At 55.2% G+C, this 280,901-nt stretch overlaps 2 protein-coding genes across 15 annotated transcripts; both read left to right on the forward strand.

Moving 5' to 3' along the window:
* The first annotated feature begins 29,872 nt into the window (after nt 1–29,872).
* Nucleotides 29,873–182,580, forward strand: ARHGEF10L (Rho guanine nucleotide exchange factor 10 like). Of its 14 annotated transcripts, XM_053920421.2 has the most exons (29): nt 43,883–44,089; nt 54,674–54,792; nt 79,927–80,006; nt 85,514–85,702; nt 86,414–86,447; nt 100,197–100,288; nt 101,884–101,967; nt 105,644–105,813; nt 110,332–110,448; nt 113,310–113,418; nt 115,827–115,933; nt 118,211–118,288; nt 119,121–119,300; nt 120,311–120,427; nt 121,896–121,988; nt 122,686–122,859; nt 126,624–126,769; nt 128,660–128,841; nt 131,638–131,753; nt 132,311–132,438; nt 133,918–134,018; nt 140,942–141,063; nt 146,917–147,003; nt 148,571–148,803; nt 149,641–149,795; nt 155,976–156,124; nt 173,145–173,319; nt 179,985–180,107; nt 181,247–182,580. In XM_053920421.2, the coding sequence occupies exons 3-29, from the start codon at nt 79,970–79,972 to the stop codon at nt 181,789–181,791; spliced, it is 3,843 nt and encodes a 1,280-aa protein (XP_053776396.1). In that variant the 5' UTR covers nt 43,883–44,089; nt 54,674–54,792; nt 79,927–79,969; the 3' UTR covers nt 181,792–182,580. The 14 variants fall into 14 exon arrangements, with proteins under 14 accessions (XP_045046516.2, XP_053776391.1, XP_071076952.1 ...); XM_045190581.3 differs by lacking the exons at nt 43,883–44,089; nt 110,332–110,448 and adding an exon at nt 29,873–30,089; XM_071220851.1 differs by lacking the exons at nt 43,883–44,089; nt 110,332–110,448 and adding an exon at nt 34,328–34,345.
* An 83,241-nt stretch (nt 182,581–265,821) lies between these two features.
* On the forward strand, nt 265,822–268,734 carry ACTL8 (actin like 8). The gene is made up of 2 exons (XM_024554084.2): nt 265,822–266,169; nt 267,991–268,734. The coding sequence occupies exons 1-2, from the start codon at nt 265,822–265,824 to the stop codon at nt 268,732–268,734; spliced, it is 1,092 nt and encodes a 363-aa protein (XP_024409852.1).
* The last annotated feature ends 12,167 nt before the right edge of the window (nt 268,735–280,901 follow it).

The following is a 280,901-nucleotide window of genomic DNA, read 5'->3' on the forward strand; positions in this document are numbered from 1 at the left end:
TGGTACTTTCATAGGACCATCATGGCAAGGGAACTCTCTCTATTCTGGGGTCAGGGAAGGCGTCCCTGTGGAAAGTTGAGCTGACTTACAGGATGGGTAAAACCCACCAGATGAACTGGGGTAGGAAGACTATTCCAGGGCAGTTGAAAGGAGAGGATACAGAGCCCAGGGGTCTTGAGAGACGTGCCTTCAGGGAGGAAAAGTAGCCTTCGGGGCTGGGTAAGAAGAGGCATATAGCTAGAACCGAAGAAGTAGGCAAGGGCTAACTCACAGAGAGCCTTGTAAGATGTGCTAAGGATTGTTTTTTGCTAGGAGATCCTTGTGTCTCTGCCTCTTGGGAGGGGTTTGAGCTACTGGTCTCCCCTCCTATATTGGGATCTCAATATCACTTGGTCTCCTACCAAAGATTTTTTTAAAAGATTTTATTCATTTATTTTTAGACAGAGGCAAAGGGAGAAGAACATAAATGTGTGGTTGCCTCACATGTATCCCCCTACTGGGGAGCTGGCCTGCAACCCACGCATGTGCCCTGACTGGAAATCGAACCAGTGACCCTTTGGTTCGAAGGCCAGTGCTGAATCCACTGAGCCACACCAGCCAGGGCTCCTGCCAAAGATTTTTATATGCTTCCATTTTTTTTAGCCATTCTGTACAAGGAAGTTCCTTCTTTCGGCAACTTTCTGAGGATGGAGAGAGTTCTAGGATTTTTGCAATTCATTCCTTAATCATTATAGCAAGAAACAAAATTGAGGAGGCAACAAATGTCTAAAGGAAGACAGCGAAACCACAAGGTGCAAATCTAAAGTATTTGAACACAGTCAAAAGTCTCTGCATCAGGGAGCCAAGAGCACTTATGTATCGAATAAAAGAACTTTAGACATGAGATGTTGAGAAAGGCTGAGACATGGAGAAGCACTCTTTGAAAGCCTCTTCTTAATAGGCTTGCATTAAAAGAGGTTTAGGAGCCCTGGCCGGGTAGCTTAGTTGGTTAGAGCATTATCCCAATACATCAAGGTTGTGTGTTTGATCCCTGGTCAGGGCACATACAAGAATCCACCAGTGAATGCTTGAATGGGAACAATGGATCGATGTTTCTCTTTGTCCCTTCCTCTCTTTCAAATCAGTCATTAAAGAAAACCTTTTAATTATTAAAAAAAGAGATTTAGGAGATTAAACCTTGATGCTTTGATATAAAACACAAATGGAACCAACCAGAAAAGAATTTTGCCTAAATATGCCATCCAGGCCCCTTCAGGAGGTGGCATGCTGATACTTGCCAGGCCGCAGTGCTTGGTCGGGTGTTTACCCTCCAAACACCCTGTGTGGCCAATTAGGAACAGTACCTACGGTGCCTTTAGATTTCAGCCAGCAAGTCTTTCTTTTATTTTTTTCTCCTCCCCCATTATAAACCTTTTTGCCAGCGTAAAAACACATGCGTCAGAAACACTGATGCAATGAGACGCTAATATCAGATTGCATCACGTGGTCCTAGGTGTGGTGCTCCTAAAACTGGTTTTTCTTGAGGTGGTGCGGCAGCAGAAAAGCACTTCGGGGATAACGCCCGAGAACTGGCCCTACCCGTCAGATGATAGAAGTGAATTTTGCAACTCCGTGCCTCAGTTCCACACCACTGTTCTCCTAGGGAAAGCCGGAGCGGCTTTCCGAGCTGACACAGGTGTGCTGCAGACATTCATCGGTTAGGTGTGTCCGTGCTGCAGCTTATGTAACAAATGCTACCTGGGGAGGCGCACCTACCAGGCAAACTGGAAGTAACACTTCCTCCCCTGAAATGCGCTCTGCGTTGGACCTTACCTTAATCCATGAGCTTCTCTGGGGACAGACCACTTTGGTGCAAAACCGGAAAAGGAGGAGGGAAAGAAGGTGGAGGGGATTTCTCAGGCACTTTCTAGTGGCTGGCACTGTGTTACATGCACTTCACGTTCAGCACTGCGGAAATGTGGGTTCCAGCTGCCAGCCTGCCATCACCGGGACCTGCAGCAGGCTATTTGGCTTCTTCTGGTATTCAGTAAAAGGCCATGTATTAAGTTAGATTAGGCCACTTTTCAGGTCCCTCCCAGAAATGGAATGCTATTCAACTTGGCCACAGAAAGCTCCACCTCCAGTTGGAAGATTAATTTTCTGGCCCAATGTCTGTAAAAGAAAAAAAGAACAGACCACTGATTGTGGGAATGATGCTGCTGACCAGCGGAAGATGGACCCTAATGGTCTGTGCGTACAGTTGGGTTAGGATAGTATGAGGCAGCTTAGATCCTCACTGTCCATCACGGTCGTCACCAGCCACATGCGGCTCCTGAACACTGGAAATGTGGCCAGTGCCACTTGAGACGTGCTGGGCGTGTGCTTACGCTGAATTTCAAAATCTTAGCACAATAAAAAAGAATATGAAATATCTCATTAACCATTTGTTATCTTGACCACAGGTCAAAATAATATTTTGACTTGTGAATTTACTGTAGTATTAAAATAAATATCACCAGTTTCTTTTTACTCTTTTCAATGTGGCTACCACAAAATTTAAAATTCCATATTTAAAAATTTTGTGGTTCACATTTTATTTCTATCAGACAGCACTACTTTTTTTTATCCTCAGCAAGGACTTTTTTTTTTCCATTGCTCTTAGAGAGAGAGGGAGGGGTAGGGGAGAGAGAGAGAGAGAGAGAGAGAAACATCAATGTGAGAGAGAATCATCAATCAGTTGCCTTTGTAAGTGCCCCAACCGCAGATCGAACCCACAACCTGGGTCTGTGCTCCGACCAGGAATCAAACTCCAGCCCTCAGTCCATAGGATGTACAACGCTCCAACCAATTGAGCCACACTGGCCTGGGCGGACAGCACTACTTTTGAAAGCATAGCTGGAAAAACAATATTTGCTCTGGACCCAACACTTTCTGCCTCTGTTCTCTCGTTTCCCCATCTGTTAAATGGCAAGATAGGGTTTGGGCTAAATTTCTCTTGGGGTTACTTCTGGGTTGAATGTTCCTTTGTTTTGAGAACAGTAGTAGGTGGGGGATCCTTGTCAGCGTTTGGAAAGATGTTTGGGAGAAGATCTTTATAACCGTAGTGAGCCGTGAACTTTTAGACTCGAAGCATCTTTAAATATTATTGCTGAACCTTAGCAGTCCCCGCCCCGAGTCTGCAGCCCCTCCCGGGCTTGTGGTTTTTCCAGCAAGCACTCAGGGCAAACTAACAACGTTGTAAGCTGTCAACATACAAGGGTGGGCAAAAGTAGGTGTACAGTTATGAGTAGGAAAAACAGAGTTTACTCTGTATTAAAATTTGTTAATTATTGCATTATAACTGTAAACCTACTTTTGCCCACCCCTGTATGTTTGTTGATCTATATGTTATCCAGGTGAAGAATGGAAGCCCAGAGAGGCTCTGAGACCACCTGAGGCCACACAGCTGGCTGGTAGGAAATCCAGGAAGGATACAGGTCAGTTCAAGAAACTCGTGGTGTGGTCCAAGGACCAGCAGACAGTACATCATTTGGATGATGGTTAGAAACACAGAATCTCAGGCTGGCCCGGATCTACCAAACCCGAGGCTGCGTTTTTGTCAAGCCCACCCCAGGTGATTTTTATGTCTCTCAAAGTGTGGGAAGTGCTACTCAAAGTCAAACCACTTTTCTCAAGGAAAACCTCGATGTCTGTGTCGTGGGGAAGCTCTTCATAGTCTAGTTGCGGGGTGAGGAGGAATAGGATGCGACACTGAGACTCCCGTGCTGGCTAACAGTAAGTAAGAGTTAAGGAAGTTCAACAAGTGTTTTCTGAGCCTCTACTCTGCCCAGTACCTGCAGCCAATGCACCCCTTCTCTTCTTGAGGGCTTGAGGGGCTTATACTTTCGCAGCCCCAGCCACTTGCGCCTCAAGAAACAAACAACCCGCCCTGGCTGGTTAGCTCAGTGGGTTAGAACATCGTCCCCATACACCAAGGTTGTGGGTTTGATCCCTGGTCAGGGCACATACAAGAGTCAACCAAGGAATACATAATTAAGTGGAACAACAAATCCATGTTGCTCATCTCTCTCTCGGCCCCTTCCTCTCTCTCTCTCAAATCCATAAATAAAAGTTAAAAAAAAATAAGCAGCCCCTTCACAACCTCCCCCTTCCCTGCTGCTGGTCCCTCTATTGCTACTTTAATACTAGAGAGTCCAGGAGAAATTTGAAATGAAAACAGCCACACCTTGGGAGTTAAGTCTAATTCAGTCCTGTTTTTCAGACCCAGAAAAACAGGACTGAAATCGATTTCAGCAACGTCTGCGTGTCAGTTTGTAATCACCGGACCCTCCCAATTCTGTACGGGGGTTGGCATTTGTGTCGTGCTCCTGGTCTACGATAGGACCACAGTTTGTAGAATTGGTCTCTAGTCAACAGCTCTCAGGTCGTTTTTTAAGATTATCCCTCATCCAAGCTTGCACAGAAAAGCCACACGCTGCAGAGATTCCGATTTTCCCTGGCAGCCAGCAGTGCGGCTATGCGGTTGTTGAGACCAGAGAGAGAGATGGGTCCAGCACCGATGATGTGAGGGAGCTGAGGAGCCAGGGGACTGCTCTGGCAAGGGGCAGGCACGGAATTTGAATGCACAAGGGAAAAAGCAAGGCTTCAGGCTCAGCTGCGGAAGTGGGTCATTTGTCTGGAAGGTTCGATGACACCGAGAGGAGGACAGCCTATCTGATGCATCAGGTGGCCCTGGCGGCTGTGAACGAGCCATTGCATTTCGGGCTGCATCATGTCATGTAAAACTATGACAACCCTTTGGAGATTAAACAAACCAAACCAATGTGAGCCCCCACAGTGCCGAATACCTGGACTGTCTGACTCCCACCTTCGCTAAACGGACTGAGTCAGCCAGATGAAGAGAAGTGCTGGCATTTATTGAGCACTTACTGTGTGCCAGGTATTGGGCCATGGGCCCTACCCAGAAAAGCCTATTTAATCTTTATCACACCCATACAACATGGGTACTGCTGTTGGGGCCTGTATTAGCCTGCTTGGGCCGCCAGGCCTAAGAACCACAGACTGGGGGCTTCAACATTTATTTTCTCACAGTTCTAAAGGCCACGTATCCGAGATGAAATGGCCAGCAAGGTTGTTTCTTGTAAGGTCTCTCTCCTTGGCTTGTAGATGGCAGTCTTCTCCCTGTTGGTCACGTGCGTTTATCTCTGTACCCGTCTGTGTCTCAATCTCCTCTTCTCACGTGTAAGGACACCAGTCGCATTGGATTGGGGCCCGCCCTAGGGACCTCATGTTAACTTTATCTCCTTAAAGACCCTGTCTCCAAATACAGTCACATTCTGCGGTAGCTGGGGTTTAAGAATTCAACATGTGAATTCGGGCGTGGGGTGGGGAGCACAAGTCATCCCATAATAGTCCCATTTCACATATAAAACTGAGACACGAAGGAGGTAATGGGGCCAAGGAGGCAACTGGCAGGTGGAAGTGATGAAGACAAGATTTCAACCTACGTGTTCCAATCTGCCTCATTCTCTCTTGTATATCAGACAGACCCAGCTGCGGGACTGGGCAGGGCGACCTCTGTGCACCTCAGGTCCCAGGTACGGAAAGTGGAGAGGGAACGGCCACCTTGCCGAAGGGGAGAGGGTCCCACTCAAGGCTGCAGGCCCAGCAGGCAGCCTGCTTGCCAGCACGCAGAGGCTGTGCGGTGGAGTACATTCCACCTCCTTCCCGCCGACCTCTCTGGGGTGTGGGCTTCTCTGCTCTCTCGTGGGGTCAGCAGTTCCAGTCCCACCTGCTCCCAGGGTGGCATGTTAAAGGGGCTCTAAAAAGCTTCCCAAACTGCAAGGTGCTGTTCCTATGTAACAGGGGACAGTGTGGCTTTAGGTCAATTCAGTGCCCTTCTGTACCTTTTCTCCAGCCCCCTACTTGGCGAGGAAGTTGTCTGCTGAGCCTGGCAGATGCTGCCTTTCACATGTGCAAAGACCACGGGGTGGGAATGCATTCTGCTCCTTTGGGCAGAGTGGAGAAGGAGACAGAGGATGACTGTGGCCAGGTGCCCTCAGGTGCCCGCCAGCCCGTGAGGCGCTGCGCGAGCAGAGCAGTCAATCTTCATAACAAGCGTGAGGAGACTGGGAAGTTCCATGGTGGTGACTGACTGGGACTCTGGGATTCTGCAACCCACACTCCTTGGCTGCACCTCGCTGCCCCCCAGTTCTGAGACCTGAGCCTCTTCTCAGGACATGCACTGGCGCTGCTTGGCTTAGGCTGGGGACAACCCTCCTGGAGCTCGGGTGCCCTCACTGGAAAATGAAGGGACCGGGTATACCCGGTGGGTGTGCTTTGTGAATGTCCACTGTGGATGCGCCCTGGACGTGCTCCACGGACACACTGTGGACGTGCTCTCTGTGTGCCCGCCATGGACACGCACCATGAGCCCGCTTCATGAGCACGCTCCATGACAGGCTCCGGGGACACGCTCTCTCGTGTGTTCGGTAGCCACACCCTAGACGCACACCATGCTACGCTTGGCGGCTGTGCACCTGGAGGGAGCTTTGGCTGGTGCACACGGCCAACGTCCTGAAAATCCAAACTGCCACCTATTTACAGCGGTGCATATTAGAAATACACGTACGTTGGCATAAATAGCAATCAATCCGTGCTTTCTGTAATGAATGATAGTTTCCTTTTTAAAGTGATCCACTTCAGTTAAAAATGGGTGTTTATTTAAAGCAAGATGCTCGATCAGGTGTCACATGGATCTTGGGAAAATGAGGAAGGTGATTCACAAACAAGCTTGGCTGAGGGACCAGCATGCGCTGCATTCGACACCTCTCCCCTCTCTGACGTGCTTTGGTCTGTGGCGGACCACGTACCTGGACAATCCAGAAACCCCCCCTGAGCAGAGAAGTCAGGGAGTGGACAAGAAAGCAAGCCTGTCTGCGTGTTCACAAGGAATCGCACAGGTCTGGACCCGATCCAGGGAACCCTCTTGGCTTCGAATGTGTGACCGAGTTCGCAACCTGTCATCCAACACCAGCTCGAGGATGGGGCCGGGGAGGCCAGAAGCTGGCAGCAGACAAGGAGGAGCCTCGCAGCTGGGAACCTGCTCTCCGCCCTTCGTGTCCAGTGTGTATGTGTGACATATGGTCGTTTCTGTGTCCGTGAGGTTGCTCGGAAAGTACCGTTTGCTGGCTAGAAGCCAGTCACCTCCTTTAAGGAACGAGACAAGGAAGACTCGGAGAAGGTGAGCTGTCTCCGAGGAGGGGGGCAACTGTGCGCTGACTCCCTGCTCCTCTGCCTGGGAGCCGCCCTGACAACGAAGCCCCTCATTACTTTTTATCTGCTGCGCAGTTTCAATCATAATTACTACACACACATTTTTCAAAAGAGCGCGTTTATGACCAAATCTCAGTAAATTGTCCGAGTCTTGGGCTGGTTTCCCTTCCTTGCCCTGGAGGGAAGGAAGGCATCTGGCTGGCTGTGGAAGCACTCTCCCACACCATCATTACCTACAGCTCTGTTTCCAAAACAGGGTGCTAGGGGCCTCTGGGCAACCAGTCTGACTGGGAGAGGGTTTCCAGATGACTCACAGGGCAGCGGTGAGCACAGGTAGCTCTAAGGACTCACTCAGGGCCCTTCGGAGGAGACCGGAATGAGTAGACTGGCGTGAGAGACAGTGTGGGAGGGAGATGGAAAGAGCAAACTTTGGAAGGAGCCTGCCTGGGTGCAAGTCCCAGCTCTGCCCCTTGCTGTGTGATCCTGGACAAGTTAAACAGCTCCTCTGAGCCTCACTTCCCACCTCTGTAAGTGCTAATGGCAATAGAATCTACCAGGGAGCCTCACTCTGTGGCCTAAGTGAGCTAGTCTTCGAATGGTGCGTGAAGTAAGTGCTGTTGGGTGGTGGCTGCTATCCTAGATCTTAGGGGGCAGCCCGTGAACCCACAGACCCAGCCGGAACCACAGCTCCCACTGACTCACACCACGACCTTGGCCCTCCTACTGCACTCCTCTGGACCTCGGTTATCTCCCCTAGAATCAGGGCAGGATGGAGCTCACCTCCAAGGAGTCTTGTGAGGAGTCGTGAGCTTGAACCCAAAGTCTGGCACAGAAAGAGCCCTTGGGAAAGAAGAACTTGCGTTAGCTACAACACTTGTCTTTGTGTTGTTGTTGGAATCTCGTTGGGAGCGCTCAGGACAGACCTTAGCAGGGAATGTCTCTGACACCAGGGATGGGGAGGGAGCAGCAGATGAGTAAGCGGAAAAGACCCAGGGTGAGGAGCCAGGGTCTGAGTCTCTGGATGACCCCGGGCAAGGTCCCTCCCACTTCTGAGGCCTCATCAGCACCAAAGGTACAAAGAGGATCAGGATCTCATCAGGGGTCTTATCAGGAGGTTTCTTTGGAGGTGGCTGGGCCTGGGCTCCCCCATCCCAATTCAGTCAAAGCATATGGTTTAAAAAAAACAATAACAAACATCCGTTGGGTCCTTACCACGGACCAGATAATTGACAACCCTGCGCATGTAGCAGTATTTGGTTCCTTTGTATTGAGTTGTATTCCACGGTATCGATGTCCCTCGGCTTCTTCCACATTCACCCAGTTAAGGGACATGCTGGTGGTTTCCCGTTTGTGGCTGGCACAGATAACGCTGCTGCGAACACTGGTACACAGGTTTCTGCGTGGACATGTTTTTGTTTCTCTTGGCTAAATGCCCAGGAGCGTAATTACACTCCTCATAAGGTAAGTGTACATTTAGTTTTTTAAAAAGAAACAACCAAACTCTGACATCCCCATCGGCCGTGTAGAGAGGTCAGGTTCCCCACACCCTCGCCAGCATTGCTGTTTATCTTTCTGCTGTTCTAACAGGGATAGTGGGATGTCTCCTAAGGGTCTCCATCCGCCTTTCTCCAGGGGTGCCGAACACCTTTTCATCTGCTCATTTGCCACCATATGTAATTCCTCATCAGTGAAGTTTCTTCAAGTCTTTCTTTGGCCTGTTTTCTAATTGGACTTTTTTTTTTTTTTTTTTTTTTGCTGTTGAGTTTTGAGAGTTCTTTGTCTATTTTAGATAGGAGTCCTTTGTAAGCTATGTGGTTCACAAATATTCTCTCCCAATCCGTAGCTTATCTTTTCATCCTCTTAGAGAGCTTCTTCATAGGGTAAAATTTTCCAATATTGATCAAGTCCAATTTATCAACTTTTTTCTTCTATGGATTATGCTTTGGTTCCCTAGGAGCTACCCCTGGGTTCTGAAGACATTCTACTGTTTTCTCCTAAAAGTTTTAGAGTTTTACTTTTAGGTCTGAGATCCATTCCGAGCTCATTTCTATAGGAGGTGTGAGGTTTAGGTCAAGGCCATTGTTTTGGCCTGTGGGTATCCAATTGCTCCAGTGCCACTTGTTGAAGACTGTCCTAACTCTGTCGGTCATGGGCTTAATAACCACGACACTGTGCCCCCTCTATGCTTTATGAATTTGTGATCTCTGCAGGATTTTGTCTGAAGAAAGAATTCCACTGTTAAAAATCCCGCTGGAAGATGCAGACGTTCTCCCAGACTCGAATCTCTTAGTTCTAAGCCCTTGGGCAATGCATGAGGTTCAGCAGCCGCCTTGAAAGTCTCCCAGAGAGGGAACTTTGGAGTACCTGCCTCAGCACCCGCCAGGCCTCCCACCCCTGCCACCCAGTACCCGGGGCCCCTCACCTCCCCATCAGGGGCCTCCTCCCCCGATGGGGCCTCTAACCACAGAAGGAACAGGTCCTCATTAGCGGGACAAATGACATTCCTGGCCAGGAGCAAGGTCCCATAGGGAGGGAGGCAGCCTCCTAGGGAGGAGCAATTATGAGCTAGCAACTAGGAAGAGGGGGTGGGAATCAAGGGGAGAACTGGCCAGGACTTGGAAGGGTGCTTCACAATGCCACAGTTTAAATATTGCCTTCACCTACCAGCTCTTTGATGCTGGGACAGAATGCCAGCCACTTAGTGCCCCTCCTACCCACCCCACCCTTGATGAAGTACATCAAGGCTTCCCTGAGAAGTCCCAGAAGATCAAAGAGGTGTGGGAACACTCCCTGCCCCCCGCCCCCCAAACACTGTAGATGTACCAGGATTAATCTCGGGCCAGAAATGGCGCAGATTCCTCCATTAGGGAAAGTCCCCCTCCCTCCACTTTCTGCTAGCCGTACCAACTACAATGAGACCTGAAGGTCGGTTGCAAAATTTTGTTTTGTTTTAGACAGAAAAGGCAGCTGAAAACTACACCTGTGGATGGTCATGGCTCACATCACTACGATGATAATTGGGCCTCACAGCTCTCTGGTGAGGAAATGGGTCACAGATCACTGTGCCCATTTTATAGGAGGGGAACTGAGGCTCAGAAGGTCAAGCGGCTGCCTTTCCGCTTTTCTGGCTCCCTCCACTAGGTCAGAAGTGCCCGAGATGATAAAGCAGAGTTTCCTTATTTTTCTTTACTCTTTTAATTTATTGATTTTTAGAGATTGAAGAAGGAAGAGAGAGAAACACTGTAAGTCACATATTGAGTAAGGGGCAGAGCAGCTTCACCCCAGTCATGCAGCAGCCCAGAGCCTGCGTCCTTTCTGCACGCACGCAGCCAGCCTCCCCTGCAGACTCTGTGTAAGCCGCCATGGAGAATTCCCTGGGTGTGGTGAGCTCCCTGGAGTCCTCTGCTACCCAATGATAGGGTCCAGGTTGCTACCTCCTCTGCAGTCCATCATCTTCCCTGGAGCCACGGCCTTTCTCTTGCCCCACTCCGCCCAGGATACTCTGGGTCCTGGCACCCTAGAGTTGTGTGGGTGCTGGTGTGAGAGTAAAGGGGAAGGGCCTTTGGAGAGGCACCAAGCCCCAACCTGCTTTGCCTGGCGTGGCCCTCAACCAGGCAGCCTTGGCTCTCTAGCTGCCAGCCTGGCTGTGCCAGAGGTCAAGGAGGTTGCTTCAGGCGACACCCCCGCCGCTCCCTTGTATTCAAGAGCCCAGCTTCCCAGGCTCCTTCAGATGGATTGTGAAAGGCATGCAACAGGGGGTGGGGACATTGGAGCTCTTCTGACCTGCAGCTCTGCCCAGAGAAGGCTGAAAAATCTTTCCATCCTTCGGAACTCCCTGAACCTCAACCTGAAACGCAGGCCTCCCTCAACCTGGCCATGAGGCCTTACTGCACCTTGCATTGGAGAATGGCTCCTTCCCAAACCAGAAATGATGGTGATGTTCAAAACAATTCAGGAACGTGTCCAAAACACTTTCTTTCTTTTTAAGATTTAATTAATTAATTAATTAATTTAGAGAGAGAGAGAAAGGAAGGGAGAAAGAGAGGGAGAGAACTATCAATGCGAGACAGAAACATCAATCGGTTGCCTCTTATATGGGCCCTGGCTGACTGAGGACCAGACCTGCAGCCCAGGCATGTGCCCTGGTTGGGAATCAAACGGGCAACCTGCTGGTTCTGGGACAACACTTCAACCAACTGGGCCATGCTGGCCAGGGCAGACATTTTTGTATTCAGGAATGTTTTGTTCAGGTAGATTCCCGGAAGTAGAATGACTGGGGCAGAGGGCGGGAGTCTTTTCAAGGCCCTCGGCACGCATCGCATCGCGCACCCGGGGACTAGAGGTGCTGTGTGTCCTGCCGTGAGCAGCCCGTGACAGGACCCTGCACGGCTGCCGGTGTCATTGGTGGGTGCACTTTACATTCCTAGCCCCAGATGCCCCACGTATAACCACTGCACTCAATCTTCACTGAGCACATGACGGGAAGGCGATGTGTGGCCCTTAGCATGCGCCACACAAAGGTTCTGACACTTTTGCATACTTCACTTAAGCCTCACAACCATCCTATGAAGGGAGCATGGTTGTTATCCCCATTTTACAGACGAGGAGACTGAGGCACAAAGGGTCAGAGGCTTGGCCAAGGGGAGTGCCTCTCGGGCACCCTGCCCCACCGTGTCCAGCCATCTCGGCTCCCCCCACAGCCGATCTCTGCTCAGCGGGACTCCTGGGCTCCACCTGGATTCCAGCTGCTGTGCAGTGTCTGGGGAACCATCCCCAGGAAGCAGGTGGCGGGTGGGGCCGAGGGCTGGGCTCACTTGTGAGTTTCCTTCCTCTGGGTCTCAGGGACCGCAGGCTTGCACTGCCTGTGGTTTGGTGCCTGAAAACCGTCCCTCCCTCCGGGTACTTTGTCCAGTTTTGTGGCTCAGGGTGGGGCCAGTTACTCCCACCTAAGTGGGAGCTTCACAGCTACCAATGAAGCTTCCATTCCTTGCTAGGGTGGTGTTTCTTTGGTTTCAGCAACAATTTTAAATTGCGGTAAAATACACATAACCTAGAAGTTGCCATCTGAATCCCTTTGAAGTGTCCTGCGTGGGGCAGTAAGTGCACTCCCACGGATGTGCAACCGGCCCCACCACCGTCTCCAGAGCTGCTTCATCTTCCTGAACTGGAGCCGCGCCAGCCCCTCCCCCTCCCCGGCCCCCACTCTCCTTTCTGTCTCTGTGAATTTGAGGGCTGAAAGGACCCTGTCTAAGTGGGAATGATGATGTTTCTTGAGAGCCTGTTTTAGAATATGAAAACGACACAGAGGCCCACTGAAGGAAAAGTAGAAAGATTCAGGAAAGTGGGGAGAAGGCTCGTCCCATGAACGGCCCATCACGTGGGAGAGCCTTTTCCCCTTTGACAGCCCTGACTTTCTGGGAGCCATCAAAGTCAACTCCGGTGTTTCAGACTCCAGCGAGCCGAAACTGATCCAAATCATGAACTTGGGGTGGCCGGGACCCAGCCTCTTACTGGACCTAACCGAAGACCCCTTTGGACGGGAACACAACGACAACCGTGTAGAGAGTAGAGACCTGGGGACCCACGCAGCGCCCTCCAAAGCACTGGTCTCCCAGGCTTCCTGCTCGCCGGCAGCCTCGCCCCGCGATGGAGTAACTCAGCCAAGGTACTGTCTTCCTACATTTTTTGAAACCTAAACACAACCAGTTACCCTTTTGGCTGACTTTGTTTTGGTGGCCACCTTTATGTGCAGATCAAGGACAATTACTAACCCTCCCTTTCCCTTCGCACTGGGCCCGGAAACAATCGAGTGCCCGCCCCCGAGGTATGGGAATGCTAACCACAGCCTTTGGGGGAAAGGAAGCTGGCACGCAAAGCCTGCTGTTTTGAGACATCATAGCCAGAGCTACCGTTTCTTGTGCTTTTTCTAGGGTCAGTTGGGCACTTAAGACCCATTATTTTATTCTTTCCTGCGATTTGACATTATTTCTAGCACAGGGAAGCTCAGAGAGGTGAATTGATTAGTTTTAGCTTACACAGTTGGTATGTGGTGTAGCCTATTTTAATAATAATAATAATAATTATTATTATTATTATTATAGCAGATAGTTTGTATAGAGCACTTACTAGGCGCTGGCAAAGCTTTACTTTTTGAAAGGATCCCCTCTGATCTGGGGTGGGCGGGGCCAGGGCGGGCACATTGGAGTTTGTCATCCATTCTCTGTGGTCTGAAGGGCACAGGCCCCAGCAATTCCAGCGATCAGACCGTGGACTGGTCTCCTCCCCCTCCCATGGCCGAACTGTTACCTTGCGGCAAAATCTGAGGGGTTGTGTGCTCTTGCTCCCTCACAGCTACAGGGGTACCTCGGCACTCATCGTTAATTCGTTCCGGACTCGGGACGAGCGCGGACCCCGAAGCGTGGCTAACGATGAAGCATTTTCTCTTGCTGGGCGGCCTCGTGACTCATACAAGTTCTAGCAAGTGCAACGAGTACCGAGCCCGTGCCAAGTGCCCAAACATTTTTTCTCATCACAGTGCCTTGGGGACAAGGTCTGCCTTGGGGACAAGGTCTGATGAGTTCCGAAGCGGACTAGCACCAAGGTGTGACTGTTTGCAAGTTTCAACAGTCTGAGCTCAGGACTAGGGAAGGAAAACGGGCTCCAAGTGGCAATTTGATGTCTGCTGTCTCATTAAGAGAAGTTCCACTCTTTTTGCAAACAGCTTTCTCCACCTTCCAGATCCTTCAGGCTAGCTGAGAAGTAAACCCTTTGTTCTCAGGTCCCAATCTTAAAGGCATTCTTTCACTTCCCTCCCCGCCTGTGCTTGTTCAGACTCTTTTCATCAGGTGTAATTTACATACTGGGAAACGCACTCTTTTCCACTCTTTTCCACCTGCAGGACCCCCTTCCATTAACCGGCCACACCCCGGTCAGGATGTTGAACTTTCCTGTCGCTCCAGAAAGTGCCCTCAGCCCTTTCCCTCCCTCACGCTCCCTGGCTGCGGGCACCCACCAGATGCCAAGCCAAATCACCGGGCAGCTCAGTGCCCGCCCTGGGCTGGGTGGTAGCTCCCCAGGGTCCGGGGCAGAGGGGCACCCAATCTTAGCCCCCACAGAGCTGACCCACTGGGGCTGAGCAGGAGGGGAGAGGTGATTCCACTGGGTGGGGACCCAGGTAGTGAGAGAGGCCAATGTGAGGTGCAGAAGAGAACCCGGCCGAGGCCTTTCCACCTGTGGCGAGATGAGGCACGAGAGCAGCAGTCTAGGCCCGGCCGCGTAGGTCTGTTGGTTAGAACATCGTCCAGATACACCAAGGTTGTGGGTTCAATCCCTGGTCAGGGCACATACAAGAATCAACCAATGAATGCATAAGTAAGAGGAACAACAAAATCGATGTTTCTCTCTCTCTCTTCCTCTCCCCCTTCCTCTCTCAAAACAATAAATTTTTAAAAGGAGCATCAGTCTCGCTAATGCGGGGTGTGTGCGGTGTGTGTAAAACCCAACGATGACAAAGGGTGCAGTCAGAGAACAAAAAGCTGCACTGGTGGCAACTGCAGGTTTGCTGAAGTAACAGGAGAGACTGTTGTCAGTGGTGGAGAGATTGAACTCCACTCCGCACACATCACAGGCAGCTGGGGATTCATAGCCAAGGAGCAGTGTTAGGGGTAAAGTTTTCTTTACCAGCGCCCTGCCAGGAGGGGGAGGCTCACTTGATTTATTTGGGACATTTATTTTCCCAAGGCCCGGACAACGGAGACACACCTAAGCACGTTTTTCACAAATGGGGGGGGGAGGGGGCGCGGCCCCATTTGTAAATTATTTTTTGGGGAGGAAGCTGGGATGTGGAGAGGAGAAAGGGTAGAGTGGAAGGGCAAAATGGAAAGGTAAGCGCTGAGCAGAGTTAAGGTGACGACCTTGGCCTTGCTTTCCTTCAGATACCCGCCCTAGTGCTGCATTCATTCCATGAGCTTCCTTTTGGGTGGATCCCTCTTACAAGTATTTGCTGACTGAATCCAAAGCTGCTCCTGGCCGCTGGGGATAGAGCAGGGGCCAATCAGGACAAAGATCCTGCTCTCCTGGGGCTTCCATTCATTCCCTGGTGTAAAACCTAGGGTGTGGAGGGGAGACAGACTTTGAGCAAGATAAAGAAATGAATTGTGGGGACTCTGCAAGGGAAGGGGAGAAAGGACGCCAGCCACACTGGCAGGTTTACAGTAGCAAACGGGGTGGGCTTGGAAGATTCCGTTGGAAAGGAGACATTCTGGCTAGGGAGCTAGCTAGGAGACGGAAGGATACCTGGAGAAAACCACTGGGCAGAGGAAGAAGCAGGTACAAAGGCCCTGAGGCAGGCTCATGGGCGGGGCAGGGAGGAACGGGGGAAACTTCCCCTTTTCCCTCTTAGTTCTTCTGGCTGGCTGAATAATTCAAATGACGTACTGCAGATTAACTGGAGAAAATCAAGTTTTAATACCTGCTCATGGGAACTCCAAAGACAGTGAGGTAAAAGGAGGGGCGTGCGCCGTTCAGAACTCTGGAGGGGGCATGCATGCATGCATATTGCGCCATCCCGAAACAATGGAATTCAGAGGGAACTTCAGCCAAATCTTGCTAGGTTCCTCCCTCTCAAGGTGTCATTGATAGGGAGGAACCTAGCAAGTCATCTCTGATGGCAGCTCCCTTCCTGGAGCAAGTTCTTCGTCTAAATTCTTTTTGGCTGTAAGGGCGAAGGTCAAAGGTCCTTCCAGAGCCTTTTGGACTTTGATTGTTTTCAGCTGGAAGTAACCCGCCTTCGAGGCCAGGGTGGTGGGTGTTGGGGTCTTGCCCTGAACCCCTACGCTAGGGTGCTGAGGACCTACAGGCAAGGAGCCTGGTGTGGCTGGGGCAGAGGGGGGAGTGGTCAGGGTGTGGGGCAGTCACAGGGCTTGGCCTGGAACCCGAGGGCACTGAGTAGAGGAGCAATGGGATCCTCTTACCTTTTAAAAATGGGTCACTTCATTTGCGATGCTGAGAAGGCGGCAAGGGAGGCAGCAGGGAGATTACTTAGGGCACCAACGTGCGTATTTGAGGTGTATTTCGAAGAGGGACCACTGGGACTCGTTGATTGTGGGTCTGGGAGGAAAACAAGACGACTCTACCATTTCAGCCGAAGCAACTGGAAGCCCTGAAAAGAGAGGGGAAGACCCACTGAGAAGCAAGCTGGAGTGGGGGTGGGGTGGAGCGGAGACTGAAGAGGGGGACCACTTGGAGTTCAGTGTGGGGACGCTGACATAGGTGCCACTGGACGTGTGCTGCCGAACAGCGTTCAACTGAGGACATTTGGAGATCACACTGGCTTTATTAACGAATTCATGCACCGGGTGGGCAGCACCCCATCTGGCAGCTAGAAGGGTCCCAAGGGGTTGAGCAAAATGGAGGGTTTCTATAGGCAGAGGGCGGGCAGTGTTCGGCCAGGTTACCTCCTTTTAGGGGGTGGGGGTTTTATCATGCAGATGCCTCCTTAGGATTGACTGGGAGTTTATAGACTGATGGTTTAAAATTCCCCCTCCTGGGAGAGGCTGAAACTGCAAATACTGTTGGTTATTCAGTTCTGGTTTGGTTAAGTGGCTTAGCAAAAGTGACTCCATTTTTGGCCTTTCCTCCCTCCCTCCCTTCTTCATTCCTTCCTTCGTTCCTCATATCTGAGTGAGGACGTTGAGCAGGCAGTCGGCCCTGAGTCTGGAGTCAGGGAGAGGTCTGCTGGGGGGACGTACACACGTGAGTCACCTGCGTGAGGGCAGGCATACTGTTCAAAGCCTGGAAACTACACAGGCTCTTCGGAGGAGTAGAACCTTGGGGAGTAGCGCTGGAAGGCCCCTCACAGCTCCCCCAGCCCAATGCTCCCATTTCACACAGAAGGAATGAGGCCCCGAGCGGGGAGATTACTGGTCCACACAGTCAGCTGATGGCAAAGTTAGGACTAAGACCTCGCTATCAGATCGGCCCGGGGATCTGATCGGGTTTCTCACCCCCCACCCTGTGTCTGATCACCCTGGCCGGCCTGCAGCAGGAATCCTGGGAGAGAGGGTTAGCCAGAGTCCTGCCTTATCTCTGGCTTTCCTCTTAGTACTTTCACAGCCACTGATCCTTGGCTGTCAATCCCACTTTCTCCCTGTCATCTCTGGAGTTGAGCCCGATCTCTCCTACTGAAGAACCCCATTGTAGGGGGCCTTAGACCTGTCACAGTCATCCCCTCGATGAAAGTCTGCCTTATTGTTCTTTAATGAGGGCTGTGACTCGTTTTCCTTTTGCAGTAGAAGCCAGGTTGTGGGAGGCCGTGTGTGACCATCTTCTTGTAGGAGTAACCTGGTGCTTTGCCACATCTGTGAACTGTACCAGGGACACACAGGTGACTCAGAGATGAGGTGGAAGGCGGTGGGCCGGTGGTGCCACCCTCCTGCCTTAGAGATGACACACCTGTACCCAGTGGTAGGGAGATGTCCCCTGGCTTCCCCAAGGCTTGGGTGAGAGGGGAGCGATTTCTGCCTTTCGTCGTGGGTGAACTTGCTTCCCCTCACGGCCATTCTCTTTGCTAAAGAGTTTTCTTCCCCACTTGGCTCCTGCAACGTCATCTTTCCTGGGTCTGCCAAAGCCCTGGCTCGTGGGCATGTGCTGAGGCAGGTTTTCAGGCATGGAGGACCCTGGGGGCCAGGTAAGTCAGCTGGGGGGCCGTCCCACACCTGCGGGAGGTTTGGCGGCACCTGGCCTCCACACACTAGATGCCAGGAGCACCCCTCTCCCGGTTAGGACAACCAAAACGCTCTGCAGACATTGCCGGATGTTCCCTGGGAGCACAATTGCCCACCCCCACCGCCAAGTGGAAAAGCACTGAGTTACCGGAAAGATTGTTCTCAGCTGTGGCAGCAGGCGAGCGGGGCTGAGGGGGGCCCCTACGGGGCAAAGTGACCAGAACCAGATGGACGCCTTTGATCACGACACTGAAGCCCACTTTACGGCCACATGTTTCATATCTAGTGGGGGCCTCAGAGTCCGCTTTTTTCACTGTTATAAATCCCTGGGGGTGGGGAGGGTTCAGACAGGATTACCAGGCTCCCTCGGCACAGTGCAAGTGATGACAGGTAAGTGATGTCTTGGTTAATGAAGGAATACCCAAGTCTGGGAAGGGGAGGGGATGGGGGTGGGGGAGTGGGGTTTGGTCCTGGCCCAGCTCTAGATGGCTGTGTGACCTCAGGCTCATCACTTAACCTCTCTGGGTGGGGAGGACCCAATGTGCCCAGGGATGGGAGGCGCCCAGGAGAGTGTGTGGCCTGCCGTGGGCCTGCGCCATAAATGCAAATTCTCCATTTGAACTCTGAAGGATGACGCGGGGCATGGTTGCAGCAAAGGCTTCCTAATAGCCTCCCGATGTTGGCCTCTGGAAAAACAAAGCCAAATGTAACGATCATCCACCCAGGGGTAGATGTGAGGGCAAGTTAATGTTAGTAATTCTGCAGCGTGAGCAGCGTGAGCAGCACCGAGAGCCCAGCCGGGACGTGCCTATTTCTAGAAAGAAGGCTCAAAGGGGTAGGAGGAAGCCTGGGGGGTTGTTTAATGACTTCTTGTTTCACGCTGATCTGGCTCAAATATTCTTGGAAAGTTTGATGTTCTCTTAAAGATGTCTGGGGAGAGAAAACACACACAAGCAGTAGCTTTTATAAGGAGTCTTAAGCCCTGGCTGGTGTAGCTCAGGGGATTGAGTGTGGGCTGTGAACCAGAGGGTCGCTAGTTCGATTCCCGGTCAGGGAACATGCCTGGGTTGCAGGCCAGGCCCCCAGTAGGGGGTGTGTGAGAGGCAACCACACATAGATGTTTCTTTCCCTCTTTCTCCCTCCCTTCCCCTCTCTCTAAAAATAAATAAATAGTGTCTTTAACAAAATAAAAAAAGAAATAAAGGAGTCTTGACTGCTAAATTCCGTGTACTTTTATTCAGTGCCAGTATATACGCCAGCCCAGTCCCCTGCAAACTCCTAATAAATCTACATAATAATGTCAGAACAGGGTGGGGGGAGAATCGCCCAGATTTGCAGCTGGTACAAGGACCACAGAAAGAGTAGACGTTGCTCTGAACAAGTACTAAAGAGAAAAATCACAAATCAGGTCTCTCTTAACTTGACGAATATTGACTGAGAGAAGTGAGCCTGACCCACCAACCAATTAGCTGCCCAGGGCTGATCTATTTGAGTCCTTTTTCTTCTTTGAGTTCTGATTGGCTGGTCCTATGTCTTGTTTGTTCTGGGAAGTCCTGGGTTTGAAGATCTGAATGAGCCCGATCCTTTTCTTCCCCTACTCCTCCCTTCCTCCCTTCCTCCCTTCCTCCTTCCTTCCTCCTTCCCTCCGTTCCATCCATCCAATCCCTGACTCTAGTTGAATTCGGCCCCAGTTGCTCTCACCTGTCAATCTCCATGCGGGTGAACCTTTAGGTCAATTTCATGCCCAGGACACAATTGACGTGTCAATGTGAGAATTATCTGCATCACTCTCAGTTTTCTACAATTTACAGAGTGTAAGTTAATGTAAAGACTGAAAGGTGAAGATGGGCAAGCTGGTCAGGACACCCACCGCATCTCAGAGTCTTCCGCTACTCTCTTGCCCTCTGCCTTTCCCTTGCCCCTGCTCACTCTGTTCCAGCCACCAGGCCTCCTTGCTGTCCCTCAAGCAAGCTAAACTCCTGTCTTCAGAGCTTTTGCCCCTGCTGTCCCGTCTGCCTGGAATGTGCTGTCCCCAGCTAACCCTGCCTCTTCAGCGCCCTTTGCTCAGGTCTCTGCTCAGAGGTCACCTTCTCAGGGAGGCCCAGACAAAACAACCGCCGCCACCTGTCCCCTGCACGGCTGGGTCCCAGGCAAGGGAATTATATTATTTTTAGAACTGGAAGTGGGCTTGAGATCTTTTTGACACACTGTTATTTTAAGGACAAGGAAACCAGGAGCAGGAGAGGGAAGAGCTTGCAAAGATCACGCAGTGGGTCTAGTTTGAGGCCAGGCAGTGGGGTGCAGTGGTGAGGCCTGTGCTCCTGAAACCTGCTGCTGGGCTCAGCTCTCACTACGTGACCCTAGGCCAAGTTCCTTCACCTCGCTGAACCGCAGGGTCCTCACCAGTGGAAAGGAGATGCTGCTAGCACTTGTCGAAAGGATGTAGGCGAACTTCTGAGCACCCTGATGCTGTGCAGCACAGGTCGGCATGTTCCAGGGGCCCCCACAACCGTGAAAGAAGCCATATGGAATCTCAGAACTTGGACCAGCCGGTTCTCTGGAGCCCACATGGTTTATGAAGGGAGTTAGAGGCGCACCCGGGAACTGAAGTCTGAATCAGAGAGCAGGGCCCTCAGGAATTGCTTAGATAGTGGCACTCAGATTTTAGCCTCACCTGGAGGGACTTGTTCGATACTGGGCTCATCTAATGTGTCCCCAGGTGACCAGATCCCACCCGCTGTCCTGGCTCCAGCCCAGCACTACGTCTGTCTCCTTCTCCACCTTCGCTGAGTCTACTGCGAAGCTGCAGCTCCAGTTCCTTTGGCTCAGCCTAGCTCCCTGCCCTTCCTCCACCCTCTCCCACCTGACCTGGGACTTCCTCTTCTCTCCTTATGATGCACCTGTACCCCGGTGGGTCTTCTTGCCTTTCCGGCCCCCACTGATGCCTTCTCGTTCTTTAAGGTGCCGTCTGACAACATTCTCGGCTTTCTCAGGGTGGCCCATGACAATTCCCCCTGCCAATTCAACCTAAATTGTTTTAGCCTCGGGGAATTGAATGTCTGAATCAGAATACCCACTACATTTCACCTCCAGGAAGCCTCCAGGTGAGGGGAGTGTGAGCAATCAATACAGGGAGGATGCCTTACCCTCCTCAGCATCCCTAGTTCTCTTGGTGTTAGTTTTTACTGCAGCCAGCAGAGGGCGCCTCAGCACCACGATTCTGCCTGGCTGGGTTCTTTCAACTTGGGGGTGAGCAGCCCAGAATTGCCTGTTCTCGGGAGGCTTGGGGCAAAGGTGAGGCTTCCCTAGTTCTTTGAGAACCAGGTCACCTGTGGTTAAAAGCCTGGGACTTGGGCCCACCCAGACATTCCTAACTGCATGATTTTTGGGCTTTGGGACTTGATTTTTCTCTTCTACAAATCGGCTATAATAACGTCTCTTAGAGTTTGTATTTTTTAAAAAAATACTTTATTTATTTATTTTAGAGAGACAGGAAGGGAGGCATGTGCCCTGACCGGGAACTGAACACGTGACCTTTCAGTCCACAGGCGCTGCTCAATCCACTGAGCTACACTAACCAGGGCTCAGAGTCTGTACGTATTTAATAGAAGGATCAAATGAAGTGCTTGGCCCAGCCAGGCTCAGGAGGGACATGTCCGTTACTCACTGGCCGGGTGACCATGGACTGGAGACTTCACCTCCCTGGGCCTCAGCTTCCTCTTCTGTAAAGTGGAGATAACTTGAACTCCTCACAGGTGTGGACGCAAAAGGGGCTACATACTGAAGCTGACAAGGTCAGGGGAGGCCCGTGTGGCGGCCTTACAAACTCAGAGACCAAAGTAGCCACCAGGATGGTCTGAAATGAACACTTTCTAACTGAAAGCAGGTCATGGCCAGCAGTCATGTCCCAGGCCAGTATTTTTCCCTGACAGAGGTCGGTATTTACCTTAACTGAGCCTGTCACACTAATTGTTGACTCTCCTGTACCCTCCTCTGTAAAAGAAGTATGTGTCTATTTGTTTAACTTTTTATCCAATCCCAGAGATTTCTCCCTCTTTGCTTTCTCCCGCCTTCCTAATCTATCACCAATGAATTTCATGTAACTCCCTTGTTCTGATGTATAAAATAAGCTGTAAAACTGCCATTTTTCTGGAGCATTTTTTCAGTCCCTTGAGATTTGCTTCCTGGCAATTGTCATCAGTTTGGCTCAAATAAACTCATAAAAATTCTTACAGGTTTGAAGGTTTCTTCCGTTGACACAGCGCTGTTGAGAAAATTAAGTGAGTTAATATGTACGAAACACGGAGAACTGGCAGACACACAGTCTGTGCTACGCTATCATGTCCTTTTACTCTCATTCCTTGATGAGATGACAGTGACCCAGCTCTGAGTGTCACCTGTCACATCCTGACTGATTACAGCCCAGAGTCAAGGCTGCTTCACCCTGCATTCCTGGGCCCCCCTGCTCCCCCAGAACTATTGCTCCTGGTGGGGACAGGGTCTGTGTCCCAGCTTTTCTTGAGAAGAGTTGGTGGAGACTTTTGCCCTGAGCTGGGGTGCCAGGAGGCATTTGGAAGCCTGGCTTCCTTGAACCTGGCTGCAGCTCAGGGCGAGAGAGTCTGGGGTGCCCCCAGGATGCCCCCGTGCCCACCCCACAGAAACCGAGACTGCTTTCTGAGGCGCGGAAGAGGCAGTAGGCAGCATCAGGGCTGGTGGCTGGGTCAACCTATAGTCAAAGCCAGGGTCAGGGGTCAGGGGTCAGAGAATGAAGCTTGGACTGCCAGTTTCTCGGTTTCTCCATCTACATACCGGGGGAAAAAAACCTGTCTCCCCTCTTCCCTCAGGCAGGCTGGTAGAGCCCCTCCGTCCAGTGCAGTCAGATGAGGGGACAGGCCCACATTTTGGAGCCTGATGATCCAGCTTTGAACCCTGAGTCTACTTCCCACCAGCAGTGTGACATTGGGCAAGTGTCTGAACCTCTCTGAACCTCGGTGTCCTCGTAGCGATGCTGGGAGCACTGAGTGCGTTGCATGCATGTCGTGTGTTATTGCTGGTTCACTCTTGCCGTGGTACTAATGTTAGAAGCCGAGTGTGTTTCTGTGTAATTTTCAACGATGTAAGATTCTATTCTCTGGGCCAGTGCCTTGGCACTAGCGGTGGGCTTGACCCTGAGCTTCCTGCCACCTGATGTTCATGCTCCCGGGTCTGAGTGAAGAGGTGGAGCTGCTGGCCTCGCTCCTGGAACACCCACGAGGCACCAGCCCTTTGTGGATGTGACTTCACTGATTCCTCATAGCTATGGTGAGAGGTCATCGCCCCACTTGACAGGTACAAAAATGGGGCTCCAGGAGGTGGAGCAACTTGTTTAAGATCCACATCTGCAAGGCCAGGTGACTCAGAGGCTTCCACTGGGGTGGAGGAGAGGGCCTGAGAACCTGGGTGCAGTACCCTCCTTGAAACCTCTGCTGACAGAAGTGGTCAATGCGCCCACCAGGGGGCGCCATGCACCACACAGACCCTTCCCTGAGATCCACCCCATCCCCCACCCCATCCCCTTGCGGTCCGTCTGAGCTGCCGCTAAGGCTGACTACTGATTTCAGCAAAGACGTTTCTGTGAGGACAGCACTGTAGCTGTTAATGACCGATTATGCCCATCACTGGCCTCTCGGAAACTGGGCCCCCTCCAAGCCATTGGCTTCAGTGCCTCCCCCAACTTGCTTTTTGTTTCTGCAGTGTCTTTTTTTTTTTTTTTAGCTTTTATACATTTATTTATTTATTTATTTATTCGAGAGGGGAAGGGAGGGAAAAAGAGAAACATCAATGTGTGGTTGCCTCTTCTGCGCCCCACACTGGAGACCTGGCCTGCAACCCAGGCATGTGCCCTGACTGGGAACCAAACTGGCGACCCTTTGGTTCGCAGGCCAGCACTCAAGCCACTGAGCCACGCCAGCCAGGGCTGTTTCTGCATTGTCTTGAGTGTGCGCCAGCTGTTTGTGCTGCCGATTAAATTCCCACGATGGCCCTGAGCTGGCAGAATAGACACAATAGGAATCCGATACGTATGTGGGCTGCCAGGCAAATGGATGTAGGTAAGTTGTGCCTCGGACCCTCTCTGTGGGGTAATGTCAGAGTGCTGTTTAAAGGCCTGAGCTGGAGAGGGAAGAGGCCCGAGTTCAATACCAAACAGGAGAGAACGGGCGACTCGAGCTGTAACTGGAGACAGCATGCCATAAGAGCGACAGGCCTGTGCTCAAACCCTGGCCCCAGCACTGTGTAAGTGACAAGTGACGGAAATGGCCTCCCTGATGTGTGTCTCCCATCGTGGAGAGCTCTTCCATTCTTTGACCAATGGAATGTGGTGGAAGCGAGGACTTGTGACCGACTGCCAAGCCAGGGTCTTCGAGGCCTTACCCGCGAATACATTCTGCCCCATGGACCTTCGCAACCATCATGTGACATGAGCTTGCGCAGCAGTGCTGGGGGGTGAGGGACCACGTGGAGGAAAGGGTTCCAAGCAAGGCCATCCTAGACCAGCCGACTGAGGAGCAAGCCAAGCCCAAGTGAGATCAACTTAGTTTGGTCCCAGCCAGAAGAACAGGTGACTATGAACTATATTAGATGCTTATTGTTTTAAGCCACTAAGTTTGGGTTTGTTTATTATGCAGAAACAGTTTATCAATACAGCCACTTAAGTTAAATGATCATGGTCAAATTGCTTACCCTCTCTGAGCCTCAGTTTCTTTGTCTGTGGTAATAGTTTATGCCCCCAGAGGATCGGCTGTGGAGAGACTTCAAGACTCCCTGGGGCGGGGATCTGGCTGGGCGTGGCAAGGCTGAGGTTGTGAGGGGGACGTTTAGATGAGTGTGTCTCTCTGGATGGCTTCCCAGGGTCCTAGGGGCACAAGCGTCCCCTTCAAGGCTTTTCTCCTATGCTAGCTTATCTGCACCCATGGAAATTCCTTCCTCCCATTTGTGTTTGCCTTCCCCTTCTCACAGATCCGCCTGCTTTCACCTGTGGTCAGTACACTCCCTGGTTTCTGCCTGAATCAGCGTTTCCAGGTACAGCTATTATTTTGGATCTCACGTGAACGCTTAGTCGCCGCTTTGGCCTTTTATTTGTAGGTTAACACCCTCTCTCAGAACAGTTGGTGGAGCCAGGGCAGCTGAAATCCTGAACTTGGGGAAAGTTTAATCTCTTGTACACATTTTCCATGCAAGGACTTGGCCTGGTAGAGGTTTTGGTGGGTCTGTTTAAATGACAGATAAGAATCATTTGCCGTTAGCCTAGCCATTATGGATGTAAACGGGGTGTCCACAGAACTCGCTTCTGCTTTCTTACATTTTTCTTTCTTTTTTTTTTACTTTATAGTTTTATTTTTTTTAAGTATATTTTATTGATTAGGCTATTACAGTCATCCCATTTTTTTTCTCTCCTTTATTCCCCTCCGTCCTGCACCTCCCCCTCTCCAGCATCCCTTCCCCTTAGTTCATGTCCATGGGTCGTACATATAAGTTCTTTGGCTTCTCCATTTCCTATACTATTCTTAGCCTCCCCCTGTCTATTTTGTACCTACCAATTATGCTTCTTGTTCCCTGTACCTTTTCCCCTACTCTTCGCTCTCCCCCTCCAGGCTGATAACCCTCCATGTGATCTCCATTTCTGTGATTCTGTTCCTGTTCTAGTTGTTTGCTTAGTTTGTTTTTGTTTTTGTTTTGTTTAGGTTCAGTTGTTGATAGTTGTGAGTTTGTTGTCATTTTACTGTTCATAGTTTTGATCTTTTTCTTAGATAAGACCCTTTAACATTTCATATAATAATGGCTTGGTGATGATGAACTCCTTTAGCCTGACCTTATCTGGGAAGCACTTTATCTGTCCTTCCATTCTAAATGAAAGCTTTGCTGGATAAAGTAATCTTGGATGTAGGTCCTTGCTTTTTATCACTTTGAATACTTTTTTCCAGCCCCTTCATGCCCGAAAGGTTTCTTTTGAGAAATCCGCTGATAGTCTTATGGGAACTCCTTTGTAAGTAACTGTCTCCTTTCCTCTTGCTGCTTTTAAGATTCTCTCGTTATCTTTAATCTTGGGTAATGTAACTATGATATGTCTTGGTGTGTTCCTCCTTGGGTGCAACTTCTTTGGGACTCTCTGAGCTTCCTGGACTTGTCTATTCCTTCCTGCATGACTATTTCCTTCACCAGTTGGGGAAGTTTTCCTTCATTATTTGTTCAAATAAGTTTTCAATTTCTTGGTCTTCCTCTTATCTTTCTGGCACTCCTATGATTCGGATGTTGGAATGTTTAAAGTTGTCCCAGAGGTTTCTAAGCCTCTCCTCATTTTTTTTGAATTCTTGTTTCTTCATTCTGTTCCAGTTGAATGTTTATTTCTTCCTTCTGTTCCAAATCGTTGATTTGAGTCCCAGTTTCCTTCCCTTCACCGTTGGTTCCCTGTACATTTTCCTTTGTTTCACTTGATATAACCTTCACCTCTGCCTTTTTTTTTTTGCGGCTGTACTCAATCCTGATCACCAGTGTTTTGAACTCTGCATCTGATAGGTTGGCTTCCTCCTCGTTGCTTAGTTCTTTTTGTGGAGTTTTGATCTGTTCTTTCATTTGGGCCATATTTCTTTGTCTCAGCACACCTGTTACGTTGAAAGGGGTGGAGGCATAGGTGTTCACCAGGGCAGGGCAACCCACATCACTACATTGTGGTACCGTATGTGGGGGAGGGGTCAGAGAGGGAACAGTGCTGCTTGCCCAGCTCTTGCCCCACTTTCAGTCTCTTCCCCCCACTACCCATGAGCGAATTACGTCCTTTCAGGTGCTGCCCTGATTCCTGGGTCAGTGGGTTTGTGTACATTCTAGGACTCATTCACTCCTTGCAACAGCCCTCAGAGTTGAGTGCCATTATCCCCACTTTACAGATGCCCATACTGAGCTCAAGGGGTCAAGCGACTTGACTGAGGTCACATGCATGCTAAGGAAGCTGGATCCAAACTCCGGTCTGTTGGATCCGTCCCTGCTGTAATCACAGACCCTGCCCGTGCAGAGCTGGCTGGGCTCACGCTGCACTGTGTGTCTTGTCTGTGTTGTTGAGCTCTGGCAGGGAGCTCTTAAAGCCGCCTGGCTGGAGGGCCGGGAGAAAGCAGTAGAAGTGACGAGTGGGGAACGTCGTCGCGCCTGGGGTTGAGGCTTCCCATCGGAGCCGGCAGAGGTGACAGGGGTTCTGTGAGACAGAGGCTGGCAGTTGCTAGTGTCAAGGTCTAGTCCAGAAGCTTGTCTCAGGACAAATGAGAATAAATGGTCTCTGTCTCCAAGAGGCACTGGCAGGCACACCTGGAAAAGGGCCTCTGGCCTCAACCTTGGGTGTAAAAGCTGCATGAGGATGCTGGGTTGCGGGGAGAGCCCCAGCTCTGCATTCATATTGGCCAGTGTGTCCCTCGTGGGGACACACTGTTCGTACTCTCCAGGCTGTAGCCCGTGGCTTAGGAGGTTGGAGCCAGTTTAGAGGCCTCCAAACTCAAGACCCTGGCCTCTTTGCTTCCGGTTCCATTTGCCATTGGCAGTCGTTGTATGGGAAGCACAAGCGCCCCTAACCTCTCGAGTGACCAATAGTTTGGGGAAAAAAAAGTGGAAGTGGGTTTGTTTTTTTATTTTTTCTGGCTCCTTCTCAATGAATATTCAGCCCCTCCACTGCCCTCTGATCTTGAGGGTGGGGGGGGTGGGGGAGAGAAGGGGCAAGAGAAGACCCCCAGAGAGCAGGAGAGGAAGTTCCAGAGGCCTTTATACCCTTCGGGAAGATGGCAGTCTGGCTCAGGTGTCCCAAGGAAAAGACCAAGGCTGACTGGCCCCTCCCATGCTCCTGCCATGACCTTTGCTGCTGCTGCTTCTGGGAGTGGAAGGCTCAGGCCGGTCCCTTCGAGTTGGTGACATGGGTGAAGCAGTGGCCTTTTGGCATGGGACTCTGGGAACAAGGGTGCGACCTCCCAACAGTGGCAGCCTCTCCCCTGGCCAGGGTTAAGGGACAATGCTGGGGTGAAGGTGGGAGGCAGTCGTGGAAACATCTCTCCTTTCAAGGCTCCTGAACCGGAACCAGGAAGCATCCCTCCCAGCTTGGGCCAGGCCCTCTTAAAGGGAGAGCTCACCCCACTCTTACTGCTGCAGGTGGAGGAGCTACTTCTCCACCTCTCTGCTTCTTTGCTCACCCTTCATGCTTTAATAACAATGACAAGGCAGCTTTAGCAATGACAGAGGCCTCCTGCCCTTGACACTGACCTAGGTGCTTTACATGCATGATCTCATTTCATTCTCCTGCACTCTTGGTGTCCCCACCTTACAGCTGGCTTGTGGTGGAGCCGGGACTCTGACTGAGGCAGCCTCTCAGGAGGGAAGGGGGGGCGGGGGGCAGGGACAGGTGCAGGCTGACTCTCTCCCACCGTGCTTAACTGCCATTCCTACTACAGCTGGCTAAACCCTGCCTGCCCCAGGCCTGCGAGCTCACTTGGTAACTCCTGGAACCAGAGGCTTTGGTTTCTTTCCATCAGCCCTTCATTCAAAATATTCATCTGCTACAGAGTCTCCGTGTGACCTCAGGCAAGTGTCTTCTCTCTCAGTAGCCTCCGTTTCCCGCTCAGCAGAAAGGGGACACCTCATTGTGAGGCTTACGTCGTACACAGTTATGCAGGGAGAGGTTTCTGGTGGTGAAAACGTGTGAGATAAAACAAAACCCAAGGTTATCATCCTCCCCGTCATCATCCTCATTATAGTCACGTCGCCAGAGATCAGCATACTTTCTCCGTAAGGCCGGACAGCAAAGAATTTTGTCTTTGCGGACCCTACAGCCTCCGTCCCTACTCTATTCTGCTCTTGTCTCTCCACAGCAGCCACGGGCAACAAGCAAATGGATGTGGCTGCATTTCAATAAAACTTTATTTACAAAAACAGGCGCTGGGCTGGATTTGGCCCGAGGGCTGTGGTATGCCAACCCCTGGACCTTGGCTCGATTGCCAGTTTCCTGCAGCAGAAAGCAGAGCTGGAATGCAGGCCAGGCTTGGTGTGAAGTCCAGGCATCCCGCTGTTTGTGGGGGTTTGGAGGGCAGGGGCCGATCTGCCTTACCACGTGCCCCATCGTGGGTTCTCAGGGGCACGTGGTAAGTGCAGAGTTGGTGGTTAAATGACTGAATCCTAAAGTCCAGATACTTGTGCTCTTAATCAGTGCGGCAGATGTTTGGCTAACATTGGGGGGTCATGAACACTGATAAAAAGTGTGCCACCAGGGCGCTGGCCAGCCGGCTAGAACACTGGCCCGACACACCAAGCTGCGGTTCCATCCCTGGCCAGGGCACAGACAAGAAGCAACCAATGAATGCCAGTAAGTGGAACAACAATTGATGTTTCTCTCTCTTTTTCTCATCAATTAAAAAAAGATTCAAATTGCCCTGTCCCGAGTGCGCCGTTCTGCCTTCCTGAGCAGGTGTCATTGCGACCAGAGTGAGGGCGATTGTCCCCCCGGGGAGCTGGGCCACCAGCACCACCCCCACCCCCCTGCCACACCATGTCCGTGATTCCCCTGAGGACCTCGCCCCAGTGGGACTGCTCCAGTGGACCAAGAGGGCACCAGGCTCGGAGGGCAGGGGTTCAAACCTGAAACTTTCTGAGGCCAGTGTGCTTTCCCACCTTCTCATGGTCCTGTCCACGGGCGGACTTCCAACCCTCCCTTGTGCCCAGACCCTGTGGCCATTCCTGGGCCAGCGGGCAGCTCCAGTGCTAAGCCTTTCTGTGTGTCCCCCCTTATACATCCCCCCCTTTATTTTTCCTTCCTTCCTTCCTTTTCCATCCTATGAACTTCCTGGTCCGAGAGCCCAGCCCCATTCTCGTCAAGCCCTATTCAGTTGACTTATTTCTTAAGGGCTTTTGGAAAAACTCCTGCTGCCTAGCAGGTCTGGCAGGTGTGTGAGTCAGCGGGTAGGTGCAGAACAGTGTCCGACCGACCCCTGGACTCCTTGCTGCCCTGCCAGCTGCTGCGACAGCTGGGACCCTTCCCTGCCAGTGGGGCCCGCCACAGCGCCCGTACTCCTGTCCCCGAGGGCTGGAATTGGATCACACAGAATCCAGGTCAGGCTTTGGTATTTAAACATCTCGCTGAGCTGGAGGAGGATCCTTTGGAGCTCACTGGGGGTGTGGGTGGATCTCTCCTTTGTCGACAACCTTGGGTTTGGGCCCAGGGACAACCTGTCCCCTCCCAGGTGTCGGTGGGGCTTGGCGAGGGGAACTCTGCTGGGTGGGTTACAGCCTCAGTGGGTAGGACGCTGGCCCTCATGGCCACCTTGTGGGGCAGGTCAAGGCAAAGGGGGGCTGGGGAATGCAGAGGGAGCCTCACAGGGGCCAGTGGGGGGGGGGGAAACTTCCCCCCACTCCCTTCTTAGGTCGCAGAGTTTGACAATTGCACTTGATATGATCTCAAAGAACACCTAGTTCCACGGCATCGTGTCACAGCTGGGAAAAGTGAGGCTTGGAGCATGGGGAGTAACTCCAGGTCACCCCGTCGATGGGTGACCGAGCAGGGTCTGCAAGCAGAGCTGGCTGCTGCTTCTACCTTCTCTGTGCCCACGCCTCCGCTCCTGCCCACAGACCACCCAGGTAGCCCTCTCCCATCTCCTCCCATCCCGGCCACGTTAGGAGGGAGGAGTGCAAAGTGCACAATTCCACCGGCGTGATTCCGTGGGCTCATAGTTGGAAGCACTGTGAAGATCACCTGGGCAGCTCCCTTCCCCGGCTCCCCGACAGGCAGCCGTTTAGCCACAGCTTGCCTTTCTCCGGTGAGCGCGAGCACACTGCTCTTCGAGGCCGTCTCTTTCCTTTGGGTGGCTGATGTCTGGCGCATATCACGCTTGCTGGATACTTACGTTGTGCCAGGCACTTTGCTCGCAGAGCACGTTACATGTACTCACTCACTTAACCCTCTCAGCACCCCTAGGAGGTGTCATTATCATTCTCATTTATAGCGGAGGAAACAGGCCCAGAGAGGTTAAGTAACTTACTCAGGAGTTCACAGCTTGAAGAGGGGAGCTGAGGCTTGATGCCAGACAGGTCTGGTTCTGGAGCCCGACGGCACCCTTACTCCTCACTGGACAGCTGTCATTTGCCCACGAGGCTCACCAGGGTGGGGGTCTGCCTGGGCACGGCAAGGCTGGGTTGTAAGGAGGACTTAAGATGAGTGTGTGTCCCTCTGGCTGACCTCCCAAGGTCCTGGGGGCACAAATGTCACCTTTGAAGCTTTTCTCCTTTCTGCCACGCCCACTCCAAGCCAGCAAAGGAGGCAGGAGGTGTGGGTGGGCGTGGCAGAGGGAGCAGGAGGGGCCTGGTCCTGGGGCTCTTTACTTCTTCCCATCACCACCTTCAGGAGCGGCCTCTGCTACGCTGCCCTTGCATTGCTGGGCGAGGCAGGGTCCCTTGGTGATGAATGAGGGCTGTGCCCCAGCAGAGCGTGGCTGCCATCCTGATGAGTCTCCCACCCGCCTGGGGAGCTGGGAGGGGCAGGAGGTGTGACCCCCACAGTGACGATCCTGTCATTAACTGACCGAGGCTCAGAGGGGTGAGGTGACCTACTTGAGGTCACACGGCTAAGAGACAGCAGAGAGTCGGGTCCTCCCTCCTGGTTCCTAACAGAGTGTGCTCCTCGGTGGGCTGGTCCCTCTTTTTTGGTGACTTTTCCTCCACAGATCCTGATACATCTGGGACAGGAGTGTCCGAGGTGATGATTCTTTCCCAGCTTTTGGTCCCTGAATCCGTAGGGTTTCCTGAGGCACAGCTGGGGGCCACCACCTATCTTCTGCCCCCCCCACCCCCACCCCAGGGTGGTGGTCCTCTGGGAGTACGCCAGCAGTCCTCCTGGCTGGGTCTCCTCAGTCACTGAGACTTTGGGGCCTTCCCCGGGGTGACTGGTCTGATCCCATCCCTGTCCCCGCCACCTAGACTGTGAGAAGGGTCCCTGGGTCTCCTTCCGGGGCCTGGTTATACTCTGTCTTCTCCCTCTCACAAGAGCGATTGCTCCACGGCACTGTCTCTCACTATCACTGCCACCCAACGTTCCCACCCATCGGGCCCTCGCTGTGTGCTGAGCTCTGTGCGGGCCTCCTGCTTGGCCATAGCTCCTTTGGTCCTCCTGGCAATCCCCACTCTCAGACGAGGAAGCGGAGGAAGCTGGGGCTCAGAGCGGTGCAGTCACCTGTCCTCTGGGCCGGGCTGGGCCGGGCTGGGTCACCATGGCACTCGCGAACCACGGGTTCTGGTTGTGTTCTGACTTGGGCAAGGCACTCAGACTCTTAGGCACTGAGGTGTGACAAGGGTGATGCATTGTCCCAGGCACAGCCCCTGGCCTGGCGCAGAGTAAGTGCTCAGGAAAAGCAAGGGCGCGTCGGTTTTGGACCCGGCACCATCCTGATGTCTCACGACTGGCAAATAGATGAGGCTGCAGGATGACAGGGCGCCTCGCCCTGCTGTCGGGGACCTCAATGCCACGTCCATGCAGACAAGCGGACGTCCCCGGGTGGAAGGGATGATACTGAGCTTTATAGTTTCCCCTTCCTCTTCCTGAAAACCACAAAACTGGCCCTACGCTGCATTGTGCGCTTCCTGGGACTACTGAGTTTCTTCTCTGCATCTTGCTGGAAGCCCAGGGCTCTGCAGGGATGAGTGGGGAGGAGGAGAGCCTGCTTCACACTGATCTGACCCCAAATCTGGCTGGTTGGCTCAGGCTGATGATCAAAACTCATGAGGTCCAAGAATTTGAAGGGCAGCATGAAAGCTTTTAAATTATCAACTAGAGAACAAGCCCCCTAAAGCTCAAGGCTCCTGGTAGGGGCTCCAGAATTCTGAGATGGTGCCCAGGGGATGGGCTGGGGCTGACTCCCTGGTGTCTGGCCCCGCTCTGTTCCGGACCCAGGTCTGGAGCCACTGGGCAGGGAGATGTGGTTTGGGATGGAGCAGATAAAATTCCCCGTGGAGTTTCTGGGAAAGGGGCAACGTGCTCTATCATGCTACTGCTTACTTTCAGCTCTCTCAAAGCCGGCACCCACACATCACTCTCGTTTTCCCTCCCTGGTAATCAGCACACCCCTCTCTGCTCTCCCTGGAGTCTTGGCCAGGGGATTTTCCAATTAGCAGAGCGACTGCCTCCAGCTTCTCTTGCTTCACTGAGGGGGTGGGTGGCTGGCTGGGAGTGCGAGAGGTATGTATTGTTTTCTAGTTCCTTTTCTCTTGTTTTTTGATTGTATTTATCCACCTGTCCATCTATCCACCTATGTGTCCACCCATCCACCCACCTATCCATCCACCCAACCATCCATCCATCCACCCATCCATCCACCCATCCACCCACCCATCCACCCATCCATCCATCCATCCACTCATCCATCCACCCATCCATCCACCCATCCACCCACCCATCCACCCATCCATCCATCCATCCACCCATCCATCCATCCACCTATCCATCCATCCACCCACCCATCCACCCATCCACCCATCCATCCGTCTATTCATCTGTCTATTCATCCCTTCATCATCATGTATCTATCTATCCATCACTCATCCATCTACGTGTCCATCCATCCATCCATCCATCTGTTTGTCCATCCACTCTTCCATCTGTACGTCCAGTCATCCATCTAAAGACTGTTAATTGAGTGTCTACTCCATGCCTGGCACTGTGGTCAAGAGATACAAGTCTGTGTCATACAGACATGGTCCTGTCCTCGGGGATATGACATGCAGCAGGGATGACAGACAATTCAGCAAGTGGTGCAGTGCTTCGTGCTGTTGTCTCTGCGCATCGGATTCCTTATCTATTGCATGGGGCGATAACAGTGCCTACCTCATGGGGGTGTTGTGAAGAGCTGCTGAGATAAAACAGGGAGAGGGTTGGCCCAGTGACTGGCATGTAGTAAGTGCTCAGTAAACGTTAGCTATGATGGTGATGATCCTGATGAAGACGATGATGATGGTAGGGATCACCTAAATGAGTGTCTGATGCTAACTGAGCAACCATATGTTTCCATGAATTGTCCTGAGCAGGCTGTTTTTCCTCGGTAGCAACCGAGGGTAACAGGGGAACAGTGGAAAAGGGCAGGCCGCAAGCCAGCTTCTCAGGGTGGGGAAGTCCAGAAGGACATTATTTCAACAAAGGGTGCTGGCCATGACCTCTGGTGGGGGAGTATGTGTGTCTGAGGGCTTCCTGGGGAGCCTGAGACAACACAGCCACCTCCTCCGTTTGCCCAGTTCAGAATGGGTGGTGAAGCATCTTAGGGCAAAATGAGCCCAGAAACCAGGAGCAGCAGGTTGCCTTGGCGGGGCCTGGTGCAAGCTATCTGGTAAGCTCCCGGAAGCTGAGGGGAGGCTGGGTGGCCTGGGGAGGCAGAGGTGGGAAAGAGCCCTGTACTGGGGGCTCGGGGGAAGTGGCTGCAGTTGGAGCTCCAGGGGAAGCAGCAGTCCCTGGTGGTCCACCATGGGGTTGGTGGGGGCTGGGGCATGTCAGCCTTGTTTACCCCTTGTGGGAATGGCACCAGGCACACAGTAGGTGCTTCTTTGAGGACTGTGGGGAGGTTTGTTGAATGCACACCAAGACAATCAGCGTCCCAATTTGGTTTCGTTATTGTGTGGACTTACTTGGATAAAGCAGCAGTTCTTCTTACCAGACAGAAGTGGGTTTAAATCCTGATACTCCCACGTACCAGCTCTGTGGAACTCTGTGGACCCTTCCCCTTTCTCAGCCTCAGTTTCCTCACCTGCCAACCGGGAACTGCAACATCGACATTGCAAATTGTGTACGTGGGAGGTGGTGAAAGTGTTTAGAAGCCACCCAGTAGAGGTGACCGCTTTTGTCATTATCCACGCATCTGGGTGACACCCGGGGTGGTGAGCCAGGACAGTGGGATTGGGCCTATGGGAATAGAGTGCCTGCTGAACCCCGCACTGTGAAGTTTGGGAGAGACCTGGGATCTGTTGCTTTCTTGCTGTGTGACCTTAGGTAGGCTACTTACCTCTCTGTGCCTTAGCTCCCCCTGTGAAAAAGGGGATCTTGAAGGCAGCCATTCTATAGGGTTCTTGCCAGAGCACACGGGCTCAAGTACGTAAATGCTCACTAAAAGGGGCCGCCATCCTCCACGCGGCCTCCAGCGGAGGAGTGGGTGACCCTGCCGGGGGGTGTGGATGTGAGATGTGGGGAAGCACTCCGATTTCACCTGAGGGAAGGGGCCTGATGAGCTGTCCCTTCCAAAGTGGCCTGCCCCGCTCTGTCTCTGCTGACATGGGGGTAGGTCAACAGGACCGTGCTGTGTGAAGGCATGGAGGCCTCAGAAGATACTTACTTAGTTCCAGAAATAAACCCGAGAAAATCATTCGGCTTAACCTCTTGGATTCCACCGGGCAGGGCTTGAGTGGTTATAACCAGAAGCCATGTGGTGTGGGGGAGGGAGCCCAGAGTCTGGGTTTCAACCCCGACTCCTCCACTCTCCCGCTGTGGGATCCTGTGCAAGTCACCCAACCTCTCTGGGCCTGCTTCCTTACTCACGCCCTGGGACAAAGGCCCCTTCCTCGCAGGGCTGCCTGTAGGCCGAGCACACTGTAGGCCTCTGTAATCAGGAGCGATTTTGCAGGCTCCATGGCGAGCGAGGGAGTAGATGTTAATGAACACTGGGGCTGGTCCAGAAATCCAGTCTATAAAACTCCTGCCTGCAGCTTCTGGTGCATTGCTAATGGGAGCTTATGTGAAGGACACAGCAGGATAAGGGCCCATTGTTCGGAGCTGGGACGGTTTTATGACTCTTAGAAAGCGTCTTTCATCTGAGAAGCCAGGGAGCTTATGGAACCTTCCAGCCTTGGGCAGTGAAACTGGGGGACGCTGAAGGTTTTTGGGGCTGGTGCCAGGCTGCGGCCTTGGTCAGCCCCCCCATCCCCCCAAACAGCCTGGGTGGGCAAGTCAGGGTGGGGGCAGCTAAGACTCCCCTCTAGTGTCATTGCAGTCCCAGGGATGGCAGCTGTAGACCTCCCTTCTCCAGGCCCAGGTCCTTTCCTCCTGGAGACCTTCTGTTGGACCTCAGGCCCCAGCCTGCTCCCCATCCTCAGCAATCAACACCACATTCTCCTCATCCTAGGGCAGCTTCTAGAACTGGCCTTGGGCCCTGTCCGCTGTCAGCTGACCAGCAGCTCTCACGCCTGGGAGCCTCTCCTGGCACACTGAGCCTGGCTATGGGCAGTAATATGATGCCAGGAAGCGAAGACCTTGCTTTTCTTGTCCTTCCTGGCTCCTTGGCCAGGCCTCAAGCAGAGAAATCCAGCCTCTCTTGGCTCACAGACAGCTGCAAGCCCTCTGCCTGCTTATCCTCAGCGGAGCCTGCAGCCGCCCAGGGATGGGGTTGGCGTCCTCGTGTGGACTGGGCTGGCACATGGGGCCTGTGGGGTCTGTGTCTGCAGCTGCCTTTGATGCTCCAGGCTGTGAGACTTCCCCTTTATCCCCTCAATTTTCCTTTCGGGGAGATACAGGAAGGCTGGAGCAGGATGTCTGGGGATACCTTTACTGGGCCCAGAATCCCCCCTCACCCTGCAGCGACAGTAGCCATGGGCAGGGGGCACTACCTGAATAGTAATTAACTCCTCCTCTCCATCCCAGGAATAAAAATCCATGCAGGTGAGTACAAGTAAAGGGTGGGGGGCTCTCAGTAAGGACACAACAGGACACGCTGCTGGACATTCACAGCTAGGACGGAATGCCTTTGTGCCTCAGTTTTTTCATCTGTGAAACATGATAAAACTGCCTACCGTCTAGGTTTGCTGTGAGGATTAAATGAGTTAATACATGTACAGTGCTTAAACAGAGCCTAGTATAGAGAGTGCTTTGGAAGAGTTTGCTATTGTGTTGCTGTGAATGCCTTCTAGGGCTATATGGTCCCTGCTTCACTGTCTTTTTCCTCCACTTTACTCTGCACTCCTGGTTTTTATTATTTTTTTTTCCTCCTCCGGAGATTCTGATCTCCCAGAACCTCAGCTTGAACTTGGCTGTGGTTTCTTGCAGCATGAATGCTGGCCCCAGCTCTGCACGATCTTTCAGGCTCAGTGTCCATTGTCATTTGACCAACTCAGCCTCTCAGCTCTCCAGTTCCAAGTTCCTGGAAGAAGCGAGCTGATTGGCTCTGTGTCAGTGAGATTTGTCCTGTCAGCCGTGCCGGGGAGGGGTGGGCTGCCACGGCCCCCGGGCTACTTGTGCACACCCTGGCATGGTCACCCCGGCGGCATCAGGAACTCCACTGGAGCAGCGACAGAACCGTGGACTGTGGTTTGGGGCCTTTCCTGACAACCCACAGGGGCGTTCCCGTGTTTCTAAGTGTTCAGGACCCGCTTTCAGAGCTCTTCCCGGTGCTGGCGTTTGGAGCTGGATTGGCTCCCACGTTAATGACTAGCCCACTGAAACTTTGAAATGGTGGCCCTGGCGGGTTAGCGTGTTGTCCCGATATGACAAGGTTGCGCGTTTGATCTCTGGTCAGGGCGCACACAAGAAGCAATCGAAGAATGCACGGATGGATGGGATGACAAGTCGACATGTCCCTTTCTCCCTGTCCCTTCCTCCCTCTCTCTCCACCTAAAAGAATTAAAAAACTTGAAATAGTTGCCAATATTAAACACCAGGGGATCTCATATTGCAATTGGATGTCTGGTGTCTTTGGGAGAAAATAAAGAGAGCCCTGGAGACACTGGGCTGCATCTATTAGCACAGGGTGGTGGCTGCCCCGTTCTCCAGGGGCATGTGTTTTCCAGGCCTCCGGGGGTGTCCCCTCTCCCTGTGGTGTCCCTGCTCTTGAAACCGAGTGTCAGTTGTCACACACACTCATCCTGCTTCTCATCCCCTACCAGGTCCCTTTGGCACAGGCGTGTGCCACCTGATTCTATAGCCTGGTACTCTCCCTGGGAATGGGAACGGCATGAAGAAAAAGAAAAATGACGTAGCTTTTCAAAATTTTGGAATATGTGTATGTATCTAGTTCTGTGCCAAATATTATTTCATTTAATTCTCCAAACAACCCCTGCGAAGCCGGTATTATTACTTCCATCCATACTATACAGGTGATAACACTGAAGATCAGAGAATTCGGCAACTTGTTCTAGATTAGCACAGGCCCCTGGCTTTAGAAATAACTTCAAATTTATGGAAAAGCTGCAAGTACAGCTATTCTCCTCTGAGGCATTTGAGAGGAAGCCGCTGATGACGTTTTTTAACTCTGGACGCTTTGGTGTGTATTTCCTATAAACAAGGACACGCCGCTACACAGCCACGAGATGCCCATCAACACCAGGAAATTACATGAGCCATTTCTGCCCCTGGACTTCAGGCCCTATTTAAGTTGTGCCGTTGTCCCAATAGTGCTTTTTATAGGAAAAGGATGGTGTTCAGAACCACACGCGACATTCGGTTGTTGAGTGTCTTCAGTCTCCTTCACTCTGGAAAAGTTCCTCAGTCTTTGCTTGACTTTTATGACCTTGACATTTCCAAAGACTTTAGAGGAACGTCGCTCAGTTTGATGTTTGCTCGTGACTACGTGAGTTCTGCCTCTCTGGCAGGAGGACCACGGAGTGAAGTCGTGCGTTACTCGGCGCATCCCATCAAGGAGACTCGGGATGCTCGAACATCCATCGCGCCGCTGGTCAAACCCAGTTTGATCGCTTGCGTGAGGATGTGTCTGCTAAGTTTCTCTACTGTAGAGTTGCCCTGCCCCGCTCGTGGTTAGTATTTTGTGGGCAAGTACTTTGAATTTATGTAAACAGCCATTCCTAACTTTCAATTTCTTCATTTATTGATTGACATCAGTGTGGACTCTTGGTTTTCTATTGTATTCAATGGAATATAAATCCTTGCAATTATTATTTATTTTGATGCTCAAGTTGCCGTCAGCTTGGCTATTTGGAACCTCTTTACTCTGGTTTCTATGTCCCTTTGCTATGTCCCCATTGCTTCTTGAGCAATTTATTATTTCTGGCACAATGCGTTTTAGGCTCAACTTGTTTTTTCCCATGGAATCAGCCATTTCTCCAAGGAGATCTGGTTCTTTTTAGTAGAGAATGGTATTTAGAACCCATGGTCTAGCTGCTAAATATGCGCATCGCTATTGGGATGTTCCTGCTCCCAGGTCCTCTTGGTGGGCAGCCCTATGAGCTCACACCGATACGTCCAACACCACAGGTTCATCCTACTCTCCTCCCTCTCCACATTTATAATCCCTTCTCTAACAGTGCGAATCCCAAGAGTTTGAACTCTCGACCACTACTATACTAGTTTGCCTCTCATCGACAATAGTGACAACTGTTTATGATAACGTAGTATTATTTAATTATTTGAGAGAGGGGAAGGGAGGGAGAAAGAGAGGGAGAGAAACATCTGTGTGAGAGAGAAACATTGATTGAATGCCTCTCATACCTGCCCCGACCAGGGGACCCAACCCAGGCACGCGCCCCGACCAGGAATCGAGCCAGTAAACCTTTTGCTTTGCAGGATGAGGCCCAACGAACTAAGCCGCACCAGTCACGGTGATAACATAGTATTAAGTAGCGTATTTATTTAATTTTGTCGGTGAGAAGTTGAAAAGTCTCTGTTAGGCTATACTAGATGGACCCTCCAAGACCTTGTGAGATAGAAGAGGGCAAAAAGGTTGTTGTTCCCACTTCACAGGCAGCGGGACCGAGTGGAAGAGGGTGAGGGCTGGTCTCTAGGTCTATAGAGGTCTCAGGGTGGAATCAGGCCCAGCACCCTGTACTGTGTCCGTGTCCAGCCCACTCAACATGAGCTGTCCACCCAGCCCCTGGTTGTCTTGGGAGAACTTGGGGACACTACACCCTCAAGAGAATAAACTGCTCAGACTGGCCTCTTCCTGATACCAAGGCCCATAAAGTGGTAGCTCGGAGAAGTCAAGTTTCCCACCCCACCTGAGCCCCTGGAAACACCTCCACCTGTGGCTGTGCCTTTGCAAAGGCTTCCCACAAATGCAGGTCCTGGGTTGTGAGGAATCTGAGCGGCTTGGAGGGTTGCTCAATGCATCCCAGCCCCCTTCAGAATGCCCAGCCTGTGGAACAGGGGCAGCAGTGTGTGGGAAGAGGGTTTCATCTCGGTTAGACAGACTCTGTCATCCTCATTTGTAATCAAAATGTGATCCAGCCTCTCTTAGATAAGAGCCCGTCCATGAGTGGTGTGATGGATGATACAGTAAGTGTTGAGGACTGACAGTTTCCTGCACGCTCTTCATTGTTCTGCCGGTGCGAGGGTTGTACCTGGGCTTGGGAAGTCCACTGTCTCATCCACCCACTTCCTTTTTGACCCCCTGTGGGCCTGGGCTGGTGGAAGGGGATCCAGGCTGGGAGGCTGAGGCAAGAGCCCTGGGTTTCCGTCTTGACTTTGCCACCTGTTTGCTAGGCAACCTGGGGCAAGTCACCTAGCCTCTCTGGCCAATAGAAAGCTCCCCCCCTGCACTCCCTCCCTGTTTCCTGGGCCAGTGGTGGAGACAAGGGAGGGCAGAGCCCCAGCCCCATTCGCATGCATGGTTAGTGATTGTGCTCACACAGGAAATCCCGTCCTCGCCAGAGTGCAGTGAGTGGGAAATTCTGGTTAACTGAATGCTCTGGGACATGGAAATGTTCCCAGAAAATCTTTCTGTTCATTTTGTGGCTCAGGAAACCCATTCATTTAACTATTAGCAAACATTTGTCTCCTGCCTATGCCCTGCCAGCCTCTGTCCCAGGTGTTGGGGATTCCAGCATGAATGACACAACTGGGTCCCAGCTCCCAGGGACTCACGGTCTGGGGGGAGACATGGGGCAAATACACCACACAACACGGCGGGATGGGCTCGCTGATGTGTGGAGCTTGGGACCCCGTGTGAGCCCTGGGGTTGAACCCGGGGGCATCCTTGAGAAGACGTTATTTATGTTGAGGGCATCAAGGGGCAGTTAGCTTCTGAGTCTGGGGGATGGAGGCAGAGGGAACAGCAGGGGCAAAGGCCGAGTGAAACACCTTGAACATTCAGGTGTGCTGTGGAGCAAAGGACATGAAGCTGGGGTGGCGAGAGAGAGGGAGGCTGGGGAAGTGTACGTCAGCAGAGGGAAATGGCAGAGAGATCAAGAATGTAGAACAGCTCTGGCTGGCATGGCTCAGTGGATTGAGCGCCGGCCTGCGAACCAAAGGGTCACTGGTTCGATTCCCTGTCAGGGCACGTGCTTGGGTTGTGGGTGGGGTCCCCAGTAGGGGCACGTGAGAGGCAACCACACACTGATGTTTCTGTCCTTCTCCTTCTCCCTCCCTTCCCCTCTCTGAAATGGCTGGCCTGGAAGGTGAGGGCTGCAGGCTCATTTACTCAAATGTATGTTGCTTTCTCATCAAAGTACAATGTAGAGAGGGAAATGAAATGAAAACACTAATTCCCAAGGCAGAGGCCTCCAAGTCAGATGGGCAGAGGCCTCCAAGTCAAGTCAGATGGGTTACACAGGCCTGGGCGGACGGAGGCAAGTGGAGGACACAGCTGTGGTAAGGAGCCATGGCTCTTTGGGGATGGCAGAGTGTGACCCCGGGACGGGGGCCTGGCAATATCAACTCTTCAGATTTGTTACGAGAAGCCAGCAATCTGGCTTTTTACGGGACATCTTCCGATTGTTAGATGTTGGTAACTGATTAACAACAATTTGTTGGCAACAACAAAACCACTATGGGTGGGCGGGTGAAGCAAAATGCTTCCCCGGGCTCCATTTGTTCTATGAGCTGGTGGATCGCAGCCCTGGACCCAGAGAGCTCTGCTGATAAGGGTTTGAGAGTGTCCACGGAAATTTACTATGATCGTCTCATGGTCCCAACCCGTGCTGGGCTCTGGGGCACGGTGGGGGCCTGGGGTATGGCCCCTGCCCTCAAGGCTGGACCATAGCTGCCCTCAAACTGGAGACAGTTCAAATCAGGCCCTACCCCGAGCCAACTTCACAAAACAACAAAAGCAACTAACCGAAGGTTGGAGCTCTGTGGAGCTCAGAGGAGAGGGGTAGTCAGGGAACAAAGGCCAAGTGGGGAGGTTTCCTGGGCATTCTGGGTCTTCTGGGGGTTCTGGGAGGGAGGGTAAGCCCAGTGCAATGAAGAGGGGAAGACATTAAGCCCGGAGGGGTCAGGAGGGCTCAGGCGCAGAAGGAAAACTAGAGCCAGCGTTAGGGGTCGGTACAGATCCAAAAGGCTTCGAGTGCAGGCTCAGAACATCTAAATTCTGGTCCGAGGCTTACTGCTGTGAGCCCTGGGTCACTCGCTGGACATCTGGAGATGTTCCTGCTGCTTTGCTAGCGCTCCAGAAACTTTCCTCTCTGTGGTCATGGCCGCCGTTTATTCACCCTAGAATGGAAGCTCCGGCAGCTCTGGCAGCTCCAGCAGGGTGAGGACCACACCTGTTTTGTTCACTGATGTGTCCTGAGTGCCTAGAAGGATGTCTGGAACACAGTGAGTGCTCAACAAACATCTACTGGCTGATTGGGATGAGCCAGGTGCTGCTGTAGGCCTGAGGCTTCGGGCAACTCTGTGCACAAGTCTCAGGACAGGCTCCATGGCGCCTGTGCTCCCGTGTGGACCTGGGCAGTAAACAAACCAACCCGCCAACGAGTGAGATGAGTTCAGAGAGTGCGGCCCCAGTGCGGCTTGTCTCAGTTCACCGTAGTGCCCTGTGCGTTTGGGTCTCCTCTGGGCCTCTGAGATCCGAGGGGGCAGGGCCGGGGTCTGTCTGGTCCCTCCTTTCATTCCTAGCCCCCGAGGGAGGCGCCTGACGAACAGGGAGTAGTTAAGAAAAAGGTTTCTGCTGAACAAACGGTGTGACAGAGATTCCAGCCTGCATACACCTGTGCCCTTTGGAGTCCACAGAACTCATTATCATCAACCCAGGAGTAATTGCTGATAAGCCTGAGTGTGACTTTCACTGCAAATTGAGGGGTAGCAGGGCAGTGTTTAATAACTACAGGGATAATCTTAATTAATGACCTGATAACTGTAACTAATTGCATCATATCCGGAGGCCCTCTTTGGAATTCTGGGAGGGAGTAACTAGTGCTTGGCAGCTCTGGGGGCTGAAGGAAGGAGGTGCTAGGATCTCCTTTCCACCGCTTTGCTGGGTGAGCCTTGGCAGGTTGCTCACGGCTCCGAACCTCAGTTTCCTCATCAGGAAGATGGGGCTTCGTGGCAGGGCCGTTGCCAGTTCAGTGGGATGTTCTCACTCAGCATAGCAAACGCTTCATGCCTGCAGCTGCTAGGGTCACAGTTACTGAGGTCGTTGACAGAGGCCAAGGTCGGCCACTGCCACCAGGGCCTCGAGGGCTCTCTGCCATCTGAGGCTGGGTGGGAAGTGTCACACTTCTGGGTTTTCCCTTGGAGCCATCCCAGGAATCTGTCACCTTCTGGGAAACACCTGGGCAAACTCCTGAACCTGAGGACAGAGAAGCAAGCAGCCAGCGAGCGTGGGATAGTTGATTAACGGGATGGTGTGTGGGAGCTTCTGGTGGGAGAAACGGGGAAGTGGGAGGGGACACTGGGAGTGGAGGGAGGGTCCCTGTGGGGCCTGGGGCAAGGCCCCACCCCCTGCAAGCCTCAGTTTCCCCAACTGTGTTGTGAGAGGTTGGGTCAGGTTGATCGGAGCAGGGCCAGCGGGAAGGCCGAAGCCCTCCTGCCATCGGTCGTTGGGGCTCCCCTCTTCCCTATCCCGCGTCCTCCGGGGGCGCCCGCGCAGGCAGGGGAGCGGCGGCGGCCGGCCATCAGGGGTTAAGCGGTGACTTCAGCGGCAGCAGGCCGGGCGAGCGGGGGCGGTGCCGCGTCTCCGCGCTCGGCGGCTGGACCAGGCCGCTGCGAGGCGGGCGCACTCCCGGCGGGGCCGCGACCTCGCGGACGGCGCGCTGCGCGGCCATTGGTTCGGTGGCGGCGGCGGCGGGCCGGGCGGCGGGGCGCGGGGTTCGGCCGGCCCGGCCATGGGCGCCCGCGGCGGCCGGGCGGCTGAGGCGCGGAGCCGGCCGCCGGCGCCTTTGTGAGCGGCACGGACAACAAAGGCGCGGCCGGGCGGCCGGAGCGGGTGAGTGCGGCCCGCGGGAGGGGGCCGGGCGGGGGGCCGCGGGCGCCGGCGGCCCGGGGCTCCGCGAGGGGGTGCGTGGCTCCGGGTGACTCCGGGGCGGGGGTAGGGGACCGTCTCCGTGTCAGGGTCGCGGAGAGCCCATCGGCGCCGTTGCCCGGATCGTCCCGGCCCCTCTGCGTCTGTCTGCTTCTGCGGGACCTTTGTGTGTCCCTGCTTCACGCAGTGGGAGCCTGGCGTCTTCTCCGCGTGTCCCTGGGTGTGTCTGAGAGTGTGCATCTCTGTGCCTCCGCGTGTGAGAGCCCAAGCCTGGATCTTCCCTGTGCCCCTGGTGTGCGTGTGTTTCCAGGAGCTGGCGACTTCTCTCTCTGTCCGTGTGTCCCGGGAGCCTGTGTACTGTGGACATGTCTCTGGGTCTGCGGTCTGTGTGGGGGTGTCTCCTTGGGTCATTTGGTTGTGAGTGTGTGTGTGTACCTCTTGCGTGTGAGTATGTGAACCCCCGCCCCCATGGGAGGCCCTGTGTCCCTTAGGTGTCCTGTGTCTCTGCATGACTTCTGTTTTTCCTGCATCAGTGTGTGTGTGTGACTCTGTGCCTCACTTTCCTGTCAATTGATGGGACCTTGGGTTCTGCTGTCACTGTTGCTCACCTTCCCCCACACTGACCTTGGGGGTCTCTGGGATTACATGAAGTCAGGGAATGCTCCTGGCGCCTCGGCGCTGGGCGAGCCTCTCCAGCCTGGGCGCCCGCCCAGAGATGGAACAGGGGCGGCTTCACGGAGGAGGGGCTGGTGGAAGGGAAGGGTGCCCTGCCCAGCGGGAAGGCCGTGGCCGCAGAACTGGGTCAGGCCTGGACACTCCTTGAGGCAGGAAGTGTATCGGGGTGGGCCCCACTGAGAATGAAGACCAGTGCCCGGCCTCCAGGGATGGTCTCTGAGAGGGGAGCCCGGGCCTGAGGGAGTAGAATGTGGGGAGAGTTTCTCCACCCTCTCCCAGGGTGGGGGCCTGGGGCAGGGTCAGGAATCTTCTTTTAGCCTGGAGAGCCCAGGAGCCTGAGGACCCCAGCTCAGGCCACAGGCAGGGGGGTGCTGCTGGATGGGTGGCACTTCTCCCCACTTTGGAGCTGAGACCTTGGTTTGCCTCAAAGTCCTTGGTCTTCCTGAGGGATTCAATCAAGGGAAGCCCCGCCCTGCCTGCCCACGCACCATCTGCTCCTCCTCAGATGCTGGGGAGAGGAGGCAGGTTGTGCACGCTCATTAAGACGCTCAGCCCTTCCCCGCAGCCCTGTCTGCATGGCCATCAGCTGCAGCATCCATCTGTCTATCCGGCCATCCATTCTTCTACCCAGCACTGTACCCCCGTGTCCAGTCCTCCGACACATAGACTAGGAAGGAGGGCCCCGTCTGGAAATCTCCAGCCTCCCCATGACAGTGGGTGGTGGCTGTCCTGCCCCTTCCTCAGGCTCCAGGGTAACGCTCAGAGCCCTCCTCGTGGCCAGTGAGGCCTAAGGTTGTGCCCGGGTCTGACTCTCACCCTGCTCCCTCGTGCTGGCCTTCCTGCGGTCCCTGCCCCTCCTCTCCCACCAAAGACCTGTCACCCTTGCTGTTCCCTCCAAAAGCTGGTCCCTCCCTTCACCTCTTCACTTCTCACCTGGGGCCTCTTCTCTCTGCCAGCCGAGCAGGCTCACGAATCCGTGTTCAGGATGCTGTTCTAGCCTTCACTGTAATGGGGGCAGCTTATTCATACCCCCGGGGGACTGTAAGCCTTCCAGAGTGGGGACCGGTCTGGAACCCTGCTCGATAAATAGTTGCTGATTAAGTGATGTCCAGTTATCAATGGTTCTAAAATCTGCTCTTTCAAGTTTTAACTTGGGAGGAGGCTGGTGGGATGGGTATAGCTGGTAGGTTCCTCGGGGCTCAGGTACCAGTTAGTGTATGAGAAAAGCCTACTGTTTATTAGATAACTAACTAGTAAGTGAATTAACACATATATATAGTGTCCGGTTAAGTGCCAGACGCTGGGCCAGCTGCTTCACGTACGGGGGAAGGAGCAGAGTAGAAAGCGTATCATCTTCTCAGGTAAGTTTAGAAAAAGATCAAGTGGCTGATGTGTGTATATAATAATAGTAACTTAGATTCATATCGCATTATCTCTTTGTTTCTGCAGCAGCCCTGATAATTCAGCAGGAGAGATGGGTTCATACCCATTTAACAGATGAGGAAAATGAACCACAGCCTTAAGTGACCTCCTGAGGTCATGGTTAGTCAGCGAAGGCCTCCGGCCTGGGTCTCCCTGCCCGCCCAGTCCTTGTTTTTGGCGAAGGCTTGTCTTCACTGATTTTGGATTTGTGAGTGGGCCACTGCCCTTGTCCTCAAGGGGTCTGAAGTTCAGGAAGGAGAATCATTCATAAACAGCAGAGTGGCCGAAAGTCCTCTTTCCACTCCACTGTGCCGCCTGGGCCACAGCTCAGCTCCTTCTGGTCACATGTCCCTGGAGAGTGCCTTGGTCTCTCTCTGCCTCGCTGGACAGCCGCAGAGCCACCTTCCTTTGGGGTCCTGGTCTGATAGAGCTCCCAAGGGTGGCCGTCCTTGTGTTGGGGCCAGTGTGTGCCAAAGCATGAGAGCTGATCACTCATTTTTAGGAATTCTGTGAGCTGGCTGGTAAACACAGCCTTTATACAAAAAATTATAAGTATGTGAGTTTACAATTAAATCAATTATATTAGAAGCAAGGGTAATACATACTCAAAATACAGTCCTTCCTAGTTATTTCACTGTATTTCACTATTACCTGTGTGCTTGTGGTTATTTGTATCCTTTATGTGTGTGTATGTGTATACTGTATATGAGGGGAGACCCCCCCAGAAACGGAATTAACTTCTGAAGGGCGGGCCCTTTGTAATATAGGCTTCCCCCGCTAGGTGAGTGTTCTAGGAGCCCATCTGTATCAGTGCCCCAGCTGGTGTTGTTGCGAGAGGTTGCGTTTGGCTTCAGTGAATTGTTTTGACTCTTTCAACACGTTTGCCCATTTCGCGATGGGTGATTTATGGGCACCCCTGCCCACAGTGCACTGAGTGTTCTGCAGATTTTGGTCCAAAACGGCATCACCCCCAAGCCCCACCCTCCTTAGTCACCTCATCTTGCCCCCAAGCGATTTTTTTTGTTTCCTTGGATGAAAAACATCCTCAAAGGGAAACGTTTTGCTGATGTGGAAGAGGTGAAACAAAAAATGGCAGAAGCACTAAAAGGCATCAAAATTGATCACTTCACAAACTGCTTTGAGCAGTGGAAAAAACATTTTTTTTTTGGAAGAAATATCTTTGATAGGCGTATTGCGTCAAATGGCTGCTATTGAGGGTGACTGAAGTTTAAACACGTAAGAATAAGTACACAGTTTTTTATGAATGAATTCCAGGTTTTGGGGTCCTCCTTGTATGTATATACAGGCATGTGCCACGTAACAAGCTTTCCGTCAATGACACACCGCGTGCACGGCGGCGGTCCCATGAGATGAGAACGGACCTGAATGTCCTGTAGGACACAGAAGGATTCGTGGCCCGGGAGGATTCTTTCTCTCTGACGAGGGTGGTGTCTGTGGGGCTGGGCAGGAGACCCCCTCTCGCTCACAGCACCTCCATTCAGAGGGCGCAGTCACAGGGTCCTGCCCAGGCTGCCAGGTGCCGACCTGCTAGGCACAGAGGTGCCCGTCCCCCAGCGCTGCGTGTGCAGAGGGCGCTCCAGGCCCCCAGCCCTGGCCGGTGGTCCTCAGCGACCATGGCTCTAAGTGCTCTACTGAGGACCTGAGACCCTGTACAAGGACACAGGTCCCCGGGCGCCACTGCCGCTTGAGTAAAAGCTTCCTGTGGCCGTGTGGCGCCAGCCTGTCCCTGCACTTAGGAAATATTTTGGTTGTAATGGTGTAACGCATAGATACGTTTTATTTCTTCCATCAGTTCAACACCAGAGAGAGCCTTTTATGCCAGAAAGGGTTGATGGAGCCAAAACCAAATTCCAAGGTCAAAATAGCGAGTCCTCAGTTCCACACTCTCTCCGCGTTAAATCCCCGGTTTTCCTGAATACACACGAAGTTCCTTGATCTGACCGCTGCTCCGACAGGCAGTGGCCAAACCCCAGGGACACGACAGTCCCCTCTGTTCCTCTCCCTCCATCTTAGTTTCCTATTTCCGCTGACCCTCAGGCCACCCCTCGCTCCCTCCCGACAGCCACTGATACGGTCTCTACGTCTTACCAGCCAGTCTCTCCTCGGTGTTCCCAGTCAGACCAGCCCACATCCCTGTTCGAGGCGCAGCTTCGAGGTTCTGTCTCTGACCCTGTCAGAGGGAAGCGGGGGGGCGGGCTTGGGGGGCAGTGGTACAGAGTGCCCAGAGGTGTCCAGTGACGTCGGGGGCTTCACACTCACGCACCACTCACCCCCCGACTCCCCGGAGCAGCTCCCAGGCCTGCAGGCTCCACTCCCGGTCAGTGTCCTGTCCAGGTGCCCCATTTAAAAAATCATCTATGCCACATTTTACTGGACCTCTTCTGTGTTGGGATATGTTCGGATACACAGATAGCATCATATTATGATCACCTACGGTAGCTGGTACAGTACCGTGCTGCATGCAGCGTAGAGCCAGGTGTGCGGTGGGCCGTAGCACCTGGGTCTGTGTGAGCGCCTCTGTGGTGTTCGCTCAGGGACGCAGTAGCCTAACGATGCATTTCCCAGAACCTACCCCCATAGTTAAACAACACATGACTGTATAATCGTGGCTACTACACTTTCTTCCCAACTGTGTGTTTGGTGGTGTCACCTTGGTAGCTTGAAATTGGCCGTAGTGAGAGTATTTACACCACAGAAATTGGCAGACACTGCAAACCAGCTCCCTCCCCCCAACCCCGACCCCAGCCAGTTGTTAAACATTTATCAGCTCATCCTGGGGATCCAGGTGCAGAGCGAGGGGGCCTGCTGTGGGGTGGGGGCTGTAAATCGCCTTCCCATGACCTCTCCCTTTGGAATTTGGGTTATTGGATTGCCATGCACCACGAAGAGGGGAAATGGGATGAGGATGAGACCCAGTTAATTGAGAGCCTGCTTTGCCGTTGATTGAATAACCACACTCAGGGGACTGGGGCATCTGGGCAGCAAAGTGGCGCTGGTGTCCGAGGACTGACTGTGGACAAGCCAGATCACTCAGGGCTGGTGGAGGTGTGATGTCTGGGGCCCGGGTTGGGAGCGCTATCTGTGGGAGGCTTAGGCCACAGAGGGCGTGGCCTGTCCGTAGGGGTTCAGGGACAGCATTGGAGAGTAGAGCTGGACTGTGGAGTGGACATCTGTTTCCAAGAGCCAGTTCTTGTTCTGTGTGTGAGCTCTGTGTGGGAGATGGACGTGTGTGCAGGTACGTACAGGGGAGGTGTGAGAGCAGGAGAATGGGGTGGGGAGAAGGGAAGGGTCTGGATCCAGGGAACAGCATGTGTGAGTGCGAAGGCTCAGAGGCAGAGCTGTGGGGAGTTCAGCCTGGCTTGGGTGTCAGGGCAGGTGCTGAACCTTCCTCAAGTCAGAGGGTACAGCATCATCTGGGTACCAGCAAAGGGTTCTTGCCAGACCTCACCTGCTAGAAGCGTTGTATTGTGTGGGTCACCCCCCCCTGCACATCTTTACGATTTCTTGGTAATTTCATGTATTCCCCCAAGCTTTCTGCTATTTCAGCCCTGCATCTGTGGCTGGTGGACTCTCAAAAAAGATTTCCATTTTAATACCAGACCAAACAAAACAGAATTGGAAAGGTGGGTCTGCTGCCCTCCACACCCCCTGCCCCCCACCCTGCCAGTTATATCAAAAAAGCCAAAGATAAAAGTAACTGGTATTAAGGTTATCTAGTGTTTTCGGTTACTTCTGCTAAGTCTGCCTTTCATTTACTAATTGGGAGCTTCTTTCTTTTTCTTTTTCTTTAAATTTATATTTGGAGAGAGGGGAAGGGAGGGAGAAAGAGAGGGAGAGAAACTTCAATGTGTGGTAGCCTCTCGAGTACCCCCCACTGGGGACCTGGTCCGCAACCCAGACATGTTATGCCCTGACCTGACTGGGAATCGAACCAGGGACGCTTTGGTTTGCAGGCTGGTGCTCAATCCACTGAGCCACCCCAGCCAGGGCTGGGAGCTTTTTTTCTTTAAAGATGACTCATGTTCACTTTATGCCTGGACACGCCAGACAGTTTTCATGCATCAGTCATTTTGTTCCCATACTGTCCCTACAGGTAGGCACTGTTATCCCGTCTTACAGATGAGGAAACTGAGTCTTAGAGAGGTTGGGTGATTTCTTCGAGGTCACCGTGTTTGTACGTGGCAGGATTCAAACTAGGTTTGAATCTTTCTGAATTCCTATTTTCCTTCCTTTATTCCATTTCCCCCTTTTCCCTTTGAGGAGGTGGGGGAGGGAAGATCCACCACTGGTCTGTAATCTCAACACACTTTGCCATTCTTTGTTTGAAATTGACCTGTGTTTTTTTTACCCACTTAGCTGGGTTCATTGCCCTGGGGTTTAGAGTCAAGGCCTAGAATAGAACCCCATGCCCCAATGGGCCCCGGGCGTGCTGTCAGGAAAGCGCTAATAATAATGGTCATATTTACGGAGAGGGCTGTGCATAATGATGGCTCATACTTAGGAAGCACAGGCACGCTGGCGGGCGCCTGTTCAGTCCTCAGCCACCCCGACAGGTGGGTTGTGTCATCACCTCCAGTTTGCTCCCTTGAGGCGGAGGCCCAGGTCAGCCACCTTGCTTGTCCAGGTCACGCACCTGTGAGGGGTGGAGGCAGCACGGGTTAACCTCATTCTGTTTGCCCCAGCCCGCAGCCCTGCCTCCTAGGGCAGTGCCATCCTTTCCAGGACCTGGCCTGGCTGTGCCTTTGATGTCCCCTGGCAGCAGTGGCCGCATGGGGTGGGAAGCAGGGAAGGACAGTTGACCATTTGGCCAGAAGTACAGGATGGGCCCCCTTCTTGGTGAGAGCCGGGCACTGAGCCCCCTGCCTAGGCCCAGAGGTTTGTCTGCCGGCCCGCCTGTTGGTCGAGAGGGTCTTGGCCCAGGCCTCACCACCACGTTCTTTGCAGGGGCACTCTCAGTCCAGGGCAGTGCAGGAGATTTGGGGGGCCCCTGCCCACATCAGTTGGCATACGGGGCCCTAGGCAAGGCAGCATTTGTGGCTCTGGGCCCCTCCTCCCCTTGGAGAGCCTGGCCTCCTGGCCTCTATAGAAATCCCCCGTCCAGTCCAGCGGCTGCCTGATTGGCATGCATCCTGCCTCCCAGCCCTGAGCACTCGGGGAACTGCCCTCCTTACCCGCCCTCTCCATTGTTTGAAGTGGACAGACTTGGAGAGAGCTTTAAAGATGCAGGCTTGTTATTCAATTTTGCTAGAAAAACAATGGTTTAAATTAAGTACAGGAATGACAGTCCCTGAAAATTGAAGAGAAATATCCCTGGACCAAGACATTACCCCAAACCTCTGAATTACTTTTAAAAATAAAGATTTTATTGTTCTTTAAATTATGTATGCGCTACACGGCCTTTGAAGAAAACTTGGAAAATATGGAGAGAAGAAAATGAAGATTGCCCTCTATTCCTCCACACTTTCAATATTGAGGGGCATATCATTCACTGAGTTGGTGATTGATTTGCCCATTTGGCAAGTGCCTATTTAGGGTCCATAAGGGGCCAGGCCTGTGTTGGGCTTGGGGGGTAGATGAGTCCCTGCTCCTTGCTAGGCTTCTTTCTGTGTGGGGCCTTGGGCAACTCACTTGGCCCCTCTGTACCTCAGTTTCCTCATCTGTCAAGTGGGGATAGTACCAGCTCTGTGTCAGGTCTTATGTGGATTTGGCGAGGGAGTGCCAGGGGGCCGCTCCGGACAGTGTGTGGCCCCTGGAAGGGTGCAGCGTCACCAGCCACGTGATGTCGGCAAGCTGGCCGCCTGGCCTGCGGGCCCCATGGGATGGCGGGGGAGACAAAACTGAACAGATCACTCAAGATTGTAAAGTAACTGCATGTTATTGATGACAGAATTGCAACCTATAGGAAAGTTTTTGTAAGAGTTTGAGCCAAGATTTTGAGGACATAGGCTCTCAGCGGACTGAGAAAGTGTCCGGGAGAACGGCTCGGTAGCTCTCTCTGAGCGTTTGGGGTCAAAGGCGAGAAGTAGCGAAGGTCACATGGAATCTGCGGGTGGTCGATTGGGGGGCGGAAGAAGGCAAGGCCGGGCAACCTCTAGGACTGGATTAAGCGGGAAATGGAGAAACCCATTAAAGTGTTACCTTTACACTGGTGGGTGCAGGAGAGTGGGCATTTGACATCTGCAGTGCGCACAGGTGGTGTGCAGGCAACAAGGTAACCAGGAGGAGTCTGGTGGTCTGTGCCCTGGTGCCTTGCGGCTGTGCCCCCCCAGGGTCTGGAAAGGAAAATCGCTCTAACGTTTCACCTGTATGTTATCCTAGATGCGTAAGAACCATGGACAGTGTTCGCTTCAGGTAAAGGTAGACCCCTTGCTGAGGAGGCTGCGGGCCTGAGATTGACCTCCTGCTTTGTACCCGCCCAGTTAGGGATTTACGACCAGACCATCTTGTGTGGTTACTTTCGTTTGCTGAGCGAGCCAGCCCTGCCATGTGGCCCCCAAGCCTGTCGGGTCTACTGTGTCATCCCTTTGCATTCACAATGTCACGCAATAAGTCCTGTGAAGGAAACAGCCTGATGTGATGTGACGGGAATAACTGGGGGCCTCTGGGCCGAGATTCAATCTTGGGCGTGGTTAGCACGGAGATGGGGCAGGCGAACCGCCCAGAGGTCAGGTGGAGAAGGAGGGGCAGTGGGAGGGGAGCAGCCATGGGAGGGGGGGTGAAAAGGGGGCCCTGGGAAGCCCACACGGGATTCTGCTTCAGAAAAGAGCTAGTGGTCAGCAGGGCTGCAGGCCCGTGAGAGGCCAAGTCAGCCGAGATGGAAAAGGTGTAGGCACCACGGAGGCGGTCTGGGCCTTTTGGTAAGGGCGGTTTTGGAGGGGTGACGGGGCTCCAGTCCAAAGTGGGAGAGGGTCACGGGGATGGGAGGCGAGGAAGGAGAAGACAGTGTGTGTGGACCGCTTCTGAGACTCTGGGCAGTGAAGGGGGGTTGAGAAAAGATGTCTCAGCCGGAGGGGAAGTGGGGGGACCCAGGAGAAAGGTTTGTGCTGGTGGCCAAGACTGTTCCGAAGGGGCAGCTACAGGAGCCAGGTGTTTAGGCAGAGGGGAGAGGAGGAAGTGCCCAGCATGGTGGTGCAGGGTGGTAGGTTAGGGGAGCAACAAACAGTGCTTCTTGGGAAGTGGGAGAGATTGGGGTAGATTTGGAGTACATGTGAGGGGAGGTTGGGGACAGTCCCATTGGATAGCCTCGTGGTTCTCAGTGACATCTTGACGGGGGATGGGGGAAGTGTGGGGTACAGTACAACCAAGGCTGCCCACCCCGGGAGAGGTCATGTGCAGCCATTACGAGAATGAGCAGAGATTTCCGGGGCCCCCAAATGACAGAAACAGGTGCTTCATAGCCCTCCATCTAGAGAGGAGGGAACGGGCTGGGTGAGGTCAGCGGCGGGTCTGGGTTGGCGTGGGGCGGTCTCCAGGGCACTGGGCTGCTGGGGTGTGGGGCCGGGGCTGGCGGATGTGATGGGCACTCGATCCAGCTGGGAGCTTGGTGTCGGGAGAACTCAGTTCCCTGCAGCAGAAGCCACTTTAGCAGGGCCAGGTCAGAGACCACTTCTCTTCCTTGACCGTGAAGTGCAAGGCAATGACCTTCATGTGCTAGGCACTGTGCCAAGCACTCGGTGGTGGGGGGGCACTCGCTCACTGCATCCTCACAACAGGTGCAGGTGCTGCTGCTGTCCTCACCTTCCAGAGGGGAGAGGCCACCCAGCCGGCATGCCGGCTACAGAAGGGGGGCGCGGGTCCCCACCCAGCTGTCCAGCTACTTCTCCCACAACATTCCTGGTTGGCAGGGAGGAAACCAAAGCTCGCGGAGTAATTTGTTTTTGTTTGTCTGTCCTTGCATTCCTCTCTTCCCAACACATATTTGTCCAGCACAGATTTCTTTATGGAGCCGGGGCTGGGGGAGGAGCTAGAGACGAGTAAAAGGTGCTTCTCCTCTTTCTGCTGGGGGAGGCAGATGGGTAGCCATGCAAAGCGCCTGACCTGGGCACAGAGGGGGAAAGGGAAGCTCCCTGGGGGAGTGTCTGAGCAAAGCAGCCAAGAGGCAGTCAGTTCAGGGAGAGGGGAGCATTGCACTCGGTGCCAAGGCTGCGGGTGAGTGAGTCCCAGGGCTCTGCTCTGTGTGGAGGATGCTGCTGAAGGGCTCTGAACATCTCATTAGGAGCTCTTACTTTATCTTGAGGACCACAGAAAGCCCATCAAGTGTTTGCAGATAGGGAGAGGCAAGATCAGAACTTTTTGTCCATGGTGGAGATAGGGTTGGATGGGACAGGAAACCTCAGGGAGACCTTTAAAGCTCTGATTCCTAGATCATTCTGCATACTCTGCTGCTTCCTTAGTCTTCCTAAACTCTGCTCATTTCTCTTTTCTAAAAAGGTTCCTGAGACTCAGCGAGGTTAAGCAGCTTGCCTGAGGCCACAGAGCATAACAGGGCATCCGGGCTGGGACTGGTCCCCTGAGTGAAGCAGCCAAAGTCTCGAGGGCAGAAGCAGGTGGTGAGTAACCCCAGGGAGGGGCTCACTGGAGGGAGGCTCCAGGTGACCGTCAGCATCCCACCATCCGAGGTCCAAGGTCCTCTTGTGGTCTTAGCTGCTGCCCTCTGGCAGTCCTGGGGGACGGGCAGCGCCTCTGGGCTGCAGCTGGGAAGTGGGAGTGGGCCCTTCCCGGAGCCAGAGCCGGTGGGTTGTGTGAGCGTTTTCCTGGGCCTCGGCTGCCTCCCCAGGGAGCGATTAGAAAACTTCCTGGGGCCTGGCCGGGATTTGATCCTGGGCCTGTGTCATGTGAGGCCAGTGAGGGAGGCGGTCTTTGCTGGGCACTGTGGCTGTGTTTTGAAGATACCAGGCAGAGGCCTCATTTTCGGGGCCAGAAGAGAGGGACAGCAGTTCCCAGAGACCTGCCCCTGACGAGCCCCTTCACTTCGGGCAGCTCTCTTGCCTCTTTGCAGTGTCGGTTGTCTCCTCTGTGAAGTATGGCTGACATGAAATGTGATCCCAAAGGACTGAAAAAACAATCGTGTTTACTGAGGGCCTAGAATGTACTGCACAGCATGCACTATCTTCTTTGAATTCTTTGTGGAGATCTTGTGAGGTATATATGGTTATTGTCTTCATTGAACAGACATGGCAGCTGAGGAACAGAGAGGGTGAGTAACTTGCCCGAAGTCACACAGCTAGTAAATGACAGAACCAGAAGCCTAATCTATCTGACTCGGGAGACTTTTCTGGAAACCGTTTGTTCCATTGAGCCTTTCCTTGGCAAATTACCTGATAGAATCTTGCGGGGTCCCAGCACTCAGCCCTCCCTACTTGGGAGCATCTGATTTAGTCCCACCCCTTCACTTCTGTTGTGAGCCTTGGAGCTCCAGCGGGCCTGAAGCCCTTTGCTCATCATCTCACGGCCACTTGGGGCAGACTTGGGACAAGATTTCCAGCATCCTGGACCCCTGGCCTCTGTTCTTTCCACTCCCCTAGGACTGCGGGAAGAGCGCTGGATTGTGAACCAGGCACTGGGTTCCAGTGAGGATGGTGAAGGGACAGTGGCTGGAGTGCAGGCCTCAGCTGCTGACAGGGAAGGATACTCAGGACCCGATGTGACTGATGGGGAGATAAATAGAAGCTGAGGATGGGACGATGGAGTCAGAGACTCATTTAGCGCTGGAAGGGCCTTCTGGGAACATCTAATTTTGATCCCAAAGTCCTAATTTTATGTATGGAGACACCTTCTTCTGGAGAGGGGTGGTGACTGGTTCCAGGTCACAAATCTCCTTCTGTTCCTGGTTCTGCTGCCAGTCCAGGCACAGAAGATTTGAGAAACGGGATCCTCAGCCTCACCTCTCGGCCACTCTCCCTGCCACCAGAACAGAAGAGCAACAATGGAAATTAGGGGAAGGAATCGTCTCACTGAGTACTGAGCACATTGGCCTCCAGGACAGACTCCAGGCACGGCGTCTCGCCCAAGTCCCACTGTCCCCACTTCCTGGTCTGTGACTATGACCCCTCTCAGTCTCCACCTTTCTTCCTGAAATCGTACCGTATTTTGCTGTGTGTAATGCGCGCCCACGTGTTTGTGCGCATCACACACGGGATTATTATACCCATGGTGTGCAATCATCATACCTATGCATAATGTGCATCCTTATTTTTCCCTCAAAATTCGGGCAAAATTGCACGTTATACACAGCAAAATACAGGGTAAGCAGGTTCTGAAGTCACAGGCCTTTGCAGGACCTTGGAGCTGCCCACTGCCATTCGTCTCTGGGAAGGAGGTCTCTCCCCTGATCTCCCAGAGTCTTTGAGCTCTGAACACGCTTTCCTCAGTGGGCACCTGTTTCAGCACACAGGTGTCCCCCAAAGAGGTGGGCTAAGAAGCATGCGTGTTGTGGTTCCTCCGGACTGTTTAAACTCTTGTTAAATGTAGACACTGGACTGATTGTGGAGTTCTCTTTTTCTTTAATTTAAGATTTTATTTATTTAGTTTTGGAGAGAGGAGATGGGAGGAAGAGACGGAGAGAAACATCAATGTGTGGTTGTCTCTCACTCACTCCCTACTGGGCACTTGACTTGCAACCCAGCCATGTGCCCCGACTGGGAATCGAACCAGCGACCCTTTGGTTTGCAGGCCAGCACTCAGTCCACGGAACCACACAAGCCAGGGCTGACTATGGAGATTTGGGAAGGCATTCTCTACTGAGTTTTGACTATCAGACCCCCTCCCCGCCCCATCTCTGGGGTCCATAGAACCATAACTGCCCAGACTTTACACACACTCCATTCTTCGATGCCCACGCTTCCCTGGACTCTGAGTTGCGTCTGTGGTGGAGCCAGCCTGGGCCTTCCATGATCAGAGCCACCGTGACTTCCTGGGGCAGCAAGACTGGCTGAGACTCCTGGGCTGACAGCTGCTGCCCTGCTGGAGGCTCTCCCCAGGGACCCTGACTCACCTGGGAGCAGGTTCGGAGAACATGAGGTTGGGGAGAGCCTCCCCTGCTGGCCAGGCAGCCCGGGCCCGTGGGGTGAACCTGGCTGTAGTGTAGGTGATGTAATATCCACCTGGCTTCGAGCTTGGCTCTGGAACTCACTCTTTTATGATTTTGGGCAGGACACAGGCCCCTCTGGGCCTCGGTTTCCTCATCTGTAACATGAGAGGCTGGGCCTCATGACTTGCTGATTCCCTTCAAGGCCCAGGTTCCAAGAAGTGGGCACATTTGCTGCCTTTTGGCCTCTCACCTAGGTTGCTGGGTTTCTTGGAGTCCCATCAGGAACTTTTCTGTGTCAGAAGGTGAGGTGTGCGAGAAGGTGCCAGACCCACCAGGTGGTCTGAGCACCCCAGGGAACCCACAAGCCAGTCATTCTCGTCCACTCATGTGTGCCAGGGTGGCCCAGCCTGCCTGCTAAGGATGCAGATTCTGGTAGCCGCCCCGCAAGAGACTCTAAGTTTGTAGGCTGGGGTGGGACCTTCGAATCTGCTGTTTAAAAAAGGCTTCCTTTCACCCAGGCGGTTCTGAAGTCAATAGGTCAAGGACCACACTGCAAAAACTGCTGTTAGACTCTCCTTTAAGCCAAAAGTTCCTGGCACAGTGGCGACTGGACAGAGTTGGTGATGGTCTGTAAGACCCTGTTCTGAGATGCCCTCATCCGCGGTCACAGCCTTCAGTGGCTGGGGCCTCCTCCCCCCCACAAGCTAGCGTTTCCCACACCAGGCCAATTACCGGAATTGCCAGGAAGCTTTTGAACAAAATACGTATTCTTGAGTTTCACCCTTAGAGACTCGGAACCGGCAGGTCTCGGCCAGGACCTGGAAATGTCTGTTTAAGAAGCTCCCTAGGCCTTTTGTGCATTTGTTTCTCGCTTCCTTGACAAGTGTTCATCGAGCCTCCAATGGCCTAAGCCCAGGGAAAGGCGTCGAGGACGTGATTGTCAGGCCAGACGCGGAGTTGGATACCATGTCACCTACGCTACAGCCTGGCGAAGGACACAGACAGCGATTCCGTAGGGGTTCTCGGCCAAGCTGGGGAAACGTGTCTAGAAGATGGTTGGGTCTGACTAGATACCTGGGGCGAAGCTGGGGTTCCTAGGTGGCTGAGCTCCAGGAAACTCCAGATTGAAGTAGAGCCCTGAGCCCAGTGCCTCTGGTCATTACCCATGGGATCCTATTGTTTGTTCATTTATTTAGTCATTTTTTATCCACCCACCCAGCATTCCATCTTCTCTCGAGTCTGTTCCCCGTGCTGAGGACTGCACTGGGTACCGGAGAGACAGAAATGAGAGGCATTGTCCCTGTCCTCAAGGAACTCACCGTCTAGTGAGGGAGTCAGAGAACAAAGCAAACGATTCCAGTCCAGAGCGTTAGGTGCTCAGAGGGGCGGGTGGCTGGCTCTCCTGGTGGGCAGCACAGTTTCCAAGCCACACTGAGGAGCTTCTGGCTCTGCGGGGCCCTGGACAGGGCACAGGCAGGGAATGACACCGTCACCCAGGCTCCCTCAGCCTGGGGGGAGACTGGGAAGGGCGGACGAAGGGGCCTTCCCAGCCCTCACCTTCCTGGGCCTCCTGGGCCTTTCGCTCTTTGCTTGTGGGGACCCTAGCCATTGCGTTCACAAATCGTGGCCAGCCCGTGGCTCCTCCCCAAGGGTGGGTCTGTCCTGCAATTCCAGGGCTCTGCCTGTGCCTGTGGGGGGGAGGGGACAGCATCATGTGGGGGTGGAGTCTATGCAGTGGTGGCCCCTGGAGTCAGACTGCCTGGTCCTGATTCTCGCTCTGCCTCTTGTCCGCTGTGTGTCCTGGGACAAGCATCTCAGCCACCCTGTGTTTCATTTCGGTTTTTCAGCTCGTCAGGTAATAGCAGCCTCTCCCTCACCTGGATCTTGGGCTGAGGAAGGCAGTTGTCGTGTGTAAAGCTCGCAGAGCCAGGCCTGGTCCTCGGTGAACACCCTATAAACAGTAGCTGAAATGGGGAGCTTTGGAGGCAGGGTGTGTATCAGTGGTGGAGCCGGGAGACCCAGTTTGAATCCCCGCTGTGCCTCCGGCTAATGAGAGAGAGGCCTTGGCCGGTTTCTCCTCTGTGAAAAGGGGATCGATGCCCCAGACAGTTGCTGGGAGGGGTTCTGGTGTTCCTTCTCTGGGCTGGGCTTCTTACTGAAGTCAGAAAACTTGGGTATAAACAGCTAGAGGGAAAGCTCCAGTTGATGAGGGTGGTGTGGCTGCCACCTCCACTGCCCACAGACACGGGGGCTCTGCCTTATGTCTGTGGGACCTCAGCCCTCACCCTCCTGTGTTCTCAGTGGTTTCTGGGATCCTATGGGAATGGGTCATCAGGTGACGCCCAGAATCCAGAGCAAGTGCTGCGGGATGGAGGGTGACACTTCGTCTGCAGGGACATGGGCAAGGGACTGTCCTCTCCTGGCCAGCCTGGGTCTGGGTGCCCTGGAGAGACCAGGGTTTCTACACCTGTTCCAGGGTCAGTACCCCTTCCACCTCATGTCCCTGCTTGGTTTGAGTTCTCAAGGCTGAGTGAGTCAGGCATACCTGATGCCCCAGAAGATGTGGGTCACAAGCAGGTAAATATTAACTCCACAAGTCTAGCTCTGAATGCAAACCTGTTTGGGCTGGCTGTCTGGGGCACTGCCAGGCTCTGAGCCCCTGCCCAGCTGATGGCCAGGATAAGCAGGCTCCCTCTTGCTTGGGGAAAAAAGTGTACCTGCCTTATGCTGGGGGACGGCATTTACTCACTGTCCCTGTCGGGTGGTCCAGGCCAGTGTATCTGTTTTTTTAGGGGAGGAGGAGGCTGAGATGTAGAGAGGGCGGGAGGCCTGTTCAGGTTTACACAGCTAATGGGGCGGACCTGGGGTTGGAGCCGGGAGGGTCATCCTGCAAAGCCCCTGCTCCCTGCCACCTGGACCCCCAGTGGTGTCCTTGCTGCTGTTTGGGCCACACCAGGATGCTCCGCGTGTCACAGGTGCTGGGGTTTGCTTTCTGGCTCCTCTGACCCTTGGTCACCGATTCTTCTTTTGCAAAGTGGATATAGGCTGCTTTGGGGTCCTGGCAGGCAGGACCGGGGACAGGACACTGGAGGGCAGTGAGGCGGGAACATGGGGAGCTGGACCCGCTCGTGATGTGCGAGGCTCTCCTGGGGCCTGAGCCGGGGTTGGGGAGTAACCCCCTGGCCAGCCAAGCAAGCCTCTGCTTAGAGACCACGCACAAGGCACCACGGGGACACCTGGGGCCCAGCCATGGTTTCTGTCCTCTGGGAGCTGACACAGGAGCAGGAATGAGAACACAGGTTTGGGGACTTCAGGATCTGGGTTTGAGTCCGGGTCTTATTAGCTGTGTGAGCTTGGCCAGGCGCCTTTGACTCCGCCCAAGCGGCCTCTTCCATGAGAGGAGTCATCACCCCATGTCATAGGGTCAGTGTGGGGTGACGTGGCACGGCGCTCACAGAGCCCCTGGCATGTAGCAGGCGCTCAGTAAGGTGACTTCCCTTCTCGGGCTCTCAGATGACAGTCTTCTAAGGCCAAACGGGACCAGCAGGTCTGAAAGATGAGCGAAGGCTGCTTCCTGGTGACACCGGCAGCCCAGCAGTAGCCTGGGGTGACTCCACAGGCAGCTGGAGATGGGGCACAAGGGGGTGTCAGCTCCACACCTGGTGGGGGGGCACAAATGGGATGTAGACTCAGTTTGGCTGGGGGGAGAGGGAGATGTTGGCTTTCACTTGATCTTGCCCTGCCCACCCTCATCCCTCACCCCATCCCCAAGTCCCATAGGTAATGGCAACCTCAACAAGGCACGGCCATTTTTGTGGGCAAGGAACATCAGAACCTGAGAGAGGAAGTGATTGCCCACCATTGGTAGGAGTTGGCGGCAGAGCCAGGCTGACCAGCCCGAGGCCAACCAGACCTTGACCCTGCACCTCCAGCTGCCTGGGGTGGGCCCCTGGGGTTGTCAGCCCGTCTGGCCGCTGAGGCCTGCCTGGAGCCAGCTGTGAACAGAATATTCTAAGGCCCATGACTCACAGGCTGGTCTTTCCTCCACCAGAGAGCACTTCTTGTTTTTTTCCTTTTAGTCCCTATGAGGTCTCATGTGGCACTCACCTCTCCTTTCTTGGGCCCTGGGTGGGGCTGGTGCCTTTTGCCCCAGAAGCCTGTCCTGGGAGAGCTGCTGTTAGACAGCTCCCGGAAGCCAGTGCTCACACGTGGAGAAGGTCAGAGAGAGGCCGAGCGGAGGCGCTGGAGTTGTGTAGACCTGGTCCGTAGCTCGGCTGGCCCAGTCTAGCTGTGACCTTGGGCAAGTCACTTTACTGCTCTGAGCCTCCGTTTTCTTACGTCAGTCCAGCCAGCATTTATTGAAGGCCCGTTAGATGCCAGGTAGGGAACTAGGCATTTTGGGAAGACGCAGCCACTTTTCTCTGGGAGCCTTCAGATTGAGCAGGGAGACAGGTGGGAACCTGGATCTCCACCTTGAAGTGCCGAGAGCCTGTGAAACACCATGAGAAACACCTCTGTGCCAGGCCTGGGGCGAGGCTCAGTGAGCCTGTTGGGGCAGGGAGCCTTTCCCCGTTGTTCATGGATGCAGCCCAGACGCCCGGAATGGTGCTTGGCTCAAGGGGCTGCTGATTCCCTACGGGCTGAATAAGTGAGTGAGTGTATTACTTAATTGGGTTTCAGGAGAGTCGTTGCGCCCAGTCTGCAGATGAGTAAACTGAGGCATCTGTTCAGTTGTGGGACTGGGATTTGGAGCCAGGACTGCCTGACTTCAAAGCTCAAGCTCTGACGCACCCATCCTCTAGGATTAAGGAGCTCTCGCTCTGGCGGACAGGCTGGATTTCAGCCTCTCAAGCATCCCTCCCTTCCGAGAGTGACTGCATGCAGGAAAAGATTGCAGGACTCAGAAATAACGGCGGGGTCAGCGCTGAGGAACGCAGGCAATACCCTAGCCATTAGCTCCTGCTCGGATCTGGGGGTGCCCTGTTGAGGGGCCAGGTTAGAGGGCATTGATGCTGCTAGCAGTGAAGGGGGTCCTTCCGGGTGTGGCTGGACACCATGGTCATCCTCAGCCATAGCAGGGGGAGGGTGCTGGCTCAGGCCATGGCTGGCACACAGCCATGCCTGCTCAGGTTGGCACAGTGGGGCTCGAACCTCAGTCTGTGCCTGCCCAGGTGCCTTTTCTGTGGTGGTGGCTGGATGGACCTGGTGGATCCCGGTTCACAGGACCATGCGCCTGTCCCAATCCCCCAGCTGGGTCCAGACCTGAATGCCCTGTGAGACTTAATGTGTTTACCTTTGGCTGCTTCTGGAGCCCAGGGCTGGGACCAGGGCTGGGGGCGCTGTTTGTTGAGGCTCCCTTTGGGGCAGTGCAGCTAGAACTGTCCCCAGGTAGCACAGGGCCCGGGGAGTACTTTGCTAGTCCCCCACACTCTCTTCCTGATGTGCCTCCCCACGGGGGTCCTGATCCGCCAGCTCCCCCTGAGTGGGGTCTGTGTGGTCCCATCTGCTCACCAGAGCGGTTCCCAGACAGCGCAGCTGACTGGTGGCGGGCTGGTGCCTCACTGAAAACCCAGATCCTCGTGGGGTTTAGCCTTGCAGCCAGATGGCCTGGGTTTAAACCCCCGCTCTCCCTCTATTGCCTATGTGACCTTGAGCAATTTTCTTAACCTCTCTGTGCCTCTGTTTCCTAATCTGTAAAGTGGGGATGACAATAATTCTCTCGCAAGGTTGGTGCAATGATTAAGGTAATTGTAGGAGGAAAGGCTTGGAATAGCTCTGGGCACTGAGAGGCAATTAGCCAGTGTTAGCTGTTGTGATGCTGACTTTGGCACTCCGTCCTTGGTGGCGTTAGGCACCCTAAGGAGCTGCTGCCTTTTTATGTGCGCAGCGCCTGGGCTCCGGGCTCCGCCCACTCCATACTGTTTGTCACCAGGGAGGAGTACCTGGGCTGGCTCGCTGGGGAGAGGGGGGCAGTGGCAGCCTATGGGCCCCTGACCCCTACTGCAAGTCCCTTTCTACCTCTCCCCCCTGTGCTGCTCACGTATTCTCACTGCTGCCGTGTCCCAGGCCTGCAGAGATGAACTATTCATGTCGTGTGCATTGTTTCCAGGAGTATTAACTGAGGGACAGACCCCCGCCACCCCATCTCGGTTCAGGGCCCCTCCCAGGAGTGCCTGCGGCCGCCGCTTCTCCCCCACAGAAGCACTGGCTGTCATTTGTTGTCGGCACCTGTTCAGTTCTCCTTTCTCCGCTGGACTGTGAGGTCCGAGGGGTAGGGACCGACGAACGAGTGTGCATGGTTGAGCCCAGCGCTGGGCTAGGATTGGGGACACGAGAGGACCTGGCCTCTGAGAGCTCGCAGTCTGGTTGTTTGTTCAGGAATGCAAAACCAGCCGCTGCTCAGGGACAGAAATGGCGCTGGTGCTGGAACAGGAGGCGTGTGACACGTGACCCCTGCCTCGAAAGGCTGCCATTTGCCGCCCCCCTCCCCCCCCCCACCTTCTGTATTCCAGATGCTGGGCCAGGTGCTGGGGAGCACGGAGGAGTGGGTCGTGGTCTCTGCCCTCAGTCTAGTGCGGTGGTCCGCAGAAACCAGCAACTGTGGTAGAATGACCTGTAGGCTGGTATTTATCTGCTATGGAAACCAGCGGTCGTGACTTTGGTCTTTGTATCCCTGTGACTAATGGCAGTAATGTTACCCCGAGCTAACACGCCAGTATCTGCTGTCGATCTCAAAGGACTTGACCTGATGCCCTTGGAGTAAGGGTCCTCCACCTTGGCACTGTTGGTACGCGATCCAGACCGTTCTCTGGTGTGGGGCTGTCCTGTGTGCTGTGGTGGGTTTAGCAGCATCCTTGGCCTCTACCCCCTGGATGCCACTAGCATTCCCCACCCTTCCAGTTGTGACACCCAAAGATCTCCAGGCATTGCCAAATGTCCCCGGAGGGACAAAATCTCCCTCAGTTGAGATCTGCTGCCTTGGATGGACCAGTAAGACTCTGCCTAAACCAAGGTGGGATGGACATTTTGAAATTCACACTGCCTCCCCCTAAAAAAGGCAAGAGCAGGACAAAGAGCCCAGGCCGTATTCCATGGGTGCACACATGGCCTTGTTTGGCATAAAATGCAGACATCTGTAGGGCAGTGGGAGGGCCCTTGGAGGCTGAGCTGAGTGTGTCTTGGCCCGGGCCACGCGGAGGCAGAGCTCCTGGCAGAATTAACCAGGCCGTCACCAGGTTTTTGTGTCCCCTGGCTTTGTGTAGTTGTGATGCAGGGCAGGCCACCAGATGACCGCATGAGGTACACGGGACCAGTGTCTGTCCTGGGAGAGCTGAGTCAGTGTTCAGTCGTCCGCCTAAATGTCAGTGGAGCTGGGGTTTTCTTCCTCGCCTCACAGTGCCCATCCTGTTTGTGACGACATGTGGATTGGTGTAATCATTTAGCACCTGCCTCCCCTGGGACTGGAATCCAGGAGGGCAGAAACCAAGGTGTCTTGCTTACCAGCAAACCGCAGCCCTTGCCTGGTGCCCGGCATACAGAAGTGCTCATTGTGTACTTGTGGAATGACTGAGGGGTGCCGCTGGATGGCAGAAGGATCTAGAGGGTGAAGACTAGCTCTTCTGCTCTCCGCTCGAATGCTGTTGAGCTTCAGGGTTCCCAGAGTGAGGGATTGGGGTCTGGAGACCTCAGTTCTAACCCAGATGGAATGTGGTGGGAAATGTGACCTCTATCACTCACTTCCTGGTTTGCACCCTAATGGGGAAAGAGATGGTGCCCCGTTTTCTGACCAAGATGCTAGCTACAGGACAGACCTTGCTTGGACCAGGCAAAGGCTCCGTCCTGGTGGGGAGTGCAGGTGTCCGCACCTGTGCTCGCCCTTCCTTCTAGCACTGAGCGCCTGCGAGGTGTGCCGGCTGCAAGCAGGGAAGAGAGCCCTGAATCCCGCCTGCCCGGGCTTGCACTCTCTCCACAGGTCCCCCAGGATGCTCCTGATGTTGTTGAGTGACAGCCCTGGGCATGTGGGTGGTCACTGTAACTTTGCTGCCTGGAGGAGGGTTGTCCCTGAATTTAGCTGAATATATTGGAGCTTGACCAAGGTAATGGAAGCATCCTGGCTGTTGCAGCTCTCCCAGGCCGATTCTCCAGCCAGCGTGCTTTACATAAGGGGGCACATCTGCAGCCAGCTCCAAGGCCCCCCTCTGCCTGACCACACGGGTTCAGGGGATTGGAATGCCTCCCTGGCACCGCACACTGAACTTCGGTCATCGCTGTGTTTCACACCAATTAAAGGAACTCTCTGTCTCTTTTTGGGGCCCTTCCCTTTCCTGCCTGTAATCCTTTTCCCTGGAATCTTGACTTTAAAAGGGATGGGAGGTGGGTGGAGGCTTTGGGGTGGGAAGCTAACAGCTGAGTGTTAGCTTCCAGGCCAGGTGAAGCTGGCGGCTGTCCCAGAGCACATCGGTGGGCTCCCCTTGCCCTCAGAGGGGGTGCTGCATGGTCAGATGCTGCTTGAGAGGCTGCTGCCCTCTAAGCTTGCCCTTACTTGGAGAGCAGTGAGGGGGAGGGCTCGAGGATCCCTCAGCTCTACCTAGGACAGCACCCTTCTTGTGGGCCAGGGCTGCCGTTCAGTTAGAAGGAGGTGGTTGTCCATTTATTCATTCATTCATTCATTCAACAAGCATTTATTGAGCACCTACTGTGTTGCAGGCTCTCAGCGAGGCACTTTTGTGAACTATCTCATCTCATCCTGGTAACAGCCCTAGGTGGTGGGGATTCTGACAGTTCCTGTGCAGGGAGGGAGGGAGCCGGGGTCAGAACGGTGAAGTAACGGCTTCAAGTCACAGTAAGTGGAGAGCCAGGACCTGACCCGGTCTGATCGCAGAGCTTGCCTTCCTAAAAACCATCCCCAGGGCATGGTGGTGACAAAAAGGGGCTCCCCCAGGGCCCCCCATGGGACCAGAGCCTGCTGCAGAGCAGGAGTCACCCAGAGTGCCATGATGGGCCCCTCCATTTTCCACCGAGTGAGTGACCGCATCTCTGTCAGCGGGACGTAGGCAGGGGTTGGCGCACAGCTCATGGCACCCAGCACGGTTTCGGAGCCACGTGCGGAAGGAAGATGAGGGAGTTTGGGAATTCTTTCTAGGACCAGCGTGTGGGCGGCCCCTGAGCTATCCAGTTCCACACGGGTCCCATTTACAGGTTCTTGTTAAGGCTGAGTGTGAAAGAGGGCCAGTGTGTGGGGCTGGCTCCCTGTGGGGGTCGTGGTCCTGGGTTCGACTCCCACGCCAGCCCAGCAGGATTCAGGTGGAAACCACCCCTCCACTCTCTCGCCCCTCTGCCCCCTCGCACCTCCCGCCCAGGCTCCTCATCCTGTCCGCCCCGCCCCCCTGGACGCACCCTCTCAGAGCTGGGAAGTTAAGAGCCAGGGAGGGAGAGGCATGGATTTATTGGGGAGGGAGGGGCACCCCTACAGGGCAAAGATGCGGACAGACCTTGATCTAATCAGGGATCTGCATCTGATGAACTTGACTTTGGATACTGTATTTTGCCATGTATAATGCGCTCCCAGGTTTTTGGCCCAAACTTTCAGGAAAAAATCATTTGTTTTAATTTTTCGATTCAATTATTTATGTATTTATATTAAGGTGCTTGTTTTTTATATTATAAAGGAATTTTAGCCTTTGGTTTTGAACATAGTATGATACAAGAGATTTTATGTAACAAACAATTACAAAACACAAGAGCAGATACAAAGTATTTGGGGCACTGCCTGTGTATAATGCGCACCCTTATTTTTCCCTCACAAAGTGCACATTATACACGCAAAATGCAGGTAATCTACCTCTCTGAGCCTCAACTTCCTCCTCTGTAACACGGGGTTGACCCTGCCCACTTGTGGGATGGGCCGCCTGCTCCCCTGGCTGGCAGGTAGACGCACAGTTCTGTGCCTCCCTCCCAGGTCTGGAGGACAGAGAGCAGCTAGGATGACACTCCAGTCCTTCTTGGGCACTGGTTTGAACGTAAGTGCTGGCTGCTCTGAGAGTTCAGCCAGAGCTGTCCTGGGCCCTGTGTCTGGGGCCTCGGGTCCCCTGGGGCTTGCCTTTCGGGAGACCGCAGATGCTGCCTGGCCACAGCTCGCTGGGCTCTGGTTGGGTGGGCTGAGTTATTTTTAGCCCTGAGTTTTGCACAGGTTGCTTCTTCCTGCTCAGAGCTCTCCTGTGGGACAAAGGAGACGGCCCCTTCCCTGAGAGAGGCAGAGGGTGGGTCTGAACAAGGAGATCAGAGCCACATTGGACCTTTGTGGGCTTTGAAAGGGAGGCCTTTTCTGCTTTCTGTGGTCTGCCAGCCAGGGCCCCCATCACCCAGCCTTGCCTGTGCTCCTCTGCCCCATCCCTGGGCCGCTGGATGGATGGCAGGTGCCTCACCTGTCTGGGTGGGGAAGACTGCTGTGCACATGTCCTGCCGGAGCGGCTGTGGGTGGCAGCCGCTGGAGCCGTGGGGTCCTGCTCCCTCTCCCAGCCACATGCTTCTGACTCACCAGAGCAAGAATGTGCACTTTTTGGGAGCAAGTTCTTAAAAATAGTCCAAGTCCTTCCTCCTACCCTGCCTCTCTGTCCCCTCTTCTTCTGACCACACCCTGCCTTTGGCCCCAGACCTGGTTTTGGGGAACCGCCCCTTGCACAGATTGCCAGAGAATCTGTTTACGATGCTCGCCTAGGAGGAGCGGTCCTGGCTGCAGGCTGACTGGGGATGGAAGGAGGCACAGTTCCCAGAAGTGGGTACCCCTCGGGCCTTGGCTGCCATATCCCCTCCCCCGATGGTGGTGGTGGGACTGACCCAGACCAAGGGGTTCCTTCGTCATTAGCAGGTGTGCATGAGGCCTAGTGTTTGCCCGGCACTGATCCAGGGCTGTGGGGAGAGCGACGGACAAAAACCGAAACACCAAACAGTAACACCGTGGCCTCTGTTGAGCGGGTCCGCCTTCTCGTGGGAGGGGGCTGTTGCAAGCAACTGACACGAGATGCCCGGAGGTGTCAAACACTACGGTGACAGGGAGGCCGAGTCAGGGGCCGAGCATGGTGGGGAGGTGCGTGAGCTGTGTTAAAGAGGGTGACGGCACAGCTTCTCTCATACGGGGACCTTGCAGCAGAGCCCTGAGGCGGCAAGGGGGTGTCCGCGTGTGTGTCCAGGCAGAGGGAGCCAGTGCAAAGGGCCGTGGCTGGAGCCTGTGTGGGATGTTTCAGGAACTGCATGGTGGCTAATGTGACTGGGGCAGAGTGAGCTGTGGGGGGAGAGGCAGGGTCTGAAGCCAGGCAGGTCGTGGGGGGCGGGCACATCATGGAGGGCCTTGTCGGCCAAGGTGAGGGCCCTGGCTCTGGCTTCCACTCTGGATGAGGCAGGACAGCATTTCAGGGTTTGAGCAGAGGACAGACTTGGCTGCTGTACTGCAAAACGGAAGCAGGAGACCAGCAAAGGGGTTATTTTAATGGTCCCAGTGAGGGAGGATGGCAGTGTGGACCAGGTGGTAGCAGGGTGAGGGAGGGGAGTGGCAAGATGTGGTCAGATTCTGGACCTGTTTGGAAGGTAGGGCCCACAAGGTGTGCTGATGAGTAGGACGTGGGTGTGGGAGGAAGAGGGAGACAAGGGTGAGTCTGAGGTTTTTAGTCTGAGTCCCTGGCGGTCCGGAGCTGCTGTCAGGTGCGCCGGGAAGACCGGGAGGAGCAGGGGTGATGCTCAGGGGTTTGGATGGATGTAAAGTTCCAGGTGCTTCGTTGGCCACAGACATGCTGAGCAGGCTTGTTTCCAGGGAGGATTCTGGAGTTCATGGGAAAGTCAGTGTGGAGGCATCATCGTGGACCATGAAATGAGTGAGGTCACCTGGGGGGCACAGGTGGGATGCGGCCATGAGCCTGGGAGCAGCCCAGCAGTTGGATGGCCAAGGAGGTGGTGGAGGAAAGGGGGCAGAGTGGAAGCTGAGCAGGAAGGAGAGCAGAGGGAGCATTTGGGGAAGAGGGCAGCTGAGTGGTGGAGGGTTGGGGTGGGCCTAAGGCATGTCCACTGCATTTGGGGTTGTGGGGGTTGCTGGTGGGCCCAGTGAGCTGGATGACAGACCGCTGGGGAGAGCACCCACCCTTGGAGGCACCTTCCCTGGAAACCCCGGCTCCCTCCAGCCTCTCTGCTGTGGTCTGGGCCATTTCTGCAGCCTAGACTGTCCATCCTGCCCCTGCATCCGCTCTGTCACATTGCGGGGAGTCAGGCCCCCTCGGTCTCCCGGTCCCACCTCATTCAAGCCGCAGCTTCCCCATCTGTGCAAGGAGGGAGTGAAGCCTCCTTCTCGGGTTCAGTTCCCGCATGGAAATGCTCTACTGCTAGAGTGAGCGTCCTAGAGCCACGCTGGCACTGGATTGCCTGGCAGGTGGCTTCGGATGGGGAAACCGAGGCTCAGAAAGGTGAAGGGGTAGCACGAAGCCCATGCTGTTCCCTTCCAGCCTCCAGGAGTGTGTCCTGGGGGGCCTGTCACATGGGCCACCCAGGACCTGGGACCCTCTGCTGATGAGCTCAGAAGATGAAGTCAGGATAGTTCAGTCCATAAAGGAGTCTTTTCACCTGGCCCTTCAGCCTGGCGCCTCCTGTCTGGACTGGCTAGCTGGGGACAAAGGGGTAAATGTGCCGGGGGTTGTGAGGAGGAGGAAGGGCTGCAGACCAGTCTGGCAGCAGCCCTTCCTACCCCCCACCCCCCTCTGCCCCTCTTCTTCTCTCTCATCTCATACGCTTGGTGTTGTAGCCTCTGACTGGCTCTGGTTTCCTAGGCAACCGCCCTTAGGGATCCCCTCTGGAGGGGCGTGGGGTACAGTGGGTGGACTCTTCTCCCCAGAGGCCCCTTTCTGGGGCTGCTCCCCCTTGTCCTGCCTGGGGATCATTGATGGGGGTGGGGAGGGGGGGCCCTAGCCAAGGAAGTCAATGGAAGAAGGAGGGTGGGGCTAGGGACGCCTACTCTGGCAGGGACAGAGCCCCCATTGTCTGAGGCTTCAGCCATTGACCAAACCTCACCCCTGCCCACGGCCAGCAGGGTGCCCCTTTCAGAGTGCCCCCACCCCCACCCCCAGGAAGCCCATTGAGTGGCCTGGCGTCTGGCGGCGGAGGGCAGGAGTTGGCTCTGTTGTCCCTCTGGCATCTGGAGGCTCCTGCCACAGGCTGGGGAGGACCTGGAGGATGCTCCCCCAGTCTCTCGGCTTCCTTTTCCTTATCTGCTATGGGAATTAAGTTGGACAAAGATTGAAAAGTGTTCGGCATGAGGCCTGGTACACAGCAGTGCTTGGATGGCAGCTATTCTCACTTTGAAGCCAATTGTTTTGTGGTCTGGAAGGTGGTGAGAGTCATGGAGGGCAGGGCTCAGCCCTCTGGTCACTAGGCGGCCTGGACTCAGTTGGCAATCTGCAGAATGGGACAGCGTGAGTGTCCTCAGGGAGCGGCAGGGACTCTGGGAAGGGAGCCAACGTTTATATAGATCCTCCCAGCCTGTCAGACGCCCTTTCATTGATGTTTGCCTCTGACCAGCATGGACAGGAGACACAGGGAGGGTGACCACCTTCCCGGGGTTTTTCCAGTGTCTGAAGCAGGCTCTCTTGGACCCCAGCCTGTGCCCTCTCATGCCTCTCTTTCTAGGCTCTGAGTTCTGGTCCTGTTCCTCTTGCTGTAGCTCCTCTGGTGTTTTCTGGGATCAGGCACCTCGTCGTCTCTCTAGAGCCCCCGGGAGCCCCCGGGAGCCTCCAGGCTCGGTAGCAGATGGCCATTTGCTCTGGGGCCTCCGAGGGCAGAGCACTGGGTGTCCTGCTGTTACAGAGCAAGCCGGGGGGGGGGTGGTTCCTTCACGATAAATTATTACAGAAAGGATTCCGCCTTTCTGTCTCTGGAGGTTCCTTCCCCCCACGCCCACCTGCTAGGTTCGAAATGCCCACCTGCTAGGTTCGAAATGCCCGCCGCCAGAGGAAAGACGTCTCTCAATGCCAGAGACTGGTGAAAAGGAAAGGAATTGTTTATTTGAAAGTTACACAAACTTAGAATAATGACCTAATGTCTTCAATAAGATACTAAAGTCCTCTAGAATACCCACAGATGCACAGTCCTTCCCTCTCCCTGTGCCCAGTCCGGGGTACCGTGTCTCAGGGAAAGAAGTAGAAGTCCGTGATTCAGGCTCCCGGCACCATCAGCTGTGTGGCTGCTGCAATCTCCAGTTAATCCAAAGCCATGCGGCACCTTCTCATGGCCCACCAGCAAGAGTCCTTCCTCCCCTTTCTTCCTGGCAAAGTCTCTCCTGCTGCCTAAGCCGCGTGGCAAAAAGCAGCACTCCAAAACCACATGGTCCTCTCTACTCTCCTTCAGAACTGCGTGGTCCTCTCCTTACTTCACCAAAGCTGCCTGATCCTGGCCCTCTTTCTTTCCCCTCAGAACCTCATGGTACTCTCCTCTTTTACTTCAGAACCACATGGACCTCTATCTATCTACTTGCTCCAGAACCTCGTGGTTCCCCCATTTACTTCAGAACTGCGTGGTCTTCCCTTTCTATGGCTGCTGGGCCTAGGTTTAAATCCCAGCGCCCAGCTTCCTTTGCAGCCCCATTTCTGACTCCTCCTACAGTCAGCTACACCTGCCAGCATCCCCATATTCTTCCAGCTTTTCTGAGCTGCCATAGTAAGTCTGGGCAGGTGTGGCCCCATGGCATGGAGCCAATCATCTCCATGCTCTCACGCAGGCCCTGTAACCAGGGGGAGTTGCTTCCCAGTCCCATCTTGGGTGGAATTTGGTCCCATCCCCCTGGCTCAAAGCAGGGCCACAGCTACTTAACACATCCATGAAACCAGTTAAAGGTTATAGATATGTTAAATGACTGTGCCAGGGGTTAGCTGCAAAGCTCTTGCTACCCAAAACAGCTCTGAATGGCCCTGTTCCATGTGTCCCATCCCCCTTGGCTCAGGCCTGTGGGGGTGAGGACATCCTACATACATTTTTCTAATATTTCCTGGACACCCTGAGTCCTGGACCCCATTACAAATCCCTTCTTGGGGCCCTCCTCTTGGCTGCACCCTGCTTCACTGCCACCCTGCCTACATGGCTGTGGGTCCCTCTTCCACTGTCCAGCTGGACCCCTACCTTATCCTCCTGTCCCTGGTCTTTCTGGGCGGAGCAGAGGACACCTGGGGGGCTGAAGCTCTCACCTGGACCTGTGTTTCTCCTCCCACTGGGCAGGAAGTCCCACACCTGCAGCCACCCCTGCCCAGGGGCTCCACAGCGAGTAGGTCCCAAGCAGGGCAAGGTCTTCAGGCTCTTTGGTTCTCAGCCTCTGGGCCCCACTCAGTGCAGCCCAGCGGCTGCTGTCTAGGACATGGCCTGGTGCTCCAGACACCGAGATGAACAGAAGAGGCCACAGTCTAGCGAGGGAGACGGTTATAATCGGGACTCCGCGTGTCCCAGAGTCACCTGTACTTTTGGTAGTAGACTTTCCCTGGCCACACCTCTGAGCTAGGAATCCTGGGCCTGGGGCACGTGTTTTTTTTAAAGCTCCACAACCAGGCATGGGAACCACTGCATGAGGTGGGCTTGGGGAGGCCTCACAGAGGAGAAACTGGGTCTGGGTTTTGAAGGTTGAGCAGGAGTTTGCTTGCTGTTTGCAAAAGAGAATTGTACGTGGAGGGGGGAAATGGCTGAGCAAAAGGCCCAGAGAGGTGAAACAGGTCGGCATGCTCGGGGCGGACAGCTCTTCGTGGGGGCGGAGCAGGGTTTCCTTTCAGCCAGGGGTAGGAGCTGCTGAGGCCAGTGGGGTCAGTGGGGAGGGGGTGGGGCGTGTCACCTCGGGCCTGGATTTCATTCCAAAGGCGGTGAGGAAGGGTCAGAGCGGAGGGTGTGTGTTGTGGGACAGTCACATGTATGTTGGCCAAGGGCGTGTGTGAAAAGGACTAAGAGCCAGAGAGGCCTTTTGAGGGTACCGTGGAGCAGCTCTGGTCCCAACGAGCCCAAGCACTGGGTCCTGTCCCTGTCACACCCTTTTGTCCTGGGGCCTGGGAGAGAGACATGGGTGCTGGGCCAGAACTTATTCCTTGTCTCCCTCTGTGCGAGGCTAGGTGACAGCCACCTTTCTCTGGCGAGGCCACTGGGCTTGGAGGTGCCTCCTCTGCGGCTTTCCCAGCTTCTAGGACTGACATCTGACCACCTGGACCCCAGCCCACTCCTTCCTCCTCAACTGGGTCCTGTCTGCACAGGCCAGTCATTCCTGTCCCCAAATTCCCAGATGGCTTCCGTAGCCTCCCTGTCTTCGGGGTGCACTCCAGGTGAATTTCTCCAGGTCCCCTGCAGGAGGAAGAGGGATGGGGCCACTCAGCTGAGTGCAGCTGGGAGCTGGCCCAGGATGGGGTGGGCCTCCTGGTCAGCAAGGTGGGGTGGCAGGTGCAGGCTGGAGGGGCTGTTTCCTAATGGGTCTTTGGGCTGGATGGACCTTGATCTCTGAGAAGCACTTTGGTTAGATTAGAGCCAGGAAGAAACCTGCCCTGGTGTGCAGGGCCGCTAAAGGCAGAGGGAGGTGCTTGTGTGGGCTGCTCTTGGGTGGTCTGGGTCACTGAGCCTGACCTGCTGAGGCACATACCCAGCAGCGTGGAGCTGGGGGCTTCCTCCCTGGCTCCTCTGCCTCCCACCCTGGCTGAAGGTGGCCATTCTGCATTAGTGGGGCAGGGCACCGTTCAGGGGTTCTGCCTGCCCGGCAGTCATTTTTAATGTGATGACCCCCTGCAAGAGAAGAAACTCTCCCCTACCATCCAAGTGTAACACTGTTACCATCATCATGGTAACAGTGTCCAGTGTGTATGGAGCGCTTACTCTGTGCGAAATACCTTGCACACCCCACTCAGTCCGCATTCCATCCCCACGGGACTCTGCACGGCAGAGACTAGGGAGAAAGGTGTTCACTGTACTGCCGGCAAGGGTGGACCAGGACATGAACTCAGATCTAGCGACAAAGCGCATCTTTCTAACCGCCGCACCTGCACGGATACGTCTCTGCCCTCGTCTCCTTTGGAATCAGTTTCCACATCTGTAAAGGGAGAACTGTGACGTCTCGTAGCTGCTTTCTGGTTCTGACCTGCTCTGATGTTTCTGTGCTGGTCTTTTTAAAAATGAGAATGGTTATTTGTATTTTCTCTTTCAATGCTCGCTGTGGAATATCTGGGAATTTTAGAAAAGTAGAAAGTAAACAGGAAACTCATAACCCTGAGCATAATAGCACTGTGTGTTTGTTATCTCTGTGAATTTCCTTCCAGTTCCTTTCCTCTGTGCACTTTTTTTCAAACTATAAGAAAAAGTTGATTTAGAAAGTTACAGAGGCAAAAGAAGGGTTCTGGGAGCTTAGGAAAGAGAGAGGTAAATGTAAAGCGCCTGGGGGGAAGAATGGGCGGGAAAGGCTCAGGCCCAGGAGGGGAAGGGAGAGCGGAGAGTGCCCTGGGTCTTTGGTCCTGAGGGGTTTAAAGGCTGAGAGTTCAGGGGAGGTCTTAGGGGAGGATCGCAATAGAATATTCATCAGCTGTATGATTGCACGCCCAAATGCGATTTATTCCCTCGACTTCACCACGGGTCCTTGGGTGTGGTCCTCTGTGTGCTTTTGTTTTCTAACCCTCACCTGAGGACATGCTCATTGATTTTAGAGAGGGGAAAGGAGGGAGAGAGAGGGAGAGAAACATCTGTGTGAGAGAGAAACACTGATTGGTGGCGTCTCGCATGTGACCCCAGTGGGGACTGAACTTGCAGTCTAGTCCTGTGCCCTGACTGGGAATCGAACCTGCGACCTTTTGGTCCACGTGGCGATGCTGCAGCCAACTGAGCACACTGGCCAGGGCTGTGCACTTTTAAAACAGAGTCAGAGAAAACCGCTTCATGCCGGAGCCCAGTGAGGGAAGCATCTTGGTCAGATCCGGCTGCACGGCAGGACTCTGAGCAAAACCTGCCACCAGGTAGATGCCATCGGTCACCGTGGGTAAAGGAGACCCCAACAAGCTGAGGGCAGGGTGTCCTCGTAGGCCTTCTGTGTGCCAGCCTGCTGGGAAGCACACACGAAGAAACACCCTGACTCTTCTGCCAGTTTTCCCGAATTCTCCAAGAAACGCTCGGTGCGATGGAAGACCGCGTCCGCAAAGGAAATGTCAACGTTTGAAGACATGGCGAAAAAGTGCCAGAGCTCGCGTGACAGGGAGAGGAGAGGCTGTGTTCCTCCCAGAGGTGGTAAGACCGGAAAGAGAAAAGACCCCGTTGCTCCTAAAAATCCCCGTCTGCCTGCCGCTCTGCTTTGAACATGGCCCGAAGATTGAAAGTGAGCACCCTGGTTTATCCCTGAGAGACACTGCAGAAAAAACTGGGTCTGAACAGTCAGCCAAAGGTAAGCGAGCGCAGGAACAGGGAGCAGCCGTGCCGAGGGAGAACTGCGGGGAGGACACTGGCGAGCACCGTGCCTGGGGGCCAGGGTGAAGCAGGGAGAAGGGCCCTGGCCGGCCCGTGGGCTTCAAAGGAGGCCGGGCCCGAGGGCGGAGGTGGAGCCCCAACGGCCGTCCTGCCAGGGTGTGTGATGGGGGGCGTGAGCGTAGGCGGTTGTTTGGCTAAGAATGTGACTTCCAGTGCAGCTCGATACCAGCTTTGGGATAAAAACTGCAGATTTTTGTATGGCTGATAAGATCATTTGTAGAGAAAAATACTTCTTTAAAAGTGCAGGTTGTAGCTTTTTGAGGGGCTGCTACATACAGGTAGATTTTAAGGCTTCTGACATTAAATGTTTCTAAATATGTAACGATTTCTTTAATTCCCCTGACGCGTGTGTGGTAGGTAGCACAGCGAAGTCATAAGAATTTGTATCAGTAGTAAATTTTGGGTTTCTTGGAATGTTGCTTTTAAAAAAATTTTGTAATGAAATGATGTATATTAAAAAATAAATAAAATATTGTTAGATTGTTCTTAACTTCTATGTCTCTGGTTATAGCCAGAGGGGAGGGGGGAAGGGATAGTGGGGAGAAGGGTTTGCAGGAACTACTATAAATGACACATGGACAAAACTAAGGGGGAGGGTGGAAGCAGGGGAGGGAGGTGGGTTTGGCTGGGGTGGGGTAGAAAGGTGGGGAGAAAATGCAGATGATGTAATTGAACAACAATAAAATAATTAAAAATTGAAAAATAAATAACATAGAGTCAGAAACCCCGTTTGCTGGGTCACTTTTGGCTTTCAGCTGGCTGCTGCTTTTGCCAGAGGTGGTCATGGCTGGAAGGTTCTGGATTGTTTTTCTGAGAAAGGCTCATTTCAGGGGCTTCACAACACATTCTTGGGGCTCAGGCTCCCACCTCAAAAGCTTCTAGACCGTGCATAGCTCAAGGAAGATGTAAAATAGAAAAAGAAACAGCCTCCTGTTCTCTTAGCGCTTCCTCACCCATGACCTGGCTCTTTGCAGGTAACAGCCCCTGGCATCGTCTGGGCAGGTGCTGCCTCTGCTTTACAGAGACAAGACCCAGGGCACCTGAGAGGCTGAGGAGAGGTCAAGTTCACTGAGAGGATGAGGCAGAGCCCAGCCTGCAGGTGGACCCAGCTCCCCCCAGCTTGAAACTGGGATCTCAGGGTCCCTCTGTGAGCCACTGGTAGGGCCCTTTATACTCTTGGGGTATAGAGTCCAGACACAGAGTCCCATTTGCTGTCCCGCATTTTGAGGGACATCAAGGATGGGCACTTGGCGTTGACTGAGCCTGCCCGGGACTCAGTGGTTGACCTCAGGTATGCTGCTGGGAGTCCTGGGGGGCAGGGAGTAGGTCCCCCATTTTACGGATGAGGACTCTGAGTCTCAGCCCCCCTTCCAGTGGACCGGAGACTCCAGCCAAAGTCGCTGAGCCCCAAGGGAGAGCTGTGGTGAATACATGTCTCAGTGTCAACAACAGCCACAGACTAGCGTGTCCCAGGGACCCTGCCAAGATTTTTACACATTTTTACTCTTCCATAATAACCCTCTGAGGTGGATACTTTGTAATCTCCATATGCCAGTGAGTAAACTGAAGCCCGGAGATGGGGGTTAAGCAGCTCATCCAAGGTGCGTGGCTACTGTGTGGTGGGATGCAGGTGGGGTCAGGTACCCTGAACTATCTCCAAACAGTTGCACCATGAGGGTCTCTAGTGGGGACAGTGCTCTGCCCTGAGCCATCCCCACTCCCTTGCCCACGTCTGGTGAGACTAAGGGTGGGTGTGTGCAAGATGGTGGCCACAGGCCTGTGGACATGCGTGGGGCCTGCAGATCTGGGTCCTTGTCCGGAGACCTCGCTGGCCCAGATTACTAATAACACCCCCGCACCCCCCCCCCCCCCCCAGCTTCCAGCCCCAAAGTCCAGGGAGGTGGTGTGATCAAAGGAGAGACTGAGGTTTGGGGTCAGCGCCCCCCAGTTCATTCCTGGTGTTTTCACCCCCTTCCCTTGCCTCGGTGACCTGGGGCAAAGCCTTACTCTCCCTAGCCCTGGTTTCCTCATCTGTAAATCGAGTAATGCAAATAAAGCTCAGGCTTTAGAAAGGTTGGTGTCTCTCTTCTTTCCTGGGGAAAGCCTTGGGCTTGGAGCAGAGGGTGGGAATCAGCCCTGAAGGGGGAGGAGAAAGGGGAGGAGAGCAGACTCTCTGGCCTGGAGGGAAGATCCTGAGCTTCTGCATCGTCAGAAAATTGCACTTATGGAACAGTTTGCACACGAGCCTGGGAGAGGTGCCTCCCTCCTTGCTCCTGGAAAATGGGTCTGCCTCTCCCTGCACCTCCCTGAGTGGTTCTGAAGGAGCCCAGAGGGAGGGGGACAGCCTGCAGAAGGGCTGCTGGGCAGCCAGCATTTTAGTTTGCTTCCCCAAACCCTTTGCTGGAGAGAAAATTTGAGTCCTGAGAGTTTCCAGTGTGGGGCTAAAAGGCACAGTCACATGCTCGGTGGAGAGCAATTTGCGCTCAACCAGAACTGACCCTGGCAGATCCATTTCTAGGAATGTGCCCTAGGTTCGCCCATCCCTTCACCCTATTACGGAGGGTGTTAGTTGCTACATTTTTTATAAAACATCAAAACAACCAGCCATTGGTAGAGACATTAAAAGAAATTGTGGTACATTAAAAAAAAATGTGCAGCTGTTAAAAAAAAGTGAGACTCATTTCTATGTACTGTTCTGGAATGATTGATGAGATCCTTCAGCAGAAACAGTGGTTGCAGCACAGCGGGGTGGTGTGCTTCGTCCTGTACACACAAGCCATTGATTGACCCAGGCACGCAAGCTGGGTACCTGGAGAGTTCTGCAGGCGTCATAGGGAAACCGGAACCACGGTCTCTTTTGGGGACTAGGGTGACCGGGGTCGGGGGTGAGAGGTTTACTTTTCATTGTACACCCTTTGCCTTGTTTGGATTTTGAGAGGCACTAGAGCGTGGTGGTTACTTCAGGAGCACAGACTTTGATGCCCATGGCCTGGGTTCAAACCCTGGCTCTGCCACTTGCCAGCTGTGTGATCTTGGGCAACTTACTGAACTGCTCTGGGCCTCATGTTCTTATTTATAATGTGCAGTCCTGTATGTTAACATTATTTGTAAAGTGCTTAGTGTTTGAGATAAAGCAGGCACTACGTGAATGTTTGCTGTTATTAATTGCTTGCCATTTACATGCGCTCTGTCTTTGTTTAGGAAGCCAGTTCACAAGCACAGGCTTTAGGAGCGGAAAGGAAAGCTGGCACACAGCCAGTTTGCAGCAGGGGCTGATTAGACGGGAGGGCTGGGGGCTGTCCCTCCGGGATGCTCCCCTCCTCCCCGGGGCTGTCTAGAAGGACAGCCCCTAGTTCCAAATTAGGGGTGCCAATAGGGAGTGGGGAGAACTCTTTCCCTCACTGCTCAGCAGGGGACGCCTGGCAAGGTTGGCTCCAGGGCCCAGGAAGCCCACCAGATTCTTGGTTGCGTGAGTTCCCAAGGCCAGGCCAGCTCCCTGCAGTTGAGATTCTGCCTCTATCTTGTGCCGTCTGCCGCTCTGCAGCCCTTTACTTTCCTTATACCCATATGCCATGGCTGGGCGGCCCCTTGCCAGCTGGTCAACCCCATGGGGCAGGACAGGGAGAGCCAGAGAGTACCTGGTCTTCAGCGGGACTCTGAGCAGGGGCCGGTGAGAGAGGCTGGGCTCAAGGGAGCCTGTGGCTATTGGGCACCCGGGAGGAGGAAGTGCCTGGCCAGCTCCATGCTAGGTCAGGCGTGATACGACTTCTAGAACCGGGGGCTGAGCGTGACCCTGGTCTCTGGGGCTGCGGCTTCAGCTGCCAGTCAGAAGGGACGGGGCAGAGGGGTAGTCTAGCTGGACCCTTAGGACTCCTGAGGGTCCTTGGCACTGGGCAGAAGGAAGGTCAGTGGTGGCAGGGGCTCCCTGGAAAGATGGGGTTACTGCTCCGCAGTTGTTGGGTTTTCTGGGTTAATGATTTATGAGGGCTGGGGGCTGGGCGCTTTCTGCCGTCCTGTGCTCCTGGAGCTGCTGGGGAAGCAGTGTGGGAGTTGCAGGCTGGAATGCACAGGTCGTGAGCCGTGACCCACCCCTCTCTGCTGCTGAAGCTTTGGCCTTGGATGTCATCTAATTAGATTTCTGGCCTTCTTTTCACAGGCGAGCTGCTGGGTTGGTGCTGGTCTGAGCTGGACTTTGTCTGATGGCTTCCTCCGACCCTCCTCCACAGGCTGCCTCAGGTACCGCCACAGGGCCCTGGGCTTCCTGCTCATCCCTCTGCTGAGCAGGACTGCGGGGGCCAGCGAAGGGCCCCTGGCTTGGGAGCAAGCTGACTGGCGGGGGTGGGGACGGAAAACGGCTCTGCTGGCATTAGCTGTATGTCCTTAGGCAAGTGACTCCACTCGGTTTCCTTGTCTGCAACAGGGAAACGATCATGTCCTTCTCACAGAGCAGGCTCCGGGCAAGGGTTGATTCTTCACCTGTGTCCCCAAGATCTCCTGGAGAGACAGGCAGAGCCCATCTGGGGACTGAAGTGTGCTGGGAGGTGAAGTTTATGAACTGAGGGTGGGGACCCGAGGATTGAGGGGAAGGGGCATAGGCGAAGGTGCTAAGGTCAGGCCACCTGCTTCCAGAGTTGGCAACAAAAACCAAAAATACTTGTGTTAAAAAAAAATGACTTCTTGTTCATCTGAAATTCAATTTGACATCCTGTATTTTATCTGGCAACCCCAAGCGGTGGGGCCTCAGACAGTGTGGGCAGAATCCAGGCCGTACCCTGGACGGGCGGGTCACAGGCTGTTTCACCCACTGGGCCTGGCTTCCTGTCCTCTTGCCTGCACTGGGAGAGGCAGATAGCAGAGTGGTAATGAGAGAGGGCTTTTTTATCAGCCTGACCCTGCCACTGACACCTGAGTGACTGGGTGTTTATGTGGCCCTGCCTCGTCACCCGCTAACATGGGCATAATAACGCCAACCTCCCTTGTGTTGCTGCAAGGAGTAAATACAGGTAAGGCGCAGGCGTGGGGTGAGCGACCACTCAGTGAATGGGAGCTGTTAGCGCTGGGGGGTGTTGGCAGGATGCTATGTGTGCCGCGTGTGCTCTGCCCCGAGCCGTGCTCCCCTGAAAAGGGTGGAGGTCAGCACAGTGGACCTGCCTTCTCTGCAACAGGGGTGGCTTCCTGGGTCCGGGCCTCCTGCACTCACTGGGGTTGGCTGTCCCGACGACGGGGCGTGTCCCGGAACTGCAAGGGTATGTGCAGCCCGCGCTGGCTGTGCCACCTGTCCAGGTGGGTGGGAAGGGCTCTGTTTAGCTCTCAATTACCCAGGGACTGGCCTGCTGGTTTTTCCTTCTGATAAGGAGTAATGTCTGATTGCCTGAGTCTTAGGAGCCTGGGAGCAGCACTAGGGACATGGGCAACTCCTGGGGTATGACTGTGACTTTGGGTCCCAGGATGCCCCCTCTCTGGCCCCTGCTGCCATGGTCACCTTGCATCCTTTCTTCTGCCTACCCAGGGGCCAGACATGGAAAGTGAGAACAAAATCATTTTATGATTAAATCCAGTCAGTTCTATTCAAGCAACATTTGATGGCTACCTCTTGTTCCAGCCCTGTCTGATGTTGCTGGCGGGTATCATCTGGTTGGGCCAGGCTCTGGGCCATTTTCTTATTCTTTTAGAGCTTCAGATTCCCCGAAACACCTCTCCAGTTGTCTTTCAGCCCCTTCATTCTTGCCCACCTGCTCCACTGGGCGCCTCGGTGTTTGCTCTCCACACCTGTTGCGACCCCAGCCTGGAACACCTCTCCCCACCCTGTCCTGTCCAACCTTTGCTCATCCTTCAAGGCTCTCTGCAGGGCAGCCTGGTGCCCAAGGCCCCGGCTGGCATGACCCCCCTCCTCTCTTTCAGCCCCGGCTCAGTCTCCGCGGTTTGATGTTTTCCTCTTGCCGTATCTGCCGGCCTCACCCCGCAGTGAGCTCCTTGACATCGAGGGTCATGTCTTGCTTCTCTGTGAATCTCCTGACCTGGGGACTGCCGGGAACAGTCCATTGGATGCAGGCATGCTTGTGTTGATGGGTGGGCCGACTGAGGCCTTCAATCAGGAGAAGGTGCAGAAATGACTGGAGTCCCCGGACACGGTCTGGGCTGGGCCTGCGAGGCGGGAAGGCCTGCCCACCCCACCCAGGGTCAAGCACTGGGCTATGACTCAGGGCAGCAGTAAAAATCATGGGGATGATAATGATGATGATGGTGATGATGATGGTGGTGATGATGATGCAATGACAGTGACGATAAACTGAGTCATCGTTGTAAGAATAGCTAATATTCAGCGAGCACACGCCTCGCCGACAGCCCCAGGTTATCTCATTCCGTCCTCCCGACCACGCTGCAGGGTAGTTGCGATCATTGCCCTCGCTGTTCGGACGAGGAGACTGCAGCTCGGAGGGCAAACTAAGTTGACACTCACACAGCCGGTGTGTGGGCGAGCCGAGTCTGCACCAGCTGTGGTCTGGCTGGGAAACTGCGGTCAGTGCTGTGATACCGGCCACGCGTGCAGGGAAGCGCCCCCCCCCCCCCCCCCCCCGCCCCGCCCAGCAGGTTCCAGTGGACAGGGACCCAGGGCACTGAAGCCCCCTCCCCAGTCAGGAGGGGCCTGTATCCGGTAGCCCAGAAGTGGTGGGCAGGGACTTTGCGGTCATTTGTTTCAGTGTTTTTGAAACTTTTAAAACCATAACTCATAGATGTGACACCAGGAGTGTGCGTGTGTGTGTGTGCGTGTGCGCGCACATGCGTTCAACAGATACTTTGTGTGTGCCTACCACATGCTGGGCATACAGCAGCAAGTGACACAGACAAGCATACCTGCTCTCAAGAAACTCTTTTCTCACAGGGGGACCGGCAGTAAAAGAAAGGAAACTTAGAGCGTGTCACGTACTCATCAGAGCCACAGAGAAAAACACAGCGGGCAGGCGCGTAGGGAGCCCCGGTGCCTCCGTGGGCCGTTTTGGTTGGCACAGCCTCGCTGGGGGCTGGTGTGGAGTAAAGACCCGAAGGAGGTGAGAGTGGGAGGAGAGACCCGGGGAGACCGTTCGGGACCCCGGGGCGGCAGCACCACCCTGTGTGGCGCATTCCTGGTGCAGCGCGGAGACCAGCGTGGCTGGAGCGGAGCGAGCGCAGTAGAAGGCTCTACGCATATGCACACACACGCCAACCCATGCACACACGTGCACCCCCCACCACACATACATGCGCACAGAAATAGGGATGCAAACACACATTAAATGAAACTGAAAGTTTTCTATATTAACTGAAACAAGTATAAAAGCAATACTAAATATGACTGTATGACTATCACAGTATTTAAAAATACCTCCGATCAGCAGTTCATAAACACAGACCGCTGCCTGGGAACCCCTAATTGATTGGATGGCCCACCAGTGGGTGGGGAACCGTCACTTGAAAACCACTCAGCCCCTGCATTTCCTCTGTTAACGCATCATCACGGGGCCAGGTGGCCACAGGCTCATGCCATGTCCAGGAGGCAGTGGGGCTTAGTGGAAAGAGTGTGGGGCGTGAGCAAAGCCAGATCTGGGTCGACATGCGGCTCCCCACTTACTAGCTGTGTGGCAGAGGGCATGCCACTTGAGCTCTGGATGGCTCTGTGGCCTCGCTGTATGAAATGGGGGTGGTCGTGAGGCTTACACAGGGAGCTCCACTGGGTACATTTCAGGCTCTGCTCCGTGTTCATTCCCCCCTCCCGGGGAAGGCACTCAATGTCAGGTGCAGCGCTGCCCGGAGGAGTCTGCCTGCTGATGCTGACCCGTGGGCTCCCCAGAGCTCCCAGGAGGGGCTGGGCTCCCACCTCAACGGCCTCCGTCCGGTCATCCCCCCGCAGGGGAAGTCAGGGAGGGAGGGTGAGCTCTGGGTTTCTGTTGCAGTCCAGCAGCGGAGGAAGGGGTTTCTTGAATTTGACACATTCATACCTAAAATGTTCTGCTCTGGAGGCTCCAGGTCACTGTCGGGAAGGGACTGGGTTTTTCTGGTCAGAGAGACTGCTGGAATCGGATCTGTCCATCTGTCCATCTGCTGGTCCATCCACCCATCTCTCTGCTCCATCCACCTCCCCGCCTATTCACTCAGCATCCACCTGTGGGCACACCTGGACCAGACAGGCCTGTCTCTCAAGGATTGCAGGCTGGGAGGGGCAGTTGTTGCAACACCAGGTGATATTATGTAACACAAATACCAGGCACTATGCCAAGCCTTCTGTCTATCTGGCAGTTCTCAAGTAGGGGCGGTTTTGTCCCCCAGGGGACACTTGCCAGTATCTGGAGACATTTTTGGTTGTCAGAGCGGGAGGGTACTGCTGGCTTCTCGTGGGCAGAGGCCAGGAGTGTTACCATGAAACCCGCCGTGTCTTCCCAGCAAAGACCGTGCAGCCTCCACGTCGACGGTGGCGAGGCTGAGAAACTGACCCCCATCTCGGTGCATGTGCACAGCGGCCGCACGGGGCAGGGACTGCTTTTATTCTCCAGCGTACAGAGGGGGAAATCAAGGTTCAGAGAGGCAAAGCGACTTGTTCAGAACACACAGCTGGAAGGGGGCCCAGACAGGGCGGGCTGAGCCCAAAGCTCACGCCCTCAGCTGTGTGGCCTGAGCTGCAGCAGGACCGCCCAGGGCAGCCCCAGGATGGGGGTCAGCCTTGGGGACCTGTACAGCCAGACCACACTGCCCTTTGGTGTGGGAGCAGGTTTACAGGAGGTAGGGGGAAGGGCTTAGTGGATGCTTGAGGTTCTGTCCTGCTCCAGATTCTGGGGAAGAAGATTGGGGACCTCAGCTGGGAGAAACGGCTGGAAAGGCAAGGGCTTGTTAGTTTTCAGGATAGAGGATCTCTCCCTTCACTTGTTCGCGAAAGTTGCAGGGCTCCGGCCCGGGGCCAGGCCAGGACCTGTCCCCAAACAGGCATAAAACACATCCTTACTCGTTCACAGATTAGGAAAACAAGGGATCACGGAGAAGGAAGACAGGACCTCATTTAGTTAGGGCAGTGGCTAGGGGAGGGGGCTGGGAGTGTCTTTGCTTGACTTGAGCTTTGAGGGCCAGCAGGAGACACGGCCATGAAGGGGGTCTCCGAGGAGGGAGGAGCAGGGGTAAGGCCGCAGTGGGCAGAACTCCATGCCTGGGAGCATGCCCACCCCGCCCTGCCCCAGCCAGCCTGTACCCTGGCACCTGAGAGCGGGTACCTTCAGGCTCCAGATACTCCCAAGCAGCTGTGTTTCATGCCGCCGTGCATGCCGAATAAAGTGCTGCGTGCAGAATGAGCCTGCACGTGTTCGTTTGCACACGTGCAAAGCGCACAGCCATGTATGCACACACAGAAACACACATGTGTGTACTTATATGCACACACACAGATGCATTTAAAAAGCCCCCTTGCTTATAAAATAGGAAAATAGGAAACAAGAACATGAAAGACAGGCATTCAAGTACAGATGGGCACCTGTGCACCAGGGAGGCTTGCTCCCTCCTCCTCTCCGTTTGCTGCCCTGCTTAGAGCTCGAACCCAACCACAGGACCCCTCAGGGGCACAGGAGGGCCGTCAGGCCTGGGCGTGGGTTGACCTAGTCTCTGGGAACTGCCCTTGTTCCCTCACTCAGACCTGCAGAGCTGCTCGCTCATTTTCAGCCATCTCTCGCTTGGCCAAACTCTGAGACCCTGCAGCCCTGCTAATAACTCCTCCTACCTTCCAGGAGATCAGCTGGTTCCTGAAGGAGGCCTAGGCCCCTCCTCAGGGGCGGAGGACGACCCTGGAGAGGCCTTTGAGTTTGACGACAGTGACGATGACGAGGACACCAGTGCTGGCCTGGGCATCCCAAGTGTGGCTCCAGAGAAGGACACAGATGACCCACTGATCCATTTGGACTCCGCCCCTGTCACTGGTAAGGTGCTCTGGGAGCCTTGGGTCCTCCTGTTCCCAGGCCTCTGGGCGGGGGTGGAAGCTGCAGGCTCCCAGAGGTGCCTCTGGTCCCTCTGCTGTCCCCAGAAAGCAGGAAGGGAGAAGTCATGGGGAAGAAGCTGCATTCTTTTGCTTCCCCTGGGAACTGGGATTCCTAGCATTCCTGCAGCATCTGGTGTGCTTTGGCACATAGTAAATGGAACCCCCCCACCCCTCCCTGCTGCCCGCCCCCCCACCCGCCCATAGCTTCTTCCAGGGAATCACACTAGCCAGAGAAGCAGCCTTCCAGAGGATTGGAGAGTCCGTGGCCCTGGGGGCGGGAAGGCCATGATAAGGCTGGTGTTAAATGGCAGCTTCTGGGCTTTTGAGCCTGTCATCTGGGAGAGGCTGGGGACCAGACTAGCAGGAACTTCCTGCATGTTTGGGGACAAGGGACTCCTTGACGAGCTGGGGGTGGGGGGCAGGCCCAGAGCAGGCAGGGCTGCTGGTTCTGGTTGGAGTTGGGATGTGGGCCACAGGAGTGGGGGCGGTGCAGGCAGGACAGGTAGGGGAGCATGATGACAGTGAAGAGGCTGGGGGAAGGGAGGCGGGCACTGCGGGCACCCAGGCCTGCTGGGCCCTGTCTCCTGCACCCCAGGGAGTCCACTGGGCCAGCTGCCGGCCTGACGGGCTCTCCTCCTGCTCTTGCCCGCAGACCCAGACCCAGCAGCCGCGCCGCCCCAGACGCAGTAAGTGAACCTCTCTTCCTTGTGTGGTTTTTGGTGGCTGGAAAAAGAGGAGACTGGGCAGGAGGTGTGGGAAAGGGTGGGGCTGCATCCAAATGGCTCACGGCAGGTCTTGGGCTAAGAAGGAATGTGTTTCAAGAGGGAAGAGGTCAATCCTTACAACTCACGTTACTACGTTACTACTTCTTTCTTTTGCCCACAAGCCTGTGAAATAGCAGAAGGCAGAACTAGTTCCCAAACCTGGCTCTGCCCCTTGCTAGCTGCATGGCTTGATGAAGTCATATGAACTCTGCAAAGATAAGTCTGTGCAGAGATATGCGAGATGGAGACAGTGAAGTTCTCGCCCCACCGGGCTGTGGCTGAGAATGAACCGGCTCCCCGGTGTTCAGCGCGGTGCCTGGCCCAGTTGTCTTTGCTGTCACCGTCTGTTCTGCCGATACCGATCCCATTCCCATGACTGCTGTCAGGGATTCTGTCTTTCTCCACCCGGGAGCCTGTCTGGGGCAGGGCTGCCTAATGGTTAAAAGCCTGGATTTGGGGTTGATTGCCTGCATCTGACTCGGGCCCTGGCACTGGCTGTGGGTCCTTGTGTAAGTCACAGTCCTCTGGGCTTTGGTTGTTCTCAACTGTAAGGTGGGCCACTGCTTCCTTCTTAGCAGAGTGCGCTGTTGGTAAGAGGCCCAGCATTGCAGCAGGCCCCAGGTCAAGGCCCTGACCCTTCCCTCTGGGGTCTTTGGCAAGTCAGCCTGGATTGCATGGTGCACCTGGGGGCTGGGGGCCTGCTGCTCACTGCTGGTCTCTGGGGACGTGGGTACTTAGGGAATCCTTGTCCAAGGGGAATGCTAGTGGGGGTCTAGGCCCTGGGGTGTGTGGCCAGGGGCAGCCATCCCGGTGGGGGGGTGTTTGAGACTCCCTTTGTCCTCTAGGTGAGAGGGGCGGTGACTAATTCTCAGGCAGGTGTTGCCCAGCAGGAGGCCTCTGAGAGGCTGATGTGGCCCTGGGCCCCTGGAGCAGGAGGCGGTCCTGGATTCAAATGTGTGTCCCCGCAAGGTTGTAGTGCTTGTTTGTCGCAGGGAGTGGGCGGCCCCTGTGTAATTAAGGCCCCAAGTGGGAGCTAGCTTCTCCTCCCTGATTAGGGACCAGAAATGAATCAGCAGTCCTTCTCTGGGACTGGGGAGTCCCAGAGGTGGCTGTCATCTCCCAGGATTGTAGCCCTCCAGGTGGGCTGGGAGCGAAGGCCCAGAAACTCCCTGTCTCATGGGGGAGGCAGCCACTTCAAAGTGGGACAGGGAAGGGTGCCCAGTGAACTGGGACACCGGCCTGAGGGAAGTCAGGAGGGGCTCTTGGCTGAGCGAATGAGTGTAAATTCACTAGTGGGGACGGGGTGGGGGTTGGGAGGGGCATCCACATGGAGGAGGTGACTGAGGAGTGGCTGTGAGCATCGGCCAAGTGTGCCCCCACCCAGGACCTGGCACTCTTGGTTCTTTCAGGCCACCCTCCCAGACACCCCCATTCCCTACCTTGGGGTCAGGAGCACAGCAGCCTGGCGCCCCCCGCCCCCCGCCCTCCTGCCTCCCCTCCATGTATCCTGGGGACCTGATAAATCTGCAGCCAGATTGTGTGTCTGGTGCTGAGGCCCCACTGAGGCTGTGACCCAGTGGTCCCAGAGCTGCCGCCTAGTGCGTTGTGTTCATCAGCCCACTGGTCAGCGCAGCTCTGGTGGGCCCAGGTGTTTCTGAAGGAGGCCCAGTCCCTCTGCCTGCCTCCCTGCCGCACGGCCTCTAATCCTACAACTTGCCCCGGAGCAACCCTTGGTGTTCCAGTGCCCTTGAACACCATCTCTAGGAGACACCAGGGCCGGAGTCCTGCAGGTTCAAGTCTCCACCCAGCCCCTCACTAGCTGGGTGGCTTTGGGCTGCCTGTGAACCTCTCTGAGTCCCAGTTGTCCCATGAATAAGATGGAAATAATACCATCCACCTCGAAGCACCCCGAGGAGTAAGTGGGACAGACTGTGGGAAGCATGACATACACACACTGTGTTTGCTTCGTCCCCCACCTCCTGTCCAGTTTGGATGATTCCAGTGTGACGGGGCCGGAGGGGCGGAGATGGTGTGCCCACTGCCTTGGGCTGGGCCTGCAGTCTTACCAACACCAGGCATGAATAAAGATCACGCCTAGGTGGGACTGGGTGGGACGGGAGACCTTGCAGAACACTGATCACAGCAGGAGTCTGAAGAGGCTCCATTCCAACCCTCTAATTTTATTCCTGGGGAGGTTGAGGGGTGGGACTTGCCCGAGGTCACACCCTGGGATGTGGTGGCCTCCTAACTCCTTGTCCAGTGCTCTTCACCCGTCTCCCAGCTTCATTCCCTCCCTTCCAGGCCTTCATTTCCCTACGTTCCAGCTCCTTCCCTGGGTGGTGATTTTCCACTCATGAGTCCTCTGGGTGGTGAATCTATCCAGATCAAGTTCCTCCTCCTTTTTACCCAAGAGAGAGGAAAAACATCTTGATTTTTCTTTTTAAACTTCCCTAAAGGGTAGTCACCAAGCACACTCTGCTTTAAAAAACAAAGCTTCCAGTGGAGGGCATCTCGCCTCTCCTGAGTGCACTTCCTCCATGGCCCCTGCCCCAGGTTTTGAAATAGCCTTGAGGCTTTGCCTGGCTGCCTGCCTGGCCTGAGAGGCTCTGGACAATACAGGCAGAGAGTAACTACCCAGATCCGGGCAGAGCTGCCGCTTTGCAGGGACCTCCTGGCTGTCAGGGCTCTCGGAGGGAAGGAGGCAGCGCCAGTTGGAACCCCCACGTCCCAGCTGGTGGCCGGAGCGTGGTGGGTACAGTGAGGGCTGGGGGTCCAGCCTGAGAGGGCCTGGTAGCTCGGGCTCTGAGCCACAGAGCTGGCTTCAGGTCATGCTCTGCTACTCACTAGCCGGGTGTCCCTGGGCAAGTGGCTTCCAGTCCCCAGCCTCACTTTCTTAACTAGTGAAATGGGCTCTGTGGGGCGTGCACAAGTTAGCATTTATCCAGTGCTTAGTCTGGCCGGCACATCCTGGCTGCTCCGAACGCATTTGCTGTTGTTATTCTGAGTCCTGGTTTAGGTTTGGTTTTGGAAGGAGCTGGTTGGGCCCTGCCCCCTGGGAATCAGACAGACCTGGGTTTGCTCTGGCTCTCACCGACTCTGGGAGTCTGCACAGGGAAGAAAATTACACCTGCCAAGTGGGCAGTTATAGGGACAGTTGAGGCTGGTTAGCAGTGAGGTCCAGGGGTGTTGGGTCTGTCTCTGGCTTTCAGGCCCGTGGACTTCCAGTCCCTTTGCCTGCTGGGCTGGGCTGCCCAGAGGAGGAAGCTGGGCTGCTGTGCGGTAGACAGAGCTGCTGGCGTTGCTGGGTGTGCTATGCTGAGGCTGGTGCGGTGAGTCTTAGGGTTGGGCCACCCTGGTCAGCACTCCCAAGGAGTGAGGCTCTGCTGCTGGGTAAAGGCAGCCTTAGAAGCGCTCAGCTAACTGGTGGCCCCTTCTCTTTCCTCGATAGGACACATCTATGATCAGATGATGATGATGATAAAATAGCAGCAAATAATAATAGTGATAATGATGCTGTTTACTGTGTACCAGGCACTGGGCTAAACACTCAGGCCCGTGTACTCCTCCCATCTCTAGGAAGTGGGCACTGTCATTACCTATGATGCAGGTGGGAAACTGAGGCTCAGAGTGGTCAGGTGGCCAAGGTTTCATATAGAGAGCTTGTGTTCATTCAGATCGGAGACTAGACTGGGGTCCTCTCTGACGGGAGACCAGGTGTGGGCTGCTGCGCCCCCCTCCGGGATCACGGGCTCTCGGACTTTGGACTTCGGCTTACGGTGGGGGGTGCAGATGGCTCCCTGTGAAGGATCTGAGTGATTGTTTGTGTGTTTACTTAAGAACTTTGCCTGCCAGGAGATGCTCTCTAGCTTTGGGGACAGTAGTTTCTGAGCAGTTGGGGTGTTCCGTGGACCCCAACTGGGAGCCAAACTGAGTAGCCTCAGTACCCCCTGTGTGTGATTCTGGGGGAGGCCCCTTCTCCTGCAATGGGAGCAGTTAAAAGCAGCCCGTGCTGAGGTCTCGCGATGGTAGAGGGGTGAGGAGGTGTCTCCCCACCTGCAGGCCAGCCCCATGGGGACAGCTTGCAGCTGCATGCTTGTCCCTCTGGCTCAGCCTGGTGCCAGGCACAGGGCGAGTGCTGAGGACACCCCTGTGGAATGAGCGACGGGACTGGTGGACAGAAGGATGGGTGAGTGGGGCCGACAGGGGACTTCCAGTTGTCTCCATGGACGCAAACAGAACAAAGCGGTGTGGAAATGGAATCTCTGAACCTGGTTTCAACTCTGGCAGGCGACAGGGGCCAGTGGGAAGGGAGTGCATGAATGGCCTGAGGTCACACAGCCAGAGTCCCCAATCCTGCTGACGCTGATGGTGTGCACTGCCACTTACTGAGTGCTTCCCACACATTATCTCGTCCCCTAGGCACTGCGGCCCTTGAGACAGGGACTGCTGATGGCTTCCCTTTGGCAGATTAGGAACCGAGGCTGAGCGAGTTGGGGTAGTTTACCCACGAGCTCATAGGGTTGGTAAGTGGCAGGTCTGGAGCTTGGCCCGGCTGACCCCCCAGCCGTCCCTGGGAGCCTGCAGGGTTGGCCTTTCCTGGTGGCCTTTGTGGCCAGTGCACTCACAACCAGCCTGAGCCCTCTGGGGGCGGGGGGCTGTGGCTGGAGGAGCAGCCTCGGCGCCCAGTGGTCGCTGGCTTCCTGTGTTTCCCTGGACCGCAGTCCGCACCTCTCACCCCCACTGGGCGCGTGGGCTGTGCACTCCGGCCTCCTGCGGAGTTGTTTGCTCTTCCTGCCTAGTTTGCTGCCACCCTAGAGGGGCCCCTGCAGTATCAGCATTTCCTGTTGGGTCAGGCCTTTGGCTCCTGGCCTGGCTCACAGGGGCCCCCGGGAGGTACCAGTTTTGCCCTTTCCTGGGCTTATCCAGACAAGATGGACCATGCTGCCCACTGGCCAACATCTCTTAGCTGGACCTGGGCCCTGAGGGAAGCAGGTGGGCAGCTGGATTCCCAGAAGGGCCAAGGAGCCCATTGTCCCTGGATGCATCAGGGGCTGACAGGGTCAGGCCAGGAGGAGGCTAGGCTCGGGAAGCAGCATTTACATGAGTAGAGACAGGCTGGAGGGCCTGCCTGCAGCTTGGCCTTGGCCCTGTGACTCCTGAGGCCTGTGGGAGGGGAGCATGGGGAGCAGCTGGACAAGGCTGGAGTGGCCCCCAGTCCCCGGAGGAAATTCTCCCTGGGGCACTCAGGGTTTTCCGGATTGCTGCAGGCCCAGCCTGGAGTTGTTTGGAACCTGGGGCTTGGCCTTAAACTTGCCATTTTCCCAAATCCCAAGTGCCCATAGCCTTTTTGTGTTTTGTCCTGCAGGGCCAATGTGGGACCTGAGCCCCAGCAGGGGTCAGCTCCCCACAGTGGAGTCCCTCCTGGAGACACTCTGTGGCCCCTTGCCAGTCCCTGAATTGGAAAAGCTGTACTTTTGTTTTTTCTACTTTCCCACCCTGGTTAAGTGGATTTCCACACCAGAGCTGTACAGCCTTTGGATCGCAGGCCCTTTGAGAGCCCAGTATAAAGCCACGCGGTCTCTCCCCGGGAAAAGGTACACCCTGCTCATTTGTGACATCGAGGACCCTCTCAGGAAGCGAGTGAGGCCCATCCCGGATCCCTGGAGCGGTAGGAGGGCTCTGCCTCCTTCAGCTTCCGTGGCCGGCGCCCGGCACAAAGAAGCTGCAGTACCAACAGCTCACACGTGCGCGAACTTCATGGTTTATGTCCTCACACGTCTCATTTTCATTCTCGTGACTGTGGTAGTCACAGTGACATCACCGTCCTCCCCCAGCGATGTCCACGTTCCAATATCTGGAACCTGTGAAATGTTACCCTGTGTGGCAAAGGGACTTTCCAGATGTGATTACTTTAGGGATCTTGAAATGGGGAGGCTGTCCCCGATTGTCCCGGTCACCCCAATGGACTTGCAGGGGTCCCTGTGAGGAGGCCAGAGGGTCAGAGTCAGGAACCACTGAAGGCCTTGCTGTTGGCTTCGAAGATGGAGGAGGGGGCCACAAGCCGAGGGGTATAGGCTGCTTATAGGAGCTGGAGAAAGACAAGGGAGTGGACTCTTCCCCCAGAGCCCCCAGAGGGAGCACAGCCCTGCCAGCGCCCTGCCTTTAGTCTAGTGAAGCCCATTTCAGACATCGGACCTCCACAGCTGCCAGATGATAAATGTGTGTTGTGTAAGTCACCACGCTTGTTGTAGTTTGTCCCAGGAGCGATAGGGGGAGGAGCAATAATTTGACCCAATGGCCCTGGAGAGAGGGAATTATTCTGGGGCCCGTAGTGCAGACCCCGAGAGGTGCAGGCACTGGTCCAGGGGGCTCGGCTGGCACCTGGGCTGACAAGCCGAGGTGAGGGTCTCCTTTTGCTCTTCCTGCACAGACCCCCTGCCCACCCAGGGCAGGGCTGGGGCTGCCCTTCATCAGTGTTCTCCTCCCTGCCCTTGACCTCCATCCTTGGGCCTCTTATCATGCACGTCCTTACTGAGTGCCTGTGAGGGGGCAGGCACTGGAGGCGACGTGGGCGAACGGTCCCTGCCCTCCGATGGTGCTGACATTCAGTGCAGGGTTGAGTTCTTCGCTGTGCCCCGCCGGTGTGTGTACGGGCTCTAGAGCCAGATAATAACGGCCTGTGTGTAATCTGCACTCTTATTCACCGTACCCTGTTCTAAGAGCCTCAGCTGCCTTATTTCATTGGTCCTCTCACGGGGGCCCTGTCACAGTTCCTATGTACATATGCGGAAACAGGTGTCAAGAGGGCCTGTCATCAGCCCGAGGTCAAGGGGCCGAGATGAGATGAGAAAGAGCCCGGTGTGCGTCCAGAACCAGTACTCCAACCCTCTCCCACGGAGCCCCACCTGCCCTGTCTGTCAGCTCTCCTATATATCAGCTCCTGGGCCCAGGACCTTATCTGCTACATTTCCTCTCTGTGAAGTGGAACAATAGACCCACCTGATGAAGCCCTTGGGAGGAGGAAATGAGATGTCAGGACACATGCTTAGTCAGTGACCTGCTCTTCATCACTGTCCCCAAAGGGTGCGGACCTGCCTGGAGCAGGGCTCCAGAGCACAGGGGGCCCACTTTGGCCAATGCATCACTTACCATCACCCTAGATGTGTTTTCTTCCTCTCTCTCTCTCTCTCTTTCTTCTCTCTCTCTCTCTTCTTTTTCCTTAGTAATGGTTATGCATATTTGTTGTAGAAAAGTTGGAACATACAGAAAATGATAGACTAAGAGCAAGCTTCAATTCTACCACCGTGTTTCTGCCCAGCTGCTCCGCTGTGCACATGTACAAGTGTACATATATTTATAGAACTGCGGTTTTATTACACATACTGTTTCATGGCTCACTTTGTGACCTAATTACATAGCGTGAGCATTTTCCCATGGGAACCCGTGTTCTTCAGAACCCCACGTGGTTCTTGATAAGTTATTGCTGAGGGTGCAGGGCCTGTGCACGCTCCAAGTGTTGCGCCCGGCACTCTGGAGATGGCGGGGAGGAAGGCGTGTGCACTGCAGAGCAGAAGGCCAGAGGCGCTGTCTAGTTCAGCCTCTGGGGCTGTGGGGCCAGGCTCCTGGGTTGAGGTGGTTCCTTGGGGGCCCTGGGTGCTCGCTCCCCACGGAGGGCGGGCTGTGGTATGGATGCTGTGTGAGGGGCCCCTTTCCAGATCTCCCCTGGGGGCTCCTCATCACTCCTACTTAATGTAGTAAGTGATGTGTGACTGTGGTGGGGTGGCACAGGACAGGCGCCCTGGGTCCTGGAACCCTTCTGGATGTGAAGGGGTGGCCGGGCCACAGCGTGAGGAGATGGACGCACACAGGGACCCTGTAACTGGAGGAGGGGTGGGGACAGGGTGGGGACGGGAAGTAGCACCCCAGGAGGACTGATTGTGTGCCAGACCCTGTGCTTAGTATTTTATATGCCTTCTTTATTCACCCCTTAGCAGAACCCTAAGAGGAAGGAGGTATTGTTGCCCCATTTCATAGCTGTGGAAACTGAGGCACAGAGAGAGCTAAGTGCTTTACCTGCATTATCTCATTTAATCCTCCCAGTAGGAAGTGAATTGATTATTCACTCCACTCTACAACAGCTCCCAGACATTCAGTGACTGTCCCTGAGTGCAGAGCCAAGTGGCAGAGCTGTGGTTCGATCCAGGTCTGTTTGCTCCAGGGTGTTCCCGTCACACCTCAAACCCATGAGCCCCGGTTCTCAACCCCGGCTGCACATCGAACCCAGTGGGAGCTTTAAAGACACTGTTGCTGGGGCCCCTCTGGACTCACTGGTCAGAATCACCCAGGCAGGGGCCTGGGCAACTGCAATGGGCAGCTGCCTGGAATCATCCGAGCAGGCCCTCTGGCTTTAACCTGTTCCGGGAACTAGAGAGAAGGTGGCTTCCTATGGGCTTAACGTTTTTGCCTTTCTTTTGAGTCTCTTGGACTTGGGGATGGTGGACGGGGTGGTGGTGGGGAATTTCGGTGGTGGGGCGGGGCGCCGCCCTGAGCAGGCTTCCCTGGGCGGGCCCTCTGTCTCGGCCTCTGCCTGCTGCTACAGATTGGGCTCCACTCAGGGCCTTATAAGGCAAAGGTTATTCTGGTCCTCTGTATTCATCAAAGGTGGAATTTTCCCCCCTTCACATTATTCCTACCTTGTCCTGGAAAAGGCCCCGGAATGCCCTGCGTGTGGGGGCCCAGCTAGGAATCCTCAGACCATTCTGGGTTTGGGGGTCTTCTCCTTGACCGCCCTCACTCTGTAGGCTCTGGGAACGGACCCTGTGAGATCTGTTGTCATCGAGACTCACTGAGAACCTGGGGCCTGTACCTGCAGCAGTGGGGCTTCTTGTCTTCCAAATAGGTGGGGGCGGGGGAACATCAGCCACCACTGAGCGTCCACCGTGTGCCAGGGTTGGTGGAACCAGGTGACCAGGGCATGGCAGGTCCTCTCTGTCCTCTCTGTCACAGGGCGCTCACTCCCCTCTTGCCCCGGTTTGTTCCTGGAGACACAGGAGGCGGGCACAGAAAGTGCCCTGAGCGCCGTGGTGGCCTTCTGGGGCACTTGACCGAGGTCTGGTCAGTGAACCCTGTTGCTGGGCGCCTGGGAGAGGTCCTTCTGTCTGTCCCCTACCGCCTCTTTTTCATCGACCTTTTCATTCTCAGTCCCTCTCCGTGGACTCAGCACCTTTCCTTTATATCCGGTGGGCGGTACGTCTGCTGTCATCTCAGTCGCTGGCCTTTCTCTCCTGTGCAAGCCGAGAGGCCTTAGCAGCGCAGGAAGCTCAGATAAGGGTGAGCTAATTGGCCTCTTATTGCTTTTTATGGCTCTTTTATTATCTGGGGAGGCCCCAGACAGAGTGTTTGCTTACAGGGAGAATTAGACTTCTCAGCCCCACAGCAGCTGGGAGAGGCTGCCTGCCCCCACCCCCCACCCCCAGTGAGTGCAGGGTGGGCCAGTAGCCTTGGCTGGATGGGGCAAGGTGGGAGGAGGCATCCCCAGCTCATTTCTTGCCAGGCTCTTTTTCTCCCTAGCTTGGGAGGCCTTTTCCTCCATCCTCATCTGCCTGGGGAACTACAGTCTGGGAGAGTGGAGCTTGTGTCAGAGCAAGCCTTTGCGGGCAAATTGCAGCTCTGTCGCTTGCTGCCAGGTGGCCTGGGGCTGGGGACTTGCCTATTTGTGAAATAGTCATGATAAGACACGCACTTGTCCTCTGGCATTTAACACAGCCTGGGCACAGAGTAGCTACCAGCAAAATGCAGGGTGGGGTGGGTGGTGGTCTCCCGCCACCCTAGGAAGACCTGCCCACCCACAGGCACGGGTCTCTTCCCTCCCTTGGGGCTCCCAGGGTCTCTGTTTGCCTCAGCCACGGAGGCAGTGCAGGTGGGCACGAAGGTGACTTCTCTGTGCTGTGGGACCCCCATTCCTCAGCCCAGGAAGCCGGGACTGGTACCTGGGCTGGCTGCTCAGTGGAAGTGAGCCCAGACTAGCTTCTCCGCCGGCAGGCGGCTTAGCTCTGTGCTGTCTTGTATGACGGCCACGAGCCACACGTGGCTATTTCAAATGAAGGTAGTTACAATCAAGTGCACTGTGTTCTGCTCCTGTGCAGCCAAGAGGCTCCCGTTTGCAGCCCCACCCTGGATTTTGGTATGTCCTGAAGTATTTCCAGGTCCCTGCGAAAGCTGCCTGACCTCATCCCCAAATACCCACCCCTCCCGCTGCCCCTCGATGCCCCTCGATGCCGTCTCCAGAGTTTGCCCAGGGCCGTCTCAGGGATTCTCCGGTTGAACTGCAGCCCAGCAGTGGGGCGTTAGGAGGCCTGTACAATATTTTTGTTGCAGCATCTTTGGCATAGATGTTTTTGCCACAAAACGAATTGGCCGTAAGGCAGTTTTGCCATAAAAGAGATAAAATCGTGACAAATGAAAGGTGGATATGAAAATGAGTCACAGGCCCTGGCCGGGGAGTTCCGTGGTTTAGAGCGTCGTCCCGTCACACCAAAGTTGTGGGATCGATCAGCGGTCAGGGCGCATACAAGAATCAACCAATGCATGCATCACTATGTGGAACACCAAATGTTTCTCCCTTCTTTCTCTCTCAAATCAATAAATAATACAAACATGAATAACAATTAAAAAGGCTACTGAGAAACACAAAAGATTTGAGTCTCTTGAAAGTGTGTGTAGGTTCGCGGCAGTCCCGTGCGAGCACCTGATTGTACTTTGTGGGTCGCATCTGAGCACCTGGGTTCGTCCTGTGGGAAATGTGGGTTCAGCTCTGCGCCCTGCAAGGCGGCTCTCGGTGCTGCTTTCCCTCTCCTCCCGACGCACAGGCGTGTGTCTAATCAGCAGCCGGCTCCTGGGCGGGTCGTCGTCTGGAAGAAGTGCGGACCGCTCGGAGAGCTCGCTCCGCTGTTTCACTATTTCCCCCCCAGTTTGTCAATGGAGAAATGAAGCCAAACTGACAACTGGCGGAAACACATTTTAAGTTTGCCCAAGGCGGTTAATTCGTCAGTGGAGAAAGGGGACCACCACCAACAAACCAACCGTATTTTATCCCTTCTTATGACAGTATTGTCTTAGGGCCAGTTAGTTTTGCCGTGAAAGTGTTCATGGCCAAATGTCCCGCACAAGAGCACCCTAGAGCCATCACGGTTTCTTGTGGACGAAGACCTGGACCTGTGTTTCTGACTCTGTGCTGAGTGCTCTTTCTCTTCTTCCTTAAAAAAAAACACACCAAACCAAAACAGCACAATGCTAAATAGTCTAGCACAGTGCGGCCCCTTGCGTCACGGCGAATCCGTGATCTCAGTGAACATTTAAACGTAAGTTCCCTACTCCTGGTTGCAAGGGCACAAACTTTGTCGGCAGACTGCCTGGGCTTTGGGTCCCAGCTCCCTCTGATGGCACTGAGTGACTCTGGGTAAGTCATTAAATCTCTCTGAGCCCCAGTTTCCCCATCCGTGGCATGAGGCCGATGATGCCTAATATGTCCTGTTGTGAAATGAAATACGCAAATACAGGGGTGGCCAAAAGTAGGTTTACATTTGCGAGTATGCAAAACGGAGTTTATGCTTGTTATTATTAATTAATGATTGTATTATCCGTACAGTATTCCAACTGTCAACCTGCTTTTGTGCACCCCTGTGTAGGCAAAGCAGAGCAAGCAGCACCTCACAGGTGTGTCGTAATGGTCACCGGTTGTCACAGTTAATGTCTCAAAGCAAACTTTCAGCCAGGCTCTGCCCAACTCTCACGTCGACTCCGGCTGGAACGGTCGGGTTCTGTCTGAGTGTTTCGGAGTGGCGTGTCCAGCACCTTCCCGGTGTCCTGTGTGAGCAGGTGTTGGCTCATGGAAGCTGCTGGTAGAGGCTGGGGCTCAGGGGGCTCCCTTCACCCCAGCAGCCCCTGCTGGTGCAGACCAGCCCCATCCCCTCTTGGCGTTTACTTCCCGTTGGTGGAAAGCCTTCCCCGAGGACTGAGTCCCTCATCCCAGGGTGACACCGCTGACTTCTGGCTGTGTCACTGGAGCAGAGATTAGCTTCTCCAATGGGTGACTTAGACCTGCGTTGTCCTATACAGTGGCCACTAGCCACAGGAGCTATTTAAAGTAAAATTAAGTTCCTTAGTCACATCAGTCCCACCAGCCACATCCCAAGTACCCAGCAGCCACGCGAGGCTCACGGAACAGCACAGACCTAGATGTTTCCACGTTGCCTGGGCTCTGTTACCTGAGATGCAGTTGTAAGAACCCGGCTTCGGGGCCAGGCAAGTGGGCTCCACGATCTGGCTCTGCCCTTCACAGGCAGTGTGATCATGGGCGGATCCCTCTGCTTGCTGCCTGAAGGCCAAGGGCCCACTCACAGGACTGTTGCTCATTCTCCTCCCTCCCTTCTCCCTGCACTGTCCTGGGCTTCATCTCCCCCCACCCCATCCTCCACTAAGGGCTCAGGGCTCAGGTACCAGGAAGTTCAAGTCAATTCTTGACCTCAGTGGCTGCTGTCCTGGGCAGTTGGGCAGGGTACTGGATGGGCAGATGTGGCCCGTGTATTCTGAGTGTGGGCTTTAACACACACACACCTCTTTCAATTGGACTAGTTCCAGATTTACAGAAAAGTTGTAATGGTAGCACATAGAGGTCTACCTACCCCCTCACCTGCTTTCTCGTTGTTAGCATCTTACGTGACCAGGGAACATTTGTCAAAACTGAGAAACCATTCACTGAACTCCAGACTCAAGCTGCTTTCTGCCCATGTTTCTGCTCATGCCCTTTTTCTGTTCCAGGGTCCCATCCAGGGTCCCAGGTTGCCTGTGGGTGTCATTCAGCCTGCTCTGGGCTGCGACGGTTTCTCAGGTTTCTCTTGGTTTTGTGATCTTGGCAGCACCGGGCAGTAGTGGGCAGGTGTTGTGTAGTGCCCCCAGTCTGCGCCTGCGGGCATTTTTCTCCTGGTTGGACTGGGGGTGGGGGCCTGGGTAAGAAAGTGCAGAGGCAGGTGCCCTTCCTGTGTTGCGTCATGTCAGGGGTGCGTGATGCCTGAGTGACGTCACTGGAGACAGTCATGTGATCACCGGGTCTGAGTGGCGTGCTGTTTCCCCACTGTTTCCTTTTGCATGTCCGCTCCTGGGAAGCAAGTGCCTGAGTCCAGCCCATTCTCAGGTGTGTGGGGGTTTAAGCTCTGTCTCCCACGTGTGGTTTTGCAAACCTTTGCAAGTCCTCATTTCTCCCAGGAGGCGGGTCCCCCAGCCCTGGCCTCCAGCTCCTTGTGGGAGAACAAGGGGGTGATGAAGGTTCCCAGTGAGCCTGTGCCAGAGGGGAGACCGGTGCCCATGCCTGGGGAGAACTTGGCCTTGATCGCTGTGACATATGTGATCTTTATGTGGTTAAAGCAGCAGGTCGGCCTGTGGTGCTTTCTAAAGATGAGGAAGGGGCTTATTCAAAGCCTCCACAGCCTCCTGCCCGACGGCCTTGGGGGCCAGAGGCTCCTATCCTCAGCCCGCCCCTGCCCATCACGAGCTCTACTGTTCTGCCGAGGGGGTTGCTGGAGGCTTCAAGAGTAGGCTTTCTCTTTCTCTCCTGCCATCAGAAGCTCTGTCCCCCTCCCTTTGGGCTCACGGGCACTGTGTCTCGGCCTGCAGGGTGCCGGCTGTGGTGAGCAATGGAGATGCTGTGGACACAGCTTTGCCTGGGGTTCGGCGCTCCAGCTGGAAGCGGAAGAGCTCCCGTCGAAGTAAGTCCCCCTCCCCGCCCTAGGCCTTAGCCCCAGGAGGGTGGTGCCAGGGTAACCTCAGAGTCCTTTACTCTAAGCTGCGAGAGCTGACGTGGGCCCATGCAAGCTGAGGGGCAGTCTTCACTGGGTGGGCTGGGTGGCTGTTCAGAGATGGACGGGCCACTGCCCAAGCTTGACAGTTGCCCCCATTTGTCCTGAGAGCCTCAGTCCAGGAGTGGACCACACATTCAGCCGTTTATCGGCTCCCCAAATACTTCTGAAACAGTTGGTGGGTGTCCCCCTGTGACAAAGATGAGTTTCCTCTGGGAGCAGGGCCAGGCACACAGGCAGGCAGTTACTGCGAAGAGGGCAGGTGGCAGAGTGGGGAGAACCCATGAGTCCTGAAGGCAGAGAGCCCGGGAGCTCAGGGAAGGGGTGTCCAGGTAGAGGGGACACCTGGCACTGGGGACCAGTAAGCATCAAAGGCACAACAGGGACAGGTGAGGCTGCCATCTCCCCAGCTCCTCCTGGGCCTCAGGGGTCCTGGTGTTTTGAAGGCAACTGGGAGCCAGGGGAGGCCGATGCTGCAGCCACATTTGCATTTCAATTCAGTCACTGTGGGGTGGGGGGTAGCTAGGAGACAGAGAGGCACGGTGGGGTGGGCTGCATCTCAGTGAGGAGGCTGGCCTGAGAGGAGGCCCGTGGCTGGACAGAGGCGGGCAGGTCTGAAGCCATGTGGGAGGCAGAGTCCGTGCTGGGAGGAAGCGGTTGGAGGACGAGGCTCCGACAGGGCCCTGGGGCCCTGTGACAGCTGGCAGCATTGCAGTTAGAATGGCGGGATTGCAGAGGCCATCAGGTCCCATGCTTTCCTGGAGGGCTGTGGGGTGAGGACAGGCTCCCATCAGGGATGGGGACTGGCTTTGGAAACCCTTGCTCTGCAGGGGCTCTATGCCCCTAAAGAGAGCAGAGAGTGGGCACACAGTTTTGGGAGGTGACCTTAAATTTTGTATCTAGGGGGCTGCTAACCTGGGCTGGGTGCACGCCCTGCCCTGCTGGTTGACCTCCCAGTGAAATGTTTGGGGAGGGCTGTGCTCATTTGCTGACTGTTCACCTATCAGGGCTCTGCTGGCTGAGTTTGTGGGGGCTCTTCTTAATCTCACTCTCCAAATCCAGCCTACTCCCCTTATTTCCACTACCCACTAGGGCTGGTTTGCCCTCCCCTGCTCTTGCTGGGAGGTGGCTCCTTCTAGGGTAGTGCTGGGGGCCTGGGCAACAGAAGATGCTCCCCACCCCAGGTGCTGGGTCTGCCTCATGCTCCAGGCAGGTGCTCTCAGCAGCTGCCTGTCGCCAGATGGACAGGCCTGTGGGCGGCAGGGAGGCAAGTGGGGTCTGCCCCGGTCCCTGGGAGGGTGCCTTGGAGAGGCTGGGGGAGGGGAGAAGGAGCAGAACCAGTGTCCTCCCAGAGCCTCAGGGCAGGCGCTCCCCAGGGCCCGCGCAGCCTGATGCTGGCCCGGGAGCTGCCAGCTGGTGCAGCCTGATGTCAGTCTGGCGGTGGCCTCCGCCTGGGCCGCCGCAGCCTTATTCGTGCTCTTTCCCTCCCCCTTCTTCGCTCCCAGTCGAGCGGTTCACTTTCCCTGCCCTGGAAGAAGATGTGATTTACGACGAGGTCCCGTGTGAGAACCTGGATGCCCTTCAACCCGGTAGGGCCCCTTTCAGGGTTCCTCGCTTCTCTGGGGTTGCAGTGGGAGGGGCGGGAACTGGGGAGGGTCTTCTTCCATTTCCTTCCCTCCCCACCCAGCCCATTGCCCCTCCTCTGGCTTTTAAAAACGTTGTAATCTCTCGGGGAGATACGGGAGATGGCTGGGGGCGGGGCCAGGCGGGGGCGGGGCCAGGCCGGCTGGGGCGGGGTTAGGGCCTCGGGCCTGGGGGCTCTCTGGCTGAGGGCCCCTACCCCTCCAAGTCCTTTCACCTCTCCACACCTGGATTCCTCCCTCAGGGAACTGGGGTAGCAGTCTGGGCTCCCCAGGCCTGCAGGGAAAGGGACAGCTGGTTAAAGCTGAGTGGTGAAGCAGGGATCGCTGGAAAGCCTGTGCCCTGCTCTGGGGTGAGGCCCTCAGTGGGCCAGAAAGGCTCGGAGATGGTGGCCTCAGCGGGGAACTGGGTGGAGGGACTTGAGCCCTGCTGGAGCTGGGCCCTGCTTACTCATCCAGGGGGAGGAGTATTTGTCATCAGTCCATCTTTGCTTGAACACTTTAGGCCAGCGACGCTTATGTTTGCCTCCTGTACTCTGCTTTGAAGCTTTGATTTGGGGTATCTTTGATTTGGGGTATATTACATCCTCATTCTGCAAAGAAATTGCAGAGGCAGGCTTGGGATTTGAACCCGGGTCATTCTGATGTTAAGTCCAGTGCTGTCCCCTACCTTAGGACAACATGGACAATATCTTATGACGGATGAAGCACATTTGCTCCCACTGTTCAATCAACCTTATGAGGTTGGCGGGGCTGGGCTTATGGCTCCAGTTGACAGTCGCATCAGAGAGGTCAAGCTACCAGCTGCAGATCACACAGCTAGGGTTTTATGGATATCTGCCTGACTCTGCTTTTTCTACCACGCTATTCTGCCTGCTCTCAGGGGCTCCCCATGTCAGGGAAACACAGCCCCTGCTTTTGAGGCGCTTCACGATCCTTGGGCCATGCGCAGTCCAATGGGAGAGACGTACAGACATGACAAGACCTGAGGCCCCCAGAGCCACACTCCCGACTCCTGTACCAGCAACAGGGACAAATGGGCCAAGGACAGGTGCATCCCTTTGCAAGCCCAGGAGGTGCTTAACATCCCTGCTTGTAGCTCACTTGAATTTAGGAGAGGTGAGGAAAGGGCGCACTGTATAGGGAGGGAGGGGTCTTGTAGGAATGTCCCAACCCAGGGGATCTGTGGCCCAAGACCAGTCACTTAACCTCTGTGGGCTGTTTTCCCACCGGAATTAAATCAAGCAACTAACTACTTGGTCCTAGCCTGCCCTGAGCACGGTCGCGTCCCCAGGGCACGGGGAGAGGGCATGCTCCTGCCCTCGGCACTTTACCCTGAGGTGGTTAAGAGCAGGTGTCAGACAACCTGCCTTGGCATCCCAGCACTGAGCCTGCAGACTGAGACACCCCCGCCCCAAACAAGGCTGCAGAAGGGCTGAGAGAGACGAGGCTATGGCTGGCCCTCTGTAGGTCTGCTACACAGGGACGCTGCTGTTGTTAGTATTACACCCGTCAGCACAGACCTGTGTAGACTGATGTGGGCTCAGCAGCACCGGGAGAGGAGGTTGTCAGTCGCCACGCACGTCAGTGGACTCTCACAGCCCTGGGTTCAAATCTCGGCTCTGTCACTGATTAGGGCAGAGGAGTCTGTGCTTTTGGGCCTTGTCTTCTTCACATAAAATCAGAATGCCATCCTGACCTCGCAGGACTTTGGGGAGGGTCACACCAGAGCAAGAGGACTTTGATCTTGAGTCCACCAGTGAAGCCCGAGGCCCTAGGAGTAGAGGGCGGGGGCCAGGACCACTGTGAGGCCCCCGATGGCTGGGGCATCTGTGGACACTGTGTCCACCAGAGACAGTCTTTCTAAATGAGCCCAGGGTGGTCCTCAGGATGGAAGGGCTTCGGCAGAAAGCCGTGTGGTGAATGGGTGGAGCCTGGCCTAGGAGTCTGCAGCCCCCTCCCCATTCACTGCCTGACCTTGGGCAAGTCCCAGGCCTTCTTGGGGTCCTGTTTTCTCATCTGTCTTGTAGGAGGGGTGATCATTTGCACCCTGCTGACCCAAGAATTGGTGGGGCCTCCACTGTAGTAATAGGACCATCAACCCAGCCTTGTGAAGGTCACAGCCTAGTCACCAGCTGCTCCACTCCCTGGAGACATTAGTCACTATTATTCTTTTGCTTAAAAATAACCTCAAGCTCCCTCCTGATCCTGGGACCTGAGTTTCTGGCTAAGCCTCAGTGCGTCTCTTTTGTTCTTTGGCTGACAGTCTTCTAGACCCCCACCCCAGCTTTCCTGGGGGTGCTGGTGGTGGTGGTGCAGGTGGGGCCTCGAGGCCAGTGCGAAGACACTGAGCCCACCTAGGGCCCCCACGAGAAAGGATCAGCTGCTCTCTGCTGGAGCTTTACTATGTGTTTTATTTACGCCACCTTTGAGCTTATTATTATCACCCCCATTTGCGGAGAGGTCTTTGGAAACTGAAGCTCCCCACTCTTCAGCACACGTGCTTCCTGAGCAGGTATTTGAAACCCTTTCCGATGTCACGTTTTTTCTGTGTTGACAACGGCATTTTCATCTGTGTGTAGTTTTTGGAGCCTGGTCTCACTTCTGTGAGGTGTGCAGTTCAGTTCTGCAGGTAACAGGCCCAGAAGTGAATCCCAGGCCCTGAAGGTGAAGCCCGAGATCTCCCAGTGGTGGAGCTGGGGCAGGACCGGGACCCCACGTGTTGCCATTGGGGGACAGAAGCTTCGCACCTCAGCCTGGAAGCAGCACTTCACACCCGACTTGACAGAGATCCCAGGAGTGCCCAGGCCCTGGTGGCACCTGTCTGTCTAGGCTAGTGGGCTCTCGGGTCTTTGTCCCCAAGCTTTTGGCTCAAGGCATTTCCTGTGGGGCTTTGGAAGAAAAAGGAACCACTCCTGGATGCTGGACCAGGGGCGCCCCCTACTGGACCCTCCTGGACCCATCTGGGAATCTTGTTTGGGGTCAGGGATCCTGGCTCATTTAATGCCTGCCCATCTCTGTTTTGCCCCCAGCATGCTGAGGCCAGGGCTGAGGGCCTGAGTCAGGACTTGGTCCTAGGCCTTTTCTTTCCTACTGAAAAAGGGCTAGGAGCCCTGGCTGGCGGCTCAGTTGGTTAGAGCATCGTCCCGATGTGCGGAGGTTGTGGGTTTGATCCCAGGGCACGTACAAGAATCAACCAATGAATGTGTAAATAAGTGGAATAACAAATTGATGTTTCTCTCTCTCCCTCCCTCTCTCTCTCTCTCTCTCTCTCCTTTACCCTTCTCTAAAAATCAATCAATAAATTTAGAATATGCCTAGGAGGCCCAGGAGGAGCCCTCAGAGCCCAAAAAAGTAGCGCTGACAATGGGAGGAAGTTACTGAGCCTGGGGTCTGCCTGGCACATGGCTTGTGCTTTTCTACATTTTCTCACATCTTCCTCACTTTACCGGGTAGATGTGTTGCCATTGGCTCTGTTTTGTGGACAAGAGAGCAGAGGTGGAGCTACAGGGACAAGCCACATGCACCCCTACCACCCCCCAGCGGTGTACCAGGGCTCAGACACTGGGTCTAGTGGGCTTGGCCTCAGGAGCCCTGCTCACCAGCCCTGTCCCTTGGCCAACAGGGGCGGAGAGGAACCTGCTCTACGAGGATGTGCACCGGGATGGAGTGCCCCGGGAGGCAGAGGACCTAGGCTGGAGCTCCAGTGAGTTTGAGAGCTACAGCGAGGACTCAGGGGAGGAGGCCAAGCCGGAGGCAGAGCCTGCCAAGCACCGAGTGTCCTTCCAGCCCAAGGTGAGGAGGGGGGGGTGTCCCTCACCCCAGCCAGGGCACTGCCTCATGGAGGGGATAATGTGGGTGGTGAGAGCCAGTGATGCCCAGGAATGTGTGAGAGAGGTGGCCCAGGTGTCCTGAAACGAGAGATAACCTGCCGACATTGCTGTTTGGCTGTGGAGAGCCCTGACCCTGGGATGGGCGCGGTCCATGCCTGGCCCCCCCGTCTATGGCAGATCCCGACATTGACTGCGATGCTCATGCACTCAGATCGGGCTTCAGAATCCCCCTCAACACAGGGCTCCAGGCAGCCCCACCAGCTGGTTAGAGTTGGCACTTGGACCAAATCAGTTTGATCCTCCTGCCCTGCACTGGTCTGTGTTCTCAGGCCAGTCCGAGACCTCTGGTGGACAGGCAGGGGCTGCCGTGGCTGAGGCAGCCCGGAAAGCTTCTTCCCACGGCCTGTCAGAATGCCATCGAGGCTTTGGATTCTTCTGCTGACTTCAGGGAGGGAGCCACAGAGAACGCGAGGAGGCTGGATTGGCTGGGTCCTCATTTCCTGTGCCAGCCTTACTTCTCCCATTTATCCCATAGAAGCCTCCAGAAGGCAGATTCTGTCGTTGCTGAGATTAGGGGTTTAATGGGAGCAGCTTCTTACAGGCAGGCCCTGACTGACCAGAGGTGACTGGGTCCCCCTCAGGCTCCTTTTGAAAAGACACAAACAGGCAGGTGCGCTCCACCTGTTGGCTAGTCCTGCCTGAAGGAGGGGCAGAGACAAGGTGGTGGATCCCAGACTGGACTGGGATTATTGGGGCCTCCTATTCTTTTTAAGTTTGGGGATCCCCTCTGGGAGAGGAGTGCTAGCCAAAGGGTCTTCAGACAGACTTTCCTGAGATCAAGAAGGGCTCCCCAAGTCCTTGGGAAGCCGGGGAGCTGAGCAGATCTGTCCTGGACCCTGGTCTTCTCATGGCTGGGCCTCCATTGGCTGGGCCCCTGCAGATGGCCTTGACGTTTTGCTAGCAAAAATGTTAATATCTGTGACACCTGCTGTGCCCCCAGTCCGTATCTTAGGGTATGGGCTGGGGTACACGGGCACAGAAAGACCCAACCGGGCTTGGGGAGCCTTTGTGGTCTAGGAAGGGATACCGAAAATGAAACAGTTTGTCAAAAATGAAGACACATGCCTTCCTATAAACATGAGCCCCTGTACCTGTGCCCACCTGCCTGACAGGGGTCGGACTGATGGGGTTGGTCAAGGAGAGGTATAAGAGAGCGAAGCTGGGAGCGGGGTTGCAACGCCAGAGGGGATGGAAAGGTGTTTTGGGCTGAAGGAATGGCCCAGGTGGAAGCCCAGGAACAGGCTGTCCCTGCTCTGTCCTCAGAAAGGGGCAGCTTGCACTGCTTTAGGAAAGAAAGGGGGCTTCAGTTATGAAGTCCCCATGTCCCCCAGGCAGCCTCTCTGTAGGAGGGCAGGATGGGTAGGTCTGAGCCCTGTCCTGGGTCATGGAGAAAGCAGATGTGATGCCTGGGCCAGCCCTCATTCCCCACCTCTGGTTGTCCCTCCTAACCCTTCATAGCCGCTTTCCCAGCCACTGTCTTCTTGCTGGGGAGGGCACCACAGGCACCTCTCAGAGGTCAGGAGGCACGGGGACGCTGAGTTGGGGACCTCTAGTGGTGGCCCTCAGATGTGCACAGGCATCGGGTCACGTGGTAGCAGATGCCAGGGGCTCCCTCCCTGCAGGGACACTGGTTCAGGGTTTAGGTGTGGCAGGGCCATCTGCCTGTTAACCAGAGCTCTGCCCGCAGCAGAGGCCAGGGGCCCACGGAGCACTCTGAGAATGCTGGGCTGGCCCCCACCAGGGGCTGGCCCTGGGGGTGTTGCCTCTGGCTGCCACCTTGGAGCTCAGTCCATCACACCCTGAGGCTGGGGCTCTGGACTCTGCTGAGGAATGGCCATTTCTAACCACTGGCCATTTCTCTGGCCATGGGAAAGCCCTCCTGCTCCCTGAACTGCAGGCTCCCAGGGGCCCTTCCTCTGGCACCCACCTGTTCGGGACGCCCGCCCCCCCACCGCCCCACCGTCCTGCACCAAGCTCTGCCTGCGGTGCTCTGCCCTCCTGAGCTTCTTGGGATGCACCTGCTCCTGTGCCTGGCACTGCAGTGGCTGCACGTTTCGGGGCCACCGCCGCTCGGCTCTGTGTTGTGTGGCTGTGAGGCATTGGGTAGCAGAGACCTGGGGAAGTGCTTTGTCCTGTCCTCGGAGACCAAGTGGGGGCCTGGGACCCTGCCCAGCTGCAAGAGAACTAGTGGGTTCCTCCTTCAGGTGTCTTGAGGGGCCAGCTCTCAGGGGGCGGATTTTTGCCATCGAAAGTGACAGAGGGGTCTGTAGAGGGACCTCCTTGGGATCCGCTGACCCAGTCTAAGCAGGAACCCGATCCTCTTGCGTTAGTAAGTACCTGCTGGCTGCCACCCCTGCTCAGTGGCAGTCATTTTTGTCCCAATTGTGGAATGGGCTGCATTCCAAAAGTTCATTGTGGAATGAACTTTTCCACTTTACGATGGTGACATCTTCATAAGCAAGGTCACTGGCATGTAGCTGGTCAGGGCACAGGGCAGAAAAGCCAGCTCTGACCTCAGGCTTGTTCACTGCCCTGCTCTGCTCTGGCCAGTTCTGCAGGGACTTCCGCTCCTGGTTCTTCTGACCTAAGAGAGGCAGAGGGCATCAGATGGCCCTTGTGGGCTTCATCATTTTCCTGTGTCCATCTCATTTACAGATGAAACAGGAGGCAGGAAATATTTCAAACTCCCCAGTCTTTTGGGGACACTGAGTAACTCACAGAAGGATCTCTGTCCTATTACATTTTTGTGTAACAATCACGAACCTCTGCCTAGTGTGACCCAGCTTACAAAGCAGTTTCACTTATTTTTCCTCATACCCTAGAGTGGTTGGTGTTATTGGCGTTAAGGGTCTTGTTTTGTTCATCAGAGAAATGAGCGACAGAAGCTCAGAGAGGTTAGATGATGTGGTTAGGGTCACATAGCCAGTCTGTGGCAGAGCCATACCTCATCACATATAATTTGAAAGAAAATGTCTTATCCATCCACCCATCCACCCATCCACCCAACCACCCATCCATCCACCCATCCACCCACCCATCCACCCATTCATCCATCCATACATCCATCCCTTCAACAGATACCAAGCACTCATTTGCATAAGATACTATGATGATAGCTCTGGGCTTTACATGTATCACCCATTTCATCTTCTCTGTGAAGTAGGTGGCATTATGGCCAGTCCACCAGTGGGGAAGCTGTAACTCAGAGAGGTGAAGAGACTTCTCCAGCTACAAGCAGGGAGTGTTGATCTGAATCCAGTCTCACCTGCCTTCGGAGGTTATACTCTTGATTTCTCTACTCATCTACTTCTCTAGAAGACATACCTGTCTTGGCCTTCTGTATACTTTACCAAATACCACGTGGCTTATACACTTCATGCATTTGAATGCCTCTCTGTTCATCTGTCCATCTACCCATCTTTCTCGGTAGTATGTAAGCCGGTCACCCATCCATCCTTCCATCCAGCTGTCCACCCCGCCTCCCGCCCTCCCTCTGTTTATCCACCCCTTCCTCCAGGGGTGTGCTAGAGCCAGCTTGTCCTAGCTCGCAAGAACCCAAGAACCAGTTGCGTACATCTCTCTCCAACTCCACATTCAGTGATCCAGGTTGGTAGCTTGAAACTGGCTAGGCGGGAGCACTGGAGCCAGGGAAGTGCTACAAAGCAGAGCTCTGTTTCCTGGAGAACTGGTTGTTAAAGATTTATCAGCACAGCGCTGTCTCTCCATTCACCAGTCCACTCATCCTTTTATTTTTTTCATTCATTTGACTGTTGTTCATCCCTCCCTCCATTCGCTCTGTTATACAGCCACATAACTAAATGTATCCATTTGCTCACTTGTCCATTTATCTATCCACCCACTCATCCATGAACCTGTCCATCTACCCATCTGTCTCTGTTTTCTACCCGCCCAACCACCCCTCCACCCATTTGCCCAACTTTCTGTGCATTTTCCTGCTCCTCCATTTATCCTGCGTCCATCCATTCCACTCAGCCATCCACCTGCCATCCACCGTGTCACAGAGTTGCCAAGAACCTCTTGTGTCACAAGCCCCGGGATGGGGAGATGACAAAGACACAGTCCTTGTCCTCCCAGCATTGTTTCCCTTTCCCGAGAGGGGAACTTGGCTGTCCCCCTCCCACCGCTCCTCCCCAGCAGGGGGGTTTCCCTGCCGCAGAGGCTCAACCCCAGCTTCCTGACATGTTGGGGTCAGACGATGCTGGAGCCATGCCAGGCGGGAGCCTGGCTGGACCGCTGCTTGGGCCCTGGTCGTCCCCAGGCCCCAAATCCCACCCGCCCTAATTGTCCATCCGCCACCTTACCTGAGTCTCCTTTTTCCTCTGTTGTCCCTGTTTTGTCTCCTCCCTGTCCTGCCTGCTCTCACCTGCTCTCCTTCTGCTTGGCCGCTTGGGGGCTCCAGCTTTCTCCAGACCTGACTAGGCTAAAGGAGAGATACGCCAGGACTAAGAGAGACATCTTGGCTTTAAGAGTTGGGGGGAGAGACATGCAGGAGCTGAAGCACAAGTACGATTGTAAGGTATTGTTTGTCTGTCCCTCCCAAGTCCCGGGGCCACAGAGGGTGGGCCTGAGTCCTGGGCTGCTCCCAAGACCCGGAACTGGCTGCCTCTGACATCTGTGCTGGAACCGGTCGATGCCTTAGCAGGCTGGTTTCTCTCCACGTTCTCAACTCTCTCTCCCCACCCTCAAGTGAAATCTTAACCATCTACAGGGGTCCCTTGGGTGGGTTTTCAAACTTAGGGCCCTCAGCATCCCCAGGGGTGCTTCGAAACATGCAGATTCCTGAGCTCTACCCCAGAGAGGCGAATTCTGCAGGTCTGGACCAAGGCCCCCCAACCTGTGGACTTAAGAACTGTGGGTGATGGGTTTGGGTTTCCGTTTGAGAAACGTGAGTGGTGGTGACATTGCATGCCCCTCCCCCTCCTAGCTGTTGGGAGAGATTCAGGGCACCCTCTTCTCAGATGGGCCTTGGACTTCTGGACGGTGATGATGCTGACAGTAGTAGCTTCCATTAGTTGAGCACCTACTGTGTGCCATGGGCTTTGAAGGCCCGGAGGCTTGGGTTTGAATCCCCGTCCCACCACTTTCTCTCTGTGTGATCCTCACAGGTCTCTCGGCCTCTCTGACCTCGGTTTCCTTGCCCGTGAAATGGGAGCATTAACAGTACAAGCCCTGAGGGCAGATGTAGGGATTTGATGAGCTCAGATCTGTCAGGCGCTCGGTGCTATGGGGGCACAACCCGAGAGCTCAGTGGATAGTGGCATTAATATTTGTGTGCCTGACTGTTCTGTCTGCAGGGCGGCCTGGGAGGTGCTGCCTTACTGCTGTCATTTAGCATTAGTGGGGACGGCGAGGGTCATGCCAGCTGTCAGCAGCCACGCTGGGCTTCAGACCTGGCCTCGTGCGGGTCAAAGTGAACCCCCAGCCTATAGCATTGACCTTGTCAGCAGAACCCGGGGCCTCCCCAGGAGGAGAAGGAGAAGAGGCCCATCACAGTTTGCGGGGCCCTTTTACAGACACCCCCGGGACGCCTTGGACCTGGGGGCAGGGCAGGTTTAACTTCTCAGGGAGCCGAGGCCCAGAGAGGAGCAGGGAACATGTGAAGGACAAGAGGCCAAACCCAGGGTGCTTTTCCTGACCTTGGCCTCTGCACTGTGAAGAGGGGTGAGGGTGGCAGGTTCACTCAGGGACAGCTTTGGGGCATTCACCTGTTCCTTTTCGGCCCATGAACATGCCAACAGAAGGGCTTCAGGTGTTCCCCCAGAGACCACTTCGGCAGTGTCTAGGACAGCACCCCCAACGGCTCTCTGCCGGGACAGGAACTGGGCCCCAGGACAGAGGTTTCCCATCTGGGGAGGTGCGACCCCCCCTAGAAGACAGTGAGCATCTTTGTGCAGTTTCGGGGTCGGCATCTGTCCCTCTTGTTAGTTCTCAAAGGCTTTTATGACCCCCCCCCCAAAGGGCCAGGAATTGCCCACTCCGGAATTGTCCACGCAGATGTGGGGAGGGGCTGGGGCCTTCCCTTCCCCACTGTTGGTTGTTTCTAGGAAGTTGTTCTCATTCCTGAAAAGCCACCACCCTGCACCCGCCCCGGCCTCAGCACCCACTGGGTTTCAGCAAGACCTCCTCTCCCCGACTTGCATGAAGTTCCCCTACCATTATGCTGGGGACCCAGGGGGTGTTTGCAGGAAGGTGATAGAGCAGCGACTAGGACTCCCCCCCCCCCCCCCCCCCCCCCCCCCCCCCGCCATGAGCTTCCCACGTTCAGCAGAGAGCTTTAAGAAGGAGAGGGTTTTCCTAAAACCACACTGTCATAAACTTAAATGAATTAAAATGAACTGTATTCAGGAATTTAGGTCCTCAGTTGCATCAGCCACTTTTCAGGTGTCCCATAGTTACATTTAGCTAGTGGCTGCCGTGTTGGACAGCCCAGAGAGCTAGCATTTCCGTCCTTGTGGAGACTTCTCTCTGGCAGCACTGGCTGCGTGCTGGGGACGATGCCACAGCTGGGCGGGGTGCTGAGGGGACCGAAGAATGAGTTAGGGGACAGCAGCTCTGTCTACATGCCCGGGGCTCCTCCAGCACCCAGGGTACCCGCTCCCCCTCTCGGGCACGCCTCCTCCCGTGTCCTGAGTTCTGCTTAGCTTGCTGCGCCTATGTCCGTGGGGCCCTCCCCACCCAGGGGAAGCTCTGCCCTACTCTGTGGCAACTTCAGTCTTCTCTCTTTTCCCGGACAGTGGCTCAGTAAGAAACCCGGCTGTTTTGGGGGCAAGGGATGGGCTTCCTCACTTGGGTTCGGCACGTGGGTGGCGGTGTGTGCTCACCTCCTTTTAGTTGTCCCTTAAGTAACCACCGACATTTGTGCAGCTCGTTTTTGTGTTCAGTGGGCCTTCCTGGACCCTGGCTGTTTCATCCTCACAGACCCTGGTGAGTCTCAGTGAGAAACTGAGCCTCCCTGAGGTTAAGACTCGTCCAGAGCCTTGTCACTGGGGAGTGGCGGAGCTGGGATTTGAACCCGGGCTAGGATTCCAGGCCTCGAGCCTCTCCCCTGCGGGGCAACTTTTCCTTAATTTGTTGGGAGTAAGTGCTGTGTAATTTGTTCCAAAGGGAAAGCATCAAGTTAGGACCCCCCCCTTTACCCATGAAGAGGGTCCCCCTGGGCACAGATGCCCCTTCTCACCTGTTCCAGGAGGCCTCAGGGTTGCACCACCCTGCTGTCCTTCTTGGTCTCTGCTGCCACCTCCCTGGGAGGGAATGGGCCGTGGGGGCTTGATGTTTGTGGCCCTGGCCTGGAGGCCTGGGTGGGGCTGGTGGCCCTTGGTGGCAGGTGTCTCAGGGCCTCCCTCAGCTTCTCTGACGAGTCCTTCTGCCTTTGCCCAGATGACCCAGTTCATGAAGGCTGCCAAGAGCGGGACCAAGGATGGGCTGGAGAAGACGAGGATCGCCGTCCTGCGCAAAGTGTCCTTTCTGCATAGGAAAGACGTCCTCGGTGAGGCGCTGTGGCCCGGGCTGGCAGGAGGGTTGGTCCTCAGTCCTGGGACAGAGGGACTGGTGGGCGAGGTCACAGGTGTTGGCTCCTTTGGCTGTGGTGCTTGGGGACTGAGCCCCAAGTGTCCGGCCACTGTCTCAGCCTATTTCCTACTTCTCTTGGAGGCGTAGCCTCTCCCTTCAGCATCCCTACCCTTGCCCCCTGTTGCGGCCTTGCCGCTGGCCTCTGACCTCCCACGCTGGCTGTCTCACCTAGCCTTATCTTTGAATGTTGCTGTTCATTCCTGCCTTTACCTGTCCGCCTGTCTTTCCACCAGCCAGTATTAACTGAACACTTACTAAGTGCTGCACCCCATGCTAGTTGCAGGGACGCCAAGACGCATTGAACAGCATTTCCTCCAGGAGCTCCTGGCCCGGTGGAGGAGATGGGCATGTAGACAGGAAATGTCAATGCAGATGACAGGCGGCATGGTGGCATGATGGCGTGGTGGGGTGCCATGGCGAGAGGTGGAGAAAATGGGTGTGCAGTGCGGGAATGAAAGGCCAGGGGAGGGCAGAAAGCAGGAGAAGGGGGCATGAGTGCTCCGGGCGCAGGAGTGAGCATGTGCAAAGGCGGGGAGGCGGGGACGTAGGAGATGCCAGAAAATGACTCTCAGGGTAGTTCACCGTTACCGAATACTTATCGTGTGCCGGGCACTCCTGAGAGCTTTACAGCTCCTCCCTGGGTGCGCATGAACACCAAACAGCTACAGAGGACTGCCCCGTTCCCCCTTAGGGATGAGGGAACAGGCACAGCGTGGTTCAGTGACCGGCCTGGGGACACACAGGCATGGAAGGGATGGAGGAGGCTCTTCCTCCAGCTGCCGTGAGGGAAGGAGTGAGAGATCGGGGCTGGGTTGTGTGTAAACCAGGGAGAATTTCGAGGCTGTGTGCCCTCTTGAAAAGTTATGTATTTTGCTCTCACTGTGTCCCGGTTTGCTCACCCGGACAGCGGGCTGGTGTGGCTCTGTCTTGGGGCCATGGTGAGGGTGGCTGAGGCCGGCGTTATTCTCCTGGGCTGGCACTAAGTGGGGGTGTCTGGTGCCAGGACTGAATCTTGCTGTCTTGGGTTCAGATCCCAGCTTCACAGCCTCCTGGCTGTGTGACCCTGAGCAGTTAATCCCACCGCTGCACTCACTGGATAGGGGAGCTTTTCAGGGGCCGAACCATGGCCCCTGATGAGGGAGGGAACAGACCCAGGGGTCATTCCAAATGTAGTGGAGTGGCATGGAGAAAGGGCAGGGTGGACAAGCCGGCTGGCTGGGAGCTGTTCCCGGTCGTTCTCCCCACCCCCAGGCTGGCCAGGCCACTAGCGGGCTCTCCCCAGGCCCTCCCCACTCGACCCGTTAGTGCAGATCCTTTCCTAAAGTGACCCTCCCACCAGAGAGGTTATTAATAGCTGTGGCAGGGCTCGAATCACCAGCCAAGAATGTTACCCAGTGGCTCATGGGGGAAGAGGAAGCCGCAGGGTCGGCGGCTGGGGTGGGTGCGGAGTGATGCCCGGGGTACCATGTGGGCCAGGCAGGAGGGCCTTCGCCACTCCCACCCCCATGCTGTCGTTCGCTGTCCCTCTTCCTCCTCCTCTTCTGTCTCCTGTTCAGGTAAGGGCCTGCCTGGGTGTCCCTGTTTCCTCGGCCCCTGGAGTCACTACCACTTCCTCTTTCTTCCCAGCTTCCCCACAGCACCCACTTCCTGCTGCCCATGGCTGCCGCCGTGGGGTTTCAGAGCCATGAGCGGCCGGGGTCCCATCTCTCTGTGCCTGTGTCTCTTGTGGGGGCTGGGACGCCAAGGCCAGCCAGCCAGACCCCTGTGCCCTGCCTGGCCTTCCCCCTTTCTCTCTGCCTGAGCCCCTGGCCCCCCCCTGCCCCCGTCTGAGGCCCGCCCCCACTCGTGCCCGTGTTGCCCTAAGGACACCAGCTGAACTTTCCCCTTTTGCGTGGTTGTATAGTTTTTTAAAAGGTGAAAACACAAAGCCAAACAGCTCGTTCTTTTGAGGGCTTTCTTCCCGTTTTAGGCATCCAGAAGAAAACTATTTTTAGTGCCCAGAGACGGGCACACAGGCGGCCTGGCCTTCGCCGGGCCAGCGTGGGCGGGTCTGGGCAGGGACAGGGACTCTGGCCGAGTGGATCCTGAGAGCCGGGCTGCACCGCATGGTGTTTTGTGTCCCTCCCTCCCTCGCTCACGTTTATTTAGGGACGGACTGCTGTAGCAGAATGTGGCTGTGGACGCAGTGACAGGCTCTGACCCCGTGGGGCCCCAGGCGTTGCTCAGCCCCGGGACCCTGGGCTAGGGCGGTTCCCAGCTTCTGGGGTCTGAGCAGGGTGTGTTGCCCTTGCCCTGCATGTGTCACCAGCCCATCTGACTTTCCAGGTGACTCGGAGGAGGAGGATATGGGGCTCCTGGAGGTCAGCGTTACGGACATCAAGCCCCCAGCCCCGGAGCTGGGCCCCATGCCAGAGGGCCTGAGTCCTCAGCAGGTCTGTGGGAGGAACTGGAGGGTCGGGGTCTGCAGGGGAAGGTCTGGTTCGGGTCCCAGCCTGTTACCTGGGGCCACAAGCTCTGCATCTTGAAGGGGAAGTGATGATTGAGGACTCTTGGCAGAACCCCAGCTGGGGCCTCCTGGGTCCTCCTCTTACCCGGCTGCATAGACTTCCCGAACTGGGTTCCATGGGCTCCACGCTGTTGTCCTGGGCGGTGGGGCCCCAGCCTCTGGAGCTTTGCCTCCCACACCCCTGGCAACCAGAGCAGCTCCGACTTAACAGCTTCAAATGAAGGTGGTGTTTGATGAAAGGGACTGCAGTTAAAAAAGGGCGGAGGAGCACCAAACTAATCAACTCAGAGAGGGCTCTGGAGGCGAGCAAGGTGCCCAGTCCCACCCTCGGTCCACCTGTCATTGAGCTGGGGAATCGGAGCCACCACGGGCTTCTGCTGAGAGCTGGGCCTCCTCAGGCAGTGTCTCCCTTCCCCCAGCATCACACGAGATGGGGTAGCCTTGCTCTGGGACCTTGGCTGGTCACGTTTGATTCCCTCCCAGTCTGGGTTTTCCCAGCCATGAAGCAGGGTGAGACCGCTTTCCTCTGGTTGTGAGGACACTGAGCAAGCCGCGGTAGGGGCACCGAGCTCAGTGAAGGGGTTTGCCACTCTTTTGGGGCGGCAGGAAATCCTGATGTGTGGCCTCCTATAGAAATCAGGGAGCTGTGGCCACACCTCTCATCTTGGGACTCTGCCCGCCCGCTTCCTTCATTCCTGTGCCCTGCCCGGTCCCTGAACAGCATGAGACGTGATGCCCCCACCCTGCCCCACTGCGGCAAGTCACGTCTGAGCAGCTGGAGCTGCGTGGGACCCCAGGCCTGTAGCTCACAGCCCAGGGCTCCGCTTCCGGGCATTGGCCAGTCTCTCCACTCAGGAGCCTTTGCATTTCCTGGGTCAGGCCAGATTAGTTACTCGGGGCCAGTGGCTTTCAACCAAGGTGATTTTGTGTCCCAGGGTACATCTGGCAGTGTTTGGTGACATCTTTAGTGGTCACAACTGAGAGATGCTACCGAAATCTAGGGGATGAGGGCCAAGGATGCTGGGAAACACCTTACAGCGCGCAGGACGGCCCACAGCCCACCGTTGCCTGGCCTCAAATGCCAGCGTGCCGAGGTTGAGGACTCTGCTTGGGGAATAGCGTGGGCAGCAGGGTTCAATGACAGTGCACCCAACTGTGGGACAGCTTGCAGGGCAGCGGCCCGGCCCACCACACAGTCATGGGGCTGTGCGGGCTTCGGTCCGGCCTGGGCTGCAGGCCGGGCAGCGGGAAGAGATGAGAAGGGGTGCCAGAGGCGGGAGGGAGGTGGCAGAGGGAAGCAGGGAAGGTGGTGGTGGGTGCCTGGAACGACGCTCTCAGGATGGCTGTGGGGACACAGTGAGGGTCAGTCACCCTGGACCCAGGTGGACAGGCTCCCCCTGGGCCACCTCTCTGCCCTGGCTTTGCTATATGATAGAATCATCTGGAAAGCTTTGAAAACCCCGATACCCAGGTGGTACCAACTCAATCAGAATGTCTGGAGTGGGGGCCAGGTGACAGTATTGTTGAAAGATGCCCATGTGATGCCAACATGCAGCAACATTTGTGCCCCACTCCCCACCCCCGGTATCTGGGTGAAAGGGGTGCAGGTCACACGTGTCTGAGCTGGTGCTGCTCAGGCCACACAGGCCGCCGATTCGAGGAGCGGAGAGATGGGGATGGTGTGGGGAGAGGGCAGGGGGCTGGGGTGTTTGGCCCGAAGCAGAGCACGCTCAGCGGCATAGGGGGGCAGCCCAAGGACACGTGGGAGGGGGTTGGTTAAGGATTGGATCCACAAGTTGTGGGAGCTGGGATTTCAGTTTTGTCTGAGAAAGACATTTCTCCTAAAGTTGTTCAGAGATGGAGGAGGACACCGTCCCTCCAGGGGAGAGGTAGTGATTCCCCGTCCCTGGAAGCATGTGAGCGGAGGCCAGGACTCGAACCCCAGTGCCCCCTGCCCCATTCTGCAGTGGGGGGAGCATGGGTGTCTCTCTGGGGTGGGCAGGGGCCCTGGAAGGAAATGCCGGCCCTCCAGGCCCCAGGGGTCCCAGGAGTGGGCTCTGTGGGGCATGGGTCCCTTCTGTCCCTCAGTCATTGGCCCCTCTGGGTATTGTGAATCCTCTTCCCATCACCTGGGGTTTGGCGTACCCAGCAGGTGCTGGCTGTGGTTGGCGCAGGCGCTGACTGCGCTCTCTGGCCCGAGCAGGTGGTCCGGAGGCACATCCTGGGCTCCATCGTGCAGAGTGAGGGCAGCTACGTGGAGTCTTTGAAGCGGGTACTCCAGGTATGACCTGGGGCCCCTGGGGAAAGGGCAGGGAGGGCCCTGCAGGGACACTTTGCAAGGAGTGTTTGGGGACTGTGGGCAGTTTTAAGGGAACACAGGGTTTTTGATGTTCGCAGGAGGACTGTGCTTTCTGAAACGAAGTTGGGGTTCTGTGGAATGAGGGTTGTTCTGGAAAGCCCAGGGCAGGAAAGGGGCTGTGTCTTCCTTGCCACTCCGGGAGCTCCCTGGGACAGGGCTGTGTCTTCCTATCATCCCGGAGCATCCTGAGGTGGGGTGTAGGGTGCACCCCCGCTCTCCGTCAGATGCCCAGGGTTGCTAGAGGGTCACGTGACTTGATTAAGCTCTCTCCAGCTGGTCTGTCCTTTGTATTCCTGAAAGGTGAACCCACTGGGATGTTGTGGGCCCGCAGGGAAGGGAATGGCCAGGTTGGGAGCCGCAGAGGGGAGCCCTGACCTCAGGCAGGTGGATGAAAACATCCTATATTTTGGGCAAAGCTGGTTGGTGGTTGGAGCGTGTGGCTCCAGGTCTGGGGGCCGGGGGTCCTGCTGGGGCATCACTGCCACTGTCTGTCAGAGCTCAACTCGGCCAGTCTGGCCCTTCCTCCCAACCCAGCCTCACACATAAGTCACGGGGTGGGTTGTGGGTGGGCACAGAAGGGCCAGGGGGTTACATGCAGGGAGGTCCTCCTAGAAGACAGGTGAGTGAGGATGAGGGACACGTGCCCCCTGTACGAAAGTGCACCCTTGGCCTGTCTAGTTCTCACTGGCCTCGTCCAGGGTGGGTGAGGGGCTGCAGCCCAGCCGTGGGGCGCTCACCCCTGCCTGCCCGGCAGGATTACCGCAACCCCCTGATGGAGATGGAGCCCAAGGTGCTGAGCGTCCGCAAGTGCCAGGCGGTGTTCTTCCGCGTGAAGGAGATCCTGCACTGCCACTCCATGTTCCAGATCGCCCTGTCCTCCCGCGTGGCCGAGTGGGACTCCACCGAGAAGATCGGGGACCTCTTCGTGGCTTCGGTGGGTGTCCCCACACTCTCTTTCCCTGGTCCACCAAGGGAAAAACCACCGCCTGCCGGATCTTGAGGTCATTTGGGCCCGCCTCTGGCCTCTGCCTGCTCACCTTGTCCAAGTCAGGGGATCCAAGGGTGGCAGGGCCTGAATCAGCCCTGTGGTCTAAGCTGGGGGTGGCACCTCCTAGTGCCCAGCATGCCCTTGGAGATGTGTGTAGGCTTGGTGCTGGTGACCTCCAGGAGACCAGCCACCGTGGGCAGCCGCCCGGCGGTCTGAAGCTCCCCTGCCAGGCGCTCCCCGGGTGATCACTGTGTGTGATGCTCAAGCAGACCGTGCCTCGGCCCCCAGAGGGTGCCCAGGGTGCTGGCACCTACGCCGCGCACTGGATCGTGCTCCAGGCAGCCTGGCCTGGCCCCAGCTGTTTTTCCATGTCCAGCAGCTCCGGGGCCCTCTCGGGCCCAGGTCCCCTCTGTGGAATGAGGGGTGCATTGGACTGGTGGTTTTCTGAACTGAAATCTGTGGGCCGCAGAGAGGTCATGGAGCAAAGGAGGGTGACGTCGGCAGACCTCTGCTCTAGTCTGTTTTAGCTGGTCGGGTTCTGCTGGAAGAAAACCTGAGCGCTCAGCAGAGCTGACACCCTGGCTGGCGTGTCCGGTGGGCTTGGGGTCAGGAGCCCTGTCCTTCCTTGACTGAGGAGGGCCAGGGCCATTTCCTTTCCTGGGGGGTGGTGAGGAAATGCAGATAGCACAGGGGTGTCCCGCCTGCACCCCCTTCACCTGTGGGCCAGGGCTGCCACGCTGGGGCAGGGGGAGTGCCCAGCCCTCCTTGTCTCCACTTCTTCCTCCCTGCAACCTCTCTGAGTCCGGTTTCCTCCACTCAGAGGGTGACCAATGTCCCGAACCCAGGCGAGTTGAGATCCCGCAGGGGGTGCCGTGAGAACGGCTGGGGTGCAGTGAGCGAGCGTTGGGGGTGCGGAGCCCCCTCGTGTCGACGTGACCCTCCCTTGCCTATTTCAGTTCTCGAAGTCCATGGTGCTAGACGTGTACAGCGACTACGTGAACAACTTCACCAACGCCATGTCCATTATCAAGAAGGCCTGTCTCACCAAGCCTGCTTTCCTCGAGTTCCTCAAGGTGGGCCTGGCAGTGGGCTGGGGACCCTCTCAGCGGGGTGCAGGCCATGGTGGGGCAGGAGGGCTGCTCAGGAGAGGGGGGGATTTTAGCCCAGTTTCAGGTACCACATCGCTTTGGCCTAGACACCTCCTTTTTCCTTTGTGGCACCCCCAGTCCCATGGGGAGATGGTGGGTTCCTCCTGCCCCCCGACAGGAGAGTGATACGGAGTTACAGGGTCAGTCAGCCTCGTGGGATCCTGGGCTTTGCCAGGTGGAAGGGGAGGCCTGCCATGTCTCGAGGACGGGTGACAGGATGGCGGGCCTGCCGTCGCAGTCCCAGCCGTGCTGGGGCCCGTCTCTCCGATGGGCTGGGCTTGGGTGGGCTTCCAGGTGTAGCTCAGGGTGTCGCTGGGCTGTCCCTTTTCATTATTTGTAAAAGGATGAGAAGAATTTCTCAAAGTGGTATCTTGGGGCTCATGTGGGTGATTAGGGGTGAAAGGACCAAAGGTCTTGTGTAGCTGTGGCCAGGCTCTGCCTGATTTCTTTGGGTACACAATCAGGCATGTCACCTGGAGACCCTACCTTGCAGGGAGCATGCACCTAGTAGAGGGTGCAGGTGGGCCAGGAGCCGGGGCCTCAGCTGAGGAACCCACTGCCCCGATCCAAGAGGGCATCTGACATGGGTCCTGGGGGTGGATGGTGGCGTCGTAACCGATGGAGATGGGGAAGGGGTATAACAGGTGCAGGGGTGGTGGGGCAAAGGTCAGGGGCAGGAGGATGGGGCCAGGTGAATCCGATTGGACCCTGAGCGCACTGGGTACCTGTTGGGGTGTCCCAGGAGGGAAGACCTAGAGGCAGCTGCGTCCAGTGTGGGTGGCTCTGGACCTGCAGGACGTTGGATTTCAGGCAGTGGGAGCTGCTGCAGAGGTTTGGGCCAGGGCTGGTGGAAGCAGGGGCCAGGGCCAGTAGAAGCAGGGGCCGGGCTGGTGGAAGCGGAGGCCAGTGGAGAGGCTGAGTCACCAGCCGGGCTTGCCGGGATGAGGGCCAGGATCTAGGTGACAAGTGTATGGATGAAGTGGTAGAACCAGATGCAAGAAGCAGGACAGTAAGACCCCTGTGCCCACCCCTCATCCTGGCCTGGGCCCGGCTGCTTTAGTTTAAGTGGAGAGAATGGCTGTCTCAGCTACTTCTAGAGTAGAGCAGACCTCTGTGATAAATTGCTGAATTTCCCAGTTATGCTTTTACTCCAGAGATTCTAACTTGACCACTCTAGATTCCCCAGGGTGAGAGGGGCTGTGTGGGGACACCCGTGGTGGCAGGGAGCCCCGGCAGCAGGACCAGAGACCCTCCCCTGGCTCTTCTCTCAGGCCCGAGGCTGAGCAGAGTCCTGGGCCCGGGGAGAGGAGCCCAGGCCGGGCGGCGTCTGCACCCCTGGCACTGGGGCCTCGCTGCAGAGGGTCAGCGAATGATTCCACCTCGTCTCCAACAGCGGCGGCAGGTGTGTAGCCCCGACCGCGTCACGCTCTACGGGCTGATGGTGAAGCCCATCCAGAGGTTCCCGCAGTTCATCCTCCTGCTTCAGGTACCACCCGGGATTCCCACAGCCACCAGCCTGCAGGGTGCGAACCTTGTGGGGAGGGGTTTCTCATCTCTTATCTGCAACCCTAGCATCTGCTGTGGACTGTGGGTGGGGCCTTGCCTGCACCCCTGCCCGCCTCTTTCTTCACTCCTGGAGTGGAGCCGATCAGATTGGGCTTCGTATTTCCCACCTCCCCGGGGTGGGATTCCGAGTGGCTGGTGGTGGGTGAGCCCAGGATTTGGGAAGGGAATGAAGGCGTGTGGAATCCCAGGGCCTGTGGGCGCTGGGGGTGGGGAGAGGATGCTCAGCGAATGAGCAGACCTGGGCCACTTCAGGCTTCTCAGGGAGCATTAGACCTTCTGCCTCACCACGGGGTCCCCAGAGCTTAGGACACCTCTGTCAGGGGGGAGCCCCACCCCCTCAGCTGGGAAGGAGGGCTGCCAGCCTTAGGAGTGGGCTGTCAGCATGCCATCGATCGGTGACTCAGGGATTGGTCCACACGATTATTTCATTTTTTTCATTCATTAGCTGTTTCTTGAGGCCGTGCTCTATGTCCTGTGCTACCTGTCCAGCTGCAGACGGAGCCTTTCGGACCCAGTCTCCGTAGGGGGTGTGGAGGCTGAGGCTTCCACCCCAGTCAGACAGCGGAGGGCCTGCTAGGGTGGGGGTTCTCAGCTCCGGCTTTCTCTGGGCCCTTCAGGACATGCTGAAGAATACCCCCAGGGGCCACCCCGACAGGCTCTCGCTGCAGCTGGCCCTCACGGAGCTGGAGACGCTGGCCGAGAAGCTCAACGAGCAGAAGCGGCTGGCTGACCAGGTGGCTGAGATCCAGCAGCTGACCAAGAGCGTCAGCGACCGCAGCAGCCTCAACAAGGTGCGTGCCCTTACCCGTTCTGTGGTCTTCCTCACCTGTCTCTCTGCCTCCTGCCTGGTGGCCACCACTAGGGGGCAGTGTTCGCAGAGGGAGGGGCTTGCTTCTGTCTGAGCCCACAAACCTTACCTGGAGGATTATCTCCACGGAACCCCCACATTTATTACTGCTCATGTTACTTTAGTATGAAAGCTCATTTTGTTCATCCATGTAATTGCCAGTGAAGACATCAGAAATGATGGTCTAGAATTGTGCTTATCTGAGTGGGTGGGCCCTGGAGTAAGAGTTAGGGTTAGAATCCAGATTTTGCCACTGGTGTTCACTGTGTGGCCTCGGGGGAATCACGCAACCTTTCTGAACCTCCCTTGCTCCCACTGAAAGGAGAAGTCAAGGGTGCCTGACCCCCAGGGGCAAATGAGGACGTCGGCAAAGCCTTGGGCCCAGAGTCCTTAATATAAGGTGGCCGTTGTCATTGTCCATGTTATTTTTGAAGAAGAAAGATGAAAAATCCATGCTATGTTTTAGGGTTGCAACTAAGGAATATTCTGCCAAAAAAAATCTTGAAAAACTTTCAAACGAACCCATAAAGACTTCTGTTTATGCAACACAGAGCCAGGGCCCTGGCCAGGCGGCTAAGTAGGTTGGAGCGTCATCCCGTGCACCAAAAGGCTGGGGTTTGATCCCCGGGCAGGGCGCACGCAGCTGTACCCAGCTCCACACCCCGGGCTCCGCCTCCTTCCACTCACTAGAGGGTGGTGGTCTGCGCAGGTGGTTCAGGGTGAGGCGACCCTGCCCCAGGCACGTTGGTGAGACACTGGTCGTTCTTCAGGGAAGGGATGTCGTGTGGGGTCATTCAGAACCTTCTGGAGGGAAACCTGCGAGCCTTCTGGCTCTGTGGGCCCGAAAGCAGAACTCAGGCCAGAGACTAAGGCCAGTGAGAGGTCAGCCACGTGGGTGGAATTTTCTAATAGCACAGGAAGGGTGGCCAGGGAGACAGCGGCCCATTTCCGTGTGGACTGCACTTCACAGTATGTGATGCTCTCTGACCCACGTTGCCATTTTTGGTCTTTAGCACAGCCTGCAAAGCCAGGCTGGGACCAGGCAACCTGCAGGGTCCCTTGCAATGCTAAGCTTCAGGGGTCTTACATCTTACGGCTCTCCCTCCTCAGGCCACATCCAGACTGCACGTGTGTTCTGGGGCCCACACAGTAGTTTTTAAGAAAACGGAATAGTTGCCAGCATTTGAAAATGCAGAGATATCATGTAAAATTCAGACCTGTGGATCCTCTTGAAGGATGGGAAGAGCTGGCTTGCTGGCCCACCTGCCTACGAGGGCACCTGAGCAGCAGTTGCCCACCCCTCCTGCCCCCACCCATGTCTTTCCAGCGAGGCTACCTGTGGGCCCCACAGGCATCTGGGTTTGCTCTGTCCATTCCCGGAGGAAAGCGGTGGGAAAAGATGGGGTAGAAGACAGAGCCTCCTCCTGGGGGGATGTCCGCTTCCAGGATTGCTCAAGGTGGGCATGGAGGTTCGGGGTCATCCCTCCCTGCCTTCAGGCAGAATACCCTCGGCTAGTAACACACAAGACTTCTATTTTGAAATATCTCTCAAGAAAAGGACTTGGCCATGGCCATCTCTGTGAGTCCTTAATGGTCTTTGCACTTGGGAGTATCTTCTTCTGTCCTGTCGTTTAGCTCCTTTTCTGTAACCGGGAGGCTTTCTCTTGCCTCTGCTCACACACCTGTGCAGCCGCAGTGGGAAGAGGTGGCTGGGAGAAGGAAGGCCCTTTCCATAGTACTTACTCTGGGCAGAGCCATCTGTCCCCCGTGGGGACCGGGGCGCTAAGGAGTGGTGGTCACTGGCTGGAGGCCGGGAAAAGCTGTTGGTCTTGGGAAGAGAACTGAAGGCTCTGAGCCTGTTTCTCCACCTGTCCAGTGGGGGGCGTGTTCGATGCAGGTGGCTGTGGTGAGGAGTGGCTGGTGGCCACCACTGGGCCTTCCCTCCTGCCAGGGCCCCTTGGGCAGCCTCAGCCAGCTCTGAGACCAGGCTGGTGATTGTCCTTCTGTTGTCCCCCACTCAGGGGACAGCGGAAGTGAAACTGGGTGTGCCCCAAGCAGAACCTTGCAGCTCTTTCAAAATGTGCCTGCTCAGGACCCTCCCTGGGGATGTTTGTGCAATATCTGAGTTTTTTTCTTCTTTTTTAAAAATCTGCCGAAGGAGCAGGGAGATGGTTTCCAGAAGCCCAGGGACTTTCCTCTTCCAAGTTCTGGGTCACGGCACACTTGGCAGTCTTCCATGGGGCCTGATCTTCTGAGTCCCAGTTGTGTGTTCGTGAGCAGGTGGTCAGCTTATTGGCAGAAGCAGTGGGATGGAGAAGCTTGGTGATAGTGGGGGAGCACGGGGAACCCTGAGTCTTCTTGTATTAGGAGCAGTGGGGCCCTCCCCAGACCCTGTGGCCCAGCCAGGAGCTGGGGGGACAGCGCATATGGCCTGGCTTCATCCAAGCTGGGTCTCGACAAGTCACTTCACCTCAGGAATCTCCGTTTCCTCCTCTGGGGATGGGGGTGGCCTTGGGACTGCTGAGCCAGCAAAATGACAAGGGGAATCTGGTGCCGAGCACAGTACCCGGCGCACTGTGGGGGTTCGTACCGCTGGGACTTCTGTGTTGGTGAGACACGCGGTTCTTTCGAGGTTGACAAGGCTTTCTTTCCAGGAGAGGTTTTGGGGTGCTCTGCCTTTTTCCTAGGGAGGAAGAGGAGCATAACACTTGTCCTCAGAGTCACGGGTTTTGGGAATGAATTTTGCTCACAACCATCCCCCCACCCGACCAAATATCCCTGCTAGTAAGAAGATGTTTTCCCAGAGGGACCCTGGGTTGGATGGTGGTCCCTGTGCTGGAAGGGGGTTCTTGGTGTCCAGCCTGAGATTGGCAAATGCCTGTGGGGTTGCCTGAGGCTTGGAGGGCCTTGGCTGCCTCAGAGGGTCACCTCACTGACCAGCAGAGCTGTCCAACCCCATCGGGAGCCCTTCCAAGGGGCGAGACCGGCCGAGGAATTTCAACAGGTCAGGGCACACGAACAGGACCGCCTTCCCCGCCAGGCGTCGGCAGTGGGGACAGCTGTGGTCTGCACAGTGGCCCCCGTGTGCCATGTGCTGGGCCAGCTCCTGGGGTGTGCCACCTGCACTGTCACACAGGGCCAGCGCTCGGAAGGGCCCCGCACTGGGCTTAAAGCTCTGCTGTTGCCGTCTTGAAATTTGTAATAACTTTTGACCGAGGGCTGCGTTTCATCTTGCCCTGGGCGTGGTGAGTTACGAGGCCAGGTCTGCTCCTGCATTCATTACCCTGGTGACCTGAGCCGTGGAAGTTGTCGCCCCACTTGTCAGGTGCAGTGTGGAGGCCTACCAGATGGCGTCACAGCTGGTGCTCAGGGAGCCAGGGTGGGGGCACGTCTGTGACTCGGGAGCCTGCATCCCTGGCAGTGCTAGTCATGCGGGATTGCTGTGGGGACGGGCTGCCAGTGGCTGGCTCACCTGAGAAAGAAGTGATGGCTGCTGGGCAGGGCGGGTGGTCAGGGAGCCCAGCATGTGTGTGGCCCTCCCAGCACCTCCCATCTCCCTGGAGGTGGAGGCCGTGGCCCTGCCTTATCCCGCCTCTGCCAGCCTCGGTCTCCCAGTAGCTGGAAAATTCTGGCTCTTCGGCATGGGGATGTCTGGGTAACAGCCTGCGGGCTTGTTGGTGTTGACCTTGCTCTGTCCTTCTCCTCCAGCTGTTGACCTCGGGCCAGAGGCAGCTGCTCCTCTGTGAGACGCTGACAGAGACCGTCTACGGCGACCGCGGGCAGCTGATCAAGTCCAAGGAGCGCAGGGTCTTCCTGCTCAATGACATGCTGGTCTGTGCCAACATCAACTTCAAGTAAGTGGGCCTGGGCTGTCACCCCTGCTTGGGGACCCATTTCTGTCCTGTCCTCAGTCCCTTGCCTGGCCCCTCTGGGACAGGGTCTCAGTGAACTCTGTGATATACTGGCTTCCTCTCCCGTCCCTCTTGGCCTGCTCTGTCCCAGGTCCCCAGGTTTCCAGGAAGCACCTGGAAAGGTCCTTGGTGGCTACCGCCAGCCCGGGGCAAACAGCTGTCGGCTGTGCAGTGTGATCTGTCTGGAGACTCTGGAGTCTCCTGAGTTTTGACCACTTTGAAATGCTAGAGATTGTTCCTTGTATCTGCCCGAATCGCAGCTGCTTTAGTTCACATAGCTTCTCTCAGGCTACATCTCCGTGTTTCCCAGCAGGAGTCCTCGCCTTTTTTCCCATGGCCCAGAACGTCTTCCTCTGCAGGAGCCTGGTTTGGGTCAGGGGTTGTAGAAGTGCCCAGAGCTGGGCCGCCAGGCTGTGCCTGGAAGAGTTGGAGCCCTGGATGGGGTGGGGGTGATTCTCGACACCGGAGTCTGCAGACTTTCGTCCCATGGGCTGCATCAGGCCTCCAGGAATCCTGTGTTCAACTCACATAGAGAGGTCACACAAAGATAGAGACATTTGACTTGACTTGAAAATGTGAAGAGCCCGTGTTCTGGGCCCACACGGCCCGGGGCCACACAGGCCTGGGGCTGGGCCACATGTCCTCTCTAATGGGGCTTGTGCTGTGCTGTTCTTCACCGTCCCCATCGGTGGGCACACTTCCCTTGCTTGGCCGTGGGCCCTTCCCAGCTGGGCTCTTGCCCACCTGTGCAAGAAGATCTCTGCTCTCAGTCTCTAATTGCACTTCTAAAAACCCCACGGAACAACAGTATGGTCACCATAACCCCGATCCAAGAGGGAAAGCAGTTGCCTGTGGTCGAATGTCCATCCCAGCTGACTCTCCTGCCCTGGCCTGGAACACATGTGGGGTCAGGGCACCTGGAGCCCGACGTAGGCTCCACACCCGGAGTGGGCTGTGCGTTCCTGCCCGCTGCCAGGACCAGGGCGCGGTGCAGAGCTGGGGATTGTCTGTGGTTGTGGGTCCCGGGCTCCAGAAGGGGAGCAAGCAGGGCTGTTTGGAAACTTGGACACTGTTAGTCCGTCATATGTTTATTGGGCCCTTACTTTGTGCCAGTTCACGAGTCTGGGCAAGACCCAGCCTGCTAGGGGCTCCAGCAAGGAAGCCTCTGTCCCAGATCACTCCCTTCCTCCCGCCCTCCTGCCCTCACACACTGATTTTTAGGTCCCATTGGTGTCTGAGGCACCACATGCGACCCACACCCTCTCTGCCTGCCCAGCATGACGTGGAAGCGAGATGGGGATGCTGGTGGCCCATTCGGGGGTCCGTTTGGGTGGTTGGGGGTGAGTTGTGTGACATATCAGAGCAGCAGCGTCCTCATCCAGAATAACACAAGACACAAGCTTCCTAGCAGAGCCGTGGTGGGGATAGGTGACAGAAAGCCCATGCCCAGCCCAGGAAGAAGGCGCTTGGTGTGGTCCCCTCTGTCCACCCCTGGCCCCTCCCAGTGGCCAGCCCCCAGCAGTCTCATCCCCCGTAGAAATGACTCGGTAATAGTGACGGCCTTTCCCTCCTTCTTGTCTTTTTCCTCAGGCCTGCCAACCACAGGTAGGGGCTTGGGGGGCATGTGATTCTGGGGCTGGGGCTGGGCCCTGGGTACCTGGTGCTTCTGCCTCACTGACAACTCCCTGCCCTGCCTGGCTTGGCTTTGGCCTGAGCTGCCGTGCTTGGGCTGTGAGGTGCCTGGCCGGGCTGGTGTTCTGGGAAGCGCGCTCTGGGCTGGCCCTGGGGCTGGGTGCTGCCGGCTCACAGGCCTCGCTGTCTTTGTCCTGGCAGGGGCCAGCTGGAGATCAGCAGCCTGGTGCCCCTGGGGCCCAAGTACGTGGTGAAGTGGAACACGGCGCTGCCGCAGGTGCAGGTGGTGGAGGCGGGCCAGGAGGGCGGCTCCTATGACAAGGACAACGTGCTCATCCAGCATGCTGGCGCCAAGAAGGCCTCTGCCTCAGGCCAGGCCCAGAGTGAGTACCTGCGGGGCTGCTGCCCGGGGAGCGTCTGCCCAGGCTCGAGTGCCCACCTGGGGCCCCCAGGCCAGTGGGCGGCTTGGCCCAGAGGCTCTTGCCGGTTGGCAGCCCCACACTGCGCACGAGTGCACAGCCACAGGTGTGCAGGCACTGGCTGCAGTCACACCGCTGAGCCATCCCAGCCCCGTGCGCCCTCGTGCCCCACCTGTGCACGCACAGGCAGTGACTTTGGAGCCAGAGAGTGTGACTTCCAGTCCCCGCCTGGCCATTGCCTGCCTCCCTGTGTGACATGTACAGGTGTCGCCTCCTCTCTGTGCTTCAGTTCGCCCCTCTGGACAGTGAGGGTCCCCCATGACACTCACCCTGCCCCCTGCATCCTTAGGGACCAGGCTCAGGGCTGCCTGGCCCTGCCTCGCTCCTCCTTCCCCTGTCCTGGCCATCCCCTCAGACTCTGGGACACTAGGAGAGTGACGCTCGGTGGCCTCTCTCTCTGTCATGTGCTTCTCTGCCTCTGTACGATGGCTGAGATCAGTGTGGTCAGTGATTGGGCTGCTGCCCTTTCCTCCACCTTTGTCCCTTTGCTGTCTGTCCTGTACCCGTCCCCAGAGCCAACTCTTCAAAGCGCAGGTCGGGTCTGTGTGTGTCACGGTGACTTCCCTGCGTCTCAGGTTGGAGTTCCCGGTCTCCGCTCCTAACTTGGGCCGTTCGCCCCTCCTGAGGTGCCCCCGTGATCCCCCGACATGGCCACACTGGCCTCTCGGTTCCTGGGTGGGACCGCCCCTGCCCTGCCCCAGGGCCTTCTCCTGCCTCCGCCCTTTCCCACGGCACACCCCTGCCGCCTTGTTCTCGTCCACGAGCCCTTGCTCACCCCAGCTCAGGTGGCCCCTCCCCAGGAAGCCAGGTCCCGCCCCCCTCCCACCCCCACCCATGCTCTCAAGGCCATGTTTGGCCCCTTGGCGTGGCTGTAGCCCTGCCTGGAGCCCGTTTGAGGTGGTGTGAACAATGTTTGCTGAGTGAATGAAGGGTGCTGAAGCACAGGGCCAGCAGAATGGAGTGCTTGGCTAGGAGGTGCTCGGCCGCATCTCCTCTCCCCACCGTCCCGCTCGGCCTCGGGCTCAGACTCGGGGCTCTGTCTGTCACCTGACCCTGGAGATTGCGTCATGGGGCTGTTGGCAGTTCTGGAAATCGAGGGTGATTGCATCACCCTCGCCCTTGGGGGGCTGGGCCAGACAGCTGCGCCCACGTCTGGATGCGGGGTCTTTTCCCCAGGCCTGTGAGGCTGCAAGGGCTGCCTGTCTCCAGAGGCCTCCCTGGGGAGGGCCCTGGCGCCACCTCCCGCCCAGGCTCTCCTCCACTCCCCTCTGCACTCTGCCCTCACTCTGGGACCCTCCCTCAGCTACAGTTTGTCTGTGGCCGCTTTCCTGAAATGAGAGTAATTTCAGGAACCCCTTTCGGGGGAAGATAGAAATTCTTGTTGAACTCCAGTTGGCTGTGAATGATTTTTTTATTATATTGTTATTCAAATGTGTGCAAATATAAGACTAGGTATAATAGACGCCTTATGCTCATACCCCTTGAACAACTATAAAACCAAAACGAAAATCACAAATGGGATAAAAATGAAGCTACAAAACAATAAAATTCAAATGAACAGCATTAATTTCTTGTGGGTGATGTTGTTTTGCTGGGACTAAAGTGCTCACAATGTGGAAGTGGCCTCCTGTGGGGCAGGTTCCCCTGAGTTCTCTGCACCCACGGCACCGGGCGCCTTATGGTGGCCCGTGTTCCCCACCAGCTTACATGTCGGGGTCTCTGCAGAGCCCGTCTTGTCCTGTTTTTGGCATGAGCATCGCTCACTTCCCCTGTCCACTTTGCTCCTTGATCCTTATTGGGGACCAACAAGTCGCCTTGATCAGGACCGAAGTCCATGGAAGCCCTGACTCTCTTCAGTGGAACGTGGCTTTAAAGTCACTATATCCAGGTGACTCAGGGTGCGCATCTGCTTTTTTTAATGATCTCAACGACAACCCAAAATAACTCCCCTCCCTGGGGTTCCATAAGATCTCTGCTTGGGAAACCGTGACCTAGAGAATGCAGCCCAAACCCCCAGCGTGGTGCTCAAGGACTTCCCCATCCGGGCCTGCCGGCCCCTCCTGCCCTGCCTCTCGCTGCCCACTTCCCATGGCCCGACACTCCACCTGAGTCCTCAGCGGAGATCTGGGCTTCCTCACCCCCATCGCTGTCCGGCTGCTCTGATATCATTCTCCTCGGCCCCTGCCACCGTTTGCGGTTGCAGTTGACTGCTCCCCCGGCCCCAGGCCATAAGCTGCGTAAGAGTGGGGACCCTGCCTGTCTTGTTCACAGCCGTCTCTCTAACACCTGGAATAGAACCTGGCACACAGTAGGTCCTCAGGATGTTTCTGAACGACTTGCTGTTCATGGGCTTCCTCAAGCCACAGAGCCTTTGCACATGCTGTTCTACTTCTCGGTGGTGCCCCCCACTCTCCTGGCTCCGTGAGGCTCCCCATGTCTTGCAGGCACAGTTGGTTCTCAGTCTTCCGGTCTCCTATGGCCCTTTGTACAGACTGAGTGCGGCCTGGATCGCAGGTGCTAGGCTTTACCTGTGATTGGATCTGAGCCCCTCAGTAGACACGAGCCTGGTAATGTTTCTCCCCGCATCTCTGGTGCCACACCCCCAGGGCGACAGCTCTCCTGTTTGGCAGTGAGTGGGTGCTCGGGTTCTCGTTAGCGTCTTCCCACTCCCGGGGCTGACTTGGGTCTCCCTCTGCTCAGATAAGGTGTACTTCGGTCCCCCGCGACTCTTCCAGGAGCTGCAGGACCTGCAGAAGGACCTGGCCGTGGTAGAGCAGATCACCCTCCTCATCAGCACGCTTCATGGCACCTACCAGGTACACGGTGCTGGCCTGCCCTTGGGGGCTGAAGGCCCCTCCCTGTGGGCAGTGCCCCGACTCAGCAGGCAGAGTGGGGGCAGTTCTCCTGGCCTCGTCCCCTGATGTGGTGTTGGCTCTGTGTTTTCACCAGCAGCAGGAGTGGTTACGCCCCCTGTGGCTGCCTAGGAGTCTGGGGTGTGGCCCCTGGTTCAGGCTGAAGCTCTGGTTCTGGTCGATGGGGGGCCTGGCTGCTGGACATTTTTTGTTATAGTTTTTTGCACAGTCTTGCAACCCCTTCCTGACTTTGCCCCAGGCTGCAGAGGAAGCCGGCTAGGAGGGGGTGTCCCTCTCAAAGCAGAGGTGCTAAGTGGGGTCTGAACCAAGGGCTGGGCAGCCTGCTGCAGCCCAGAGCTCAGGGGAGTTGGCCCCCGCTGTGGCTGACCGAGCGTCCTGCTGGGCCCTGTGACCTCTCCCCAGTTTCTCTCCCTGGGGCACCCCAACTGCCGTAGGATCTGGGGTGGCTCTTGGGGAGCTAGTGGGCTGTGTGGTGACTTCACTGGCCTTCTCAACCCTAGAACCTGAACATGACTGTGGCTCAAGACTGGTGCCTGGCCCTGCAGAGGCTGATGCGGGTGAAGGAGGAGGAGATCCACTCGGCCAACAAGTGCCGCCTCAGGCTCCTGCTTCCCGGGAAACCCGACAAGTGAGAGACAGAGGGGCCCGTGGTGAAGTGGAGGTGCTCCCTTTGTCAGTGTCGCTGTGATGGGAGTGGGGGTGTGCGCACTGCGGGCCATGCCCAGCACAGCGTTGGGCGGAGCAGGTGCTCGCAGTTGAGTGAGCGGATGAGCGAGCGAATGAACAAGTAAAGGGGCAAGCCCATCCCCTGCTAGGGCACTCGGACACTCTGCTGTTGGCTGGTTCCATTTGTCCCGTGTCCTTTTCACTTACATCAGACGGAGATGTCCCCTGGGACCAGGCCCTGGGTCTCCTCTCACGGGCCCTCCTGCCTCCCCCAGCGCTGCCCCGTTCCCTAATGCCCCCACAGCAGCTTGTGGTCCGTAGACCCGCAGCTGCCGTTTGTGGAATTGATGACAGCCTGGCAGAGGTGGGGAAAGGTACCTGTCCTTCCGCAGCTCGGCGAGGTGGGCATTATTAACCCGTTTTACAGATGAGGAAGGTGAGGCTCAGAGAGTTACGTGCCGGGTCCAAGGCCACATAGTAAGAGGTAGAGCTGGGTTCCAAGGGGTCTGACTGTGAAGCTTAGGATGGCGCAGTGAGGGGCTTGGAGCCCAGGCTTTGACCTTCTGGGTGAGGGGCAGAGTTATAAGCAAAGCGGCTACAGGGAAGGGAAGGTTGGAGCATGGCTGTTGGAGGCAGGGCCGTGAGCCTGAGCCCAGGAGGCAAGGCTCAGGACTGGAGGCGGGGAGGCAGCACCTTGGAGCCCTAACCAGGTCTGTCACCGCCCTGCTGAGTGGCCTCCCTTCCCTTCTCTGCACCCCTTCCTCCCCCTGCACCGCAGAGGGTTAGTGACATTGGTCCAGCTCACCTCCTGGGGGCTGGGATGGCCCCTTGCGGGGGTAGGCCCCACAGAACACTGAGGGGCCCGTGATGCTCCAAGGTGAGAGGACAGTGTGGGGACAGCAGTGACCTCCAGCTGCCCCAAGCCTGTGTGTAACCCCATTCATTCATTTCTTTACTCATTCACGTGTCCCTTTGGCAAACATTTGCCGGCAACTGCGCTGTGCCAGGTGCTGGGCACAGACCCGAGGGAGACTCGTTCCCCTTGCGGAGGTTCCCGGTCAGACACGCACAGGTGTCTGATAAGGCCTGTGGGAAGCTGACCACGTGGAGCCCTGGAGGGGCCTCTTGAGTCACAGCCCACAGAGGGCCAGACACCTCTGGCTTTGCTGGGCACCCAGGCCGAGGCACCTGGGGCTGGGCTGGAGTGTGGCCTGGCCACTCTAGGGGAGGTGCCTTCCTCCTGGAGCCGTGGTGGGTGGAGGGGCTCCTCCCCCAGGGGACTGAGGCTTTGCCTGGTGGGCCACGGGCCTCTCTGGCCTCCCTTGATGCCCCGTGCAGACTCACTCTTTCTCCGGGGCATGTGGGGTGAGGGAAAAGTTGGGTGCTTGCGCTGGGGGAGCCAGACCCTTGTTCCGAGCACTCACACGTCTTCTCACCAAAGGTCCGGCCGCCCCATCAGCTTCATGGTGGTCTTCATCACCCCCAACCCCCTGAGCAAGATCTCCTGGGTCAACAGGTTGCACTTGGCCAAGATTGGACTCCGTGAGTAGAGCCCCAAAGAGAGCACCTCAGGAGGCAGGCTCGGAGGAGGGGAGTTGTGGGGTGTGTATCCGGGTGTGTGTGGGGGGCATCCAGGCTTGTGGGGGAGGAGGCTCCTGAGTTGGGGGGAGGTGGTGGAGAAACAGCTGGAGCAAGGATCCTAGTCCTGAGACCCTGCTAGTGACCTTGGACAAGTCACGTCCCCTCTCCAAGCCTCAGCCTCGCCGTCTGTAAAACAGTGGGAGTTGACACAGGTACATCAGTTGTTGCCAGGGACCGGGGGCGGGGGGCATTGGTGACAGACTGCTAAGGGTGTTTTGTTTTTCTTTGTTTTTTGGTGGGAGTGATAAAGAGGCTCTCAAGTTTGGAATGATGTGCCCAACTCTTAATATACTAGAAACCGGGGGAGTGTACACTTTAAAAAGGCAGCTTCTGTGGCAGCTGAATTATAGCTCAACTAAGCCACTGCCAAAAAACGTTGCTGGTTGGATGAAACTGATTTTCAACCAAGGATCTCTTTGGGGTTTTTTTGTTTGTTTGTTTTCTCCCAGGTACTTCCTAATAAAATAGAGGTAATGATGGCTATCTGTATTCACAGAGCGCTTCCTTGTACACGCGTTTTTCTAAGCACTTCACATACTTCCTTCATTTCCCCATCACGGCGACCCTCCGAGGTAGGGCTGTTGTAAACCCCCTTTGACAGTTGAGCGTCCCGAGGCCCTGAGAGGTGCGGGGACTTGCCTGAGCTCACACAGCAGGAAGGGGTGGACGCGGGGCAGTTGCTCCCTGTGCGTGGCCCACTCTCAATCCCTGTCCATTCTGCTTCCTCAGGTTGGCGAGTGTCTGCCGGTCAAACCACATTCGCTAAGTTATGATTTTACTTGTGCTTTTTGTGAATTGACAGAAGGCCCAGGTCCTTGCCGGGCAGAGCTGTTGTTCCCTGTGATGTCCTGGAATTCTCATTTGCGGATTCCAGCCAATAGCGGCGATTTCTTTTTCCTTCTTGTTTCTGCTGTGATCTTTTTGTAGATAAGTATATATTTCCAATAGTTTTGAGACATTTCTGGAAAGAAGTCGGGACTTTTGTCAGTGGCTTTCATCAATTAAGAAACTGTTTATTGAGTCTCTACAGTAATTTCAGGCTCCGGGAAAGGAGCAGTGGCAAAGGTAGAAAGGTCCCTGCTGTCACGGAATGCACAACGTAGGGGGGGCAGGCAGACTTCACATGAGGAGCAAATTCACAGGGAGGGGTGCGCTGTGAGGGGTACAGCGCTGGGTGACGTGACTGGCACCAAGCCTGGGGGTCGGGCATGCTGTCACGGAGGGCGTCTGAGGCGGTGACATCTGAAACCATGCACAATTGTGGGAAAAATCACCCAGGCTTGAAAACAGTGAGTGCAAAGGTCCTGAGGTGGCCAGAGCTGGTGAACTGGGCAGGTGGAGGCGGGAGCAGGTTTTCCAGAAAGCCAGGGTGAGGTGTATAGAGCTCACTCGGGATGTGACAGGAGCTGTTTGACAGCTGGAGGGCGGCGTGGCCTGGCTTCTGTTTGAGTGAATCATTCTGGCACTGTGTACAGAGGGCACGTGGAGGTCAGGGTGGGGGGGATAGGGAGGAGGCTGTGGCTTCGGAGGAGGCAGGATCAGAGGCTTCTGCTCATCCAGTCCCTTCTTGGATCTGGTGCTGATGTTGCCAGGCCTCCGCTGGCTGTTTCGTGGTGACCAGGAGAGTGGAGGAAGGATTTGAAGCAGAGGCTGTTCCCTGCCCTGGCAGCGGACTCAGAATTCTAGCCGGAGGAAAGGCTAGGTCGGCTCCCCACCTGCCGGGCCGCAGGCCCCTCGCTCCTCTCCCGCCTGTGCAGCGGTCGTGTCCTGGGCAGATGCCTAAGCCCTGATGGTCCACCTGCTCTAAAGGCAGGTGGGTCTCCTGTTGGAACCCCAGGTGCTTTGCTGAGTGGAGCCTGGCGTTGGAGGGAGAGGCATCAACTGATGTGAGCATCTCAGTTCTGGGCAGCCTGTGAAGCTCAGCCACCCTTTTTCTACACAGCAAAAAGTTCTCGCTGCAGCAAAAAGTTTTAATGGAACGACAGTCATTTGAAATCTTATTTGAATGCCTGGGTCCCCCTGGGGCTTGAATAATTTGTTCCTTCTATTTTGCCAGTTTGTTTTTTTATCTTCAGTGCCTGATGGGGAGGGGAAAATAACAGGAGCCTGTTGGAATATATTTAAAAAATTTATTCACAAAGGATATCATGCCTTTAATTTGTTTTTCTGTATCTCACTCTCCCTGACTGCAATGCTGATCATACTCCACTGAAGACTGAGAAAGGAGAGGACTGGCATCTGGGAGGGGGTGTCAGCTCTGCCCTTGGAAGGACAGGGGGCCTGGCGAGTCTGGGGACCCGGTTCACCCCCTGTCACGGCCACTACTGTGCCGTGTGGCCCCGGGGTGGGGAGCAGGCTTCCTTTCCTTGCTGTGTTTTGAGATCTTAGCGCGAAGTGGAGCCGGCCTGCCTGGGTTCAGCTTCCCGCTCTGCCGCTTACCTTACCAGCTCCGTGACCTCGGGCCAGTGACCCAGCTTCTAGATGCCTGGGGCTCGCCGTCAGAAAGTGGGGATGATGCCAGTGCCCCCACCACAGGTCCCCAGTGAGCGTGCGGGCAGACGGTGCGTGGGGGGTGTCTGGGACGGCCAGCAGCTGCACGGGGGAGGAGCTCCTAGCACAGGGGTGTCTGCATCGCACAGCCTAAGGTCACGCGTGATGATTAGTGCAGAGCCGGGCCAGGAAGCCCTCCCACCTCTCTGCCGATTACTTTCCCATGTGTATGGGCCAGAGAAGGGCTGCGGGTGGGAGGTGCTAGGGAAGGAAGGGATTTCTGATGCCCCCTTCCTGTGTCTCCCCCATCCACAGCTGTCAGCTTCCCTGGCTCCTGGGCCCCTGGCCCCTCCCCCCCACGGCCTCCTGTCCCTCACCCCTCGGGCAGGGCAGGCTGTGTGGGGGTTGATCCCATGCTCCCAGGGGCATATTCTCACAGGCACTGCCTGGGGTCCCTCCCTTGCTGCCTGTGACCTGGCTGCTTTTCCAGCCCCCAGCCCTCCCAGCGATGCCGTTGCTCCTCCTGGCCATGGTCCAGTTGCGGAGATCTGATCCGGGGGGGTGTGCACTGTCACCCCCATGTCCTCGGACCCTCAACCAACCCTGAGCCTGGGACCTGGCCAAACCCTCAGCCCGAAGTAGTGGGTCTGCCCTCTGGGTGGGGCAAGACTTGGGTTTTACCCCTGCTGGCTGCCCAGGGCCACTTCCCTGGCCTCCAGTGTCTGTCTGCAGGGGAGGGGTGTTGGGGAAGACTGGTGCTGAGGCCCTGCCGGCCCTGATGTCTGAGCTGGGAGTAGGGGAGGGAAGGTAAAGAAGGGCAGTCGGCTGTCCACGGGGCAGAGTGACAGAAGGCATGACGCTGCGGCTGAACGCGGGAGGCGCATGGGAGGCAGGTCAGGGCTGGAGAAGCAGGGCGGGCCAGCGGTGCTGGTGGGGCAGCCCTGTGGGCATCACCTAATACTGTTGCGTAGTGGTAGGCAGTGCCCTTACCCTCCAGGACGATGGTTGTAGTGGGTACTTTTCTTGGGTGCCAGCGTAGGCCGAGCGTTCTCTCTGTTCTTTCCAGTGCTCCCAACGGCTCCAGTTGGTTGGAATTATCCCTGCATTTTCCAGACGAGACAGCAGTCTCGGCGGGGTCAAGTGCCGAGCTCAGTGCCACACTGAGCGGGGTGGGGGGGGGGGGGGCTGAGCCGGGATCTGCCAGGCCCCCCCCCCCCCCCCCGGCAGGGCCAGCCTCCCGCAGCCTGCAGGGTTGTTCCGTGGGCTCGGAGATGGGGGGCGGAAGGGGACGGGGCCCCCAGCCCTGAGCTGCCCTTGCTGCCCCATGAATAAGCCTGCTTGTGTTCAGTGGGTGCTATAGGGCTGGGCGCTAAATGAGCCCCCACTTAACGTCATTGGAAAATCATAGCTTTGCTGTCGGTGCCAGGCCTTAATGTCACTTATCCCAAGCGGGCCCTCAGTTTTCAGCAGCAACAGCCTTCTAATTTGGTCCCAGCCACTCTGGTTTTGTGATGGGGACAATAGCAGTGGCAGATGGACAGCCACGACTCCATTTTCTTTTAACGTTCCCAGGTGCAGGCAGAGAAGGCACCATCTGGAAGGAGAAGGTCAGGTCATTACAGAAATATATACTAATAAATTGCCAGGACTCGATGGGCTGTGGGTGTGGGGGGAGGAGTGGAGCTCAGCGCGATGCGGTGATGGGGGGAGTTACCTTCCGGGACTGAGCTCCAGGAGGCCGCCTGGTGAGGGGTGGGAGCTGCCTGGTAGAGGTGAGGGGGCTGTGACTGTAAGCTCCTCGAGAGCAGGGACTCACTCAAATCTCGCGCACCTTCATTCCTGCAGAGGAGGCGGGTGCTGCCCACAGGCGGGTGGGCTGTCTCGGCGATCACCCCGCGTGGCGTGTGCTGTGTGAAGTGCTCCTGCGGCTTAGTTCCTCGGCCCCGGGCCCTGCCTTTGACTTCCCTCGGCCTCTGTTTGCTCAGGGTAGAATGGGGTGGAGACACCGAACCCTGGTGGCCGCGAGGATGAAACGAGACAGCACGTGGGACAGCTTTGCAAGCTGTGAAGTGTGGAACGTGTGGTGGTGCCGTCCTGTGCCGTAGTTGTCCTTGTCCTTTCCTCGATGGCCTCTCCTCCTCAGTGGAAGGAACCACGTTTGATGGGACGTTGTCTGCGGGGCCCAGTGGGGCAGAGGGTCCGTTTAGGGAGTGAGCTCACCGCCCAGAGACTCTACTGCTGGTGGGAGTGGGCGCACCAGGTGCAAGAGCCGAATGGGGACAGGTGCGGGAGCCTCCACCGAGGCGGGTTGCCCGAGTGGTAATGGCTGACATTTGCAAAGGTCTTTAACGTCTCAAAGAACATCCATTCCTGCTACCTCATTCCAGCTCCTCTTGCTGTGACTGACATTCAGGTGCTACTTTCCTCTGGTAGCAATGGCATTTTTAAAAAATCCACCTTATTGAGGTGTGATGGACATAGGAAAGCTGTGCATACTGAGTGCATACAGCCCAATGAGTCTGGAGGTTCGTGTGAACCCGTCACCACAGTCTAGGCCATAACAAGGCCCTCCCCTCCACAAATGCCCTCCTGCCTACCTATCTGTTATTTTTTCTGACAAGAACAATGAACAGAACTCGGCCCTCTCGGCCAGTTTTGAGTACATGATATGGAATTGCTGGCTATAGGCGCTGGGCTATGCAGATGGCCTAGGACTTCTTTAGTTGTCTTGTGTAACTCACACTTTGTGCCCTTCATTGACGTCCCCTGGTTTCCCCTCCCGACGGTGGCATTTCTCTGGGGCTTGGTGGGAAGGCTGCTCCCCTTACAGTTCAGTCAATGGCCTCTCCTCCCATTTCCAAAGCTCCCCGCCCCCCCTCAGCTTGTTGTCACTGTGTTAAGTGGCTGCTCTCACTCGAGGTGTCCCAGCGTCTCTGGCTTTTGCCTGCTCGTTGTCCAGCGTCCCCATGTCCAGGGTCAGTCATGCTCATGGCTGTCGGTAGGGGGCGGGGTGCTGGGAGACTTTCTGGTTTAGTACAAAGAACCCAGGCTTTGACTTTCAACAGACCTCGGTTCCCAGCTGGGCTTGGCCGTCAAGATGATGTCCGCCCCATCATCCGTAAAGTGCAATTGTCATCTGACTGCGCTTGGTTACCGTGAAAATGAAGCCAGGGGCCACGTGTCGCACTCAGTGTGGGCCTGATGCGTGGATGCGCAGTAGGTGCGCTTTAGCTGCACCGTGCCCCTGCCGTCTGGGTCCTGGGAAGGCGGTTGTTATGTGGAGTGTAAGGTTGGGCTCCTTAGTGGGGACAACTCTTTGGAGGAGATAGAGGTTTGCTCGCACACTCACTGGCTCACTCCTTTCATTGGTTCTTTTAACCCACGTCCGCTGAGCACTAACTCTGCGCAGGTGGCGTGCTGGGTGCTAGGGAGACAGTGGCGAAGGAGATATCCCAGATCCTTCTGTCCTGAACTGACACTCCAGAGACATATGGAGGTGGGTTATCAACAAGAAAGAATGATTTTAGGTAATGGTGAAGGCTATGGGAGAAACCAGACAGGGTCAAGGCCTTTCCCCCTGAGAGAAGAGGGCCGCTGCAGCCAGGGTGGTCAGGGAGGACTTCCTGGAGTTGGGAGCCCGTGAGGGAGCCCTGACTCGTGTGAAGGAGCTGCTGCAGAGAAGGCGGTTTAGCAGATGATCAGAGGCCTCCAAATGTGAGACCAGGGCCTGGGTTCAGGCCTGGGGGTCTGTGCTTGTAACAGATCCCTGGGGGCTTCTCTACCCAGCTGGATGGGGGGACCTGGAGGTTTCAGGGGAGCTCCAAAGGAAGCAGGAGAAAGAGCCTTCCACTTCACCAGCGCCATCACCATCAGGCAGAAAGGCAGCCTGAACTTGTATCATCATGATCCAAAATTGTGTCTCGTGCTGGCTGGTTTCTGACCTTCACCCCTTTCGAGAAGGTCAGGGCAAGGCAGCCGGGCCTGGGCTGAGTTCAGCCTCTCAACGCCCCTTGAAACCCCTTCCCACCTTTTATTTCATTGGATGCTCACAACAACCGGGGGACAAAGGCATTTTTATTGTCCCTATTTCACAGGTGAAGAAATTGAGGCTCAGGGAGCTGGGTTGATTTGCACAAGGTTGCTAAGCAAAAGGCTGGTCAAGCTGGGACTCAGACCTTAGGTGTCCTCGCTCCTTGCTGGGTACCCACGGCCATGAGCACAGGGTGGGGCTGGATTTCGTCTCAGATGGGCCAGAGTGGGGCTGGGGGGCGTGTGGCCAGGCCCTGGGCCAACGACTCTGACCAGAGTCACCCAGCTCCTTCCTTTTGCTGCAGGAGAGGAGAACCAGCCAGGCTGGCGCTGCCCGGACGAGGACAAGAAGAGTAAAGCCCCGTTCTGGTGCCCGACCCTGGCCTGCTGCACCCCCGCCTTCTCCTCCCGGGGCCTCAGCCTGCAGGTGAGTGGAGCAGGTACTGCTGAGCTCGCCTTCTCCTGGGAGAACCGGCATTTCCATGCTGTGCCCGCAGCAGGAGAGGCCCCAGCTGCAGATCCAGCTCCTCAGCTTCTTCCTGATGGAGTTGGTCCAGCCTTTTTATTGCTGTAGGAGTCAACTTTCTCACCAAAAACATGGGGGTCAGGCAAATGGAAAATTCCATTATTTTGAGCTAACAAATAGCGATGATCTCATCTGTTGATGGCATGGCTCCAGCCCAGAAGATAGGCCGGAATATGCCCAAGTAGCTGAGCCAGACTTTGTGGGTTGGACCCTTTTCGTGTTGGAGCCGGGCAGAAGCCGGCTTTGATGTGGGCGGGGCATGGGGGGCACACATTCCACAGCCATCACACCTCCCGTTCGTCAAGCACCTCCTGTGCTCTCCACTGCTCTGCCATCCCTCTCTCGTTTTAATATTTATGAGAACCCTATACATAGTTGTTTCTAGATATATTTCACAGGTAAGGACCACCTAAGGCTCAGACAGATGACATGACTTTCTAAAAATGACACAGCCAGTCAGGACGGGCCCGGGAATGGTAACCTTGATCTGTCCGATTCCAACACCTGTGATCTGAACCTCCACCCGTCATCCGTCCCTGGCATCCTGGCCAACTTCACTCCTTTATCTGCAGCAACGGCTGCCCATCGTCCTCCCAGGAAGATGAGGCCATCGAAGCTCTGGGGAAGGGAGAGCAAGCTTGACACCTGGGCCCAGATAAATAAATCCCGGGAGATAAGCTGATGGGGCTGTAGGTTGGGGCTCTAGTAGCGGAAAGAACATAGCTGTGAGATGTCAGTTTATTCATTAGTTCATCCATTCCTCCATTCATCTGTCCATCTGCAAATAATTGTTGAGCACCTACTGTGTGCCAGGCCCTGTGCTGAACACTGAGAATATAGTGGTGAGCAAAACATGCAATGTGCCCTCATGTAGCTTTCGATCTAGAGAGAGACAGGAAAGACCCCGGCAAACAAAAGGAATGAGAAGAGGGCCATGTGTGTTATAAAGAAAATAAATCCGATCTAGTAGTTACAGAGATGAGGCCAACATAGTGAGGGGGTCAGAGAGGGCCTTTTGGAGGAGGTGGCATTTAAACTGAGACCCAAATGGCAAGAAGGGTGCAACCCCGTGAGGTCCCAGGGGAAGAATGTTACAAACAGACAAAGCAACAGGTACAGGCAATACCCCCCCCCCACCCCACCCCCTCCCCGCCCCCCAGCCACCCGTTGGTGCAGTCGGGGCAGCCAGCGGGCTGTGGCTCAGTGAGCTAGGAGGAGAGGCTGGGCGGTGAGGTCTGAGGGTGGGTGAGCTGGGCCAGGTTTGGATTTTGTTCTCAGAGCAACCCAAAGCCAAGGACGGCTCCGAGCAGAGGACTGGCATGGTCTGATTTGTATTTTTGGAAGGATCATCTGATCTTTCTGGCGGTTGTGTGAGTGCGAACTGACACGGAGAGACCCACCCAGAGCTTAGCCCGGGGCCGCTGAGCTGAGACAGGGCAGGGGAGGTGCCGGTGGAGGCGGGGGTGAGGCGAGGGAGGCCCTCACCTCGGGCGCCAACAATCCCAATCGTCCAGATAAGTGATGTTTTGATGCAATATTTAAAAAAATTCAAATCAGCAAATGGGGAAGTTGGTCTGGCTGCTTTTTTTTGTAAATAAAGGGCCAGGATTAGGGTGAGGCAGGGTCAGGTCCTGTCTTCATTTAAACTCTTGGTAATTTGTTCATCATGGATAGTTTTTGCATTAATTTTGATTTTTAAAAATGGCATTGAAATATTTTTCTGATGTCTGAGTGTTTTGACCCCCCCCCCCCCCCCCCCGAGGCTTTGCACCTGTGGTGAGTGCCCCCTGTCCTCACCCTGGCCCTGGCGGAGGTTGGGGGTGGGGGACGTGGGGACTGCGCTGGGGCAGGGCTGGCCTGAGGTGAGAGGTTGGATGGGGGCTGAGGGGAAGGAAAGAAAGCCGGTGCCGGGGTCTTCAGCTCGTGCACCTGGAAGGTGGCGTTGGTGGTGGTGTGGTGTTCCGGGTGCCGTGGCCTGATGTAGGGGCTCAGGGAGAGAGAGCCCCAGCACCCAGTCCCCAGCACCGCGCCTGAAAACCATATCCAGTGCTCAGCAAACAGTGGCCATGGCAACCAGAGCAATAGTCCTTCAAGTTCTTCAGTCTCGACAATGTGATGGCAAGCCCTCCCACGGGGTGTCTGTGTGCGAGGCCCTGTCCCGGGTGCTACTTTGCAGGGATTTGCTCTCTAGTCCCCCAGCTGCCTGCAGACGTGGGGCTTTGAGTCCCTGAGGCTGGGAGAGGGGGTTTGGAGCAGGGCGTGCCCCGTCGCTCTGGAAGGAGATTCTTCTAGATTCCTGCTGGATGCTGCTCCTTTCCGCCTCTCACTGGGGCTTAGCTGGTGTGTGCCGTGGTGTGGGTCCCTCCACTAAACACTTCCAGGGGTGGCTGGGATGCTGCTCATTTCTGTGGACTGGGGAAGCCTGCCCTTTGTAGGGCTTCAGTCCTTACTTATTGAGGAACAAAAGGCCTGCTACGTCTTTTGAGCTCCTTCCCAGCAGGCCTTGGGGTCCGAGGAGTGGGGATTGTTCAGGCTCCACCCAGCCTGTGGCTCACCTGGCCTTAGGGCATCTGTGGGGAAAGCTGAGCAGGTGAGGTGGGAATGGTCTCCATCTCCCTTCTGCCCTGGGCCTCTTGGGACTACAGGACTTACTTAGGTGATGCCTTGACAAGTCACCCCCCTGGGGGCAGAGTCACACACAGGCCACACCTCCAGGGCAGAAGAAACCCCCACTCAGGTGTAGAGCCACCTGCTGCTTTGAAGCTGGGGGAAAAGGGCCCCAGAGACTCTTCACTCGGAGCTCTCAGGGCCGGGACGTGCAGGCTGGAAGCACCCCCAACCCCTGGCCCCGTGGAACCCCCCTGTGAGAGCCCAGGGAACCGTGGGTGAATCCTGGGGTAACGCACCTGTGGAGCTCCTGAGGGACCTACCAGAGCCTGCATGTCCCCGTTTGCTGGGCCCCAGGACACCATCACAGTGCCTGCAGCTGCCTCCCAGCCTGGACGGACGGATGGATGGACGGATGGACGGACGTGCCCTGTCATCAGCCCTGTGCTGGCGGCAGGTGCTTAGGGCCTTGGTGCTCTGGCGCCTTGTGCATTACCTCGGGAATGGTGTGAGCGTGCTGGCCACCGCTCGGCCCTCCCTCTCCCACTCCCTCCCTCCCCCCTCCTGCCACCGCTCCCCAGGCCCATAGGCTCTGCGGCTGGCCTCATGGGAGCCAGAGGCTGAGCCTGTCCCCCCAGGAGACTCAGTGCCCCAGCCGGCCCCCAGCGCCGTGATCAGCCAGCTGGGTGAGAGTGCGTATTGGGTTTCCCCTCAAGGGAACGGGGACGTGGGGGCTGAGGAAAGGAGCGTTTCTCTTTTCAGTGCGGAGGGGTGCCTGGTGCCCACGCTGGGCCCCGCCTGGGCCCTCTGACTTGAGGGATCTGGTTGGGGGCGGGGGGAGACCGTCGCTGGCAGCCACCTGCCTGGGTTCGAATCCCAGCTGTCCGACAGGAGGAATGCTGCTGCGGCCCTCGGTGTCACAGCTGTGTGTTCCGTGCGTAAACTGAGGTGGCCATAGAGCCTCCCCGACTGGGTTGTAGTGAGGGTTGAATGACGCGATCCATGTCACACCCGCCTGCTGCCTGGACCACCCTGAGTTCAAGAAGTGAATGTCCGAGGACATTCTGGTCCCCAGGAGGGAAAAGCCACTGGTGTTTGTTTTGGGGCATTTCTGGTGGCCTGACTCCTGAGGAGTTGGGAGGTTCTCATCGGGGACCCCCAGCTCCATCCAAGTGGGGGCCTGTCCCTGGAAGACAAGGGGAGGGCCCATCGCAGACCCATCTCCCTTGGGGGCTAAGGTCCAGCCAAGAGGCCTGCCTGGGGACAGGGGCTTGGGGAAGAGGCCTGCCTGCTCCGGGGCGCTTTACTGTGCAAGCACCTGAGGCATGGGAGGGTGAGCATGGGGGTGGGGTGGGGTTGGGGGGCACTGTGGCTGAAGCCCACAGAGGACCTGAAGCCAGGACTGCTGAGGAGTCAGCAGGCTAGCTGAGTGGCTTCCCGCCTGCCTGTCGCCCTCTGTGAGCGCATGGGGTCCCTGTCTCCTGACTCTGTCACAGTCGCTTGCCCGCAACAGCTGCTCCCCTCATGGTGGTGTTGTGCCCGCTGAGCGAGTCACTGCAGGTAGCATGCTAGGATGTCCCACAGAAGTCTCTGGACAGCAGTGGCTGCCGGGGCGCCCGCCTGTGCCACATGCTGTACACCGTGACCATGTGAGCTGTTTGGTGGGTTCCACCAGCCAGTGGCAGCTGAGTTGCCCCCAGAGCCTGCTCCTTTCTCCAGCCTCAGGCCGCTGCCCTCTCTACTGTGTGGACATGGATTTGGGGGAGTCCGCTCCCTGGCACGGACGGGACTCTGGGTCCAGGAGCCATTTGAGCTTTAGCCATCGTGTTGGACCTGGGCGCTGTTGACATCAGGGCCACTGGAGTTGCCATGGGAACACCAGAGCCAGGGCTGCACTTACCCCTCCCCACCTGAGGGGGCAGGTGCAGCCTGGCAGAAAGGGCTGGGCACCCAGCTGCATATGTCCAGGAAGCAGAATTATGGGGAGCAGGGGCCTGGGGTGCCCAGGAGGCCAGCAGCCAGCTGGGTGGAGGTGGGACCCCGAGGCCTCCAGCGTGGCCTGTGGGCGGAATTCAACCAGAAGAGACATGGCCCTGACTCTGCCACTGACTTACTATGTGACCTGGAGCCAGTCCTGTCCCTTGCCCCCTTTCCCCAAACTTCAAGGTTGCTGACTCCTAATTGGGGGGCTGGAGGCCGGAAGAGGTGACCTCTTTGGGCCCCCTCCCCTTGGCCGTTAGGAATTTTGTTTGAATATTCCAACAGGGCTAGTGCTGGCTGGGGCCTTCAGGACCAGCAGAGGGCAGCACCTGCCCAGCAAAGGGTCCAGTGGTGGCGGGATTCCTCAGTCGGCCCCTCCGAGCAGTGTCCCCTCTGCCTCTGTCCCCTGCCATCTGCCCAGGGTTTCCAGCAAAGCCCGTGAAAGGGCCAGGCCACCTCTTTCCCTTCCGGCCTGGTCAGAGAGACAGATGGGCAGGGTCTAGCTTAGGAAACACCCCAGAAAGCCACGTGGTGTGGATGTTGGGGAAGCAGTTGCAGAAGAGCCAGCAGCCAGTGACTCTTGGTGACACTTGTCACCAGAGCCCCTGGCCTCTGTCGGCAGGCTGCACAAGCCACCCAGCCCTCTGTCCCGGGGGCTTGCCCGCAGAGTGGCATTGGGGTCCCTCCACTGTGTTCTCGGGAGGCCCGCAGGAAGGCCGAGGAGGGAGGCGGGCACAGGCCAGGCCCTGTCACTCGACTTCCCGGTGGCCTTGGGACCACAAATGTGTCCTCATGGCCACATTTTCCCCACCTGTGAAATAAATGAGGGTAGGGTGGGTGTTAGTGGTTTTCAACCAATCTTAACTGGAAGCTGGTCAGTTTGAAAGATCCTTGGGGGTCCCAGAGTACTGTCCAGGCCCCTCCTAGTCAGAAGGTTCTAGGCGAGCAATGGTCCAATTCGAGTGCATAGAAGCTTCCCAGAGATCCTGTGAAACCCGTCACTTTCCCGGCCCCCGTTCAGGGGTTCTCATTTGGGGCCTGAATGGGGCTCAGAAACCTGCAGGTTTGACAACCCCTGACCCCTGAACCTGCAGGTGATACAGCCAGATGTTGGCCTCTTGGGCACCTCGACACGGAACCCTGCATGAATCCTTTCTGTCTCCGCAGCTTGGGGCACTGGTCCACAGTCCTGTCAGCTGTCCCCTGCTGGGCTTCTCGGCGGTCAGCACCTCCCTTCCACAGGGCTACCTCTGGGTGAGTAACCCCTGTCCCCAGCCAGGAGTTTGCCTCAGGACAGGAATGGGGAAAGTGGCACCCGGCAGGGGGGTGCTGGAGAAAGCCACCTGCCTGCCGGCCCCTGTTTTGTACGCTTTACCCGGCAAGGCCTTCCTGGGGACCCCTGCCCCAGGCTCTGTGCTTGGAGTTGGCAGCTGCAGCCTCACCAGGGACAACAGAAAATGGGGGACAGATAAGTGAGCATGACTCTTGCAAACGGCCATAGCACCACCAAGGAAATGAGTGTGCAGTGTGCCTGGGGGGCAGGGCCTGCAGCCAGGGTCGGAAGTCAGGGCTGGTTATTGCCATCTCAGAGATCCCAGCCCACCTTGCTGCCCTCAGGCTTCCTGGCAAAGCTCCACCACCCCTCTGGCCATCCCCTAACTCCCCCTGCTCATTCCGGTCTCCAGGCACTCGGCAGGAGCACTCTGGCTTATCCTTCAGAGTCCAACCCGAATGTCCCTCCTGAGAGTGATTTGTTCTTCACTGTTTCTCCAATGCCTAGCATGTGGTGTAGCCATCCATCCATCCATCCATCCATCCATCCATGTATCCATCCACCCTCCATCCATCCATCCATCCATGTATCCATCCATCCATCCATGTATCCATGTATCCATCCATCCATCCATCCATGTATCCATCCATATATCCATCCCCCATCCATCCATCCACTCACTCATCCATCCATCCATGTATCCATCCATCCATCCATGTATCCATGTATCCATCCATCCATCCATCCATGTATCCATCCATATAGCCATCCCCCATTCATCCATCCACTCCTCCATTTATCCATCTAGTCATCCATCCATCCATATGTCCTTCTTCCTTCCTTCTTACTTCATTTACCCACCCACCCATCCATTTATCCATCTATTCATTCGTCTACCCACCCATATATCCATCCCCCATCCATCCATCCATCCACTCACTCATCCATCCATCCATGTATCCATCCATATAGCCATCCCCCATTCATCCATCCACTCATCCATTTATCCATCTAGTCATCCATCCATCCATATGTCCTTCTTCCTTCCTTCTTACTTCATTTATCCACCCACCCATCCATTTATCCATCTATTCATTCGTCCACCCACCCATCCATCCACCCACCCATCCACGCATCCACTCCTCCACCCATTCAGCCAGTGTATATTAAGTACCTGCCATGTGCCAGACACTGAAGTAAAACAGTGAGCAGGCAGAGAAGGACATTTTATAGGAGCAGAGTGTATGTTCCCTATTTGTTGATTGAAATTTACTCTAAGGACAAGGAAATAGAAAGCTGATTGGGTATCTAGTCTACCTTAGCTCCTCACCTGGTTCCCTATGGGCCCTGAATCTGACTTGCTGCCGTGGACTCTGGGACAAGCGACCTTCAGTGACAGCAGGTTGCATGTGAGCAGGAGGGGCTGCTCCTGTCAGTGATTGGTGGCAAGCAGGAGTTTGGGACAGTTTGCTGGCTGGGGGGTAGGAGTGAAGCTCCGCCTCTGCCCCGCGGGCTCCTCCTGACAGCTTCTGTGGGTCTCTGCCCCAGGTCGGGGGCGGGCAGGAGGGCGCAGGAGGCCAGGTGGAGATCTTTTCCCTGAACCGGCCCTCGCCCCGCACGGTCAAGTCCTTCCCACTGGCGGCCCCTGTGCTCTGCATGGAGTACATTCCGGAGCCGGAGGAGGGGGAGAGTGGAGACAGAGACGGAGATGAGAGCCACACGGCTGCCGAACCCTCGGCAGCAGTGCACCCGACCATCTGCCTGGGGCTCCAGGATGGCAGGTGAGGGGCCAGTGGGGGAGGGCGTGGGGGCAGCCAGCGGCAGGCCTGGGTGGGCAGCGCGGGGGCTGTTTTGGTCAGCTTGTTGCCCACCAACATTCTCCACTCCTGGGTGGGAGAAGGAAGGTGGGGACCAGGGTCACCCAACGTGGGAGTCAGAGTGTCAGGAATCTGGCACTTAGCCGAGACCGCTTAGGGGCTGCTTCCCGCCCGCTGGCTCCTTCCCGGGCAGTGGGGCCACTACCATGGGGGAGTGCTGGCATCAGTGAGACCCTGTACCCACTGAGCAGTCCCCCCGATTTCCTGTGGCTTGCACACCCTGGGAACAGTGGAAAAACTGTCCCACTGCTCCGGAGGAGGATTTTCCCTCCTCTGCTTCCTGTCCCCGTGGACTCGTCTCTGCCACACGTTTCACAGACACGGGATCACACAGCGCATGGCCTTTTCTGCTGGCCTCACACGCAGCGTAGCGTGTGCCTGTGCCGCATTCCTCTCCATGGCTGTGAGGTAGGCGCCTTTGCCCCAGTTTTTGGGAGGACTGAGGCTCAGCAGACCTGGGCCGATCCGGTGGAAGGTGGCTTGGCTGGATTCACACATGGGTCAGCACCTTCATTGTGCTGCTTCTAGAGGCTCCCCCGCCCCCCTCCGAGTCCTCCACAAGACAGAGTCCAGGGAGGCACCGTCCTCACAAGGTCCCCCGCCAGAAAGTCTGAGCCTCCCAAAGGTGGAGCAGAGGCCTGGTCACACCACAGGGGGCCTGGCTGAGCAGGAGGGAGCCTCCACCCCTTCTCTCTGGAGGGCGAGGGGGGCTAAGCGAGCCGCGTGGGTCTCTCGCCACAGCATCCTGCTCTACAGCAGCGTGGACACGGGGACCCAGTGCCTGGCGACCTGCAGGAGCCCCGGCCTGCAGCCCGTGCTCTGCCTGCGGTACAGCCCCTCCCACCTGTTGGCCGGCCTGCAGGATGGGACCCTCGCCGCCTACCCTCGGACCAGCGGTGAGGATGTGGGGCCTGGGGGCGGGGGGTGGCCCTGGGCCCTGACCGGGAACCAGATTCCATACCAGAGTGGTCATGGGAGGCAGGCCAAGGAGGCAGCTCAGAGCTGGGGGGTGTTAGAGATCCCTGATCCCTATTGGGGTCCCTGCAGGAATGGGGTGCTTGCGACCCCACAGGCAGCTCAGCCCATTGGCAGGATGAGAGCAGTGGATTCTGGGCTCTGCCTTGGGGACAGCTGTCACCATATGGTGAGCGGCTTCTCCTCCTTACATCCCATCTCCTTGTCTCTAAAATGGTAGTAATGGTAGAACCCACTGCTTCTGGGTCCCGGAAGGTTAAACAACCCGGTGAGGGCAAAGCACGGGGCCTGGCACAGTGAGTGCCCAGTGGAGCCAAGCGTCTTGGTCTCTGTTATGTTATCGAGCCATTGGTGGCCCAGATGGTGACGTCTGCAAGGCAGGGCGAACAGCGTTGGAGCTGCTGTGTTCTAGAACCCCAGCAAAGGCTTAATGTTTGTGCATTATTTTAATTGTCACCGCAGCCCTGGAGAATTGTCTCCTCGCTACAACCCGACACTGAGACGGGGATGGGGGATGCGGCTTGTCCACAGCCTCACAAGTGCTGTGGTCCCTTGTCCCTTGAGGTTTGTTCAGTTCGGAGATGACAAGGGCTGGGCAGAGAGGGCAGCTGCCCTGGTGCCCCCTGTGCCCCCGGCAGAGAGCTGGTGGGTTGAAGCGCTGTGGCCGCCCGGCGCTCCCCCCCTCCCTCTCCCTCCCACGAGCTTCTAATTGCTGCGTCATCACAGCCTGTTGCAGGGTTATAAACGGATATTCGTACTGAGCTATTTTTTCGCCACTTGGCACTGTGTTGGTATTTTTAATTAGCTTTTGATAAGGCATTTATAGTTTTTAATTAAAGGGGGAAGAGGGAGGGAAAAAAATCCCTCTCACCGTCAGCGTGAGCGTGAATGCAAACATCGGCTCGCATCTTTGGAGATTAGACGAGGGCTTCCAGGGGGGCCTCCACCCCGGGTCCCCACTGCAGAGAATACTGTGAGCCACGCTGTGCCCCACCCTGGCCCCCCTGCTCCCCGGTTGGGGCTGCCTTTGGCCCTTTGCCCCCTGTTCCCTGACTCATCAGTTTGGGTGCCCAGGTTGGGAGAGGGGAGGTGAGTGTGTGTTTGCTGGGGCTGCCCTGATTCATAAAAACGCCGGTGACATTGGATTAGGGGCCTGCCCTGCTCTAGTACGACCTCCTCTTAACTAATTCCATCTGCAGCAACCCTGTCTCCGAATAAGGTCACGTGCGGAGGTACTGGGGGTTAGAACTTCGACATATGAATTTTTAGGGGACACGTTTCAGCCCACGGGGTTTTGGATGTAACCACTGGCTTTCAGTCTGGGGTTGGGCCTGGCAGTGTGTCAGAATAAGAAGTCATTGAGCACCACTGAACTCTACACCCTGGTTTTCCAGGTGGGAAGGGGCTCCCCAAAGTCTCAGGGGTGAGCAGAGACCTGAACCCAGTCTAGTTCGGGGCTAGAGCCCTCTGCAGGCGCAAGGGAGCCTTGGCTTCTCTGAGCACAGCTGGCAGCCGTCTGGCCTGGAGGGGAAGGTTGAGGTGCCATTCCCGCCTCACCAACATTTGTCCAACTGTTTATTGAGGACCTACTATGCACCGTGGATACGGTGGCCAATGAAACAGACATGACCCCGCCCTCAGAGTTTACTGAGGGAGACAGAATTGGTCAAGTGAACAAGCAGGGAGCTTATGGTTATGTCTCGTGCTGGCGGCCCTAAAGGAGGAGCAGGGTGTCAGATGAGAGCCCCACCCTTCTGGGCATGAGGTGGGCTGGTTGGCAAAGACCTCTGCAAGGAGCAGGACCCAGAGCCGAGTCCTGAAGGAGAAGGGGCCGGGCACGTGTGGAGTAGAGGTGAGTGGTGCTCTCGGCGAAGGCCTGGGGGCAGGAGAGGGCTCGTCTGGTGGCGGCAGTGGCCAGGGAGGAGACCGTCTTGCCGGACAGCAACCAGAGGGGGAAGTGGCGTGAGGCAAGGTCTAGGAGCAGATGCTGTGTCCTGTTGACCTTGGGCTTGTCATCTCAGTCCATGGAAGTAGAGGGAGGTGTTGGAAATGGCTGAGGACTGTGCGCCCTCTGGCCAGTGGGCAGGAGTGGAGGCAGGGAGACTGGCTGGGAGGCTGCGGCAGCCATGGACAGCCGGGCATGTGAGCCTGGGTCCCTCTCTCCTTTTGGTTGTCTTTGGCCAGAGAAACCTCTGGGAGAGGCCTTGCCAGGTGCTGCCTCATCCTGTGGTGTCCTGCAGATGTGGCTGGGACGGGAAGGGAGGCTCTCAGAACATAATACATTGGGTGGGGGGTGGGGGTCCTCTCCATCACCTCTCACCTGGGCTGCGTGTGGCTGGGACTGGGGTCATCAGCTGTGCCCATGACTGAGCTGTGGAACTTCCTCCAGACTCTCCAAGGCTGTGGATACCCCTGAGAAACTCCTGCTCCATTCCAGCCCCAGACAGGAGTACAGAGCTCAAGCCTGGTGCCTGCAGAACCCACCTTTGGTGCCCCCTGGTGGCCAGAGGGCCTGGGGATTGTGAATGATCCAGACCCGAATCCTGGGCTTGGAGCTGGTATAGGATGAGAGGTTACCGTCCTGCCTTGGATTGGCTGAGACCAAGACCGGATAAAACTGGCATTCCTGGCCCATGCTCTGGCTCATTGCAAGGGGGCAGGACCAGAAATATTAACCCGGGATTTGCCTGAGTTCCGGAGGACCTGTGGAACCAGCAGCTGACAAGTGACTGAGGAATCCAAGGCCACCAGGTCACTTGGAGTCCTGGACTGTCAGAGCCGGAGGGGCCTCGGAGTGCAACTTCCAGCCGACAGATGGGGAAACTGAGGCCGAGAGCGGTGTGGCTGTGGTGGTCACCCACTCACTCACTCACTCACTCACTCAGAAAATGTGTGTTCAGTGTCCGGAGGTGCCAGGCACTGAGCAGGACACAGGACCCAGAGAGGAGCCAGGCACCTCTGACCCAGTCCTGTGTTCCAGCAGAGCCCCTGGATCCCTCCTGTCTCCCCCATCTCCGAGGAGGCACAGGAGTATGACCAGGCTTGGGGGCATGTGTGGGAATGTCCCTGGTTAGCTGTTGGGGATGTGAGTCAGGGGCACCCCCTGCAGGAGGAGCCAGATGATGGAGTGGCTGAGGGGACAGGCTGGGGAGTCAGGCTGCCTGGGGTTGAGACCCAGCTGTGAGATTGGGTCTGTTGCTTCATCTCTTGTAGCCTCAGTTTTCTTACCTGTAAAATGGAGTGAGGACAGCTACACCACACAGGCTGGGTGCAACGGCCGGGTGTGATCAGCCACACAAGTGTGCAGGGTGGAGCCTGGCATGTAGCCCTGTGCCTGTGACACCCCTCCCCCCCCATCTGCATGGCTGCTACTGTCCTTGTTTCTGACCAGGCACGCTGCCCTTTGGGTTCCTCTCAGTCTCCATGACTTTCACTCTGTGTCCTGCCTTTGGGCTCTGCTGGATCTGGACCCCCGAGGGAAACTCTGGGCTTTCTCCTGGGGGGAGGAGGAGCTCCCATCTCTTGAAGGTGCCTTTGCTGAGACAGGGCCTCCCTCTCCCTTCGCCTGGCAGCGTGAGAGTGGTGACGGGCCCAGACGAATGGGCTGTCATGCAGGCGGCGGGGGTGTGCATGTATAAGAGTGTGTTCTAGAACAGATACATGTGCCCCTAAAACCTGGAGGGCAAGGAGCGGAGTGGAGGGTGGATGCCCCGGGGGGCTGCAGGGGCTTTGCCCTGTACAGAGCTCATGGTGATTATGTTTCAGCCATACAAGTGCGCAGAAATTGTGGCCTGTGAGGGCTGGGAAGAACCTTACAGGTCAGAGTCCTGTCCCCTTGGGGTGCAGACGGGAAAACCGAGTCCCAGCAAAGGGCAGCCTCTTGTTCTGGGTCCAACTGTGGGCTCTTGAGTCGGGGACCACTGCCCAGTGTCCGCTATAACACGTAGGTGTTATCACAGTTTAATCTCTCTTCTGGAGTCAGGACATCTTAGAGGTCCCTGGAGAAGCCTGGCAAGTGGAGGCATACTCAGGGGACATGTGACCCTCGGAAGTATAGCCCCTTGCTCCTACCCCAGGCAGCCAAGGCCATGCTGTTTAAGGAAAGTGCGGGCAAAGTTTGCAGGGGTTCCGGTGGCTGTCACCACTGTGACGGCCCCCACGGGGCAGAGCCCCCATTTCCTAGCTTTCAGGGTGTGGTCCCAGTATCCCCAACTGCTTCCTGGGGAGGAGGTCGTGGTCCCCACCTTAGCCATAGAGGTCACACTTCTGGTCACAAGCACTACTCATATGTGGCCACTGGGGGGCGCTCAAAGCTTTGCATTTTATGGTTCTGGCGTTCTGCTCGAGGTCAGTGTGCCTGCTTCGCGGAGGCTTGGCTGCCTTGTGGTCATTCGCCCCTTCTTGCCCCCAGGTACGGCCTTTTGGAGGCTTGTGGAACCTGAGAAGGCAGCAGCGGTTGGGGAGGATGGCTAGGGCCAGAGTCAGCTGAGTTTCAGTCCTGCTGGGCCTATCACCCCTGGGGTGGCTTTGGGCAAGTTCTCAGCTCTCTGGTCTCCGTTGTCACATTAGTCAAATGGAGTCAACACCTATTTCCACGGACTGTTGTGACAAATGACACCGAACAGTATGAGCTAATGAGCAGCAGGTCCCTCCTAGCTGTGGGGTTTGGGCTGGCTGTTGAAACCGTCTCTGTCTCTGCTTCCTTGGTTGTGAAACAGGGATAAGAATAGAAGGCACAGGCTGGGAGTTAGGAAATAATTCACGAAAACAGTGCCTGGCGTGCAGACACAGAATGGCACGTAGCGGCAGTTGTCAACCCCCTCGCTGTGTGCCCACTCTGTGCTCCATGTTCTCCTTGGTCCCTGCAGCGTCCGGCCAGGTGGAGGCGCCATGTCGCGCCCATTTTACAGATGAGGAGACTGAGGCTCAGAGAGGTGAAGTCCTGGGAAGTTCCCCTGTCCTAGTTCATGCAGAAGTCTAGAGGCCACAGCCAGGATTCTGGCCCAGCCTGATTCCCGCCTGCTCGTGTACATGGGCTGGAAAGACCTAGTTGTGTGTTTGCGGAGGCGGGAGGGGGGTCCCTGTTCCCCGGCTCTTAGGTGAGCTGGGAGTCTGCAATTTTAAGTAGGATGGAAGGATGAGAGGCAAACCTGTTTCGCGGGGGTGGGGGGGGGAGGGTAGGGAGAGAGGGAGAGCCTGGCGGTGTGGTTGTGCTGGGGAGACTGCTCTGTCCTCCAGGGGCTCTTGCTACCACACCTCAAGCAGTGGCTCTGCCATACACCCCAGTGACCCCTCCCGCCCTGCAGACAGCTGCGCCCCATCATGTCACCAGCAGCCGGCTCAGAGGGACGCTCTGTGACGGGCTGCTCTGCCCTCCTTCCAGGGCCCCAGTGGAGGGAGTGTGGGCTGGCCGGGCACTGGCACCCCCTCAGCGGGCTCCGTCCTGCCTCCCAGACCCAGCTGCTGCTGCCTGTCTTCCTGGGGTGTGCCCCCACTTCCCCCTTAACACCCCCTTTCCTACCTGGCACCCTGGCAAGACAGGACAGCCACTGGGGTTCTGTGTGACTTAAGAGAAAAACCAGTCTCATCAAACACTGACCACAGGGGAAATTTCCCGCCTGTTTTGGGGTGAGCTGAGCGTCCCCCGGGGTGGGCAGGGGAGAGCCTTGCTCAGTGCCAGGCCAGGGCCATTGGTTTGTTCCAGCTTCAGGGGTGGTGGATTGGGGACTGATTTCCTCTTGGGACTTCCTCCTTCCACACCTGGGGGCGGTGGCGTCTCCACAGGAGAAAGGTCGGAGATTTTGACAAAGATGACAGAGTGCTTTGTAATGGTGAGCAGATCTGTGAGAAGGCAGGTGTGTGTGGAATGAATGAACAGGAGGGCGAAAGAGAGGAAGAGAAGGGGGGAGTACAGCCCCCAAGGGGTGACACATCAATGAAGGCTGATAGGAATGGCCGACATCCCCCTGGGAGGAGGGAGAGGGGCCACAGAAACAGGCCAGAGGGTCTTGTGGAACCAGGTTGGGCCCGCTGCTGCAGGCCATGGTCCCTGGGGGTTGAGGAGCCCTGGGCTCTGACCTGCTTCCTCCTTCTCTCCCCAGGAGATGTGCCCTGGGACCTGGAGAACCCTCCCGTGTGCCTGACCGTGGGGCCAGGGCCCGTCCGCACCCTGCTGAGCCTGGAGGACGCCGTGTGGGCCAGCTGTGGGCCTCGGGTCACTGTCCTGGATGCCACCAGCTTGCAGACTCAGGTACTGGCCATTCCTCATGGCTGGCGGCCCCTGCCCACAGGGCCATCAGCTGGGCACACCCTTGCTGACCCTTCTTACCTTCTACCTGGCAATGCTGTCGGATCCCTGTGTCTCAGGGATCAGAGTTTGCCAGGAGGCGGACGTCCCTGCTGGGCCTGCCGTCTGCCCCCACCTGCGTCCCAGGGGCTGCCGTGATGGTCCAGGGGTCCCGATGGCACTGGGCTGTGATGTGCACCCTCAGTTGAGTCTGTTGCTGCCAGTGGAGGTGCTTGTCCTTGCACTGGTGCCCGGGACCCAGCTGTGCCGAGGGGACGGCTAGTGTGGACGCAGCCGTCCTAGAGGCTGGGCTCTTCTAAACAGTGTGCAGGTGGAGGCTGCTGGGTTCTGCCTTGGCCCCAAGCGGAGAGCCTGGCCCCAGGGGCTCATCCTGGCCAGCCTGGGCCCCTGCCTGTCACTGGCCAGCAGCATTGCCCAAGCTGCCTCACTGCGCCCCAGGGCCCATCCTGGGGGGCTGGCATGAGACTTGGGCATGGCTCCCTGAGTAGTGATGTCGGCTGTCACTTGATTTGTTTGTATTATCAGTTTGGAATGAGCTGCCATGGGGCCCAGAGTGGGGCTTTGGGTATAGGCTGGCCACCAGAGCAGACAGGTGCCCCAGGTGAGCTTCCCTGTGAGGGCCATCTCTAGTCCCCCCTGTGGTCATCTCTTGGATGGCTATAAATCGGCCACTCAACAGCCACGCAGGAATGCTAATGGAGTCCGGCCATCGTCCGGCAGACCACAGGCGATCAGGGCAGGTCCTGGATCACAGTCCTGTTTGGCAGATGAGGGAAACTGAGGCGCAGGGGGTGGTGGGTGAGCCCCGAGACCCATAGAAGCTCACGGCATGATCTTCGGAGCTGTGCGCACCTGGCTGCGAGTCCCGGGTCTGCCCCTGCCTCCTGGGTGCCAGTGTGGACCTGTTTGTGAACATGAGTCTTTTCCTCTGGGACAGGGTCCTGTCACTCGCTGAGTCAGATGATGCTTGGGGGCCACAGTTCTGACCAGCACTGGGCTTGTTTGCTCAGCGGCTGTCCTGGGTACTGGGGAGGGAGGAGAGGCACATGGCCCAGCCTTGCCGGGTCAGAGGGTTTGGGTTTGAGCTATAATTGTCCTGTGAGGAGAGGTGGGCAGGGGCCTAAAGTGGCTTCTGGGCCCCCCTCAGGGCTGTTTGGGTCTCACCCTCCTCCCAGGCTCCAACAGGGCACTGCTGGGCCAGGTGGGGGGTGTGGGCGGGGACTCTGGGGAGGGTCCTGGGAGGAGCCAACAGAAAGGGAGACCACTGCCCTAGCGGTCCTGCTTTCTTGATCCTCTTTCTTCTGGGTGGAGCCAGATTGGGGCTGAGGAGCCCAGAGCTGCTACAGCCCCCAAGCCCCTTCCCAGCCCCTGGTTTGCTTCGTGGGAGCCTTCCCTGTACCCACATCCCCACCCCATCTCTTCTCTCCAAGGGTTTCTTACCTTCTTGGCCTCCTGAGAGGAAAGTGAGTAGGAAGGCTGGCTCTCCTGGGGCCTTTGGGGTCCTGGACGCACTTGGTCTCAAGCTACTTGGCAGAAATAGGGACTAGGTTTGTCAGCATCTCCTTGGCCTGCCCACCCTGCAGCCCCTCCCTGAGCATCCCCAAACTGTCCTCACCCCAGGCCCAGGTGTCCTCGCTGCTTTCTCTTGCTAGCAGCCTGCACAGGCTCGACCCAGCCCCAGGGGAGAGCCGTGGTGGGCAGGGATGCTCAGCCAGCAGCTGCACACTGGGGCCCGGCTTAGGGCGGGGTGGGCAGGGCAAGGGGTCCCCGTGCCGCCCTCCGGGGGCCACCAGTGAGAGGCAGAGACACATCCTGCCCCTGGGGGGGCCTCCAGTCTAACGAGGGAGACAGACCCTGCCCTTGCCGGTTCCTGGGACTGATGGGGAGACACAGGTGAGCTGGGAACCGAGCAGGGATGGGGTGGGGCAGTGCAGGCTCTCAGGGCCCCCGGTTGGGCAGAGGGCATTCTCGGCACTGCCACTGGGGGAATTAGACACGAGCGGGAGAGGTCCGTGTCCCAGCTGTGCCCACCTCAGGTCCCCTGGGCACCCCTTCCTTGGACGTGTGTGGTTTGCCAGCAGCTGCTTCAGATGGGATCTGGCTTTACCCCTGCCAAGCCATTAGCCCCCTGACAAGGCACTGAGCCTTTGGGGGCCTCAGTTACTTCGTCTGTGAAATGGGATACTCGTGTAGAGCTACCTGGAGGAGTGAAGGAGAATGTTTACGTCAGAGGACTATCTTACACAGTGCCCGACGCAAAGCAGGTGCTCGACAAACAGCAGTTAGCGGTGTAATTATTCGTCTCACTTAAATCCCCGTTGCTGTAGTGTGTGGTTTATTTGGAAAATCAAGCTGCTTCCTTGGAGTCTGCGTTGGTGGGTATGTGTCCACATTGCCTTGCGGGTCTGCCCTCTTCTCCCCTCACTGGCAGGGCTGCTTCCTCCCGCGGCCGCTGTCCTAGGAGCGGGAGACGGATGGACGGAGGGAAGCACCAGGGCCTGGGTGGGGCTCAGCCCACCTCTCATCCCCTTCTGCCCCTTGCCAGCCACAGGGCAGTCGGGCCCAGGCCCAGACCTCAGCTCTGGCCCCTGGGCTGAGCGGCCACCGGGCTCCAGCTCACGGCGGCTGCGGTGCTGTAAGATTAGCTCTGGACCAGCCGCTTTTACAAAGGGGCTCCCCAGGACCTTTCACCCGCTTCACACACCACCGAGGGTGTCGGAAAGTGCTGGGTGGGGGGAGACCAGAGCGGGAAAGGGCGGTGAGGGAGGCTTCGAAGCAGGGCCAGAGGGAGTGCGCACCGGGTCTGCAGCCAAGGAAATGGGAAAGTTTGTGTGGGCAGCTCGCCTTCCGCACTCACAATCCCTGGGCGCAGGAACGAGGCGGTCGCCATGCATGTTTAATGAAGCCTCGCTCCGCTGCTGCAGGGGATAGAGAGGAAGCCTCCCGCCCCAGTGCCTGGGCTCGGCAACAGCTTGGTCCGGCTGCGGCTAATGACCTCCCGGTCCGCCCAGCTGCCCGCCCCACGTTTGTCTAGTCTCGGTGCCTCGCACGCACGGCCAGCCAGGCACTGAGGAGGGGGCCGGAGCTGGGGCTGGTGTCTGGGCTGCGGGGTGCCTCCTGGGCAGGTGTGCTTAGGGCTCAGCACCTGCGGGACTGGGTCATTGTGAGATCTTTGCAGCAGAATGCCTCTCTTCCAAGGGAGGGCATCACCCAGATCCTCCCCCAGGCTCCAGAGAACCCCCTCTGGGGATGTGCGGTGCTTACAGCTGCCCAGGGCTCCAAGCCTGGAGGAGTTACTGCTGACCTAGGGTGTGGCTCCTGTGTCTCTGGCCCAAATCTGAAGACATAGGGGGTTAATCTGAGAATTGTGTTAACTCTGGGAGCTCTCACCCCCAGGAAGTAATAGTAGCCAGTACATATTGAGTACTCGACGTGGACCTGGTATGGGTTTCAGCACTTGCATGAGTTACCTCACTTATCCTCAAACCGTTCTCTGAGATGAGCATTGTTAGTATTCCCACTTTACAGATGAGGGAACAGAGGCACAGAGAGGTTAAGTGACTTGCCCAGGGTCACACAGCTGGAGGGAGGCAGAGCTGGGATCTGGGCACAGCCATCCCACACCCGAGTCTGCTCTTAACCTTTGTGCCGGGTGCTCTGGAGCCTGGAAGCCCAGTCCCCTTTGGGCTGCAGAGTCCCCTTTGGGCTGCAGAGTCCCCTGTAGTTCTGTCCCATCGACTGTTTAGTCTTGGGAACTGTCATTTGTTGATACACCTGCTTTTCCCACCAACGCGTCTTCCGTCCTAGGATTGCACCCCCCCCCACCCCCCGTTCGCATTTCTCTGCCACTGTCTGTCCAGCTCACATAGCTCACCTGGCAGGGGCACTGGCCGAGGAGGATGGACCGGTGGGGTCCTGCTCTGCAGGCCCTTGTGTTGGGTGCTGGAGGGGTGGACCCGAGGAAGACCTGAACTTAATGTCCAGGGTGGGATGGTCAGGGCCAGCCAGAATGAGGAGGCCCACTGGGAGCCCGGGGGAAGTGCAAGGGGCGTCAGACCCAGCTGGAGGAGGGGTGGGAGCTGTGCAGGCTCTTGGAGGGGGGGATCTCCGAGGAGGCTGGGCACTGAGGGGTGAGGGAAGAGAGGAGGTGGGGAGGGTGCTCTGGGCAGAGAAGGCCCCACGAGCCAAGCCCAGGCCAGAGACAAGCTGATGTCTGTGGGCCCCGGGCTGTGTGGTGGCTCTCTGGGGAGGGCCCTCTGAGGTGGGCCCCCGCTGGGCTGTCTCCATGAGGCCCGCGTGGCCGCTGCTGGCTGCCCCTGACCTTGCTGAGCCTGTGTTCCGCGGCGCAGTGGCCGCAGTCCGTCTCTGGGTTTGACGCTTGCCCGCCAACTGCTTGTTCAGCTCCCTGATCCCAGCGGAGGCAGCAGCAGGCTGTTAAATAATCATCTAGCTCACTGGGACCTGTGTCAACACCGCATCCTCCAGGTTCATTATCGAGATCCACGGCCACCTTCAAAGTCTAATCCAGTCGTCTGGAGTTCATTTTAACCGGCCGCCGGAGGGGAAACTGGCTGCGGGATGATTGTTGCATCTTCATTAAAAAAAAAAAAAAAACCTTACTGGAGGCCAGGCTGCGAGGAGGGGCCCTTGCTGTGTGGGGTGCGCTCTGCCAAGCGGGGGTGGTCCAGGCGCTGGGTAGGGCTTGCTCCCTGCTCGTGGGAGGGTGGCCGTGGCGACAGGGATGGGGGTGCAGGCAGGGCTGGGCCGTGAGTGGGCTGTATGTGACTGTGGCCTCCACTGCTCGATGCAGGGACATCAGCTGGGCCCATTTCACAGGGGGGCACGTGGACTGGAAGGCAGGCCTCTTGCTTGTAGCCTGTGGCCTCCACTCCCCCGCCACACCTTTGCTTCTGCTGGTCCCCAGCCTGGAACCCCACTCCCTCCCACAGCTTCCCTTGGGCGGCTCCCTCTCCGGCACACAGGTCTCTGCTGCTTCCTCTTCTGCCCCGAGTCACAGCCTTGACACGTTTCCTGACGTTCTTGTCGCAGAGTGTTGACCAGGGTCTGAAATTGCTTCCTTGACTGTGGGCCATCGACACCTGCTGGGCGGGAAATAAGCAGAAGCAAACAGGACCTGGCCTGTCTTGTTCACTGGCATGTCCTGGGCGTGGGCCCGGCACTGGCCCTCGGCCAGCATTGGCGAGAGGACAGGGGGATGCCCTTCCTCTCTCTGTAGGCAGGGCCCTGGTGGGGCTGGGGGAGTGCACCAAGACTCTGTGCCTGTTCTTTCTGGGCAGAAGGCTGGCAGTCGGGGCAGGTGGAGGCTCAGGGTGCCTGAGCCAGTCGGGGCAGGTGGAGGCTCAGGGTGCCTGAGCCAGTCGTAGAAGTGTCCTGGGAGGAGTCATGCCTTCAAGGAAGCAGGACGGAGAGGGCACCCCTGGAGAAGGCGAGAAGGAATTTGGGAAAGGGCTGGCCAGAGGCTTTCGTGCCCAACAGGGGTGGGTCCTGCTCCAGGGCAGGCACTACCACAGCGCAGGGGGGTTCAGGCAGGTGGGACCTACGTGGTGGGACCTCAGTGCTCCTGGGCGTGCCTGGTGCCCGCGTTCAGGTTCCAGGCCTGGCTCCTGCTGGCAGGGCTGCTGTGCGGGTTCCCTGGGGCAACCCTCTTCCAGAAGACCCCAGCTCCCCCGCCCTGGGAGAAGCCTGTCTGGACCACTACTGCTCCTCCACATGCCCCGGTCACACCCCTGTGACCCGTGCTGCGGTACCAGCTGGTCCCCTTCACAGCATGGGTCACAGCTGCACTTTGACGTTTTGGGGACGATTATCGGGGTAACCGGACTGACAGACACTCTGTAGGGGAGGGAGCGCCTGGTCAGCTCCCATGGCTCCTCTGCATCCCGGCGCTGAGCCCAGGCTGGCGCCTAGTAGGTGCTCAGTGAGGGGCTGTGCAGGGCGGAGGGCTTTAGGGAAATGGGCTCTGCCTGTGCTGGGTCCCATAGGCGTGGGAGGGGGATGCGGGCAGAGCAGTGGACTGAGGGCTTGCTTTTAACCAGTTTCCGCGCTCGTGGAACACGCCTCCCACGGGCTCCTGATGCGCCACCAGCGCTGATGCCTTCTGTCACTAAGCACATCAGATGAGAAACTTCTCTGGGTTCCTGGACACCGAGGGCCCTTCCCCACCCCTAATTTTCACGTTTAGGGCCCAAACGTAGTTTGCATGTATTAGCTGTTGTAAATCTATCATAACAGTGTGGTGCAGCATGAATAATGCATCACTGGGCTGTATTAGTTTTCTGTCTCCTATCTTATTTATGACACAAAACGGGTGGGAATTTGCAAGAGTGAAATCCAGGCGCAGGGCTTCTTGGGTAATGGTATGCAAATTGACGTGAGGGCAGAAAGATCCACCAAGTCCCCCTTGTGTGTGTGGCAGGGAGGGCGGGAGACTGGGGGAGCCGCCAAGCCAGGCCCTGCGTTCAGGCCACCCGAGCCTGCAAGTTGGGGTCACATCACTCCACAGAGTCATATTAGTGCAGCAGTTTTGCCTTAATTTTTTGTGTGTGTCTCATCGTGATTGCTGTCATCCTGTTCTTTTTTTTCTTTTGCCGAATTACAAGTAGGCAGGTGAAACTTGAGAAATCGATTTTTCTAAAGGTTGTGGAGACTTCTCAGGAGGCTCTGAGAGTAACAAGTTCCAGGAGGGTGAGCGTTTAACAGCAGCATGAAGAATTGAGGTTAGATATTGAGAAGAACTTCCTTTCGGGAGGCTTGTGAAAGACAGGGTGTGGGAGTGGGTTTGGGGATCCTGGGGGAGCCTCAGGGGGCTCAGGACCATGGCTGCCGACTTTGCTCCAAAGTCTCAGGGCACCTCTTGTCTTGTGGGGCTGGGGGTGGCTAAGCACAGGGCCCCGGGCCCCTTCTCTCCTCATCTGGAAGAGCACAGATCTTTCTCGTATCCAATATTAGGTCCCCACTCCCCAGTCCCGGAAGACTTACGAGGATGAAAGGATGTTGTAGTTGGGAAAAAAGTGGTTTGAAGCTGTCGGCTCAGGAGCAAGTTCTGTGAAGCTGTCAGAGACAGTAGGGGGAAGGCAGATGGGAGGGGACATTGCAGAGGGAATGGACGGGGCGCTGGAAGTGAGTGGGGGGCAGGTGATGGCAGCAGGACCCAGCGTCCCTGGCTCTCAGTGTCTGTCCGTCCGTCCCCCCACGTGGCTCCTCCACCTCTGCTGGCCTCTGTGTCCACATCGTAGAGCAGCCCCAGGACTGAGCGTGATGCACGAGGCTCAGAGTGAGTGGCAGCAGCTGTTTTGTGGTGACCGCAGGCCTTGGTCAGGGTCCCAGGGGACGCCCAGTGGGTGGTGGAGCCAGGATCGCAGGGCGTTTCTGACTTCCACGCCCCAGCCCAAGGCCCGGGGGCCCCTGTGTCTGGTAGATGTGTGTGTGCCTGTACCTCCCTCGGGATCATGTTACCTGTGAGCTGGGACAGTGTCTCATATCCCCTGGCGTTTTCCTCTGGTGCAAATGCAGGTGTTGAGCTGGCTTCTCTCTTGCTTTCCTTCTCTGTCTCGCAGCCCTCCCCGCTGCCTCCCTCCTACACCAGCCCTTCCCTTCCGCCTGAGCTCTGAGCTGCCCAGGGCTCCCGGCTACCCCAGCTCCCTACCCCTTGGCCTTTGCACGGACACTGTGCTCTGGTGACCAGAGACAAAGGGCTAGGCAGGGGCTGCAGGTGCAACTTGGTCTGCTCCTTGGAGCTGGGAAGCAAACGGTGCAGAGCAGCCATCGGTGGGCACCTGGCATTGTGTTCTGAGGCCTGGCTACTGGGGATCTTTCCAGAGTAAAGCTCCCATCACACCTAACCCTGCTGCAGAACCATCCAGGCTGCCCCTCCCCCGGCTCTTCCAGCCTCCGGCCCAGGGGTGGGCACTGACCAGCACTTCTGTACCTGTACTGGGCACTGGGCTTCAGCCATGGTCCTTGTACATGGCAGGGGCTGCCCCGCCCCCGGTGAGTTAACCCTTATTGAAACTCACTCATCTCGGGCTGTTCCAAGCTCTTGGCAAGTAGCAGCTCACGTGGTCTTTACAACAGCCCTCTGTGGTAGTGTTCCCATTACCCCCACTTTAAAGTTGAGGAAACTGAGGCAGGAAGTGGTAGAGCTGTGACTTGAACCCTGACAGTCTGGCTCTGGGCCCATGGCCTCATTGTCCCTTTCAAGCAGGAAACAAATGACAAGAGAGTCTCAGGCCGCCATGAGTGACATGCGGAAGGTGAGCCAGGCACACTGAGCTCGGCCTGCTACGCCCAGGACAGTTCGCCCTGGCTCTGAGCCTCGCTCCCTCACCTGGTAGAGGCTCAGGGGTCCAACCGCCTTGCGGGGGTTGCGGGGCGCCGCGAGGTGAGCTGAGCTGGGTGACTGTAACCCAGGCACGCACAGGTGCTGGAGATGCAGTTCCCCGATCTCTACTGCTCAGGCTTCACAGGGTCCCCACTGTGGCCGGGCCAGGGTGGGCACCAGGCAGACCCCTGGGTCAGCCCAGGCGCCTGCTGTACAGGGAAAAGCTGGAGCAGCTGCTGGGGCCAAACCACGCGGGTTCTCGGTGGCCCCGGTGGCAGCCAGCCCAGCCTCCGTCTCAGGCGTCCATGAAGAGGGGCCGCTATGCTGACTCCCGTAATTGAAGAAACCAGAAGGAAATTAAATAGTACTGACGAGGAGACTATCAATAGCCCATGTTCTGAGATGCTTTTATTTTCCACTTCCTCCAGAATAGCCAGACGTGCTGGAGGATTTTAGTTTGTTTGTAAAGGCAGAATGTCGGTGTGGCTGCAGGGGGACAGTCCCCCTGTCGAGGTGCGTTCTGTGACTTGGTCTGGGCTGAGGGTGGGGTGGCAAGGGGTCAACCCCAACCTCTGTGCCTGCCTTCTTATATGCTTGTGACAAGTAAAGCATTAACTTAGGAAAGTTTGACTTTTGGGTGGCTGGCTGGCCATCTTTCTAGAAAAATGCACCAAAGATACCAAAGTTTGCACAATCGATTCCAAAAGCGGTTGTTAAAAGTTTGGAACTGGCTCTCAGCCTTTTTTTTTTTTTTTTTTTAATTCCTTACCCGAGGACATTTCCTCATTGCTTTTAGAGAGGAAGGGAGAGAGACAAACATCGAGGGAAGCAGCGATTGGTTGCCTCTCGTGCGCACCCCAACTGGGGGTCAAACCCCCAACCTTTTGGTGTACGGGATGACCCTCCAACTGACCGAGCCACCCAGCCAGGGCTGGCTTTCAGTCTCAAAGCTGACGAGGATGTCTGTTCCCTTCGTCCTTTCCAGGTTTCCGTGGTGGCCCTGAGCTAGAAGAGCCCAGCGTCCGAGGAAGTCTCTTGTTAGTCAGGAATGACCTTACCCCCACTTTATGGATGAGTGAACTGAGACCAGAGATGTTAATCAGCTCCTGGGGAGAGGTGCCAGAAATGCGCCAGGAAGGACAGAGCTGCCCTGGGCACGCAGTCCCGTCCCTTGGCCGTGACTCGGTCAGATTCGGAAGGCAGCGTGTTTAGGCGTCAGATGGAACCCATGGGAAGATATTTGTACGTGTCTCAGAGATTAGGTGTGGTCGCCCGGTAGCGTGACCGACCGTCCCTGTTTGCCTGGGACGGGGAGCTGGGTGTCCAGGGCTACACCTGGGGCCTCCCTGGGCACACCGGGACGAGCCGGTCACCCTAAGCTGGAGTCCTGGCTCTCCCCCATTTGCTAAGCACTGTGGCTTTGTGAATGTGCGCCTTCTCGCTTCTCCCTTTGCTCCCTCAGCTGATTGTCTTTAAAGATGGACCGTGTCCGCCCAGCGTGGCAGCTGGAGTGTGACCCCTGGGCCTCAATCCCCAGCCCATCCCGAGGCTGACCGAGGGATCCCACTCCCCTGATTTCTGGAAGCTTTGGAGTCCTACCCCTTAGAAAAGACGGAATGGAGGCGCTGGGGCTGGAGTGGGGGCGGAGTTGTTGGGGTGCTGGCGAGTGCTCTGTGGCTGACCTCTGGTCCCACTGACCTCTGGGCAGTGCCCCTGGGCCAGCTGGTTTTATGGTGGCTGAGCGGGGAGTGGGAGGCGAGAGCCCCTTCACACCACACACCTGCCAGGGCGCTCCTCCTGAGAGTGTGGGGACAGCATGGGGCTCGAGTTTGGCTGCTCAGGCCCACACCTGGCTCTGCCCCTGCCCAGTGGGCCTCCAGTCCCCTTCCTGGGAGTGTTCCCCTTCTTTCAGAAGGGTCTCAGCAAGGATGGATACTGCGGCCTGGGAATGCTTGGTGCACAGTGGGCGCCCAGCAGGCAGTAGCTGCCAGCCTTCTGCCTTTGCCTCGGCAGCTTCCGGCTCCCCGAAGGCCCAGCGCTCCTTCCCGACTCCTTGGTGTCATCTTAGCCTTAATGACTTTGAATTCGGAGCTGCTCACCTGGGAATTTATAGAAGCCAAGCACAGAAGCGTCACCTGGAGGCACATAAATATTGTACGACTGGAGGTTGGGCTGTGTCAGCACTATTTGGGGCAGCTTCGCTCACCCGAAGTCCTCTGTGTGGACGTTGTGAGGCTGCGGGGAGGGGCGGAGGGCACAGGGCATCCTGAGCGGGTGCAGGACACCTGCTTCTCCCCAGCTCCCTCTACCAGCTCCTGATGCAGCCAGCATGCATGGGGCACCAGCCCGTCCCTGGAGCCTCCGAGCACCGTTGACAGGTGAGAGAGGGGGCCCAGGCCCTCCTCTCTGGCCGCCAGCTGTGCTTTAAAAAATAACTTTTCTCCCCTCCAACTTTTTATTTTAAAACATTTTAGAACTATAGGAACGCTGATAGAATAGTGCAGTGAACACTCATGTATTCTTCACCTGGTAGACCAGCTGTTCCCATTTTGCCATACATCCTCTGCCCTGCCCCACATTACACAAATACACACACCCTTTCCGGGGGAGTGGGCCATTGAAAAGTCCGTTGTAGACACTGTTAGCCTTCATATCAGACACGGCAGCACGGCTGTCCTACGTGACGACTTCAGGAGCCCGTATTGTGCCCGGAAACTTAACATCGGTGTACCGTCCCCGTGCACATGTCCCCAGGTGTCCCCGAAACACCTTTCTCAGCTCCCCCAGCCCCACCCAGGACCCAGTGGAGCCCGAGCTGCATTCGAGTCTCCCTTTGATCTAGAATAATCCCTCTGCTCGTGTGGTGTGTGTGTGTGTGTGTGTGTGTGTGTGTGTCCGTGACATGGACTTCTAAAAAGTCCCGCAATCTGGGATTGCCCGATCGTTCCCTTCTTTTGCGACTTGAGTGTCTGGCCAGGTTCTCAGCCAGAGGGGACTTTCTGTTCCATCACCCGAGGCGAGGCAGCGGGACCTGCGGGCTGGCCCCATCCTTGATCTCTGGGGTAAGGTGGGTCCGCTGGGTCTCCCCATTGTAAAGGTACCAGATTCCCATCCTAATTACTAAGTCACCTGCAGGCAATTCTTGGAGAATTTGTGAATAGCCTGTTCTTCAACAAACCTTTACCCCAAACTTTCATTATCTGAAGAGTTCTCCTTCCCTTCACTCGACCACTTTACCCTGCCTCCCCCTTAACTACGACTACAAATTCATAGGATCTTTTGAAGTCCAGTGTGTTGTAGTCTGACTGTTGCTATTACCCTGGAGGCCCCAATTGTCTCACATTTGGCCAATAGGACCCATTGGTGTCGACTCCTGGTCCTCTGGACACACCCTGCTGTTCTCTGAGCGCTTCCTTGCTTTTCTGCATCGGGGCAAGTTCTAGGCTCAGCTGCTACTGCCCCGGCCCCGATCAGCCATTTCTTCGGAGCGCCCTGGCTGGTTCCCGTCCGTGGGGATGGCATGTGTAAATCAAGATCTGGGGTGCCCACCGCGGCTGGGGTGCCCCTTCTTCCAGACCCTCTCAGCAGACAGAGCCAGGAGGACAATAGGAAGTCCATACTGAGATCGCAGAACTTGATTTCCGTCATTCCACACTCAATTCCTTTCTCCCTGTGTAAACCCTGGTCCCCAGCAACAACCTCAGTGTGCCTCCGTCACCCCACATAGTTTTAGGGGAGCTGTGCCGGTCTCCCCATCCTCCCCACGCCTGCTAGGTCGAGTTCAGGCTTTCTTTGCAGACCCGCTGCCCTTAGACAAGGACCAAGGGTGGACAGTCAGGGTGCTGAGTTCCCAGGCCACTTGAATGGCTTCTTTTCGACGTGGGCGTGACCGTGTTCCAATAAAGCTTGATTCACCAGAACAGGCAGCACGTTGGTGTCGCCTGAGGGTCATTGTTTGCAGGCCCCTGGCCCAGAATGTCAGCGGTTCTTGCTACAGGGTGAGCATGCCAGGACCATAGGGGCCGAGGGCGCAGGAAGCACTGGGCCTTTCAGAGCCCAGAGGAGGGGCGTGATTGGGCTGGTGGCTGGTGGCCCTTTCTCGGGCATAAGCACGTTAGAGGCCCCTTAGAGGGTAAGATGACTCCCCACTCTTGGGCCCCCAAGACCAACCAGCGACTAGGGGGGGCATCTGGGGGTGGGAAACAGGGACCTCTGACCTGGGCTGGGGTGCTGGGTGGGCAGCATCTCCACCGGCCCTGGCTGGGTGGAAAGGAGAGCTGGATGGGCAGCCAGCCTCCATCGGCTATTTCTGAGACCTCCTCTGGGCAAGCAGCCCCCCATTTGGAAAACAAAGTAAGCGGTGTGGCTTGTCAGCACCACGCCCAAGGGCAGCCAGGGCTGGGCCTCTGTGCCACCTGCCTCCACCTGGGATGCTGCACTCAGCTTCCTCAGCCTGCCTCGGGCACCTGTGGAGCCGTGAGTCACTGCTCCTGCCCGGAGTGCCCAGGAGGCCCAGCTGGGACTCCCGAGACCTGGCTCCTGTGAGCAGGCTCCTGGCATGGGGAGGGGTCCTGGGGAGCCCAGAGAGGACTGAGGAACTCGGGGTCAGGGCTGCTGTGCTGTCCTTCCTGTGTACCCTCGCCCTCCCCCCACCCGCCTCACCGCTGGGCCTGGCGGGTTCGAGCAGGCCTTGTGCAAAGCCCTTTGGGCCTGGAGACAGACTTGTTATGCCTCTGGAGAAATGAGTCTGGATCTCCACCGCTGACTTCTCTTTTAATTAGATTCTGACAGCAGCACGCAGGGCTGGCAGGCTGCAAATTCAGGTGCAGCTTTCTGTGGTCCCAGGCCTCTCAGTTTCAGTGCGGTCTGGCTTTTTTGGAGGCAGAAACACTCCTTCTCTGCAGGAGCCTGGCAGGAATCTTGCTGCACACTTGTGATCACGCACCCGCCTTCCTGACGGTGTGTGCACGAGTGTGCGAGCTGCCTTTGGAAAAGTGTGGACGAAGCATGTTGGGCCCCCCTCCACCGTGCTCCCCATTTGCTCGTCCATCTGTTTGTGGAGGGCGGGCACTCTGGGAAGTCAGGCTGGGCCGCAGTGTCCCCTCTGTGATGGGGCTAGTGGTTCCTTGTCGGGCCTTGCCCAGCGAGGCCCCTCGGGAGGTGTCCTGTTTGAACCAGGTGGCCTGCCTGTGTGTGGGCCCTCAGCAAAGCTGTCTCTAGTGCAGGCCGGTTGAGGAAGATAACACCCCCCCCACTCCCACCAGGGTTTCCTTGAGGGACTAGCCTCTCAAGAAAAGAGAACTTTTTGGGGGGGGTGAAAAAAGGGGAAGGGATTAGGAAAAAACCCCTCAGACACAGAGGATACTATGGCAAATGCCAGAGGGGAAGGGGGTGGGGGACGTAAAAGGGGGTAAAGGGGGGTAAATGGTGATGGAAGGAGACTTGACTTGGGGTGGCGAACACACACTACAAAATACAGATGATGTTTTATAGAAACCTGTGTGATTTTATTAACCAGTGGCACCCCAATAAATTCAATGAAAAGGTAAAAAAAAAAGAGAGAGAACTGGGAGCCAGCACTGCCAGGGCTGTGGGCAGCAGATTTGGGGTAAAGGCCAGAAAAATGGAAATTCTGCCCCTCCCCCGGCACTGCATGGACCGGGCCTGGCCTTGTGGAGGCTGTGAGGCGTTCGGCCTCCCCCCAAATTCCAGAGGCTCCCTGGCTGAGCCTCCAGCACCTGAGCCTTCACTGTGGTGGGGGTGGGGTGCTGAGGAAAGAGGGACAGAGACCCCTCTCACCAGGAGCTCCTGGTCTGAGCCCCCAATCTGAGGGAGGAAACAGCTCCCTGCCCTGTGAGTATGCTCAGCCTGGATGTGAGACTCCCTCCTTGCCCCCGGGGAGCCCCCACTTTGATGGAGACCTGTGCCCCTGCCCAGGGTGGACTTCCTGTTTGAGAGGGAGCTACAGCTGCTGCTCTCGGGGTCCCCCCAGCACGAGGCGAGTGGCAGAGCCCTGTCTCCTCAGAGCAGGACACATTTCCTCCTCTCCCCGCCCTCCTCCGGGGTCCTTGGCTTTGCGGCTGCCCTTGCCCTCAGGCCACCCCCACCTGCCCTGGGCCGCGGAGCACAGCCATCAGGGACTGGCTTAGAAAAAGCAACTTCATTGGACATCTCAAAGTCTTGCCCTCCTGGGCCCTGCATTGGGATCAGGAATGAGCTTCGAGTTCATTGGTGTGGCTTCCTGTGGGGGATGCCCTACTGCCACCAGCTTCTTTATCTGTGTGGGAAACCTCTTGGTGACTTGGGTCAGGATGGACTTGGGACTGAGGATCTGGCTGGAGTGACTCTTCAGGGGGTCACGGCCACTTCTGTTCACTAAGCTCACGCGAGGGTCAGAACTCCAGCCTCCTGCCACACACAGCTAATGACTGAGCTTCTTTCAAAGGTGAACCCGATCATGTTGCTTACCCGCTCAGCCCCCTCCAGCACTTACACACAACCAAACTCTTGGCCGTGCGTTGCAAGGTGGCCTGGAGTGGCCTGGCCTCTGCCCACCTCTCCCACCTCTGTCTTACTGCTGTGCCCCCAATGCTGACAGCCGTTCAGTTTCTCAAACACGGCAAGCTCATTCCTGCCCCAGGGCCTTTGTACCTGCTGTGTGCTCTGCCTAGAATGCTCTTCCCTCCCCACCCCACTATCCCAGGGCCAATTTCTTCACATTTCTTATTGTCTCTGATTAAATGCTGCCTCCCAGAGAGACCTTCCCTGGCTAAGGTTGCTTAGCGGCCCCCAACGTGTTTTCTGGGCAGGGGTTATCATTGTTCAGAGTGATCTTTATCTGTTTATGCGTTTCAGTTGCCTCTGCCCTGGGAACACACACTTCATGAGAGCGGGCCCCTCGGAATCTCATGCATTACTGTCTTCCCAGCACCCAGACCTGTGCAGGCACAGAGCAGGAGCCCAGGCACCCCTGACGAATGAATGAGACCGTGCCAGGAACCGGGCCTGGGCCAAGCGTACGCTGACCCAGGTCCGCATAATCCTCGCGGCAACTTCCACTTACACACGGGGAACTGAGGCCCAGGCCTGTGAAGTTACAGAGGAAATGAGATCTGATAGCAGGTCCCATATCAAATACTGTCCTGTCCAACTTTGTCCTGCAGCTTTGGGCTGCTGTGCTCTTTACAGACACAATGGTGACGACAGGAAAGGGGAAGGGACACTCACCAGGCACTGCCCCTGGACTGGCCCTCAGCGGTCAGGGTCTTCCTCCCCCACACTTCCCCCCCCCACCATTGTTTTGCACTTACTGCTACAACATTCACATTTTCCCGTGTTCTTCCCACAGTCTCTGCCTATAAATGACTTTGAATGACTTGTAGCCCATTGAGCAGATACATCAGTGACCCGACTGTCCCCTGTGACTGAGCGTTTGGGTTGTTTCCAGTTCGCTGTGCAGGACTTGTTTACATCCGAGTAACAGCTCAGTGTCGCAGATGGGACCCCAGGGTCCATCCGTTCACTCTGCAAGCACGTGCTGCTGTGCTGAGCAGGGGGACGGAGGGGCCTGAGGCTCAGTGTCTATTGTCGGAGTTCTCGGTCCAGGGTGGAAGGTGCTGGGCCGAGCCACAGTGGTGTAGGTGGCACCTGGCGGGGCGGTGGAGGATGGCATGAAGAAGGAAGTCCAGTGCAAGGGTGGTTGCAGTGCCTTGTAGAAGAGGGACATCACCCCGAAGGGGAGTCTTCAGGAACTGAAAGGCTGTTCCCAGGAGGGCACGTAGCACGCAGGCCCTCCTGAGGCTGGAGGAGTGGTCACATGCTTCGTCCTGAGCATCCTTCTGGCACAGGCTTTGGTTGGCCTGCAGTGCGGGGAGCCTGCCAGGAGAGAGTGGAGGCACAGGTGGGCCTGGAATGCCGAATTAAAGAACTTGGACTTTGTTCTGCTGTGGATGGGAGTGCTGACTGTTTGCCTTCTCTCTTTAAAAAAAGACTTTCTTTTTTTTTTTAAGACCAAAATTATATATACACCTACTTAAAAAATCAAATAGCATAGACTGGTTCCTCCCCAGTCCCGCTTCCTGGGAAAAAACACTTTCCACCTGCTTCTGGTTTTAATTCACTGGCACTTTCGTCAGGACTCTAACGAGCCTGCTCGCTGGCTCCTGATTTATCAATTTCGGACGTTCTGGGTTGTCTCCCCGCTGTGAAAGAGGAGGGTTTGGCTCCCCTTCCTTCCCAACAGCTACGTTGGTTGCCTTCATACTTCATGTAACGCATAGGTGGCTACTTCCTCCCCTGACTTCTGGCTCCGTCTCTCCCTCGTGTCACGGAGGCGTGCTAGAGCCCGGTCCTGTCGGCTCCCAAGAGCCGAGAGTGCGTGAATCTCTCTGTGCTCCTTGTTCAGTGCTGTCATGCGGGTGACTTGAGATCAGCCCGTTAGAAGTATTTACACCACAGGAATTGGCAGGCGCCACGCACCAGGACGCCCCTGCCCGTTAAACAATTATCGACACACACTCCTGGGCTTCTGAGGTTTCCTTCTAGCCTCGACTGGTTCCGGTGTGGCCCCCAGCGGCTTGGCAGGCCTGGCCCGGCACCAACACCCCCCACTCTGTGTTGCAGCAAAACTTTGAGGCGCACCAGGAGGAGGCCGTGAGCGTGACGCACATGGTGAAGGCGGGCAGCGGCGTCTGGATGGCCTTCTCCTCCGGCTCCTCCATCCGCCTCTTCCACACGGAGACGCTGGAGCACCTGCAGGAGATCAACATCGCCACCAGGACCACCTCCCTCCTGCCAGGTGAGGCAGCTGCGGGGGTCGTTGTCCTGGCTGTCCTGGGCCTGTGGAGGGAGGGAGGGAGCCGGCATTTGTGGAGCACTTGCCACAGCCGGGCGGAGGTGCGTCCTGTCCCGCCATGTCCTTAACCCTGGTGGCAGCCTTGGGTCGGCCTTGAAAACTGGGCCTCCAAGCGGAAAGCAGCAGGTTTAGAACTCAAACCCAGGCCTGTCATTTTAAAGCCCTTCGTGCTGCCCCGCTCACCCTGCAGCACAGTGGGCGTGGGCTCGCCAGAAGTGAGGCGGGCTCAGCAGGCTTTCCCCAGTCACGCAGCGGATAAAAAGCCACTCTGGGTGGGAACCCAGGCCCGTCTCCACCTGCCACTCCTCAGGATGACGAAAAAAACAGTTCTGCCTTATGGCCTTCAGGATGAGGTGAAGGGAAAGAGAGAAGGCCAAGCAAGGGGCTCTTACTTAGAGGTTTTTCTAAGAAAGACAACTGTCCCTTTTAGGTCATTGGCTGGGATTTGGAGGTGCAGGGAGGTCCAATGGCTTGAATAGCTTCCCCTTGGGGCCCGTGCTCCCTCCTGCATAGCTGTTTGTGAGACGTGGTAGAGAGGATTAGGTCGGAGCTCACCTAACACCCCACCCCTGCCCTGTACCTGTCTGAGGCCTCAGTGGAGTTGGCCCCAGGTATCACCCTTCCCGTCTGCTGCCTATGCTGCTGCCCAGACCCCTGCAGGATGTGCTGGGGGAGCCCAGGCGGACACTTGCTCAGGGCCCACTCCTCCCCCAGCTGGCCTTAGAGCAGTCCACGGAGCCAGCAGGCATCAGCTTGCCTTGCCTCCCTGCTTGGCCCAGCTTCCACCAGACAGACAGATTGACCCACGGCTGGTCTGGGAGGGCAGAGAAGCTCTGTCTTGTGTAGGCACTGCAGGCTGGGCTGGTGTTAGCAGCTGGGAGAGCTGAAGGATCCCAGAGGGCGGGGGACACAGAGCTGGTGTGGTGGGCTGTGGGCCGAGCCAGGGGACTGGCCTCCCTGGGTTGTGTGGCTGGGTCAAGGGCAGGCACACTAGCCAGCACTTCAGGGGCCGTGGGGCCTCTGTCTTACCCCAGAGGCCTGGTCCCTAACTCCAGATAGGGCGCCTGGAAATCACCCTGGCTCCTGCTTCCTCCTGGCTGGTCACGACTGTCCTGGAGTCTGGGCTTGTGGCCACAGGGTCGGGTGGTTACTAACAACAAGGTCAACAACAAGGTCAACAACAAGTGGCGATGCTATAGGATACCTACTGCTCTGCTGGGAGCTCCATGGGGAGCTGGGTCCCAGGTGCTTTGCCTACAGGATCTCATTTCACCTTAACCCCACGAGGTGGGGGCTGGCCCCGTTGTGCAGGTGCAGGCACTGAGGTTTGTTTGGCGGGGTCAGGAGGCTGGTCTGCGGCCATGCAGCCAACCCGAGGCTGGACTGGGAGTCACAGAAGGTCAGACTCACTTCAGAGTCCCACTGTGAGTCATGGGGGGAGAGAGGACTTCACAGGTGGCCAGAGTCCTGGCTGGACCACTGCTGGGTCTTGGGCAGGTCTGTTTGCCTCCCGGAGCCTCTGGTCCCTCTGTGGGACCGGAAGCGGTCCTGGCTCTGGGTAAATGCCACCAGGCGTGGGAAGACACCTTGCCCAGGTGTTGGGTGTGGTAGGTATACCAGGAGAAGAAATACCTCCCTAACATGTCCCCTGGGGAGTGGCAGGGGCCTATGGAACTTGTGTTATGGGTCTTTTCTTGCTTTCTTTTTCTTGTTGCAGCTTTAGTTTTATTGTATTTCATAGGATTTAGCCATTATACAAAGTAAATCCATTTTAACTACGACAAATGTGTCTCTACATCACAAAAATAGTCCCATGTTCATGCTGATAGCTAAATTATTCCAAGTTAGTGGGACCAGGAAAAACATGGGGAATCTCATGGGCCTTTCTGGTCCCTGTCTCATCTGTGGGGGGTGGGGAGGGAGAGGAAGGATCACGGCTGTCCGGCGTCCAGTGACCGGATTTGCGGACAGATCCAGCCGCAGGTGGAGAAACGGCAGCCCCACTGGCCCAGCTCTGACTCGCTGCGTGTGTTCCGCACGTGTCTTCACGCCCACTGACTGCCTGGTTCTGTGCAGCTCCCCTGTCAAAGGAAAGAGTGTTCATCAGCGGGACGAGTGTTTCTGAGCCAGACAAACTGAGGCCCAGGAGGTTGGATGGCCTGGGGTCTCACCACCGTCGAGGCTGGAGCCAGGAGGTGAACCGTAGCTCTTCACACATGTGCCGTGCAGCATCCCCCTTCCTGGGCCTCAGTTTCCCCCTCCCCACAAAAAGGGGCCGAGGTCTGAGTCAGAGCTTGGCTGGGCCGTGTAGGGCAGACCAGGATCTGGAAGGGGCAGCCCCGCTGGGGGCCTGGCTGTGCCGCTGTCTAGCCCTGTGACTGGGAGCGAGTGGGGGACCTGCCTCTCAGGGAGGTGTGGGCCTGAGGCGGAGCTGTCCCTGGCTTGAGTAGGTCTCAGGCCCCGATGGTGCTGAGCACCGCCATCGTCTCCATCACGTCTTCTTGGCCATCCCCGCCCCTCATCACACTGACCACTGTCAGCCCTGCATCTCCGGAGGGGCTCCTTGCTCAGCCCCTACCCTCCGAGTGTGCCTGTCCCACCTCGTCTCCTACATCAGCGCAGACAGAAGCTACCCCCTCTGCTTGCCGGAGCTCTTTGGGGCTGGCCCTGGGCGCGTCTAGGGCAGAGGCCGAGGTTCTGAGTGCAGGGCTTCCCAAAGGTCCCCGGGAGTTACCACCCCAGGCCTGACTGTTCCTAGTCGGCAACACCAGGGAGCTAGGGTCCCCCAAACCCGAGGGGAGCTGGGCCGGAGCTAGCCTCAGGCGGAGGGCGGCTTCAAATCCACCCTACCATGTGCCTCAGCCGAAGAACAGCAGAGCAGGGCCCTTAAATTCTTTATTAGAAATATTTTAAAAAGGCTGTTAAGTATTTTTCTTCCCCCACACCAGCAAATGAAATAATTGCATAATTAGTAATAAATTTGTTCTTCCTTTAAATGTGGGGTCTTTTTTTAAGGGAACGTTAAAAATTTATCACACTTCCTTCCCCCGACCCCTGTCTCCCGCTCATGTACCCCGGCTGGTATTAATGCGTTTTGGAGCCTAAACTCCCTCCTCCTCTTAACTAGACAGGTCATTAATAAAATGTTCGCCGAGAGCCTGAGCTTCTTAAAGTTGTATGTCTCCAGACGGATGGCTTGGGTGAGTTGAACACTGCCGCATTAAGTCTCTGTGATAAAATATTTATCCACCATTAGAATTTTTTTTTCCTCTCGGACTGTTTGTGAAGTGCCTCGCTCCATTCCTCCAAGCGGAGCGGGGAGGAGGACGGGCCCGGGAATGCGGCCTGATGATGAAGTCATTTCTCAGTTCCAGCCTCTCTTCTGGTTTTCTGCTGCCTTCCTTTCACTTGCAGGGTTTCGCCCGTCTGGCAGTGGAGGGGCGGGGGGCGCGAGGATTGCAGGGGCATCAGGAAGTGGTCTCCTCCTGGTCTCCAGGGCCCCTGGGGCTCTGCAAAAGGGGGTGAGGCACTAGAGATGAAATATTTGCTACTGTTCCCTCCCTTGGCTGTATTGTTTTTGTGGGTTTATGGCTCTGGTGGAGCTGGTCTTAAGACATTAGAGTCTAGGTCCTTTTAATAATTACAGCTGTTACCCTAATAGCCTCCATTTATTGATTGTATACGAGCGCTAAGAGCTGGGTTCAACTGCGTATGTATATGTTATGTCTTATATATACTGTATATATTCTAATAATCATAAAACTGAGCAAGGTAGATTTGTAATATTCATTGATCAATGCAAGTGACTTATTAATTCAAACAGTTAGTAAGTGACATCAACACCCATGTCCTTTTTCACTCTCTGCATTCGCTCACTCGCTCGTTGTCCACAGATCCTTTCTGAGTGTCTGCCGTGGGCCAGGGAGCCGGGGCATTGGCTTTGAGCACATGGATGAGTCCCCGCCCTCACGAAGCTTCCATCTGACGGCCAACAGTCGTTAAGCACAGGGAAGGAGGGAGCAGTTGTAGAGCTTGGACAGGGCTGGGAAGGGAGACGGGAGACGAGAGGAAGCTCGCGGCCCCAGCCGCTTGCTGTGGTTTTCTGAGGGTCCGGGAGGACCACTGGGCGCCCAGAGGTGTCCTAGTAGTGGGGAGCCTGCACCGTCCGCCGTGCCGCAGGTGTGTGGCAGAGTCCCGGCTCCACAACCCGCCGCTGCCACTGCTTGTGAAATAGACTGTTTCTGAGTGACGAACCGTCTTTTTTTCCAGTGTGGTTTGCTTTTCTCCATGGAATTCAACACTATGAATATGGCTTTCTGAGTCTGAGTCCTATCTCCAGACTCATACACCCCACTGCCCGCTGACTGCTCCACATGGCTGTCTGCTGTGCCTCTCACACAACACACCTGGTAGAGAACTTGGCTTTCCACCCCAAGCCTGCGCCTCTTGCGTCTCAGTCGATGGCACTGCCACGTCCCCAGTTGCTGGAGACAAAACCCTCGGAGTCGTCCTTGATTCCTCTCCTTTTCTTTCCTCCTGCTCTAGTCTGCAACAGGTCTGTTACTCTCTTTCAAAACAGACCTCGAATCTGCTGACTTCTTGCTTTCCCCTTGCTACCACTGCGTCCTGGCTGCTACCACCTCATCCCCTCCCCTCCCCTCCGCCCCCTCCCCCATCTTGCTGCTAAAATGCTCCTCTAAAACGAGTCTCTCATTCACCGGCTTAGACCTTCTGGTAGCTTCTCGTCACGCTCAGAATGAACAGTCACAGTCCTTACCCTGACCCGTTTGCCCTCCTGGCCTCCCTCCGGTCACCTTGAGCTTACCCTCGTTCCCCAGGCTGCACTGGCTTTGGTCTGCTCCACTGACCCGCTGAGCTCATTCCTGTCACAGGGCCTTTGCGCGTGCTCTCTCCTGGGCTTTTGCTCAGTTCTCAGTGTGGTTGCCTCCTCTTTGTCCTCCTGGAAGCGGACTGAGGCTCTGCAGGGGAGGCCCTCACACCTACACGTGTGGCCCTGAAGCCATCTATACAAGAGCGGAGAGGCAACAGGAGCACCGGGCTGTAATAAGCAGAGGCCTGAGCACAGCTCCCCACACTGCACTCACCAGCTGGGAGGACTCTTTGGGCCTTAACATCCTCCTCTGGAAAATGGATGTGACATCTGTGTCCTGGATGCCTCTCTGTGGTTGCAGGGCTGGCGTCAGACCAGAGCAAGCACGGGGGCGCTGCGGACGCTCCAAAGCAGGATTTTTCTCAAAGTGCGGACCTGGACCGGTCGCATCGGTGCCACCTGGGAAGTTGCTAGAAGTGCAGGTTGGAGGCCTCACCCCTGGGGTTGGCCCCTGGTGGCGAGCCCTCCTGTGGTGCTGGTGCCGCCCAGGGTGGGGCCCACTGCTCTCAGCGTCATTCCACACATCACATGGTGGTGGTGTTGCTGAGGTAGTGGCAGGAGTTGGAATTTCCTTCGAGGGGAGAGTAAGCCCCTCTCAGCGGGGCAGAAGGATCCAGGCAAGAACCCTTCTCTGCAAAGGCAGGAGTCTGCTGCCGGCCTCTCCCTCGCGCCCCCTCTCACTGACCGGAATTGTTAGCCATGGAGCAGCAACGACAGAGGCAGACAGCACCCGCCTGTGCACACCACGTGCCGGTGCTGGCTTAAGTGATTGACACTCATCGACTCGTCTCATCCCCAGGGCAAGGCCACGAATGTCCCCGCTGTCTGCTCTGGCAAGCGAGGAAACCGTGGCACGGGGAGGGTTAGGGACTGGTGCTGGGTCACGTAGCCAGGAAGTGGTAGGTAGAGCTGGGTCTGAACGTGGCATCCGGGCCTGGAGCCCTGCTCTTGGCCAGTGCCGTGCAGCCCACGCTGTTCTTCCTCTCTGTAAAGGGCAGTGCGACCCTCCCTGACGTCGCGTTTTACTGCAACGGAGAGACAGCACCCAGGGGGAGCTGACAAGAGTAACCTGCATCGGCATCAAAACACGCTTGTCCCCCGCACTGAGTTGTCCCTTTCACCCTTGGGCTGGGGACTGCAGGGCATGCTGAGCCCTCCCTGGAGGAAGGGCCCACACGGGAAAATGTCAAGCCCTGGCTGGAAATTTAGGGGCTGTGACAGTTTGCCAATTTCCCCTGCTCCTTGCATCTACCCTGGCCCCTCCCCATGCATCCCGTCTGCACCAACAACCTCCCCACCCTCAAACCTGCACCGGCCCAGGCCTCCCTGGCCTTACTGCCCAGGTGGCTGGTTGTGACCCTGGTGTGGGCCGCCCAGGGTCTGCTCCTTGTGCCAGAGGACCTGGCGCCTATGTGCGGGAGCAGACAGGGGCCAGCACCGTGCCCTACGACATTGCCCCACTGCATCCTTGCAGCAGCCCCAAGTTACATGGGCGGAAACAGAGGCTGGGTGAGGGGAGCGCCCAGCTCGGGGATCTAGGGGCTGGTCCCCAGACCAGTCAGCCTCCCAAGCCCCAGGTGTGAACCGCACCCCATCCGGCTTCTTGCTTGTTGCAGGGACGAGCCTGAACTGTACCATTTCTTCAGAGTGTGGTGGCTCCTGGAGCCACGGCTGTCCCTGGGGCGGTGTGCTGCTCACACGGGCTTTCTCTCTGCAGGCCAGAAGCACCTGTGTGTCACCAGCCTCCTGATCTGCCAGGGTCTGCTCTGGGTGGGCACTGACCAGGGTGTCATCGTCCTGCTGCCTGTGCCTCGGCTGGAAGGCATCCCCAAGATCACAGGTGAGGTTCTGGGAACCAGTGGCATCCGGGCCCAGGAGTCAGCTGCAGGTGGAGGGGTTGGCGGTGGGGCAGTGGGATGGTGAATCAGGCCCAGATGTGTGTGTGTGTGTGTGTGTGTTGTGGGGGGGCATTTCCCACAGTCTCCCACCTTCTTTATGAGTCTCCATTTCCCAGCCCGGCCAATGGCACAGCAGTGCACATTGGCTGGATGGTTTGAGGAAAGTCTGAGACACCTGACTGATGGATGGTAGAGGCCCTGCCAGGCCCCTTCTGCTCCCCTCCCCCACAGCAGCTTCAAACTGTCCAGGCTCCAGAGACAGAAATACCTGCGGGCCCTTGGGGATGGGGGCTGTGTGCAAACATGTGTGCACGGAGGGGGGTGGGCCTGCTCCGACCTGTGCCACGGGGGCCCAGGCGAGCGAGGGCAGGGTTGGGAGGACCCCAGGGCCCTGTGAGTGATGACAAAGTGGCCGGAGAGCAGGCGTGAGTGGGGGGAGGAGCCTTGACAGTAGGCCAGTGCCCACCAGATCTTGCGCTCTCTGCTGAAGAAGTCTCTCTAGATTCTGAGATTTCCTGTTTTCCCCAGATAGGTTGTGTTGTTCTTCCCAGGCTGGGTCCTGGGGTTGCAGGGGTGTGCCAGGCAGAGCCCTGAAGTGAGACAGTCCGCTGAGGACAGCTGTAGTCCAGGGTGGCAGGTGCTAGGTGGGCGGTCTGGAGACCGCGGCTCAGAGGCAGGAGCGATCAGCTCTCCACGGGCGAATTCCAGAAGGGCGTGCTGGGGAGGAGCTGGAGCTGGGCTTCCCAGGATGAGTCCCAGAATCACGTGGGTGGCGAAGGTCCTCTTGGTGGAGACAATGGCTTGGGAAAGGCGGGGAGCTGCAGGCGCTTTCACCCTGAGCTTCCCCCGAGTGGTTGACGAGGCTACTCCTACCCTCTGCTGCACAGGAAGAGGCCCTGGAACGCGGGAGAGCCTGGCCCCAGACCTGTGGCTCTCTGGCAAGGTCCCCACATCGATTGCCGTTACCAAAAACAAGCAAACCAACCAACCCACAGCCGGAAAGTTCTCCCAGAGACACGTGTACATGCCTCACTTAAAGCGCTGGCCCTTTGGGCCCCTTCTCTTTTCCCCATTTCTGCAGGGAAAGGCATGGTCTCCCTCAACGGTCATTGTGGGCCTGTCACCTTCCTGGCTGTGGCTACCAGCATCTTGGCCCTCGACATCCTGCGGAGTGACCAGGAAGACGGCGAGGGCCCGAGGGCCGAGGAGGACAAGCCAGACGGGCAGGCTCCTGAGCCAGCACCCGCACCCCCCAGTCACGTGGGCCGAGAGCTGACCCGCAAGAAGGGCATTCTTCTGCAGTACCGCCTGCGCTCCACAGCCCACCTCCCGGGCCCACTGCTCTCTGTGCGGGAGCCTGTGCCTGCAGACAGCGCAGCCCTGGAGCACAGCGAGGAGGACGGCTCCATCTACGAGATGGCCGATGACCCCGACGTCTGGGTGCGCAGCCGGCCCTGCGTCCGCGATGCCCATCGCAAGGAGATCTGCTCCGTGGCCATCATCTCGGGCGGCCAGGGCTACCGGAACTTCGGCAGCGCCTCGGGTGTTGGTGTTGGTGGGAGGCCGGCCCCGTGCGGGGAGATGGACAGCACCCTCCTCATCTGGCAGGTGCCCTTGACGCTATAGCCCCCACCCAGGGGGCACAGCTGCAGCCACTCCGGGCTCTCGGGCTGTCGGCCTGCCTGGAGCCCTTAGGCCGTCCAGGGTCCCCCAGGGAGTGCCGATGGAATCGCCTTCCAGGGACCTGCACGGGACCACGAGGACGGCCCTGGATCTCTAGTAACTACCCCAGACGGACCGGTCTGGGTCTCTAGTAGCTATCTTGGCAGAGCAGAGAAAAACCTCTTCTTTTTTAGGAAAAAAAAAAAAATTAGAGTGTTTGGGGAAGGGGTCTAGGTTTGTGGAGAGGAAAGACTCCTCTGGAGGAAATGGCCTTTTAAAAAACAAAACACAAAACCTCACAACTGCCTGGCAAGCCCCGCGCCTCTTGCCTGCGGGGCTCAGAGGCAGCCACGCGCCCCTCCTGGAGGAGAGCGTGTGGGCCGGTGTGTGAATATATATAAATACGTATATATGGTGTATATTATCTGTGTATAAATAAAGTCTGTACATATTGGAGCTGTGGGAGATGCTGGAATAAAGGGCGAGGATAACGCAGCTCTTGGATGGAGGGGCTTTTTCTTGGCGAGATGTGATGGGTGGGACAGGGAGCGCCGCTGCCATCAACAGGGGTCACAGGGGTCGTTCTGAGGCAGGAGCGACACTGCCCTCAGCACGAAGGACTGAGGCCAGACACCAGGGGGCCCTGCGACAAGAACGGGCCCCTGCACTGGGCTGTGTGATGTGGTCGTCATTGCTCACAAATGGCTGTTTACTTTTTAAAATTAATGAATTAAAATTAAATTAAATGACAAATTCAGTTTCCCATTCCCATGAGCTGTATTCCCAGGGTGGCTTGAAGAGCCCCACAGGGTGAGGGCCACCGTATTGGGCAACATGGAGGTGACTGGTTCCTACAAAGCTCCCTTCTGCTCGACAAGGGGCTCTGGGGAGCTTGTTTTCTCAATATTTTTGGGACAAAATATTGAGCCCCCCAGCTCCAGAGTGATAAGAAAGCAGGCGGACTTGGCCTTGCCAACCCGGGAGAGCAGGAAGCTGAGGGCTTCACCGTGTGGAAGGTGGGGTCTGGGGCTGTTGCTATGGGCCACAGAGCGAGGCAGGGAGGAGGCTGAGGTCCCCGGGTCTGAGGGAGGGTGGGGTGAGTTCTGGGAGGTGGGAGCAGAGCCCAGGCTGTGGTGGGGATTGGCAGGTGGGGCTGCCCAGGGCCCTGGCTTTCCTCCTCTGGCTCAATCTCTATCCTTATATCTCTAGAGCTGCCTTCATGGAAATTAAAAAAAAAAACCCCAAAAAACAAAAAACCCAAACCCACCACCCAAAAGGGAAGTGTTTTCTCCACCTTCCCACTCATCCACCTCTCTGTCATCTGTCTGCGTGTCTGTCCACCCACCTATCCGTCTGTTCTCCTTCCCACACTCACAAATGGCAGCAGCACTGGGGTGCAGGGAGAAGGAAAGCAGGGCTCCGTGGAGATGGGGGGCAATCCTCTTAACTGGGCCCAGCTGCTAAGTTCAAAGCCGGTCTGGGAACCCAGTGAGAAGAGCCACCGTGGAGAGGACATTTCAGCTGGGTCCTACCTAACCACCTGGTAGGATCACACCCGCTGGTGGTCACTCATTCACATCTTTTGAAACCCCCTCGAACTTCTGCCAGACTCAGGCACTGTGTTCATTGCTGGGGCTTCAGAGGTGAGTCAGGCAGGGGGGTCATCCCTGCCCCCAGGAAGTGCATGGTTAGAGGGTAGGGCAGGCACAGGCATGGGCTTGGTGGAGGGGGAGGATATGCAGAGGAAGGGGGAGGGTGTCTCGGAGGGGGCGGCCTATGCAGAGGTGGGGTGAGTAGTGGTTGGCTTTATTGCCAGAAGGCCAATTGTCCAGTGTGGGTCCCCGGAGGGGGCAGGGAGCCGTGTATGGAGGGACCATGGCCATGGGCACGGACCAGCGATGTTCCGTTCCCGTGGAGCCCATCTGCTCTGGGCCTCAGTTTCCCATTTGATATCAAAGGGAGACTTACTTCCGTCCTGCCACCTCTCATGGGAGAGGAGTGTCCTACCCAAGTACAAGTGGGACGCAGAGCTGTGTGCTCAGGTTCATTACCAAATGCCCTGTCTGGGTGGGGCTCCCAGGGGGTGCCTTTTTCCTGTTCATCAGCTGCCAGTCAAGACTTTTCCTAGAACAAGGATGAGTGAGTAGGGGCCGCTTGGAACAACAAGCAAGTCCAGGACCCGGCAGGCCTGTGTGCAGGTCCAGCTCTATCAAACACTTGACATATGGCTCCCAGACTCGGTTTCCTCATCTCTAAAACAGGGACCACGACACCTTGTACAATTGCTATGGATGAGCTTCGGCCGCTGAACACGGGGGTGGATGTTAACAACACTGACCCTAGCAGTCTGATGCAGAGGCAGAGCCACCGACCTGGAGCATTCCCAGTCCCGTGGGGCAGAGGTCCTTGTTCTCAGGAGGCTCCCAGTCTGACGGAGGACTCATAGCCCCTCTTGCCTAGTTGGCTGTGGAAGCCGCTAGTCTGAGGGGGAGACATGGGTCTGTCCCTAACCACCCGAATCTGATGGGGGAGACCTAGTCTAACTCTAAGGGCCTTTCCAGTTTGATGGGGAAGATACATTTCTGCCTGGAGAAGACTGTAGTCTGATGGGGGAATCTCCAGCCAGATGGTGGAGACATCCGGGCTGAAGCGGGAGATGCATCCTTGGCCTCCGGGTGCTCCCAGTCTTACAGGGAGACAGGACCCTCACCGTGATGAGGCTTAATAATAAGACACTCAGCAGAAACTTTTTAACAATGCGGACCTAATTATAGCACCGCTGAACTGCCTAAGCTCCTCATTTGCACTTTCCCAGAACCGTCAAATAGCAAGAATGTGTAAATTGAGGAAAATTAATATAATTACCTGAGCTATTTCTTGTCATCTTTTCCTATCAACAGAAACCACAAACGTTTCCTGGTGAGAAGGCCGGTTGGGTGAACTCCCTGCTCGAGGCAGGCAGCTGGCTCCCTCTCTGCAGGGAGCAGGTTCTTACAGGTGTCCCAGGCTCGAGCTCTGGAAGCCAGCCTGCCTGACAGATGGGCTGATGGGCTGGGTTGTAGGGTGGAGAGGGCGCCTGAGCCTTGAGTCAGGAGACACGGGTTCGAGGTTTGGCACCGGCGTGAAGGTGATCCACAGGTGTGCGCACCTCTGTGAACCCAAGTCTTGTCCAATACTAGTCCCAAAGTGCTGAGGTCTTGTTGGGTCCAGGGACCGTGTCTAGTGACTTATGCCGCTGACTGCAATGAATTGTCACCACCACCCCTAGAGGAGGTTCTGTTATTATCCCTACCTCACAGATGAGGAAACTGAGGCTCAGGGAGGTGAAATCACTTGCCCAGTGTCACACAGCACAGAGGAAGACCCAGGCTGTGGGTTATAATCCTTTGCCGCATCCTTGGCCTGTTTCCTGGCCCTGCCCCCTCCACTCTGCCACCCAAGGACCCCGTGTGAGGACAGGTGCCCGAACGTCAATACAAACCACAGGATGTTTGCAAACCCTTAGCATTGGTCTCCTCTTCTAGAACATGGGGATATTAACAGCATTGACCACCTAGGAGGTTTTGAGGATGAAACGAGTTAATTTATGTTAAATACTCAGAGCAGGTCCTATAGTGAGCCCTCATTAACTTGATTATCGTCTCACACAGGATCCCTGCCTGGTGTCTGTACTCGAGATGCGCCCCGGCATGCCTCGAAGCCCCCAGCCCCTTCTTTAGAGCGGCAGAGCTCCGCTTCGGCCAGCTTGGAGAACCCAGCAGTTTGTGCAGGCACCTCTAACAGTTCTGCTGGCTTAGGGCCCACCCACAAATGGCGGCATCACTCACCAAGCATTTTGGGAAATAAGGGCAAAGTGCAATAAACACCATAGTGACAGAGAGACATCCCATCGTGGGCCGTTGCTTGGACCCAGAAAATAGATGGTGTAAGTTTGCAGAAAACAGGCTCGTGTTTGAGCAAATGATATTCCCGAGTAGGTTTCATTCATTCATGCATTCATTCATTATTCATTCATCCATTTATTCATTGTCCATTCATTGTTCATTCATTCATTATTCATTCACTCATTCATTCATTCATTTAGCAAGTGTCTGCTGCTGGTTGCTGTGTGCCAGGTTCAGGGTGGGACTCTGGGGCCAGGGCAGCAAATAAGTAGACACTGTCTCTGCCTTCCTGGAGCAGAGCCTCCAGCCTCACGGGCGACACAGGATCGAAAAGAGAAGGTTCATGAGGGCCCCACATGTAGGGAAGAGAACATCGGCTTGGGGGTTCTCACAGAACATCAGATGGGGGGTCTTCCCCTTGCCGGCCTCAGTTTCTGCAGCTGTAAGGTGGTATTGGAGGCTGCAGCCGGGGGTAAAGGACCCCATGCATGTAAAGTGATCAGCACAGGGCCTGCTCACTCAACATTAGTACTTTTTAGTAGTGATGGCGTTAATAAGGGGCCTGCCTGGCAGTGAGCACATGGCTCTAGGGGGGAGGCTGGGGAGCGCCCTCTTCCAGGGCCCCACCTGGAGGGAAGGGAGATCCGCCATGAAGCTGGACTCTCTTGGCAACCCAGAGCTGTGGGCTCCTGGTTCCAGGGACTGGGGGGCTGTGGCCCAGCGAGGCTGGGGATCCCCAGCTCCATTCCAGAAGGCCTGAGTTCTTGTCAGCCTGAACCTAATTCTGACAGACAGACATGATCTTTTCCCCCTGTTATTTTTGCTGAATTAGGTGACCAGGCCTTTTTCTTTGGCAAATCCAGGGGCATGCATTTTCATGCTGTTTTGCATAAATCAGGAACCCATTTGCATCCATTTGCATGTTTCACTGGATGTGAGGTTTAAGAGGCTCAAACTTAATGTGTGTGTGAAGTGAAGTAAGTGTATTGAGTTCACCCCCTCCCAGCTGGCCTGACCTCACAGTGGGGATGAAGGGGTTTGGAGGGGCCGGAGGTCTCCATGGGATGGTTAGATCAGGGAAGGACTCGGGACCAACTCTCCTTAGTGTTGCTCAGGACTGACGGGGAGGAGAGCTTTGGGCAGCTGGCTACAAAGAAGCAAAAGAAACAGATGAAACCACAGGGCAGGGTGTCCTCGATGGTCTATCACAGACTTTGGGACAGGTATGGACAGGAGGAGTGGCGGTGACCCTTCCAATGGTCCTCATGTTCCAGCATCTGCTACGTGCCCTTGATAGTCCATTTTCTCCTGGGAGCCTTACAAGGTGGGTTATTAACTGCACTTCAGAGATGAGGAAACTGAGGTGCAGAGAGCCGCAGTAACCCATCCAAGGCCTTGTGGCTGGTCTTGGGGGGCCCTGGACTCAAACACATGCCAGTTTGGGCCCAGACCTTTCTGCCTGAATCAGGGAGAGAAGAACCCCAACCTTTGGCAACCCTTGGAGTCCCTGAGCGCCTCGTGCCCAGGGGAAGGCCCTCTCTTCTTTTCCTGTGTTTTGCATGGCTACCTCATGAAGAAGGAACCCACGCCTCCAGAATGGCCTAGTCTCCATGACGACAAATACACAGCCCAGTGGCGGGCCAGCCCCAGGGAGGCGTTGGGGGGTGGCTTCCTTGGGGAAGGAACCCTGGCACAAGCCTGGCACTGAGCTGGGCCTCTGTGAGTGCTTCTTGAGCTAACTCATAGACGGATGGGCATCAGGGGGCCCAGCCCTCCCTGGGTGGAGATTCTTGGTCACCTCCCCTCATTGGGAAGTGGTGTTCATTTCCATTCTTTTGCCTCAGAGTTGGTCTTGAAACTACTTTGACAAGAAATATGACTGAAGTGACATGTGCCAGTTCTGGGCCTGGTAGCTTCTGCTTTTATGCTTTTGGGAGCTCTGAGTTGCCACATGAGAAGTCCAGCCCCCCTGATGGAGGGATGACAGGGGTGGAGGCATGGAGACAGAGAGGACCTGGGACAGAGCCTTAGCCGCGGGCACACATGCACCCATTCCCTTGGACACAGCTGCCTGCTCAAGTCCCCAGAGGGCTACAGATCCAGAAGATGTCACATCCAGCAGGAGAACTGCCTGACTGAACCCGGTTACCCCGCAGAATCGTGAGACAGGCTAAGTCTGGGGTGGTTTGTGGCCTTTAACCCCATGCCTCCTCCTCTTCCAGCAGTAAAAGTACCCTCTGCGATGCCCCCTCACGGGCTTACCCAATGGGGGTGCCAATCAGAATAGTGATTAGCCCAGAGATGGCCATGTGACCAAGGTGAACCAGTCAGGGCTCTTCCCTGGGCTCTGTATACTGACACTGGGTGAAAGAAGCTGGGTGGCTAAACGGAAGGATGCAAACCTGGAAGCTGTCTGTGGTCACGTTCCCCACCCTGTCCCTGTGCCAGCTTGGTATGGAGCCATCCCAGCCACAGTGGCAGAGATGGAGGCCAAGGCAGGGACAGAAGAGGTGGCTCGGTGACCCCTTTGGGTTCTTGGAGTCTCTGGGCCAGCTCTCCCTCTGGATTTCCCAGTTTCATGAGTCAGTAAATGCCCCCCACCCCCCCTAAGCTGGTTGAGTTGATTTCTGTCACTTGAACGGATGGGGCACACATCTTCCTGACTCCATGTCTGTATCATATCAAACTTGGAAATAGCAGGGGCTGCGCTGTTCTGTCTCCGAGGCTCGGCTCTCCGGGGAAAGGAGAGCTACACTGGCGCTGTCTGAGGCCCCTCGGGGAGCCTTCCCCTGTTCTCCCACCGAACCTCACCCCCGCTTTCAAAGGCTGTGGCTCCAGGCCCTTTTGCAGGGAGGGAGCCGGTCCGAGGCCGACTGGCACAGCCACCCATCCCCTCTCAGTGAGGCAGCTCTGCTCTGGGGCAGAGCGGGAGGAGACTGGGCAGGGCAGGACGGGGAGGCAAGGGAATCCCATTAATTTTTCCAGTCCTAAATCAATTTAATGGAGCCTCTGATGACTCTGATCTGATTTTTCATTTTCACTGTTACAGTCAACAGCTGCTGTTAATGGCAGCTCAGGCTTGAAATGGGACAGCACGGTGGAGGCTGTCAGGGAGGGACTAGTCAGATTACACCAATTATCTAATATTTGGCTAATGAGACACCCAATGCCTCTCTCTTGTTTATAGCAAGGGACAAACAAGCTTTATACTGTCAGTTGCTGATTGTCCCGTGGCCAGCTCGGGGAGTTTACCTCCCAAGGAGAACTTCTGTTTTCAGGATCTTTCATCCTCTGGATGTTGCTGGAACCCCTGACGTCCGTCCTCGGTCCTCCTGGCTGCTCTCTGAGGTAACAGTGCAGGCGGCTCCAGTGTGCTCTCAGCCCCTGTGGAGGTCACTCTGTGCGGGGTTGCAGGGTGCACGGTGAGACAGTTCAGGCACCCCCAAGCCAAAGAGCAGGTGGCTCAGAGGGAAATCCGTGGAATGAATTGGGCTGGAAAGGTGTCTATGGTCAGAAACCTTTCTTCCCCCTCGCAGACGGGGAAAGAGGCTCAGAGAGGGGTGTGACTGGGCACCGGTGCCACACGAGCGTTGTGGCAAAGCTGTGCCTCGGCCCCATCTCCCGATTCTTGATTCAATAGCCTTTCCACCCGCCACCCACGGCCAGGGTGAACTCAGGTTGTTTAAGTCTCCCATGCAACCGACTGGATGGGGAGGAGAGTCTGGATCAGAGGGAGAACAGAATCACGGATGGCATGCAGGCCCCGATGCAGTCCACTTGTCTGCAGGCTCAAGTCTGCACAGCTGCCCTTCCTCAGCACCCGGTGTGGTGGGAAGGGCTCTGCTCTTGGGTCAGGAGAACTGGGTTCAAATCCCACATCTACCACTTACTAGCTGCATGACCTTGACCAAATTCTTTAATCCTTTGAGCCTCAGAGGGCACGGGAGGCCCAGAATTGGGGGAGGGCTCGTGAAAATCAGGAGTCAATGGTTCATTCAAAACAGCCATTTTCCGAAAGGACACACAAGGTGAGTGAGGGGAGGGGACTTCCACTATTTTATTTTAGTAATAAAAATAGCTGCTTTACTGAGGACCCACTATAGACTCCAGGCACGCGTCAAATACTTTCCGTGTATTATCTCATTTAATCAGTGCTGGGAGGCCCGCCTGCCACCCCCACGCTACAGCTGTGCAAATGGAGGCTGTCAGAGATCCGATGGCCTGACTCCCACGGCTACGCCGGGATGGAAACCCAGCTTGTTCCCAGAGACCCTTAGAACAAGATGCGTCCCCTGGTTCCTTTGGACTCCAGAGGATGAAATGCTCGGAGGGGCAGGCAGGACAGGGCAGGGACAGTGGGCCCGGGAGGCGCTGTCCACAAGCCTCGCACCCCCTCACCCAGCTCCTAATTGGTAGAGCTCAGGCCTCAGGGCAAGCTGCTCTCGGAAACGTGGTCAGCTTTGCTCTGCTGAACTTCATTAGTTTATCAAATTAATTTACATGAGCCCGTGTGGCCACCTAATTAAGACGTTTCCCAGGGCCCTGTGCTAGCTGCTCGATGAGGCAGGATGGCTGGACTCGGGCTCCGAGTGTTCTGGGGTGAGGAGGGGAGGAGGTGTCGGAGCGTGACCTGACTGTGCCAGGTGCCCGCTCCGCCATGGTCCAGCGCCACGGGTGACCGGCACCCACCGCTTCCTCCATCTGCTCGCCACAGTGCCCACTCGGCCCTCCAGGACTCCTTGGGAAGGAGGTGTGCTACAGCCTGCCGTGCCTGAGTTCCTTGTAATTAATTCCGTAAGTGACCCAGATAAGACTTCCTGTGGTGTCCGATAGTGGCTCAGCCCTGTGGCAGAATGCCCCCAGTTTGGTAAATGAACTTTATTTCTTTCCGCAAATGAGGTTTTGGGGATGGGAGGGGAGGATGGGCAAGGAGGCCAGCTAGGAGGCGGTGGCAGGTGAGCGAGGGGCTGTCTACAGGGGAGGCGAGGTGGGGCTGATGGGAGAGCGGCTCCTCAGGCGTGACGGCGGGCGGGTGAGGGAGGGTCGGGGACGGCATCCTGGCTTCTGGTCTGGGCAACTGCACAGATAGTGAGTGGTCAGTCCTGACAATTCACTTACTCATTCCTTCACTCACTCACTCATCCATCCAACTCCCACACCGTCACCCGTGTACACACCACGCCCTGGGTGCCGGTGACGGGGCAAAACAAGGATGAAACAGACCAATTCCCTGTCCTCGCTGAGCCAACACTCTAGTAAGGTTTAGTCTTAAACTCATAAATACTTAGAATCTTAACATCTTGAGCGTTGGAATCACTGCATCTTAACACGAGAGACCCTTCCCTAGACGTCTGTTAACTTCCCTTAAGTCAGTGGGCTCCACGCGCCGTCTCATTCAGTCCTTGCAGTGACCCTGCGTGGCAGATCCTAAGGTTATCCCCATTTTACAGATGGCGCCGTTGAGGCTTAGGGAGCACCAGGTTCACACGGCTCCTAGGTGGCTGAAGCCAGGGTTTGACCCAGGCCTGTCTGACAACTCTGTTCTCCTCTGCTGCCTCCTCCTTCTTCTAAATTGCTGTAGCTTCGAACAGGAGGGTTCAAGCCCCCTCGGTGCCACTCAGAGCCCCTCTGTGGCATGTCCTGGATGAGGTCGTGTGGCCCCTCCTCGCCTGCCCAGGCCCCTCCCTCAGCACCCCAGCTTCGTCTGCCTCCAGTGGACCGGCTGCTTCTCTTCCTGTCTCAGCCAGATTCTCGCAGCACCCCCGCCTTTGCTTCACCCCCACTCCCACCCTTCTGGGTCTGCTTAGTTGACGGTAGAGCTGTCTCAGTCATAGTAAGGAGGGCGTGGGAATGACAAACAGCAAAAATCAGTGGCCCTGACTGTGGGCTTACTGTATGCCATGCCTGCCTCATCCCATCCTCCCAAGCAGTAAGCGGAAGAGCTCAGATTTGAACCCAGGACTGTGGGTCCAGAGCCCACATTTAACTCGTGTTGTGCAGGGTTGGGAAGCTGGGTGAGAACCCCCTGGGCGAGGTTGCATAAGGAGGATCTGATCTGCAAACAGCTGCCCGGTTTGCAGTGAGGGGAGCTGGGGAAGAAGGCGGGAGTGGCCTGTGATGGAGCCACCAGCCTGTGGTCAGCAGCAAAGCCTGTGGCCAGTGCCACCCTGCTCATGCAGGTATTAACGGGTATCCTCCCATCGTGATGCCCCAATCTAAAGTAGGCTCTGCCTCAATCTTATTTTTATAGAGCTGATCAGTACCTAAACATCGCCATGATTGACTGGTTTCTTCCCCTCCAGAATGCAAGCTCCAGGAGGGCAAAGCCCTCCCTGGTTCACGTAGGGCTGAAGCCCCAACACCTACGACCCTTTGCTCGTCCACATCCTGAGAAGAGATGAAATGCCAACCCCCTCGATGGAGCATGGCCTAGACGTGGGGCTGCTAACTTCCTGTCATTTCAGGTCAAACGGTTGCAGACCAAATAGACAGAAGCAGCCAACACTCAGGCCCGGATCGCCTGTTCTTTCCATGCCACACTTAATGCTGTCCAGAGCCTCCGCCTGCCCCTCCAAGCAAGCCCACTCCAGCTATGACGTCAGTGCGGCTGCCCCGGGATCCCAGCCTGATTTGCCTCGAAATTTTGTGACCTTGTTTGTGGCAGCTTGAGGCCCAGGCACTAAAGACCACATGGTCCACGGAACACTCACAGCTGCAGGTGGTTCTCGGCGTGGGCAGGGGAGGGTCTCTGTGCTGATGGGCGGCAAAGGGCAGCGAGGGTGTCCCTGGACCCTGGCCTGTGTGCAGTGGGGGCCCTGAGCTTCTCCTCAGAAATGAAACCCACATGACTGAGCGCTTCCGAAGTGCTGGGCGCCCTCCTGACACCAGCAACGTTGGGGCAGCTCTCACCACCTGTGGTCTGAGATGTGGAGACCAGAGGCATGAAGGCGCTGCGGGGGTGGCACAGCAGGCTGGGAGCCGAGCCGGCTGAGCAAGCGGGGACGGGTGGAGCGGAGGGGACCGCGGTGGTTTAATAGCTGTGTCGATAGCTCTGTCTGGAGAGCGGAAGGCTGAGGGGAAGGAGGAAATAAAGTTAAACTGCTTTTAGAGGCACGAGGTGTCTGCAGAAATGGTTCCCCGCCGTCCCAAGGTACTTGTAAATTGTTACCTCTGCCTCGTCAGCCAGCCTCTGAGAAGGAGAGAGTGTCCGGTCTCCCCCCTCGGGGCTCCACATCCTGAGAAACTCAGCTGCCTGCGGAAGCTGCGGCCTTTCTGGGCCCGTCAGCTGCTCGGGCCTTGCGGCAGTGGCAGGTCAGGCTCTGGCAGTCACCCAGCGGGAACCAGGGAGGGGGGACAGGCGCTCAGTGGGGGCACGTTGTGGTCCTCTCTGAGTCTCAGCATCCTCGTCCACGCGGTGGGTGCCCCAAGTCCCTCAGGCCTGGAGAAGACTTTAGAGGGGGCAGCGTTTCCTGTCTCAGGCCTGGAGACAGAAGTGGGACCCAGGTGCTGGCTGCGACCCGTGAGGGAGGGGGAAGGAGGAGGGGTACCTACCTGCCCCCGCACTGTCTCCTGGTTCTGACCGGGGACACTGCAGGGGACACCCCTGGCGCTGGCAAACAGCCGAGGCTCTGAATCTAAGGGGCTTTCAAAGCCCAGCTGCAGGGACTGGCATGAGCTGCTCGACCTCTCTGAGCCTCAGGTTCTCCAATGTGCCTACTGTATCGACGCAGCTGTTGTGATGCCTCTTTTGTGGTGTAGGAGGGGAGGGGGCCTCCCCAGTCTCCCATTTAGGTTCTTTCCAGACCCTTTCAGGCCTTTTTAGGCCTGTAGCTGTGGCCCTGTCTGTGTGCTCCCAGCCTGTGTGTGAGTAGGGGGCCCGCCACAACTCCTCACCTGCCTCTCCCCTTCCCAGGAGCCAGACCAGGAAGCCTCTGCCCCAGTCCCTCCCACGTGCCCGGGCACCTCCCCATGAATCCTGTTGGCGGTTTGCTCTTTCCAAGCACAGCGTGGTCCACTCTGGGATCTGGGGTCACCCCACAAAGACCAACTCTGGGCCTGTGCAAAGAGCGTGGGTCTTGGAGCCAGAGCTGAGGGCAGCTGTGGTGTCCACCCTGCCAGTGTGGCCCGGGGGCCTGTGCCCTCCCCGTCGGTATGACAGGCCTCAGGTTCCTCCTCCGTCCAGAGTGGAGCATGGCGAGGGTCTCCTGGCGGGTGATGGGGTTCTGAGACACGGCTTATGACTGATTCCCTTACGCGTCAGCGAGGGATTTGGGACGGGTGGCTCACCCAGCCACCCTCTGCAGGACACAGGGGAGTCCTAGCTCCTGCCCTCAGGGACCTTGCCACCAGGTTCAGGGAGGCAAAATGCAACACAAAATCAACAATTAAGTGGTGATTCAGATTGCAACACAAACTCCTGCTCCCCAGGAGCTCGCTGTGAGGCCTAGGAGAGAGGTAACAATAAAAATGTCTGTAACAAAAAAACAGTTAATAAATAATAACGATAATTTGTTGAGTGTTTATTATGGGCTGGGAACTGTAAAGTACTTTACATGGATTTTATCTTAATTCTCACAAAAACCTGAGAAAGCAGGTGTTATCCTCCTCAGAGAGCTAAAGTGCTTGCTCTGAGGCTTGCGCTACGGAATTCAGAGATGGAGCAGAGGGTTCTGCTCCAGCCACCCCGCACGAGGCTGCGGTCTCCTGAGCGCCCTCTATGTGCCACACCAGGCACTGTCGCTGCAGTAATAATCTTCAGTACTGCGATTAGGGTTGCAGGTGACAGAAGACCCAACTTGAACAAGCTTAATAAAGGGAATTCTGGTTTACATAAATGAAAAAGAGCTGAGTCCTGCTTCAGGCAAGGACTGATCCAGCCTCTTTGCCCTGATGGGTATGGATATATGCATTTTCCCTTTCCCCATCTCTTGGCTCCGTTCCCTCAATGTGGCAACATTCATAGTAGGCCCACCCCACATGCCTCCGGGTTGCCGCCAGCAACTTTCTCCATAACAGCTGTGAGTCAATAGGAGTCCACCTCATCCAACAGCTCAAGCCAAGTCCCAGAATTTGCCCTGTGGTTGGCCAGACTTGGGTCATGTGCCCATTCCTGAACCAATCCCTGTGGCCAGGGCAATGGGAGACACTGATTGGTTTAAGCCTGGCAAGCCCTCCTGTGGCCAAATCACATGGCCAGGAAATTTAGGGCAATGGGAGGGAGAGGGAAGGAAGAAGACGCTAAGGAAGCAAACTACAAACACGTATCCACTACTCTCTTCCCACAAGACAGATGTTATTCTCCCCATTTAATGGCTGAGGCAACTGAGGGTCAGGGCAGCCACCCGACAGGTGCTCTCTGAAGGGGGAGGGGGTGTTCCAAAGAGGACAGACAGCTCACTGTGTGGGTGTCTCACATCAAAGATACTGTGCACAGCCCTGACTGGTGTGGCTCAGCTGTTTGGGCTTCATCCCGCAAAACCAAAGGTCGCTGATTTAGTTTCTGGTCAGGGCACATGCCTGGGTTGCAGGCTTGGTCTCCTGGTTGGGGAGCATGTGAGAAGCAACCGATCAATATTTCTCACATCGATGTTTCTCTTCCTCTCTCTCTCCCTCCCTTCTCCTCTCTCTAAAAATAAATAAAATCTTAAAAAAAATCCTGTGCACACATGTGCTTAACAAGGTTCTTGTAACCCTAACACTTCTGACTTTCCTAAAGCACAGCGTAGCATCTCGCTCTACTAACCAAAGAATGCAGGTGGAAGCTGTGAGAGTCTAGTTTTTTTTCATCAAATTGGCAAAGGTAGGCAGCATGATGTTTCTCGATGCTGGGGAGCGTGGAGTGAGGTTTTCATCCTTGGCTGGTGGAGTAGAAATTGGTGTGAGCTTCCTGGAAGAGAGTGCTTCTATACTGTGTGAAGAGCTTTGAGCGGTCAGGGGCCTTGGACTCCCAGCAATTTTACTTCCCAGAATCCCTCTTACATGATGGGAGGTGGGGACTGTTCAATAAAGCTGTCCACGGGAACCCTGGGAGCACCGTGACCTCGGTTTTTACCTGTGTGTGTCTTTGGCATACATCTCAGTCCACCAGCTACAACAGTGCATGGCTGGGATGTTCTTGGCCTTGTGTGGTTGTTTGTTCTTTTTTTAAACATTTTGTCTATTTATTTTTAGAGAGGGGGGAAACAGAGGGAGAAAGAGAGAAACATCAATGAGTGAGAGATTCACGGACCGGTTGCCTCTCGCATGCCCCCAACTGGGGACCTGGCCCGCAACCTCGTCATGTGCCCTAAGAATCGAACCAGTGACCTTTCGCTTCATGGGAGGACACTCAACCAATGAGCCACGCGGGTCAGGGCTAGTTGTTCGTTCTTGTTCCATTTAGTCCCTGCCTGTGATTCTACAGGCTCCCCGGTCCTGTGTCTCTCTGCGTGTGGAGAATGTTCTGCCTCAGGGATGCGAAAACCTGGCGAACAGCAAGCACAGGCCCTCTGCCTGGACCATGCAGGTGGACATTTCTCCTGCTCTCATTCTGTGTTGATGCAGGAAGCCCAGGGGCTCCTTGCCTCTCTGTCTTCGATCTCCACACCTTGATGGAGGTTCTACCCCATTCTCAGTGCCTTCTGGCCCTCTTTGATACCCTTGTGCTTATCCCGGGCATTCCTTAGCTGGTCTCGGGTAGGGATCCTTGCTTTTAGAGCCTCCTGCTTTCTTCTACATCTTCTACCTTATGTCAGGAGCCAAGGTAGCACAGTCACCTGGATTGGTTGTGGGGTAGGGGTGGGAGCTGGCGTGTGAAGGAAGACTCTGAGGGGACCCTTGCTTAGAACCCCAAATAAGAACTGCTGATGTTTATTGAGACCCTATTCTAACTGATCACCGTGTATTAGCTCACTTATTTGACTTAATGCCTGCTTTGTAGTTGAAACAGGCTCAGGTAGAGGAAGTCATTTACCCAAGGTCACAAGGAGAATGGTTAGGATGGGCTTTGAACCCAGGCAGTCCAATCCCAAAATTCCTGCTCCCAACCATTCCTCCTGTAGCCTGTGGGGACTGGGAGGGGTGTTGGCAGTGAGAGGGGGCTGAGATGGTTGGAGCCCGCAGGGCTAATCAAGGAGAGAAAGAAGTTCAGGTCCGGCCTCCTTCCCCACTTCCTGTTGCCACGAACTACCCTTCACCTGGAAGGGGCTGAGCCCCCACTGGGGTGTGCATGGGACAGTGTCCTCCTGTGGTGACTGAATCTTGGGCCTTTGACCTTGACCTCAGCTTTGCCAGTTGAATCACTATATGAGCCACCTCTTAAGTCTCCCAATAGTGGATGAATTTTGCATGGGAGCCTTGGAGGCTAGATCTTTCCATGGTGGTCCTGGGCAATGCAGCCTTCTCCCACCCTCATACCCAGCCCTTCTGTCTGAGCAGGGGTGGGGTGGTGGGGTGGTGGACTTCTAAGAACCTGCTGTGTGTTCCCTCTGTCCACTGTCTCACTGTGCTTTGCATCAGCCTTGCATTATGAGTCACCTTTTACATTTGAGGAAACTGAGGCTCGGATAGGTGAAGTCACTTACCCCAGGTGACACAGACAGTAAAGGGGCAGCTTGGCTTATTCTTATCCCGCTCCATCAGGGGTGCAAATAGGAGACGTGGTCTCCACCTTTAATGCTAGAGCTGACTGGGCCCTCTAGGGAGCGGGGCCAGGTTTGGTTTGTGGTGTTCGAGATGAGAAGCGGGCAGAGGCTCTGTGAGCTCCAAGCTGCAGAACCTGTGTGCTCTGTTCTCTCTTTCTTTCTGAAAGATTTTATTTATTTACTTTTGGAGAAGCGGGAAAGGAAAAAGACAAAGAGGGAGAGAAACATCAATCAGTTGCCTCTTGCATGCCCCAACTGGGGACCTGGCCAGCATGTGAATTGAACTGGCGACCTTTCGGTTCACAGGCCTGCACTCAGTCCACAGAGCAACACCAGCCAGGGCTGTGTGCTGTTTTCTGATGTGTCTGGGAGAACTTCCTGTGGGGATTCTCTTAAAGGAACCGTGTGAGTGAGAAGGGAAGGGGATGTGGATAAGTCTGACTGGACATTCAGGCGGTGGGCTCTAGGACCGTACAAGCTCTGCCTGTTGCCAGGTGTGTGGTTTGGGACAAGTCCTGCATTCTCTCTGATTCTTGGGCTTTATATGTAGAAAATGGATATAATACTGCCTTTCCTGATCCTTCAGGGATAATAGCATGCACAGTCCACGCATAACCTTAGCCAAGTTCACTGGGCGCTTGCCCTGTCCTGGGCACCCCGTGCACCTGTTCTGTTCCAGGCTCTGTGCTAAGCACTTGAACAACTCATTCGACCCTCACAATCCTCCGGGGGAGGCATTGCTACCCTCCCCATTTTATGGGGGTGGGAATGCAGGCTGAGAGGTGTAGAGGCACAGGGTCCAGGCCGCACAGCTGGGGAGAGTGGGGTTGGGGTTGGCGACCAGACCTTTTTCCTGCTGCCCTCATCCATCCCTGGCTTGTCCTCCCAGCCTCTGCAGCTCAGCCTTCCAGGCCAGCTTGCCTCCCCCTGTCCCCATCCTCCCTGGACTGGGGCCAGGGCAGCCTGTGGGAGGCAGGCGATGGATTTTACAGAGGAGGGAGCTATGGGGGAGGCACTGAGCTGCAGGGAGGTAGAGAAATGGTGGATTTGGGAAGCTCTGCCAGATAAGGGTTGTGTACCTCTTAGTCCTCACACCCCTGCCCCTCACGTAGTCTTCAGCCTTGCCTCCCATCCTCCTGATCCTGGCTCCCTTAGACTCTCAGAGTGGCCTTTATGGCTCATCTATTACAGGCTTTCAACAGATTTCTTGAAAATGGTCAGACCCTTTGGTGGAATGATGTCTAATGCGGACTCCCAGCACATTAAGCAGATGGAAGTGAGTCTGGTCTGGTGGCAGCTTGGATTCAGGGTCAGGGTTCCACTTTCTTGTCCCCCCTTTCAAAATGCCCCAGAGGCCTTCCTGTGGAACCCCACAGTGCCACGGAATACACTTGGAACCCCCCTGATCTTGCCCATACTCTTCCTTGAGCAGACGGGGAGAAGGAAGCCCAGAGAGGCTGCCCAGCTTGCTCAAGGTCACTCAGGGAGTCAGGAGCAGATTCCAGGCCTGGACTGCCTGGAGTCCATGGTGTGTGTCCCCTGTGTCCTTTACACTCTGCGGAGCGTCCCAGAGTGTCCCAGAGCTACACTTTGTAAAATTCCCTATGCAAATGCCCGGTGCCGTTTGCTCGCAGTACGGACACTGACGCTTCCAATTGCTTATCGCTGAAGCGGGGATCATCACTCCTGGCCTCCCCCACCTGCTCTCCGGGCTGAGATAAGGGACATTATCTGTCTCAGAGTCCGGAGCTCCAGGAGCTGGAGACGTAATAAATGGTGTTTGCTGCTCAACACTGTATTGCACTGAATCTCCTTGAAGGAAAGACACAGAAATAGCTCAGCAGGCTCCAAATGTCCCAAGGTCTGAATTCTCCTGGAGATGTGAGGACCAGGCGATGGGAGGCCTTGGCAGGCACCGAACTTGACTGGAGCCCATAGGGAGGTCTCCTACTCCACACAGGATAAGCTGGGTTAGTAGCAGGCTAGAGGATTGCCCAGTGTCTGGTTGTTTGCATCTGGTTGTGTGAGCTTAAGTCTCTGCTCCTCTTTGGGCCTCGGTTTCCCCCATCTGTACCATAGCCCTTGGCCTGGATAATCTCTAGTGCCCTAGTAGCTCCGGCAGTCTCTGTCAGCTCAACCCCTAGACTGCCCCGGGCCCCGCTGATGCAGGCAGAGCTTGCGGGCTACCCCTCAACGGCATGCCCAGGGACCGGCTCCACGCTGCAACCTCCCCTCAGCTCCCGTGGCTCCGACCTGCCCCCACCACCCGGAGGACAGACTCCAAAGGAAGCCTGTCCTTTGTCAGCAGAGCTGCTTCGCTCAGCAAAGGGCCTTTCATCTTCGTGAGCAGCACTTCCCACCACATCAGCAGAAACTTCTGGCTGGGGAAGAACCAGGCTCCTCACGCCAGTGGGAGCCTCCGGTGCCCCCAGCCTCTTGTCCTCTGGAAAGTCAGGCCCCAGCAGCTGTCAGGGAAGTGCGTGTGTTGTTGTCGCTTAGTGCCTAAAGGCGTAGACTTTGGAGTAAAGCAGACCTGGCCTTGAATTCTGGCTCTGCCACTGACTTTCTGCGTGACCTTGGGCTAGTTGCTTAATTGTCATGTGACTCAGTTTCCCTAACTGGATTATGAGGGCAAATAAGAGTAGCTAATTAAATGATAGGAATGGTTCAAGAAATATGAGTAAATGATAATAAGTATAAACCCTCTGGCTCACTGCCTGGCCCACAGGAAAGACTCTACTATGACAAATTGATTGTCTTAACAACCCTAATTTTCAGTCATCCTCATACCTCTGCCCTGTACCAGGAGACCTTGCATTCGCCCTCCCCTGTCCCTGGTCCTGGCCCTGTGACTGACTCTGGCCAAGTAGGAGTGTGCTGGGAACGGTGGTGTGCCAGCTCCAAGTCTAGGCCTTGTGCACCTCCATGTGTTTGTTCTTGCACTTTTGTCTTTGCCACGAGAGCATGCACAGACTGCCCGCTGGCAGCCACGCGGAGCTGAATTCCCCAGTGCATCCGCGACAGCCAGGCTACCTCCCGACACCAGAGCCCAGCCTGAACCAGGGCCACTTAACTGATCCACAGGCCCATGACAGAAGTACATGCTTACTGTTCTAAGCGGCTGAGTTTGGGATGGTTTGTCACACGGCGCTGTCACGCACCGTAACTGGTAGAGACACCTGTGCTGTGAGATGAGCAATACCTGAGGCAGCCATGCATTCTAACTTGCCGTGCGTAGCCTTGGGGAAGTCACATCTTTCTGAACTGTGCATTCCTATTGGCTAAATGGCAGTAATAACACCCAGGGATTTTGTGGTGACAACCGAGGCTTAGAGGCTGTAGCTAGGCTGGGGTCTGAACCCCAGCTCCACCGCTTTCGTCCTGCCTGACCTTGAAATACCACTTGACCTGTCTGAGCCTCCTGTTCTTCACTTGTTGGGTAATAACACCATCTCAGAAGGACTGATGTGAAGATGAGAAGTTCTTCGTTCAAAGGCCAAGCCCAGCTTGGCACATATTAGGGACACGTCTCAGTGATCTATTGCTATGTAACACAAAACCTCCAGTTTAGAGGTTTAAAACAACAGTCGTTTACAATTTCTCTTGACTCTGTGAGTTGGTGGGTTGGTTTTTCTGCTGCATCTGTTCTTGGTAGGGTGATGGCAGTGGGGGACCTGTTCCTGGGGAGTGGGACTTTTCAGTGCCCCAGCTGGGAGAGTCCCACGCACACCGAGGTGGGGTGGTCACTCTTGATATCGGGGCCCCCCAGAAGCTGCGCTGGCTGGGATGCCCACGATGGCTTCACTCACATGGCGGGTGGGTTGGCTGTGTGTTGGGAGCTCAGCTAGGGTTCTCTGCTGTGGCCTCAAGGTTTTTCTCTGTAGCCTGTCCTTCTTTGGGATATTTAAGGTAGCATTCATTCCAAGAGGGGTGTTTCAGGAGAAAAAGCCCCAAGGGCAAGCATCTCCAGAGCTTCTGCTTGCTGGTGTCCCACTGGCCAAAGTGAGCAGCATGGTCTAGCCCAGCGTCAGCGAGGGAGGTGCCTCCACAAGGGCAGAAATACTAGGAGGTGCCTGCCGTCACTGCGGGCCGCAATGCACTGGTCTGCCATGGGCTTCTCAGGTGGTGTGGCTCATTGCCGTGATTCTTATTGATATAACGAAAGGCTTGGATTGATGATCTCTGAGGTCCCTCCCTCCCAGCTCCCCTGTTCTGTGATCCAGGAGGATGAATGACTTGCCCAGGGCCACACACAGAGGTGGGGGCAGCAGAGGCCGATAAATCATGAAACTCACATAGGCAATGCTATTGATAAAACAATCAGTAACCAAGAAACGATAGAAACATAAAACATCATACATCTGAGCAATTGTTAAGGGTTTAAAATGTGGAAGGGCCATGGCAGGGGCCAGCCATTCGGTGTTGGCATTATGCAGACAGTGAAGGGTTGGGAAGAGAGTCAGAGGGGCCTGGGGCCATGGGGGTGATTGTCACACAGACCCGAGACCCCTTCCCAGGACCGTGCAGAGGCTCTGCTGGAGGAGCTGTGTTTTCAAGCCAAAGGTAAAGGTGTGTTTTCCAATTAAGGCTCAGAGTGGTCAAGTAACTTGCCTGAGGCCACACAGCTAGGACATGGCAGAGCAAGGATTAGAACCAGCCTGTCTGCTTGCGAAGTCCAGGGTGTATTTGGGAGCCAAGCTGCCCCACTCGTCACATAGCAGCAGCCCTTCTCCAGGAGGCTGGGTCAGGGCGGGCAGTCCCTGTTCCGACGGGCACCAGCTTCCCGCCACCCTCTCTGGAGGAATGGGGGTGCCAGACTGGAATGAACGGGGGCCACTAGGGACTGCACCTGGGGAGTCTTCAGGTCAGGAAGACACAGCGCCTTGCGCTCTTGACCCTGAAGCCCTTCTGACAGGTAGCCTGGTGGGTGGTCAGACTTGGGGTTGGGATGAGTTGGAGTTTGGGGTGCAGCTGCATGCCTTGCTGGCTCTCGGCCTTTGGATAAGGGCCCTAACATCTCTGGGCCTCAGTTTGCCCAGATAGCGGCAAGGATGAAATGAGAGGATGCAGCACACGGAGCCCCGAGCCCAGTACCTGCTCCCCCGGTCATGCTCGCTGGTACCCTGCTCTCCAGCTCCGCAATCCTGCCTCGCAGGGGTGGCAGTGACAGTATGAAAGGTGACTGCTCTAGGCTTCTTTCAGACTGGATCCTTCCCCAAGGCCCAGTAAAGTGGGTGCAGGCGTGTCTCCCCCACCCCACTAACCCCCACACTGGGGGATGATCAAAAGGAAACAAGCCAAATGTAAGCAAAATGTATCCGTTGGCCGGGCGGCTCCCACTGCTGACTTATTCCTGGGAAGGGCCCCACATCCCCTGGAAGGGTGACCTCTATTAATATTGATGTGTTCAAAAACCCTGTATTGCGATGCAGTGTGCCTCTCCCGTCTCTTTAAAGAAACTGCTGTTAAGTTTCAAAGACCCTGGCTGAGCGTGAGGAGTGTTTGGGAGTGCAGTTCCTGGAGGAGGAATATTCCATCAAACACCCGTGATGAATGGGGCCCCGCACATCCGTGAGCGGCCCAGCGCGGAGACTTCACTCGCCGGGATAAAAGGAGATTCATTCCAAACGGAATGCCTGAGCAAACGCCGGTCCCTGTGTGCATTTCTGCCACCCTCTCCTTTGCTGCAGCCCTGGTCCCGCCTCCTCCTCCCACCAGAGCCAGTCTGGGCTTCAGGAGGGCCAGCTTCTGGCCAAGAACCAATTGCAGGTACTAAGGAGCCTCTGTGTGCCCAGGACGTGTGGGGTGCTTTGCATATGCTGTCTCATTGCACGCCCACCATGTGTGGCCAGGTGGGGGTCATTATCAAATTCTGCAGAAAAATGTGAAGCCCAGAGGGGTTGGTATACTTGCCTAAAGTCACACAGCCCAGTAAGCCAGGAGCCAGGAATTTGACTCTGAAATGGTTTTCTTCGCACTGCCCAGAATGCTGGCACCGAATGGACTCTTAAAGGCAAGCAGTGCCAACCATGGCATTTTATAGTAGGGAAACCAAGGTCCAGGGGTGAGATGTGACTTGTCCGAGGTCACGTAGCCAATTTGGCAGAGAGGAATTTTCTAGTAATCAGTGGAGAAAGGAAGTTCAGCTCCTGGCCTATAGTTGGCGTTTACTAGATTTAAATTCATTTCCTTCTTCCTTCTTTTTTTTTCAGCCACAGCCAAGGAAAGGACAGGGAGTGACAGTGATGAGAACTGCAAATGCGGTGAGGTGGAGTTGAGTCCCGGCTCGTGCAGACACCCGGGTAGGAGCTGGACTGTGCTGTCTCCCTTTCACACACACCATTTCCTTCAACTCCGACCTCAGGCTCAGGCTCGGCTGGGGTGGCGAGGGAGACAGTCCTGAAGGTCAAGGATGGCACTCTGCACTCAGGGCTCCCAGCAGAGCTTATGCAACTTCCAGAGGCCGAGCCCTGGGGAGTCTGGGTGCCCAGGACGACAGCCTCCTCTCCTGTCTCACCTGCTTTCCCATCCATGCCCCGCTCCAGTCAGAAGGGCCAGAACTGACGCTTCCAGTGCCTTTAGTGCTTCCTCATTGCTCACAGGCTAATGAGGGATGCTTCATTCCCCCTTGTCCTTGCCCTTGCCCTCAGCAGGCTGGCTGCTAATCCCTGTGTGCACACCTGCTCTTTCCTGCCTCTGGCCCTTTCTCATGCTGTTCCCTTGGACTGGACCACTTTTCCCTTGCTCCCTGCCTAAAGTCTATGTCTCGGGCTCAGCACAGGGTCCCTCCTCCCTGGCCTTTAGCCTGGGCATGTGCCCCTCTCCTGGGCTCCTGCAGCCCCTGGGCTGGCTTCTCTCAGAGCATTCATCACCTGAGTAGTGATTTCCTATTCCAAGTCTGCTTCCTAGACTAGACTGCACCTACTCACCTCCATGGTTCCAGTGCCTGGCACAGAGTCGGTTCTCTGTAAACACCAGTGTAACTGAGTGGAGTGCGTGACCTGCCATCCCCCAACCTGCAGCTGTCCAGGGGATGCCGGTGTGGCTGTAGGTGTGCATGCGTGCACACATGCATGTGCGGTATGTGTGTGCATGTTCATGCACTTCGGATCCCAGCTGCTGCTTTGGAAAAAGGCTCAGGAGTCAAGACCTGGTTCAGATCTTGGGGTCCCGCAGGTCCCTCCCCTGAGCCCTACTGCAGGAGTCGTCCATGGGGCATGGCCAGGGCTAGGGCCTCGTCCCCACGGCCTCTGTTCATCATACCTCCGAGCTCCCGTCCATCCCGCTCCTCATATGCCCAAGGATTGATGTTCTCCCTTGGCCTGGCTGGGGCCGGATCGATTCCTGTCTTAAGGGCACCGGCCTCCCTTCAGAGCCATCAAACGGGCATGTTGCGGAGGTGGTTGTTTAAGAGCACAGCACTTTCCTCTCGTTCTTGACTCAGAAGTCATTCACTGAGCGTGGGCGCGGGCTGGCTCTGCGCTCTGTGCGCATTTAGTCTCTTGATGGCCATTTGAGATGGGCTATTTGGTCCCCTTTGGATGAAGACACAGAGGCTCGGGCTGGTGTGGTAATGCGCCTGCGGGGCAGGGCTGGGACCAGAGCCTCGTTTACTGGATGCCGGGTCCATGTGCATAAGAGGGACCTAACCCAGCTGGGCTGGAACCCTGCCTGGCAGCCCCTTCCTATGCCCACTAAAAGTCCAGGCTTATCTTGCTGCTGGCTGCATTGAGCAGGCTCAACCCCAGGCCCCAATCCTGGGGGCGGGTCTCTCCCTCCCATCCCTCATGCAGCCTCCTGCCCGCTTGATTGCAATTAAGGCTGAGAACCACTGAATAGGGCTTGACTGGTGAATTAATAACCTTATCTCGCCCCAGCCAGCTCTGGGGCTGCTGCACAGCTGGGCTGGGGGGTGGGGTGGGAGGAGAGGCTTCTTTATCAGTCCGCGGGCAGCACTGAGATTTTCCTTCTTGGACAAGAGGACACAGTGATCTTGCGTCTGCAGCTGCTTCCTGTCCTCCTTCCCAGCTGCGGTTGCTAGCACCCAAACACTGCCAGGGATGTTCCCAAAGCCTGGGACTTCTTGTCCCAAACATCCCCGAGTTGCTGGTCTAAAATCTCAGGGCTGGATTGACTCCAGGGGCCACTGGGTGTCTTCCTCTGCCACAGTGCTGGGAGTGACCAAGATCCCCCAGAAGGGATGGCACTCTGTCCAGCTTGTTGGGGTGGTGGTGGTGAGTTCTTGCATGGGCCACTACCAGGCTGTGAGGTCCCACCTGCAACAGCAGGGACCGGCATCGGGCCTGGCACAGCACACATCGACTGAAGGGTAGAATGGAATCACCCGGCACCCTCTCCGGCGGCTGGTTCATTTTCCTAATCATGGCGGCCATTGAACTCTGCCTTGGGGTGTGGGAACCCGTGTCATTGTGAAGGACACCAGATTTTGCCCATGATGCTGGAGGGAGGGAAGCGTGTAAATCCTGGAACTTGGGCTCAAACCCTGAATGCTCTTTTAGGCGGCGCGATGCGGCAGAGAGAGTGTGGAGGCCGGAATGAGACGGACCTCGTGGAGCCCTGGCTCTGCCACCGGAAGACGGAGTCTTCGAATGTTGGGCTTTGTGGAGCCCATCTCCTCCTCCGTGAGCCACAAACTGCAGCAGCAGCAGCAGCAGCAGCAGCAGCAGTGCGAACGCCGTGGGCTGACGGAGAAGAAGTAAATGAGTCAATCTGTGTAAGTTACTGCAGTGGTGTTTGGCACCAAGCAGGGTTGTATCGTTTTATTTGATCTTCATGGTGGAATCTGCCTCCCCCCACCCCCACCCTGAGAGGTGATGAGGAAACTGAGGATCAGAGAGGGGGAGCAACTTGTCCAGGGTCACAGAGCTGTAAAGAGAGAGCTGGGATTTGAACCTCTAAATTATACCACCCCCTGTGGAGCCATCTCTCTTTAGAGAACTAGGGCCCAGGGCTCTGGCTCTCCCCTTTGTCCCTGACTTATGTCATGGCCTTGGCAAGTCCCTTCGACTCTTTGGGCCCCTGTTGTTCCATCTCTAAAATGGTCATATTACTTTTGCCGAAGGCAGGCAGACAGCTGGGTTGGACAGAATGGATGGACTGGAAGGAGCCTCAGGAGCAATCCCACCTCACTCTGTCCTGTTACAGGTGTGGTCACTGGAGCCCAGACAGGAGCGCAGCATATGGGATGGAGCCAGGGCCAGGGGTGACCTCTGGTGGCCCTCCCTCCTGTGTAGACCTCTGGGTCCTCTGTACCTGGCAGGCGTGACACCCGTATACTGGCTACAGGCTGCCTGCTTCTTGCTTCTCCTTCTTCTGCCTCTTCTGATGGGTCTAGGCAGTTAGGGACTGGGCCCTTCAGTTGAGGGCTGGGGTTCCCATGTCTGAGTCCTCACCATCCCCATCCCCACCCACAGCTGGACTGACTGTGGGACTTGCAATTTCACCAGCTGATCGCCCACTCCTCCTCTGCACTGTTGGGAACCTGTCAGCACCTTGGGGGGCAAAGGAGGAAGCATTTTTGAGCATACAGAACCCCATTGCCCTCTTCCCCAAGTCTCGGGGGCTCGAGGAGAGACCTGTGGAACAGGCCCCATTCGGCAAGTAGAGTGGAAAGACGGGAAGGGATCCCCCAGGAAGTAGAGAGAAATATTCTGGAAATGAATGACATCCTGCCAGACCTAATATTGAAAGGGCATTGGAGTCCTGTCCCAGGAAATTAATGCTCCACTCTGGCTCCACTATTGACATCTCAGAAAGTTAATGCCCCAGGAATCCTGAGATCTGAGGATCCTCGGGACCCCCATTCTCTGGGAGGTGGGATCCTAGGAGTGTTAATCACCCAAGAGTGCTGTTACGTAAGAAGAACTGAGACTCTCATCCCAGGAAGTCAATTCTCCCCGAATATTGATTCCGCTGTGCTGTGGGCTCTCTGGAAATATTCCTCTCTTTCCTCAGGCACTCCGCAGCCTGGCTTCCCTGGGAGCTCAGTCCAGGCCTGATGGGATCCCTGGGAGTGGTTCTTCCCTGGAGGGACTTGGCAGGAATGCTTCTAGAATCTAGAGCATGGCTCTTGCCCTTGACCTATAGCACAATCACCTGGAGACCTTCTTAAAACACATACTGGGCCCACCTCCCCCAAGTACTAGGTTCAGCATGCCTGGGTGGGTGGGGCTGGTGCAAGAATTCACATTTCTGACAAGTGCCCAGTGACGCTGATGTTGCTGGTCCAGGGCCCACCCTTTGAAACCCACTGTTCTAGAATTTACGTGCTAGGGTCTTCGCTCTGCACCGTAGACTCACCTGTGGAGATTGTAAACCACTCCCAAGGCCCTGGGCCCCCTCTGGGAAATCAATTTAATTTGTCTGGGGTGGGGCAGGTAGTTTTCTAGGTGATTCTAGTGTGTGGTTGGGATGGGCACCACTGGCTTCAGCTGAGCTTGGGTTGAGATGAGTAGGCAGCAGATATAACCTGCTAGAGGTTCTGAGATGGGGAGGAAAAGATACCCCCTGGGACTTTGCAGGAAACCTTTGGGCTTAGCTCCCATCAGGGGCCTCCCCCAGACTTGGAGGGCCGTCCCAGGCCCCACCAGGGGTTCTGCTCGCTCACCCACCCGCCTTCAACAGACAGGCGTGGGCACCTGCCGTGAGAACTGTTCCAGACCCTGGGGCGTACAGCTGTGGGCGAATTAGACAGAGGTCCCTGCCGTCATGAAGCTCGCGTCTGAGCTCACAGCACCAAGGCTGCAAAGTGAGGCCTGAAGTCGCCCTGCACCTGTGCATCTGTCCGTTCCTGCCATGGCTGCCGAAGCGACGGAACCCAGAGACTGGGCTGGGCAGTGGGGTCAGGGCTGGGCTCACGGGTGGTGTAGAGGCTCCCGGCCCACCATCTGGGTAGAGTCTCTAAAATGTGGCCAAGGGGGAAGTCAAACTGTCTCCTACATTCCATCTCCTGTTGGCAGACCTTGGTTCAGCTTCTCGGTGACAGGCACCTCAGGGTCACCCAGTCCGTCCCCTTCCTGCAGCAAAGACGATGGCAGGTCTCCCCCAGGGCTGACCCGTGGTGGTGGGTCTGAGAGCCACTTCCGTCTCCCGTCGAGGCCTTGTTCTGCTCCTTCTTTGGTTGGGTGTGTCCCTCTTTGTTTATTCACTGCCTCAGTCCCCTGCTTTTCTCTCCATTCCTCCATTGCTGGCCTGTCCCATCGCTCAGGCACAGGCTGACCCCTGACCGCTTAAGCATGCTGGGAAACATCTCTCTTAGTGGGACCTCTCTTCTCTGGCCTCAGCCCCTTCCTCTCGAAGCACATATTCCCAGCCCGAAGGTCCACGACCACTTGGGCACCTTGGCTTGTCTCCCTCCCTCTGCCCACCGCCCTCCCTGGCCAGGGCTGTGCAGAGCAGATGGTGGCATCCTCGGGACTGGTGGGGCCAGCCACGCCGGTTCATCTTTGATACATTAATTCAGTGAACATTTATTGACTGTCTGTGTTGTCCAGGCACTGAGGCGGAGAGACAAATTAATCGCGTTCCATACCCTAAGGAGTCAAGCGAATACCATTTAAAGCGCCATCCATCTACCCTTCTATTCTCTCATCCTTCATGCATTCCTTCATCTATCCATTCCCTCATTCAATGAATAGTGAGCACCTACGGGTCACAGATGCATGCAGGAGGGAACCTGAGACCGCCCCTGCCCTCAAAGTCACCCCCTGGTGCGAGACACAGACAAGCAAATGGACAACTGAGGGACTCTGAGCTCTGAGTTCTGAGATTCTGGGCCTGGACACCCAGAGAGGATCTGGTGGTGGGCTCTGTGGGCTGTTCTGGGACCGTCACTGCAGCCATTGGCCCAGGCTGGGTTCAGGGCTGGGGAGGGGCTGCCAGGACCCAGCTGGGAGGGGTCCTGACAAGCTACAAAGTCTCCCAGAGCCGGGAAAGGGTTTAGGGCTGCGGGGCCAGAGCCTGCTGTAAAGCATGGCCCTTAACACCGTGATGATGCCGTGCATAAGAAAGCAAGCTGTCTGCCAGGGGAAAGGGGAAGAAATTCATTTCCCAGCTAGGAAATTATTGACTATTTAGGACCCAGAGCAGATCGTTTAGAAGGGAAATGAATTTCTCTGGCTTCCTCTGGGCAAGATAAATCAGCCCAGACGCTAGTGTATTTTCATTTTCCCCGCAGAAGGGTCTGGATGGGTGTTTATGCAGCGCTCACGTAATCGTTCTTCCAGAAGTGGTAACAGTTGCTCCCAGAGCCACAGCTCCCTCTTAATGCTGGCGGGGAGGCCCCACTGGTCAGGCCCTGCCCTGCTCACCCCCTCGCCCTGGGGCCCAGGAAGGGGAGGGCTGGGGCAGCGTTTCCCTCCTGCTGGTTGTTGTTTTGCTGTCTCCATGGGGGGCGGGGGGTGTTGAGCAAGATCTAAGCCTCAGCCAGTAACAATGGGAGACCCAACCAAGAGCTCCAGTTGGGTCAAGGGTCTGAGCTTCGAGGCAAGAGGATTGGGGTGCTGGATTTAGGGTACATTTAAAGAAGGTCCGCCCCTGTCAGAAGGTGATTATGGTATTGCTCTCCCCAGGAGGCTGGTCAGAGTGGAGGAGACCCTGATCGATGGGGAATAGAGGCCGGGGTGGACTGAATGACCAGGAACTGTGAGGCCTAGATCACCAACCTGGTAACATGTGAGAGACTTCCCTCTGACCCTGGGCCTGACTGATTTTTCCTTTGCAAAGTTACATTCTTCCAGACCAGGCCACACATTTCCTGCAAGGGGCCAACTAGTAAATGTTTTCATTTTTGCAGGCCATATACAATTTCCATCACAATCATCGAACCCTAATGTTAGGGCTGAAGGGGCCTTAGGCAATATGTAAATGATGGGTGTGCCTGTGTTCCAATGAAGCTTTATGTATAGAGACAGGTAGAGGGCTGGGTTTGGCCCCTGCCACTGTTTGCTGACCCCTATTCTAGATCTTTAGTTATGAAACTGAGACTGAGCTGTGGGTTTCTGGTTTTGGTCCGCTTTAGAAAGAGCTCTATTTTATTTCTCTGATTAGAAAAGTAATGTTTGCTTATAGTGAACAATTAAAACGGAAGGCGGATGTTTTGGTGCCCCTCTCCCTTCCTAAAGAACTAGCGCGCTCAGCGTGCTGTTTGCACACCTGCTGTCCCGGCTCCGCGCCTTTAGAAGGCCGTCTTGTGCAGACCGAACTTACTGAGGCCATGGGATTCTAAATCCCAAGTGGACTTTGGTTGAAAAGAAGACCAGATGGCCGCTGGGAAGTTAAGCCCGGGGTGGTCAGAAATGGGCATGTGGACTTTTCTTTCCTGGGAATGTCCCTCCCGGGGAGCTGCTGGGTGCCTTTGGCAATGGTGTCTGCTGGGTGTGCAGCCAAGGGGGCGGGAGGGGGCTGGGCAGGATGGGGGAGCAGCTCTTCCTGGCCAGTGGGGGGTCAGAGCTCTGGCGGGGAACTTGCTGAACCCAGCAGGGGCGCAGGGCCCCGACACCCCTGATGCAGGTATTCTTTGCAGCGGAGAGAGGAATCGGAGCCTCCCAGTTTCAGGTTGTTTGGCTGCCCCAAGGGGCTCTCCCAGCTCGGGGCACTGGGACATGGGCTAATTGAGCTTTGGGAGGAGCAGGAAGGTCCTTTCCAGAAAAACCCTAGAGTGCAGGGGGAAGGTGCTCCTTACCCTCTCTCACCTCCCACCTTGAGGTAAAGTACATTAAAATGGTGGGGGAAAAAGTGGGTACAAAGAAGGAGAGAGAATTCCAGTCTTTGTAAAGGTCTCCCACAGTCCCCCTCGTGGTCCCACATTCCCTGGGGGCTGGGGGCTGGGGACCATGACTCCTCTGTGGGACCCGAAAGAGGAGCACAAATCCCCAAACACTAGCTTTTTTTCTGCAGCCTCCATTCCATGGGGGAGAAAACAGCCTTTCCCATCAATGACAGGATCCAGAGGAAGGGAGGGGGACAAAATGCCATCTGGGCGAGCTGTGGGTCCCTATGGCAGAGGTGACAGGGTGGCTGGGCACTGCCCCTGCCAAGGCCAGCCTCACAGTCACCAGTCCTCGGTGCTGCCGACACACGCCTTGGCCCTCACTCACTCTTTTCAGGCCGTTGACATTCTGGGGTCACGCTCAGGTCTGACCTGGGCACGGGAAAGTGCCCAGTGCGCCACGGTTTTCCGTGAAAGGTGAAACAGCCTGGTAGTTTTAAGAACAGGTTTGGCGATCATTCAGGTATAGGTTCAAGTCCCAGCTTTGTCACTTCCTCATCATAGACAAGGTTGGCTCCTTGAACCTTGGTTTTCTCATCTGGAAAATGGGCATCCTATTAGCATCCTAAAGATCTCAGGAGCCGATTCATGTAAAGGGCATGCTCCCATGAGAGCTATAAGAGTCACCTTTTATTCCTCTGGTAAAACGCAGATAGGGACAGTGACTTAGTTTGTACTAAATCTCAGACTGATAGGAAGTCTGGAGAAAACCACTTTATTTTATTTTTTCACCCTAGACTCTTAGGATTCTCAATGACTAAGTTGGACGTGAGCTCCTGGGGCAGGACGCTTGACTGTCTTGTTCGTGGCTGGATTTCTAAGGCCTGGCTGGGGTCTGGCACCCAGTGGGTGACAAAGGAGGGCTTTCTCCCATGGAGAGGGGAAGAGGCAGAAGAGCTGAGCGGTGACCCCCAAACCCCTGCCTTCCCTCTGGACTCTCCTTCCCTGCCAGCCCGTGAGCAGTTGGCCCAGTTTCCCACTCCACTGTATTACTCCACAAATTAATTTCAGGTTGGCTGGATTTAATTTGGTTCCCAAGTTAAAAAAAGAAGGAGGTGTAATTAAAAAACAATAACAACAATGGAACAGAAGCTCAGCTATCAGGGCTGATTTTTCACAGAAGCTGGTGATGGGGAAACTAGAGCAGCCTGCGCGGCTCTGGGAGCTGTGAGGCGGGGAGCAGGCCGCATGGGCCCCGCCTCCCAGACTGTGTGCACCTGCAGGGGGGAGCCTGTGGCTGGGTGTCTCCCCCCCGAGTCCCCGGCATGCCCACCTGGGACAGACCTTGCATCCCTCATGGCCAGGCTGACTTTTGCCCCTCTTTGTGTCCTTCTGTGGCTCCAAATCGCCAGTCACCATTCTCCAGCCTTGTCCTCTGTTCCTCTCTCCAGGACCCACCGCCTTCCTTCCCCCGCAGTCCCTTCTCACTTACGCTCCCACATCCCTAGGACAGCACAGAGCCAGCAGAGTGGGCTGAAGGGTCTTGAAGAACATGGGCTCCAGCCCCTCATGATAGTTCATGATCACAGCTGGCCATCACCGTGCACCTACTATGTGCCTACATCTCCTCCTTCTCCTCCTGACACTGTGCAGCGGGTACTGTTAGGTCCCCATTTTTTAATAGATGGAGAAACAGCCTTGAGGAGGTGAAGTGCCTTGTCCGAGGATAACAGCCAGGAAGGGGTTAAGTTGGGTAAGACTGTGCTAGACACGGGGCTTCCCACAGTAGGGAACAGGAAACAGTAAGGGAAGCCCCCTGATTTCAAGGAGTTTGCAATCAGGGCAGACCTGGAACCAGGCTGACTGGCTGGCTGAGTGGATAAGTGGGTAAAAGGAGGGGTGGATGGGTGGACAGATGAATAAATGAGTAGTAGATGGATAAATGGGTGAATAAGTGGATGAATGGACAGGTGGATGGGTGGATGGATGGATAAGTGGATGGACAGAGAGAGGGACGAATGGACAGCTACGCAAATTCGAAGACATAGAAAAGAATAGGCAATGAAGAGAGGTAGAGAGAAGAGCCCAAAGACAGCACACCCCTTTGTCTTTGATCTGGTGGGTGACCAGGGGCAGGTCTCGCTGGCCCTGGTCTCGCTCGCTGGGTGACTCAGCGAGCCAGGTAACCTCTGTGAGCGTAGCTATGCCCTTTGTGAAATGAGAGCTTAAATGCAATGGCCTCAAATTCCCGCTGGGCTCCAGTGTTCTCTGATTTTCTAGGTCTATGAACCCCCCAACTGTGAGACCCACACTGATCCTGGAAAGTAGAGGCAGTTGTGTGGATGGTGCTGGTGGTGGACAAAATTTTAATCCTGACTTGCTGAAATTTTCTGAGCAGCCAGTGTAAGCTGGCAGCTGAGAGTTCGACATGGGTGTCTTTTGATTATGCCCATAAATATGATTTTTTCTTAATTAGTAGCCAGCCTTAAAAACCAGGCTACTTTTCAGTTTCCCTTGGCCAACTGAAGGCTGGGCAACACGGCCGCCGCCCCTCACACAGTGGTGGAGAGCCCGGCTGTGCGCCTCACCCGAAGGGGTTCTGTTCTCGCCTGGCATTTTCCACCTGTGAGTCTGGGCGGGGGGGAAGTTACTTAAACTCTTGGGGACTCAGTTTTCTTTCTTTCTTTTTTCTTTTTTTAATAAAGGACGGACTTTTTGTTTTATTTTTTTAAAAGATTTTATTTATTTTTAGAGAGAGGGGAAGGGAAGGAGAAAGAGAGGGAGAGAAATATCAATGTGTGGCTGCCTCTTGCACGCCCCCTACTGGGGACCTGGCCTGCAACCTAGGCATGTGCCCTGACTGGGAATCGAACCGGTGACCCTTTTTTGCAGCCCAGGCTCAATCCACTGAGCTACATCAGCCAGGGGGAGCCTCAGTTTTCTTATCTGTAAAATGGAGATGATAATAGTGCTGACCTCAGAGGGCCATTGTGAGGATTAGATAAATGGTGGAGAGACTCGGAGTAGTTCCTGGAACACAGTGAGGACTGTGTAAGTAGTGTCTTTTGTTACTATTATCGCCACCCCCTCTCCCCCAACTATCCTGCCATGTACGTGAGTCTGCTTAGGGCTATTAAAACAAAATATTGGGTTGCCCCAAAATTCCATTGGTTTTTTTCCATAAAATAAAGGGCACACTTTTCATTTTCACCAGTAACTTTATTGATTTGGATACTTTGAGTATGTTGGCCATCTCCCACATGATATGATGTTGATTATTCTCAGTTAATGTTTCGATTTCATCACCATCAACTTCAACTGGTCTACCAGACCGTGGAGCATCGCCCCGTGAGAAGTCTCCTGCACGAAACTTCACAAACCACATTGGACACATTTGATCAGTCATAGCACCTTCTCCATACACTGCACACATCTTTCGTTTTGCGTCTCAGTTGCGTTTTTACCTTTCCTGAAATAATATAGCACCAAATGCCAAAAACGTTGCTTATTTTCTTCCATCTTTAATATTAAAATGCTATACAAAAATTCACCAATTTTGGTATGCTTTTTTTGAATGCACGCTGATATGACAGCTGTCACAATACAATCTAAGAAAATAGTTTCAAATGAAGTTAAAGACAACTAAGTGCTAGGAGAGCCATCTTACAGAAAAAAATCAAACGAACTCTTTTGCCAACCCGATACCGCAGACTGGGAGGCTTACACAATAGAAACTCACTTGCTTACAGTTCTGGAGCTGAAAGTTCAAGATCAAGATGTCGGCAGGACTGGTTTCCCCTGAGGTCTCTCTCCTTGGCTTGCAAGCGGCCGCTTTCTTACTGTGTTCTCCCGTGGTCTTCTCTCTTTGCACATGCGTCCCTGGTGCCCTTCTCTCTCCTTCTGGGGACACCAGTCCTTATCAGATGAGGGTTCCACCTTATGACCATATTTAATCTTAATTACCTCCTTAAAGCTCTCTCTCCAAAACAGTCACCACGAGGGGCCAGGGTTTCCCCATGTAAGTGGGGGACATGGTTCCGTCCATAACGCCGCATGGTAGCGACCAGCCCGCGGTTACCGATGCCTGCTGTCCCAGAGCAGGATATTTTTTCCCGAGTATGACAGTCCCAATGAGGGTGACCGCCCTTCAGGTTTCCCCAGGACAGAGGGGGTTGCTGGGGTGCCAGATTCCAGTTGGAAAAGGAGGCAAACCAGCATGAGTCTGGCACACTCTAGTCCTAATCACATCTGGCTTCCTTCATCTATTTTCCCTGCCCAGCTCAAACCCCTTTCCTGGGTTTTGACCTTGGGTTGGAGTGACCCCTGGCCCAGGAAGGCTGGTGGGAGGTGGGAAAATATGTACTCCTTGTGCTTCAGAGAAGCGGGTGAGTGTCTCGGCCAAAGGAGGGGGAGCACGGAGCCCGGGCTGCCCAGGGTTAAACCCACCTCGAGAAAAAAAAAAATCCAGCAAACACCCAGGGAGGGAACCAGCCAAAGCATTATTGTGATTAATGTTATTTCCAAGACGTAATTTTTTCCCCTCTTTCAGAAATGTTGGTGTGCCGCTGTGCCGAGTGCTGGCTCTTGATTCTGAGTGTCTTTCCTCTGGAGTAATTTGGAACAAGGTCGCTGTTCACCAGGCGGCCTTCTTTGCCTCTGATCTACCCACAAATAGACCTGTGAGGCTGAGGGGCGTGAGCAGCAGGAGGGAGCATGATGGAGGAGGCGAGGGGACTGGGCCTGATGGAGGTGGTGAGGGAGCCAGGCCTGATGCTTTCAGGGCTGAGCCCTCACTGGCTGCAACCTCACCTCACCCAGGGGCAGACGGGAGCTCCAGCCCAAGGGGTAGGAGAGGGAGGGGACTGGGGTGAAGGTCAAGAAACTTCTCCACGTCTCAGTGTCCTCACTGGCAAAGGCGGGACAAGAATGTTACTTCCCCTTCTGAGTGGTGTGTAATCTCTTGGTTCTGAGAAGTCAGAGCACTTCTGAAACTGGAGGTGCACGCCCACCCCCTGAGTGGGGGAGTGAGACGGACGCTGCACTTGTACCAGGTGCTCCGGTGGTGCCCCTGCTGCGGGCCCAGGGGCCACACTAGGAACGGCAGAGCCTGTGAAGTCAAAATGCAGTGTAAGTTCTTAGCATCATAGGAAGCGCTCAGAGTACGTATTACTTATCATCATCACCACCATCATCATCCTCATCATTTATCACATTGTTGTCATGTTATGGAGAAGATGCACAGTCAAGGGCATAGATGCTGGAGTCGGCCCGTCCTGTACTGAAATCTCTACTCCATCACTTGCTGGTTATGGGACCTCAGGCATGTCACGTCCTCTCTGCATGTCTCAGTTTAGTCATCTGTAAACTGGGGTGTGAGGGCCAGTTTCCAAGCTGGCCCCCTAGTGTTTACACCCTTCACCAGTCTCCTCCCACCCTGTACTTGGCCTGTGTGGTCAGTAGACTAAGGCAGGAGGGATGGTATTCACGTCCTGGCCTAGGAGGCTAGGTTAGAAAAGATGCTGTGGCTTCTGTCTTGGTGTCCCTTTCTCTCTCTCTCTCTCTCTCTCTCTCTCTCTCTCTCTGTCTCATCACTCACTCTAAGGGAAGCCAGCTGCCATGTCTTGAGGCCACTTAGGCAGCCTATGGAGAGTCCCATGTATCAAGGAACTGAGGTCTCTGACCAACAGCCAGTGAGGAACTGAGGCCTATTAACAGCCACATGGATGAACTGGGACGTGGATTCTCCAGCTCCCTCCGGGCCTTGAGTGAGACCACAGCCCTCACCACGGGCTTGACTGCAACCTTGTGGGAAGCCCAGAACCATCCTGCCAGGCCACTCCCAGATTCCTGACCCTCCAAAGCTGAATGAGATAATAATGTAATTTTAAGATGCTAGGGTTTGGCGTGATTTGGTACCCAGGAGCGGGTAAGTAAGATGTGGGGCTAATACATCTACCTTGCCGATCCATTGTGGGGATGAAATTCACACAGGCACTTGCACAGTACACGATGCACTTGAAGGCCCCACGAAATGGAACAAAAAGGTGGCAGCGTAACTGACTGACAGCCCCCAGGGTTACACAGTGCGGGTGGGCCAGGGTGGTGCTCTGTGCTTCCCAGCTGCCCAGTTTTAACCATTAGTGCCTCCCAGCCATCCTGACCTTGGTGGGCACTGAAGGCTTCGCCAGAATGGAAAGCACAGGTCAGAGTGTGGAGGCGGAAGCTGTGATGCCGGTGGTGACAGTCCCTGGGTCCCTGGGACAGGGAGCAGCCAGGGCGTGGAGGGCCGAGGCACAGGATCGGTGTGTATGTGTGTGTATGTGTGTGTGCGTGCATTTGCACATGTGCCTGTAGTTGTTTGAGAGCGTGCACACATACACATATACATGTGAGTGTGCATGCATGTGCACACTTGTGTGTGTGTGTGTGCACATGTGCACGTGTAGGTCACCCCTGAAGACCCTCCCGCACGAGATCGGCTGATTATTTGATTTGCTGCTTGTTTCTGGGCCTGCTCTCTGTGCAAGACTCAGTAAAACCATGGCAACAGAGGGATGATAAGCAGGGACTGAGGAGGCCAGAAACCTGAGTATCCGAGGCCCTGGAGAGAGAAGCTCCAGAGAAGGTCCCCTGGGGCTTGTGTCCCTGCCCGTGAGGGGACCCTTTGGTGAGAGAGGGTGAGTGGGAGGTAAGCCGCTGGACCTCCAGCCCCAGCACCGCAGGCAGCACAGGGCTCGCTGGGCCACCAGACAGCTCCTTCGGGGTCATCTGCTCCCAGGTTCAGGACTGCTGAAATTAGATGCATTGTTCTTGGGAGGCTGTCTGTGGCCTCTACCAGGTTCTCAGATGGGCCTGTGATACAAACCACTGAGGCTTCCGAGATAGTATTCTTCATGGTAGAGACAAGGGAGAGGGAGGCACAGAGAGGTTAAGGGACCTGCCTCAGGTCACACAGCAGGCTATGGCAGAGTCAGGGCTGGAATCCAGGCCTCCTTGTTGAATACTCTGTCCCTGAAGAAGGTGTTCCAGGATGCTGTGGTCCAGAGGGCTTCTGTGCGTATGGGCCCCTCTGGCTGGTAGATGCCCAGCCAGGAGAGCTGGCCCACTCCTGCCCCCTGCCTGGATCAGATGGGCAGCCTTCTCACCCCTGGCTTCTCCACCCCTGACCTTTCACAGGGAATAACTGGGGCAGAAAATTCTGGGGAAGCACACAGCCTGCCAAGTGCAGGTCTGGCACTTGCCCAGGCACCGGGGTGCCAGGCGGGTTGGAAACAGAATTGGTGAAGGGGCTCCCTGGGGGGCTGAATGGCTGGGAGCAACTTGGCAACTGCCTCTCCTGGATCCTGCCAGACCTTCTGTGCCAGCGGTGTCTCCTCCCTGCCGGATCCTTCCTGCCATGTTCCAGGAACATCTGGAAGAGGTTTTTCTGGCTGGTTTGGGGAGCAGCGGTGGGTCACAGGGGTCTGTCATGTACACGATCACAGATATCTGCCGAGGAAAGGGGACGGTGTGTGTCTGGAGTGCCTAGTAATGCAAGGCACTGAGCGAGGGCCCCACACGTCGTCCACTTCACTTCTCACCACTCCTGTTACACCTGAGTCCCTGCCTTGCAGATGGAGAAATCAGGGTGGGGGAACTCTAGACGACTTACGCAAGGTTGCCCAACTTAAGTGGCAGAGCTGAGATTTCAATCCAGGTCTGTCTGATTCCAGAGCCTGCCTTTTCCCATCTCTGAGCACCTCTCTGCATGCCCTCTAAACCCACTATGTCCAGGTATTAATCCAGATACCAAAGACAGAGAGGTTAGTGGGCTATGGGCCTCGCCTCCCAAGTACTCACAGCTTAGCAAGTGTGTTAGCTATTGCTAGTATGTTAATGCTGAGTAACAAATGGCACCCCCCCCAGTGGCTTATAACTGTAAGGAATTATTCCTTTTGCTCATAGTGGGTCAGCTGGGTTGGCTGTGCAGCAGGCCGCGGCTTGGGTCCAGAGAGGCTCCACTTGTCTCCCATTTTCCTTGTCCTGGTGGTTCTACTCAGGCTCCGTTTTTATGGCCAGACAGAAACATACATGTCCCAAGCCTTGGAATTGGTGCACTGTCCGGCTGCTTGTGTGCCAAGACAAGCTACACGGCCAAGCCCAACCGACATTGGTGGGGCGAGCACCCTTTTATCGCCCACTCCCGTGGGAGGCACTGCAAAGTCACATGGAAAAGACACGAATGTCTAACTCTCTAACAGGGAGGCAGGAAGGATAGGGGACAGTAACGCATTTATCTGCAGTGGGGAAGACAGACTCGTGACGATAACATTGTAGTGCATTTTATCAAATCTAAGAAACCATCAACTGTAAGACACACCATCAATCCACGTACCGCTCAGGAAGAAAAGCGGCTGCCAGCTAAAGAATATCCCGGCGCTGTCTTCGCTCATCATATTTTTATTCTCATTGAAAGAGCTATTTGACGCTCGCTTAGACACGGAAGTGACAACCACGTGAACAGTTCTGACCAGGTTTGCTCACACTCGGGCAGTGACATCTGCGTCACGGTGGCCACTGACCAAGGAGACGGTGCGATGCCATTGGCTGGAAGACCCATTCTGATTTCAGAGACATTCAAATGTGTGTATCTTGATAAAATCCATTGTTTACTTATGGTGAGCACTTGTCCTGAGGCGAACCCTGTGCTGAACGTTCTATGTGGATAATAACCTCACTTATCCTTTGTGACAACCCAAGGGGACAATATTATCATCCCCATTTTAGAGACGTGTAGAGCAAGGCTCAGAGTGACTGGTGATCTTGTCCGAGATCTCCAGTTGGCGAGAGGAACCTAGGACAGTCTGATTCCAGAGACAAAGGGGTTAAGAGTGTGGATGCCATGATAGCCCGCGCCTCAGTGCCCTCGTCTGTAAAGTGGGGGACGACAGAAGTAGTTACTGCATAGGTGTTAGGAAAATTAGGGTTTCGGAAACAGTGTCAGACATGGAGTACTCAAGACACGCTGGTCCCCAGACGCTTTGGCCTCTCTGAGGCCAACCTCGGTGTAATCAACGCAGTGACAGAGCTCAGAGCAGAGGGCTATGGGAGCCCAGAAAAGCAGGCCAATAGCTTGGCGATTTTCAGGAACTGTTGTGAGTTGGATGTGAGCAAAGCAAAAAGAGTGTGTGACTCATGCACGCATTTATTTACTCAAAAATATCGACTTGCTTCCCGTGTGTGAGCAGTACACAGTGGCCGGATTTCAACCCAAAACTTACATGGCTAAATTAAAAAATTGAGATACGTATAATCCACCGACAGTGAAATGCACGGATCTTAAATGTTCCACCTGAGGGATTTTCACAAATGTATGCACTTGTGTTACCACCAGCCCACTCACAAGAGAGACTAATTCCATTACCCTGGCTCAAAATTCGCCCTTCTTGCCTGCCAGGTGAAAATGGATCTGGGCCCTTTAATTTTTACCCCCAGGCCGGTCGGCCAGCCACACTTAACCAGCAGAGGGTGCTGTGGAGTCCGTGCAGCAGGAAAGGTCCTGCTTCCTGGTCTCCGTGGACTCTTTACACCTGCAGCCTCTCCAGTGTCCGGCTCCCCGCAGTGCACAGTGGGCAGTAGCACCCAGCGGCCCGCAGCTTCCCCAGCACCCCTTTGCAGGCAGTTCTCTAGTGGGGTGCCCCTGGGAAGACACCTTCTGAGAACAGCTTTTGTGGCATCCTCCAGGGCAGACTTCTGGTAAGTTCCACAGGTTGGATTTCTAGCAGTTTCTACCAGTGTGGGGCCAGGCTAACACTTGCCCAAGCAGTGAGCCACAGGCATGCCTTCAGCAAGGTCTGGATGTCAGCCCTGGAGGGGGTGTGTGGGGGGCGAGGGGGCTTTGCAGGGGGCTATCCCTCCACCCAGGGGCTTTTCCTTGGGGAGTTTATTCCAGTCTCAGAGGGGATCTTACTCAGGGCTCTGGCTGGGAGCTCCTCCTGGGTGGGAGGTCTTGTGTTTGGGGCTCTAGGCTCTATGTCAGTCCTAGCAGGCTTTTCCTTAGCTCTTGGGAGGCTCTCCCCTGGTGGGGGGGCTATCTCCTCCTGGCGGGAGGTCTCTTTTTGGTGGGCTCTGTGCTTCCTATCAGCTCAGGGTAGGGGAGGGGCTTTTGCTTGGGGGAAATAATTTAGCCTGGCTGGGGACCCCTCCTTGGGGACTCTATCTCAGCTTGAGGAGATGCTTTCTTGGGGACTTCACCTCAGCCTGATGTGGGGGTCTCTTCCTGGGAGGCTGTTCTTGGGAGATCTACCTCAGCCCTGGGGACGAGGAGGTTTTTCTTTGGGGTTCTAGCTCAGCCCTTAAGTGGGGTGTACTATTCCTTGGGAACTCTACCTCCTCCCTGGGGGGCTGCTTCTTGGGGTCTTTATTTCACCTCATCCTTGAGGGGTCCTACCAAACCCCCCGGGGCTCTTCCCTGGGGACTCCATCGTCTCCCTGGGGGAGGGGGATTCTTAGGGGCTCTGTCTCTCCTCTGTGGCTGCTCCTTACACCCATTCCCACATTGATTGTAGTTCTGTGTTTTCTTTTTTATTAGCCACTGCATCCTTCATCCAATCCTCTATTGTAAGTTCACAAGTCTTCATACGAAACTCTGTTAAAATCACTGTGTGGTTTCTTTTTGCTGATGGGACCTGAACAGTACAGAACTGCTGCCAGGAGCGGTGCCAGGGGATGGGACTGCAAAGGGGTTCGCAGGCTGGTGTTCTCTTGCCTTTGGGCTGGGGCAGGGCCCTGAGCTCCTTGCCAGTGGGAAACAAGACGCTAGTAACCTAAGACAGGTGGTGGCCTTACAACCTGCTACCTGTGGTTGGTTGGGATGAAGAGCTACCGAGGCCCATACCTTGGGAGCCAGAGTGAGGCTGCACTTGACTGTTAGGGTGGCAATGACAGCACATAAGGACTGTGGGTCGGGATGAATTCTTTCAAGGGCTCTCAGCACTTACTGAGAGGGAGCGGCATACGCCAGTCCATGCGCTCCTCCCTCAGGTGAAGGTCTGAGAGCCAGGAGGGTCCCAGCCTGGCCCTCCGAGATGACATTTCTCAGAGCCGTGGGGCAGATATTGCTGGAAAGTGAGCACAGCCTTTCATTTTGTTTTTATCGCGCTGGTTGCTGAATTACAACCATAATTGAATTTACAGCTTGACAAACTCCTCATGTGAAAATTAGGGCATTGATTGGGAAAGGCAGGGGCCCTGAAATGTGGAATGGGGAACATCTGTTGGACCCAGATGAAACGGATGATCTCAACCCCTAAGGGGCTCTGAGCTTCCCCGTTTGGTGGTGGGAGCTTGCCGTCCAGTGTCTGAGGGGGGCTGTTCTTTCCCTGCCAAAAAGAGACAATCCCCTGACACCCTCGGCTGGGGCAGGTGGCCCGAGAGGGGAGCCCCATTGTTCTCAAGACTCACTGTGCCCACCCTGTCATCGCTGGACCCTAACTAGGGTCAAATCTCAGCATGTTCCACGGCGATGGGGACACACCGTGACCTCAGAGGGGTCACCACACACAGTGTATGACTTTGCTAATATGTGTTGTACCAACCTGGGGAATGTGTGTGGCAGTGGATGCTAAGGGCTTCGGATGGAAGAGGACGGGAGATAGCCCTAGATTGGGCCGAATTGTTGCTATGGGCACCCTTAGCCGGCACTCTGGATTCGGTGCAGCTGGAGGGGCTCTAACAGCTTGCTTCGTCGATTGTCTGAAATTTGGACCCAACTGTGGCCTACGGTTAATGTGGTTGCGATGTCATGATTGGAGGGGGGGGTCCAGACACTCAGGGACACAGGGGCGTTGGACTGGATCGCTACATGCAGTCTGCACACCGCCGTCCCCCCACCTGTGTTCCACAAGAAGGAGCAGAACTTCATGAGCGGGGGGGGGGGGGGCATCACCCTTTAAATGCTCCGTGGCTGCCTTCTTATAGGTGGGGTGTAACAGCAGAGGCTGTCTCCCCTGAGAGTGGCTACATCCGGGCCCTTTAATTTCCCCCCCAGGCCAGCTGGCCAGCCAAGCTTCGTCCACAGAGGGCACTGTGGAGTCTGTGCGGCAGGAAAGGTCCTGCTTCCTGGTCTCCATGGGCTCCTGCACACCTGCAGCCTCTCCAGTGCCCGGCCGCCGCAGTGCGCAGTGGGCAGTAGCAGACACCAAGGGGTGGCACTTCGCTGCCAAGGAGAAACTAGGCACATCCGCACATCTGCTATGAGGCAGCAGGGACGCATAGGCAATCAGAATGCCTTGGCCCGTAGGGATTCAGGGGATGGCGAATGGATCACAGTGTCCCCAGGAATGAAATAAATGGGCAGCCCACTGGAGTATTGCTTGATATATATATAACCCAGTGTAATAACCTCTGGGTCTGGTAGCCAACGCCTGACTTGCATCGCAACTATAGAGAGGCTTGGCCTCTCCTCCAGTTTCCAGACCTAAGCCAGTTCTCAGACCCAGCAGCCCTTGGGGGGCCAGGTCCCCAAGAGGAGGGAGCCTGCATCATTGCTGCAATAATTACTAAAATACTTTGTCCACGCCTCCCCCGAAGGGACCTGTGGCCATTTCCCAGAGTAACTATGCCCTAGGGAAAAGGAAATACACCCAGATGGCTTGGGGGCTACTAGCATGGGCTCTGAATAAGCACAGATTCCTAGGGACCCCCAGTGCCTCCCTCACCCATGTGTCAAAGTGGGGACTTTCGACAGGTGATGGAAAGAGTCTTAGTTTCAGCCTGATTCCCAGCGGCCCAGCTGGCCCACAGACCCTCCCTGACATTATTTCCCCGATTTCGGAGTGAATACTTAGAATACACATACGTCACACCTAACCATTTTTTCTCTCTCCCTCTCTCTTTCCATTTTTATTTTGTATGCGAGTGTTTGAAAGTTAACTTTACAATTTGGCATTTAAATGGCAGAATATTCTGTGGAACTGTGGCTGAATTTGAGGAGTAATAAATACGGTAAGGGATGACTTATGGGACTGTTGGCTTCACTAATGGAAAGGGTGAGAACTTCTTTTGTAGGAACGGTAGCTATGGCTTCTTAGGTAGAAATACGGAATTGTGTTGCTGTGCAGGAGTTCAGTTATGTGACACGGGCTCATAGGGAAGCTGAGTCACCACAGGGAGGGAGTTGCTGGCTATTGATGATTGCCTCTCAGCGGCAAATTCACCCTTCTTGCCTGCCAGGTGAAAATGGATCTGGGCCCTTTAATTTTCCCCAGGCCAGCCTGCCAGCCAAGCTTTGTCCATAGAGGGCGCTGTGGAGTTCATGCGGCAGGAAAGGTCTTGCTTCCTGGTCTCCATGGGCTCCTCACACCTGCAGCCTCTCCAGTACCTGGCCCCCCTGCAGTGCACAGTGGGCAGTAGCAGTGGCCAGTGGCCCGCAGCTTCCCCAGGACCCCTTTTGCAGGCAGTTCTCTAGTGGGGTGCTCCTGGGAAGACACCTTCTGAGAGCAGCTTTTGTGGCATCCTCCAGGGTAAGGTCCACAGGTTGGATTTCTAGCAATTTCCACGGGTGTGGGGCCAGGCTAACACTTGCCCGAGCAGTGAGCCACAGGCATGCCTTCAGCAACGTCTGGATGTCAGCCGTGGAGGGGTGTGTGGGGGACACTTTCTTAGGGGTTCCACCTCAGTCTTGGGAGTGGGGGCTCTTCCTTGGGCATTCTCATAGCCTGGGGCATGAGGGCGGTGCTGCTTTGGGACTCTATTCAGCCCATATTGGGGGCACCTCTAATTCAGGAGCTGTATGTCATCCCCTAGGGGGATTTCTCCCGGATACTCTCCTCTAGAGTGGTGACGTTCACTGGCGTGCTGCAAGAAATTTTAACACGCGCACTACCTGACGATTTAGTCAGGGGCACTGACCTCTTTTCCCTTAGATTGTTGAATAAAAAATGACAACAGCCAAGGCAGCAGTAGCTGTCGGTGCAAATGAATCAAAATTATACCTTTTTTTTTTTTGGTCAGGTCAGCAAAAAATACTGTTTTTTTTTTTGTTTGTTTCTTTTTGGGTTTTTTTTTTGGTGTGCCGCAGCAGTTTAGTGATGGTTTATGGGTGCCACGAGATGGAAAAGGTTGAACGTCGCTGCTCTAGAGTTCTCGACTTCTTTCTAGCCAGTCCCTGGTTAATTCAATCTCCTATTATAGTTAATAATTTTTTGTGTGAAACTTTTCCTTTCAAATTACTGTGTGGTGTCTTCCTCCCGATTGGTTGCAAAGTCGTTCACATTGTTTGTATAGATCATAGTCTGTGTATCAATTTTCACGTCGATATCTCCGGTTTGGGGCTGTTACGAATAATCTGCTATGGTATTTCAAGTGGGGAGCCTTTTCGTTTACCACGTTTTCATTTCTCTCGGATGGATACTTTGCTGGGTTCCTTTGTGAAGGCCTGGCCAAAGGGTTTTCACTTTGTCTAGCCCCTGGGGGGGTCCAACTCGTGGCCCGTGGGCCACATGCAGCCCAGGATGGTTGTGAATGTGGCCCAACACAAAATCCTAAATTTATTTAAAACCTTATGAGATCTTTTTGTGATTATGTGTCACAAGGGCATTTAATGTGTGGCTGAAGACAACTCTTCTTCCAGGGTGGCCCACAGATGCCAGAAGGTTGGACAGCCCTGGCTCTAGAGGATGCTGAGGAGCTCCTGGGAGTTTCGTCGGTCTGTTTTTTATAGCAGTAATGGGACTCGATGTGGGTCTTAGAAGGTTCGCTTGGCCTAGTAACCCAGGACGTGAGACTGTGCTCTGTCATCTATTTCCAAACCTGAGAAATGAGCATGTCCACATGCACCCAAAGGATTGTTGATGGGACCAACAGGGATAATGCCCCAGGGGCGTGTGGCATGGGCTGGCATCGAGTTGGCACACAGCAGGTGGCACCCAGCATGCTGTTAGTATTAGGTGTTTAAGCCAGGGTGCGCCTGTTTCTCCCTGGCACCAGCCCTTATGTGCCTAGACAGGTGGGAAGGGTTTGGTGCCCTGCTGAGACGTAACTCTGGACCCAGAAAAGGTGGGATACAGCTGTCAATTGTTGCCCAGCGCCTGGTGCTTTCCAATGCCTGTAGCTTCCGAGGAGAGGGTCCTCAAGTTGGCTTTGGGTTCTGGGCTCCATGCCTGTCGCCTGGGCCCCCTGACAGTCACCTCAGCCAGCAGCCTGCCAATCTGGGCCCGAGCCATGGCACCCCAGCATGTCAAACAGCTGTGATTAGTCAAATAAAGTTTCCATCTGTTGAGGAACTTATGAGTTATTACTGTAAAACTGGTTGGAGGAGAAGGATGCATCTGAGGGTGTAAGTGCCTCTAATTAGGTACAATAGTGAGTTTCAAATAAGGCTGCAGATGTCTTATTGGAGTGAGCCAGGTCCCCAGCGCTGCCTGGGCCAGAGTGGCTGGGTAGGTGGGGGCGGGCCCTTCACTACGGAGGGAGGAAGGAGAGGGGCTGCTGTACTCCAGCCTTTGGGGGGGGCACTGTGGGATTTGGAAAGATCCTGATGCTCAGGGCCTAGCGCCTGGCACACTGCAGGCGCTTTGTGAATGCATATTTCTGCTTTCCTCCCTCCTTCCCCTCGGGACTGAGCCGGGCTCCTGGACAGAGGTGGCAGTCTCTCCAGGTCACGTTATTGCTGTCACAGACTCTGTGTAACCAGTCCATGTGCACTTTCTGGGCCTGTATAGCTTCATCTTTAAAATGGGACCATTAATTACCAAGTGCCCATCCCCAAAGGACACTGGGAGGGAAGATTTTGGGGCATGTGGGCCCAATCTTGTTCTGCTGTTAATACATGGCTTTGCTCTAGTGCCAGACTCATTTTAACCCCTCAGTATCTGGGGACAGAGGTGACATCATGGTGGGCTCCTCCACATTGGGGATGGGGAGGTTGGGGATGCTGAGGGGCTCATCTCAGGTCACCTGGATCCCAGGTGCTCCTGCTTTGTTGGAGGGACATTACTTTAGACATCTGAGCCTTGATCCTACTTGAGATGCTGAGAGCAGGACCACACTTGGGGGCCAGCTTGGGCTTTTGGTGCCGGGGGAGGGCCAGTGAGGTAGGTGGTCTCGCTGGAAGGGACTCAAACGTAACTGAGTCCCCAGGATTGAGGATGGAAGTGCATTAGCCCGCCCCAGAGAGAGCGGTTCACGGGGTCCAAACCCTCACATGCAGGCCTGGGCCGGAGCGTCTGAAAGCACACAGCATCCTGACTGCTAGCCCAGGGGTCTTTCATGCCCGCTCTCTGTCCCTCCCTGCCTCACCTGCCTTCTCCTTATCAGGCACAAACTAGCCTCCCACCTCTTGGGCCCTTTAAAGGCTCAGGCACAAGCCCAGGCTCTTACTGCTGGTTATACTTTCATTCCTTGGAGTCAGCTGTTAAATAGCTCACACCTGCAGCTGGCAGCCAGGGAACTCGGTCCTCCCAGGCCCTGGCTCACTCTTGGCAGGTAACTCTTGCTCTGGGTCCCCCATTCTCTGCCAGGTGGGTTGAGTGTGACCATTTAGCACTGGTTTGCCCTGTGTCTGGAGTCCGCTGGTGCCAGCCTCTAGAGCCAAAGGTGCTGGGGCTGGCTGAGCAGGAGGCTGGTTGGCAGCTGGGTTACGTGAGGAGCTGAGGCCTCTGGACTGGCTGGGCCTGTGGAGGAGGCCCCGAACTGTGGGTCCCTTCTGAAGACTTGGTCCATTGGGCTGAGGGTGGCTGTGGAGGAGAGGCTTTGGCCCCATGAGGCTCCCAGCCCTGCTGTTGGCTGTGTGATCGAAGCAGGTCTCCTGACCTGGCCAGGACTCAGTTTCCCTGCCTGTGAGTGGGGACGATAAGCCTGCCTTGCAGGGTCCAGGCGACAATGAAATGATAGCGTTTGTATGCCTGGCCAGGAGCAGGTGTCCAATTCCTTGTTTGCATTTCTGGTTGGGCCAGGGGAAGGGGCAGAAGTGTGGGCTTTCCTTCAAGCTGAGGCCTCTGAGGACTGGCACCTCTGTAGTGGGGGAGGCTTTTGGGGCTGGGGTGAGCAGATCGAGTCCCAGGAGTTCTCCCTGGTGCCCAGCACCCGTTAGGGGATGGAAGGCTCTGGAACAACGAGGTTTTGTCTTTGGATGAGCTTATGTCGTGCTGACGATTTCGTTCCCGCCTGAGTATCACGGTGGGTGGTGGGGGTGCAGGGGGTCCATCAGTGCAGCTCCTGGGTGGGTGTGGGCTGGGCCGGGGTCCCTGCTCAGGCTCCTCCCTCCTCTGTTCCCCCCAGCCCTCCTCACAGCCCGCCACCTGTGTGACTTCAAGGTGGAAACAACTCATCACTCCTGGTTCACACATGAGGAAGCAGGCTGGGGGTTGGGCTGGGGTGGGGACAGCTGGTTTCACACCTCAGAGATCAGACTTCCTGTCACTATAAGAAATCCATCACTCATTTACTGAATGTGGCTTCTTATGTCAGAAGCCATACCTGGGGCAGGGGATGCAAGGACAGCCATAAGCCAGCCCTGGTGGCACTTTGGGTCTTGTGGGGACACAGGTGATGAGGGAGCAAACTGGCACTGAAGAGGTTTCAGGTGATGGTCAGCGCTGCGACCTGGATGTGCTAGGTGTGGGTGGGGGCGGGATGGGGTCCTCAGAAAGGCCCTCCTGAGGGCTGATGTCCCTGGGTCCTCATGGTCCCATTTGCATGCCCCCCACCCCAATGGTTCCCCCTTCTCAAACCCAGGGCAGCCTGGATCCTGTGCGCCTGGTCTCCCCTGCATCTGGCAGCATTGGGAGCCCCCCAGGCCTGGAGCCTGCTGCTCTGAGCTCCCCCTGGGGCCCTGCCCTCCCTCCCTTCCCGGTCACTGAACCACAGGCTCAAGGACCCCAGTCCCTCTCCCTGCTGCTCCTGGGGCTCCTGGGGACAGTCTGGTGATATCCGTCCCGCACGATGGCTTGGAGGGCACTACAAATCCCTCTTCTGCTTGGCGGGGCTTTTATAGGGGCCGATTAGGTTTCTCCCTTCTCCCTTCCTCGGTAGTCAGAGCCCTTTTCCATGAGAGGATTCCCAGGACGTCTGGGTCTGTACCCGTGCCTTGGGCGTGGGAAAACTTAGAGCAAACTGTTCCTCAGTCACCCCCACTCCCCCAGAAAGGAAGGGGAGGTAGGGAGTGTCAAAACTGGTGAGGTGTAGTGTGTGTGGGGTGGCAGCTTTGAGATGGAGCTCCGGGCGTCCCCAGCTGATGACCTGGTCAGTCTCAGCCCCACTTTCTCACTTGTACCTGGGGATGGTGACCTCACAGGGCTGTCACCAGGGTTAGATGAAACAACGATTCCTCTGATGCCTTCTATCAGGGCCATCATGATTTCTGATGACATGTCCCAGACCAGAGAGCAAAGGAGCTGAGCAGGGCCCAGGAAGCCGAGGGCAGAGCTCGAGGGCATGTCGGCCCCTGAGGGACCTCTGGGTGTTACCTCCCCTTGGTAGGCCACTGTGGGGCTGGCCTTGGGTGTGACCCTGTGGTCCTCCTTCCTGAAGGTCCTTCTGTCTTTCCCTGAGAACCTGGTCACCTGTCCCTACTGGCTTTGCAGTTGAACAGCATCCCTTCAACTCTAGATTTCCCTTCTTGACCTAAGGAGAGAATTGGTCCCTTTCTAGTAGGAGGCCGAGGCCACCCAATCACGTCAAGTTCCCCGAGGGTGAAGACTGTCTTGAGCAAGCAGGTGACCATGGCATGGCCCTGCCCACAAAGTGCACAGTAAGTGCTATGAGGGAGTTACATGGGAGCACACAGAGTGTGCTACTTACCTGGGGGTGGGGAGCAGCAGGGAAGGCTTCCTGGAGGAGGGTACATCTGAGTGGATTCCTTGAACACAAACAGAGAGAAGCCAGGCAGATAAGGGGTTGAAAGAAGAGCAGGACAGGAGGCAAGAGGGTCCTGAGACAGGGATGACCTGGGCTTTGTTGATGCTGGAGGGTCAAGTATGGGGCGGGGACTGGTGGGCATAGAGATGGAGGAGCCAAGTCAGGTGGCCTTGAATGTCAGGTGGTGGAACTGCTGACATTGCCCAAGGTCATGGGTGCCAGGGAAGGTTTGAGATGGGGAGCAGCAAGTTCAGGCTTGTTCTTTACTTGCTTTAATCTCTCTAGCCCAATGGTTTTGAATGGGGGTGATTTTTGTCCCCCCAGGGCAATTTTGGTTGTCACAACTGGGGTGGTGGGGGACTGCTGCTGCCATGTAGGGGGTAGAGACCAGGGAAGCTACAGTGCACAGGATGGCGCCAATGACAAAGAACGAGCCAGCCTGAATGTCAGTAGTGCTGAAGCAGAGACACCCTCCAGCTCCACGCCTGGCACATAGCTGGCTCTCAGCAGAGGCCGAATGAACGAGATGCTGGGGCAGAGCCAGGGGATGAAGTCGGCCTGAAAATGGGGAGCTGCCTTCCTCTCTGCAGGCTGTGCCTTTCCAACACTGGGTAGCCTTGAACAGGAGTGTTATAAGACTGACAGGCAGGCTCCTGCCTGGGTCCCCTTGGTGGGGGTGGGGCATTGCTGTAAGCACTTGGTCCGGCCTCCTGGGGCCCCTCCCCTCTGTGGAGCCCCTCACCCAGAGGCCAGCATCTGCTCCAGCCACCCCTCCTTGCCTCAGCCGCCCGCTGCTGACGCTGCACCAGCTCCACTTGGTATGCAGGCCCCGTGTGGCCTGAGAGCCTGGGTTTTAATAGCTGAATATTTCTTTATACAAGAATTTGACTTGTCTTGAGGCCCTTATTCCTCCCACCCTGCCCGCCTGGCTCCCGGGGGAGTTCATGCAGAAACTGATGTGTTAATAGGCCCGGCAGCTTCTCCTCGTCTGGCTCTTCACTCAGCCTCCTCGTCCCCATGCCTGCGCCCCTGCCTGCAGCCCGGCATGGTGCTCACCCTTGGGCCCATCCAAGTCCAGGCAGTGGGGGCTGGGTGGACACCCATTGTCAGCCTCCTCCTGGGGAAAACTGCCTCATGGAGGCTGGTGTGGCCACCCCACATCTCTGTGAGAGGAACAGAGGGGGGTCTTATGGCTGTTCTGAGGCCCACCTCACCCCCTTCACCCTGGCTCTCTAGGCCCTGTGTCCCGCCTGCTTCCTATCCTCCACACTAAGCTGACTGCTTAGCACGAGCTGGGTGCTGGCAAACCTTTTATTCAGGCCTGCCAACCACCTCGGGGGAGTGGGTGTGCCCTCATTTCTCCTGTGTTATGGATGAGGAAGCTGAAACTTGGAGGGGCCCCTGGCCCAAGGTCACACCTTTGGTGGGTGGTGTGGCTGGGGCTTGGACTGGGGTCGTCTTTTCAGTCCCAGCAGGTTCCCTGGGACTTTGCTTTGATCAGGTGACACAAGGAGCAGCCTTGTTCGGTGGAGTCACTGGGCAGGATGGGCTTCCACAGTGAAAACGTCCTAGCAAGATGCCAGCCTTCCTCATAGTGCGATGGGCTCTCTAGTGAGGTGGTAAGCCTCCCGTCACTGGGAGCATTCAAGCAGGGGGTCACTGTTCAGATGGGCAACCCTTCTCAGGTGGGAGGGGCTGGGCTGGAAGTTCTCTGAGAGGCCTTCACCTCTACGCATCAAAACCCTCTGAGCTGGCCTTGAGTTCCTCAAACCCCGGAGAAGATGGAGACCTTGCCCCCGTTCTCAGGACGAGGAACTGAGGCTCAGAAGCAGACATTTCTGTGCCTGGATCTCTGGTCCCTCCCACCCTTCATTTACCCCAGGCGGCCAGGTGCAGAGTAGGCCACCCCTTGAGTCTTGTTTGGTGGCAGTACAACGGGATGGCAGGGGGACAACTTTGATGTGGTTATAGTTCTCCATCCATCCTGCTGAGCACCTGCTGTGTGCCAGGCCCTGGGGACACAGGGCTGAGGGGAGGTGACTCTGCCCTCAGTGAGCTGATGGAAGCGGGTCTGCTTATGGTTCCCAAACATCAGACTGGAGCCTTGGCTGTGCTCAGAACCACAGAATGGGCCACCAGCTCCCCAGGGGGTCACGGCTGAGACTCTGATTCAGGAACTGGGATGCACAACCCTCAGTGGGCCACTGTGCACCAGTGGGAGGCTCAGCCTGAGGGGTGGGGGAGGGCTCTCACCGCTGGGATCCAGAGCTGGTGAGAGCCAGTCCAGCTGGAGGCTCTGGATGCTTCCTCCATGAGAAACAGAGGGGGCGGCCTCCTTCCACCTTGGTCCCTGGGGGCTGTGACTTCTGTCCTCCCTAGTTCACTGTCTCCCAGTGACTAGGACTTGCTGGCATGTAGGAGGGGCTCCCCCGCTGTTGGAGCCACCTCAAAAGGTAGCAGGGCCCCACCTCACCTCTGCCAGAGCTGTGGACTTTTCGCTTCAAGTTGCAGAACCTACTAAGTGAGGACTTCTTGTAAGCCCATTAAGTAGGCAGGATAAGTATACCCATTTGACAGATGGAGAAACTGAGGCCCAGGGAGGTGAGGTAACATGTCCAAGCCCCTCTCCATGGCTGGCTCCTCACCATCCTGTGGGTCTCACCTTAAGTGTCGTCTGCTCAGAGGGGCTTCCCTGAGCCCTGGGCCAGTGATGTGACCCATTATCCCTTTGCTTCCTTCGGAGCAGCTTTGAATGTCCAGTTTGCCCGCCTGTTCCTCATCGCCTCCATTCCCTGGAGTGTCAGCCTCTGGGGACAGTCTCTGCCTCCTGGTGGGCGCAGGGAGGGCAGAGCCAGCTGGTCCAGCTTTTGACACCGGTGTTCCCAACCACTGGGCTTTCCTGCCTCCAGGCTTGACAAGAGTTGTGAGTTTATTAAAATAAAACCGGTATCATTTCCTGGGGGCCCTGATGTGAGGGGGCGTTCCTTCTGGATTACCCTCCCACCCCCAGCTGCCAGGGAGTTGAATTGAACCCCAGGTTTTAGATCAGCTCAAGTTCAAGCAGCCAGCCCCCCACGGGTAATTACTATAATTTCCCTGCAAACCCTCGGCGTTTGGGTGACATTGTGACCGAAATGTAAGCAGCCTGCCTTTGTGATAATTGAGGCTTCCAAAGCGAGCTGGTGCTCAGTGCGTATGTCGGAACGTCCCCTTTGAACTCTGGCGTTTTGACTTTGTGGCGGCTCTGCAAATAGTAATGACAAGGGATACACTGGTTTGCTGTCCCCCCCAAGGCTGTGTTCCCATCCCTGGCCCAGTTGGGAACCTCATGGCAGCCCCCCTGGGCTGGGATGGGTGCTGGGCCCTGACTTGATGGGGTGGCAAAGTTGCGTGTTCCCCAAAATCGTGCAGCGTGTGAACGGCATGGCCTGACTCCAACGCAGGTCTCTTGCCCCTGTGTCACGTGCTCTCTCAGTGTCTCTCACCCTTTCCACTCATGGGTCTCGTCAGAGAGGACCTCCTGCTCCTGATGGTGCTACAGCCCAGCTGAGGGCTGTGGCAGAAGGGCAATTGTAGGAGTAAGTAGAAGTAAAAGCCACAGCCTGGCTTTACTCACTGACGGCGCCGTCCTCATCGCCTTGTGCATGGGAAGGTGTTCAGTCCTCCCAGCAGCCCATGGTGGTGGGGCTGCTCCTATCCCCAGTTTACAGAGGATGGAACTGAGGCCCAGGCGGCGTGTGCTGAGCTGATGGCAGGGACCAGGCTGCGACAGAGCGGGGACTGGAACCCAGGCCGTATCCAGGGTCAGGCTTCCGACCTTCCTGCCATGTGAAGTGTTCGGAGTCAGCATTCCTGAAGGTGCCGTAGTTTTTCTTCAGGAATTGATTTGGGAGTTCATTCATCTGTTCATTTGTTCGTTCATTCATCATTCCTCATTCGTTCATTCATCTATTCAAGCAACGCTTGTTTACGGGGACCTGTTACGTGCCAAGCATCATTTCAGCTGTCAGGGATTTAGTTCTTAAGAGAACAGACTGCGTTGCCGCCCCCGTGGAGCTTCCATTCGGGTCGGGAAGATAAACCCCAGCTGACAAACAGTGCAGTCTCAGTTTGGGAGAGCTCTGGAGAAACACGAATGGAAAGGAGACTCGGAGGATAGGAGAGGGGAGACTTTAGCTAGGGGCTCAGGGGCGGGGTTAAACAGACACCTGAGGGAAGCAGAGGCAAGCCATGAGAACAGCATGGGGAGGAGGGTCCAGGTGGAGGGGGCAGCATGTGCAAAGGCCCCGAGGTAGGAGTGTGCCAGGCATGCTTGAGGCCCTGCAAGGAGGGTGGCAGGCGGTGAGGTCAGAGAGGTAAGGGTGGGGAGCTCCCAGGGGGTGGGGCTGGAACTGAGCAGAAGAGTGATATGATCTGACTGCCACTGTCTAGGACAGGCTGTGGGCGGTGCAACAGGCAGAGGCACGGGGACCCATTGGAGAGCTGTTGCAGGGACAGATGATGTTGCTGCTTCGATCAGCAATCAGCGTGGTTCTAAGGAGTCTTTTCTCAGAAACCCCTCCCTTCTGTTCTGGGGACATGACCCTCTGCCACACTGCTCTTGCCTGACAGGTGGCTTGTGTGTGTGAAGAACAGCCCCCTCGGCCGTCGCGCAACAGATGTGTGCCTCAAAATCCCTGCACGAAGCAGAGCTGCACAATGAAACCCCAGGGTTATGGAAAAATGGGGCTGGGGTGCAGCAGTCAAACACTTTGTCAGTGACCCCTAAAAAAAGGTAGGACTTGAATACAATGGTAGCTGAGTTTTAGTCATGGTTAATGGTTAAGAAATACATAAAGTACCTTTGTTTTAGTATTTACCTGGAGAAAACCTAAAGTTTGCTTATGGAAGTGTGTGCCTGCTCTACCTGCTGGCTGCCCTCCCAGTTCCCACACCTGCCACCCTGTGTGCAAAGGAAAAGCACGAGAGAGAGAGAGAGAGAGAGAGAGAGAGAGAGAGAGAGGAGGAAAGAGGAGTAATACAAAGTAGGCCGAGGGTGTGAGTCTGCCCCGCAAAGTGACAGCTATGGGAGATCAGACAGACAGATGGAACCCCCAGTGTGGACGGGCAGGACTCGTTGTCCCTGGGAGGGGGTGTGTCTTGTGTATTCCCTGGTGAGTCGGGAGTGGTGCTCAATTTACCAAGCATTTCTCATGGGTGGAATCTCCCATAGTGCCAAATTCACGCAGTGCTCCGATTGCCCCCTCCTATATTGATTGCATTGGAACGGTTTTGCATTTTCGGAGCAATTGAAAAGTCGCCAGCTGTGAGAGGTGGGAGGTCCTTTTAAATAGGGACTGCCTTGTAAGGTTCACCTCACCCCAGAAGATGGGCATGCACTCTGAAATCCGGGGCCTACAATGAATGGCCCCTAGAACTTGGGGGAGGTTGACCATTCCCTAAAGTTTGTCCCCTCGCTGACCCCAGCAACTGGCCCTTTGAGATCTCAAGGCATCCCACCAGGTCCTCTAATAACCTCAATCCCCCCCATTCTTTGGGAGAGAGCCAGCATGGAGGGGGTCAGGGCTCTGAGCCCACAGGTGGAGCAAAGTTTGGGTGGAATAGTGCTTGACCAGGGAGAGGGGCCACATGGGGTGGGAGGAGAAGGCGGCGGGGGTGGGGGGGGCAGGATTCCTGCTAGAGTGAGAGGAGGGTGGGAGTGGCGGCCACACCACCCCAGCTCCCTGGAGCCTCTGCCACGTGGCCGGAAAGTTCCATGTGCTGGGTGCAGAGCTGGGAGGGCCAAGGGGTCTTTCTGTGGTCAGACCCAGGAGAGCCAAGAATCTGCCTTTCTTTGCAGTAAAGCTCATGTGGGTAATGCAGTCTTGTGACTGGCTCCTTCTTGGAGCAAGAGGGGAAAAAAGGATTGCCTGGAATTTATTAGTCTAATTACATTTTCCTAATGCGGTTGACTCCCGCTCACAGCAGTGTGCTTATCAAAGCCACAATCACACTGGCATTATTGGAGTTTTAATAAGAGTCAATTGGTTATTGTCCTTGCTGTGTCGGACACTGTAGACGTAATCCCCGAAGCCCCTTGGGGAGGCAGGGCACTTTCTTTCTTTGCCGGAATATTATTTACATTAATAACCGGGAGTAGGGACTTGTTTTACGTGTTTAGGAGAAGCAGAGAAATTCTTTGTTCCCGCAGCTCCTGACTGCCAGCTGAGCGCTCACATCCGTGCCCCTCTGCCGTCAGGGGCTCGCTGCCCACCGCATCTTGCCGTGTGAGCTTGGGCAAGCTGGCGCACCTCTCCGGTCCCTCCTGTGTGAAATCAGAAGACATGGGAAGCACTTTCTTAGCACATAACAAGTGCTAGTGACTGCTGGCTGTTTCAGAAATGGTCACATAAAGGGGCAGTGGTGGCTAAGCCCCACCCCATGTAGATATTTATTGTGCTTTGGAGTCCAGCAGCTTCTCTGGAGTGAGTTTGTCTAGAGTGCTAGGTTCTGCCCCAGTTACTTTGCATAATGTGTTGGAAAAGAGATGGGATCTCCAGGGCTCAGATTTCTGCTTTCCCGTTGGCTGTGTGACTCTGGAATCATTCTTGACCTCTCTGTGCCCAAGTTTCACTGTCTGTAAAATGGGGTTCCTAAGGGGAGGTCTCTCATAGGGTTAGTGAGAGAGGATTACATGAGATAATCCACACCGTGTGTAGGACAGTGCTTGGCCAGAAACTGGTCACTGTGAGGACGTCTAAGCTTCCGTTTCCTACTTTGTACAATGGGGGAGCCGCCTCTGCAGCGTCACTGCGAGAATGAGGTGGGATTGAGTTTATGTGAACGCATGGCTCATTGGGGGCAGTCAGAGATGGTGGGCATCATTGTCGTGGTCTTCCGGCTCCTGCAATGACCCTAGAGGTATCTCTTCTCTGGACAGGGAGAATCAGGAGGTGCGTGCTGCTGGCAGCCAAGCAGGAACTAAAGCCTGGGGGTCTCTGAGGCCAAAGTCTGGGCTCCTTTGGCTGCAGTGGGAGTGGCTGGGACCGTGTGACTCTATGAACAAGGGCCCGCCAGCCTTACCAATGATTGCTCCCTGTACTGGGTCTGGTCCTGCATTTCCCCCGTTTTGCCAGTGGGGGAATCTCTGAGCAGCTATGGGTGCCCTGGCTTTCAGCTACGCTAGCCATCTTGGTTTATCAGAGCTGGGGGTGGGGGTTGGGGTGGGTTCTCTAATCTGCTGCTGTGTCCTCAGGGCCAGACACAATGCCTGGCACATAGTAGGTGCTCAGTAAATATCAGACAAACACCCCTGCCCCCATGAAGCTTATAGTATGTCAGATGGTGATACGTATGATGGGGAAAAATAAAGCACAGGATGGGGATACCAGAGGCTGTTTAGGGAGGCTTGCAGTTGAACTCCCCAGGGGTCAGGGAAGGCCCACTGCCAAGGTGCCACCTGAGCGGAGCCTCCAAGGTGGTAAAGGAGCATGCTGTGCAGCTGTGTGGGGGAAGGGTGTTCCCTCAGAAGGAAGAGCAAGTGCAAAGGCCCTGAGGTAGGCACATGCCTGCAGTGTTTCAAGACCAGAAGGGAACTAGGGCTCCTGAGTGCAGTGAGCAAGGGGGATTGAGGGTGAGGGCAGAGCTCTCCCTGCTGCGACAACAGCTGAGGGTGCCAGCATGGGACACGGAAGGGGGTCTTAGAGCAAGAACAGGAAATTCCCAGGACAGTGTGGGGAAGCGCCTTGGTCTACCTGGGGGAGTCAGGGAAGGCTTCCTGGAGGAGGCATCACTCAATAAGAAGCTGCTGGAAAAGAAGCAGTTACCTGGGAACCTAAGGTAGGGTGGAGGGAAGGTATAGCAGGAAGAAAGGCACTGAGATATGAGTGTGGTGTGCTTGAGAGACTGCGGAAAGTTCCATATGACTGCTCTTTATCTCTGAGGGCATGTGGGATAGGAGGCTGAGAAGGAAAATCATGGAGGGTCTTCTACAGACTGATAACAATGAGAGTGACCCATTGAGTATCTATGGGGTGCTCCTCTCGTTACCACTTCTCCTCAAGTCTGGGCGTAGCTGTCATTATCTGCCCTGTGGAGATGCCGAGGCACAGGGGGAGGGGGTCACTGGCCCAGGTCACATGGCCTGGAAATGACAGGCCAGGATTTACACCCCTCAGCCTCTTCTTCCCAACGAAGTGCTGTGACCTGTCCCCGAGGGCCACAGGGAGTCACAGAAAGCATTAGAGCTGTGGACAGAAGCTGTGAGGAGGGAAGTGCAAAGGTCCCCCCCAGCAGCCTTCATTCTGCCCCTTCCGTCGGCCCTGGCGTGCTGTCCCTGCCGAGAGGCACTGCTGGGGCCGAGAAGATGGTGAAGACCACGGGCTTGAACCAGCTCCTGTGCTGGCTCCTCTGGGGCCACCAGGGCCTGGAGCAGGTGGGGAGGACTTCCGTGTGGTGCTGAACTTGCCTCGCTCCGGCCCCGGGCCCTTCTGTTCCCTCCAGGCGCAGGGGCAGCTCCAGGAGCTGGGAAGGAGGTCCCCTGCAAATCTCCCAGGGGCTGGGGTATCTGCTTCCCCACAGTCCCATCCTCCAGACCAGACCCAGCTTCCCTTCCGTGCCGCTCTCTTCCCTCTCCCTGCCACCTGTCCCCAGCGGCCTCATTTTCCCTTGCAGGCTGAGTGACTGCCATCTGTGCACTTGACAGCCTCATGTACATTCTTGCACCCAGCTCCACGGTAGGGGTTTTAGATAAAACCAGTTTTAGCACAGGTCGCTCGGACCACCTCACTTTTTACCTCTTTCCTTCCAGAGGAGACTGTTTGTCCCTGGTCTTTGTTTCTCATTCGTAAGCCAGTAAGTAACCTAACCACAGCACAAGAAACCCGTCTCCGAGACAGTGCAGATAATGTCCACATTGTGCTGGGTCGGAACCTTCAGGAGGCCTAAGGTTCCATGGCCTGGTTTGCAAGGAACCCCTTAGCCTCTCCAGAGTGCTCAATGGTTGTTCACATCCCAGAAACGCCACCTGCCTCCGCCGGTGACTTCCACGTGCCCAGCATCTCTTGATCTGCAGAGTGCCACTTGAAATTCTTTATCCCCGGGCCCCAGGCATTGTCATTCCCACTTCTAAGTGTGTCCCGAGTCTTTCACTCACACCACTTGATGAACGCGTGCCCAGAGGTGGAAAGCAGCCCTTGTATCTGAGATCCTGGGTGGGTGATAGCAGGCGTGGGAAGTGGCATTCATCTGGCGCACTGGCACCGATAGGAGGCCGCTGCGACCTGGAGTGCAGGGCAGAGAGATTCTAGGCCGTTCTTCCACTCAGTGGGAAGGAAGCCGATGATTGATTGGTGATGTCTGCCATGGCCATGAGGGAGCAGAGTGAGGGGTGCATGTGCTAGAATGTGCCATTTGGCTGGAACCCTTTCCTCTTGCCTTTTCCTCCCTTGTCACCCTGTGTGCTCTGGAAGCTGGCCTCGTGGGTTGTGGTTGGCTGCTTTGAGGGCTGAATGGGAGACAAGTTAGTCCCAGCTGGTTTGGGGGAGCAGCTGGAGCTGCTCTCTCCTGAGACACGTGCTTATGCCAGGGCTGGTGCTTTCCCAACAACGAGCCACGGGAGCTCTCTAGGATGAGGTGGGCTGGGCACCTCCGGGAGATCGGGGTGAGCAGGGAGAGCTTATCCAGGCACCAAGCCTTGAACTCTTCTAGCCTCGATGCAGAGGGCTGGCTCTCCCCTCAGAGGAGTCTCACTGGGCAGAGGGGCTGCAAGGCCGCAGCCTCTCCCCGCCATAACTCAGGATCTTTCAGGCCCCTGGGGGTGGGGGTGGGGAGAGGCACAGGACTAGGGTCTCTACCAGAACCCCAGAGGGGCCCGGGTTTTCCTGTTCTCAGGAGCCCCTGGGTCTTCCTCCCCTTCCTCCCTGCATAAACACTCCAGCTGATGCCCAGTCAGCTGAAGGGGTGTTGTCAGGCATGGCCAGTCTCTGGTGGAACAGGTTCCCAAGGACCCGGGGTCCTAAGAAGCGGAGCAGTAAAAGGAAAAACAGCATGCTTGGGGCCCGGTCTGCATCCTAGTCACAAAGCTGTGCCATGCATTTGCTGTGTGGCTTCAGGCAACTTGCTTTCCCACTCGGTGCCCGCCTTTCTTCACTTACAACAAAGGAGCGTGACCAGCGATCTGAGAGTCGTTTCTGCTAACTGTGGAAATGGGCCGTCCTGGGCTCAGCCGTGTGTCCGGGACTTGGGGCCCAGCCTCGGGTCTGCATCCCTACGCAGACCTCGCAAAGCCTCCTTCGTCTTTATGGTTGAAGAACTGAGGTCAGAGAGGGCTGGCTCTTCTCCGAGGGGCCAGTGGCAGGCCCCAGCTCTCCCGGTGTCCGGCACTGTCCTTTCCTCCGTGTCTCTCTGGCCCCAGAGCCTGGAGCCCTGCTGTCTTATCCTGCCGTGTGATGCAGGCAGGGGCAGGGATGGCATCGCTGGGGCTCTGGGGAAATTATTTTAAGACCTTGGAAAGCAAATTAGAATTTCAAACCATCCAGCCCTTTTGAAAGCAGACCGGGGGTGTGTTAGAAGTAATTTAATTTTTACTTTGTTTTATTAATAGGATGTGGGAGGTGAGGGGAGGGTGTGAGCTGTGGCTGAGGGTGCTGGCTTCAGAGCCTGGGCTGAGGAAACCAGTACGGAATCAGGAGCATTGGGGAAGAGCCGGGTGGGGGGTGCCTCTGGCTGACCAGACGGCCTCAGGGAGGGTCCGGGGGCTCTGGCTGAAGACGTTGCTCTGGGAACTATTGGCTCCCACCAAAGTGGGCCTACAGTGGGCCCTCCAGCCCCCCTGGGATTGGGGCCTGCATCAGTGTCCCTGGGCTGCCCACACAGATCCACAAACTCGGTGGCTTGAAAACAGAAAGTTATTCTGTCACAGATCTGGAGTCCCGAAGAGGCTCTGGAGTGGGGGGATCCTTCTCCCCGCTTTTAGCTTCTGGCAGCATCACCCCAGTGTCTGCCTCCTTCCTGTGTGTCCCTGTGTCTTCTTCTCCCCTTATAGGGACCCCAGGAACTTACACGTCCTCGGGTTTAGGGCCCAGCCAAAATCCAGGAGGATTTCATCTTGAGATCCTTAACTAATCACATCTACAAAGGTGCTATTTCCATACAAGGTCATCTTCTGAGGTTCTGGGTGGACATGAATTTTAGGGGATACTATTCAACCCACCACAGAGCCATTTGTGGGTGGGCTTCAGGAGGGTGCACACCACCTAAATCCATCATCGAATTCAGCAGGGACATGTCCCCCCAAGGAAGACACATAACTTCCTTTGACCTGCCCGAGACCCTGAGGTGAGGGACCCCCACTCCTACAGGGTACCTCTCTGGCAGGTGGGACTTCTAGGACAGAGGACAAGTCACAGGAAACACAGAGACAGGGGAATCTGCCAGGAGGAGCCTGGCAGAACAAAGAGGAGACGGGCGGGAGCGTGTTCTGGGGGCCTGGGACCATGGGTCGTACTGCTCAAGTTTTTAAGAATATGAATTTTTCAGATTCTTCCCCAGAAAAATGTACACATGCCTCCCCCACCCCAAAGCGATCCCTGGACCCCCAGAGACCCTGGTTCAGGCCCCGGCCAGACAGCTCAAGTCGGATTTGGCTATGAGCAGGCCAGGGGAGGAGGCTGCTGCATCGAGTCTAGTGTTGAGGGTGGCAAGAGATAATAGGGGTGAACACGCTCCCTGCTTTTAAAAGCAAGATTAGTTACTTTTTTTTTTTTTTAACTGTGCAAAGCAATATCTGTTCGTGGCAGGAAAAATGGAGCAATGCAGATAAGCAGAGGGAAGGAATCCCGTTAATGATATTATCCACAGACACCCGTGGTGACTGCGTGGTCTCTGACCTTCTGAACCTTTTTCTCTGTATTTTATTTGACACAAAAGGGTAATGGTAATGTATCTAATAGCGAAGTGCACATTTCTGCCTAAAATAGCGAATACATTTTCATGTGAAGAAAGGCTCACGAAGCATCTTTACTGACTGTGTGGAATTCTGACCACAACTTGACCAACCTTCTCGTTGGGAACAAACTGCCCGGTTTCCCTCCTTCTTGATAAACAATTCCGTAGGTAACAGCCTTGCAGTTGCTCTTGTATGTCTGCTTCTGGAGGGGGTGTGTGTTAGAAACCTCAGGTGCAGAGCGGCAGTGCGTCCGTTTCAGCCCTTTATCCGACCCTGGCTCTGACTATGGGGCATGGGGAGGCCGGGGGGAGGCAGAGCAGAGGGTGAGGCACCGGCTTTTCCATTCCCCGTGCCCCTAGCTGGGTCCCTGTGTCACCCTGTGCCCGAGGTCTCTCCGTGAGGGTGGCGGTGGTTATTTAGAACAGTCATTGTCTAATGCTGTGTCCTGGACTGAACTGGCCAGGAGGATAGAGAGATGAGGCCCGTTCCCGCTGCCCGACAGCGCTCTGGCCCCTTATGTGTGCAAGGAATGAGTCTCTTGTGAGGTGTGAGGGGTCCCGACTGGCAGGGCTGTGCCACCGAGATGTCGTCTCCAGGCCTCTGCTGCACACAAATGTTCACTGACAGGGGTGAAGCTCTGTTTCCTGGGTGCGGGTCAGGAGGTGCACCTCTTGGGCCCTGCCGGCCTGGAATTCTGAATAGAACTCACTCTCAGCCTGAGCCGGTGCAGACGGGAGGTCCTGGCCCGTTGGCTGAAAGCCTTTGAACTGGTAATACGCTGGAGCTTGGGGTCTTGGAGTTGGCCCCGTCACCCTCTGGGTCTAAACAGAGTGCGTCTTCCATGCTGCCTCTCACCGTGCGACCGGCCAAGGTGCTCAGCCACGTCCGGCCTCAGCGCTCTGGTCTCCGATGTGGGAAGATCCTGTCATCTCCCTTACCAGCCTCACGGGAATGCGAGAAAGCTCGCTTCGTTCATCCCTGTGGGTCGTTCGTGTGCTTGGAAGAATGATGTGTAATAACCATTGTCCCAGGAGTGGTTACCATTCAGAAATGGAACTCATGCTTTTTGCCCCCCTTTTTCTTGTGAGCAGTATGGGACATTAGGAAAGAGGTTCGGTACTTGCTGCCTGCCTGGCACCCCCTAAGTGCTGTCCACGAATGCAGCCATTTTTTCCTCATGGGCTTCTCCCCATTTAACAGATGGAAGAGACTGAGGCCCAGGGAGGCGGCATGGTGTGTTAGGCATGGCTGTGGAGTTAGATGAGATACAGCCCGACCTTGGTGCCCAGCCGTGCGGGTTTGAATGAATGCTGGCTGTGCCGCTTGCCGGCTGTGTGACCTTTGCACCTCTGTCTCTCATCAGTGACAGGAAGTAACAGCTGTGCTAGGTGGGTCTGCCAGTACCGCTCAGCGCCGGGACCTCTGTGCTCCGTGTGTGCTGGCTGACACGTGGCGAGTCGGGTTCCCTGGAAAGGTTTCGTCCTCCAGCGTGCTGTTGATTCCTGATGGGAGGATTTGGACTGTCCCTTTCTGTTCCATGGGACCCCACAGTTGTCGCAGTGAAAGCTGAGGGTTCAGATGTTCGCTGCTCCCTTCCTCTCTGTGCCTCCTTCCTGGTCCCTCAGGGTCTTAGATACCCATGCCCTGCCGTGACAGATGCTTGCAATGTCCTCTGCCCTAACTCACCTTGGCCCCAGATTGTAGCGAGTGAGTTTCTGTCTGTCATTCTCCATCCTAGTGGTCATTCCTAACACTTCTTGGCATGTTTTTCTCAATTCTCCCTTTTAATTCTTAATTGGATGAGTGTGTTAGTTTGTTCTTGCTGCGTAACAAATCACTACAGATTCAGAGGTTGAGGACAACACACATTTGTCATCTTGCATGCAGTGACTGTGGGCCAGGACCCCTGCACGGTGTAGCTGGGCCCTCTGTGTGGGGTCTGACGAGGCTGCCATCACAGCGTGGACGGGGCTGTGTTCTCACTTGGAGGCTCGATTGGGGAAGAACCACTTGTAATCTCCTTCAGATTACCAGCAGAATCCGTGTCCACTGGTTGTGTGACCGTGGGCCCAGGCTCCTTCCTGCTGTTGGCGGGGGCTGCCCTTGGGCCTGCAGGCCAGCCTCAGACCCCTCCATGTGGCCCCACCCCACACCGTTCACAACATGGCACTTGCTCCTTCAAGGCCAGCAGGGGAGTGTTTCTCTCTTTTGCCCGTGAAGACAGAGTTTTGTATAATGAAGCACAATCACCTTTGCAGCATCTTATTGGTTAGAAAATAGCCACAGGCCCCGCCCATGTGCAAGGAGAGGGGATGACGCAGTACTGTGGATCATTAACGGTTCCCTTCAGGCCTGGCTCCCACCGTGGGCTTCAGAAGCTTATTAAAATTGGGTCAAATAAGAATAATTCGCTCAAAGCCCTTTTCCCGGAGTAAGGAACGTGTAATCCTTTTCTGGCTATCAGATCTCTAGTTTGCTTTGCAGTTCTAGGTTGTGTTCTGGAGAGCTAGGGTGCCAGATAAATTAGATGTTCAGCTTCTTATTCAGACTCAACCTGATTTTCTTGTCTGAATTGTTCGGCATGAGGGGTGGAGCGAGGAAAACAGGGATGAAAGTGAGCATGAAGCCAAGTAGGACAAAGGAGGGAGGGGGACTTCCTTTACAAACGTAAAATACAGGAAATTTTATCTAAATGTATAAATGTTACATTATATACTTTGGTGTAATTTTCCCTGGGTTTCTCTATCGCCTGACCCTCCTTTGGTGACGTTGCTCCCCCTAATGCCCACCCTGAAACCGTGTTAAATAATCTGGTGTAGATCTTTTCATGTTTTTTCCTATGCTCATATAACCACAGGCAAATATGTATTAATGTTTTTACACCTGGATCCTCACCCTTCAACAACACCCCACGCAAACCCTTTTACCCCGATAGCTCCAGGCCTAACGCGTTCTTTTTACCGACTGCATACTACTCCCGAGCGTGGAAGTCCTGTCTTTTCACTGACGCTTCCCCTGTGGATGGTCGCTCACTCCCTGTTCGTTTTCACAGCGAGAAGCATGCTGATAAACCTCCGTGCGTGCATGCACACACATCCCTAGGTGCGTCTATAGATTTTTCTCTCTCTGGAGTGTAAATGGCTGGGTCAGAAGATTTGTGTATATTTAATTTTGATAGCCGTTGCCAGCTTGATTTCCCCAGATGCTGTGGCACTTCATAGGCGGCACTTCCTACCCCAGTAATTGGAGAGCCGTCTTTCCCCTGAAGCCCGCCAGCTAGCGTTGTTATCGGTCTTGTTAATTTTGACCAGGTTGAGAGGTGGAAAGTGGTGTCTCACTGTTACTCTTCATTTGCATTTCCCTGCCTGGCAGTGAGTCCGAGCAGCTTTTCATCTGGTTGGACACGCTTGCCTGTGAATTGCCTGTGCGAATGAATCTTTTTGCGCATTCCTCCATAGGGTCGTTTGTCCCCTTCTTGTCAACTTGTCAGCTCTGGATAGTACAGATTTTAACCCTCTTTGGCCTCCACACTCGGTGATTTTGCCGGAGAGATTGAGGTTGTCTGCTAACCTTGTTTATGGGTTGTTTCGTTTAGTGCTGTGCACGTGGCCTGCGGTGTTATGTGGTAGACACCTGCCTTTTCTCCCCTGGCTCCTACATCTCCAGTGTTGGCTGAGAAGGCTTCTCACCCCCAGGCGTTGGCTTTCTTTTCACGTCAACAGTCCAGCGTAACAAATGTTCGCCAAGTGTTTGGTCTGTGCCACGCCCTGGAGGCGGTCCTACCCTCAAGGGGTGCAGTGTCGCATGGGTAATAACAACCAGTGTGATGGAGCGCAGGCGGCCAGGGCTTAGGGGGCTGCTGCCTCAGCTCAGAGACACCCAGTTGGGATGCAGAGTGCAGAGGTGCCAAGGCCTCATGCTCCCAGCACAGACAGCTGGAGCCTAGGGTGGCCCAAGTCCCCAGGAAAGTCACCTCCTGCCATGGGTGGCCTCATCCATTCCCTGACACAGGTTTCTTTTCTCTGTGTCCCATGTCGTGGGGTTGCCTTAGCCAATGCTTTAGGGCTGGTGGCTGAGGTCGCCAGGGGAGGAAGGAGGGTGGTGAGGGGATGTTCTGGAGGAAGGGACAACAGGAGGGGTGGCAGAAGGGCTTGTCCTACCCGAGGAGCCCTGACCAGGGCCGTGGAGGAGGAGGGGCAGTGGGGAGGTGTGCCGCCATCCTGCAGAAGGGTGAGTACAAAACAGAAAGGAGCCTGGGTGGATGCCCCCCGCCAGGGGAGGTGGCGGAGGAGAGAGCTGGGCTGAGGAGAGTCTGTGGCATCTGCCTCGGCTGTAACGCCTGCCAGCAGACCCCCTGGCGTGCCTCGGGCCGTCTTGGGGCTGTGGCTGTGTGGGTCCCAGGAGAGAGTGGAAAGAACCGGAGTGCAGGAGGCAGAATGAGAACTTCATTTCTATTTATGGCCTCATCTCCTCTGAAGGTGTATTTTTATGTATGTTTAATGATGTACATAAAATTAGGGAGGCAGCACCTGTTTATAATCATAAACAAACGCTCGCTGGGGTGTGTGCACAACCCAGTGTGCGGACCATCGATCTTAGTGGGCCGAGCTATTCAGTCCCCAGCCCCCCGCCGCCCCCGACGGGGAGCGGGCCCCTGTCACAGGAGGGAGGGCCCCCGATGGCAGCATGGGAGACCTGGGAGCGTGACTGTGGGAAGGAGATTACTTCTCCCACGCTCCTAGAAGGGCTGGCTCTGCCTCGTACATCGCCTCCTCGGGACAGCCCCCTTCCAATCCCTCTTACGGTTTAGTTTGGCCTCTTTTTTTTCCTTTAGAAAATATCTGGTCATGTGTAGTGACTTTGTTTAATTTTTTGCCTGTGTCTCCCCTGGACTGTAGGCTCCCTGACAGTAAGGACTGAATGTCTCAGCCTTTGGGGTCCCCCCCACCCCGAACTCAGCACAGTGCTGGTGCATAGTTGGTTCTCACATCTCTCCACTGCACAATGAATGGACATGTTAGCACATATTAGGTATCTTTGATGCCTAGGGAGGTAGACACCACTATCTCCATTTTGTAGGGAGAAACTTGGTTTCAGAGAGGCTGAGTCATTTGCCCCAAGTCACACAGCTTGGGTATGGGAATGGGAGGAAGGGAGCTAACATTCCTTGAGTTCCTACTAAATGCCTGGCTCTCACTGTACCTTGATACCATCTTACTGGTTATGAAGAAGCCTGTTCACAGAAGGGTAAACTGAGGCTCAGAGATGGGAAGTGACTTGCCAAGGGCCCCTCAGCTAGGCAAGCAGAAGAGCTGGGATTTGAATCCAGGTCTGCCTGGGTCCCAAGCACATTTTCCTTCCACCAGCTCGACAGTGATTCCTTTATGCTGAGTTTACTCAGGGGCCTGATGATAACTTGAGGTCCAAAGGGGGCACGTGTGGTCACATACTAAATGGCAGGCCCCTTGGCAAACGCCCCTGTGAGCAGGAGGTGAGGAGGTGGCTGGGTGGGGCTGCCCCAATAGGGGGCGCTAGTCCTCACGCCCTGGCCCCGAAGCCTGGCCGACTTGCCTGCCTGACGCGGAGGGTGATGTTTTATGCATGGCACCTAATTTTGCCCCGGCACTCTCTGGCTATATTTAACACCATTAATCATTATTGTTGGCTCCCAGAGGGATGGATCCCTGATTAGTGTCAGAAACACATCACACAGGGATAGACAGGGAGAAAATAAGACCTCTATTCCTCCGAACCCGAGCCGAGGCGCATGTTCACGGCTCCCTTCCCTCTGCCATCTGTGAGGCTAGCGCGGCTGCTTCCTCCGGTGGGATTCCCGCCCCTTGGTTGCTGGGCTGCGGCCAGGGCAAACCGGCTGCAGTGGGCCTCTCTCCGCACCAGAGCCGTGCGCAGCTCAGCTGATGGAGATCAGCTGCTTCAGACTGGGCTCTAGACAGGGCAAACCCAGCACTTATTAGGCTCCTGCTGTAGGCAATTGTCCCCAACTGGTGGCCTACATACCTTATACCCATCACCCTAACTCTGTCCTATAGGGTGTGTTTTTAACCAATGAATGGGGAAGCTGAGGCTCGAGTTAGGTTTCGCAGGCCTGTGGCTGATTAGATCACATAGGCGGAAACACTCACCCACTTACAAGGAACGACTTGGACATTGTGTGAGCATGTGGCTTTGCCTTCAGATACCTGGAAGGGTTTTCTGGCTGCATCAGGCCCAGAACAGAGCCTAGTCTGTCTCATAATCCAGTGTAAACCTGTGCAGGGGCCAGGGATTCATGCCCAACACTGACTCTCGGCTTCCCTTGGGCTGCAGATGGGGGTCTGAAGTCCCTTCTCATCCATCGCCACCCGTTCCTACTCCACATCTTTGTCCTGCCCCCAGGGCCCTGTGCATCCTGCTGTTGCCTTTATGTGGACACTGGGGACAACAGCTTCCTGTCTCATCCCGGTATTCATGGGGGCTCTTTCCTGAGCGGGGTCTGCCCTCTTGCTCATGGCGATGGACTCTCTTGACTTAATTTGGGGGCTTTGCTGAGACCCTTCCCCAGCAGCAGTGAAGGTGGGAGAGGAAAGAGAAGGTGAGGATGGAGGAGCCATCACTAGCCACCCAGGGAGGTGGCTGACTGAGGGTCAAGGAGAATCAGACAGAGGTCCTCAGAGTGCGGTGGGAGATAGACCTAAGGGATGGGTCCCATGAGGGGACTCAGTGTCTTCCAGTGTAGGAATCTTCGAGTCCTGCAGCTCCTCTGGAGAGGGGCTGACCTGTGGGGCCCCCAGTTGGCTGGCAGGGGCCTTCTCACCCTTTCTGTGCCAGGCACAGGCTCTGGGCCAAGGGCTTTATCCACCAGCTGCCATAGGAGTGTTCATGCTTCACGGGTAAAGCGGGAAATGGTTTTGACTTTTCTACTTGTCCCCCTTTACAGAGTCCTCGCAGGTTCTCCTTCCTTGGGCCTTGACGTCCTCGGGCAGGTTTCACTGTGTTCTGGCCCTTTCCGGCTATTAAAACACAGTCCAATCTGTTCTAGAACCTGGGAGCTCATGTCTCATCTAATGCTCTCTAGGCTGTTGCAGGCCCCTCCAGGAGCAGGGGAATGCGGCCTGCTCTTTAATTTACCAGGCAGGTGGTGGGGGCAAGGCCACCCGCCTTGGTTTAGGTCGCTTCCATGCGTTCTGGTGGCCTCTGCCACCCTGATGGCACCTCTGCTCCGTCTCTTTGCCTATGTCTTCCTGTGGCCTTCCTCTTCTGCGCACGGCACGTGTGGGGAGAGCTGGTGTTTGGGGCTGGCGCTGCTGCCTCCTGGTAAATCCCGACAGGGGACAGGAAGAGGTAGTCTGGCCCCAGTGTTGGGCAGCTCCTTGTCCATGATCTCTAGAACCTAAGTGTACTTGCCCCCTCCCTCTCTTATTTTGGCTCTTGCTTTGATTTCCAGGGTCCCAGGAAAAGTCCCCCACCCCTATCCTGTTCCATGTAAATTTTTCTTGCTGGTGTCTCACAAACAGCCTGTTTGGTTTATGGGACTTTTCCCATTGGCAGGTGAGGAAACAGAAGCTCAGAGAGATACAGTCACTTGCCCAAGGCTGCTCAGCAGTGGACAGTGGGTGAGATTTGAACCAGGTATGGCTAACCTGCCATGTTTGGGAATCAAAGGGCAGATGAGGTCATCCCAAGGTCATCAGGCCCATACCCCATTTCTATGCATATCTAACCTCTAGTGATTGATATGGGACCTGGCCCCGCTTTTGGTTTATGGGTCTGGATTATGGAATTTGACTTCCTAAACTGGAATCTCAGCTCTGCCATTTCCAAGCTGTGTGAACTTGGGCAGACCTACTTAACTTCCTTTGCCTTGGTTTCCTCATCTGAAAAATGTGAATGACAATTAACCACACCACCCAGGTGTTGGGAGGACTAAATACATTATACAGCAAGACTCGCGATTGAGTTTGCCACCAGGACTATCTCTGGCATCGCCCACCAGCTGTGCTGTGCCCTCTCAGCCACACAGAAGAACTGGCTTTTAGGCCCAAAAGCCCGGAAAGTATTGATAGATACTGAACAACCAACAGTCAACATGAGTTGATTGTTTCCTTCTTTGCTTTGGCTGCTAGGAAGCTCAGTCGAATTGCTGCAAGTGTATGGGCCTTCCTGGTCTCTTTTTTTTTTTTTTTGTACTTTTTGTGTCTTATTTACTACTGTATGAAATTGTATAACATTTTCTAAACTTGTGCGTGAAGCTCTGCTTGTCACAAATGGATGTCGCCGTTAGAAGGGAAGGTGAGGGCTGGGCAGAGATCCTAGGGAGTTGCTCCTCCAGATGGGGTCTAGTCCTTCCCTCTCAGAGCAAAGCATCTCTGCAAGCTGGCCTGCTCTTGTGGGACCGAGTGAGTTGCCAATACTGGAAATTCTCTCTCACCCCTGGAAGGCTGAGGCGGTAGGACAATTTGCTGATCAAGTCCACAAAAAGGAGGATTAGCTGATAGGTCCCTGAATCAGTGTAGGATTAATGTAGGAAAAATGCAATGTTGGGTGAATGCAGAAAAACCCCAAATAAAAGGCTCAAACAATAGAGGAGTTGATTTCGCTCTCACGTTCAAATAGTTTGGAGGCAGGTCCATCCTGGCGCAGGATGGGGCCCAGGGTTGCGACCCGGTCTCCCTCCTTTCTCTGTGTGTTGTGTAATAGCTGCCGTTCTGAGTCGCTCCTGTTCCAGATGGTTCCCGGAGCTCACCCTCCTGTCTGTGTTCCAGAAGGGAGGCAGGGCCCAAGAAGGGCACTTTCTCCCAGTAAGGACACTTCCTAGACGTGGCAGATAGAACCCTCCCACCCCCTTTTACTGGCCATTGACCAGGTTCAGGACTAGGCCTAGCTTCGAGGGAGGCAGGGAAAGCAAGCCTTTACCCCGGGCTGACTTGGGCTCCTCTGAGCCTGTCTCTACTGTACATCCTCACTGCCTTGCAGGGTTCCTGTGAGGATTAACTAAGAATGCAGTAAAAGACAACAGGTGTTCCACAGATGTAAGTTTCCTTCTAGTTTTTAGTCTTCCCTTCCCTTCATTTCTTGGGACTAAGAGGGAAGCTTGAGCTAGACCAGGGAAGATTTAGGAGCGATGAAAAAGAATGCTCCTTGAGAGGGAATGTGGGGACCCATGCCAGGGCCCTGGGTGAGAGGACTCCCCTTGGCTCCACCCGGTGAGGTCCTAAAACAGAAACTGGGAAGCAGGGCCCGGTCCCCTATCGATCACTAGAGGTTAGATATGTGTAGAAATGGGGTGTGGGCCCGATGACCTTGGGATGACCTCACCTGCCCCATGATGCCCAAGCATGGCAGGGATGGGCTGGGGTTGCATCTGGCTGTTTTCCAGCTGAACATGAGCTTGGGCAATTCCAAGACTGCACACCAAGAAAACTGGCAAGGGGCGCAGCAGGGTGCAATGGCTCATTCCCCTGACACCCCCTTCCTGCTAGAGCTGAACCCTGCTCTCCCCAAGGAGCCCCCTTGGGGCCTTTAAAAGTTGAGCTAGTGAGTGTGGGAGCCCAGCAGGCGGCTGGCTGTGCTCTGTGGTGGCTGCTGAGGATGATGCTCTCCCCCAGGGTTCTCACCAGGGTGGGGACGGTGAAGTCAGCAGTGGGGCAGCAGGTCTTAAGGACCTCCAGCTGCTCTGGCTACTGAGCATGCCCAGACCGACTCTAGTGGGTATGGTATGGCTCTCTAGAGGGTAGAGGAGGAGAGGAGGAACAGGGGGTGGTATGAATGGGGGTTTAGAAGTTCTTCCCTAAGTCAAGGTCAAAAGGATTCTCTGGCAATTTTTTCCCCTTAGATTTATAGTTGTACTTCGAAGAGCGGGACTTGAGTCCCTTTGGATTTGGTACTGTGCTCTCCGTATGGGAAGCACACAGCTTTATTCTTCTCTGTAGTGCACATCGGTTCTGACCCCTGTCCCCTACCTCCCAGGCCCCTTCCTTTCTCCTCTAGGGTCGGGAACCACCTGTATCACAGTTCAGCTCTCCCGCATAGGAGGTTCTCCACCTGGGCTCTTTTCTCTTCTGTGTGTAGTCTGCTCCTATCCAAGTGCCACACTCTATTACTGTAACTCTGGGGCGTCTCTGAATCCCTCGGGGGCCAAAGGCTTTGCTCTTCTTTTTCAAGATTGGGCGGACCTTTTCTCCTTCCAGATAATTTTAGAACTAGTTGATCAAATTCCTTGATGAAAGCCTTGCTATAATTTCTATTGGAATTTATTAAAATTTCTTTGGGGAGTTAACGGAGGAATGACATTAACATGACATTTAGGTTTTCTTTTTCCGTCACTTATTGATTTAATACTCCCCCCCCTACAAATCTAGGGTATTTAGATCAATTCTGAAATAGTTTATGTATTTTATTTGATGTATGAGTGGTATCTCATTTTCTGTTATATTTCTAGTTGGTTATTGCCAGTGTAGAAGAATGCTAAATTTTTAAGTTGATGGCTCTGAACGTGGTGAGGTTCCTTTGGATTTTTTCCTATACATGCTGACATTGTCTTAAGTGTGGCCACAGATAGTTTCCTCTCCCTTCTTCCAATTATTTTGCATTTCATCTCTTCTTGTCCTGCTGCACGTGCGAGGACCTCCAGAGCGGTGTTGGACGGTGGCAGTGTGGCAGGCTTCCTTGCTGTATCTCCAGTCTCACAGGGGATACGTTTAAGCTTTCCAGCTAAGGATGGCGTCTGCTGGAGGTTTCACTCTGCAGCACTGATCCAGTTTAAGGACATTCCCTTCAGGTTCTTGTTTGAGTTTTAAAAAAATAGATAGTAAATTTTATTAAATGCTCTCGTCAGCCTATTGAAGTGACTGTTGTATGTCTGTGCTGGATCCTACTGTACGTAAGAGTATTTCTCAAGTTTCCCTTGCGTGACAGACTGTTACAGGCGCCTTCTAAACATTAACTTGCTCCGTCCATGCAGCAATTCTGTGAGTGAGGCACTATTGAGTATCCCCTCGTAGGGGAGACGGCGCAGGCAGGGGGAGGCTAAGTGACTTGGCCAAGGTCACGCCGCTAGCCTGGCCCAGTGCTAGCATTCGTAGGGCCAGGGGAAAGATGTAAATGGGTACTCAATACACCAGTATTTAAAGTTATAGAACAAGCTAACCAACTGTTAAATAAGATATATTCTTTTCTCTTATCTGAAAAATATACCTTGATAGGGACTGAATATTGAGATGATCGAATTTAATTATTGTTGCACATTTTGGTATGTTGTTGATAACGCTGGTGAGTAATCAAGTTAAACATAACTCACAAATTACTTCTTTATCCAATTAAAATTTTCTTGTCTCCAGCTCAATGAGATGACTAAATTTTGTTGTAATCAAGGTTTTCACATGTTCTATTAATAGTGATATGAAAGATTAACTAATAAAGCACAATTATGTTCAAAGTATACAAAATTAAACTTTTATCAACTATAAATTAAATTAATATCAAAATAATTTAAGTTATCAAAAAGGTTTTCATTTAAGATGCAAAAATATCTGCTAAAGTTAAAAGGCAAAATATGAGTCAATAAGATTTTTAAATTCAAAATTCTTCAAGGCTTAAATTTATCTGCCCTTTGAAAATACAATTCTAGCATTCACCGTCCATGTAGCTGCCAATAGAAATGATCGGTATCGTGTTCTTACCCTCGTCACGTCCAGATCTGGGCACATGCGAGTGTAAGAGTCACACTAATTGTCCAGTGTTTCAAAGTGTCCTGGAGCTGCCACGTGTGACCTCTGTGATCTCCGTTCTGAGACAGCTCGTTTGTGGGCCCCTCCCCTGCCTTAGGCTGGGGCCTGAAGGGAAGCCAGGAAGTCAGGGCCCACACTTCCAGGAAATGCTGCTTCCTTTTATAGGATCTATTGCATGAGAGCTGAAAGGAAGAGCTGAAGTTTGGTTAGGTTGGCTTTTCTCTTACAAAGTGCTTTTGCTGTCGCTCACGTCCTCCCTGTGACCCAAAGCCATGTCCTTCTGGCGTGTGTGGCATAGACGACGTGCTTCCATGGCATGTGGCCTTGGGGGCCTCCTGTGTCCAGGGCCCGAGCAAGACCTTCTGCGGAGTGTTTCCCGGGAGATGGAACATGTCAGTCACGAGAGTGACGTCGAGTTAGGTGTTGTGTTGCGATGGGTGACAGAGGATGTGAGCATGCTTGTGTGTATACACGTGTGTGTATGTACTTATCGTAAGTGGCCCAGGGCCGGGTCCCCTCTCACCTGGGTGTAGGGAGTCACTACAGTAAGGAGTGGAAGAATTGGGAGTTGGGACTTGGACCCAGGCTGACTCCAGCCCACGCCCTTGATTGTGACACCGTGCTGCCTCTTAAACAGATTATCTTAAAACGAATTCTTACTTGGTGAGACGATCCTCTGTTTCGGGTTTTTGCAAATATGTTCATAAGTAAAATAGGCCTATGATCTCCTTTGTTTATACTCTGCTCTTTAATGGTGGAATCCAGATCATACTGGCCTCACAGAACGAGTTTGGTGCCTTTCCTTTTTCCTATTTGCTATCATCTGGGACTGAACAATTAGGTAGAACTCTTCCTGTACAGCTATCTGGGGACTGGCCCTTTGGGTGGGGTTATCTTTGATTATAATTGTAATTTATTTAATGGTTTGCTCAATTTTTGTGTTTCTTTTTTTTTTTAAACCAATGTTGACATTTTATATTTTTCTGGAAACTTGTTTGTTTTCAAATTTGGTACCTGACTATGGGGTCACATGGGGGAGAAGAAAGATCACAATGCGGTCCTCTGGCTATCCCCTGGGGCGGTGCCTGGTCATCTCCTCCTCTGGCCACTGTTTCCCCACGGGCGGCCCCGCCACCGTCCAATCCGTCTGCTAGTGGCTTCTCCTAGTTTTCAGCGTCCACGTCCCTCTTCCTCTCATGGCCACGGCAGGACGGGGTCTGGGAGAGGGCGGCTCGTGTTGGCCTGGGAGCCGTGGATCAGCAGCCAGAGTTCGTCTCGGTCTTGTCAGGGCCGTGCTTCGTTACTGTGTCATGTGAAAACTGCTGATGGCTGGAAGTGTGAAGAGACTTCACACTGCGTGCGTCCGGGCCCTGCAGAAGGAGTCCTTCAAATGGTCAGTGATGGCTGTTAGCGATGACGTCTGCAAAGGGGTGGGGGGCAGTGTGGGCTGCACCTGTTGTTTCCAAATTAAATTGTCAGCTCAGCTGAAAGTTCCTGTAATTTGAGATGAGATGAGATGAGATGAGATGAGAGAGAGAGAATGTGAGAGTGTAAGTTTAAAGCTTTGCCAAATTCTAGCAATACGCCATATGCCATTGGGCAATTTATTTTTCTGAGCCTCGGTGTTCTTATCTATAAATTGGAAAATTGGATGTAATACTTCAAAGGGTACTTTGAAAGACCTAAGCGAAATAGTATACATAGCCTAAGAATTCTGTGTCATGAAGAATCTAGTCTACCCAGACTGACTTAAACAAAGCAAGGAAACTGACCAACTTGAAGAACGGAAAACTCCAGAGGCAGGACTGACTTCAGGAGCAGTTTGATCCAGCAGTCCACGATGCCAGACCCTAGCCCTGTGTCTCTGGGACATTCTTGGCTCTGCCCTTCTCCATGAGCCTGCTTCTTCCTCAGGCAGTGACCATGTCACAGGAAGGGCTGTGGCCATTTCAGACCTGACATCTGCATGCTAAGTGAGAGAAGAGGGTTCTTGGAAGGGCCTCCTGTGGTAAGGGGAAAAAGATTTTCTTTAAAGATTTTATTTATTTTTTTTAGACAGGGGAAGGGAGGGAGAAAGAAAGGGAGAGAAACATTAATGCGTGGTTGCCTCTTGCACGTCCCCTACTGGGGACCTGGCCCACAACCCAGGCATGTGCCCTGACTGGGAATCGAACCAGCAACTCTTTGATTTGCAGGCTGGCACTTGACCACTGAGCTACACCAACCAGGGCAGAAAAAAGGTTTTTACCAGAAGCCCGGAGTTAATGTCACCTCATCTGCATTGGCTTAAATTGGGTCACATGTTTCTCCTTGAATCAGTCACTATGGTCAGAGAGTGGGGCTAAGGCCACTGAATTAAGCCCATTGGGAGTAACCCCTGAGCTGAGAGTTGAGTAAACCCCCTCCAAGCCATGGGTGGACCCGGGGGAAGGACAAGTCCACAGCAGGGTCTGGGTGCTGCTGCCTGGGAGGGTGATAGGATACAGGGAGGCAACCTAGGGCTGCCCTTGGGGATAACAGCGGTCTCCTAACTGGTCTTCCTGCTCCTGCCATTGCCCCCTCACCTGTCCTCTCCCGGGAGGGACAGACCCTCTCAGAAATGTTCAGTGGCACCATCTTTCTAGGGCGCAGATGCAGAGTCTGCACCCTGTGCTCCCCACTGATGTCCCCCCAAAACCCCACCCCTCCTAGTCACTGGGTATGCCCGCACCTCAGGGCCTTTGCACATGCTGAAGCGTCTGCCTGGAACTCTCTTCCCCAGACATCTGTATGCTTTAAGTGAGCTGTGTCCTGGAAATGAGGGCATCTATCCTCACTTCTTTTCCATTTTAATCAAGTGGCATCTTCTCAGAGAGGTCTTTTCTGTTCAGCCTGACTACTATAGGAAATCTTTCTTCCTCCAGAATTTTTTGAATCCCTGTCCCTTTATTTTTCTTTGCAGCCAAATATGTCTTCTACCCCCCCACCCCCCCACATACACACCAATGACAGCTCCACAGTGATCTTGTTCTTGGCTGCATCTGCAGAGTCTAGCATGTGGCTTGACACATAGTACGTGCTCAATAAATATTTGTTGAAGATTGTAGCTCAAACCCTGCCACCTGTTCCTAACAGCCCAGTGAGGGCTCCTCTGCTCTCACTTGCCTGCCTTCCCTTGTCCCAGGACCCAGATGTCACCTACCCTGATGACCTGTGATGTGTGGCCTGGATATTGGTGTGTCCACTATGATCCTTGGAGACAGCTGGTTACAGGCGTGGCTTTCCCCTTCCTGCTCGTTCACCTTACTCTAGGCTGCCAGGATCTTATTAGCCCTATTTACATGGCCAGGATGTCAAGCGATTAATTTTTAATGGCTTGGTTTATTGCATGTTTGAATGGTTTATTGAGTAATTCCCACATTTAAGTGATTAATTCCCAGAGTTCAGAACGACTGGTTAGTTTTACATTAATCAGGGTTTCCGAATGCCAAGAGACAATCAATCAATCCTTCCTGCCAGGGAGAGTAATGTTAAAATACCTCGAGGTCCAATGAGGGTAAGAAAAGGAGTAATTAAAACCCTGTCTTCCCCTCGCACAGATTTGATGGCTCTCACTCTCACTTCTGCCTGGCAACCCATTCCATAATGAAGGCACTCCCTGAGCCCAGAAGTTCCCTGGAATGACCAACGCCACCTCTCTGCTTGGACCTCCCTGTAATGAGGTTCAGCCTACCTGTCCCTGGGAGGTGAGGTCTCAGGGAGGGGACTCAGGAGTCCGTGGGGCCTGTTGCCCAGTCCCTGGCCACAGTCCTTCCCGGCTTGGTTCCTGATTTGCAGGGAGGCTGGGCCATGTCTGGCTTTGGGATAAAATGTCCAGGTTCACCTGGTAGACAAAACTGTCTCCCCCACAGAGGGTGTGGGGAGGGTGTTTGGGAAGGGGGCCTCTGCGCCGGGGTCTTTGCCTCTGGACCCCACCCCAGAGCTCTTGTGGCCTGGTCGGCTTTGAGCAGGAAGGACACGTGAGCTGCTTTTGTCTTTGGATGGGTTTCCTCCTGTTGCTATGACGAAGGACCACAACCCTGGTGGCTTAAAACAACAGTTGTCTTACAGTCCCGGACCCAGAAGCACAAAACGAGTCTCCCTGGGCTAAAACTGAGCTGCCGTCAGGGCTGGGTTCCTCTGGAGGCTCTAGGGAGGGACCCATTTCTTTGCCTTTTTCCAGCATCTAGAGGCCAACCACATTTCTTGGCTGGTGACCCCTTCCTCCTCCTTCAAAGTCGTCAGTGTTGTTGCATCTTTAGTTTTCATCCGACTCTGACCTTCTGCCTCCTCTTCCACATTTAAAGGAGCCTCGTGATTCCACTGGGCTCACCTGGGTAATCCAGGACACTCCCCCTATCCCAAGGCCAGGGAACCTGACAGGTTCATAGGTTCTGGAATTGGGAAGCAGGCATCTTTATGCTGTACTGTTGGGATGAGAGGCACAACATAAAAGTGGCTGCCTGGTAGAGGCACAGACTCTGGGGCCAGAGAGTCTGTTTAAATCCTAGCCTAGCCCCTCGGGAGCTGTGGGAAGCTGTGCCGCAGTTTGCTTACACACACAGCTGAGGCCAGTCTAAGGCGTGCCTGCCCGAGTGGCTGTGCTGGCGAAAGGCAGACTGGAGAGCCGGCGGGGCACTGGGAGCGTAGGAGGCAGGCTCAGTGTGGTCAGCAGCAAGAAAGGGCCAATATCTGTGAACTGGGGTGAAAGCCAGGATGGCGTGTCCTACCTCATAGGAATTCACTGAGAATGTAGATGAAATGCTGAGTAAGTGGGAAGTTCCTTGCAAAATGTTTACAACCACAGAGCAATTCATAGGGGCCCCAGACGGAGACTCCATGGACAAACCCTGGAGTGTCCCGTGTGGACAAACACTGTGGACTCCGATGGGGAGCGACAGCCCCGAGAGGGAGAGGAGACCCCAGGCAGATGAGTAACGGGAGCAGACAGCAGTGAGGGGCTCCACAGCCTAACAAGAGCTGACACGTTATGGCTCCGCAACCCATTTCCTTCAAACGACATTGCTAGTCCTTTGAGCATCCAGGAAAGGTGGTTATTCTCATCTGAGACTAAGGCTTAGAGAACCGAGTCATTGAAGCCATGGTGGATAATCGTGGTGGTGGTTACAAGCTTGGGCTCTGGAAACCCATAGGCATGGGTTTGAATCCTGACTGCCCTTAGATTGGGTGTCTCCGAGGCCATTCCTTCAGTCTGAAACTTTAATCGCTCCGTCTGTAACCAGGAATGGTACCATGCCCTTGTCCTTGGGCTCTTGTGTAGAGTAAATGAGATAATATGTGGGAAGCACCTCAGTGCCTGGCACATAGTAGGCCCTCAGCAAGTGCTCTGCTTCGTGGTGGCCCGTGGAGGAAGGAGCTCCCATGTGGAAGTTATCTGGCGTTAGAAGCTTTCTGGAGGAATGCTTCATTTGGATCTTAAACACCTGAAAATGCCATAGACGGGAGTTTCTGGCAGCGAAGAGATGCAGATTTCTCAAGAAGCAAATATCCTGCATGTCTCTGGCTTTAGGTGCGTGGAGAGGAGAGACAGGTGAAGCTAGCCAGAGGCCGGAGCCTGGTGCCTTCCCGTGTCCAGCTGAGTTTAGAATTTATTTTGTTGGCAGTGGAGCCAGTGACGGGTTTTGAGCAGGAACGTAACCAGTAGCCTACAGGAGAAACGGATATTTTAGGGATACAGGCATGGAGTCCATATGGAACCATCACGCTGCCAGCAAATCAGTGTGTTTTAAAAAAATTTATTCATTCAACACAAATTGATTGAACAAAAATATGCAGTTATGGGATGGGGATATGGAAGCGGAAGACAAACACCTGCCCACCTCGGAACCCGCATTCAGGTGGCACTTGGAGGGAGACGGCAAGAAGCCAGAAAGCACACGCCACAGTTATGTGTCGGGGTTAGTGCTGTGAAAAGAAGAAAAGTTGCTGAGATACGGGCTGAGAGTTCAGTGGGTGGGCAGGGAGGGCTCCTCTGGGGGGGTGACCCTCACGCTAAGGCTGGAATGATGAGAAGCAGCCGGTGCCTGGCAGAGCAGGGACAGGCACTCCAGACAGAAGGTGAAGCCATGCCAGGCCCCTGGGAAGGAAGGAGCAGGAGGCGGTTCAGAAATGGAAGGGTCAGTTGACCTGGAGCCTCGTGAACTCAGGGGCGGGGGTGGGGGGAGTGGAAGATGATACTGGAGAAGTAAGGAAGGGTAATAGTGTCAGATCTAGATTTAACTGGCGTTTGTTCTGATTTTATTCAACTCTTTTCTCTGCTGGATGATTTCCATCAACACAAAACCTTAACATATTACTTCTCATCTTAAAAAAAAACAACAACGAAAACAAAATCCCACCCCTCCTGGGCGGCCGTATCTCTCCACATCTTCCGCTGTGTTTCTTTGCTGCCTTTCATAGCAGAACTCATCAGGATTTTCTGTACTCGCTGTCTCCAATTTCTCTGCACCCACATTTTCTTTTAAAAACCTTTTAATTTTAAGAACCGTTCATATTTAGAGAAGGCACAAAAACAGTTCAACATATTCTTCTATATGCAGTGTTATTATCTTTCGACCACATTTGCTGTGAGACTTTTTTCCTTATGTACATGCTGTTTTCTTTCTGATCTGCTTGAAAGTAAATTGCATGACACTTTGCCTGTAAATACTCATTCAAGGATGTTCTCTTTCAAATCCAGAATGTAGTGATCAAATGCGGGAAATGTAACGCTGAAAATATAACCCATATTCAAATTTCACCGATAGTTCCCCAAATGTTCTTTTAAAAAATTCACTTACAGTTTTGTATGCAGTACGAGGCACTCTTTTTGATGTGTAGTTCCCAATTTTGACAAATGCACACAGTCGTGTAATCACTATTATAATCTAGACAAAACACTGTCCCATCACGTCCACCACCCCCAAACCCCCCCCACCCCCCGGGTGCCCTCAGCCCTTCCCACCCACCCCAGCCTTGGCAACCAGTGACCTCTGTTCTTTCCTCAGCGTGCTGCCTTTGCCAGAATGCCTTTTAAATGGACGCAGACATATGCAGGCCCGGTGTCTCGGAGTTGGCATGCTGACCTTGGAAGTCATTCATGCTATTGTGCCTCTCAGCAGCTTCCCTCTCACTGCTGAGTAGGGTAATGTCCAATGGACGTGCCACAATTGGTCCACTCACCAGTTGGACGTTGTAGGTCGTTGCCAGTTTGGGGTAATTTACATGGATTTGTACAGGGGTGTAAAGGCTTTTAAGTGTGAACATTAGTTTTTATTTCTCTTAAGAATAGGAGCGCTGGGTCGAATGGTAAGTGTATGTTTAGCTTTATAAGAAACTTCCAAGGTGTTTTCCTGGTTATACCCTTTCCTGTTCCCGCCAGCAGTGCATGAGAGTCCCAGTTCTCCCACCTCCTCCCCAGCTACTGGTGTTGTCCTTTCTCTTGTTTTCACACTAGCCTTTCTAACAGGTGTGTGGCAGTATCTTACTGAGGTTTTACTTGGTATTTTCCTAATGACTAATGCTATTTAGCATCTTTTCATGTGCCATTTCCCATCTGTATAGCTTCTCTGATGAAGTGTCTGAATCTTTTGCTCATTTTTAACAGGTTGGTTTTCTTATTGATTTTTGATAGTTCTTTATATATTCTGAATACAAGCCTATGTCAGAAATGTGATTTGCAAATGTTTTCAACCCACCAGTTCGTGGCTTGTCTTTTTCATTCCCATAATAGTGTCTTTCGAAGAGCAAGAGTTTTTAGTTTTGATGAAGTCCAGTGTATACATTTTTTTCTTTTATGGATTATACTTTTAGTATTCCGTTTTAGTTTATCTCTTTCTGGTAATTTTTTGGTCTGGTCCAGGATCAGAAAACATTGTGTTGGTGGCCATGTCCTGTCCTGTCCTTTTGAAGATTCTTTGACATCGCTGGTGTTGAGGGGCCAGTTTGACCCTGAGCTGCTGGTGACTTCTGGGTTGCCACATCCAACGGATAGTTCCTTGTCTTCCACCTTCATTTCTCCACACATTCTATTTCTCTCTTCTTAAAATACTTTCTCTGCTTGGCCTGAGATACCACGCCCTCTGGTTTCCCGCTGACCTCCCTGGTTGCTCCTTCGCATCCTCTTGATGGGTTCCTTCTCAGGGCCCAGCCTCCAGGCCTTAAAGCACCCTCAGGCATCAGTCGCTAGCTACACTGAGTTGCTTCCTGATCTCCTCCACAGCTCCAAGCACAATACAAAGGTTTGCAAGGCCCATCCGAATCTTCAACACCTTTCCCCTCACCCACCATGGCCTGCTATCCTGGCCTCCGGGCTGTTCCTAGAACACATCTAGTCATTTCTTCCTCAGTGCCTTTGCACTTGCTGTTCCTTTGGCCGGGAATGCTTTTCCAGGTAATCTCGTCCTTATTCTCTCACCTTATTCAGTTCTCTGGTCAAATGTTCCCTTATAGAGAGGCCTTTTCTGACCGCCTTGTTAGACCAGTGCCATGCCTCTGTGCCTCCCATGCTCCCTGCCCCTTGTACCAGACTTTATTTTTCCTCGCTGCACTACTGCCCCCTGGCATGATGCATTTGATCTGGTGCCCACAGACAGTCTTTCTCAGAAGACTGTAAGCCCCAGGAGGGCAGGAGCTGTCTGTCAAGGGTGTCCAGTCTGCGGTGTGCATGCCACATACATCCCAGGATGTCTGTGAATGTGGCCCAACACAAAATCGTAACTTTACTTAAAACATGGGATTTTTTTTTGTGATTATGTTACAATGTATTTAACATGTGGCTCAAGGCAACTCTTCTTTTTCCACTGTTGCTGAGAGACACCAAAAGGTTGGACACCCCTGCTGGATGCTCAGTAGGGATTTGTGGAGTAGATACCTTGATGCAAATGCTTTTCACTATGTAGATTTTATCTCTGTCCTTGGAGCTGGCTCCTTGGGGCCATGCAGACTTCCTTCCTACCGTTGTGGTCCCAGGAAAGTACGGCCCCCAACCTCCTGCCCTCACACTCCCAAGGCGGATCAGCTGATCCACCATCCTGGACTCCCCCTTTGTGAGCATCCTGAGTGACAGCCACGGGGATGTCACCGTCACCCTGCTAGTGTCTCCTGTAGCTCCAAATGGCAGGCCTGAGGAAGTATTGATTAGTCACCCCAGCCCTGTGGGACATGAAGGTGAATGAATGGCCAAGCCCGCTTCCCGGAATGTCATCTGGGCACCTGGTTCTCCCTCCCTCTGCATGACTCAGCATGAGGAATTTATCACTCAGCCTGACAGGCGTCTGGACTCCATCTCTCTCCTCCTGTTTGCTCTCCTCTGTCTGCTATCAGAGCTAATTCAAAGCAGTGCTGGCCAGATCACCGCCCCCAGGCTGGTGACAGGGGAGCCGCAGCCACGGCCAGGCAGTGGCCATCATGCCCCACAGGGATGGGCAGAGGTGACTGCTCTCCAGAAACTGAGGTGGAGCAATTAGCTGGTGGAGTGACAGCCTGGGAAGTGGCCTTCGGGCAGGGCAGCCTCCCCGGACGTCTCTCTTACACGGGACACCCATGTGTATCCTATGCACCGAGTCTGCATGTGGTAGTTTGTATGCTGCCTTTCATTTGTCCCCCACGCCCTGGGTTATTCCTTTAAAACGTCTTAGAGTAAAAGTCACTCTATTTTATATATTTTATTTATTTAATCCTCACCTAAGGATATGTTCACTGATCTGGGGGGGAGAGAGAGAGAGGGAGAAAGAGAGAGAGAGAGAGAAACATTGATGTGAGAGGGAAACATTGATTGGCTGCCTCCTTTACGTGCCCCAACTGGGGAATCAAACCTGCAACCTAGGTATGTGCCCTGACTGGGAATTGAACCCGCAGCCTTTTGGTGCATGGGGCGAGGCTCCAACCAACTGATCCACCTGGCCAGGGCAAAAGTTGCTTTTTATAGTGTATAGTTGTGAGAGTTTTGACAAATGCTTCCAGCTGTGTGTCCACCTCCACAAGCAGAATATAAGCCGAGTTTTGATCCCCTCCCCCCACATTCTGCCATGACCCCAGGGTCAGCTCCTCTCCTCACCTGCTGCTGCTGGGAGCCACTGGTCTGTTTTCTGTCCTTCGTGTTCTGCCTTTTCCAGAACGTCCGATGAATGGAGTCACACAGTCTGGAGCCTTTTGCGTCTGGCTGCTTTCACTCAGCTTAACGTGTTTGAGATTTACTCATGTGACCGGGTTATTCGGCCTTTTTTACAGCCAAGAGTTATTCCACTGAATGGAGATTTGCTTACCCATTAACCAGCTGAAGGATATTTAGGTTGTTTCTGGGTTTTGGTGATTATGAATAAAGCTACTATATATGTGGACATAAAGATTTTTGTGCAGATGTAAGTTCATCTTTCTTGGGTAAATACCTTGGAGTGCAGAAGCGGTTATGTGGTTGGTATATTTAACTTCCCAAGAAGCTGCCACGCTGTTTCCGAAGTGGCTGTGCCCCGTCACAGCCCCCGGTGTCAGAGGGTCCCATGCCTCCACCTGCTAGCGGCGCCTGGTGCTGTCGGCTTTCACTGGAGCCGCTCTTGTAAGTGTATGTTAGTATCTCATGGTGGTTTTAATTTCCGTTTTCCTAACAGCTAATGATGTTGGGCATCTTTTCGTGTATTTGTCATCCTACATCTTCTTTTCCGAAGTGGTTAAATCTTTCTCCCATTTAAAAAACGGCGTTGCTTTTCTTGTTGTTGGGTTTCGTGAGTTCTTTATGTTTTGGGGATACGATGTCTTCATCAGATATGTGATTTGTACATATTTCCCCCTAGTCTATGGCTCATCCTTTTATTCTCTTAACAGTGTCTTTTGAAGAACAAACGTTCTCAAATTTGATGAACACCAATCCATCAGTTTTGCTCGCTCATGTATCAGGCTGTTGATGTTACATCTGGAAAAATTTTACCTTACCTAAGATTATAATGATTTTCTCCTGTTTTGTGAAAAAAGTGTTTTAGTTTTAGGTTTTACAAATGGTCCATTTTGACTTAATTATTTATAAGGTGTGAGGTATTCCGTACCTTAACGTTCATTTTCTTTCTTTCTTTCTTTCTTTCTGTTTTTTTTTTTAGCATGTGGTTATCCAATTGCTCCCTAGTATTGGCTGAAAAGCCTGTTCTTCCTCCATTTCATGGTCTAGCATCTTGTCAAAGATCAGCTCACTGTTTCCGTGTGGGTCGATTTCTCCGTGGTGCTATGTGACTATCTTGTCACATGCACTGCAGTTTGACTGTGAGCCTGAAAATCAGGTAATGACCACGCCTACTTGTTCAGCACGGAGGTATTATCCTTCCCAGTTGCAGGTGAGGAAACTGAGTGCATCATGGTGAGATGCCTCGCTCACAGCCTCCCTTATGTGGTTAGCGGCTCAGCCCACCCTCAAAACCTCCCTCTTCTCATGCCTCACCTGATGCTCAGAGGGGCCTTCGGAGTCAGATTTGCGTTTAACTCTCAGCTCTGTTTTCAGCGTCCGTGTGCCTCAGTTTCCCCATCTGTAAAATGAGTGTAACGAGGCTACCTGCTTTCTAGATTGTGGTGAGGGTTACATGAGCATCAGATCAGAACGTACAGAACTGCTGGCATTTGACAGTGTTTGATGGATACAAATGGTAATTTTACATCGTTCAAGCTAACGTGCAAAGTGTCCCTCCTAGTACTAGAGAGAGGGCGTGGACTTCAGAAATGGTAGCCACAGCTGTCACTGCTGTCATCTTTGCCATTGTCACTGTTATGACTGCTTGTGCTGCTGCAGCTCCTACACTATTACTGTTGAATGTAATCACTGTTGTGTTACTGGTGGCCCCTGAGGCTGACGGGTCGTGTTCCATGTTTCCTCCAACCACCACCAAGTACTTCCTGGGTGACAAACTTCTTGCTGAACCTGCAAAGAGTAAAAGGGCCCATCCTCTGCTGTTGTGAAGCGGAAGTGCCCACCTGGTATCACAGACAAAGGTTCTCAGACGGGCTGGTTAGGTGGCCCTTGTAGGACGATTGGGAGTTTGGGATGGGAAGAACATTCCAGGTGCAAGTGGCAGCTTGTACAAAGGCTTGGAAGGGGGAATGATCAGGCTTTGGGGGATCCCGAGGTTTGATGTGGGGTGGAGAGTGGGAAGCATCCCACAGTGGCCCAGAATGGGTTCACAGAGAACCCCCATCCTTTCTCTCCACAGGTGGCCAAACACCCTTGAGAAGCCGAGTTCAGAAGACCCCTCCCATCTGTTCCCCTACCTCTGCCATGACTGGGAGGATCGTCATCATCGACCACGGGTCTGGCTATCTGAAGTCTGGCTTCCTCGGCTGGAATGAGCCCCAGATGGTCTACCCGAGCATCGTGAACTATAGCCCATGCAGGGAGAACCCTGGCCCCAGCTCTGCCCAGCGGCGCCTGAATCTCGGCGTCGACTTTTTGCATCCTGACACCTTTAGCTACCCCATCCAGCGTGGCCGTGTCCTCAACTGGGAGGGTGTGGAGCACATGTGGTCCTTTATCCTGAAGAAACACAAAAAGGATCATGAGGTCTCCCCTGTATTGTTCACTGAGTCCCCCCTGAGGGAGCGTTTGGACCGAAAGAAGACCCTAGAGGTAAGACCTTCGCGGGGCTGCCATGACCGGGGAGCGGGGAGCAGCCAGCATTTTGAGTTCGGATATGATTGGCTGTCAGCATGTCAGGCTTCTTTCTTAATCATTTGCCCCATGAACGTTTCCTGAGTACCTCCTGTGTGCCAGGACCTGGGCACAAGGGACTCGCGTAGGTTCCCTCTGTAGGTAGGGACGCAGCAGGAAAAATACTCTGTCAAGGGCGTTCCTGGGAGACACTGGACATTTGGTTGTGTTCACAGATCAGATTCTGGCCCTCAAAGAGCTTACCTTCTGGGGAAGACTTGACTGTGAATAAGTTAACAAAAAAGAATTCCACGTAGTGGTCAGTTCTAGAAACAAAATGAAGTGGGATGATAGCTGACTGGTGAAGCTGGATCCCAGAGCAAGAGGGAGACAGAAAGGTGAGGTTGGCAGGGGCCAGATCTGGCAGGCTTGGTAGGCTGTGGAAAGTGCTTAGATTGTACTTTAAATCAGGGGTTGACCAACCACAGCCACTAAGCCAAACGTGGCCCCGCATCTGTTTTTATAGATAAAGTTTTATTGGAACACAGCCATGCCCACTCGTTTACATATCATCTGTAGCTGCTTTTACTACAACAGCAGAGTGCAGTAGTTGCATCAGAGATTGTGGGGCCCACAATGTATTTACTCTTGGAGGGTTGCTGGGTAACATACATGGTGCCTCCTTAGACTGGAAGTTCAGGTGAACAATGGCGAATGTCTTAGTATAATGAAGTACATCCCAGACACTGCAGAAGGCTTAGTTACACTAAATCATTACTTGTTGTCTATTGGAAATTCAAATTTCACTGGGCATTCTACATTTTCATTTGCTATATTGGGCAACCTGGCGCTCCAGCCCTGTACAGAAAATGCTTCCCAACTGCTGCTCTCCATGAGTAGAAAGCTCCTGAACAGTTTTAATGGGGGAGTCACATGTGATTTTCTCTTTGAAAAAGGGGACATTGGCTTCTATTTGGAAAGTGCATGGTTGGTGGGGGGCGGTGATGATATTCTGATCATGGAAATGGAGGGAGCTCTCTCCTATGGAACAGAGAAGATGGGGCTCTGGGTCCCAAAGAGGTGGGTAAGTGGCTACAGGCCACCGAAAAGTGGACTGGGATAGCCTTTCTGCATCTATAGCGTCAGCAACTTGGGGGGTGCACCCAGAGCTGGGCAAGTGGGGAGCCATGTGGGAGCTCGGTAAAGATCAAGGGGTGACGGGCAGGGGGAGAAAATCAGCTGAGGGACTTTGCCAACTGCTGAAGTTTGGGCTTGATGTTTGAAGAGTTTTAATTAAAAGAACAACAACAAACAAGTCTTCACTTCCCAGGAGGTGAGGGCGTTATCTTTACACCCCCACTTTTTGGGAAGCAGTGTCGTGGATATGCTACACTTCTTTCTTTTCTAATCCCTTCTTCCCTCTTCTAAAGAAATAGTTTTGGCTGTGCCTCTGGCCCTTGGCCATGGCCCCCACTTCTTCCTCTAGTGCTCATATAATCCTCAGCACCATTTCTAGCAGCCTGAAGGCAGTTCCCACCCCTCCACTAAAAGTCTTCTGAAAGAACACCATCAACAAGCTCCTGAGGGCAATTCGACTCTAATCCTCTAGAGCCCCTCTATTATCACCTTAGTGGGGAGCTCTGGGGGAGGGGAGGCCTGGGCCCAAAGTTCTAAGGGCAGCCCTCCAGTTCCTTAAGGACCCCCATCGGTTTTGAGAGCTGGTGTTAGGTAAAACAGACACGGATCAGGGCCCTTCTCCACGGAAAACACGCTGTATGTCTGTCTTCTCCCTTCTTGCAGATTATGTTTGAATCACTGCAAGTCCCGTCCCTACTCCTGGCTGACCAGATGGAGATGTCCCTGTACGCCTCTGGCCTCCTGACGGGTGTGGTGGTTGATTCTGGCTACGGCCTGACCCGAATGCAGCCTTTCCACCTGGGCCGCCCCTTACAGGCCGGCTTTAAGATGCTGGAGTTCGCCGGCCAGGATCTCTTCACCTATCTCAGCAAGAGCCTCTTTCTGGAAGATTCCAGTGTATCCAAGGTGTTTCAGCTGCACACGGTGGACGCTATTCAGATGAACCAATGCTACATGCCACAGAATCTCGGGGAGGCGATAGACTTCCTTCAGAGCCTGCCCCCTGGCGCTGATAAGAAAAACACTTATCAGTTCCCTGATGGGAGATACATGGAGCTGACCCCCATGCAGCGCCTGGCCCCTGAGATGTTCTTCAACCCCCAGGTGTTTGACCTGCAAGCGCCCAGCCTCTCTCAGGCTGTCGTGGATTCCATCAGGATGTGTGAGGCCTCCCTGCAGCCCCTGCTCGTCTCCCACGTGATAGCCTGTGGTGGCAACACCATGTACCCTGGCTTTGGCAACCGCCTGTACAAGGAGTTGGTCGCAAATGATTTCTCCATCTCCGATGCTGCGGTGTGGGTAGGTTCCAAAAGAAACTTTAGTGCCTGGCTGGGAGCATCTATTGTGGCTCATATGTCTACTTACCAGTCTGAATGGATCACCAAGGTGGAGTATGATGAGAAATAGAGGCTGTGACCTGTTGGCTTGCGCGGGAGGACCTGGCTCTCACCAGATGGATGTGGGTGGATTAGTTTCAGTGAAAGGGTCTGGGCAAGGGTGGGGTTAGCTGGCATTGGAATTCTGAACTCATGGAGGACTTTTTAAGTGCTGGGGTTTTATCTTGTTTCAAGAATGGGATCCAACCCATGGGAGGACAGGGTGTCATCCCTGGACACCCTCCAGAGGACAGTGTTTCCCAGGGTGGTCTGTTATTGGGATGGGAGTAGCCAGCTGCCATACCTAATAGCCACTTACTGTTCACTGGCATCTCACTTGGGCTGTCCATTCTTTTAGGAGAGTAGGTTTTAATTGGGGAAAGTGGGTTCTTATTGAGTAGGGGAGTGGGAGGGTGAGGCTGGGGAGTCCTCCAGTTTCTAGTCCTGACGTTTCTAGTCCTCCACACTCTGGCCAGGGAGGAGTGCCCTTCTCGAATGGCTGGGGTCTTGTTTTATATATGCAAATAAACTGCTTGTTTGGAGCCAGTGCTGCCTTTTGTGATGAATGGGGATAGTGTAGGCTGTCCCTTGGGGAGACCTAGGGACTGTGAGTACGTGAGAACTAGCGTGGGGCTGGGGCCACTGAGTAGGATGGGTAAGGGCCTGGAGCCTCCTGTTCTTCCTCAGCCATGTTCTTTCTCTCCATTCATCCCAGATGTCCCAAAATTCTGTTCAAGTCTGAGTTCCTATTAGTAATATTGGATAATCTGTTGAGAACATACTGTGTGCCAGATTCTGCACCAGGCATGGGGGACATGGAGGTGAAAAAGCTGCAGGAGATTTCTGGTTTCAAGAGATTACCACCTACTGTGGGGACACAGGCATACAGAAGTCACTGTATTTTTGATGATGAAGGATGAAATAAATCAAATGTATTAAAGTCACGTGATCTGGGGGATTGCAGGGATGCCTAGTTTTGAGGAGGTAGGCTGAGACCACAGGAGACCGTTGGGGACTGTGCCCTGCCCCATTTCTCGGCATGCTGGGAGGTTACACTTCCCACCTCACTGGCAGTAAGGTGAGACCATGTGGCTATACCAGAAGTGCTGCCCAGTTCACTCATGTCCGACCCTTAAAATAGCGCTGTCTGTCTGTGGGATTCAGGGGATCCAATGGGGGAAGGGACAGTAGAGCTGCAGATGGAAGGAGCCTACATGACAGGGTAGGGCAGAGCTCCTTCCCCTACCTACACTGCTCTGGGGCATGAGGAATAGTCTATGATGGTCAGCCACTGAGATGATGTGGGGGTTGCTTGTTACAGCAGCTCTGTTGCTTACTCTGACTAATACAGAGAAAAGAGTCATAATGTACTATTTATTTAACAGGTATTTTTCTGGTAAGTAGCAAAAGTGGGGTTCAAATCTAGACTGGGCCACAACCACTGTTATATCATTGCTTCTGAAAGGAACTCTTGGTTCCAATGTTTGGAACTGGAATAGAGTAACAGGGGATGGAGGATGAATGCCCTAGAAACCCCGATGTTTCAGGGACAGGAAGAGGAAATTGGAGGCTAGAGGCCAGCTCACCTTGTCTTTGATGTGTGAACTGTATTCCCTTGGCCATGAATTTACCTCCAAACTTGAGCCATCAGTGGTCTCCAGGGAAAGAAGTGGGGACCCAGAATGATGCCTCTTTAGCAGAACAGCTCAGAGACAGCCTGGCCCAGGCCCCAGGGACTTGGAACCACACTTTGAGGTAGAGGCTGGCCCCGTCATTAGCTAAGTTGGGCAAGTTGCTTAAACTCTGAGCCTATCAGGTATACATTAAGCAGTAACACTTCCTTTTTGTCAGAGATTTGGGGTTGAGGATGAGCTAAGATGAGGGATGAGAAGTCACTTTGAAAACCAGAAAGTGCTATTGAAATATGAGATGTCACTTTAAATTTTACAATCTTATATTTCTCGTCTGTTAATTAGGAGTATTTATAACAACAGCAGTCACTGTGCCTTGCCAGGCATTGTGGTGAGTTCTTTAAAAATTGAGTTGCATTTAATCCTTACAGGTGCACCATGAAGTGGGTGATATTTTTCTCCATTTGTAAATAGGAAAATTGGAGCTTAGTGGTGATAAGCATTTGCTCAGGCTTGCACCCAAGCTGAAGCTTATTTAATAAGGGATTGTCAAAGTTAGAATGGATTCAGCATCCCTAGAAAACTAGACTAAAAGTGGCTGAAACATATTGGAATTTGTCTCAGGTAACAAGTAGGCAGCCCAGAGGAACAGTTGTATATCTATATCACCGAGAACTCTTTCTATCTTTCCATTTCTAATGTGTTACCTCAAGATCAAAAAATGGCTGCAGCAGCTCCAGGCATCCTGCCTATATGTCCTGCAGGACAAGGGAGGGTGAAAGAAGTGTGCCATCTGAGTCTATCTCCATTTCAGGAAAGCCTCACCTGCAGACTTCTGCTTACGTCTCATTACTTAAAGGTAGCTAAAAGAAATAGGAGGCACATGGACATTACGTGAACTGACCCACCTCATCTGTCCTTTGGAAGAGGAGGAATTTGAACCTAGGTCCATCTATGTTTACGCCCATGTTGTTACCTACAGCGCCAGATCACCTTCCCAGTTTTCTGCACCTTGTTGGACTTCTTGGCCTGAGAGATGAGGATCTTGCTGTGCTTGAATGAAAGCTGCTTTTGGGTGGTGACCAGGTGTTGATATACTGAGAAGGAATCTTTGTGCTCCAAGCCCGTTTAGTTGTGTACTCCTGAGCCTTAAACAGAAGAAGGGGGAGACACAGAAATGAGTATAAGGGAGCACAGGGAGCTGGGCAAAGGGGTATTTTTTTTCCCTTATTTAGCTCTGGGCAACTGTCATCAGAACTCTTTTTCTCATTTTATTCTGAATGTAACATTTAACCTTTCTGTTCAAGCATCAAATCTGGCTTCCTGGTGTATAATTACGAACTTTTCTTTGCTTTCTCTTCCCCCTCCCCACCCTGAAAGCTTTTAAAACTCTCTCACTGGGTATCATCTCTCTCCTCCGACTCTCCAATTAAATTAAAAATAGCAGCTCCATGGGGCTGTGCGGGGCCATCAACCTAACGCAGAACTTCTGGCATGCCAGGCCTGGCAGCTGCTCAGAGTTGGGGGAAGCTTATCCTCCACAAGGGGTCTGGGGCCTCCTTCCAGGGGCAGCCAGGTGCAGGGGGTGGGAAGCAGGGTCTTGGCAGCTGGGGAGGGAGGGCTAGGTGGGGCTGGCAGAGAAGATAAAGGAAAGGACCCTTAGCTGGGCCATTTCCAGCTGTGAGGGTACAGTCCTGCCACTTGATGTTGCCAAGGCTGGGGCTTGGCACCCTGGTATTTGGGTTTGGGTGGGCTTTGGATGCCCAAGTTCCCTGAGATAACCCTGGTAGAAGCTTTAGATTCTGCTGATGCACAAAATAAAGTCAATGTTAACACTAGAACCCTCCTGGCTCTAGAAGAGACTTCCATTGCCTCTCCCACATTTAGGTCCCCTTTCCATAGTGAGGCAGATGGTGGAATGGACAAGGGCTGGGATTGAAGCCAGACTGTCTGGATAAGCATGTTTGCTGTGTAGTTTTCTGGCTCTGTTACCTTGAAGGAAGTTACTTAACCTCCTTTGCCTCAGTTTTCCCATCTGTAAAGTGGGTATAATAAGGGTGCATACCCCACAGTGATTTGATGATTACCACATGGCTTTGATGAGTTTACATAAAACACTCAGCAAGTGCCAGATACACAAGCGTTAGCTGTTATTATTTCTGTATACATCAGCCTCTATTGAACAAGTTCTCTAAAAAAACAACAACCTGGCTCTTCTGTTTATTTTTACTTGCTCACATGCAGAAGGTACCTGATTCAAAATGAATAAAACATCATAGAGTGCTGGCTTACTGTCCAGGAGCAAGCATAGCAGGGTAATTCCTTTCTTTGTCTGAGTGGTGGAGCAGAAGCGTGTTGTGTACACAGAGCTGTCGAGGGGATGGAGAGTGGCTGGCTTCAGGGAGAGGTGGTCAGCCAGAGGGGTCTTCCGTAGGGAGCGATGCCTGAGATGACTCTTGCCAGAGTACCAGGACTTAGCACATGCTGTTCCTTTTGTTTGAAGTGTTTATTCCTGCCACTGGCCCCATAAATAGGGCATTTAGAATGGCTGGAGAATAAGGGTAGTAGGGCGTAGGGACAGATGAAGATGGAGGTAGGTAGGGCCAAGTCTTGAAGGACGTTGAGTGTCATGCTAAGGAGTGAAGACTTCATCCTGAGGGTGATGGGAGGCCTCTGGGAACTGTAAGGAGAGTCATCATTACATCACTTGAAGAACTGGAGCTCTGGTACAGATTGGAGAATGGCCCAGAGAGGGACCAGGCCAGAGCCATAACATAAATCATGAAAACATGCATATCATTAGACTGCAGGTTAAATATTTCTGCATTGTCCATGACCTTGCTCCTCTCTGATGCCTTAGACTGGAAATTTGGTCCTGGTGATACTTGGGGTTGTGGTAGGTTTGAGGGACAAACAGATCATCCTTCCTGTCATCTAGCAGAGGTCTGGTAGTTGTCAGTTTAAGAGAACATTGGCCTGGGTGGTGGCAGGAGAGGCAGCTGGGAATGTGGGACTTGGGGAGCATAGTCATCAAGGTGAGAGAGTGAAATAACAGCACGGTGAGGGCAAGTTGTGTCCTGACCCAGGTGTGAGTCTGTGCCTGGCTCCATGAGCTCTCCCTTTCAGCACTTAAAATCCTGGACAGCTCCCAGGCTTCTCACTTCCTGCTCTGCTCATGATCTTGTGTTCCAAGAGGCCAATCCCTGCTGAGAAAGGAGGAACTGTGGCTGGCAAGAGCGAGCTCTGGTGTCAGAATCAGACATACTGGGCTTGAACCCTGTCCCCAACTTTGTACGCTGTGTAGCATGGGACAAAAAACTGCCCTTTTCTGGTTCTACTGCCTCAGCTGCAAAGAATTGATAATAGCACCTACCTCCCAGGGCGGGTGGATATTATTGGGCACCTACCCTGTGCTGAGTCCTTTTCTAGGCTTTGTGAAAATGAAGAATGTTTATAAAGTTACTCATCATGGTGTCCGGCACATAGTAGGTGCTCGATAAGGGTTATTTTCACCCTAAACCACTGTTCTGCAACAGAAAGCCAGGATTACAAACTCTGGGAGTAATCAACCACACAGAGAGTCACAAAGTCCAGCTCCAAAGCTCCCGCATGCTGCGTGCAAAGACTCCTTTTTACCCTGTTCTTTTGATTAACTTTTCCACTAAGGTCCTAGGCTCTTGATATACAACCACTCTCAGGGATCTTCGGTGTTTCAAACAGGGCCTAAAATCAGAGTGTGAGAGGTGGTTCCAACCCTTTTCTTTAATTAAGATAGAGTTCACTGGACTTGCCCAAATTCAGGCCACTTCTCCTGATGTTCCAGAAAGAGACCGATCTGAACCCAGGAAGGATGACGTTGTGGGGTGAAGACACAGATTCATTCAACAAGCATTCCCGACCCCTGCTGTGGGTGCAGTGTTCAGAGGAAAGACCTGGTCCACACTGCCCAGGTTTGGTGAGGCATGGGCACGACCCCAGGGAGGTGGGGAGCCGCCCGAGCCATCCCCTCTGCAGCTCTGCGTTGTGGGGGTCACCATCTTCTTCCAGCTCTCCAGACCGGCAATCCAGGCTCCTGGAGGGTTCCCAGGGGACCTGGGTATGGTTCCTGCTGGAGACATTCATCTGGGGGAGGGGAGGTTGGCTATAAACCATGTTTAATTTCTCCAGGGCCTCCATTATAAATTCTATAACTCTACCAGTCAAAACATGACTAATTCCTGAGACTGCAGCCCCCACCTGGGAGTACAAAGCCCTGTGCATTTTTGCTGCCTTTTATCACTACTAATAAAGGCTTGGCAGTTGGAATTTAGCTGCTGTGGGTGGTTTTTTTTAGGCATGTGGATTCCCCCTCCACGCCCCCACAGGGTCACTATAGAATAAATGCTTGCTTGCTGGGCTGTTTTTCTACCATATTTGTAATATTCCTGGCCCAAAAAGCTATGTGTTTGGGGGAAGTCTGCAGAGAAGGGGCCACACTATTCAGGGTTAATTGGGCCTTTGATGATTCTGACAAGGGCCTGACTGCTGCGTGATTTACGAAGAAAAGAATAGGTTTGTTGAAAGTAAATAGAGTGAAATTGCAGGTGTGATGTTGAACCTGCTGAGGGGAATGTGATTCAGGGTGCATTCCTCACCCAGCCAGTTCACCCACTGTTGGGAGAGTGGGCTGTGCAGGCAAGGAGTCTAAATCTGCGTGTGAATTGCTGCTTCAGCCCCACCAGCTGGGTGGCCCTAGGCAGTTTACTTAGCCTTCCTGAGCCTCAGTTTCCTGATCTGCACAGTGGTGCTGGGAAGGCATCCATGCTCCAGGGTTTTAGGACAGTGTGCCCTCAGCAAAGTGCCTGGCCTATCAGGAGGCCACCACTGGTTGGAGGAAAAAGCCCCCGTGGCCTCATCATTTTATCTGACATCTCAGTCATGACATATTCCTTGAAATGTTCCCTGAGGGCCTTGCTAAGGTATTAGTTTGTTGTCTTTGCAATAAGCAACCAATTTGTCTTTCATGTCTCTAAAAATAGTGCCTGTTTCTGACTGCCTGGCCCTCTACCTGGAGTTAAGGTGGTCTCACTCCAGGTGAGAAATGATGACCCTATGGCGCCTTTGCTGCAGAGTCAGTGGGGGACATGGCTGGAGGGGGTGGGTGTGGAGGGCTGGCCCCACCTCAGAAGAGAAGGGTGGGCCAGTGGGGTCAGGGGCCAGGGTGGGTGTGATGATGAGGTTCCATGAAGGCAACACTTTGTGGTTTGTTCACTGTTGTATTTCCAGTGCCTGGAACAGTGCCAACACATAGTAGCTGCTCAATCAATGTCTGTTGAATGAATGAATGAATGAATCTCCCTTCCCAGAGAGTACTGTAATTTACACAGGGAATGTCCAGCTAGCTCTTCCTTCTCTCCTGAGGACTAAGCAAAACTGTATGGCTCCAGCATCCAGCAGGATGCATTTAGATTAGCTGCTTGCAGAATTTTCTGGCATTGAGTTCGATATTGGCACGGTGTTGTGAGTGCATTGATTGAACTGGCTTTCTGGGAGATTTGAAAGCTTCGCACCTGCAGGGTTATGTATTAGGTAGCTAGCTGCCTGGTAGAACTTTCTGCCATGGGCAGATGGCTCTGATTAAAGGGATAATGAAGAAGCCCAGAGAGGGGATAGAACACACTCAAGGTTGCCCACTTATCGGGGCAGAACAAGGTCCACATCCAGTCGCCTACTTGACAAGTCGCCTACTTTTGCTTCCATTTACTGAGCACCTACTACATCTCAGGCCGTGCAGACTCACAGGTGGATGGCTCCTGTCTGTGAGGGCTCAGTGTCTAGACCTCTGATCTTACCACCCAGGCATCCCATTGCAAATCCCATTATTTAAGGCCATCACCCTTCCTCCCAAATGCTGGAATGTTCCAAACACACCCTCCATCTAAATCCCACCGCCTTCCCCCACCTCAGATGTCTTCTGTGGGCCCATTTCTCTCCCTTCCTCTTCAGCTTGGCTCAAAACCCTATCACCGGCCCCACTCAGACTCGTTAGGTGCGAAACCCAGGCCCCAAGTCTGGGTTCACTGTGAGCCTCAGTACCCCCACTTCTTGGTGAGGGTGAGAAAACACATCTCGCTGTTACTGGGAAGACGTAGTGAGCAGTGCCCATCACCGCGTCTGGCCGACTGTAAACGGTCAGTGCAAAGCTTGCAGAGAGGTAGGTGAAGGGGTGTTTTCTGGAGTCAGAAAGCCTGGGTTCAAATCCTGACTGGTGCTCTCCAGCGCCATGACCTTGACTAGGTCACCCGATCTTTCTCTGCCTCATCTGCACTCTGGAGCTATGGCTACCTGGTGGGGTCGTGGGAAGCATTCAGCGAGAGCCCGTGGAAAGCCCACAGCACAGGTGCCTACTTGGAGCGAGCCTGTTGCCTCGTGCTTTTTATTGCTAGAAACAAAGGTTGGAATGTTGTAGAAGGAACTAGGAGAGGCAAGTCCCTTCCAGCTCCCTAGTTTACAGGTGGGGAAACTGAGGCCCAGAGAAGTGGAGTGGAGACGTGTGTTGCCGACTCCCAGGCCTGCCCTCTCTCCTCAGTTCACTGTCCCTGTGTCTTTTCTGCCCTCCGGTGCGAGGGCCAAGGTGGGGGCTCTGTGACAGTATCCTGTCTGCCTCGTGGGACACGTCTGAGGTGTGTCTCTTGCTGACACGCTATTATGATCTTGGGAGATTCAGACTCTGGTTCCGTGAAGCGCAATTCTTTCCCCCCAATAAGAAAACATGTCTTGGATACGCCTTATGCTGCAGCCCCCCCTAATCTGCAAACCCTGTAATGCTCCAAAAGAGAGAAGAGCGGGAAAAAAATGCCTACGCAGCCTGGCCGACTCCTGGGCTAAGATTTAGTGACGGGAGCTGTAGCAGCGAGGTCTCGCATTACTGAGCCTTCATTACTTTTACAAAATATGTTCAGGTGGGTTCACCCGCAGCTATAAAGCGCCATCGTAAATAATTAAACTCCACTTGTCAAGGGGACCGAGAGGGTGTTGGTGAGAGCACAATACCATGCAAGGAGCACCGGGCTGAGAGATGGGGGTTCTGCGACTCTTTGGGGCTGTCTGATCCCTGTGACCTTGGGCCAGCAGCTTCCCCTCTCCAGGGCTCAGCTTCCCATGTGCAGAGGAGGAGGTTGGAGCAGGTGGCCTCCGAAGTCCCCGTGAGCTCTGACAGTCCACAATGCTCAGCTCCCGTGAGCGTGCGTGTTGGGGAGGACGGATCCAGGGCTCCCAATGTCCCTTCCTTCCATGAATCCTTCCATTTACCTAAGTTCCAAGTGCTCTGTCAGATCCTTGGGACACAGAAGGGCACAGAACAGGTAGCCTCAGCTCTAGAAGCTCACAGTTCAGTAGAGAAAACTATCCAGGAAACTGATCGTGACACTAAGGGAGCCCAGAGCCTTGTGGAAGCTGAGGGCCTAGGAAGGCTTCCCGGAGGAGGTGCTATTGGGCTTAGTTTGTGAGAAAGGGTAGGAATTAGGCAAATCAGGGCATTAAGGCAGAAGAAATGGCCTGTGCAAAGGTGCAGAGAAGAGCCCAGGAGTCAGAAGGCTGTCTGGCAGGTCCACCAAGAGCAAAGGTGACCTAGCAGGTTGGTGAGGAATGGGAGTGAGTCTGGGTCCTTGAGGTAGTAGAACTTCCATTCGGTGCCTCATCCTTTGTGACATACAACCTTGGCAAAGCTGGCTTGGAGTTGAGGAATGTTTGCCCCTCGCCCTGCCCCGCTTTGCCTCTTAGTTTTCCTTCCTCGAACTTGGAGAACTTGGTGGAGTGTCTCAGTCAGCTCAGACCCGGAGGCTTGGATAATGCACATTTATTCTCTCATAGGTCTGGAGGCTGGAAGTCCGAGTTCAAGGTGTGAGCAGGTCCGCTTCCTCTAAGGCCTCTCTGCTTGGCTTGCTGGGGACGCTTCTCCCTGTGTGCTCACGCTGTCTTCCCGATGTGCGCGCCCCCGGTGTCTCTCTGTGTGTCCTAATCTTCTCATAAGGACCCCAGCCAGGTTGGATTGGCCCCCCACCAATGATCTCGTGTTAGTTACATCACCCCCATCTGCAGCTCCCTCAGCTGCCTCGTGGGGTTCTGCATTATCCTCCACCTTGGTCGTTCACCTCTAGCTGCTTTGTGATGAGGTCTCATGTCATGGTTGTGCCCCCACTGCCCAGGTGATGCGTATCTAGCTCTCCAAGTAGTCCTGATGAAACCCCCCTCCCTGGGCTTGATGGAAGGGCAGGCACCCCACCCTTCGTTCTTGGTAGCAGGGACTCTCAGAACTCCAATTCCTCCCAAACTCCCTTCCCTGTCTCTCGCCCCTCTCGGCCTTTCTAACCTCCTTTAAGCTGGAGGTGGGTGATAAGCTAAGGGCTACAATTCTCATCACCTCTTTTGCAAATCCTGCTTGGGAGGTCTCACACCTCATCTTGGAATACAGGTGATGTTGGCATCTCTTGTATTTGAGCCTCATCCAAAATTGAGACCCATATTGTTCCATCTTAGCATCCAGTTACCTTCAAACATACTGGAAGCATTCTCACCTCAGGACCTTTGCACATGCTGCTCCCTCTTCTGCCTAAACAGCTGTCTCCAGATTCCTGCATGGCTGACGCCCCATATAATGACCTCAGATATTTCACCTTGTCATGCACTTGCCACCGCCCAGCTAGTCATGCTATCACATCACCCTGCTCGTTTTCCTTCTACAGAGCACTTATCAAGACCCTAGATGATGATTGTTTCCTTGCCTATTGTCTGTCTCCACTCCCACACCCCCTGCCTCTACTGACCTTAGCACATCAGCTCCTGGACACTTGCTCTGTTTTTCCCACTGTGACCCCAGGGTTGACTGTGGTGCCTGGCACAAAGCTGGTCCTCCGTAAGAATGCCCTGGGTGATCTTCCCAATCCCGCTGATCAAGCAGCACAAAGGGGCCCACAGTGGAGCCTGTAGGGTTTGGTCAGGACATCAGGACGTCTCAAAGGGGCCGAGGTAACAGGGGCTGCAGTGCTCTGTCCACCTGTTTGATGCAGGTGGCAAAGGTGTGGCCCTGGTTAGAAGGGCAGGATCCAGGCTGTTTGACTGCCCCTGGGGCCTCTCCTACATGGATGGACTGAGTGCTGGAGCTTAGATGCTCAGACCCAGCTGGAAACTTAAGGGCCAGAGCCAGGGGGTGGCTGTGTATGTTGAAACAGGAACGAGCAGGGAGGTGACTTGGTCAGGGGCCAGTGAGATGCTGACCTCCCCGCACCCAGGTAGGGACCACACAGGGGGGCTGGCCAGGGGTGGGGAGAAGTGGAGCTGCACCCAGGGGAGAACCAGCTGCCACAGGTTGGACTGCAGGTGAGGCCGATCAGACCAGGGATGGGATAGTGGGGAGGGAGCCAGTCCCCTCCCTTGGGGCTGGTGGGAATGGGGCAGAGGGAGCCAGTCTAGCCACAGGAGAAGGAAATGTAGACATGTTTCCTCAAGGGCCACGGCCCTGGTCTCCATGTCCCTTGGTTGGCTTCAACCCATGGGGAGAATAGTGGCCTAGTGAGTGAGTGGCCTGGGACATACTCAGTACCCAACCTGAAGCTCAGACATTTCCCTTTGCCCTCATCTTAGCGAGACTAAAACTTCAAGGGAGGCCATTTACAGGGTGGGCTATGGAGCCGCTGTGCAGCCGGTCACTGAGCACCTACTATGTGCTGGGTGCTGCACTAGCCACCACCTTGCAGGAAGGTGAGGCAGGTGTGGGTAGAGGTGCCTGCAGACTCTCCCCAGGCGCACTGCAGCTCCACCTGAGCACAGGGACAGCCCGACAGGTTGGGGGGCGGGGCACTGGTGGGCCCGCCTCCGGGATGGCTCTAAATCGGGTTCCACACCGACTCTCAGAGGGCTCTGGGTGGCACCATGCTAACTGCCTGTTGCTCACCTCTGTGGCCTGCCTCCCTTCCCCACTCCCTGGCTGGCACATGGTGTCCTGGGATCCCCTTTGTCATAGTTGACCTTCACCCAAATTCTTGTCTTTGAGGGGAACTAAGAAAGGTAGCTAGGAGGGAGAAGAAGGTGGAGAAGCACAAATTCTCAAGCAGCTTCCCTGTGTCGCCCAGCCGGGAAGGGATGATCCTGGCTCAGGGCCCAGCTCTGTTTGGGCTCCCGAGGCCCATGTAGGAACGTGGGCAGGGAAAGATGAGCTGGGTCTCTGGAGTCAAAGCCTTATTGGGGCCTTGTTTACAGGGCAGCAAAAGGTCCCTAGACTTGACTTTCAGAAGATTCTACAAGAGGCAGGATTTAGAAGAGCCTCAATGACCCCAAATCCAGGGCTGGGGACCCCACAGGGGCTGAGGGGTTGACACAGTGGGCCCAGCATCTGCGGGATCCGAGTGGGAGGGCCGCCCAGCGAGAGCCCTGCAGGCGGGGATGTGGGATGGAACCCCAAGTGCTGGGCAGAGACCGCAAGCCCGGCCCAGCCAGCACAGATGGCGCAATTAGCGGACTGGGCAGCCTCTGTGGAAGATGATGCTGCTTGAGGAAAGGAAACAGTTCTGTGGGGGGCCTTTTCTCCATT

The sequence above is a fragment of the Desmodus rotundus genome, chromosome 3, assembly GCF_022682495.2.
Source record: "Desmodus rotundus isolate HL8 chromosome 3, HLdesRot8A.1, whole genome shotgun sequence".
NCBI lineage: Eukaryota > Metazoa > Chordata > Mammalia > Chiroptera > Phyllostomidae > Desmodus > Desmodus rotundus.

Coding starts and splice junctions, on each gene's coding strand:
- ARHGEF10L (XM_053920421.2), top strand. CDS start 79,970: ATGGCTTCCTCCGACCCTCCTCCACAGGCTGCCTCAG. Junction 110,449..113,309: donor AGCACAAGTACGATTGTAAG/GTATTGTTTGTC, acceptor GCCTTTGCCCAG/ATGACCCAGTTCATGAAGGC. Junction 120,428..121,895: donor CTTTCCTCGAGTTCCTCAAG/GTGGGCCTGGCA, acceptor CGTCTCCAACAG/CGGCGGCAGGTGTGTAGCCC.
- ACTL8 (XM_024554084.2), top strand. CDS start 265,822: ATGACTGGGAGGATCGTCATCATCGACCACGGGTCTGGCTATCTGAAG. Junction 266,170..267,990: donor ACCGAAAGAAGACCCTAGAG/GTAAGACCTTCG, acceptor CCCTTCTTGCAG/ATTATGTTTGAATCACTGCA.